General features: G+C 45.2%; 1 protein-coding gene across 6 annotated transcripts; it reads right to left on the reverse strand.

The window, feature by feature from the left end:
• Positions 1–614: 614 nt before the first annotated feature.
• Positions 615–194,594, reverse strand: SLC8A3 (solute carrier family 8 member A3). Of its 6 annotated transcripts, none has more exons than XM_074955564.1 (8): positions 194,061–194,594; positions 52,856–52,962; positions 51,507–51,610; positions 35,144–35,161; positions 13,866–13,990; positions 13,165–13,264; positions 5,854–6,129; positions 615–4,160 (listed from the first exon to the last, which is right to left on the reverse strand). In XM_074955564.1, the coding sequence occupies exons 3-8, from the start codon at positions 51,523–51,525 to the stop codon at positions 3,784–3,786; spliced, it is 915 nt and encodes a 304-aa protein (XP_074811665.1). In that variant the 5' UTR covers positions 51,526–51,610; positions 52,856–52,962; positions 194,061–194,594; the 3' UTR covers positions 615–3,783. The 6 variants fall into 6 exon arrangements, with proteins under 6 accessions (XP_074811665.1, XP_074811661.1, XP_074811662.1 ...); XM_074955560.1 differs by lacking the exon at positions 51,507–51,610 and adding an exon at positions 148,380–150,202 and having other exon boundaries at positions 194,061–194,287; XM_074955561.1 differs by lacking the exon at positions 52,856–52,962 and adding an exon at positions 148,380–150,202 and having other exon boundaries at positions 194,061–194,286.
• Between the last annotated feature and the right edge of the window lie 29,435 nt (positions 194,595–224,029).

A 224,029-nucleotide genomic window follows, 5' to 3' on the forward strand; every position in this document is an offset into this window, starting at 1 on the left:
CCACCCTGCCAGATCGGGTGAACGCTGGGGTAAAGACGGTGCTATTGCAGTGACACACTAGCTCACCTATGGGTGGGAAAAAGTAAAGCCTAGTTACAAAATTGTTTTCAAAATAAGGCTAAATTGAATCTGACTAGGCCAACTTTCTTACATTCATTAAGGGGGCAATGGGACTGCTGATGTTTTTTTGAGACCCATCACAGCACTGGGACATTCTTGCGTAGCATCGAGGCCCCTTTTTGAGGCTTGAAATCTTGGTCGGCCCAATTGCATGATGTCATTTTAATCTCTAGCTGTTGCTTTGCAAAGCACTTTGATCTACTTGGCATGAAAAATATTATCACTGGTCTTAGTATTTATTCATCCGTCACACCAAGCAAGGCTGATTCTCCAATCAAAATCCAGTTTGGCAGCAGGCATAGTATCAGCAGCCCTATGAAGAAATTCAAACGCTTCTGGGGTCCTTACAGCAAGGAGGTAAGAGGGATTTACCAGTTTTCCTGCAGTACCTCCAAGGGGGGAAAAAAATCACACCTAATGATTAGTTCCAAATGTTCCTTGCCCCTTTAACTTTCAGATCTGCTCAGAATGTGTTCTCATCCAGCAATCAGGGAAGGAGAGAAGAAGGAACTTGTAGAAATGGGTAAGGAACTGTAGAGTGTGATTTAAAAAGCAACAAGGCAACAGAAAGAGGAAAGCGGCTTTTATTCCAGACTGAGATGTGAAGCTGACAGGAAAAACAAAGAGCAAGGAACAATGGCAATGAAACCAGCGAGCTTTAACTAAGAAGAAGTGAGGTCTCCTGTGTGCAAAAGATCCATGGTGCAGCTTTAGGTGGCTTATTCCTGCAAAATCTAATTGAGACAAACGGGGGGAAAAAGAAAAAAAAGGAAGGGGCGGGGGAGGGGAAGAAAAGTACAAATGCTTCCATGCAAATTTCCACAACAAAACCAAAACAGAACAAAAGGCAATGAAGATTTTGTTTTTCTTTTCTTGTATTTTTTTAATTATGTAAAAAATAAAATAAAATAAAATAAAAGAAACACTCCACAGATGTTATTGGCCTGGAGCAGTTTTTCTCAGTGTATGTAAGGGCAGCAAAGTAACTATAAGATTGGCACTAGCATAGTCCTCCCTCCTCCCGCGAACCCTCCCTCATCCCCCCGACAAAGTGATCTTAATAAAGAAGCAGATGAGAAGCAAGTGTTTGACAGAGCGCAAGCAACATAACAGCATTTCAAATACCCAAGCCAGGTTTCAACTAGGAATGGGAGAACCGGTCTGGATAAAATAAGAACCCATCTGAACCTCTGCCCCAAATTCAAACCACGTTTTTTTCAAACCTTTTTTTGTGTTTTCCATTTCTTGCACCTCTGCTTGCTGGGTCACAGCCAGGATGAGAGTTGCAATGTTGAAATAAGTTAACAAAAGCTGTTCTTGTATTTCTTGGCATTCTGGAAGCAAGATATACTGAAAATCTCAGTAGGCAACCCGTTCCCATACGTTTTCTTGCCTGATGTTGCAGACCCAAAAAGCTCTGCTAAAGTGAGGATAAGCATTCAGAAAACGTGGGTGCTTATTGGATTCACACCTTTTATTGTTCGCCCACTGCTAGTTTCAACGGACAAAGCGCCCATTGCTCATATCATATCTGAGAGAAGAATCTTTCCTTTCCCTCTCACACTTTGTATATATACTTGATACACATATGTATGAAAATAAATATTTCATTTGTCAATTAAGGATCATTTTCACACTCTTCCGTACATCTGAGATCATTTTGCATCTTCTTTTCCATAACAAAACAACACAATTCTCATTCCATCACTATTTTCCCTCTGTGTGCTTTTGCCCAGCCTTTAAGGCATTATCAGCGCATTGACTCACTCTGATGAAAACACAGGTAAAGAAGGACCTCTTTCCATTTCCTGGTTTACTCTCTAATGCTCCAGGTTTGTTTAATGAGTGTGAAATTTACGAAGAAGACATTTCCCTTTACAGTACCTAAGTTTTTGACAGAAGAAAACATCTTCATCTTAAAAACACTTTAAAAAGAATGAAGCTGCAATGCCCTCTTCCAGTTCTTGCACTTAAGAAATATGTATATAGATAATATGTTTATATAGATATAAGTGTAGCTTTTATTTTTTTACCAACCCAACATTTCAATTTGTAGCTGTTGATGTAATTCATGATATGAGATCTTGCTTGTATTCCCCCTTTTTATTTTTTCTTTAGAAAATGCACTTAAAATTAAAAGGGTGCTTTTCTAAAATGTACTTAAGATGACACAGATTGTCCTAAGATCTGTGGCAGTTTTTAAGACCGTACTGTACCTCTCAGCCTAGCAAAGACCACAAGTGGAGCACTGATCCTTGTAACAACAGGGTGTTAAAGGAGCAAATTGGCAGACATGATACAAATCAGAATGGGAAATGACCCGTGCACTGGAAAAATACTGTTATATGGTTTTGATTTGGTTTTGGTTTTGGTTTTTTCCCCGAAAAGGAGACCAGTGTCATCTTTGCTCAGCATATCCGATCCCAGTGAGTTACAGTAACCAGATGTGGGTCATCATCCATTAGGACATACTTGGCCTTAAAGACATAGGGAAATCAACTGGCCCTGAAGCCAAGAGAGGCGTTATGAAGAGTCATCATGATCCTTTTCCCTTTGGTAAGCATGTGTGTTTTTAAGGACAAAGTAAACCCTTTAAGATGATGCTTAGAAACCTTTGAGTGGCATGTTATGCCTCAAAGCTTCTCGTATGCACCAAAATGTGAGAACAGCAAATTATTTACATGAATTCACCTTCACTTTAAAGCAAAAAGGAACACCCTGCTGCCCTCCCACAAATCAAACACAATACCATTATGATCCTAAGGAACATGCCCTGGTTTTCCTAGCTCCCTTTTTTCCACATTGCAGGCTGTGTCTGTGTATCTGTTCATTTCTTTACCTTTTCTAAACGAACATATTTTCCTCTCCCTGCGGTACCACAGGTTTTAAATTTTTTTTACACAAAGAGAGATGCCATACTCAAAATATACAGGATACGTATTATGTTAGAGGTCTTTTTTTCTTTTAAATCCCAGGCAGGTGCGTGAGTGGCTCCAGGCTCCAGCCTTCATCATTGTATTTTCCTGTGTGTGTGTTTGTATTTGCATTTGAAATACATCAGTCTCATGATATACTTAAAGAAATGAAAGCACAAAACAGATAACAGTGAGTCATTTGACTGTGACATTGTTTTTGTGGCATCAAAAAAATGCATGGTTCAGCTCCAGCACTGATGGCAGCTTGAAGCTTTTGGTTTTGATTTTTAACATTTTTTTGTCTATTTAAAGGAAGAAAAAAACTTAAAGCAACATGTTTCCTCTCTTCCCCCGCAAAACCTTGATCCAACTTATTTCTGTAATTCTCAACCTGTTTAGAAATACACGATACCATTTCATTATGGAGGACAGAAAAAAGAAAACAATAAAATAAAGAAAATGTGATCTCTGAAGGTGGCTGAAGATTCTGAATGTCACTGAATGGGGTCAGTGACTCGGTTTATTTTGTTTGATTTATTTAAATACCTTAAATTTATTTTGTATTTTTTAACTTGTTTTTGTTTCATTATAATTTTGCCCTTCTTGCAGCCCAGTTGTCCTCCTGTCCGGGCAACTGTGGACTCTGACAACTGTCACTTCTGGTTTAACAACACTTGGAGGACTGGTGTCCAATGAGGTAACAGAGGAAGGGGATCCCTCCCCCCCGACTTCATCATCTCTCCACGGCTTAGAACCCTTTGATATAGCAATAGGCCTCCAGCGTGGCAAAAAGAATGTACAGGAGCCACAGGCTCAAAAAGAGCAAAGTCGTGGCAAGTCTGCACCCCTTGGGGCCTCCTAGTTCCCCTCCAAGGTGAGGCCGTCTCCGGTACAGCAGGACACTGATGCAGACAAAAGCAAAGATGGTGAAAAGCGTGACGGAAAAGGCCAGCGTGCCCGCTGACACATGGAACTCTTGTCCCTGGGAAGCCCAGTAGATGGCAGCCACGGACCATGCCAATCCGATGCCCAAGAAGACGTTGACGGCATTGCTGCCCGTGACGTTGCCGATGGCGGCATCAGCGTACACATCCTGGATGGCGGCTGCTTTGCTGGCAAAAGTGTCTAGAAGGGAGAGACGTGAATTAACAGGAATAATGAAATTGTGCTGCCCAAAGCTGGGGGCCCTGGCAGTTTTTACGGTGAGAGAGCAGGCAGGGATTGCTGAAGCTGAATTGAAATAAGGACACCCTTTTCTGAGGGGGACAGAGGCCAGATCTCTGTAGTTGCAGAGAAGCGGTTTGAGAATGGCCCTGGTAGCGAGTTCTATTCATGGTCTCATGCCATTTTATCACCTTCTCCTCAGACTGGTGCACTAAGTTGCCAGATATTTATAGGCCTGTCCTGGCCTTCAATTTGCTCTTTTCACCCAATGCTCTGTGCCCCACTCCTTTTTGCTGATAACACAGGCTGCGGCACTCAACCTTCCAGCCAGAAGGATGCTTATGGCTCCTCTTCCAGTCACTAGCAGGAGTAAGTGCTGGGGGCTGGCGCTGTAAATACTGCCCATGAACTAGGAATCAAGGCCACTTTCCAGCTGAGACTGAGACAGTATAATAAGCTGCTGCTAGATAGGAGACCTGTGTGTGTATCAGATTGACGGGGGCTAGTGGATAGCACTTTCATTAACATACACCCACAATGGGGATGGGGACATGAAGGGGTGGGCTTATTTCTGAGTGAAATTGGGGCTCTAGAACTATAGTAGATTATTTGACTAGATATAAATAGGTCTTATCTCTGTCCACAGTGGCCGTCTGCTACCATTTGTTTTGGCAGCTTTGCCTAGCAGAACTGAAGCTAATATAGAGGCTGACTACACTGCAATCAGAGGTGTGATTGCAGCTGCAGCAGGCAAAGCCAGGCTGGCGTTACTCTGCCTAGCGTGGCTAAAACTAGCCGTGAAGACGTGGCAGTGTGGGCTTCAGCACGGACTGTACAAGCCTTCCTGGTCCGTACTCGCACTGCTAGTCCATGCTGGGATCCATGTAGCCGTGGCTGCACTGCTATTTTTAGCCACAGCTGCTAGAATTAAGCTAATGTGGGTACGCCTACCCAAGGTGCAATCACACCTCCCATGGCAGTGTAGACATAGCCGTAGAGACACCACTGCCAGTGGCAATAGAGAAGGACAGTCCCCGTTGGTCGTCATCATCATTATTATTACTACCAATTATGTGTATTGCTATAGTTCCTAGGAGCCCCAGTCCTGGACCAGGAACCTGTTGTAGTAGGTTCTGTACAAACACATGATGTTGAGGTCCCTGTAGGCACAGCAAGGGTGCAGCTGTCCCACTGTGTCTGGTCAGTGGCTATGAGCAGAGGATGTTGGTTTGCCGTATAGTTACTGCCAAGTCCCTTAACATTCACCAGTACAAACCCCCTCAAAACACATGCTCCCCACAACCCCTCCAAAACCAGACAGAATCCAAAAACCTGCCAATAAACCACAGTTCTCAGAGATTCTCACTTGCTGCATCCTGAACCCCAGGAGGTCAACAGCTTTTGCCTGGGGGAAAGGGGTGTGAGTCTACTCTCATCCCCCCCCCCGAACCTCAGTTCCCAATCAGATTTCACATCCCATACAGCATCACAAGAACCAGTGGTTCCTGAAACACCAAAAAGTTACCCACGCAAAGGATTGTGGGATGGAGGGCTAAGCCCCTCTCGGATTTGCTGCTCCTGAACAATGGGATAGGACAGAGGTGCTAGCCATTATTTTCTCCTATTGCCACACTTTTGCCCTTGGCCTCCTCACCTGGTACTGAGGTGCCAAAGGCCACAAAGACAACAGCTGTCACCGAGTCCTTGAGGCCAATAGTGCAGCCAAAGTGGGAAGCGAGGTCCCCAATGACAGCAGTGAGCATGCCAATTATCATGATGGACACCACAAAACAGGCCCAGCCATTGCAGTACTCTGTGGGTGGCACGCAAGCAAAGAGCACCTTCCAGAAGACGGTGAGGAAGTGCATGACGTAGTCAAAGCAGGATGGCAAGCGCTCCTCACCAGACTCATCCTCATCTTCATCACCAGCTGCAAGCAATCAAGACAAGAAAGCAGATCACCAGTGGGCTCTGTGAAATCCCAGGTTTCCAAACACTGCTGCATTTTATAAACTGAAGTCACATGGATTATGTTCTATTGATCATTATTGCAACCGCAAAATTTCACTGAAATCACACAGACAAGAACTTAATTTACTGTTGACACTGGGCTCTCTGTGACAGCCTTAAAAACTCAGCAGCAAAGCACCTGTCTTCTGCTGCCCAGGAGGTGATGGGCAACCAATGATTTGCCTGCTAATGTTCCTGATCTTGAATATATGCTGCATTAGAGAGTGTACACCTTAACCAGCTTTCCCCTCTCCCAGCTGTTCTCCACCAGGCCTGCAGTGTTACCCCCGTCAGTTAACATTCTGAGGCTATCAATGGAATGATAGGAGCTACACATTCAGCAGCACGGCAGGAGTATCTGAGGGGGCTGTTCCTGAGACATCGGCATGTTAGGAGATGCCAATCCAGATGTGGCTTTAGAAAATTTAGCTGCAGTTAAATTCTGTGGTATACAGAGAGAGAGCCAGCAGTCAAGTACACACAAGTTTGCCTTAGTGCTTGTTTATTTGGAGCAAATAAACTCCTCCGCCAGCTTCACCTATTCTCTGCTTTCCTGGGTTTATTGAGTGAGGTGGGGAAGAGGCTGAGGATAATATCGGGATTGCCTTGAAATGGCATCAGGGTATTTGAAAGTGGATCAGCAATCACAGAATCATCTCTTAATGTCGTTCTCGTACCAGTACACAGAGGATTTGATCATATTTATCACTATAGCAATGCAGACAGCATCATGAAAATAGTGCAGGCCAGTCAGGCATTCCTATTTATACTTTCTCAGATGACAAGCATAAGTGAGCACTTGAAATTGAAAGGCAACACATTTTACAGGGATAAAAGTAAATACTTTCTTATGCAACATGTAATTAGCCTGTGGAACTCACTGTCGATTGGCATTATAGAGGCTCAAAGCTAAATAATACTAAGAAAAAAAGCAGAAACTGATAAACTAAGGATATCTGCAAGAAGGTTGGGTAAAATTACAAGGGCTCTCAATCCCCATCTTTCTGGGAACGGGCTGATCACCAGCAGAGGTCAGGAATGAAATTTTCCATCCATTCTACAGTATAACATACCTATGTACCTTATATAGGGGGGTTTATATGTTCTTCTGAAAAATCTGCCACAGGCCAGTTCCTGACACAAGATGCCAAACTAGGTGGACAATTGGGCTGTTCCAGCATGATGCTTCCTATGTTCAGTCTCTTCCTATTGTTATGGTATCTTCATTGCTACTCATAATAAAGCTAGTTATACAAATCTAATAACTGTGACTGGGCCAATTGCTGAGGACTGCATATCCCCTGAAGCAAGGGAGCACTAAGCTCCAGTGACCAAACGTAAGTAGATTAAGCACTACTCAACTGTAACTACAAAAGTTGACACCATTTCTCCATACAATACTACTGGCACTCAAGACAAAACTTCCAAAAGCTGTCCAAACAGTAATATGTGTCTGGTATAGGCATTCTCAGAATTGCCCCAAGGACAGAACTTGAACCTTAGTTGGTTCTTGGGTTTAAGGACTGCTGTCTGTTTCTTAAGGAACCATGTGACTGTGATAGGAACTAAGCTCTTCTACATAGAGGAAGCATGCTAGGCCCATAAGCCAGAGGTCAATGGATCAAAACCATTCCTTGTTAGTCCTGGGCTGCTTCTTTTGATTTCATTACAGTGTATAACCACCTTAATGGGGAGAAAATACCAGGTACTAAAGGGCTCTTTAGTTTAGCAGAGAAAGGCATGACAGGAACCAATGGCTGGACGCTGAAGCCAGACAATTTCAAACTGGAAATAAGACAGTTAAGAGACACAGCATAACTTCTAAAAGTAACTACCATAAGACATGAGGCAATATTGGACAAGATCCAAACTAACTACAAAACCTTTCAGACTAAATGCACAAGATGTGGAAAAATCCATAGCCCAAAAGATGTGTGTCCCTCCAAAGATGCAAGGTATAATCAATGTACAAAATATGGACATCTTGCAGCTGTTTGCCATAGTAAGACAGTCAGAGAACTGACTGCTACAGATAGTCAAGAGCCATTGTTTCTGGGATCTACCAATGTGATGACACAGAGGCCATCTGGAGAGCAAGACTGAATGTTAATGGAAAGACTACTGACCTGAAAACTGACTCAGGAGCAAATATGACGATCATATCAGAAGGTACATATATTTACCTTCAAAACTCCCAGATCTGAAATCACCTGATACAGTCCTGACGGTATTCTAACAGCATGGGCCAGTTCACCACAGAAACAACTTACAAAGACAAAAGATTTGCATTCAGAGTATATGTTATCAAAAGATAAAAGACCAGCAGTCTTCCCAGCGGCAGCCATGATGTGCTTAGAGAGAAAGGTGGAAGAATTCGACAAAGTATTTGGTGAGATTGGACTTTTGAAAGGAGATGCAGTACAAATAACCCCATGAGACAATGCTGCATCATATACTGTACATATACCTTGCAGGATTCACAACCCAATTGCTAAATATGTTCTTGGGAAAAAATCTGGTAGTAGCAGACTGTGATGGGGCAGCTGCCCCTCACTGCGAGAAAAGGGGTTAAAAGGGGAGGTTGCACCAGAGGCAGCCAATCAGAGAAATGCTGAAGGGAGCAGCCAATCAAGGCCAAGCAGGCCCATATAAAAAGGGAGCTGCAGGGCAGAGGAAGGCAGTTCTCTGCTGGGAGCCCCTGGAGGAAGGATTGTGTCTCTGGAGGGTTGAGAGAACTGCCAGTACCCTGGACAGAGCAGTGCTGCAAGCAGGGACTGGGGGAGTGAGAGACAGTTCCTGGCTGGGGTTTGCAGGCTGAGGCCCTGAGGCAAGGGCTAAGAGGATGCTGGGGCCATGAGGAAGTGGCCAGATAATTTGCTGCTGTTGCCACCAAGGGAAGTGGCTGAACAGCGGACTGCAGGTCTTCTGGAATGGGGGAGCACAGGATGTAGCATGGCCAGAGGACTGTGTCACTGAAGCGGACGCCATGGTCCTTGGAAAGATGTGGGTCCTAAAGCAGGAGTGAGGGAGTTGAGACACCACCCAAAGAGGGCACACTACCATGCAGAGCTAATTCCCATGACAACCCCAGCAGGAGGCACCAGAGTGGTGAGTGAACCCTGTTACATGGACACTCTGTCATGGAGCCCAGCATCATACTCAATTATCTATGAGCTTGAAGATGATGTAAAGGCTTACATGGATGCTATGGACACATACTGACCAGAGTCAGAAAACAGACTATACCTGCTACAAAAAGCAACCTCAACAGACACACAACTTCAAGAAGTTCTAAGTTACATGAGGCCTAACTGGCCAAAGTATCTAAAGGACACTAAGGAAGTGACAAGAGACTACTTTCTGGTGCATGGACAATTAAGTGAGTCAAATGTACTCATAATTAAAGGTGATTACATCATAATTCCAAATGCAATGAGAAAAGAAATCTTAAACCTCATCCATAAAGGACATCAAGGGCTAACTAAATGCTGTGAACAGGCCAACCAGTCTGAGTAGTGGCCAGGCATCAGCAAGGGCATAAAGAATAAAGTATCTGCAAATGAACATTGCAGGTCTCACACACCAACACCACACACACACACACACAAAAAACCCTTTAATAACAACACCTCTACAAGACAGACGTTGGAAGAGACTAGCTGCAGATTTATCTGAATTCAGAAGATATCATTATCTTGTCATAATGGACTGTTTTCCAAGGTATATAGAAATAATGTACTTGAAAGACATAACATGTCACAGTATTATTGAGAAACAAATGCTTATTTTGGTATTTCAGAACAAACCAGTGGTGGACAACAGGCTATAATTCACTGTAGCAGAATTTATGTTTTTCCAAACAAAATATGATTTTTCATATTACTAGCAACCTACATTACCCACAAGCAAATGAAGAAGCCGAGAGAGCTGTACAGACAACCAAGAAAATCCTACAGCAGGAAGATCCATTCCTTTCTCTTGTGAGATACACATCGACATCTGTAGAAGCTAGTGGATATAGTCCAGCACAACTCCTGATGGGAAGACAACTCAGAACTGCTGTTCCAACTTCAGAAAAGAATCTATCTCCAAAAAGTGGCCAGACACAAAGAGAGCAGACAATTGGATAAAAAGGCTAAAAGACCTTATGAACACTTTTTTATAACAGATGACACTCAGAGAGCTAACAAGTCTAGAACCTGGTGACTGTGTTTGTGTCAAACTGGATGGAGAAGAAGGATGAAGAACTGCAACTGTCCTAAAGAAAAAGAATTAATCACCCAGATCATATGTGATTGAGACTGACAGTAGAGAGTTCAACAGAAACTGTCGACATCTACAGTTTTTGCCTCAGAAGGACCAATCAAAAGAACAAACCCTACAGATGGTGGATGCAGAACAACAAGAAGATAATGCAAAGATTCCAAACTGACCAGAGACAGTAGTTGCAACTAATAGGCAGCTAGAAGACCAAGTTGTTATGCATTTGGGTTGTGTAATTAAAAAACCAGTATGATTCAGAAACACTTAACAGACTGATACATACTAAAAGATAGTGTACATTTTATAAATGGTATGAATGAAAAACATAAAGGGAGAGATGTGATGCAATGCTAAAACTATATTATAACATTCAGCCACTAGATGGCACCATGTGTAACATATCTTGCCTGAGCTGGTAACAGTGATACCTGGCAGCGCATTAAAGTATTGTAAAGGTTACACATTTCTTGTCTCTCTCCAGGATGGAAGCTCTGTAGACTGTCTGGTATAGAAGTCTGGTCTGCTAGTAGCAGCCCTGCACCTACTGTGTACGAGCAGTACATGACAGAGATGGCACTCTGTGCACCAGTTACAGGGAGCTGCACTAGCGTCTCTGCTGATGCCTGACTGCTTTGTTAACCCTTATGCCGCACATGAGGATGTGTGTCTAGAAATGTCCAAAGGGATAAATGTGTTAGGGTGAATGCTCTCTGTGACAATTCCTTCGTAGAGTCAAAAGCTGGCTTTGCTCATTGAAGTGCGGATGAAATAAAACGCCTATTGTATAAGGATTTCCCATCCTACTCTTCTCCAGTCCCTTCCCCTTCCCAGAATAAAATCAATTACCAAAGCACTAATAACACTGGATTAAACTCGCATGAATTTGTTTCCATCTGGGTGCAGCACCATTCTGCCATGGTGTGAGCACTGATTCTAGTAGCCGGTGCCCCAGAGGTTGAGTGCCCTAATGCATGCTTGGCAGGAAATACTGAGCAAGGGCTTTAATTAATCAAGCTTCTGAATTCTTAAGGGCAGATAGTCTGAGGCACAGGGTGGAGCAGCATTCCCCTCATTCTATCAGGGATGGAGAAAGAGAGAGAGAGAAAGAAAATAAAGATAGGAGGAGGGAAGGAGAGAAAAGGGGGGGAGAGGAGGGATATAGAGAGAGAGAGGTAGAGAGAGAGTCTGCATAGAAAGAAGTGACAAGAAGAAACCCAGATATCTCTTGCCCCTTCTTCCGGTCCCGCCTTTATTTCTCATCAGTCTCAGCTGCATGAATCACAAGCTGCCTTTGGGGCTCACTCACTTGCAAGCAGCTCCAGCTAAGCCCGTGCAGCAACCCATCCCCACAGCTGGCTGGGAATTAACCCCTTTCTGAAAGGGCTCCAAGGCACCAAATGGCCAAGGTGCACTCTGAAGTGCTGACCTTGCACCACACACTATCCTGGCACTCTCCTGGTGCCAGCTTGAAAGGGACATGGCCATCAGCTGTTGGCTCATTATGGTTTTTAGTTTGCGTTTCAGTGTATTAGTCTCTATTGTTTGCAAAGCATTCCTGGAATCTGCAAAATAGGGGCCTAATCCTGCAAACTACTGAGCACCCTGAATTGCAATGAGAGTGCTGAGGACCTCCCCGAACTGGGCACTAAGGTCTGAATCCACAGGTGTTGCAATGCTGAGCGTCACAGTTCACCACTTTCTTTTTTTGGGGGGTGGGGGGAATCTAGAAAATCACTGTGAATCACCGTACCTCTGTGGGGTGAGTGCAAGGCAGGCTTGCTCTCCGACCCCACTGGGGTTTCCCTCCACGCCAGGCCTGCAACCCACTGTTTGGGAAACACTGTCCTAAGCCCCGTCCCTTCACAGAGTTTGGTTCCTAAATCTAGGCTACAGGGAGGCACCTAGCTCTGTTTGAGATCCACACCTGGGAGAATGAGCCAGGTGCTTGCCTCACTTCACACAAAACAGCCAGAGGAAGAAGAGGTGGTGGTGCCCATCTTAGGAACTTTAGCCCAGTGGTTAGAACACTTATCTTGGATGTGGGAAAACTGGTTCAATTCCCTCCTTTGACAGACGGGGAGAAAGGATTTAAACAGAGGTCTCCCACCTCTCAGGAAGGTGCTCTAATCTGAGAGATGGGATATTCTTGGGGTGGGGGAAGGGTCTCTCCCAATCTCTCTTGTTGAAGCTGTTTCACTGAATCTAAACAAACAGGCATTGGAGCAGGGCTGGATCCTGGATCTCCCATCGCCTAGGTGGGTGCTGTCACCACCAGGCTGCAGAGTCATTCTCTGATCCAGTGACTGTGTTTTGAAAAGCAGTAGGTCAAAGCACACTATGGAACTTGTAGTGTGCAGTAGCAAGGTCCACACAGTGACTGAGTGCGCTATACATTCCTGCCTTGGCTGTGGTTTGCCGTGCACTATATCTTTATGTAGACCAGCCCTTAGGTGCTGGAGGGCTACGTTTTTAGAGTTGAAACTCCTGGTTTCTATCCCATGCACGTGGTTTAGCTGATACCCATGATCCATGCACGTTTGCAGTACACGGAGTTGTTGGAGCTGAACACCACTGAGGAAGCAGAGGCAGTTTCAGGCTGGCTTACACAGGCGCTCAGAGAGCCGAGTCTTGCTAGTACATTCCCTTAGGGTTGGTGACCTTGTTGTAGCTGGGCACCCTCAGGTCCCCTCACCTGCACTAACAGTAATGGCTTCCATGAACTGGTCCCTCCAGGAATGTGTCCCTACAACCAAAGCCAGGTTTGTCTTCTTAATCAGCTTGTCCACAGTACTCTGTCAATGGGACAAAAATGCACAGCAGTTAAACCAGCTTTGACACCACGTGCTGTTCTGAGAGAACACTGTGCTGAGAGGAGCACTCGGCCTTCCATAGGGGCTGGAACAGGCACTCCCCCCGTCAGGGAGATGAAGCCCCTAAAGATGGGGCTGGTGGCTACAGTCATGCAGCTGCCCTTCTCTTTGTGCAGTGAAGCTTCTCCCTGCCCCTCATCCATCCTTCCTCTCCCCAGGCATTTCCACCCCATCCGCTCTCTCTAGAGGGGTTGCTTTGTCCCCCATCATCTCAGGATACTTGCTCCTCCTCTCTCTACAGGGGTAACTCACAGGCTCTCTTCACAAGGTGCTCATATACACCTTCCCTTCATCTCTCCTGAGGCTGTTCCCTCGTGCCTCTCTCCTCCGGGTTCTCCCTTAATCTCTCTCTGCTAGGCCCCTTTCTTCAGGTGCGCTCTCTCTCTCCCCTTGGCCACTCCCTCTCTCTCTCATGGCTGTCCTCTCTGTTCAAGCCACTACCTATATCCCTTCCCTCCAGCTGCTTCCTCTCCAGTGACACTGTATTATCTCCTCATGAAGAGCCCTGGTACCCAGCACTGACCTTGAATTCATAGGACTCCTCAATGATGACCTCTAGTTTGGGATGCTCGCCCAACACGGGCTTCCCCATCTCTGCAATCCTCTTGGCTTCCTCCTCTTCGATGGTCAGCTTCCTCTCTGCCACTTCTGTGAAAACAGCATCAACAATCAGCTGAACACAGCATCCCTTGGACTCTCAGCACAAGGCAGAGGCGCTTGGTAGATGCTGTGAAATGCCTTGGGCACACATACACACCTCTCACATTTTGCTGAGTTCACAATGAGCCTCATGAGAGTTTATGGTCGGACATTAGGTGAGTGGGCTTTTTAAAGAGCTTCTTATTGTACCTTCAATGAATTACACTTCTCCTGAAAAAGAGGAACCTATCACATCAGCTTGAGCCAGGCACATACTGGGGAAAGCATCCCCTGTAATGCTAATGCACCTCAGTCCTTACCTACCCACTCACCCTGACTATTCCAGTCCTTCTTTCCCCTCTACTGCCCACATGCCTCACTCCGGATCTGCAGCACCCTCAGTTATTCCTACCCTGGGCTTCTTTACTGTAAACCTAGACTGAGCACATCAAGCTGACTGCCCTTGCGGCGTATGCTGGATTTCAACCCAGGCCTCCAGAAGTGAAAGACTAGTGCATTAAGGGCTTGATCCTGCTCCATTAAAGCTAATGTGAGTTTTCCCATAGTCTTTAATGGGAACAGGATCAAGCCCTAAGACACTAGTGATGAAAAGTGCTTGGTTAGGTATCCCTATTATTACAGCACTGAGCACCCCTAAACCTGATTTTAGTAAAACTGTGAACATGTGGACATATTCTGCCCTCTTTATCCACATGGTACCACTAGTGATGGCAATGGGAGTTCTGTAGGAGGAATGAGTGAAGAATATGCTGCTGGCCACAAGGTCTCAGTCAATCTGGAGAGGGAAGAAGCAGTTAACAGGCCCATGACTGCCCCCACTTTCACCTCTAGCTTGCCAGAACAATTCATTGCCATTTACAGAATGTTGAGGTGTGATGTGTCCAGGTTATTTCACGGCAGCCGGAGATAGCAATGGGGCCCGAGAGGGACATCATCTAGAGTTGGAACGTAGTGAGAACTGGCAGCACGACCCCAGAAACGTCTTGACTGGGAAAGGGTGTGCGCCTGCAGGGCTGCCCTCATTTTCACTGGCAGCCTGCAAATACATTGTTTCTATTAAGATTTTTAATAGAAACATCCAAGTTTTTGAGGAGCAAAAACCAAGATTTCACTGAAAACACAAAAGATCTCAGGGAGAAAAGGTCAGTATATACCAGGGGACATAAATTTCAGTATATACCACGGGACATAAATAATTGTTTAAAAAAAATTTAAAAATTGTCCTTTACCCTGTCTTGAACCCCTTTATTAGTCTGACAGACATCCCCCTATTCCTCCCCCTGCTTCAGCAACCACAGCTTTAGTGGGATTGAAGCACCAATTCTTGTTACGCTTTAGCACAAGAGCCCTTTTAAGAAAATGTTAATTTGCAGACAAGTTTTCTAGTTTGAATTGAACAAGAGACAGAATCTTTTTATTCCCCTTTGATTAGAAAATTGCTTTGAGCAGTCTGTTCCATTCAGGGCTTGCTTTAACTCTCACCCAGATATATATTCAGAGGGGCAGGCACACACACTCTTAATTCTTTCATTCTGCACTGTAATTATGTTTACGTCACATTGTGCATTTCCTGGGGGATTCCTATCACTGGAAACTGTACAGGAAAAAATAGGTCAGGGACCAAGAGGGCTTTCTTTTCATATGAAACTGGATGATTAATCCTTGATGGAGTAAAAAGTGTTCCCAAACTTCTGAAGGTGGGAAACAAGATGCCCCATGTGGTGCTGCCTGTGAGGAGCAATCCACTGAGACAGCCCCTTGTGGTGCTGTCTCTGGTCCTGGATGACTCCCTGAAGGCTCCCCATGTGGTGTTGTCCATGGTAACGACGCAGAATCAACTAATCCATTGATGTGGATGCTGTCTATGGTACTAATTATGGTTCCCTCCTCCCCCGCCCCGCAGCTTGCTCGGCTAACAAAATGAAAGTGGAGACTGGCACTAGGATGAAGGTGGGGATGATTATTCATGAATTTATCTTCAAATGCTGAATTGTGATTGGACCTGGCCATGTTTGTTTGCTTTCCCACTGACTTCCATGTGATAGGTTTTTGTTCACATGGCTGCTTGGGGTGGAGCTTCCTTTCATGTGACTTTTGGGCTTCATGTGCAAACGCACATATTAAGGATGGAAGAGTTCTCATGGCCAATCTCAATATACTGGCATCACATGTTTGGGAGCAAGGGTGAAAAGAGGCCTGGACAGAGTAGGAGAGCCTCATGAAACAACGGTTACTCACCTTCTCGTAACTGTTGTTCTTTGAGATGTGTTGTTTGTGTCCATTCCAATCAGGGGTGTGTGCACGCATGTGCACGGAAGCCGGAAGATTTTTCCCATAGCAGCATCCATTGGGTTGGTCTGGGTGCCCCCTGGAGTCGTACTTTATGGCACTCAATATAGAGCCCTGCTGAACCGCCACCCCCTCAGTTCCTTCTTACCGGCTACTCTGACAGAGGGGTAGGAGGGTGGGTATTGGAATGGACATGAACAACACATATCAAAGAACAACAGTTAAGAGAAGGTGAGTAAACCCTTTTTTCTTCTTAGACTGCTTGTTCATGTCCATTCCAATCAGGTGACTCCCAAGCTCAAGCTCAGGAGGTGGGGTCAGAATTGTCCACTGATTGGAGCACTGCCCTTCCAAAGGCTGCATCCATTCCTGGCCTGCTGGGTGATTGCATATTGCGTGATGAAAGTGTGTATGGAGGACCACGTCGCTGCTCTGGAGATTTCCTGGGTGGGAACCTGTGCCAGGAACGCCATTGAAGAGGCCAAGGCCCTGGTGGAGTGCGCACTGATTGGAGGAGCAGGCACCCCTGCCTGGTTGTAGCACTCACAGATGCAGGACATGATCCATGACGAAATCTGTTGAGAAGAAACGGGAAGACCCTTCATTCTGTCCGCCACTGCCACGAATAACTGAACAGACTTTCAGAATGGTTTCATTCTCTCGATGTAGAAGGCTAGCACTCTGCGGACACCCAATGGGTGAAGCCTTTGCTCCATGCTGCTCAAATGCCGCTTAGGATAGAACACTGGGAGGTAGATGTCCTGGTTGGTGAGAAACTGGGAAACAACCTTCAGAAGGAAAGCCAGGTGAGGCCTGAGCTGGACCTTGTCCTTATGGAACACATTGTAAGGGGGCTCTGATGTCAGGGCCTTGAGCTCAGACACCCTTCTGGCTGAGGTTATCGCTACCAGAAATGCTACCTTGTAGGAGAGAGAGAGCAGGGAGCATGTCGCCAAAGGTTCAAAGGGCGGTCCCATGAGTCTGGAATGGACCAGATTGAGGTCCCAAGCTGGGACAGGCTGACCTTTAAGGAAACAGCTGACCATAGGGTTAGCAAAGACCGAGTGGCTCTCTGCACCTGGATGAAAGGCAGAGATGGCGGCCAAGTGAACCCTTACTGATGACATGGACAGCCCCTGCTGCTTGAGATGGAGAAGATAGTCTAAGATAAGTGGCACAGAGACAAGCGTCAGGGATGAATGATGCTGCACGGACCAGATTGAAAATCTCTTCCACTTAGCAAGGTAGGTAGCCCTGGTGGAGGGTTTTCTACTGCCTAGGTGGACTTATCTATCTGAGACAGAGCAAGAGAGCTCCATTGGGTTCAACCATGGAGCTTCCACGCTTGAGGTGCAGCGACTCGAGGTTCGAATGCTGGAGCTATCAATATCACCGAAGCTTGTTCCCTCCATATCTTGACAAGCACCTTGTGAACGAGAGGGATGGGCGGAAAAGCGTGTAGGGAACGGCCTCCCCACAGGAGGAGGAACACATCCATGATGGAGCCCAGGCTGTGATTCAGGAAGAAGCAAAACTGCTGGCACTTCCTGTTGCATCGCATGGTGAACAGGTCTAGCTGGGGAAAGCTCCACTGATGGAAGACTGAGATCGCAATGTCTGGGCAAAGGGACCACTCGTGGCTGTGAAAAGACCAGCTGAGATAGTCCGCTCGTTCTGGACTCCAAGGAGGTACAATGCTTGCAAATGTATCAAATGTTCTACACAGAAGTCCCACAGCATGAGGGCTTCCTGGCACAGGGGAGAGGAGCGTGCACCCCCGGTTTGTTGATATAGAACATTGCCATGGTGTTGTCATTACCGATACACATTTCCCTGATAAGTGGGTATGGAAAGTCCGGCATGCCAGGCGCACTGCTCTGACATTGATGTGGAGAGCGAGCTCTGTATGAAACCAGAGGCCTTGAGTCCTGAGGTCCCCCAGAAGTGCTCCCCAACCCAGTGATGACACGTCCGTCACTAGGAGGAGAGACGGCTGAGGGCTGGAGAAGGTGATCCCTGCACATACTACCTGTGGGTCGAGCCACCACAGGAGGGAGTTGAGAACCTGGCGGGGCAGGGTCATGACCCTGTCCATGACCCTGATACATCGGGCTGGCCGATACACCAACGCTAGTCAAGACTGAAGACGCCGAAGCTTGAGTCTGGCATGTTGCACCACGTAGGTACAGGCTGCCATGTGTCCTAGAAGTTTCCTTGCTGTGGTGGTGGGGAACTGCCTGAGACCTCATACGATGTCACCCAGGGACCGAAACCTTGCTTCCGGGAGGTATGCCCTGGCTTGTGTTGAATCCAGTACTGCCCCTACAAATTCTACCCTCTGAACCGGGGACAGCATTGGTTTCCCCTCATTCAGAAGAAGGCCCAGTTTGTCGAACGTCGCTCTTACGAAGTCGACTGGCGTCTCCACTTGAGACCTGGAGTGGCCCTTGATGAGCCAGTCGTCGAGGTACGGGAACACCCGTACCTGCCGCTTGCGCAGGAACACAGTCCCTTGCCTGCGGATACTTGGCACGTTCTACCTTCAGGAGCTGTCTGCAGTGTGGCTTGGCCCTCGGGATCAGGTCCCACGGAAAACCATCTCTACCAATTCCACAGGCTTATTTATAAGATCCTGCAGCAATGTGGTCACCTGACAGCATGACACTGAATGGCTGCTGACAGGAGGCCCATCAAGCCCACTGCCATTGACAGGCTGAAACGGAGAGCCAGCACGCAGCGGGGCCAGTGACTAGGGCAGAGTCGGAGAACTAGCTGCAGCAGCAAGGGGTGATGGTGGGTTCCTTGCCGCTACTTCAGCATTTGAACTTAGGATGGCACAAGCCCATGATGTGCTTTGCTGAGGAAAAACTGCTCTTGGTGAGTGGGTATGTGCCCTGTATAGGAGAGAGCAGGAACTTGCAGAAGGGCGGGTAAATCCAGCAGAGGGACCAAGACATGCTGCAGGAACAGCAACAGCAAAGTAGGAGGGACAGAGGTTTAGGCAGCTGGAGATGTACCAGCAGCAAGTGATTGAACAGTCAGAAGAGGCCAACCAGAACTGGCATCCAGTGTAAGAGGCCAGAAATGACTATCTGAATGCTAGCACAGAAGTTGTGCCTGCTCTGAGTCCCTGAGCTGCTCATGAGCTGGACACTGCTGCTTCTCGCCAGCAGGTACCAGTGCTGCTGTTGCTGGGGCCAGCCAGGTGGATACTACTGCTGCTCCCCACAGTTAGGTCAGCAGCATCCATCACCTTTTGCTCATGGGGCTGCTGAAATGGGTACTGTTGCTTCTCCTGATGACAGCCAGTAGTAGGATTCTCCCTCTGGTGCTGGGGCTGCGGAGAAGCCTACTAGTGCTAGTCAACAGGAGTCTCCTGATGCTGCTGGGATTGCTGGAGGGAATGCTCCTACGTCTCCTGCTGCTGCTGAGTTGCATCCTTCTGAGCTGCAGACTGGAGCCGAGAGCCTTCTCCAGACTTTGGAGGCTGCTCTGATTAATGGACATGTCCCACCGTTATTATTTGACAAGTTTCAAGGAATTTCATAAAACAACCAATCAACCAACCGCCTTCAAACAAGTAGATTTGGAGACTGACAAAACGGTCCAGCTGACGCCAGCGTCATCCCCACTGACAAGCCTCATCTCATCAACAAGGGGTGTCAGGATGCCACTCAGAGTCCTTGCAAGTGGCCACTTTGACAACACAAATTTCAGACTGCTGACTTTCTGAACCTGAGTGAGAGGGCTATAAGAAGTGGGAAGATACAACACAGAGGAGTCTTGCTCTGGCCAAGCACGGAGGCAGGAGTTACTCAGGGATTCCTGTACAGTTTATAAACATCCCAGGTAATGTCACAGACACTGAGGTTTTATGAATCCTGTACAGATTCCAGCAGATCTCCTATTCCTCACAAGAAGTCATACAGGGATTATAAACTCTGCCTGGACTCCTTTTATAAACCTTGCCTGGACTCACAAACCCTGCCAGATTGATTGCAAATGTTATAAACCCTACAAGGCCTGCAGAGTTTATGAAATACACAAGGAATCCTAAGGCAGTTGATACAACATTAATCCATCGTAAACGCAGACACAAATACATCCATCTTTTGAAATCAATAATGTACTTCAAAGTGTCGCAGCAGACCTCTCAAGCTCTACAGTTGGCAATCCTCTTTTCAGCAGATTGGAATAAGTTGGTAAACTGAACAGAGCAACAGAGGCAGCAGCAACTGGCAAAAAACCAGTAGTAACGAGGCACAGTGGAGCTCAGAGACAAGGAGCTGGGAGGCAATGGGCACAGGACATGCAAGGGGAGAGGATACCAGAGGCCACAGAGTGGCAGAGACAGGAGTACAGTTAGGTCAGGGTAGCAGCACCAGAGGACAACATCCTCCCTTTTGGCCCTTTGCTACATGCCTGGGGGTTCCTATTGCACATTTTGTTTTTAGGTAATTAAGAGGCTCATGCCACAGAACACTTAGTAGAAAATGTTTGGAAATGAAAGCATCAAAGGAAATTCCTAGATGATTCATTAAGATGGGGCCAGGTCTGTAGATATGTCTCAATAAGTGAAGGGAAAAAGAAAGCTTCAAACATGTATTTTTAAAAAACAACCAAACATTAGAAAGTCAGTGAAATTCTAAGTTAAGTTTAAACTTCAAAAAATCCTCAAAGTACTGAAGTGCAGAGCTGGAGTACCCCAAACAATCTTAACTCAGCCTCTGTATCTCCACCAGTTCTCCATGCTAATTTAAGAGGCAATCTTATGCCTGGACACTTTATATCTACAACGTTAACAGTATGAGCCACATGTATCAACTGAGCGGTGTCAGACTCACCATATGTCTGTAAGTGACACCTGTGGGTGCCACTTACACGACCAATTCAGTGTCTGGTAGCAAGACAGAAAAACCAACATCTCTAGGCACTAAATCCAAGAGTTACAGCATGCTCATCATCACAGTAGCTGAGCGACCTTCAAGTCTCAGATTTTTTAACACAAATTATTGCTTTGTTTGTTCATTCTCCCTCCTATTTGTTTGTTTTATTTATTGTGGAAAATCTAAGTAAATTAACCGAGTTTTGTGATTTGTTCTGTGGGTGATGAGGCCCATGGTCGTTCTGCTGTGAGATCCATAATTGACGGGCAGCTGGGAAGAACATTCTGTCTCCTACGCTCATGTGTATCACCCTTGTGGCTCACAGTTGTATTGTTCCGCTGTAATATAATTGTTAATGGCAGTCATGGTCACGTGGAGAGAGCCAGATTCTCAGGTAACCTTGGCCAGTCCCCTGGAGGGCTTTGGAAATCAGGACTAAAAACCTTGATTTTGATTCTGTGTTCCACAAGAGCCAATGCACACAGTGGAGCACTGGGTGTTGCGCTCTCAGTGGACTGTGTGGCGTGGGCCACCTGTAGATGGAAGAGGGCATTGTTGAGTTGCAACCACTTAGACACCTAGAAGCAGAGAAGAGGCCAAAAAGGCCTGATCTTTCTTGATGAGTGCAAGACACTTCTCCTGTGCTTCCCGCTAGCCATCACCATAACCTCCATCTTCTCCACGCTGAGTTTCAGCCAACCATTCTTCATCCATGGGTCAATGACTCCGTGGTATCTGGGAGAGGGTGCTGATAGCGTTGAATATTAAAGAAATGTAGAGCTAGGCATCATCTGCATAAAGCTGTCACCTGAGACTGTGCTATTGCGTGTTCTCTTCCTGCAGCTTCATGTACCCTTCATGCAAAATCGGATGGAGGAGAGGACTGAAACTTTTGGGACTCTACAGATGAAGGCAGAGAGTAGTTGCTTATCCTGATTCTCGGGTGTTCGTTTTGAGGGGAAAGATTGGTGTCATCTCAGAGATACCTGTCCACCCAGGCTATGTCACTGGCACAGACTAGGAGTATCAAATGCCGTGACAAGATCCAGCAGTATGAATATGCCATTTGTCCATGGATAAGAGGTCATCTCGCCTGTTGTGCTTAATATACACATATAGGACTTAACCAACACACGTCACCTTCTCAGGGCTTGTCTCCTCTACGGCGAGATAGACGCTGCTGCAATCAATGCAGCATGGGTCGATTTAGCAGGTCTAGTGAAGATCCGCTAAATTGATGGCAGAGCACTCTCCGGTTGACCCTGGTACTCCAGCTCTCCCAGAAGAGTAAGGGAAGTCAACTGAAGAGCGTCTCCTGTCGACTCAGCACAGAGAAGACACCGGGGTAAGTCGACCTAAGCTACGTCAACTCCAGCTATGTTATTCACGTAGCTGGAGTAGCGTAACGAAGGTCAACTTACCCCAGTAGTGAAGACAAGCCCTCTGTCTCTCCCATCTTAGTGATTCTCTGATGAAGCCTCCCAACCAGTATCTTCACTATGAGGCAGAGAACTATTATTATCCCTACATTACAGATGTGGAAACTGAAGCACAGAGCAGGGAGGAGAATTTCTCAAGGCCAAAGAGCAAATAAACAGTAGAGCTGGGCATAGATCCCAATTGTCCTGGCTCCCTGTCCTTTGTTCTAAGCAGTACATGCTACATTGGCAGGAAATACCAAAGTTAAATTTAAGTCTGGGTTGACCTAAAATACAGGTCCTTGAACCCAGAGGAGTATTCCCTGCAGGAGGTGTATGTCCAGCTGCAGTGTCCAAGAGCTCATTGGATAAATTTGGGAGGCCTTCAGGAGGAGGGATACGATCAGATGCTCCTACCTTCATGTGCCTCTCTACATCTGAGTGCATCTGAGCGCATAAAACTTTCCTCTCTCCTCCCCAGCAGAAAAATAACAAGGGCTATGATAGTTTTTTTTAAAGACCATTTTTAATTTGGCAGATCAAGTCTGTCAAGGTGAACGCTGCCAAACAGCAGCTTAATTATTAACCAGTCCTGATTTCTGTTTTTATCAGCCTCAACACGCAGCTTTCAATGTGGATTGCACCCTGGACTCCTGGCTGTCAACTCCAATTAGCTTGATAAGGTCGGGAGACACCAGGCAAGAAAAGGAGCCTGACAGTTCTTCCTGGGTTCCCTCCTCTGTCTCTCAGAGATGGGTAAAGCTGGAGGAAAGGCTTTCTCCTAACGCCTTCTAGTCTGAACATAAGCGAATGCAAACATTATTCCTGTTATTTAACATGCAGATTGTGGGAGCACATACAAGTCTCAACCAGGTTAGGCCCCATTTTGCTAGGTGCTGTACAAACATGCGACAATCCTTGCCCCAAAGAGCTCAGTGTCTAAAAGACAAGATCTAACAGGTGGGGAGGGTGGACAATTCCCAGGTAGTCAGTGTTAGTGCTGATAGCTCACGTGAATGGCAATGCAGACTTACAGATAGACTGTCTCCTGATTCAGGGTCACAATCTGCCCACATGGCCTTACCATGGGACAAAATGCTTTCACTAAATGTTTCACTAAACACCCCAAAGCCTTATGCGGAGTTATTCAGTCTGCTAAATCAGTCTGGAAATGTCAGGCTCTCTCTGTGGAGGACGGCGGGACCGTGTTGCAGGGAGTCAGCTCTCTGAGGCCTCCTCTTCCTGGCTCCGCCACTGACTTGCTCTGTCACTTTAATGCTCCAGCCCTCAGTGTCCCCACCCGCACCACAGAAATAGCACTTGTCTACTGACATGGGTATCATGTGGGTTAAGTCACTGATGTTTGGGAAGTGCTTTGAGATCGATCCATGGACGGCACTATACCAGTGTCAAGCATGCTTAGTGTGAGATTGCAGCATTTGAGGCTGGAAACACTGGGAACACATCCCTTCTTGGCACTTCTAGTACCAGCCAGAACTGGGAAGGACAGAGACATCTGTGAAAACGGGGTTGCCTGCAATAGGGTGGGGACAGGACTCATTGATCCTCAGGTGCCTACCAAGCTGATGTCTCAATAATACTCATTTAGAATAAAAACATGTGTGGAGACCCACACAGGGGAAAGAGGCTGGATGAAACTGGGCTACATTCATGACATTTACCCCTTGCTAATCAGCTGGGCATCGCCTGGGAGTCGTCTAATTCACAGAGATTTTAGGGGTTGGGGATGCTAACTGGGGAAGAACTGCTGTGAGACATATGCAAATGAGGAGTCTTAGAAACAGCAGTTCCCAAGGCACTTTGTCTCTTTTTGGCTGGGAACACCTTCACCTGCCTGACCTACCCTCACAAGGTGACCCAGCTGCCCCTGCTTCTCAACATCGTCCCTGGGTAGGAAGGAGTGGGAGCTCAAACTAGGGATAAGGAAGCAGGGACCATGGCTCAGAGAGAGAGATGGGGTGCATGGCCAATCCATCCTGGGCAGGGAGGGTGAGGCGCTTGACTCAAGGGAGTTGGGGGACACATTGAGGTAATAGGAGTGCAGTTCACGTTGGGAGAGGGGCAGGGAGGCAGAGCAGCTATCGTGCAAAGACAAAGAGGTGATACCAAACAGAGCCGTAGTAATCTCAGTCTTGCAGGACAGCACTCTAAGGCTTTCCGTTTATCTGTTGCCAGTGTGAAACACAATGAGTATCCCACTTGGCTGTGCACCAGCTTGTCAAGGAATAAAGTGACACTGCAGGAGATGCCAGCAGGAGACTCAGAAGACTGCCCTTCCCCCAACCTGCTCTCTAAAATGCTTGTCACCTATAAGAAAAACCTGAGAAAACCTGGCTGGGTCAGCATCAGCCTGCGCATGCAAGGGAGTCTCCTCCATCTCATGTCCCAGCGGCACTCACTTCCTTCTAGCAAGTGTAGCTCTGTAACAGAACTGCCAAGAGGCTTTTCCTTTTGCTGTTTTTATTCTAAGAGCCAAATTCTGCCCCCACCCTCCTGTGACCTGGGCACGGGCCCTTCCTCTCGCCCAGGAGCACTGGTTAGTGTAGCTGTGCTGGAGGGTGAGGGGACACAATCCTCCACCTAACTTCACAGATTAGCTGCTGGGCTGTGGCTCCGCTGGCCCCTGTCCAGGGCACAGCAGGGCTTATGTCTTTGTATTACAGAAGTGCTAGAGGCCACAGCCTGAAGTGAGGGCTTCACTTGGCTCTATGCTGTTTAAACACAGAAAAAGAGAGAGGCCCGAAGACTTACAAGGAGAGTTTTATGGAGGGTTCTGAAGGTGGATAATGAGGTAGCTTTGCAGATGTGTATGGGGAGCTCCTCCCAAGCACGGAGGGCAGCATCGGAGAAAGCACAAAGCAAATTTAACAAGTGGGTGCCGGAGGCTGGTATGATGGGCTGACTGGAGGCAGGAGTGGACCTTTTGATAGTGAACCACAGATGATAGGTCAAGTGGGGATTGGTCATGAAGGGCCTGGAAAGTAACAACAAGTAGTTTATGTTTGATGGGGGAAGAGAAGGGGAACCCAGTGGAGGGATGCAAAAAAGGAGCAATATGGGCAAAGCGATGGGATAGGAAAATGATCTTTGCAGAAGCATTCTCAATGGGTATGAGTGGGGCAATATTGTCTTTGTCAAAGCCAAAGACAAGGATGTTGCCGTGATTGAGATGTGAGATGATGAGAGCCTGGATGAGCATTTTAGCTGTGTGGATGGACAGGAAAAGGCTGCATCTTGGAGATGTGCTGCAGAAAGAATTAGCAAGATTTAGATACAGCCTGGATGTGAGGACTTAGAGAGAGGTCAGACTTTAAGGTGACACCCAGGTAACGGGCCTGAGGGACAGGCAGGATGGTGGTGTTATCCAAATTGATCAAGAAAGGAGGTACTGGGGAGGGGCTGGAACTCTGTTTTGACCATGTTGAGCTTGAGCTGATGGCTAGACATCCACAAGATGTCAGTGGGACAGGCTGAGCTTTAGGTTTGCACAGAAGGACACAGGTCTGCAGTAGAGAGGTAAATCTGTGAGCTGTCTGCTTAGAGATGGAAGCTGAATTTGTGTTTGCAGATGAGATCATCCAAAGATAAGGAGAAGAGAGAGAAGAGAAAGGGACCAAGGACAAAGCCCTGTGGAACCCCCGTAGAAAGCTGGAGGGGAGATGAGGAGGATCCTCCGAAGGACATGCTGAAGGAATGATTAGAGGGAGAAAGAGAACTAAGAGATGACAGAATCATGGAAGTCCTGGGAGGTCAAGATTTCAAGAAGAGCATGGTCGATGGTGTTGCAAATGGCAGACAGGTCAGTCAGGATGGAGTCCTGGTTCTGAGCTTTGGCCAGGAAGAAACTTTGCTGAGAGCTGTTTCAGAGGAGTGCATGGGACTGAAGCCAGAGTGGAGAGGGTCTAGGATGGAACTGGAGGAGCAGAACTCCAGACAGTGATTGTAAACAGCATGTTCGATTAAATTAGAGATGAAACGGAGAAGAGGTGGTAGTTGGATAGGCAAGTGGGGGAAAGGGCGTTTTTTTCAGAAGGGAGAGACTACAGCACTGGGATATTGTGAGGGGGAGAGAGTCAAAGGAGAGTGAAAGGTTAAGGAGAAGAGTAGGAGATAGGATGAGACTGGGTCCCAGGGACATCTGGTAATGGGATGAATGGCATCACTGGGGTACATGAAGGGGAACAGATGATAAATGTCTGCATCTGTGACAAGGGAGAAGGACAGGAGAGTCGGAGGAGGGGAAAGGACAGTTCAGTCTCCATGGCCCATTCAATCCTTGGCTTTTCTGCTGAGATAGAGACAAGGTGGCCATTTAAGCCACTTGTAACGTGGACATCTGTCTATTAGAAAATACACCAACTTCAGCAAACAGCCATCAACTGGCCACAACTTCTAGTCATTCTCTGAACTAGAGTGGATTCCAACCAGCAACCTAGAGGCTCTCACATTGCTCATTAACCATCCTATGAGCTACCCAATGCCCATGTCTGGAATGCGTTTTTCTGCAGATGAAGTTCACTCCTTTTGAGGAATGCAGTGTTAGGAAGAAACTGAAATGATACTTAAAATGGGCTTTTTCTTGCAGCTGCATAATAATATAATCCCAGCTAAGTAAAATAAATCTTGGGCACGAATGAGCTCAGCTCCCCTGAGAACTGTCTATCAATCAGTCGGACTTGGGGAAGACTGTTGGCTAAGAGATAATCTCATTTCTGAGGTTAGCATATTGATATGTCTGTAGCTGAACACATACACACACACACATTCTGAGCACTGAATATTCTATGTGCCTTTCTAACAACAGGGGGAGTGTGAATTTAGATAGCCATTGAAGGTTTTTTTGAGATGTGATGCATCTGGCATTACATGTACCAGCTTATTAAATATGAGCTAGGAGAATCTGCACCCTTACGAGTGGAAGGATTTTGTGTTGCTGAAGCACCGGATGGGGCATCAGCAGACTATTCCATTCTTGGCTCTGTCACAAACTCACAATGGGACCTTGGGCAAATCAACTGTCCACTTTGTGCCTCAGTCGCTTGTTCTGTAAAATGGGGATATGAATACTTATCTACTTCACGCTGGGATTAGCAGCATAAGACTTCATTCAATGTGCTTTGAGACATTTGCTTAGTAATGGGTGACTAGAGGTTAGGATACTCAGTTCTAATAAGCACCCAAACATTTGGATGCTTCCCCGAGCCTTTAATCAATTATCTGAACCTCTTCAGCCTGAAAATCTTACAAGAACAGGGTCTGGTAAGATTTCCAGTAATTCCTGCTTTTGGTCATGCTGCAAATACCACACAATCAATCATGCTCATGGCAATTTGACATGTCTCTTTCTGAACCCAGCCAGCACCAGAAAGGACAGAGATAAGTGCAAAAATGCAAGCTAATGAAGCAAACAAGCTATCCTAACTTTTTTGAATGTCAGAAAAGGTTTGGATTCAGTTTGAGATTTAGGTTAAAAGTCCAGGTTTTTCCCTCGCTCTGAACTGGCTCACCTAGCCCTAGTTTTGGCAGAGGTAAAAATTACCATATTCACCGACAAAAGAGGACAGGCAGACATTCCTACAGGAATACTAGTAAATTTATCAAATACCATCACCATTTCTCTATATTAATATTATGCAGAGTAGTCATTTCCCAATACTAACAACAATAAGAATAAGACCGATAAGAATTATGAATTCCCCAAAGTGATGAAAATAGGTGTGTTGCAAAAATAGCTACTTTAAGTAGAGAAAACATGGTTTTGTGGTTAAAGCAAAGGGTTCCAGGTCCTATTTCTGTCACTGCTGTTAACTTGCTGGATGACCTTGTGGAAGTCACACTGGCCTCTGTTTCTCCATCTATGGATGGAGCTAATGTTCATCCACCTCACAGAAGGTTTTTGTGGTTCAATTTACACTTGAGGTCTTTGGATGAACAATGTCATTGAAATATTTATCGTATATTTAAAAATCAACATGTTAAAAGTGTACTGACACCTGAGATTATTTTAAACATCTCACTTACTTTTTATTATTTATGCTGTTTGCCTTGTGCATTTCTCTTATGTTGTACAATAAAAATATATTTGTCAGATTCACATTTGTTTATACTCAGTTTCAGTTTCAAAATCTCTCACACTAACTGTGCTGTACCATTTCCATTGCAAACACTGCAGGGAATGTTTAAATGAAAACAAAAAAATATGAGCAGTGGCATTTTTTAAATTTTACAGAAACATCTGTGTTGGTCTGAGGTTTGATAAAACCTTCTCTCTAAAGACTTACACTGTGGTTCTAGGCCAACCCAACACATTCATTTCATGCAGTCAGAATCAGATACAGTACTTTAATCTAGCAGCCATCATGTGCATCCTAAAACAGTTCTTTTCAAAGTTCATTGAGCCACAAATATGGATTGCAGAACCAGTTTGGCTCAAATAAGCACTGACTTGAAAATATGCCCAAAGCTCATCCAAACCCATTGAGTTTAACTCATTTTAAAAAAAATATTTTCCATTTTCCATGTGTTTCTTTACTTTCAGGCTTGGGAGCAGCAGTGCCAATAATGCCCACACAAGTTGCTCTCATGAGATTTGCAAACAAAAATTATTGGTAATCTTGCTAGGCAGCTCATTGTTGTGTGATTTCAGCACACCCCCATGATGCAATCACATAGAAGCTAGCTGCAAAGAAAGGAACTTCTCCAAAATCAGGGGCTGCTTGGACCGGAGAGTCTCGGTTTGGGCCATCTGTGTCACTGATACGTATCCAGAGTTCTAGTGTGTATGCAGACAGAAGTGAATATCTAACCACTTGAGCTTTCCTCCTCACAAGCCAGCTAAGGGGCAAGCAGTAGGCAGAAGCCTAACATCAGTGCTCTGTGCTGGAGGAGTGAAGAGACAGAGCAGCAGGTGCCCTGGCCCTAAAAGCTGCCGGGTTTCTGGAGAGCAAACAATGGTGGGTGGAAGACATGAAATACACACACAAGGGAAACAAGAATCACCAGGAGAAATGTGAAACATCTAGGGGGAGTCCAAAAGGGGGCCAAGTGACAGAGCCATTAGGTCACTCAGGTACGTTTATACTGCAGTTAAGCACCCATGGCTGACCCATGTCAGCTGACTTGGGCTTGCGGGGCAGTAAAATTGTGGTGTAGACATTCGGGCTTGGGCTGGAGCCTGGGCTCTGGGTCCTTCCCCTCTCATGCGGTCCCAGAGCCTGAACATCTACACTGCAATTTTACAGCCCCGCAGCCCAATTCTCCTGAGCCTGAGCCAGCTGACAAGGGCCAGCTACGGGTGTTTAATTGCAGTGTAGACATACCTGCAGGCTCAAAGACAGGTCAGTGGGGCAGCTGCAGGGAGATGAGGAGCTTGGTCAGAAAAGGTAACATGAGAAGCCAGGAGCGGGGTAGATGACAAGCTTCAATGTAGTTTTCAATGTAATTTTTACAAACAATCCTGAATGTTTGCTTTTTCTAAATCTAAAATGACATGGACTAAGTGAAAATGTCACCTCCATCTCTCCTTATTAGCCACGATTGGTACTGAGTGGTGCTCTAATGTGTGTTTCTGCTATGTGGGGGTGTGGGTATTATTGATATTGTTCTGGATATTTTCTATCTTGGTATTTGTAGTTTTAAACACGTACAAGGTACAAGTGACACCAGCCGAGCTCTGCACAGAATTCATGTGCTGCACACAACAGACCTGACATTAGATAAACATAGCACTGTAGACAGCCTGGCGAAAGGCGGGTGGACTCTAGCCAGTGTGACTGAGTGGGAACAGGGTACGCTACCCTCAGTACCCTTCCACTTCCTCCAGGTCAGAAATTTGGCCATTTTTTATTAACTGAACAGCAACTTTCCATAGCTGGTGACAAATTATCCAGTAATACCTGCCAAAGGCAATCGAATTTGATCACAGAGTGGAAATTATATTAATACAAATGATTAGGTTCCAGAGGTTCTGATCAAATTAAGTGGCTAGTGAATTAAAGCAACAAAATTGCTGTGAGAAAGGTTGCACTTGACTCATTTCCCATCTTGCTGAAGTTGAAGAACTGACAAAATTCATAGGAGAAAAAGGCCTCTTAAAGGATTCCCAGCCCAAGCGGGTCAGAGAAGTTTTTCATAAGCATCCTGAACTGAACTTCGGGGATTCTGTGACCTTTGCTGTCATTAGTTATCTCCTAATTAGCCCCGTTTGGGATTCTGGACATACTCTCTGGACAACTGCCTTAGAGTATTAGGAATTGAAGGTGGTAGCATAAAGATATTTTCCTCTTGATTTGCAATGAAGTCTTGGATATGGTCTTTGATCCGAATCATAGAATCATAGAATATCAGGGTTAGAAGGGACCTCAGGAGGTCATCTAGTCCAACACCCTGCTCAAAGCAGGACCAATCCCCAACTAAATCATCCCAGCCAGGGCTTTGTCAAGCCTGACCTTAAAAACTTCTAAGGAAGGAGATTCCACCACCTCCCTAGGTAACGCATTCCAGTGTTTCACCACCCTCCTAGTGAAAAAGTTTTTCCTAATATCCAACCTAAACCTCCCCCACTGCAACTTGAGACCATTATTCCTTGTTCTGTCATCAGCTACCACTGAGAACAGTCTAGATCCATTCTCTTTGGAACCCCCTTTCAAGTAGTTGAAAGCAGCTATCAAATCCCCCCTCATTCTTCTCTTCCGCAGACTAAACAATCCCAGTTCCCTCCGCCTCTCCTCCTAAGTCATGTGTTCCAGTCCCCAGATCATTTTTGTTGCCCTCCGCTGGACTCTTTCCAATTTTTCCACATCCTTCTTGTAGTGTGGGGCCCAAAACTGGACACAGTACTCCAGATGAGGCCTCACCAATGTTGAATAGAGGGGAACTATCATGTCCCTCGATCTACTGGCAGTGCCCCTACATATACATCCCAAAATGCCACTGGCCTTCTTGACAACAAGGGCACACCGCTGACTCATATCCAGCTTCTCGTCCACTGTAACCCCTAGGTCCTTTTCTGCAGAACTGCTGCCGAGCCATTCGGTCCCTAGACTGTAGCGGTGCATGGGATTCTTCCGTCCTAAGTGCAGGCTTCTGCACTTCTCCTTGTTGAACCTCATCAGATTTCTTTTGCCCCAATCCTCTAATTTGTCTAGGTCCCTCTGTATCCTATCCCTACCCTCCAGCGTATCTACCTCTCCTCCCAGTTTAGTGTCATCTGCAAACTTGCTGAGGGTGCAATCCACACCATCCTCCAGATCATTTATGAAGATATTGAACAAAACCGGCCCCAGGACCGACCCTTGGGGCACTCCACTTGATACCGGCTGCCAACTAGACATGGAGCCATTGATCACTACCCGTTGAGCCTCACAATCTAGCCAACTTTCTATCCACCTAATAGTCCATTCATCCAGCCCATACTTCTTTAACTTGCTGGCAAGAATACTGTGGGAGACCATGTCAAAAGCTTTGCTAAAGTCAAGGAACAACATGTCCACCGCCTTCCCCTCATCCACAGAGCCAGTTATCTCGTGATAGAAGGCAATTACATTAGTCAGGCATGACTTGCCCTTGGTGAATCCATGCTGACTGTTCCTGATCACTTTCCTCTCCTCTAAGTGCTTCAGAATTGATTCCTTGAGGACCTGCTCCATGATTTTTCCAGGGACTGAGGTGAGGCTGACTGGCCTGTAGTTCCCAGGATCCTCCTCCTTCCCTTTTTTAAAGATGGGCACTACATTAGCCTTTTTCCAGTCGTCCGGGACTTCCCCGGATCACTATGAGTTTTCAAAGATAATGGCCAATGGCTTTGCAATCACATCCGCCAACTCCTTTAGCACTCTCGGATGCAGCGCATCCGGCCCCATGGACTTGTGCTCGTTCAGCTTTTCTAAATAGTCCCGAACCACTTCTTTTTCCATGGAGGGCTGGTCACCTCCTCCCCATGCTGTGCTGCCCAGTGCAGCAGTCTGGGAGCTGACCTTGTTCGTGAAGACAGAGGCAAAAAAAGCATTGAGCACATTAGCTTTTTCCACATCCTCTGTCACTAGGGGGTTGCCTCCCTCATTCAGTAAGGGGCCCACACTTTCCTTGACTTTCTTCTTGTTGCTAACATACCTGAAGAAACCCTTCTTGTTACTCTTAACATCTCTTGCTAGCTGCAACTCCAGGCGTGATTTGGCCTTCCTGATTTCACTCCTGCATGCCTGAGCAATATTTTTATACTCTTCCCTGGTCATTTGTCCAATCTTCCACTTCTTGTAAGCTTCTTTTTTGTGTTTAAGAATAGCAAGGATTTCACTGTTAAGCCAAGCTGGTCGCCTGCCATATTTACTATTCTTTCTATACATCGGGATGGTTTGTCCCTGTAACCTCAATAAGGATTCTTTAAAATACAGCCAGCTCTCCTGGACTCCTTTCCCCCTCATGTTATTCTTCCAGGGGATCCTGCCCATCAGTTCCCTGAGGGAGTCAAAGTCTGCTTTTCTGAAGTCCAGGGTCCGTATTCTGCTGCTCTCCTTTCTTCCTTGTGTCAGGATCCTGAACTCAACCATCTCATGGTCACTGCCTCCCAGGTTCCCATCCACTTTAGCGTCCCCTACTAATTCTTCCCGGTTTGTGAGCAGCAGGTCAAGAAGAGCTCTGTCCCTAGTTGGTTCCTCCAGCACTTGCACCAGGAAATTGTCCCCTACACTTTCCAAAAACTTCCTGGATTGTCTGTGCACCGCTGTATTGCTCTCTCAGCAGATATCAGGGTGATTGAAGTCTCCCATGAGAACCAGGGCCTGCGATCTAGTAACTTCTGTGAGTTGCCGGAAGAAAGCCTCGTCCACCTTATCCCCCACCATAACTTGGGCATTATGAACATGTATGAATGTTCACATTAAACTCTTCCTAGAACAGGGGCGGGCAAACTTTTTGGCCTGAGGGCCACATCGGGTTTCTAAAATTGTATGGAGGGCCGGTTAGGGGATGCTGTGCCTCCCGAAACAGCCAGGTGTGGCCTGGCCCCCGCCCCCTAGCATCCCCCCTGCTTCTTGCCCCCTGACGGCCCCCCTGGGACTCCTGCCCCATCCAACCCCCCCTGTTCCCTGATGGCCCTCCGGGGACCCCTGCCCCATCCACGCCCCCTGCTCTCAGGCCCCTGACCATCCCCAGATCCCCCGCCCCTAACGGCCCCCCGTCGCCCCATCCAACCCCCTATCTCCTTCCTGACTGCCACCCCAGGACCCCTGCCCCATCCACCCCCACCCTGCTCCCTATCCCCTGATCGCCCCCCGCTGCCCCATCCAACCCCTCCTCTCCTTCCTGACTGCCCCCCCAGGACCCCTGCCCCCATTCAACCCCCCTGTTCCCCGCCCTCTGACCACCCCAACCCCTATCCGCACCCCTGACCACCCTCAAAACACCCCTGTCCTCTATCCAACTCCCTGCCCCTTTACCGCGCTGCCTGGAGGACCAGTGGCTGGCAGCGTGGCTGCACCAGGACAGGCAACCGCGCCGCGTAGCACGGAGCACCAGGTCAGGCCGGGCTCTGCAGCCCTGCCGCTCAGAGCATTGTGCCGCGTGGCAGCAGGGACAGCAGGGGAGGGGCCAGGGACTAGCCTCCTGGACCAGGAGCTTAGGGGCCAGGCAGGATGGTCCTGTGGCCCATAGTTTGCCCACCTCTGTCCTAGAACAAAGGCTCCTCAACCTGTGGTCTGTAGAGCACTGGTGGCTTCCAGAGCACTTCCAGGTGTTCTGTAGAGCTGCTTCTGTCACAGCAGTTAGGCATCTGTCAGTTCCAAGCAGTGACACTTCCTGATAGTTGTAGTCCAGTTCAGGACTCATAATTTTCAGAAGTTTTTTTGTCCAACTATATTTAAAAAACAAAAACACAAGCCCTTCTCTGCGCCTTCGAGTGCCTGCTTCTTGTGCCAAATGTTTCTTTAGTGCAAACTCAACCATGATCAAACCTGGAATTGGAGGGATAACAAAAATACAGAAGGAATAACCCATACTACAATGTGAGCTTAGCAAGGCAGGGCATTCTGTCCAGATCTTTCCCCCTCTGGGTGTTGGGGAGGTCTACACTGCACTCTCTTCTTGGAGGCACATCAATTGTTCTCTAGGAGGCACTTATACCCAAACTTCCAGGAGGTTTTTTTGGGCTGCCTTCCACGACGAATTCTGGGGATAATGCCACACTTAGGCCCACTCTGTTTTATTGTAAGTAAACACTATAGATGCAGAAAGGAAGGTGTGTGACTGGGACTGGGAGGTGAGGTGTCCAATGTCCTAAACTATCAGGAGCTGTAGGTTCAGCTGTATGTTATTGGAAAGGTCATTTCCTCTAGATTTGTGGCAAAAAAACTTGGATTTGAGTTTTGACCTCATGTGTCAATAATTAGTGCATGCTTAATATATCCACTCCTTGGGTACACAGCCTCACTAGTAATTGTGACACAATGAGCATGAGCACAAAAGTCTCTGACTGAAGAAGAGAATGAAATCAAAGCCACACCAATAGAGCAAAGGAGTGAAAGCAGTCTTACCTTGAGTGAGTAGCAGCGCTGTATGAAACGAAAAACAAAAGAAGGAAAGAAGAAAACAGGAAGAGAGTTAATTTCCCACTTGGAGATGACGCAAAGGCTATTTGCAGATGACAAGTTTTAAATGAGTGATGAAGGTGGCTTAGTGCAGTGTGTGAACGCTCTGTAGCCGCATGCTTGGTGCAGATTTGTGAGCATGCCCAGTAGCAGCAGGATGAGAGTGAGGCTGGAGAGAACAGGTGCGTCCCCAAGGGCTCTGTGTTCAGAAGTATTCCCCCTCCCCTGTGAGCAAGACAGAAGGATGGAACTTGGGATGGGATGGGATCGTGGGTAAGGGCAGGAAAAGCGTGTGGGGATTGTCACGCCTGATATCAGGGTCTGAGATGAGCCAAACTGTCCCAAATGAGTTGGAAGTGTCCCTGCTTGAGGCACACTCTGTAGAAGTGGAGAGGGCTTGCCAAAAACAGGAAGGCTTTGGTACACTGATGCACTGTCAGATCTTCTCTTGAATATCAGATGTGAGTGCAGGCAGTAGCAGCGGTGACGGGGTTCACTGAGAAGAACATGGCCAGGGCAAAGAGTGTTTATAAAATGGGCACTGACCCTAGGACCAATGGAGATGGAGGTAACGCTGCTCGGCATCATCCCCAGTAATTCACAGGGAAGTCCTGATTTTCACAGGAGCATCCTGTGCCCCACAAGCTTAGCTCACGGAGATTTAGAGTCCCAGATGGGCTGTAGATGTCACAATGAGCCATCATGTTGAGTCTTCAGAGGTCTCTTGGCTTCCAGTTGCACCTATGCGTGATGCTAATGCACTGACATGTGCCACACAGTCTCCCCCACCACACAAGGATGCTACTGCATTACAACCAGGCATTGCAAATGCAGTTATTTGGTCCTGCAAGATTAGTATAGGCTGACGTACTAGAGTGTAGGAGGAGGCGATAAGAAAGGAGAGAACAGCCTTGTAAGGAACAACATAACTTCCCAGTTCTAAAAATGCTCAGTATGGTCCTCCTGTTGTCATCGACTGTGATTCCCTGACACCCCCTTCACCTCCCCTATCTCCTTCATCTCCATAGGTGTCACAAAGAAAGATTCAGCTGGACCTTTTCTAGGTTTTATCCCTAGAAAACTGTGGCCAATACTCAAGCAAACCAGCACCAAACTAATCTTACCAAGATCTAGATAAAATGCTTTATATTGGCTGAAAATAGCAAACCTCCTTTGTATAGGAACTGAGCCCTAGTTCCATCACTGACGTTTGCCCTTCACCCATTCCTCAAACAGGAAACTGTGCAATCTGGGCATCTCAAGATCGGGTTGTGATGATGTGAAGATTTGGTTAAATAATGATAATGCTCTCATTACCTATTACTATAGCTCTTTCAGTCCAAGAATCTCACAACACTGTACAGACAACTAATCAGTATTGGCACCTCCATTTTGCAGATGCTGAAATGGAGGCAAAGAAAGGGGTTACGGTGAACATTTGAACTTACCCACCTAAACTGTGGGTTGATTTTTCAAAGCTGGGAAAAAGAACCATGAGTCTTGATTCTCAATGCCCTCACTACATCTACCAGACAATACTCCCAGAAACATTTTTTTGATTCAAGTTTCAGTGAAGTGTCTGAGAAGGAAACATCAGTCATAGGATTTGGTGTGAACATGAAAACATCAGTGGCGCTATACATGACCACACAGTCCGCCTGGGGTCTGGCAGTAGCTCATTGTCCTTCTGTGTCTATGTGTGTTTGTGTTCTCTGATGTGCTTCTACTGAAAATAGCAGGGCCATTTCAGCAGAACACAGTAGGGAAGAATGCATCTGCTGTTCTCCTAAATGTACCAGGTGCCTGCTGTGTGGTGCACTGTCTGAGGTATGTCCTAACACTGCACTGATTTCAAAGGAATGCCCATGGAATGTCAGCGGCACAGCCGATGTCTCAGAAGATCAGCAATGAAAGGAGTCTGAGCAGACTCAGGCCTCTACATTTAAAGCCTCCTATGGGTTTTCAGAGTCTATTCTCACGAGATCCTAAAAGGAGAAGGTGGACCCCCAAAGTAACATTTTGAATGATGAAATACTTTTGAGAATTCACTCAGGAAAGAGAAAAACTGATACCACTAGCTAAAGTCGGGTATGGTGTAGATATGAAGTTTGAGGTCTTTATCCTATAGCTCTCCCATTCCAACTCACTCCTAAAATGCAACTCCCTTGTCTGTTCCCATCCTGGGGCCTATATACAGCTCTGGCAAAGCCCCATGTATCCTCTGGCAAACTGGACCTAACTTCTATTGCAAGACCTCCTAGTTGCTGTGACATTTCGAGGAGGTGGAATAGAAATTGTGCAGTAGCTTCAGGAACGTTCAGAAATGGAGATTTTAACTGAATTAAATATGAACATTAATAATAAAATTGGTACAATAACCCTGGTGTTATTGGTTTAATATTAAATTCAACTTATTTTACACTACTCTGAAATTTTTCGTGTGCCACAGATTTTTTGGTATTAACAATATGTATCTGCAGATATTCAAGAGATAAAGTGGGTGAGGTAATATTTTTAATTGGACCAACAGAGACAAACTTGAAAATTTTGAGCCACACAGGGCTCTTCCTTCAGGTCTGGGAGATGTACTCAGCACATCACAGCTAAATGCAAGATGGAACAGATTGTTTAGAAACTGGTCTGACAAAAGATATTACCTCACCCACCTTGTCTCTCTAGTATCCTGGGACTGACACAGCTGCAACACCACTGCATGTCTGCAGATAGTAATCGCAGATTGCAAAAGGTGTCAGAGGTTTGGGAAATTGTGTAGGGCACAGTTTGCATCTCTGGCATGCTGGAAGGTTGTTTGTGATGGTGGGGCATGCATAAGAACTGGGTGTCAATATCCACATGTACTTTGTTATTGTTATGTTTCAGAGCTAACATCCAATTGAGATTAAGAGGAGACACATATTTTAGAGCTACTGTTTCAGGATGTTTGCAGTCTCAGGTGGGCATGATTATGTTGCTTTAAAGCTGGTTCATGTTTGGAAGTTTTCTCTGAAACCTTAAGAATTAGAAATATAGAGCTTGAACCCCAACTGGCATAAACAGATGCAGTTCCAATGACTTCAAATTTTCTTAAAACTAATGGTTAGATTCTGGATTCTCATTCCATAACAAGAGTGGATGCTGTGACAGATTTCATGGCTGCAGAATTGTGGGGAAACACAGCGTAGGAGCAGATTTTTGGTAGTCCAGAGCTCAGTAACATGATGAAACCATTGCCAGCAGCTGGAAAACCAATTGTTATGCTTATTGCTGAAAGCAGCTGAACGGGGGCCTTTCTGACCTTAGCACAACTAACAGACCAGGAGGGGAGGGGGAAGTGAGTGACCTTGAGGAGTAAACATGACCCTGTGCCCTCCTGACTTGAGTTGTTTTTCCAAAGCATGCAGTTTTGCAAGATGGAAAGTCTGCCAACAGTTAACTATTGCTATACAGCCGGTTGACTGATAGAAACTACAGGCTGGATATCTCCACACTTTACTTAACTTCTAATCAGCAGTTTCTTTTGATGAGCAAGCTATGCAATACTAACAAAGTGGGTATAAAAAGAGGAAGAAATCTCAGCTCGGACACTTGAGCAACCTGGATACTAGAACGCTTGGACACCTCTCAAGTTCCCCTGGAGATGGAAGGCTGGCCACTGGACATTTGCAGTTATCTACTCGGGACCGCCTCAAGATCCCGGGTAAATATGAATTTGGGATTTTGGGGGTGTTTTACTAATCTGTTGAGGACGTGTGTAAGTGCTGGAGCCTAAATAAAGTAAAGCTTTAAGTGAAAGCACTCTTGTATTGTGCTATTTATGCCAGCCACCTCTCGGTCAGACGGCCTTGTTGCCATTGATTTATTTCCTGCCACTGCCTCACCTAGAGCAAAAGTTACAAAGAGCTTTGGGTACAGAAACCCCAGGTAACAACAGGGGCCTGAGCTCTGCTAACTCATCTCGATTTTGATACGTAGCGGCTCCTGCTTTTCTGGACTGAGACCACCACACAGCCTTGGCACTATTCCTCAACCTTGACCTACAGCGCTCTGTTCATTTCTAATGTTGAGTCTCCACACAGCTTCAGCTGAAGACACTTCAGTGCCCCTTTGCTGGTATAGTTCTGGACTTCTGCACAGCACTGACAAATGTAATTCAATTTCTTCACACAAGTAGAAACATTATTTCGGTGTGTAGAGTCAGTGTTCAAAATTAATCTAATAGTGAAATATTACTGGTCCCCTAAGCTACAATGATTATAAAAACATTGCCAGTTTTCATGTTTCATAAAGCTGTTATTGTATTCTGGTGCTCTGGGATTTGAGTTTATACTTTTCATTTGCTTCTGAGCCTGCAAAAGAAGTGTTTTTCTCTTCTTCAGTTATGATATGGTATGATACATGAATATTTGAAGAAGCCTCTAAAGCTATGAATGAAACATCAGAATACAGAACAGGAAGCCAGGGGATTGCTTTATCTTTATCTTTCTGAGTGAATATAGTTCACAGAAGCAAGAACATGATTTCACAGACAGTAGCTTCCTTCTTGCACATGGACCTGCTAATGTACTTTAGTCATGACCTGTAACATCCCCTGCCAATCCAGTCCTGGATCCCCCTGCCCTTCTGCCAATACACACCAATGTGCATCTGAAGCATCCCTCTGCTTTTGGATCTGGGGCTCTAACACACCTCTGCCAGTGCACCTCACTCCTGATCTGCAGTGCCCTCTGCTCTTCCAGTCACTGGTCATGACACAGTTAAGCCAATGCACCTCACTCCTGCAGTGTGGCCTTACTGTTATTCGTGTCTAGGGTATTCTTAGGTGCCTGACAACCATATTACGATCGGAAGCCACTGAAAGGTGCTCAGCTCTTGCATCATAATAGCAACCCTGGGTGTCCCTTGCCTAACCCTTGCAGGATGTGAGATGAGATGAACACATGATATGGCGGACACAGCAGGTAGCAGTAACTCTACTTCCTGCTGAATTCCCAGGAAGCATGAATCCATGTGGTCAATATATCCGTTTCCAGACCGTGACAGAGCGGGCAGGGCAGAGGGTTCCATTTTCAATGATAAAATGGAGTAGATAGAAGGTATATAAAGCTAAAATAATTAATCCCTAGTATAATCTCCAGAGCTCCGGTAGAGTACCCTAGGGATGAATTTAATACACGATGTTTTCCTCCTTATGTATGTCTGGCCTCCGCATATACCCCTAAGTAAGCTGCAAGGACTATCCTGTTAGTATGAAATGTTTCCCACGATCACTTGCAAAATACCAAACACTGTATCAGAAGCAAGAAGGAGCCGGTCCTTTAAGGCTCGGAACTCCAGAATAACCTAAGGTTCCGAAAGGGGCACCTGGCAACTACGGAATCATCATGACAACTCCAGGGTAAATTGCCTTAGATTCTTGCTTGGTTTGATTCCAGGCAGAGAGGTAAGAGCCAGTGAGAATCCAATCAGCTGAAGGAGAGTTTGGCTGGAGTGCAGACAAGCACGGTGGCATGGCCGAGACATGCAAGAACAACTTTTCTGATACAAATCCTTTTCCAGAGGGAGCTTTGCTTTCCTATTTACTGAAGTTGCCTTCTTTTTGCAGTTGCATGATGCTATATTTGGCCTGGGTCTGAATCAAAACCCTGGATCCCAGACCCCTTGAGCCGGTTTTGTTGTCTTATTTTTATAATAGGCTGAACCAAAGCCCCAGATCTGAACACTTGCTTTTTTCTAGGGTCTGGTAATTGGTATCTGAACTTCATAGCCCAGGCCAGTATCTAATATCTATAATGTTTGTGTTTTCTATATAATATGAAGCTCATGGGCCAAATGCTACTGTGTAGGTGACACATCAGTGGCCAACGTTCTCCTTGGTGTAACTCCACTGAGATCAATGAAGGTTGCCCCCAGGGTGACTTTGGCCCAGCATGAGAGTAGATCAGAAAATCGGTATAACTAATAATGTAATTTATACCAATCTGGCATTGTGCTAAATGTGTATTGCATCCACTTTCCAACTCATTGTGTCATTTTCATCACTGCTTCCTTCACCACAGAACTGGCCCCAAATTTTATTCTGTAAACAATATTGATTAAGGGCAGGTCTACGCTACCGCTTCAGTCGATCTACCTTATGTTGCTCAGGGGTGTGAAAAAGACACCCCACTGAGCGATGCAAGTTAGAGCGACCTAAGCGCTGTCCACACCAGCGCTATGCAGGTTCTGCCTCTCATGGAGGTGGAGTAATGCCGACAGGAGAGTGCTCTCCCATCGGCACAGAGTGTCTTCACCATACATGTTACAGTGACGTAGCTGCGCCAATGTAGCATTTCTAGTGTAGGCCTGCCCTAACATAAGGCCATGTCTACACTCACAAGCTTACAGTGGTACAGCTGGATCGGTTCAGCTGTGTCACTGTAAGAGCAATTGCGTAGCCGCGGTATGCCAATGGGAGAGAGGTCTCCCATTGACATAATAAAACCAGCTCAATGAGCGGCCGCAGTTGTGTCAGCAGGAGAGCGTCTCCCGCCGACATAGCGCTATGCGCACAAACACTTAAGCCAGCAAAACTTATGCCGCTCAAGGGGGGTGTTTTTTCACACCTCTGAGCGACTGAAGTTTTGCCCACATATGTGCTCATGTAGACATGGCCTAAATGTTTTCTAATTTCTATTCCTAGAGAGCCTTTAAAGAAAAAGGGTGCTCTTGGATTGTTAGATGCAGGGTGTCCATAGAGGAAAGTGATGCAAGGAGGGAAGCAGCAGTGGGGTCTTCATGAGACTCAGGTTTGCACAACAACAATAGTCACTGACAGCAACAAGAAGTGAGAGCAGCACTGTCAGGATTGTACCGGCACCTGAAAGGAGCTCAGTGACAGCACACATCAAATTGCTAGAGGCTAGCATCTCTGTGCAATTTACTGTAACTCTTGAGAAGACAGAGGAACTTTAAGAGGCTGAGCTTCAGTAGCAGTGAGCTCTCTGTGTGCCTATGGATTAATGGTTTTCCATACAAAGGTGTCTACAGGTTTTGACTCTATGAAACTGGAAGCAGGAGTGTGCTGTTTCCTTAAAGAACCATAAAGAACTAAACATGTCCTTGAGCAAGTTAAACAAGTCAGAAATGTTACTGCATTAGGCCTAATTCAGCTCCCTCTAAAGTCAATAGCAAAACTCCGTGACTTTAAGGGAGAAAAATCAGACCCATTCCCTTCATCGGGAGACTTGCCAAAACAAATTTGGTTCTGTCACTACATTGCAGGGCGAAATTATAATCCCACAAGGTAAATTTTTGATGGGGTACAGAGGACAGTTTGGAAAAAGAAATTAAAATTTCCCAGAACTATTCCCATCCACTGATCATGAAACAGAACCTTCCAACTATGACTCTCGGCCACAACTTCCCTCTACGAAGTGGAGTCTTCCATGCTTGGCCTATCCACTGTTAAACAGATCCCTGAAAGAGACACATCCATCCCACCTGCTCCGTGCCAGTGTAACACCGACAGACCCTGGTTGTTGGCAGGCAGGATCAAACCTGGGGCCTCTGGAGCTTAGTGCATGAGCCTCTACTGCATAAGCTAAAAGGCAACTGGCTGTTAGCTAAGGCTGTAGAGCAAACTCATTAATCTCTCTCTCTCTCTAAGTGGTCTCGGTGCCACTAGATGGGACAGAACACCACACCCAGAAGATGTGTGGGTTACACTAGGAAGGGTGGAATAGGGTTCCAAAACCACTGTCCACGAAGAAGAATCTTCTAAGAGGGATTCTGAGTTTCAAATTGCTGTGAAGACATATCTTGCAGTAAACAACTTTTCATGAAGCTTCCAAGAAGTATTCTGATCCCTCTGTAAAGTGGAATAGTCCAAAATCAGCATTCACCTACTATCCCTGAAGTTCAGTCTTTTGCCAATCTGCTGTGAAGTGAATTGTCCCAAGCAGGGCTCTCAATTACCCGCATGAATTTGTAATTTTCCAAGCATGATCCCCACACTTAGACAACATCAAATGGAATCTTCCAAAGTGGTATCTCATCTGCAGTTGTTCACAACTCCAAATCTGTGCTCTGCGTGGCACTCTGGGGTTAACTACAGAGTAAGCAAAAGGTGGGAATTGGCTCCCAGAAAAAGGAAACCAAGCTCTGCTCCTGTAATTCTGGAGTGCACAAAAATTGTTAAGGCTGATGTGTGACCAGAGTACAGACATCCTGGACTTCTCTGAACCCAGAGAGGCGCTGCAGGGGTGTAAGTAGCAAAATACCTAGGTCTGAATTGTGAGCTGTTGTGACAACAGAGCCACCTGGAGAGTAACTGTGAAATCAAAAGATGTCACCTTTTAACAAAGAGGGACACTCGAAAGGTCCTGACAGAAGGCTGGCCAGGCAGGTGGCTCAACATGCTGGGAGGCTTCTAGATCCTGCTATGCTCAGTTGACAGGGATTTGGTCCCCATCACTGCAAATAAGAGGAACAGATGCAGCCACGAGAATCCATTAGTTAGCTTCTTGGAAAAGGAGAGGGAGACAAGAGTAGGAAATCCTGGGGGTAGGTGGCAGAATGGAGAGAACCAACATCCCTCCTCCCCATCCCCCTGGCCTTACTTCCTGGGCAGGAAATGCACATTTCCTATTAGTTTTTTGCTTATCCACTTCAGTACTACCAAACTGAAGTGAGAGTTACCTTTATTGGTGCCCCTTGCACGTTGATATGCCCCTGTTGAATTGCTATCAGCCTTCATCACAGGACCTTGGCAAGATACCAACACTAACTCTGTTCTAATCGATTTGAATTCTCTGAGCATATTGACAAAATAGCTGATAAAGGAGAGTTACATGATATGATTATTTGGACTTTCAGAAAGTCTTTGAAAAAGTCCCTCACAAGAGGCTATTCAAGAAACTAAGTAGCCCTGGAGTGTAAAGTAAAGTTTATCATTTCTTTACTGCCTAAGGGACAGGAAACAAAGAATAGGAATAATCAGTCTATTTCCGTCAGGGCAAAAAGGTTAACAGTTAGGTGCCACAAGGTTCCACACCAGTAGTGAGTCTGTTTAATATATTTATTAATGATCAGGAAAAGGGACTGAGAAGAGAGGGGACAAATGTTGCAGGTGACACAAAATTATTTAGTGGAAAAAGCTGTATTAGGTATTTATATGGATAATGAAAACATCCACCAACTAGGGGAAGGATGTCCCATAGTCATTCATGACACAAATCTTTGCACCTGCCACTGAGATATCTAGTACTGGCTAGAGCTGGCCAGAAAATGTTTTTCTTTCCATGGATTTTCATCAAAAAACTGAAAAATTTTCCACTGAAACCCCAAACATGTCCTGCTTCCCAGTTTTCGGTTTTCCAATGAAATAATAAATAAATAAAATTCCAAGGAAATCAGACACTTTCCATGAACATTTTCCTTTAATCGAAAACCAAATTTTCGGCTTAAAAAAAAAAAGGTTCAATCAGCTATCATACTGGGCATTCTTGGCAACAGGTTCCTGATCTAGCTGGATGACCAGTCTGATCTGGTATTGCAATTCCTAAGTTCCTACAGTTCCAGCTGAACACTGGCACTTGCCAGAAGATCTCCATCAAAGCACAAAGTGGGTTCAAGTAGCTGTTGCCACAGTGGCCATTCATCACTTTAGTTTATTTTTGGGGATGGGGTGGGCAGGGAATAGGGGATGGGCAGATGGATTGGCAGAGGTGGTAGAATCTCCTTCCTTAGAAGTTTTTAAGGTCAGGCTTGACAAAACCCTGGCTGGGATGATTTAATTGGGGATTGGTCCTGCTTTGAGCAGGGGGTTGGACTAGATGACCTCCTGAGGTCCCTTCCAACCCTGATATTCTATGATTCTATGATTCAGTCACACAGTAGTGCTGTGATAGATACAGGTAAACTGATGGGAGCTGGGTCTGCCCTCTGGCATTCATGCAACAAGCAAAAAGCATTTGTGGGACAAGGGATGGGATAGATTTCATGAGTCTGTGCCTCGGTGCCTCACAAAGATACCAAGCTCTGAGCATGAGCCTGCAAAGGTACATATTCTAGTGTAAACTGGGATGCCAATCAATAGACTAAGACTTCTCCAGTATAAGCCTCAGCTCTAGTAAATACAATATAGAGATATATTTTTCGCTGGTTCTTTCTATTGGTACATATGTAGGAGAGTTTAGCCAAAAGTATGGATTGACTATATTCTGCTGAACATTGTGTCCTGTATCATGCTGAGTAGCATCCCTTCAGTTATGGTAAATTACTGAATTCATATAGCTAGCAGCAACTTGGGCTTGCTCAGCAACAGAGTTCGGAATTTCAATGGCACAAGGCATAAAACCAAGATCCAGATCCAAATTAAGATATCCAAATCCTGCCCTGGGGTCTTCACTTAAGCATGTAAATGCTTGTCTTATGCACCTATGTGCCAACTGACATTCTATCGTCTGTGCTCTCTGGCTGTGAAATGTGGACAATGCATTGAAACCACATTAGCCATCGGATGCATTTCATCAGTGCTGCCTATTACTTAATTCTTAAAATTAACTGGCCGGATAACAAGGCATCTGGGTGAGCCCAAATCACTAGCACTGATGCTATGATCGTGAAAGCACAACTGAAATGTGCTGGCTCTGGCCACTAGACAGCCTGAATGGCGATTACCTAAAAGATTACTTTCTAGTCTGCTGATTCAAGGGACATGCTCGTGCTCCCACAGAGGCCAGAAGAAATGCTCTGAAGGCACTTTGAAAGACAATCTAGAAGTGTGAGACAGTCAGACAGCATGCTGGGAACAGCCTGCATGCAACAGAGCTAAATGGAGGGCACCAATCACAAGGGCACACGCTGAAGAAAACCACATCCCGTGTGCTGGGTACAAATATGCCAGCAGAATATACAAAGAGAAACTCTTAATCGAAAACAACTTTACCTGGGCCTGCCAAGAGTGGCTGAATCTATTTCTCTCAGTGGCCTTGTGAATCATTAAGGCCCATGCTACGTGATGACAATAGTGATCGTTGTACTGACAGACTTCAATATTAAATGGTATCCACATGCATGTTTGTGTGTGTGCATGCACATCTTTGAGTAGGTCTCTGTGAGTATATGTTTGTATGTGTAACTGCATGGAGCATCTACATATTTGCATATGCCAGCATGTGCCTACATGTATGTGGTTAAGTTTGCATATCCCCACATCTGCCTATCTAAGTTTTATATTACACCCATCACCGTTGCATTTGCTCTTCAGATGTATGTATATGCCGGCATGAATGTGCACATTTGCAAAATTTGCGTGCCTGATGTGTTAGCATGTACATGCACATGTGTGTGTGCTTCTCCTTGTGGTGGTGTGTATCTGCATGCACATGTGTCTTTGTGTGTGCGTATCTTCATAAGTATGTGGGTGCTTTCAAACCCTTCATGGCCTATCCCCACCCTATCTATCGAGATGACGACTCCCATCTCCAACCAGCCCCTGATGCCAGGCTGTCTCATCCACTGGTTACGTTTGCAAAGAAGGATATCTGTGCTTTTGCCCATGCTGTCCCTCAAACGTGGGAGAAGCTCCCTGTAAACATCAGCAAAACTAATTCATTATCCTCTTTCAAATTCCTCCTTAAGACTCTCATTTTTTCTTGACAACAGTTAGGCAGGGAGGGTGTAGTCTATCATGCTGACCAATATTGGCTCACGGTTTCCCCGTATTCCCTTGTCTGTCTGTATCCCTGTGTTGTCTCTTGTCTTATATTGTAACCTCTTTGGTGACAGAGTCTATCTTTTTATTCTCTGTTTGTATAGTGCCCAGCACAATGGAGTCCTGGCCATGACTGGGGCCCCCTAGATGCTGTGATAATACAAGTCATAATTATATGTGTGTGTGTGTGCGTGCGTGCATATTTGTCACTGAATGATTCTGCATGTGTTTGTTTGTCTGCCTCACAGGTGCATGTGTCTGTGTTGACCTTGTCACATGTCAGTAGGGGACTTTGCACTACACCAATGCTGGGTGCTCTATATCCAAAACCATTATGTGCCATCTAATTCTTCATCAAAGCCAACAAAATGGTGCCCTCTTGTGGGAGCACTCTACAGTACATGGAATCTTTTGAGATTTCATAGGATTAAGAGGGTGACAGTGTACAAATACATTGAAACCCTCTTTCCTTCCCTTTATTTTTAAGTGCTGAGCCCTTGAATTGGCTACACCCTAACGGGGCTAATGAAATGAGTTCATCTCTCCCTCTTCTGTGGACATGTTTCTTGGAAATTTGCAGATAATCCTCATAAATGGACAAGTGCACCATCCTCTTCTATTGTATCTCATGACCTGCTGGTAAATGGAGGCTGATGATAGGTGCTCCAATGCTGGGACGGAGGCAGGCAGCTGCCTTCTAGGGTTTGTCCAGCCGACCTCAGGGTCTGACACTGCCCTCATTTGTACCTGTTTTACACCATTTAACCCCATGGTCTTTTATGGAGTTACATTCAATTTGCATTGGTGTAAATGAGAGAAGAAACATGGTCATTGTGGACCAGTGTCACAATGTCACATGACACAACATCATGGCAATGTAAACAATGTCCAATTTAAGTTAATTTGGAGATTTGTTAATGGGCAGATGGTTCCCTGGTTAGAGGAAGCTGCTGCGTGAGTGGGATAAGAAACAAAAGGAATTTCAACAAGGGAAGAATCACGTCATGTCCTGTCACCAGGCAGATGTTTCTCATCCCAGGCAGTACTACATAGAAGTGAGGGGCTACAGGAAACGTCTGGAGGTTGACAGATACTGAGCAAGCTTCCCCTATGCCGCTCTGCCAGTCACCTTTGTACTAACTTTCAGCACCCCTTACTATTAAGGCCCTAGTAAACTTGTGCTTAACTGTATGGTGATTTGGCAATGCAGACAGACTGTACACATGGGACTGGGATGAGTCCACCAAATTGACCTAACTAGAATTTAAAACTCAGGTGGTCAGAGATGACTCGCAAATTCAACAAGCCATTGCTCTGTCACTAACCAGCCTGGCCCTTGCTTCACTGGAACTGAATTAAACCTGTTTGGCTTCAGCCTCTGCTGCTGCTGTCCTAGACCTTGGTGCCCTTTCTTCCTAATGGGTTTACATTTCAGAGTAAAAAATCACAGTGTTTTTCTTTTCTTCCTCATGACCCTCACCTGTCTCGTCACAGCTTTTTCCATGCCATCTACCTACTAGCCCTGTTCCTTTATCACAAGCCCCTGCCTGACATGTAAGGTGTCTTTCCTCTTTCCTCTCACAGGAGTGGGGCTGAACAGAGTCCTATGTGAGCTCTCTCTTGTTGTACCTTCCTCGGTCCTTTCTCCGCAGCCAGATTGAAGCTATGGCAGTGCTAGATCCAAGTATGAATGGCTGACACTACAGGTGCAGCAGTGTCCTGCTGAGTTCCTCTCCACTGACTTCCACAGTGCCTCTTCTACTGCTCCCCATTACGCTCTACATTGGTAGTGAGGAGGAGAAGAAGCCGAAGGACTTCAGAACATGTGCACGAGAGGAGAACTGTACTGTCCGCAGGGCCAGATGAAGACAAACCAAGGTGATAGGCCCTCTCCAACATGAGGATCCCCGATTGCCTTGGTCCTGCATCATGGACCTGACCCCACTTGGGCTGGTAATGGCCAGGGTCACCCACCCAAGAGTTGCCCTGCTAAGGGACCCACCACTACTCCTTTTTTGGGACGCAGGCTGGGTGTCCCCTCCGCCCAGATAAGGGAGCCCCCATCTACCCACTGGGGGACCCTGGGTGATACCATCTCACCCAAATCATGTGGTGGTGTCGCCAGTGAAGTGCCCACGCCAAGAGTCCTCTGTGTGGTGGTGTTAGTGGGGGCCCCACCAGAACAGATTTAAAAGTTATCATCCAGTTGAGATGAATGGGACAATTCATACCTCTCTGAGCTATTGTTTCACACCGGCTTCAGTCTGAGCCCCTGAGACATGGAGAACCACGCTACGAGGGACAGTCTGAAATACTGGTGGGATGTGACCTGTTTCCTCCCTCCCTGTTGAGTTACCTATGCAAAGATTGCAGAGGAACTGGAGAGGCTGCACTGGTCTCTCCTCCCATCCCAGGGAGTCTCTAAGGTAGCCTCCTTAACTCCCTCCATGGAGTAGGGGTGGGGAGAGCAGCTGGAGCTGCCACCAAGAAGTACAGCGGGATGGGAGAGGCCAGGAGGCCATTAGACATTTTCTGTGACAAAGGGGCCTTCTGACTGGGTACTTCTACCTCACACTACCCCCCTCATTCCCCTATATTCTTAGACGGTAAGCTCTTTTGGACAAGGATCATGTCTTTGTTACGTGTTCCCACAGTGCCTAGCACAATGCATTCCTGGCCTCTCAACACTAACCCAGTGCACATGATAACCGATAACATTTCCGTGGGGTGATCAGCGTGAAAGACGGGAGCATTGGCTCAGTAATAGGGAGAACTTTTTGGGGAAATAAGAAAACTGTAGCTGACAAGATATGTACCTTTAGTACTTTGTCTACCCGTTGACAGTCTGCTGCCATTTGTCTGTCTTGTCTATTTAGGTTGTAGGTTCTCCAGAGTTACTTATGCGTTCCTATACACTTGCACAGTGCTGAGCCCAACAGGGCCCTGATTCTGAGTGGGGCCCCTGAGTGCTACTGCAACACACATAACAGTAATACATGCTCCATGGCACCTGGTGTGGAGCATAAGCTGCCTCATTCTGACAGGGCTCAGAGGTAATAACAGCTCTTGCCCGCTGAGGAATGTCCCCGTCTGTAGTGACTCTGGCTGTGGCACAGAGAAGGATCGCCCTCCTTCTGATTAACAGAAATTGCACGTCTACTATTTCCTTACGCCCCCATCTTCAAACACACACACGCCAGTGCTGTTCCTCTCCACCAGCCTTGTGTAAACCCCATGCTGGAGGAGTTGCTTTGGGCAGGTAGCACAACAAAGCCTAGGCTTTGTAAGGATGGGGCTCCATCAGATGGCTTCTCCGGGGAGCCCTTATTTGTTTAAGCCAGTTCTGCATTGTGTGACACTGATGGCATGCCCTTGAGAGGAATTCTCGGTGACCTTGGACGCACTCACGTTAAGAGTCCAGCAGGGAAGCATTCCACCCCCGAAAACACAAGTCATCCAAATCAGAATCCATTTCTGGTGGGACTTAGACTTACATTAATAACCACCCTCTGGGACAAATGAAATCGTCTCGTTCTTGATATATTTGAAGAGTCTAAAATCACATGATGCTTAATTGCCCCATTTGGCATCTTTGTTACAGGAGCACCTAAAATGGGATTGTGCCCATATTACGCTCAGACAGGCACATCAACCTGCCTGGGTCCCAGCTCAGATACCAAAATGGAGATCTGGATATCCTTTCATTAGGTGCTTATGTTTAAAAATTACACAAAGTGGGCCAGATCCTGAGCCACTGTGGTGATGGTAAGATGCACTGATTATTACAGTGGCACAGGAAGAGGTTGAGTGTGTGGGCAGGTAGACAGATACAGGTATTTTTAAGTACAATATAACAGGTAAAACTGGATACTCAGAGTCTGAGTTCTTTTCCAGCTCTCCCACTCACTTGCTGTGTCATTTTGGCCAAGTCCTTTAACCTCCTTGTGCCTCATTTTACTGGTGTAAATAAGGCTTCATACCTACCTCACAGAAGTGTTGTGAGGCTCCATGAATGAATATTTGTGAAGTGCTTGGAGATTCTTGGATGAAAAAAAGCTAGAGAAGTGCAAAGTATTATTACTGTAAAACCAAAACACTGTGACTGTGATTCCCCTGCTGTGTGGGACAGGCTTTTAGCAAAGACTCAGAGGAACCCAACAACAATATTCAACGCTGCACCATAAGGGACTGGGGACAAAGGAGGGAAGGACTGTGGGACATACAGTACTGAAGAGGGGAGTTGAAGAGATAGCCATGCACTACATTCTTTTCGGTTCTTTTTCACTCCCTTCAGTCTTGGCATTAGGGGGAGAGAAGGGGTAGCAGCAAAGATGTCATCAAAACAAAATAAAACCAATCAAAACTGATGATATTAATAAGGCCCGAGGCCCAAGCATGGCACAAAAGGAGGATCAGAAATAAGCTAGGCTCTAAAAGGCAGAGATGACACCGAAACAGGGTGAGAGCGAGAATACAGGAGGGAAAAGAATAAAAGGTGATTCATCTAACGGGGGAGGAGGAGAAGAAAAGATGGGTGGGAGGGAGAAGAAGGGGTTACTTTTTTGGATTTGGGGTTTGGTTGCTTTTGGTTTGTTTTTAAAAAGGATCTCACACCTGATATTCCTCGTTCCATCCATTTCGGTTCACCAAGGGCAATGAAGAAAGTCTCCTGCCTTTCGTATTCCTCCTCATCTACTATTTTAACCCTTACGGTCTTCCTGTAGGGACAACAAGAAAGACAGCCGTGTACAGTGGGTTGGCTGGTTGGAGCGGACGCAGCAGCAGTCCATTCTCACATGCAGTCCATTCCTGCTGCTGCCTTGGGCAGTGTTTTGTTTGCTGGATATGGCGCATTGGTAGTAGTTGCTCTTAGGGTGAGTGGGAAAGTATTAGAGGAGGAAGATGGGGGTGGGCAAGGGAGTGAAGGGGGAGGGGAGGGTTGGACCTTGCTGATGGTTAGTGGGAGGTGACTTCTGCAGCACATATAGTTTAGTGTCACATGGTAATAATATCTCATCAGCTGACTAAGAATTGACCAATCAGAAATAGCCAAGGGCAAAACAGCCACAAAGATATCAAACACATTTTAGTTGAGGGACCAATTGCTCCTCCCACCCTCTCATAACTGGTAAGACGTTGGATCTGGAGGTGGGGAGCAGGACAGAGAGAAAGCCATACATACACACATACACACATGGGCGTTCATGAGGCTGGGGGCTGTCCATTCAGGGGGGAGCTCTCATTTGGCTTTGAGGGGACTGGGTGGTTTTTTTACCTCCCACTTTTTATTTAAAAACAACAGATATTTTAGATTCTTGCTTCTAGTTGTTTTCTAACTGTTTAATAAACATGACTCACCAGCAGCCCCTATTGAGTAGGTCTATCTGGGGATGAAAGCCCTGCAGCATGGCCTTGGCTAGCCCGGGTCAGCTGGGGCCGGGCTCTCGGGCAGGGGCTACAGGGCTAAAAATTGTGAGAACTAATGTGCTGCTTTCATGTGGGCTTTGACTCTTGTATTTTTATTAGTATGGGTCTGAGGCAGGCTGACAGCTCCTCTAGGAATCTGGGTATGCTTCCTGTAGATGTTTTGCTACTGAAGCTGCACAGATGGGCAAGCTGCGCAGAAGGTCCAATCCTTCCAGCCAATGGGAGCAATAGAAAACCCCACCAAGAGCCATTTCAACAATGCTGGGGTGGTATTCTAATCTCTCGCTTACACACACACAGTCTCTCTATCTTGTCCCCTTCCCAAGGTCCCTCCCAGGATAGTGCCCCATCTGGCTAAAACCCCATAGGTACCATGTGACAAGTTTGTGCGTGCACAGCAGTGTTAAGGACAGAGCGATTGGAAAACAAAAAGAAATCACAGAAAAAGAAAAAAAACAGAGGAGAAAAGAAGGCAGGAGAAGAAAGAGAAGAGGAAAGAAGAATGTTAACATTAGTCTGGAGGACCAGTACTACACCTTTCTGTAAACTCATATCCACCATGCGTGGGCTCATCAGCTCAATGAAGAAAGTCTTGTTTTTCTCATACTCCTCATCATCAATTACCTTGATGTGAACTGTTTTGCTGTGGATTGAAAAATAATAAGTGTCATAAGGAGAAGGAGGGGATAGGAAAGCAAGGGTGGGAGAGGGTAAGAAAAACAAAAGAGGAAAATTAGACAGTCAAAGTTTACTCCCCTTGAATAGGCTCAAAGTGGCCCTGGAGAGAAATTTACTTCCCCTTCCTGTGTATTTACATTGGCAGAACAAAATGGGTAACTGCAAGGCAACTAATCCTTCGGCCTTGCACCTGATTTACACACACAAGTGCATGCTTTTCTCACACAGTTTCTCAGTGGGTGTACACACACACACACACACACACACACACACACACACAGAGGCACAATTTTTGCTCATAGGTATGAAAATTTGGCCTAAAACATCCTTTCAACAAGGAAACCATAAAAGGAGTGAACAAACCTGCCCCCTGTACACATGGGAATATACTGCAACTTAATCACCTCAATCTAAGCATTTAGTAGGTTAATCTGGCTAATCAGAGTTCTACTGGACAATCTTCCTCTGGAGGTTCCCACAAGCTGTGCTGGGCAGACTCTGGGGCAAATTCTGACACTTATACAGCCAAAACGCTCGTGAATTCCATGAGCATCTTCACTGAATAAGGATGAAGGATTTGCTCCCAGTCTGTGTCCCTGTTCCCTCAATTACATACTCACACACACACACACACACACACACACACACACCACAATTCAGTCTCTGCATGCCTTGAAGGCTCAGCCAGTTGTGTTGTTTTGCTTTCACTTAGTGTTGCTCTCGATTGCCTCAGGGTGTAAATTATACCTGCACTTTGCTTTTTTTCTTGTTGACTGGCAGGAAGTGCTATATGAAATCACATCCCTCCTTTCTCACTGTAAAAGGAGCTCATGCTTTCAGACTCTGGTGCAATTTCTCACACTTTTTAATGCAAAGCAGTTTATGTGTGCATTGACATTCATATATTATATTTATATTATCTATGCTCACGTGTTTATACATTATAAATATGTGTATGTATACACTTCAGGGCTCCCAAACACTGCAGAGACACTGAAATCCCTCAGTAGGCAAGCTCTGTGAACAGCAGTTACAATTAAAATCTGGAACTGTCTCCACCTAACATTTCTGAAATAAGAAATTTGTAGCAAATGCCCTACATTTCTCTAGCCATAGGTCAGCTCTCTCTGAAGACTAAGCCAACTAGCTAATTCACCACATGATGGGCCCTGAGCCTGTGAATGACTTAACCTCCAAACGATTCGCTCCTCCACACACGCTTCTTCTGCACAGTCCTCCTACAATGGTCTCTGCAAAATTCCGACACCTCCTCAATTTTGGACCATCACATGATATATTAAATGCGTCTAACCTGTTGTGTCTGTGTGCAGAAAAGAAGGAGAAGTCATGCAGTTAAATCACAGGACTGGAAATCATGGGATCTGTGTTGTATGTTCCTATCTCTGTAAGTAGCTTTTGGGGCCTCCGTTTCCCCATGTGTAAAATGATGTTATTAACACCTAACTCACAGGAATGTTGGGAAGTTTCCTCCATTAATGTTTGCGATGTGCATTCAGACCCTTGGATAGACAGTGTTAGAAAACTGGAAAGTATTGTCATACTGCTCTAGATTGCAACTCCTCAGGGCAAGGACTGAATCTCCTACATATGTCCAGTGCAAGCACAATGTCAGCACTCAGTAATAGTAATAATAACCTTGAGATAAACTAGAGACCGTGGCTTACACTACAAACATATATTCCACCAATAAAGTCAGCTGGCTTTGGAAATATTCATCAGTGGTATGCAGCGGTGCCTCTTCATTCCTCAACCAAGATGACAGGAACTACTTACTTTCCTGTAATGAGAGAATGAGCTGGTGTCACTGGTCAGTTATCAGTGTTTTCTATGGAGCTACCACTTAAGTTATCTCTAAATACTATGCAGGTATTGCTTCCTCCACAGAACTCTCATGGACTTTGATGGAACTTGAGTGTGTTGACTTGACCATCCGGAAGATCAGGCTCTAACTCAGTAAGTAAACCACAAATTCATAAATATTCAGGAAATCCCTATGGTTCTATGAAGGAAAAAAATAAGAGGCTCAATCCACTATCTCGGAGGTCTTGCAGCTCTCTGCTCATGTCTTAATGTCCTGGTTGCATATAGATCAAAATTGTACACAGCCAACTGACTACAAGCACCAGGCACTAAATTTACTTCAGCTTCTTAAGACCCAAGAGTGCTTCAGAAAGACAAGCATTCAGCCCTGCACTCAAGTGCCTCTGCAACCCGAACCACTTTGCTGATGCCCCTGCCAAAGTGCATTGTGCTGTCATCAAAAGACCTGGCTTTGTCGTAGAGTTAACCAAACAGTTCCCATGATATCACCTCGTCAACAGCCAGACCAGGATTAATACTGTAAGTACTGAGCCATGCCTGCTGGGTAATGACTCAGACAAGTGCCTCACTTAAGAGTAATAGAGGAAAAAGAACATTTGCCAGTTATACAATGCTGTAACATTGGGGGAAGACTCCTTCTGGATACCTGCAAGTGACCATTGTACACTATGAAGCATGAAGTTTGATAAACTTCATTACTTTAGCTTGCATACCTTCAGCTATTAGTAAGCATCATAAGACTATCTAGTCCTCCTACAAATGTCCAGCCGCAGCATTTGACTCAATGGCCTACCGCCTAATAGGTTCTACAGTCCGACTACACCGTGGAAGGCCGCTCCTTTTAGTGGTTCTCAGTTTGATCTAGCCCTCTTAGTCATCCATTGATTTCATATTATAGGCTAGGAGGCAAAATAGAGACTGATGAGCTTTCACTGTCTTTCATCATTACAAATATGCAAGAGGAATCACTTGTAATCCTTCTTACTACATTAAATCATCCTGATTTTTTGCAATCACTTGCTGTACAGAAATTGTGTATTAATGCTAGACAGTCTCATCTCCTTTCTCTGGACGTTTCAGTCTCCACCAACGCAGCTTGAAGGACATAGGATTTTAAACAAGGTGTCTCTGATGAAAACCTGAGTACTGTGCTGAGACTTCTTCACAATAATTTTGTGGCATACTGTCTATGCGTCTTTGGAAATGCTTAGCAGCACATGGGGCCTACACAGGTTGACTGGTGGGTTTGTTTGTTTCTTTAATTGAATGTTGACTGGGCCCATGACACTCTGCAAATGTTTTTTCAGTTTTCTGTGGATTAGATCTACATCTGATCTGTCTGTATGATCTTTTTCTCTCTTTTAGGATTTTCAAAAGTGGCTAGTGATGGGCTAACTCTGACAGGTTTTGAAAATCCCATCCACAGTGTGTAGGTGTACTGGTCGTTAACACTGCCTGAGGGTTACCATTCCAGTGGGTCTTTTTCACTTAACTTACAACTTTTATGAACTTTTACTTTTAAAAGCTGAAATTGTCCAGGTTTTTTCCTCAGCCCATGAGAGAATATTTTGAAAAAATTGAGCAAAATAGTTCAAATATACAGAGAGTTGAAAAAAAAAGTACAATTTTGTCATTTTACAACAATTTCTGTAACCTCCTTTTGAACAGCTCCAGTAGGTTAGAAGCCTAAAATTTGTGAAAGACATAGTCTCTGCTTCATTGATGTACCTTTCTGGGGCGCAATATGAATCCATTTGGATTTGTCCAAGTTTTCAGAGTTTAGAAAACACACTTCATGAATGAACACTGTTTTGTTCTGTTTTTGTTATATGACAACAGGTTTTACAAACAGCGTCTCAGTGTTCCGTTGATACTATGCATGAATATGTAAGACAAGGAGATATTCTCATTTAATGAGAAAGCGTGTGTGGAATATGATCTCTTGAGGGCGTTCGTGGAATGCCTGATTTTATACGATTTCTTCCTCTGCAAACTGAATACTCAAAATTATGCCCTCGATGAAGCAATGACTTACTGAGTGCACATTTTATAAAGTACAGAATGTTCTATTACTGTCTAGCATATAATTCCAGAGGAAAGGATTTCTTTAGAGATTTTCTTTAAAAAAAAAATCCACCAAAACCCACCACCTATAGAATTCCGAAGAGAAAACATTAGTTGAGCATATCATGGTTTTTGGGTGCTTCTTTTTGTTGCCTTTACATTCTTTTAATTATTAACTGTTTGATAAGTGTGTGTGTGTACACACTCACACTAATGTGTGCAGACAAACACATACATATACTCAGGAGCTGGAAGAATGATGCTGTTGCAAAAAAAGAAAATGCAATTTTAGGTTGCATTAACAGAGGCGCAGCATGCAAGTCATGGGAAATGACAGTACTACTCTACTTGGCACTGGTTAGATCTCAGCTGGAGTACTGTCTCCAGTTTTGGTCACCAATGTATAGAAAGGATGTAATGAAACTGGAAAGGATCCAGAGGCAAGTGACAAAGGTGTTCAAAGGGATAGAATGCAAGTAATCTGAGCAAAGGCTGAAGGAACTGCGTATGTTTAGTTTGGAAAAGAGGAGATTGAAGGGAGACATGATTGTGGTCTTCAAATACTTGAAAGTCTGCCTTAAAAAGTTGTTCTCTTTTGCCACAGAAAGCAGGAAAAGAGACAATGGGTTCAAACTACAGCACAGGAGATTTAGATTAAATTTCAGGAAAAACGTCCTAACTGTAAGAACAGCAGGATAATGGAACGGACTGTCTAGGGAGGCTGGAGAGCCATCTGTTTTGGATGGTTTAGGCACAACAAATCCTGCATCTTGGCAGGGGGTTAGACTAGATGACCCTTGCGGTTCTTTCTAACCCTGTGATTCCATGATGCATTCTGCCTCAAGCGTGAGTGTAGGCTAAGAATGGGAACAAACAAGGTTATAGGTTACATGCAGTTAGCCATCATGAAAAGTTATAATCTCAAGACTCTTGTATGCTGGCTCCTTTACTCAGAAGTGCACAAGGCAATAAAGGGATAGGATGTGGGCAGAGAACAATTGTGTCTTAAGAAATGGATGAAACTTTAAGTGCAATCCCCAGCAAGCTAATGAGGCCCTTAGCCACATGATCCCATCTTAGGCTTTACTCCTTTCACTAGGCAAGAGTAACTTGGTGGCTGCAGAGTCAGGGTCCCTCGCATTGTCTGCCCTGGTCATCATTTTTACCTTGTGCTTATGTGCGTTCCTGTTTTCTAATCATTGAAGACTAAGTGGTATGGTATCCCTGTTGCAGGCTGCTCCCACTCTCCCAAGCCCTGTGTTGCTTCTGCTGCTGTCCTTTCCAATAGCTCGCTCTCTGAGAGTGGTAGTACAGCATCAGAGGTAACTCAGTCAGTCATACAATACAGCTGATTTTAGTTGGTTTGCATACTACAAACTTATTGAGTCACATGCTGTATAGGTATTGCTTCTTTTGGTTTTTAAATTAAAACCCAAACTATGATGACCCCCTATTCTTGACTAGCATCTACAGGAAAAAAATCAACTTGAATGACACTGTGCTCGTTCAAATTGGATCAGAGCTGCTGAAATGGTCCCTGCACACAACATACAAGCAGGCAAACTGAACACTATATAGGTTATATGTTTGCAAATAACAACCATTTCCCTCATAACCCAGCTTCTGCTTCTGAGTCATCCTGCAGGAAAATAATAATCTTTAATGCCGCTCATTCAAATCCAGCCAAGTTCAGTAGTGATCAAAAGTTACCACCATTTGACATCTGTTCAATGGCCCACACAAAATCAATCTGGTGGAGAGTAATGACAAAATCACAACCCACACCTATGCTGGAAGGCTTAAAAAGAGCACCCAGAATTCAACAGACCCTGGAAACTAAACAACTTCTTCTTCCTAAAGGTGGGTCCTTCCATGTGTGGGCTGAGACACACTCTGCATGAGGCAGGGTGTGTGAAAAGCTTACACTGCTGCTGTCTGGGATGAACCTGTTCTCTGGATAGAGGAATTAGGTCTCCAGGATGCATATAAAATATTGATACTCTAATGTGTGAGCTCTTACGGAAATGATTGTGATATTAGCAATGTAGCAATCATTAGGACTTCACTGAGACTGAAGCTGGCTGTGAGGAAGAAAAAAAACCTTGGCTAAAAAAGAAATATAATGAAGTAAAAAAGCCAAGGGAAAGTATGAAGAACACTTTGATTGATCTTGAAGACAGACAGATTTTCAAGTTTTCCTCAACATTAAAGTTTAACTCCAAGGCAACAATTGGCTTCAGGAAAGTCAGTAAAATCTCTGAAGCAACGTAACCAAGAGAGCAAATCCTCTGAATTTCTAGATCAACTCAACTTGGCTACAGATTGGATTGTTACTGAACCCTCAAGCTTTAAATTGCCCTCCCTCCTTTTTTAAAAAGAGCTTTGAATTTTGTAACAAATCCAGCAGAATGATGGTTTCCCCTTTGCTACAAGCTGAACTCAGAAAATACACACTTTTTCCTAGCTCTTAAACAGAAGACTAAGGGTACTGTTATTATCCCAAGGAAAACAGATTCCTCTTCTCAAGAATTTGATAAGACACTTACACTCCCAAACATGACCTGGAGGGCTTGAACGTCAGAGTGCTTCCTCTTTGTCAGGCCATTCATATCCCTAAAGTCTCCAGGAGACTGGGTGAATCACACAAGGATCTGACTGCGTGTGGCTGATACCCTGAAGGCCTTGCTATGAACCACAGGGCATACCCTTTTTGTGCCCACCCAGTAAAAGACAAAGGTAAAGCCAAGTTCTTGGTTTTGAAGACTGGTTCATCAGTCCCTGATGCCTGCCGTGGTATTTAAAGGAGGCTTTTGATTGCCAGGACAGACTTTTGGGTAGCCATTTTGGGATCTTAATTAATTTCAAGAGACTGTCACAGTATTCTTGCAGCAAATGTTCCCGAGCCTCCCTCTCCCACTTGCTCTCTTCCTGTCGGTGTCCTTCTGTCACACCTCTCACATGAACATGAAGTTTTCCCAGAGTGGTGTTATGCTCCAGTCTCTCTACCCATCCATCTCCCTGGTTCTCCATGCACTACTAGGAAATAGCTGTCAGGCCAGCTGCAGCTAAGATACAGGTTGGCACCATTTTGGGATCTTAAGAAAGAGAGCAAATTGTCAGTTGATTTCTGGAGAGAGAGTGAGAAGACTGTAGGGCAAAGTACACACACTGATGCCTACCTCTTACCACAGACATGAGATCAGATGGAAATGTTTTATCCTGTGCCTTATAGTAAGAGGCTTGTGTATACCTATTCCACCTGAATGGATGTACTGGAGAAAGATGAAAAGATCAAGGCCTTTTAGATTAGAGGAGCTAGGAGCACAGACCCGTTACTTTGCATAGTAATTTTGTAACACGCACAGATTTGGCCAAATTTACCTCATGGTGTAAGCAGATACAACTCAATTAACTTCAGTTAACCCACTTAGATCAAAGCTTAATCTGGCCCCTGCAGACTCAGCTGAGACATACCCCTACCCCCGTAATGATTTCACTTGTGACCAATTTGGAGGTCTCAGAAGGTGCAGGGCTAGTGGATTACTCTAACAGAGCCCACCTATCTTCTTCAAGTATTGCTTGAGTCCAAGGATGTTTTTACAGTCTTGTTAATTGATGTCCAAGGAAGAGGGGAGTGAAGCAAAAAATAAGGGATAAGAATGAAAGGTTTTCAGGGGCAGCTTCTTTGAAAGTGCAGGGAGGGTCAATGTTCAGGGGAAAGGATGGCTTTGGGGATAGGTGATGTATTATATAATATTTCATCTTAGTACTCACAAAGCTATTACTATCTGACGGCTGCTCAGCAGCCTACAATAAATGCATCGGTCTGCTTCCTTGTGGATAAACACCTGCATCACAAATGGCTGGCACCCTTTCTGACTACTTCAGCAAAAAGGTTGACTATACAGAGGCTGAAATGCTTTCTCACCCTAGGAGGGTGATTACTCCAGGTCTGGGTTCAATTGCACTGGCAGGGCAGCGTTGCACTGCCACTACCCAGGCTACATGTTCTGTAACTACAAAAGACTTCCGTTTCCGGGGTACCTTTCATATTCAATAAAAGCAAATTGAACTGCAGACACACACTTTGCTCTGGTTAATTTTCTTAAGGCCAAAATGCATATTGCAATATTGTCACCTGTATCTTAGCTGCAGCTGGCCTGACAGCTATTTCCTAGTAGTGCATGGAGAACCAGGGAGATGGATGGATAGAGAGACTGGAGCATAACACCACTCTGGGAAAACTTCATGTTCATGTGAGAGGTGTGACAGAAGGACACTGACAGGAAGAGAGCAAGTGGGAGAGGGAGGCTCGGGAACATTTGCTGCAAGAATACTGTGACAGTCTCTTGAAATTAATCGAGGCAGCCTGAGGCACAAGGGGGTTTTCACTGTAACAGGCCCGACAATGCATTCACCTTCATGGAAAGAGTGAGATCTGAGGAGCACCTGGATCAACTGGGCAGCTTTCTCTCACAAACCTTTGATTCAGTTGCACTGGGGGATGGGAAGGGGATACTTCCTGTCCTTTCTCCCTCTGTGTGACAGCTCTGTTATGGACAAGATGTACCTCTGACAGCTGGGCAGCTGAGAATAACAACGGCTACCCAAAAGTCTGTCCTGGCAATCAAAAGCCTCCTTTAAATGCCACGGCAGGCATCAGGGACTGATGAACCAATCTTCAAAACCAAGAACCCACACAAACCTTCAGACAGACTCAAATGAACTTGAACCTTCAAGGGCCAAAGTCAGACATGGTGTAAGAAGCGTTTTAATTCAGACGTCAATGGAGTTCCCCCGGTCTCAATTAGGCTCTGTATGTTTTTAGGTTAGTTTAGTTAACCTCTCCTGCCTGGGTTCAGACTGGGCCTGGAGGCACAGACACCGAAAAAAGAGTGACAGAGCTATTTCTGGCCAGACAGAAAGCATCATCAATCTCTCCAGAGATCCCTTGTTCTTGCGAGATTTCCAGGCCAGATCAGCTGACCCGATACATTTCACATTTACAAGAAGCTTCAGGTAAGATTCCAAGCACGACACTGCCAAGCATCCTGCTCTTGAATGACTGAGGGAAGATACGCCGCCGCATGCCCGTGCAGAATTTGAAAGGGCATGGCTGCTGCAGCATTTCAGCATAGACACAGGGAGCTTTTGTAGCCGGGTAGCTTTTTTACTCCTGAAAGAGTTTTAATCTTTTAAATATATAGACAAATCTCTTCTCTAAAAACCACACGTGCAGATTGCACAACCTGTGATTTGAAATCTGGGGTGGCCAAAGCGTGGCCTGTAATGTCCCACAATGGCTGCCTTCAGCTTTTTCGGGAGAAGTCCAATCAACGCCAATCGGCCCAGGATGCAGCATGGCAAGCTGGACTCTGTAGTCACCAGGGGTCACACATCCATACTGACAATAAGGGCATCTGCTACCTCCTCTATTTTATCGAACATAAATTGGGCTCTGGCACTTGCCAATGTAGCCCTCAGATGGCACCGTTTGGGCACTCCTGCTTTAAATATATGCTTAATAATAATCGTTGGTTTCAGAACTCCAGAGGGAGGGCAAGCTCCACTTAGGAGCAACTTAACATTGCATGAGACTTTCTGCAGTAAGCAGCAGAAGATGAAATGAATAGACATTGATCTTCGCCTAAAAGACTTTATGTTCACGACGTTGCTAAATTCTCCATCTGAAAAGTGGAGAGAGTAATCTATAAAATCATTTTATTTGACAATGCCTCTGCTTCAAACACATAAGGAAACAACTGGATGGTTATTTGATTAATGTGCTAGAAAATACTGAGTATCTTTGTCTCTGTTGAGACTCTCACTTGTAGGAATTATTGCTGTGGAGGCTAAGAGGATACGTCTGTGTGATTTTTGGATGGGAAATAAAACTGAGCTCAACAAAATTGTGTAAGTCAGGAAGTGAAGAACACTGCATCTAATTGAAATGGGGGGAGGGATTACAGCAGGTAGGGAGAATGCAATTACTGAGTATAGAATGAGGCCAGGACACCAGGGGTAACATCCTTCAGCTTCTGAAAAGTATCAGGGAATCTTTAACAACAAGTCGTCATGATTGGAGTTTTTCATCCTTAGGCTTCAAGCAACATAACACAATCCCAGGAATGTAGTGCCCATTACCATGGTTTCTAAGTAGCTCCCTTGGCATCTAGTTGGTTATCATACCATGGCTTTCTGAACTTCAGTAGGGCACTGCAGATAGAGCTCAGTCCTCCTGCTCTAAGACCACAGCTTCTACCACCTGAGCTAGCAAAGAATTTCTATTCTAGCCATGATGCATGCCCAAAATTCATACTCACTCACTCACCCTGTGATAGGTACCCTATTCTCATTCTCTTCTCACTTTCATGCGTCATTTGTTTCAAATTCATTTCCCTTCTACTCCCACCCAGTAGTTAGAAATGCCCCATCTCTATTCCCTCCCACCCACCTTTCAGATGAGTTGCCCCAAAGCCATTCAGCTCCAAATACAGTACACTCCCATTTATCCGAATGGCCTGGGGGGGGGTCACCTGAAACTTTGGGATAAGTGGGTGTTTGTATAAACGGATGTCAATTATCAGGATGTAGCCGTGTTAGTCTGTATCCACAAAAACAAACAGGAGTCCGGTGGCACCTTAAATACTAACAGCTTTATTTGAGCATAAGCTTTCGTGGGTAAAAACCTCACTTCTTCAGATGCAGGGCTACATGGGGACATGCTATAGATTCAGATAATTAGGATTTTTGGATAGAAGGAATTCAGATAACTGGAATTATACTATATACATTTCTACTCAACCATACTCCCATGTGCCAAACCATCCCATTGCATTCCCCTCGTCCACTCTCAACCTGTCTCCATTGACACCTCTCACTACTGGCTTGTTTTCTTCTAATTACAGGCATGCTGCTGCCTCGCTATTCCTCAGCTGCCGTAGGCCTACAGAGTTCATGGTAGCTGGGGTTCAACAGAAGGCTGCCCCAGCCTATGCTGAGGGCTGAACTGGTCCCTGGCAGCTCTGGAATAACGAGGCACATGCTGCCTCCATTGGTTCCTGCCTCCATGGTCCCTGCTTATCTTCCCATCCAAACCCTCTCTGTTCCCGCCATTCTCTGTCACTCTTGACAACACCATCCTCCAGTCACTCAGGCCTGTTATTGGGTGTTATCTTTGACTCCTCCCCCTTGAATCATATATTCAGGCTGTGTCCAAATTCTGCCCCTTCAGCCTCTGTAGCATTTCCAAAATTCAACCTTTTCCCTCTGTCCATGTCCTCATCTTCTCCCATCTTGATTGCTGTAACAGACCCTCTGGCCTCCCTAGAGCCCACATCACCTTCTCTTGTCCACACAAAACTCAGCTGCTAAGATCATCTTCCTTACCATCACTCTATGTCTCCATTCTATTTGAATCCCTCCACTCACTCCTCATTTTCCATTATACCACATTCAAGCTCCTTATCCTCATCTTAAGGGCCTTCAAAACTTTGCTTCTCCCTACTTGTTGGCTTTTGTCCCGCATCACATTACCTCAGTACCCTTCATCTACAGCCCTTTTCATTGGGTCTACTGTAGTATGCCTTGCTTAGGAGAGGAAGCAGAGTCTATGGCTAAAGCACAGGAATGGGAGTCAGGAGACCTCAATCATATTCCCATCTCTGCTTTTTGCCCTCCCAAGAGAGCTGTGAGACCCAGATACTATTAGCAAAGCATTTTGAGATCCTCGGCTGAAAGCTGCTATAGAAGCACAAAGTATTATTACAACTGCAGTGAGGAAAAGGAATAGAGCGCATCTGAGCCCTGATGAAGGACATGCAGTGAAATGTGGGCTCTTTCTGCTTCCTACGAGGAAGTTAAAGAGGATTTGTCACTCAGCGCAGAGTTTATTTGTAGTGCAGTGCCCATTTCCCCCTCACATCCAGCACGTGCCATCTGCTGTAGACACTATTGCTCATACTGGTTTGTCACCCTGGCCCCTGCTTTAAAAGGAGCTTTGAGTATCTCTGGGGCACATTCTCTCCCACACTAGCACCCTTTATGCCATTCTGGAAGCATAAAGGGGTGAAAGAGTCCCCAGAGCAGGGGTAGCATAGGTATCCTACATTGCTTCCCTTTTGTAAGCAACAACGTAGAGAATCAGGCAGCGGAGGGGAGGGGTGGGCTCTTGGGGAATTGGCCAGAGCACTCGGCAGTGCAGGTGAACCCCAGAGAAACCCAGAATCTGGGAAATGTAAAGGTAGCTTTTCACCAACCTGTTCCTGGGCTGCACCACACCACACCGAATCTGCCCCCTCTCCTTACACTGAGTGAGGGTCAGAGAGCAAAGAACCTCAAGCATCAGTCTCTCTGAAGCAGATGGTCATACAGAGTGAGAAGGTATATGCTGAGGAAGTTGCCTACTTTCCCAGCTCCATTGTACACTGCCCTCACACAAGGCTGCTGCATCATGGGTTGAAAACAGGCAGCCCTGCTTGAAATCCTATGTTGCTCCTCCACCCCACTCCACCCCTCTGATCTGTGTGTGGCTCCGTGCCGTAGGGAGTAGAGAACCTTGCCATCTAACCTGGTTGGGCGGGAAGAGATTGCTCATGTTGTACCAGGACTCAGTAGGAAGAAGAAAGAAATATTGACAGAAAAAGCAATTTGCTTGTGTGTATTCCCCTTATAATCTTGGCTAATTAGTAAACTGGCCTGTGTTTCAATTAGAGCTATGGGGAAATGCTTTAGCAGCTGGCACTTGGTAATTAAAAGGGACACAGTCTAGACCAAAGCCATCATTTTTTTTTAAAAAGGTCTATCCTTGTGTTATCACCCCTTAGAATATTAATGGTGAAAGCGCTGTAATGATCTTAATTTATTTTTCAGCACTGATGATATCGGTTAAACTTTTGCCCTTCACTCAGTTTGGACAGTGAAACTAAACTGGTCAGTTTCACTTTCCATTTATAGTCAGCATCACATTCCCAGTTCTGGTGCATCTTGGGCCACTGCACAATCTGAAGAGATTGCATTCCCTCAGGTTAATTTGGGAGGCAGCCTACACATGGGGCCTTGTTCTCCCCTGCCTTGCACCCTGGACTGACATTTACATCTGGGCAAAGTGGGGCTGAATCCTCACCAATTCAGCACAGTAGCATTTCATATGCACTTTGCAAATGTGTAAATGACTATAGAAAGTGAATGGCAAAGAAAAATCAGACCCCTTATGTTACTAGACATGCAGGTGAGCTTTTTAACCCCTTTTAGTCTTCCTGAGAATTTTTAAAGGTAACCTACAGTTGTCCATACAGTACTTAGGACAACACTAGAGATGCAACACATCCCCACGTGTCAACCACACGAGTCAGCAGCCAACCTATTAAATGGTAGCTGTCACCCACTCAACACAGGGAGCTTGGCAGGGCTACAAAAGACATGCTGGGAAAGCACAAGAAAATGCTCTGTGAGCTTAGTAGAATCAGCGAGGTTCTGCCAGATAAATAAGTTTCCAAAGCACTCTGTATTTCAATTTTTCAAACACAATAAAACTGTCTAATACCAAGGATTCTTTTACCACGAAAGACACAGCAATTCGGCTTAAAAACTTCTGCAAAAGAGGGAAGAACAATTCTTCTTGATATTGCTCTCCTTCAGCAGAATCCTTCATTCTGATTGTCTGAGAGGGAACATGTGAGCTGGATGGTGTTATACTAGCCACTTTCAACATTTTTTCCCTGGCTCTCTTCTTTTAAATCCAGTTGTCACTATGAACCTTTCAAGTCCTGTGTGTGATCTTTGCTTAAATTCTCCATTCAAAAATCCATTTAAATGTTTATGAAAGTTCCAGCCCATCAGCTCTGGAGACTGAAGTCTTCTATTTACACACAGAACAGATAACGGCCTGGACAGCTGCAGTGCAGGGTTTTTTACATTGAGCCACCAACTTGCTTCAATAATGACCAGTAAGGGCCACTTCTAGGAGTGAGAGGGAAGTTTGGTCTTCATGGCTCATTCGTACTTTGAGCTCTCTGTTGAGTTTGCCAACTAGTTCCCAATGCAATATGAGTACCTGACTCCTAAAAATTAGACCGAGACTATTGACTCATTTTACAGAGCTCACAATACAAACAAAATTTTGTCAATACCTACCAGGGTTTGGTTTGACCCAGTGGCCTGGAAGTGAAAGGTTCTATATCCCACCCAGTCTCTCTGTAACGTTTGCATCATTGCACAAACATTTTTTCTTTTATTAAGGTCCAGTTTTAAAAAACAGCCCCGTTGGAATTGCCCTTAGCCAGTTCAGAATATAAGAAAAAGGAAAAAGACAACAACCCTGATTCCTTGTTTAAGACTTGCATATCCTCTAATTTCTCCTGTTCCACTTTAGTTTTATGTATTATTGCAAGAGGCTGCGATGTCAAAACCTATCATGGCTTCTGATAGCCTGATGAAGCACTGGAGGTTATTTTGTTTTCTTTAAAACATGTACCCAGAAATCTAGTAGGCTGAATGACTGGAAATCCCCTGGAATTTAGATGGAGGACTGAACTGCCTCAAAATGTCTTTGGATGCCCTGCATGCATATGAAACAGGCATTCGACTGGAAATGACTTCAGGGCCCGGCTGGCAATCCCACCGAATCATTCTCAGTTCTTGTCCATTGTGCATTCTCTACTGTCTTGCATTAGCAGCCTAGTACTACTCTAGGCTTTTAGCTGTAGGCATGGAGATTTGGCAGCTATATTTAGATGTCTTCTCTATTCTTTAGCAACACAGTGTTGCTATGGAGATGTTGGTGAGGACATGAGGGCGGGGATGAAGGGAGAGAGGAAGGTTAAGAATGAGGAGAGCCATGCTCTTCACAATAGTCGCCAGCCCTGGAGGCTTTTACTTCCTTTGAATGATAGAATCAGAGAGGTTGGAGATGGAAAAGACCCATTTGGTCACCTAGTTCACCCACTTTGCCACTGCTGGCTTGTTCCCTAGAGCAGGAGTTCCCAAAGGGTGGACCACAGCCCAAAGCGCTTCTGGGCGGTCTGCCAGCACAACTGCATTCTCCAGGCAAGCTCTTACTAAATGTTTAACTCAATGTGACTTGTGTAATCAAATAAAAGCTATATAAATGTAATGTTTTGAGCTGTATATGTTGGACAGCGTATAGGGGGGAAATATTTATTTACTTAAAAACCAAGCTGCAATATGTCAAGTTTAATTCTCGCGAGTACAACGGTGCGTCGCACTGCAAGATAACCTAGCAACATACAGTCTGCCATTTACAACTGTAAAAATTGGCAAGCAGTATTTCAATCCGACATGGATTTATTTATTTTTCAAAAATGAGAAGAGTGCACTGGTGGAGAAGATAATGAAAGTCCCAGACCATCCACAGCTACATAAAATAAGCCAGCCAAAAAAATACAGAAAATGGGAAGAAAATGTGTGTTATAACTGTTATTTTATATTTTTATTTATAATATTTGATTCTTTACTAATTAGTAAAGAGCAGGGTTGGGTTTTACTTACACAGCACAGAAATTCAGATTTTACACTAAAAAAACAGAAAACACCAGAAAGTGTTCAAAGTTGGACACCTATTTTATTTTAAAATCAATAACAACACGTGTTTAACAATTTTAACGCTGTGTTGCTTATTGTTCAGTTTTATGCATTGTACATTTATACATTGTGTTTTCCCTATTTGAACACCACATTTTGCTTTCAACATTTTTTCAAAAGTGTAGTTTTACTAAAACTGTTTGGTTTCAAAGATCTTGAAGCGTTTCTTTGAGTGCATATTTCTAGAGATTTCTATCATTGCAATTGTTTACATTAAAATGAAAAGGAAACATACATATTATTTACTTACAGTGTTATAGTTTATATGTATGTAATAATTAAAATTAATAATTTCCCTCAAGAAGTGTTAATAGTGGGCCATGGTGCCTCAGGGAAAAAAGTTTGTGAACCCGTGCTCTAGAGTGCATTGTTCAATGCTTTGTCTAGACTACTTTTAAGTGACCCAAACAATAGGGCTTCTGCCACTTCCATTGCAAGACTATTCTACAGTCTAATAGAACTCACTGCCGGGAAGAATTTCCTGATAGCCTAAATATTCTATCTCATTACTCCTACTAATGCCACCTTGGACCACTCTAAACTATCCCTTCCTCTCCTCAATGTTTATACCCTTCACACCTTTGTAGAGGGCTATATGTCTGGCATCCTTAGTTGCTGCTCAGCCAAACTATGCATTACTTATTTTAATCTTTCCACATAAATTAGTCTTTTCAGCCCCTTTGTCATTTGATTGTTGTTCTCTGAAATCCCTCCAGTTGTTGTAAACATTTCTGTTATGGAGGTGCCCAGAAATGAACTCAGAATGCCAGGTATAGTAGCATGAGAAACATATTAGCTATTACCTCCCTGCACTGCCCAGATGTTTCTGTGCATTCAGCCCAAAATCATATTGGCTAATATTACCACTATATTGCATTGCAAGCTCATATTGATTCTGTTTCAGCTGTTCAGCCAGGAAGAAGGGAAAGGGAAATTCATTTATGAAATTCTGAAGGAAGACGATGCCATATTATCCACCTCCATTCAGCCAAGGGCTTGAGGAATGGGGAAAGGGCTAAAGGGGAAAAGTCTTCTGAAAATCTCAGGAGAATAATTTCTCATAAGATCAACGGCAGACTGAGTCAGCACAGGGCTTCTGTATCACCGTGATCCAAATAAGGTACCTTTTTGGCAGGGAATTTGGCCCTGTGGGTACTAACTTGGATGGAAAACAGGAAGAAGAAATTAGTGAGAAAAGATGGCCTCTTGTGATGGTTTCTGAGTCTCCTAGCTGGCTCCTGTCCTGGCTGAGACAGCTTTAGAACAGCTTCCTTTTAGCAGAAATGAAATCAGAACCAGAAAAACCAAAGTAGTAGTTCAGGTGCCACCCAGTGTAACGTGGGAGCTGCTGTGTCACAACTCCCCCCAGTCCCGTCTGGAGCTCCACCCTGCCTGCTGTACATAACACATTGTCTCTACCCTTCATTGTTTAGAGTGCCAGCCTCCAAAGGGCACACAAAAGGGAGCAAAGACTGTATACCAAAAACAGCATGCTCAACTGGGCTCTACTATGGAGAATCAAACAGATCCAGTGAACCACCACTCTCATCCACTAAAACGGTCCTTGGTCCAGGGTCCTTGATTAGCAGAAGGGACACAGCTTTTAAAATGCAGTTACCGTCAGAAAAGTAAGTATGTATAAACAGGCCCCTCTTGCTCAACAGACCTTCTCTTTGGTCTTCTCTGAGTCATACCAGCTCACACTTGGTTTTGCTTCCATTAGCCCTACAGAGCCAACAGAGCTACAGGAGAATGAGTGGGAGTCTATTCTGTCTTAGGCATCACCAACATAACTGTCAGTTAATTTCCATTTGCAGAATTGCTCCTGCTGGTGGCGCCTGATGCAGGAGTCCAGCCAGATTCTCGGGGAGAGCCCGTGGCTCTGGCAGTTAGAAACTGGGGACTCCTTCCATTCAATCCCCACCCCCACCCTTGCTCCTCATCTACTCTTCCTCTTTCATCCTTTCCTCCTGCCACACTTTGCTGGTGCCTGCTCCTTGCCCTACCTTAGTGGTGATTTCAGAGCCTAGCTACCTCAGTTCTTCCATTAGTCTTTCGAAGTTGCGCCTCCTGCTGCGTGAAGTAGCATGGGCAGCTTCAAGAGGCCGGCAGAGAGACAGATGAAAACCATAATGGGTAAGGAGGTGCTTAAAATGGGAGAATGAATGACCGGGGGAGGGGGGAAGGTTGGGGAAAAAGGAGAGAAAGAAATGAACCCCATTCTGTGTGTGACCTGAGCCCCAAACTCAATCCCCCCACAACCTCTGCCTCCCTGGATGATATGTATTCTCAGTCCATGCCCATTTAACCCTTACTGACCTACCCTACATCCATACCCATCACTCCCTAGTAACACCTGCCCCAGATCCAGTCACCGTCATTCCTCACTGCCTGGTAACAAATGCCCATATCCATCCTCTCCCACCCGCTCTGGCCACTAACCCTAAACGCATCCAAATGTGTGACTCTATCCGATTCCCCCTTCTAGCTGCCAAGACCCTCCCAATGCAACTCCCTTGCCCCCTGGACAATTGTAAGGAAGGTGTCACAGCTTTTAAATTCACAAATCTTGTCACTCTACCCACAGTGTCATTTCTCCCCCACCACTGTTCTGATTTCACTGCATTTCAAAGCTTATGGGAGTAACAAATAGTAGGAGATATACATTAGCCACCGCTGAGGGAGAGATGGGAGTTTAGTCTCCAAGGGCCATTCAGTCCTTGTCTTTGGCTAAGACTGCCAAAAAGGGGGTGAGGGAGTGGGGGGGAATGAGAGTTAGTACACAGCAAACAGGAGGGCTGTGTGTGCATGGGTTTGCCCCATCCAGAAGCAAGACAGATAGTGTTTTGTTATTAAACTGGTACAGAGTGACCAGACACAGTCACATGATTCCCTTCCCCCACTATTTCTTTCACCTGTAAGGCACACAACCATCCTACAACTCAGGAGAATCTTTTACTTACTCTGCATTTGTGGTGTGGACAGATGACTTTATTTTTTAGATAGATGCTTGCCCATTAGGAGCCGGACTGATACCTCCAATTCATTTCATATAGGTCAGCAAACAGCCACCAGATAACAAACGCTTGTGCTAACTACTGACCTCTGCTGGATTCAAGCTGCTCACACAGGGCCCCATTTGCTGTTGCTCTGCACCTTCTGCAACCGCTTACACTAGTACAGGGTAAGTGTAAAATGCTGCCCTGTCCGAATGGGAGTGTTTTATGTTCACTGGGCCCTGGTGTACACGAGTGTAGAGAGAACAAAGACAGAGGTACAGGCCTCTAAAGATGAAAGCCTTGTATCCCTAACCTCCTGATAGGAGCACTTTGGAAGTCAGACACTTTCTTGGAATAAAACATGACAATATGTGACTGAAGCACCATTCACTCCAGCTTCATCAAACCACCCACCAGGTTTTAGTCATGTGGCTCTCACTGGCTTTGGTGAGAGCAGTACAGGCTAAAACCTCATGCCACGCGTTGACAATGGATCCCCTTAATGTTAGCACAGGGATTGCTGCTCTAAATAGCTCTGGCCTTCTCAGTCCCCAAACCTGCCCTGTCCATGTATGTTAGGAATAAGAACCCTTGACCGTTCTAAGAGTGCTTTCCCCTACTTTACCTTAGAGGGTTCCTTGTGAATCAACATCCCAAAGCTACGGAACATCCCAAAGGGAGGCAAGAACTGAGATCTGTCTGAATGCAGGAAAACAATGCTGTCAGAGCGGAGGAGGATTTTGTGTGTTTCCTCTGTGCAACCTCTGAATAGCTTTTCTGTCCAGCTTGAGTGTAATTAGGTTGAAATGGCATTGGCGCTTGAGCTTTGCTCCCTCCCTATTCCAGCCTCAGCTCTCTTCCAGTTCGGTTCACATGTGCTCTCAAGTGAGCATCACAGCTCTTACACGGAAATTGTGCTATACATACACTGAGAAGACTGTCATGAATGTCTGTCTGTCTGTTTACCAGAATGTCTGTCTGTCTTTGTTTATCACCTGGTTGCTCTGTTTTTCTGATTCTTTCAGTCTCCCCCCCTTCTGCCCATCTGTCCTCCCAGCTATTTGTTTAGCCATCTTGAAAAGACATATGACCAGAAATAATGCTAAAAAATAAATGCTCTGTATCTTTAAAAAAAAGCAAATTATTTTGATCTTTTGTTATCTTTGCATTTCAATAGTACTTTTCACCTGAGGATCTCAAAGCACTTTCTAAAATTTGGAGTTATTCTTGTTTTCAGATGGGGAAACTGAGGCACCAAGGGTATAACTGACTTGCACAATATTGCATTGAGTGTCAGTGTCAGTCAGGAATAAAATCCAACAGTCAGATTCATCCCTGCACTTGCATTAGGTTAAGGATGGGGGGAGGCTTCTTGGACCTCCCTTACACAGCAGCTGGAGAACCAATTTGACCCACACCCTGGGCAGATGGCCACATGATGATTTGCTTGGCACAAAATAGCCAGGGCATATAAACGGCCCAGCCATACAACCTCCTGCCTCCTATTTGTCCCCTCCATCCTCCACCCACCCCACTTACAGCCTGCGCTGGAACATTCATTGCACCTGGAGCTGCTGTAGCAATGGTGCAATGCTGGCTCTGTGCCTGGGTGTAGGAGCCTATTTCTGTCCTGCCACCCTGCCTAGCTGGTGTACAGAGGCTGTGGGGAAAAGATGAATAGAGCTCTAAATCTTCTGATTCCCAGCCCCATACCCAATCCACTAGGCCACAGCTGCCCCATCAAGTGTAGACTAGAGCTGTTTAAATCAGTCCAAAACTCCATGAAGTTTTCCAGTTTTGGGTTTTTGTTCCAAAGCTGGGACTTGGCCCAGACTCAGTGAAAGGTGCACAGATGCTCCTGAGGGAATCTGAGCTGAGTTACAATTTTCTTCTCTATCTATGCAAGACTTGCATATTGTGTAGTTTTGATGCAAAACTGGGGCAGATCGGCTGCTTTGGGCATAGTTTCACAGAGTGTCTTTGTATGCAAAATTCAACCCCAAACTGGGGATGAGCTGCAATCCCCACAAAGACTGCAACCACGAGGAGGATCCCATGACCTCCTGCAAACCAAAACATCTGGATTTCACACTGCTCTAGTGCTGAGACGGACCTGTACTGCAAAGATGGAACCTGGAAAGGAGGCAAATCCAAAGTTTGGATCCAGAATTCTGGTTTGGCTTACTGCAGAGATAGGCTGCAGCTGCAAAGTTTGGCTCTGTCAGGGACATTTGGAGCAGGGGAGTCACTACATTTCTAGCGTACACTAGAAAATTACAAATAATACCAAGACTGGAGTTTAGAGGATCGTGTCTCTGAATCAACAGCAAATGATATAATCATCCTCTTAGAAAACAACAACATTCAATGTCTCTAATATCTCAAGCAGCTTAAAATGTGACTCTGGTCTGACATGCTAACTGTAAAGAATAGCATTCTGGGGTTCTGTGTTTATTGTATCCCAGTGATTCCAGATCAAATTTTCTCAGTTTACGAACAAAGAGATGGCTTTTATTAAAGGAAAGAGTTATTGGTTTAGAGTCAAGCTGAGTTAGTTCCTTTTCACACATCAACACAAGTAATAAAACTCCTACAGGCTTACACGAGGCCCACAGAGACACATGTACAGTCCCACTGAAGGCTAATGTATTGTACGGGTGTACCTGGGGTAGAATTTGGCCTGCGGAATCTTTATCACTGGTGAGGAGAAGGAAAGAGCCCAGCTTGACATTCAGACCCAGGCCATGTTTGCAGGGCTTGCTGACATTAAACACCATCTTCCTATTTGTAAGCAGAACAAATCTGATCTAGAATCACTGAGTGACAATACACAAACATCCCTCGCTGCTCTTGTACCTTTTCTTTTCACAGCAGGCACACGCTTTAGATCCTTCAATGCCTTTTGTCCTTAAAGCAGGTACCAAGGCTGAAATTCATCCCTGGTGTCAATGGAATAACTCCAGGCAATTAAAGTCAATGGAATTACACCAGAAATGAATTTGGCCCATCGTGTTTGTCACTCTATTCCTCACACTATGTAGCATAGGCTTCTGCTTCTGAGCATGGCCAATGCCAGGTACCTCAAATGAAGGCAAAATGCCCCATAATGTGTCTGGTTAACTCTGCAGGGCTGTGTTTGCCAAAGCTGGTCACAGTACTGTGGCTAGGAGGAATTTCTTCCTGACTTCCCAGCTGGTCATTTTATGTTCTGAATCATGAGGCTGGATTATTTTTTAATTGTAAAGGGTGCTGGTTTGAAACTGGTGCTGTTTTGATCTCATGGGCATATGCAGCACAGCTCCACCATAGAAAATATCAAACTCGCCATTAAGAAACAAATTCTGTCTCCAGCCCCTATAAGCACTTCTGGCAACATATATGGACCACACAGCAGCTGGAACTGGCCTGGGAGAATTCCCCTGGTACAGACATAGTGCAGATCCATCATAAGTGGCCTCACACTGCCCCATCTGCAAGTTCCAGCACAGGGGGTGCATCTGGGCAAGGTTGGGAGTGGGAGCAGGCCAGTAGCACATGGTGTTACAGAGTCTGCTGCAGAGCAACCTACAGGCAGCCCTGGATAGGCTGCTACAAGTTAAAGCATCGGATGGCTGCTCTAAGTTCTTCCAAGGACCATTTATATCCCTGGGGCAGCCCAGAACTTGGAAGGCACATAGGTGGGTATAAAGTCACCTTTGCTGCCCAACTCTCCCCTGAGCTGTACCTTCTGTGCTGCGCTCCTGAAGACACTGCACAGGCTCCGACCCGGGACCTCCCGGCATGGCATTCAGGAGGTTCATGTTCCCAACTGAGTCGCACACTCAGCACTGCCGGATGGGCACTGCTACAATCTCAGTCAACTGTGAGGAAAATTGGTGGGTCAGAGCAGCACCCAGGTTAAAGCACATCAATGCATCAGAATTCACTTCCCCTTGCTTCTCCACCTCCTGTCCCAGAAACTGAAATCTCTGAAAGAGATGGGGCAATGAGAAATCACTCATGTGGGAGGCACCCGTGGTCCTGTGCTCTCCCCTTCTGAAAGACTCCAGGCTGGGCCTCTCTCTAACAGAACGACACTTCAAGGTTCTGGCATGCAACACAGGCTGGTAGTCGTCAATCATCTCTCCTGGATTAAGCAACATCTACTGCTGGGCTAGCTGAGCTCATGGAAAGGAAAAGCACGGAGACTCACAATAACCCAGCTGGTGACATGTGATGGGGACAGCTGTGGATCTCTCTGCTGCCGGAGTTCCACGGGTTTCCAGTTCAACAGAGTTAGCCAAGTGTCAGCCACAGAGGGCTACATAAAGGCAACGTTCCCGCTGGAACCTCCCTGCTCTCCCTCTCTCATTATGTAACCACCACAGGCCAAAAATACAACTTGCTGCCGTGGTGCAGCCCAGGCTGAGAAAGATGCAAATTTAATGAGGCTTCCATGGTAACGAACTTCACTTTGCCACAGAACTGGGAGGGAGAGTTTGTTTGCGGGGAGCAAAGGGGGGATGGCCCTTGGCCAAAAAAGGATTTGCACAAAACCTGCGCAGCAGAAAACTTGTTTGGGGATTTTTTAAATATAATTTTTCAATCTATCCAGTCATCTGCAGCTAAATACCCAAACTGTGCAGGTTTCATTAGAAGGCAAACCTTGGTCTTTTTTCAGCAAAAGGATAAATATTTACTAGTCAAACTCAGTCACACACAAAAATGGTTAAAATAAGGATAAATCAGGGAACTGGTTTCAGTGTGCCAATAGTATAAAAATCCCTTCCAATAAAAGCAAGCAGTTGTCAGAACTCACAAGCTGAGCAGTGTCAGACCTGGTCAGTTCTGAGATGGGAGACCCCCAAGGCAAATTAAGGTCACTGCAGGAAGTGGGATTGGAGATATGACAGGTGGTGCCCTTCCCGAAAGTAAAAACAAGCCAATGCCTGAACATGACATGAGGGGGCATTTTTCTGCTGGAGGTGCTGGCTTTCAAAAGAGATTCAAAACTGAGGCAGTTACTGCTTGTTCTCATTAAAGATCCCATGGGACTCTTCACAAAAGCAAGGGCATTAGCTCAGATGTCCCAGCCAAATTCCCATTTTGGAATGGGTTGCACTATGTAAGCATGTGTTAGATATTAATGTACAGAAGCAATCTGAGACACAGCATGGGGGTTACTTCTTATTGTTTTTGTGGGATAATATAAAACCATGTGCTTGCATAGCACTTCCCATCCAAGGATCTAAAAGTGCTCAACAAACATCAATTAATTAAGCTTCAAATAGCCCTGGCAGGTAGGTCAGTATTATCATTTCCATTTCACAGATGGAGAACATGGAGGCACAGAGTGATTTAAGGCCAGTTGAGATCAATGAGAACTGTAGGTAACTGGAGCCAATGAAAATCCAACACAGGATGTGTCAATTGAGAACCGCAAAATTGAGGAAGCTAAAATGTTGGCCTAAGTTACTTGCCCAGCAACTCAGTAGCAGAGACAGGCATCCAGCCTGTTCTCAAACCATGCCCTCTCACATTTAAGGATGCAAAAAACACTCGGCTTCATATTTCTCCTAGCTGTTGCACTCACAATTGCCCTTCTTCTCTGAGAGGTATGCTCAATGGCATGTACTAATTTACAAAGAGATCCACTTTACTTTAATGGGATATTTCCTGTTGGCTTGAAAACCCTTCCTATCAAGACAGTTTACCCTTAGATATGTTAGTCTAGCCTAAACTGTGAGGCAATTTTCACCAGCTACTTCTCTTCAGCTTAGGCCACCATGCTGCACTCCAAATAGCCTATGCAACACAACCCAGCGCACATATGGAACAATCACTTCCCCTACAACTGAAATGCATCCACTTCTGGAGTAAAGTGCAACATCTATTTAACAGCACACAACAGCACTACACCACAGGTGAAGCCACAAAGTGAAGCACTGACACTGCTGGGGCAATTTAGGGAAATAACCTATATTTATCTACATAGGAATTCGGCCACTACAATTGGCTAACACTTCTATGCTTGTGAAAAGTTCAATGGGATCTTACTTCTCATCTGCTGCAGCCTCACCATCATTATTCATCAATGGCTTCAAACTCCCAGTGCCCAGAACTTCTGAATTACTACTCCAGGACCACTGCATGTTACCACTATGATTCAATAAAGTTGGTCCACTGACTCCCCCATTAGGTTAGCAAATATCTTCTGTATGACTAGGTGTGAACATATTAGGTCAGTTTCATATACTCTTGTTTGCCCAGGAAATTTTTGTCTGAAATACTGAGGTTAAATTTAGTGGAGATTTTTCTCTTCTCCCTTTAGCAATTCCGTTAAAAATAACTTTGACTTGAAATAAGGCTGTGTATCATCTTATACTGTACAATTATATGATTCCAAGCCCAAATGCATCATCATACTTAGTACTAAAATAAATATATAAAATCTGAGGTTGTGCATCTAGACAGACAGACAAACACTCTGGATGGCTACCCCGAAGTTCATACAGTAGATCTTAGAGAATCAGGGAAGCCCACATGGAGCCAATTGGGAGCACGCAAACCAGAGTATGGAATGAGGAAATTTGGGCACCTGTAATTCCCAGAATTCCCAATCATGAGGGTCCCCAAAGCATTTCAGGAAAGACGTAAAGACTATAGCAACCTGCATGGAATTTGTAGGGAGGAGCACAGGTTGCAGAAGGCAAACATTTGGAGAAGGCACCAGGAAGTTAGACCATGTCTATACTGTAGGCACTACAGCAGTACAGCTACAGTGCTGTAGCTATGCCAGTGTAGCACTGTAGTGTAGACACTTCCTACAGCGACTGAAGGAATTTTTCCAGCACTGCAGGTAATCCACCACCACGACCGGTGGTAGCTAGATCGATGGAAGCATTCTTTTATCAACTTAGCCACATCAACACCAGGAGTTAGGCCGGCATAGCTATGGTGCTCGGGGGTGCGAATTTTTCACACCACTGAGCAACGTAGCTATGTAATTCTACATTTTTAATGTAGACCAGGTCTCAGACTGTATGTGCCTGGCTTGAATTCCACTGCAGTTGCCTTAGCTCTGTAAACAGTTAAGTTTTAGAGACTTGGAGACCTCACGTTATTACCCAGCATGCAGTATGGAAACAAAGACTAAATATGCAGAGTGTGTACTGCCAAACTCCCAAAGAACTTGGGAGTTCTTTAACTTAGATTTTCTAATGGGAGGAAGTATAGCACTAGAAGTCATCAGACCCAGGTTCTCATTCTGGTTCTACCACAGACTTCCCCTCTCTGTAGCTCACTTTCCTCCTGCTCTGCCTCAAACGGGTGTGGAGAGGCTAAATTCATTAATATTTGCGAGGCACTCAGATACTGCAGTAATGAGAATCATTGACATGCCCATAAATAACTTAACTCCTTTAACACATAGAAGGTATCACAAGAAGTGGTAGAGAACAAATATGCAGCTGCACCAGCTTCTAGAAACTAGCACATTTCTCAGTAGCTTCCAAGAACAGTTCTGTCTTGAGACCAGTCACAACATGTGCAAGTTAGAGCATCTATTGCAACAATGTATTTCTATTTTTGTTCCCTAGCCCAGCCCACAAGGACTCCATCTTGTTCTATTTTCATATGAAATGAGATAATTAATTCTATAGTTACAGGATTAACATACCATGCAACACACATTACATATAACTTGGATAAACAATGATACATGGGGGGGGAGAAGACAGTATAAGCAAATGATGGACAGGTATTTGAGGGGGGGAGGAAGGAACCAAATAATAATGGGCCAAATTCTGAGGTCCTAACTGAGTATCTACTCAGTCCTTACTGAAAACAATGAGACTTTGAGAAAGGATCAAGCTAAAAAACAACCTCAAGATTTTACTTAATACTAAGAGCAAGGGTGGCTTCTAGCTCTTTTAGGGAATACTTAGTTTTCTGTACCCTTAAAGGAGAGAGAGACTAGCTGACTCCTTCAGGACCATAGGAAAAATCCAGCCTGTTTGGATATGACAAAATGCTGATTATGTAGTAAGAATTGGAGCCGTTTTATGAGAATGCCATTACAGAGGCTCCTGTGTGGAGCTAGATGCTATACATTTGAGGGTGGGAGTAGAGGGCACATGAAAACCAGCACGCCAGATAAACAGTCTCAACCCTCCAAACTTTTGTTTGTTGGCTTTTGCAGCCTCACTAGAAATGGCGCTTTGAAATACACACAAATAAGAGAACCATCTAGAAGGGAGCATCTGTGGCTCTAGGAAAGGAGTACTTGTGGCACCTTAGAAACTAACCAATTTATTTGAGCATAAGCTTTCGTGAGCTACAGCTCACTTCATCGGATGCATACTGTGGAAAGTACAGAAGATGTTTTTATACACACAAGCCATGAAAAAATGGGTGATTATTACTAGAAAAGGTTTTCTCTCCCCCCACCCCACTCTCCTGCTGGTAATAGCTTATGTAAAACGATCACTCTCCTTACAATGTGTATGATAATCAAGGTGGGCCATTTCCAGCACAAATCCAGGTTTTCTCCCCCTCCACCCAACACACACACAAACCCACTCTCCTGTTGGTAATAGCTTATCTAAAGGGATGCCTCTCCTTACAATGTGTATGACAATCAAGGTGGGCCATTTCCAGCACAAATCCAGGGTTTAACAAGAACGTCTGAGGAAGGGGGTGGAGGTAGGAAAAAACAAGGGGAAATAGGTTACCTTGCATAATGACTTAGCCACTCCCAGTCTCTATTCAAGCCTAAGTTAATTGTATCCAATTTGCAAATGAATTCCAATTCAGCAGTCTCTCGCTAGAGTCTGGTTTTGAAGTTTTTCTGTTGTAATATCTCAACTTTCATGTCTGTAATCGCGTGACCAGAGAGATTGAAGTGTTCTTCGACTGGTTTATGAATGTTATAATTCTTGACATCTGATTTGTGTCCATTTATTCTTTTACGTAGAGACTGTCCAGTTTGACCAATGTACATGGCAGAGGGGCATTGCTGGCACATAATGGCATATATCACATTGGTAGATGTGCAGGTGAATGAGCCTCTGATAGTGTGGCTGATGTTATTAGGCCCTGTGATCACCTTTTGTAGTGATAATCACCCATTTTTTCATGGTTTGTGTGTATAAAAACGTCTTCTGTACTTTCCACAGTATGCATCCGATGAAGTGAGCTGTAGCTCATGAAAGCTTATGCTCAAATAAATTGGTTAGTCTCTAAGGTGCCACAAGCACTCCTTTTCTTTTTGCAAATACAGACTAACACGGCTGTTACTCTGAAACCTGTGGCTCTAGGGGCTTTTTCAAGAGGGTTCAGCCAGACAGGTTCTCTCTCTTTCCTTACAGTGAAGCAGATAGTTCTGATAGCTTACTATCTCTCCAAGCAGCTCCGAATCCTGCCCCCCTACCCCTTCCATGCTATCCCTCTGCCCCTCCCTCTTGCAGACTTTTCCCTTGGAGATGCTCTCAGTGTGCAAAAACAACCTTCTCTGGACACTCATGTTACCATGCCATGCTTCCCTCCTCTCTCATTCTGATACCTCTGCTCCTTGTCAGCAGCATCCTGTATAAAGGGCATTGAGGTCTTCCAGAGGGTGACAACTGCAGTAGAAATCAACAAGACAAGAGGAAAGAGCAAGAAGTGCAGATTCTGGCTGTGCCAGCCATACATCTGCCTGTAAGGGGGATGAAACGTTCAGAGAGGACAAAATTCAGACTGCTATGTACCTTTCCTTTCCACCTGCAGCAGAGTGGCTTACAGCATGTTTCAATGGCAGGGATTCACTGCCTGTAATCCGAATAATCCTTGGGAAGATGAATGGCCCATCCAAGATCCCTACTGTCTCCCCACACCCAACAAAACAAAGTACAGCAGTTCATCAAGAATAATCAAGTTTAACCACAAACCTTTAGTCTATTAGCAGTAAATATGCCCAACGGCCTGTGATGGGATGTTAGATGGGGTGGGATCTGAGTTACTACAGAGAATTCTTTCCTGGGTGTCTGGCTGGTGAGTCTTACCCACATGCTCAGGGTCACCATATTTGGGGTCGGGAAGGAATTTTCCTCCAGGGCAGATTGGCAGAGGCCCTTGGGGTTTTTCGCCTTCCTCTGCACTGTGAGGCATGGGTCACTTGCTGGAGGATTCTCTGCACCTTGAAGTCTTTAAACCACGATTTGAGGACTTCAGTAGCTCAGACATAAATTAGAGGTTTGTTACAGGAGTGGGTGGGTGGGTGAGATTCTGTGGCCTGAGTTGTGCAGGAGGTCAGACTAGATGATCATAATGGTCCCTTCTGACTAAAAGTCTATGATTCTATGACTTGTTACAAATTCTGAGCGTTGGCAAAACTCATTTGCTTATTACGCACGTGAACGCTGTCGCCACTTCTAGGAATCTACTTACATGAACGCTGTCGCCACTTCTAGGAATCTACTTACATGGTCCCCATCACCTTAGTAACCCAGCATCTCACAAACATTAATGAATTTATCTTTGCAACGTCCCCCTGGGGGGAGGAACCAGCTGGGGAATCTAAGGCACAGAGAGATTCAGGGATTGGACCAGCATCACACAAAGGAATTCTGAGGCAGAGCTGGCAATGGAATGGCGATCACTGGGTGATGGGAGTACTGGCCCTGCACAGTTCAGAGGAGGAATCCTTCTGGGCCGACAGCATCCAACCCCCAGTTGGCACTTGGAAAGAAACTCTCTCTCTACTACAAAGGTTTGTCCAGGACCAGCAGAAGTTAAACAACTGAGTTTGTCTGGCAAGTGGGCCTTCTTAATCTGCCAGTTTGGAAATATAAAACTTGCAGGGCTCCCCTCAGTGTAGATCGGAGTTCAAAGCAAGGCCTTTAGTCTGGAGAATCTGCTATGTTATGTCTGCTATGTTATGTTTATGTTTTTATCTTTATAATTTACTGCTGTTAAAAACCACCAAAAAAGCAGTGGGCTGGGGACCCAAGGTAGAAATCAGTCTGCAGGGGGTCTTAAGGTTTAGCTTTGTATTTGTTTTGTTCTTTTAAGCTGCAAGAAAACACAGCACACCAGAAAGTGGAGAGAGGTGGTTGGATTTTTTAGTTAACCAGGGAGTCTGGTGTATCATCTACAAAGGGGAGTCTGAGCACACTTACATCCTCCTAATGGGCTGCTGCAGCAGCTGATGAAGGGAGCAGAAGGTGAAAGATTATTATAAATGATAAAACTGCTGCAGTTTATTTAAAAGAAACTGTGCTGGACTTCATAGAGCAGGACACAGAGAAAGCTTCCACCACAGACTGGTCAACAATCTCTTCTGGCCTGAATCACACACTGCTGTCCCAGCCCTCACGTCACTACACAGCTCTGCTAATGCACCTCCATCCTGACTGGCTACATCTCAGCTAGATCCATTTTCAGCTCTCCCCTTCAGCAATGCCATTCATTTATAGCGTGCAATAACTATTCTGTCATCTGAACCCTGCATCTTTCCAGAGAAGAGACTGCCAATATTGCCACACTAGGAGACAGGTTTGTAGTGTACAGAAGTCTCCACTAGGTAAGGAGCAAAGATCTGTTTGGAGACTGAATCAGGATGTTAAGTCGGGCTGGTCTATGGCTAGTGCATTAATCCTAGTGAGCTAAATGCACCCTTCCTCAATGTTAAAAAAACAAAAACTTTTTGGATGATTCATTCTGAAGAGGCTGAGCATGCGATTATGAAAGAACCCCACCTTATAAAACTGATCCCTAAATGGAAAAATCTCATATGTGCAGTAGTATGTACGGCATTGCTCAAATAGATATGTCAGCAGACTTTCTCAGCCTTTAAAAGTAATTTTTGTTTGCAGCAAGGTCAATCCACTTTCTCCTCTACTATTGTTCCTGGAGTAACAGGTTGCCAGGGTCTCTTGCAGGCTATGGGTCTCAATTTACTGCTCTATCTGATACCATCTCTCTCGAGCTCTCCACTCCTCTCCCATATCACATGTGGTATTTCAAATGATACAGCAGAGACAGGACTCTTCTGAATGGCTGACATGTTTAAAGGTCTCTTTCAGCCTGCCACTTCTTTTTAATTTCATTCTTGAGACAGATCAATATACATGCAGAGATACACATATGGACACACAGAGCCAACATTTACAAACTTGGGTGCCTAAGTTAGGAACTTAAACGGTGACTTGATATTTTTTCCCCAGAGGTGTTGAGCACCTGCAGCTCCCATTGAATTCTGAAAATCAAGGCACTTAGGTGCATAACTCTAGGCATGCATGTCTGAGAGTTTGGGCTGTGGCTCCTGCAGACAGTTGACTGCAAACTATTTCTGGTGCCTGGTGAGACTTTACAGCAGTGATGTCCAACCTTATCAGCCTGAGGGCCAAATATATTATTTCAAGGAACTTAAGGGACTACAATGAATGCACTGGATCAGATTCTCTTCCCTGTTCCAAACCCTTCGTGAGCAAGGAGCAGAAACCACCTACAGGTTCCCTGCTGGAGACTTCCTTGTGCATAGCTGGCTCTTGTGCCACCTCCACTGTACCCCTGCTCTAACCTGGGCTATGGCAGAAAATCAGGGATCCATAGTTTGTGCTTGGTTCTCAGCTTCTTCTCCCCTCGCCCTTCCTGAGTGCCTCTGTTGGGGAGGGGAGCCATCCATTGCTAAGCACCCCCTTAGGCTCCAGAAGAGGCAGACCCTGGGATAGTGCTTGGGGTGTGCTATAGACCGCCAGGATCTAATTTGGATATGGATAGAGCCCTCTTTAATGTTTTTAATGAAGTAAATACTAATGGAAACTGCGTGATCATGGGAGACTTTAACTTCCCAGATATAGACTGGAGGATGAGTGCTAGTAATAATAATAGGGCTCAGATTTTTCTTGATGCGATAGCTGATGGATTCCTTCATCAAGTAGTCGCTGAATCAACTAGAGGGGATGCCATTTTAGATTTGGTTTTGGTGAGTAGTGAGGACCTCATAGAAGAAATGGTTGTAGGGGACAATCTTGGTTCAAGTGATCATGAGCTAATTCAGTTCAAACTGAACAGAAAGATTAACAAAAATAAATCTGCAACTAGGGTTTTTGATTTCAAAAGGACTGACTTTCAAAAATTAAGGAAATTAGTTCGGGAAGTGGATTGGACTGAAGATAGGCCCTGTCATAAATATAAAGGGAAGGCTAACCACCTTTAAATCCCTCCTGGCCAGAGGAAAAAACCCTTTACAGGTGATGAAAGCTTCTTTAAGAAGCTAAAGATAACCTTGCTGGCACCTGACCAAAATGACCAATGAGGAGACAAGATACTTTCAAAACTGGAGGGTGGGGGGAAACAAAGGGTTCTCTCTGTCTGTGTGTTGCCTTTGCCAGGACCAGAGCAGGAATGCAGGTCAGAACTCCTGTAAAAAGTCAGTAAGCAATCTAGTTAGATATGCGTTAGATTCTGTTTTGTTTAAATGGCTGATAAAATAAGTTGTGCTGAATGGAATGTATATTCCTGTTTTTGTGTCTTTTTGTAACTTAAGGTTTTGCCTAGAGGGGTTCTCTATGTTTTGAATCTGATTACCCTGTAAGGTATTTACCATCCTGATTTTACAGAGGTGATTCTTTTACTTTTTCTTCAATTAAAATTCTTTTTTAAGAACCTGATTGCTTTTTCATTGTTCTTAAGATCCAAGGGTTTGGGTCTGTGTTCACCTATACAAATTGGTGAGGATTTTTATCAAGCCTTCCCCAGGAAAGGGGGTGTAGGGTTTGGGAGGATTTTGAGGGGGAAAGACGTTTCCAAGCGGGCTCTTTCCCTGTTATATATTTGTTAGACGCTTGGTGGTGGCAGCAATAAAGTCCAGGGGCAAAAGGTAAAATAATTTGTACCTTGGGGAAGTTTTAACCTAAGCTGGTAAAAATAAGTTTAGGGGGTTTTTCATGCAGGTCCCCACATCTGTACCCTAGAGTTCAGAGTGGGGAAGGAACCTTGACAGGCCCAATGGCCTGTGATGGGATGTTATATGGGGAGGGATCTGAGTTACTATAGAGAATTCTTTCCTGGGTATCTGGCTGGTGAATCTTGCCCATATGCTCCGGGTTCAGCTGATCGCCATATTTGGGGTTGGGAAGGAATTTTCCTCCAGGGCAGATTGGAAGAGGCCCCGGAGGTTTTTAGCCTTCCTCTGTAGCATGGGGCACGGGTCACTTGCTGGAGGATTCTCTGCTCCTTGAAGTCTTTAAACCACGATTTGAGGACTTCAATAGCTCAGACATAGGTGAGAGGTTTTTCGCAGGAGTGGGTGGGTGAGATTCTGTGGCCTGCGTTGTGCAGGAGGTCAGACTAGATGATCATAATGGTCCCTTCTGACCTTAATATCTATGACCCTGAGTTGCTATCCTGTTCTCCCTGGATCTCCCACAGCCGAGCAGGGAAGCAGGCAAGAGACAAATCAGAACTTCTCTCAACTTCCTGTCCTGTGATGCAACAGCTGGACAGCACGGGAAGTGCAGAGCAGCTGCAGCAGGGAAGGAACAGCAGCCTCTAAGGATATGACTACACAGCAACTAGACACCTGTGACTGGCCAGTGCCAGCAGTCTCGGGCTCGTGGGGCTCAGGCAGAGGGGATGTTCCTTTGCTGGGTAGACTTCTGGGCTCAGCCTGAAGCCTGTGCTCTAGAATCCTGAAAGGGGAGAGAGTCCCATCATATTGACCAATACTGCCTCACAATTTATATCCTCCATCTGTGTGCCTCTGTTGTCTCTTGTTTCTACTTAGATTGCATGCTCTTTGGGGCAGTGATTATTTTTTTGTTCTGTGTCTGTACAGCGCCTGGCACAACAGGGTCCTGATCTATGACTAGAGTTCCTAGGCACCACAGCAATACAAATAAATAAATAAATAATATTAATCATCATAATTGGGCTGTCATTGAAAAATCACAAGGTGCTGCTCAGGAAGCACATTTTCAATTCATAATCAAATACCAATTTTCTTCTTAACACCATTCCCCGACTCCAGAGACTCAAGGGCCACAGGCTGGACATCACTGCTTTACTAATCAGCAGAAATATTCTGGGAAGGAAAAAAGCAAAGGGGATTTTGTACCACAAGTGCCATGGGGATTTTGTGCCCACAAGTATGTGAGTAAACATACATAAGCAGACTCAGTATTCTGGGTAAGCCAATACAGGGTGCTGGGCTGGCATACTTTCATACCAATGAGCAAAACAGGGGAACAGAGCTCATCAGATCCAGTCAGAAGCTGCAGAAAGCACAGGCCTCGGCAATGCACTGCATTCATGATCTGCAACATGTCATTATTATTCTAGTCCTGGGACCCAACTCCTATCCCCACAGTCCTGCCAATGCACTTCAGTCCTGCCCCCCTGCTGCTATTCCTGTGGGAATATCTCCTGAACAGCGACTGCCAGTTTTGCCATAGTTTGGATGGTTGCTGGTTTTGTGGTGTGGGAGCCTACGTCCACTAACGACCAGAATGAGAATCCCCAATTCCCTCACCTGGTGATGTGTTTCGGGTGCAAGCTCAGAGATGTAAGATGCTGTCAAATGTCTAATTCCCAAATAGAGATTATCCCTCTGACTGAATTTTTTTACATTTATATTAATATGGCAGCACCTGAAAGGTGAAACTAGTACATGAGTCAGATTCTGAGATGTCAGAAACAGTAAAAACAGCCAGTCATAGGCTACATTGTGTGCTAAATTATAAATATCCCAAAGGACCAATGAGGTTTGACCAAATCCATGAAAAAAATACACTTCCATCCCCTGGGTTTCCTCTGCCCCCAAAATCTCAGCACCCAACAACTTTCCCTCCACTACCCCCATGATGTGTGTGAGGATCAAGTCAGTGCAATATAAGAAGGAACCATCTTTTGAGGTAGCTAGGCCCTTCACTCGCACCCCATCTGGGAGGAGTGCGTAGCCTAAAGGTAGAAAAGAGACAGATGCAATAGAGAGTAGATCTTCACCTTGGAGTACCAGAACTCCCTTCACATTCCTTATCATGAGTACCTAGTACGATGGTACCTGTTGCCCAGAGAGCCACGATGTATAGGAGACAGCCTAGCATTGCCATGTATGCCTAGATTGCTGTGAACTGACTGATATAAGCACAGCAAGTGGAATCTGATGCTGTCCGTGGGTGTCATTCAAAGAGCTGCAAGAATCAGGCAGATGACACAAGTAATGTCTCTAAGCACCAAGTGAGATTCTTACACAGGGCTATATGAACTTAACCAACCCCATCTATGCCCATCTTCTCCTCTTCAGAGCCTTGTATCCCAGTGGCCCACTGAGACCTTTCACCTTATGTACCAATGAGATACTGAAATAGGCCCTCTTTGATAAGCACATGATGTGGCAGGCCTTGTTCTTGCCTCCCCCCCTTCCAACTTGATTTAATAATTGTTCCACAGGGAAAAGGGGATAGATGATCAGCTGTTCTGAGACTGATTAAACTAGCAACTGGAGTTTTATTAGCAGGTTAAGTGGGGTGGCTTTGAATCCCTCCTCCTAAAAGGAAAATACGGTCTGCTCGTTATGAAGATTAAAAAAACCTTTCAGAGTGAACTTAAGTCCTACTCTCCGGAGATCCTGAACTAGAACGGCCAAAACTGAGTGGTAAACAGATGCTAAATAATTCAGTGATTTAAAGAGCACAAAGACGGTGTTATTAAAAATCCATATAGCAGGCAGTGGCTCTTAAATTTTGGTCTGTGGCACACTGCTGGCCTTCAGAGTCATTCCATGAGGTTCACAGAGCTACTTCTGTCACAATGGGGAAGCATCTGCCAGTTTTCAAGCAGTGACACTTCTTGCTTTCTGTAGATTAGTCTGATACCCTCAGGTTTCCTGAGACTTTTTTGACCAAACTAAGCTAAGGATCACCCAAGCTTGTATTTGTACCATACATGGCTGTTTCGTGGTTCTCTTTGATTGGTGGTTTTGGTTTTTTTCCTGTATCTTCAGCCCTCATCAAATTTGTGGACAAAACTAAAACGGGAGGTGTACAATGGATGGAGGACAGAACTAAATTGCAAAGTGCAATGAACACATTAGACCTGTGAGATGAAGGGTTTCCTCCCATATCTAGCAAACAACCAAATACTTGATTATAGTTCACATACACCTGAAATATAGCTAAACATATACGAGACTGGGCTGATTTGGTTTAAGATAGCTTTCGGTGTATGGAATCGAACAAGCTAATGATTATAAGTGATTTTGGAATCAGCGCTGTGATACATTTAGTTTTATATCACACAGATGAATGAAGTCAAGACTGTTTAGAATGCGCCCCATTTAGCTGTCCTATATAAGGAGCAGGTTTTTTTCCATGTGGGGAAGTGACAGAAGTGAAAATTCCAAATACTTTGATTTGGTTACTTGAGGCATTGGGTGACCTTATCTCTCAACCAGTGTTTGCAATGTTCATTCTCCCTCCCGCTCCATATGAAGTATCACAGCACATTGCCTTTAGCAGGTACAGTGAGTCAGCAGCCCTGACAACCTCTGTAGCATGGAAATACTCCCACACTCACTTAGAACTTCTTCATTTGCAGCTTGACAACTAGTTATGACCCTCAGTCAGCCATGCAACTGACTGAGTTAGTGTCTGCAGGCACCTCGCACTCTCAGTACAGAATCGCCTTTATGTTCACTAGAGATGATTGCGATCTTTCCTATATTATGAAGGACACTGCAGGTCTACATCTGGCTCCACTACTGTCTTGTTGTGTGACGATGGGTCAGTCTCTTAACCTCTCTGTGCCTCAGTTTCCCCATTTGTTAAATGGAAATAATACCTCTCTGGCTCACAGAGGGGCTGTGAGATTTAATTCATTAATGTTTGTAATATGCTTTGAGGTTCTTATTAGGTACTTGAGAGGCATGGAGCCTTATTACTGAAAAAAAATCTCCTCCTCGACCCTTTGTCTGTATCTCCTTGAACTGAACCACATTTTTTAAATGTGGGAAGAGCTTCCACTAACTTTTTAATGTTTCACCTGTCTCTGTACTTCCAGGTTTCATCCAGGGCTGGACACAGAAAAGTTGAGAAGAGAGGTTGCCTAAGAAGACAAAGATTGTTTTCACAGTACATTATACACACCTGAACAGCAAAAGACTGAAATCCTTGGCCTCTTCTAGGAAGGTTCCCAGCTCAGTTCTATTGCACATAAGGAGGTTTGAATGAATTCAGATAAAACATTTGCATTCTGGATACTTATCTGAATCATACCTTTTGAGCTTCACCTTGGCCCACAACCTTGCTACCTTCTTTTGCCATGAGTGTGTCCCATGTCTTTGGCCATAGCCAAAGCCTCCTTTCAAGCTGGTGTTACTAAGATCACAGAATGATGCCTTAATGGTCAGCAAGATGGCCAGAAAGAAAGTCTTCCTATTTTCTGAAGTAAAGTACCAGCTAGTATGAATTGTAATAATGTGGCCTCTACTGGATAGACTCGCAACTGCTCAGATGTGTGTCATTGGCCATATACTGCTGACCTCTAATGAAGATTCTCTTACTTCATGTGTAGAGGCCTGTACTTTTTGGAAAAGGAGAATTTGAACTCTATCCCCACTGCTGATGTTGGCCTGCTCTTGCCATGCCCCACCTGAACTTCCTACCCCCAAAATTTGACTCTCACTAAAACAAGATAAAGATGGAGTTTAAATCTTTGATTGACTTCTGGAGCCTCACTTTGTATGCTAGCAATCAATATATGCCTCCCGATACCATGAAGTATTGGGGTCTTACTCCTGAAATCAAACCTGTCAGTGGCATGGCGTTTAATCTGATTTTGTGACTCTCTTTGGTAACTGCTGCTAGGCTAATTCATTACGCAATCTATCCCACTAAATACTATACCACATATTAAACTGCCAGGCTAAAGGGAGGAATAAGATGACCAAAATGCAGCAGATGATTAACAAAAACAGGAATTACTCATGTTCTCCAGTGAAAGATTCAAACACCTGATTTCTACGCAGAAGCTGATGATGTGGTAGGATGACTAGGTGCCACAGGATAGTTTTAGTCCAGCTCAGTGGCAATGGCTAAGAAGCCATCAGAAAATTCCTACAATTTTGCCTAAGAGAAGCGTGACCAGAGAGAGTGCAAGATGCGCACACTATGTATGTACGCAGTGGTGTTGCGTATACTTTTGGCAGCTCAGAAATGCAATCATCTACACATATGCCCACAAACCCATACTTTGAGATAACAGGTTCTGTATTCCTAGAATAGAAATAATAGATGTGTAGGTATACACAGTAATGTACATGAATGCAGTTTAATAATAATTATACATACACTTAACAACATCCCCACCAGAAGACATAAGATCTCACGTACGCCTATGCTACCGCCTCTGCTAGAGCAATAAGTTTACATGCAAACCTATATCACACCCACTTCCAGTAATCATATTCTGCATTTATGGGTGCAGTATATTGCTCCTCAGCAAGGGGGTGAGGTATACGCAGCAGCAGCATCTTTACTGCTCTGTCTCCCTCAGGGAACGGATGGGTAGGATCCCCTGGGGGACTATCATGAAGGGGAAGGGAGTCCAGGAGAGCTGGCTGTATTTCAGGGAATCCCTGTTGAGGTTGCAGGGACAAACCATCCCGATGAGTCGAAAGAATAGTAAACATGGCAAGCGACCAGCTTGGCTTAATGGTGAAATCCTAGCGGATCTTAAACATAAAAAAGAAGCTTACAAGAAGTGGAAGGTTGGACATATGACCAGGGAAGAGTATAAAAATATTGCTCGGGCATGTAGGAAAGATATAAGGAGGGCCAAATCGCACCTGGAGCTGCAGCTAGCAAGAGATGTCAAGAGTAACAAGAAGGGTTTCTTCAGGTATGTTGGCAACAAGAAGAAAGCCAAGGAAAGTGTGGGCCCCTTACTGAATGAGGGAGGCAACCTAGTGACAGAGGATGTGGAAAAAGCTAATGTACTCAATGCTTTTTTTGCCTCTGTTTTCACTAACAAGGTCAGTTCCCAGACTGCTGCGCTGGGCATCACAGAATGGGGAAGAGATGGCCAGCCCTCTGTGGAGATAGAGGTGGTTAGGGACTATTTAGAAAAGCTGGACGTGCACAAGTCCATGGGGCCGGACGAGTTACATCCGAGAGTGCTGAAGGAATTGGCGGCTGTGATTGCAGAGCCCTTGGCCATTATCTTTGAAAACTCGTGGCGAACGGGGGAAGTCCCGGATGACTGGAAAAAGGCTAATGTAGTGCCAATCTTTAAAAAAGGGAAGGAGGAGGATCCTGGGAACTACAGGCCAGTCAGCCTCACCTCAGTCCCTGGAAAAATCATGGAGCAGGTCCTCAAAGAATCAATCCTGAAGCACTTACATGAGAGGAAAGTGATCAGGAACAGTCAGCATGGATTCACCAAGGGAAGGTCATGCCTGACTAATCTAATCGCCTTTTATGATGAGATTACTGGTTCTGTGGATGAAGGGAAAGCAGTGGATGTATTGTTTCTTGACTTTAGCAAAGCTTTTGACACGGTCTCCCACAGTATTCTTGTCAGCAAGTTAAGGAAGTATGGGCTAGATGAATGCACTATAAGGTGGGTAGAAAGCTGGCTAGATTGTCGGGCTCAACGGGTAGTGATCAATGGCTCCATGTCTAGTTGGCAGCCGGTGTCAAGTGGAGTGCCCCAGGGGTCGGTCCTGGGGCCGGTTTTGTTCAATATCTTCATAAATGATCTGGAGGATGGTGTGGATTGCACTCTCAGCAAATTTGCAGATGATACTAAACTGGGAGGAGTGGTAGATACGCTGGAGGGGAGGGATAGGATACAGAAGGACCTAGACAAATTGGAGGATTGGGCCAAAAGAAATCTGATGAGGTTCAATAAGGATAAGTGCAGGGTCCTGCACTTAGGATGGAAGAATCCAATGCACCGCTACAGACTAGGGACCGAATGGCTAGGCAGCAGTTCTGCGGAAAAGGACCTAGGGGTGACAGTGGACGAGAAGCTGGATATGAGTCAACAGTGTGCCCTTGTTGCCAAGAAGGCCAATGGCATTTTGGGATCTATAAGTAGGGGCATAGCGAGCAGATCGAGGGATGTGATCGTTCCCCTCTATTCGACACTGGTGAGGCCTCATCTGGAGTACTGTGTCCAGTTTTGGGCCCCACACTACAAGAAGGATGTGGATAAATTGGAGAGAGTCCAGCGGAGGGCAACAAAAATGATTAGGGGTCTAGAGCACATGACTTATGAAGAGAGGCTGAGGGAGCTGGGATTGTTTAGTCTGCAGAAGAGAAGAATGAGGGGGGATTTGATAGCTGCTTTCAACTACCTGAAAGGGGGTTCCAAAGAGGATGGCTCTAGACTGTTCTCAATGGTAGCAGATGACAGAACGAGGAGTAATGGTCTCAAGTTGCAATGGGGGAGGTTTAGATTGGATATTAGGAAAAACTTTTTCACTAAGAGGGTGGTGAAACACTGGAATGCGTTACCTAGGGAGGTGGTAGAATCTCCTTCCTTAGAGGTTTTTAAGGTCAGGCTTGACAAAGCCCTGGCTGGGATGATTTAACTGGGAATTGGTCCTGCTTCGAGCAGGGGGTTGGACTAGATGACCTTCTGGGGTCCCTTCCAACCCTGATATTCTATGATTCTATGATTCTGTACTCTCATTCTCATATTGTCCCAAGAGACCTGGGTGAGAAGAAGAAGAAGGGAGGAGGAGGCAGACAGGTCTAGAGTTTCCACATTCAGATAAGGGGCAGGCCCCTTTCAGGGACTGGTGAGCCAGATGGCCTAAGCAACCGAGGCTTGAACAGGGTGTTGGGGAGCTCAGTGCTGCTCTGTTTTCAACAGACTGTGTCTGCCTGTTCTGAGACCTGAGCAAATAGACAGACTGCAGAACAGAAGAGGAACACCATTGCTAGGGAGAGCCCAGGGGCCCAGCCCTGGCCAGTTTGCAGCCAGGCGTTACTTGGGAAGAGGGGAGTTGGCAAGGGCCCAAATATGCTTCAGTTACTGTGATAAATAAAGGGGTGGGGGTGTAGCTCCCTTTTATGGGCACCCAGTCAGCCAGTAGCTATAAAACCCCTCTTAGTAGCTGTTCTCTAATTGCTCTACCTGTAAAGAGTTAAAAAATCTCACTGCTATGCATAGGTAAAAGGAAGTGAGTGGGCACCTGGCCAAAAGAGCCAACGGGAAGGCTAGAACTTTTTAAAACTGAAAAACGACTCCCCTTTTGTTGGTCTGTTGTTGTTCTCCCGGGGAGTTATGCTGTAAGAAGCTTGGGGCCAGGTATGAAAAATCCTCAGTATCATATCTAGAAACTACTCATTTGAAACCCCAGATATGTAAGTACATCAGGAAATGTCTAGGAAGACACGATTAGGTTTCTCTCTTTTTATTTCTTTATGGCTTGTGAACTCTGTGTTATCCCCAAGTGCTTTTGTTTTGCTTGTAACCTTTAGGCGGGACCCCAAGAAAGCAATTCTTGATGCTTAATCCTTGTAGTTACTCTTTTAAAATCTAGCAATAGCCTGAGTTTCCAGATGTATTTTTATTTTTTTTCCCCTCTCTTTTAAATAAAATTTACCTTTTTTAAGAACAGGAGTGAATTTCTGTGTCCTAAGAGGTTTGTGCACATGTTGTTTGATTAGCTGGTGGCAAAAACTGATTTCCCTTTTTTTTTTTTTTTTTTAATTTTTTTCAGCTCTTCCCCAGAAGGAAGGGGAAAGGGCTTGAGGGTACCCCACAAGAAGGAATTCCCAAGTTCACCTTCTTGGGCTCTCAAAGGGGTTCTGCACTTGGGTGGTGGCAGCATCTACCTATCCAAGGCTGGAGAAAAGCTGAAACCTTAGGAGTTTAATACTAGCCTGGAGTAGCCAGTTTTAGAGTCCTTGCAGGCCTCCACCTTCTGCACTCAAAGTGCCAGAGTGGGGTATTAGCCTTGACAGTTACAATCAGATCAAGACCTTGATTACAGCATGGTTTCACTTTGTCTGTCAATAAGAAAGTGAACCTGTGCCTTCACCATTCTAAACCCTGGGACATGTCCAGGGCTGTAGCCCAGTTACGAAACACCATGAAGGTTCCTTGTAGATTACACACTGGAAGCAGGCTGTAACTAAATCAGGAGACAAATAGGTTGTAACCAGGTTCCCCTGCCTTGGTTGTAATTATGGTATAATTATAGTTCAGTCAGCAACCCCTGCAATGTACCTGCTGGGAAAGATGGGAAACGACCGAGACCTAACAGACAGAGACTATTTTCCCAGCAGTGTCACAGCCAGGCTAGAAGGAAAGTCCTGGCACATGCTCTGGAGGGGCACAGAGAAGTAATTCTATCTCACATCTGGGAGAACATTCAATTAAAATAAAAAGGAAGGATGGGAGGAAAAAAAGAAGAAAAAGCCTTGCTGTAATGTCACCTGTCCCAGGAGTCCAGACAAAGCAAGAGGTGAAGGAAGGCTGTGTTATTCTGAACTGCGAGGGCTTCAGCTATGCAGGGAATTCACTCCACCACCTCTCAGTGAGGATAGCTGGTCAACCAACAGCTGTATGTATTCAGGTTCTTTCCCCTCTCTCCTCTCCATTAAAAAAAAACAAAACAAACAAAAAAACAAACAGATCACAAATAGCTAAACCAAACCTCCCACACAAATGTTTCTATTTTGACGTGGGGCAACCTGGGTTTTCTTTATAACAGAAGCAGAAATAAAAAGCCTCCTTAATTCCCTTGGCCATCTCTTTCCTGCCTAGGAAGCTGGCAGAACAGGGTTGCCACTTTGAACAGTTTGTCCTGTAGGATGTGGTCATCAGGACATTGTAGCAAAGATAAGCCAGGAATGCAATTTTTAGATCTAGATCCAAACTTACCCAAAGGAGTCCAGATCCTGAGTTCTGGTTCACTGTTACAGCATGGAAGGTCAGCCTTGATACTCAGTTCCAGATCTACGTGTGTCCAAAACTCAGGGATGTCTGGCTTTGGGGTTTTAGCTCCATCATCCCTAGTTATGATGTCTGTTGGTCAGTATGTCGCAGTGCAGTGTTACTATGTTGTGAACATTGTCACATGCTGCACAAATTGGGGTTATCTCTGAAGATTTGGGCTAGCGAGTCAGCACCAATAGGAACAGGTTTAAGAATTCTGGCCTAACAGTTTCAGTGCTTATCCCAAACTTATCCAAGCCCCTGGTGCCTGGGGGGAAAAAAATCTCTTGCCAAGTCTCTTGTTAGCTTCCTCCTTCTGGAGCTAACCCTTCTGATCATGCCTGCACTTTCAAAATGTGACCCTGATGGTACAACCCCTCCTCAAGCACTCTAAATGTGTACTGTAGCATAGGAAAAAGACTTGGAGTTTTCCTTTGATCTTCTCCACACACACCAGCCTTCCTCTCTAATGCCCACAGGCACACACATGGAAGAGACAACGCAGAGTGTCATGCAACCATGTGTTGCAGAACTCAAGACCCTAGGCTACAGAATCACCAGGCTTTGCTTCTTAGGCTAAATGAGAATCCATATTAGCTATCAATTGTAGGAAGGGTCTTCATCTTCAGAGGACCAGCCACTAACTGACCATTTGATTGCACTTATTCAGAGCATTACATCTTTTCCACAGTTGATCAATGCTCATCCTGAGCATCTGAGGTTCATTGGAGTTATATTACATACTACAGCCCCCTCAGGGCTTGGACATTCTGGGTATCATAAGCAGGTATCTCAAACACATATCCACATGTGTTTTCCCATTCACTGCACCCTCTCACACACACTCTGACTGTAGGACAAATCGCAGCACTAAGGCAACGCTCGTGATGTAGGATTTCTAACACCCGTCCCTGATTTTCAAGGGACAACCCCAGTTTTGGACAGAGATATGGTCCTGCAGGCTAGGTTTGCAGCACGTTAGAATGTGCTGAAATGTCTTCGGGAAGACACGCATCTGTGAAGTGTTATACTATGCGTGGAATGTGAAAATGAATACATCACGATTCTGGGATCCTGAAGGATGTTTCAAAAGCAGCGGCCATGCTCAAACTGACCAAGGTAACACTGCTGGCAAATAAGAAAAACCAAGAGAGCACTGCCATTTTATCTTTTTTTTTAAAGCTTGTATTAATTAATAATGGCATGCATTTAAATAGCATCTTGCATGAAAGGATCTCAAAGCACTTTCCAAATGTTAATTAAGCTTTACAACAACTCCGTGAGGTGGGATTTATTCTCATTTTACACATGGGGAAACTGAGGCACATAAAAGTTAAATGACCTACCTAAAGACACTTGGCAACCCAGTGAAGAGGTGGCAAGAAAGCCCAGGAGTCCTGACTTCCATCCCCTGCTCTAGTACTAGCCAACACTACTTTCTAGCTTTTTAAATTAGTAATTTCTGTGACTTTAATGTTAGCTGAACAGGGCGGGGCAGTGAATGAGCTGAGATAGGGGCTGAGGGGGGACTCACATAAATCATGCTTTTGGGCCCCACGGGGAATCTTTATCCTCCTATTTTAAAAGAAAGTAACTTCCTAGGGCTTTTCCCTATGAAAAAAAGCCGGTGAAAACATAATCCAGTATAAACAGATAGCTTCAAATTCAAATGAACAATCTCCATTTCTGCCGCAGAAGTCTGGTGATGAGCGAATGGGAAAGCTAAACACTTCCCTTCTGCTCTGCATCTCAACAGATGTTCAAAATGTAAATTGAGTCAGTGATGTGTGAGCTGTGCACACACAATTGTCTCGCTGACCCTCTCCCTAAACCCAAAGCTCAGTGTAGGGTGGTGTGATCATGGTGGGAAGGGGTCAGGTAAGTTTGGGGGTGGTGCAGACAGCGGTTTTGCTGCGCTGGCTCATCCCGCTGCAGGAGAAGCCCGGAGCCTCCGCGCGCCCTGGGGCAGCTGAGTGGCCTGCGATTGATTTTTTTTCTGTGGGTCAATGGTCCGTGACAGAAAAAAGGTTTGCCACCCCAGAGTCTGCACGCCCCAGCCAGAGCCCTCACCCCCTGTCCTAACCCCCTGCCCCAGCCCAGAGCCTCCTCCCGCACTCCAAACCCCTCGGTCCCAGCCCAGAGCACCCTCCTGCACCCCAAATCCCTCATCCCCAGCCCCACATCAGGGCCCACTCCCCCAGCCAGATCCCTTGCCCCCCCCCGCACCCCAACCCCCTGCCCCAGCCCAGAGCCCACTCCCGCACCCTGAACCCCTCATTTCTGGCCCCACCCTGGAGCCTGCACCCCCAGCCAGAGTCCGCACCTCCTCCCGCACCCCAGCCCCCCTGAGCCAGTCCGGTGAAAATGAGCGAGGGTAGGAAGAGCAATCAACAGGGGGAGGGAATGTAGTGAGCAGAGGCGTGGCCTCAGATAAGGGGCAGGGCATGGGCAGGACCTCGGATGATGGGCAGGGCAAGGGAGTTCGGTTTTGTGTGAGTAGAAAGTTGGCAGCTCTAAACTTAAGGTAGCGGGGGGGAAGGATTGACTAGCGTGGGACATAGCACGGGGAAACGAATAAAGGGGAGAAGGACTGATAGAATTTTTCGGTGGACTGGGGGAGTATGGAATTGATGATTTGTTATTCTTAGAGGCAGAGATAAAGCAGGGACAGAGGGTATTTTCCCAAATACCGTCACACATATCGCCAGCCAAGGCAAACATTTCTGAAGGAGGCTCACGTTAAATTTGTGGCAGCAGATCACTAAGTGCAAAGGGCTCATCCTCTGCTCTGCTAGTGAGTCTCTATGCTCGTCTTCAAGGACCAACACCCCCTTCCCCCCCCCGCCCCCAGTGAAAGGGAAGACCGGTTTTCATGCCCATTCAATCCTTGGCTTCTTGGTTGGGCCAGTGTCAGTTAGGCCAGTGGTTTTTGAGGTGTGAACACATGCCCAGGAAGAATAGGACTGAGAGCTACCAAATTGTTTCAAATAAGCCATTGGACTATTATCAGATGTTCATTACATTCACCCATAAACAACCTAGCCACAGCAAGGGGGAAAGTCTTTACTAATTCCCTGAGTTAACCAGTCTCCTTTCATTTGCCTATGCTGCCAGCACCCAAATCATTGGGCACTTGCATTTTCATGTACATGTAAAATATTATTTCCTTTATTTAAAAAATTGAACCTTTGTTTTCACCCAGACACTCTGCAGTTAGGGTGGGAGCCACAGCTGCACTGGAGAAAGATAATCTCAAGCAAGGAATCCAAAAGAGAAATGTTTCTAAAGACTCTTTGGCAGCAGAAGGGGTGTGTGTGTGTGTGGTGGATTGTTTCTTTAGCTTGACATATGCACATGGTGATTCATCCATGCCTAAGCCAAATGGGGTCATCAGCAGTCATTTGCTGAAAGAGGGCTTGATAGTTGGGTTGGAGGAGGAGGGGTTATTGTCAAAGTGTCTGTAGGGGCTTCGTACTGCAAAGCCAAGAGCTGAGTTAGGGTGCTTTGAAAAGGGAAAAAAGAAACCCCTGCAGCCATCCTTTGTTTTCCTTTTGGGTTTTCTTCGCCTTTGGCTGGAACAACCTAAAGCATCTAATGTCCAAGGACAGCTCTCTCCCACTAATCTGCATATATATTACACACATACACACAAACACACACACAGAGCTTAGACCAAATTCTGCCTTCTGGTGTAAGCGAAGCAGAATTTAGTCCTAGAAGCCTACAGTAACACCACTATGCCTACAGGATTAGCTTTAATGGCAGGTTCAGAACTAAGTATCCAGTTAAAATAAACTTGTGAAGAAAAGGGACTAGAAAGAAAGGGACTCCCGAGTGCCCAGAGATCAGAAGAGTTCAAAGAGACCCCTTTCTTCTCCCACCATGAAAGGAGGGACTGTAACTCAGGCCCCTCTTGTTATGTGCCCTACATGTAGCTGGGGAAATAGAGGGGATTGTACCGAGACATCACAGTGCAGCAGGGAAAATACCCAGAAGAGTATTATTCTGGCCCCACCACTACAACCCCCATCAGCAAACCTGCAAAGTTATTGGAATTTTGACCAAAAGGAACACACCATACTTTCAGACCAAAAAACACAGGCTGCTGTTTCTAGAAGGGGGAAAAAACCACTAAACAAGCCAGAGATATGGAAAGGCAGAACTGAGGTGGAGTGAGCGGGTCTGAGGAGGCAAGGAGGACAGCTCTGCTTGAAAGGCTAAACTAGAGACATCAGCCACTGCTTCCTTTATCACAATGAGATGGGGTTGCCACCTTTCTGATTGATCTTCTGGACACCTGAGGCCCTGCCCTGCCTCTTTCCCCTAAGGCCCCACTCAGCCTCTTCCCCTGAGGCCCTGCCCCCATCACTCACTCCTCTCCCCTGTCCCCTCGTTGCTCCCTGGATCATCTCAAGGAGCCAACCTGCAGGTAGGAGGCGACCCCAGCTGAGCTGGGGTTGGGATGGGTTAATGACCCAGTGCCTCCTTCCACCCTGTGGTAACTGGACTTTTGGTTCAGGTGTCATTTAAGGATGTCACGTCACTGAAAATCAAGCACCTGGCAACCCTATGGCACCCGGACACAGAAGCCAAAAACTGGACTGTCCGGGTAAAACCCAGATGGGTGGCAACCCCACTGTGAAGGATTCAGGATATTAAAAGAAAACGTTCTGTAGAAAATAAAACAAAGCCTTCTTGCTGAAAGGATTCAACTTTTGGAATGAAAGCATCTGGCTAGTAGCGGAACAAATCAAAAGCTGTTTTCTTTGATGCTCAGCAGATGGAGAAGCAGCAGTGAAGAACTCCAGTGACAAGAAACCTTGTGAAACACAACTCCACAAATGGAGGGTTGCTAAGAGGGTTGGAAAATCTAGACTGTTGCAATAATAAAGGTTTGTTCTTTCTTAAAGTATCCAATATGTAGTTCTTCCACAGTCATTGTCCATCGAGTTTAATCTCTGATCAACACAGATATATTGCATTGATATTGAGGGAAAACATTACCAAAGTCATACGATGTAATTCAGGAAGATTTGGTGGTTTATTTTAATTGCACCGACCACATCTGGGCAAAGAGTGGGGGAAGTCTCTTGACAATCTTTTCACACTCAGTTCTGCCAAAGCCCCTCAATCCTGACCTGCAGTTCTCCCTGCTATTCCAGTCCTCAGTCAGGCCAATGCATGTCAGTCTTGAGTTACAACACCCCCAGCTGAGCACTCTCCAAATTGTGCCAGCGTGTACAGCAGTGCTGGGGCATGGACAAGTATCCACCAGAAACTCTTAAGATTAGGCCACCAGACTCAGGGCCCAATACATCTCCCACTGAAATCAATGCCAATACTCCCATTGACTTCAGTGGGAATGGGAGCAGGCTAATACTTTGCAATGGATCAACGAGAGCTGAAACTTGTAGATTATTTTATTAAATCCAGTAGCATTTTCAATGTAAATTAAAACTACAGGAGACCTAGCGTTTAGATCTTTGAAGATCTCTAGGGTGAAAGCTGACTAAGCTATTACCCAGTTATCCACACACTTACACAGTTCCCATGATCATCGCATCTGAGCCCCACACAAACATTAATGAATTTATCTTCAGTCATGCAGCAGGAAGTGGGAAGTGAGGCTGCTTCAGAAAGTGAGTCTCCCCCTGACCCTCTGTGACTCTATAGAGAGCATTCGGGCTAGCTCAGCAGCCTCAGAAAATCTATTTGAATGGCAATTCCTCCTCATCACATGTTTCCTACTGGACTATTTTTCATTCCTGAAAGATCATATGTCCCCAACTCCCCATCAGGAGCCTGATGTACAACTCTAGTCTGGCATTCAGCAGATGGAAGTCCTGCCCTCCTTGACCACAATAATGAGGGCTCTCTGCAAAACATGAGCTGCGTCATCTCTGAGGGGGTCCGCATTGCCCAGAAGGGGCACCTAATTACATCAGAGAATACAGATGGCCCCTACACCTTACTTCATCAACGATGTAGATAATGGCATACAGAGTACACTTACAAAGTTTGCGGATGACACCAAGCTGGGAGGGGTTGCAAATGCTTTGCAGGACAGGATTAAAATTCAAAATGATCTGGACATGCTGGAGAAATGCTCTGAAGTAAATAGGACGAAATTCAGTAAGGACAAATGCAAAGTACTCCACTTAGGAAGGAACAATCAGCTGCACATATGCAAAATGGGAAATGACTGCCTAGGAAGGAGTACTGCAGAAAGGGATCTTGGGGTCATAGTGGGTCATAAACTAGACATGAGTGAACAGTGTAACACTGTTGCAAAAAAAAGGAAACATCAACCTGGGATGTATTAGCAGGAGTGTTGTAAGCAAGACACGAGACTTAATTCTTTTGCTCTACCCCATGCTGATTAGGCCTCAACCAGAGTATTGTATCCAGTTCTGGGCGCCACATTTCAGGAAAAAGTTGGACAAACTGGAGAAAGTTCAGAGAAGAGCAACAAAAATGACTAAAGGTCTAGAAAACATGATTTATGAGGGGAGATTGAAAAAACTGGGTTTGTTTAGTCTGGAGAAGAGAGGACTGAGAGGGGACATGATAAGAGTTTTCAGATACATAAAAGGTTGTTACAAGGAAGAGGGAGTAAAATTGTTCTCCTTAACCTCTGAGGATATGACAAGAAGCAATGGACTTAAATTGCAGCAAGGGAGGTTTAGGTGGGAGATTAGGAAAAACGTCCTGTCAGGGTGGTTAAGCGCTGGAATAAATTGCCTGAGGAAGCTGGGATTTAATTGACCATAGAACTCCCCTCTTTTCCCTACAGATGGTCCCACGAGGTCTGTGTTGAGTCACATTAAATCGGGAAATGTGGACAAGCTGATATTTTTTCTGCCTCTGCTGTATCAGTTTTGTAGCTAAAAGGATTTTTGTCTCTGGGAATATCAATGGGCATCTTGACTTTTCCCCCACTAATCTATTTGCCAGGAGATCAGTATAATCTCTCTACATGATTCCACTCCAGCTGGTTTCCCTGTCATTGTATTTGCCAGATGAAAACTATCACTCAGAACCTGGATCTGTCTGATGTCATAGTGAGTCAGAGCTAGATTGAGGTATAGGCACAATAGGCACATGCCTAAGCCTCTGGCTCCTGGAGTCACATGATGATTTTGGAATCTCTGCTTTCATTTATGAAAGATTACATTTCTAGCTCTTCTGGCTGTAAAGACAGACTAGAAAATGTGAACTAAATGTAACCAATGCAATACCATCCCAAGTCTGCACACAGTCTGAAACATTAGCTCTGAGATGTGTGAACTGCCTCATTCGTCATAATCAGTGGTTAACTCTGAAAGCTGCTGCTCTGGGGGACCCCTGCGAACACCTTACCAGCAAAGGACTCCGAGTGGCTCATTATGGCTTTGCTGATGTGGGTGCTGGCAGAGATCCCCCCCACCGCAGATAGAATCCCATCTCCTGTAGGATAGACCTCAATCTGCCTAAAACCAGGGGGTGATGGGCTGTGGAAGGGTGAGTGCCTAGCCTACTAAAGCTCAAGTATTGTTTAATAATTTGCTCCAGTACTAAAATTCCCTGGATCCTCTTTGTTCCCCTTTTTAAAGATGGGCAAATATAGTACCTTTCTCCACTCCTTTGAGACCCCCTCCGTCTTACATGAGTTCTCAAAAATAATTGTTAATGGTTCTGAGGCCACTTCAACTAGATCCTTCAATGTGCTATAGTGAGTTTCGTCAGGCCCTGCAAAGTTGAATACATCTAGCTTATGTAAATATTCTAAACCTGTTCTTTCCCTATCCTGGCTTGTGTTCCTTCCCCCTTGCTGTTAATTGTGTTTAGAATCTGTTCAGAATTAATGTTTTTAGTGCAGACTGAAGTGAAATAGGCATTTAACACCTCAGACTTCTTGGTGCTGTCCATTATTAGCTTTCCTTCCCCACTAAGTACTAGACCTACAGGTTCCTCCATCTTTCTCTTGCTTGGAACGTATCATCCCGCGTATCCACAAGGAACCAGTGCAGAGTCGTTTCCGAAGGTATGTTGCTTTGTACATTGTCCAGTCTGGGGCCCAACCACAGGAATTCCATGGGAATAGGGCAGGGGAGAGTGTGAGCAGGAGCATCTCTCAATCTGCTCTCAAACAAAGCGACTGGAAAAAGGCTAATGTAGTGCCCATCTTTAAAAAAGGGAAGGAGGAGGATCCTGGGAACTACAGGCCAGTCAGCCTCACCTCAGTCCCTGGAAAAATCATGGAGCAGGTCCTCAAGGAATCAATTCTGAAGCACTTAGAGGAGAGGAAAGTGATCAGGAACAGTCAGCATGGATTCACCAAGGGCAAGTCATGCCTGACTAATCTAATTGCCTTCTATGACGAGATAACTGGCTCTGTGGATGAGGGGAAAGCTGTGGACGTGTTGTTCCTTGACTTTAGCAAAGCTTTTGACACTGTCTCCCACAGTATTCTTGCCAGCAAGTTAAAGAAGTATGGGATGGATGAATGGACTATTAGGTCGATAGAAAGTTGGCTAGATTGTGGGGCTCAACGGGTAGTGATCAATGGCTCCATGTCTAGCTGGCAGCCGGTATCAAGTGGAGTGCCCCAAGGGTCAGTCCTGGGGCCGGTTTTGTTCAATATCTTCATAAATGATCTGGAGGATGGTGTGGATTGCACCCTCAGCAAGTTTGCAGATGACACTAAACTGGGAGGAGAGGTAGATACGCTGGAGGGTAGGGATAGGATACAGAGGGACCTAGACATATTAGAGGATTGGGGCAAAAGAAATCTGATGAGGTTCAACAAGGACAAGTGCAGAGGCCTGCACTTAGGACGGAAGAATCCCATGCACCGCTACAGACTAGGGACCGAATGGCTCGGCAGCAGTTCTGCAGAAAAGGACCTAGGGGTTACAGTGGACGAGAAGCTGGATATGAGTCAACAGTGTGCCCTTGTTGCCAAGAAGACCAATGGCATTTTGGGATGTATAAGTAGGGGCATTGCCAGCAGAACGAGGGACGTGATCATTCCACCCTATTCGACATCGGTGAGGCCTCACCTGGAGTACTGTGTCCAGTTTTGGGCCCCACACTACAAGAAGGATGTGGAAAAACTGGAAAATGTCCAGCAGAGGGCAACAGAAATGATCAGAGGACTGGAACACATGACTTATGAGGAGAGGCTGAGGGAACTGGGATTGTTTAGTCTGCGGAAGAGAAGAATGAGGGGGGATTTGATAGCTGCTTTCAACTACCTGAAAGGGGGTTCCAAAGAGGATGGATCTAGACTGTTCTCAGTGGTAGCAGATGACAGAATGAGGAGTAATGGTCTCAAGTTGCAGTGGGGGAGGTTTAGGTTGGATATTAGGAAAAACTTTTTCACTAGGAGGGTGGTGAAACACTGGAATACGTTACCTAGGAAGGTGGTGGAATCTCCTTCCTTAGAAGTTTTTAAGGTCAGGCTTGACAAAGCCCTGGCTGGGATGATTTAGTTGGGGATTGGTCCTGCTTTGAGCAGGAGGTTGGACTAGATGACCTCCTGAGGTCTCTTCCAACCCTGATATTCTATGAAAGCTTATCTAGTGAGTCAAAACTCACCGTCTCCCTGGGATTAGGTTTATTAACAAAGAAAGTAACACGTTCATAACAAAGTTCAGATCAAGCCTTCTCCCCAGTCCTGGCTGCTCCTATTTCAGGGCTGCTGAACACGAACTCCAGACCTCTCTGCCCTATGCAGCCACTCCCACCTCCTTTATACCCCAGTGGAGTAACTGGGGTGTACTCCTCAGCAACACAACAGAACCCACTTTAACTCTTTCCCTGCAGGACTGACACCTGCCAGCAGGGTGGGCTGTTTCAGGCAAATATCTATCAGTCAGTTACAAAGGCTCAGTAAGAGGACATCCTGCAGGTGCAGAACATGGCTGCAGAAGGATCTGTAGAGGGTTCAAGGGAAGATGTCAGGGAAGCAACTGCCCCTTACCTTCTTGAAGGGGTGAAATCCATAAAAGGAGGTGGTGCAAATCCCACCCCAACTTAATTTTCACACATACACACACACACACACACACACACACACACACACACACACACACACACACACACACCCTTAGTAAAAAGAAAAGGATGCATCCGATGAAGTGAGCTGTACCTCACGAAAGCTTATGCTCAAATAAATTGGTTAGTCTCTAAGGTGCCACAAGTACTCCTTTTCTTTTTGCGAATACAGACTAACACAGCTGCTACTCTGACACCCTTAGTATAAACTCTTGGTAGCACCCTTAAAAAGGGACCCGCCTCTGTATTTCTGTGTCTCCCACCTCCTGCAGAATGAGTTCTTGGTACATTCTCACATCTATTCCCTGTCCCCCTTCCTCATAACACTGAGGACTAGGAGGGAAGTCGACGTGCAGATCACTGGGTGCATTCGGGATAAGAACAAAATAGAGTGGCGTCCAGCAAAATGCGGACGACTGAAGGCTCTGGATTCCTCCATCCCTCCAGCACCATGTTGCTATCCACTACCACAAGCTGAGTGGAATTTTAAAGAAAGCTCATCTGAGCTCCCCCTTACTCTCCCCCGCCCTGGCACACGCATCTCCCACCCCTACGGGTTGTGTGGGAGTCTGCAGCACAGTTGCTGCTTTCAGCAGGCACACAGCACTTTAAGTTCTAATCTTGCTGTAATTAGGTTGCAGTCAGAAATAAAATGATGCCATCAGACTGGAGGCAGCAGGGGGCGAGGGGGGAGAGGCAGCTGGTAGATCAATGCACTAATGTATTTTTATACGCTAACCCTCTGTTCCTGAACACACACGCACTCGTAATATCCCAGGCTCCGGACTCTGGGTAGGTGAGACTTACAGGAAGGCCCAGGGGGAGGCTGGGTTGTGGGGGGATTCCGTATTTGGCAGCACAGAAACAGCAGTGGTAATACAATTTTTAGCTGACTGGTATTTTCCATGTAGCATGGGGGAGGGGGGGCAGGGGAGAAGAGAGAGGAGGCCTATGCATCAGGGAGGAGAGGACTGGGGAGCTGTACAGCCACAAGCGATCAGAGCTTATCAGATCTTTGTGTTCCAGGCACCAGAGCCTTGGAGCTGCTGCCGCTGCACAGGAGGGCACTGAGAAGCAGAGACGTGCAGCTATAAGTAGACACCAGCCAGTGATGCAGCAGTGACAGTTTTCCTGAACGGATGAAACAAAGTTTTACGTGGAGCCTCTCACTGCTCTACCAAAACACTTCAACCCTGATGTGCAGCCCTCCCTGCTATTCCACCTCTGGACTCCTCTACACAGCACTGCAAATGCATCTCAGCCCTGATCTACAGCATCCATTACTCTCCTGTTCCCAGCCCTGCAGGCAATTCTTCTGTCCAGTCCTGCAACACCCAGCCCTTGCTAGTTCCCACAGACTGCAAACTGTACAGAGTGGTGTGGTGGTCTACGTAATAGGGACAACTATCCTTTGGCGACTAAGAGGAGACGCCCTCAAATTCACTTCACTCTTATCCAGCCAGTATTTGAGCTGAGGTTTCTGGAAGTGAAACATTAATGTCAAGACTACCTCTAAGCTCCTTAGAAATGTTAATTGAACTCTTCTCACCAAGAGCAGAAGTATAGTTTCAACTTGTGCCGATCAGCCCCCTTGATAACCTTTCTTTTCTTCAGAACCCAGATCAGACTGACATTCTATTCAAAGAACCCAAGCTGTATCAATTCAGGCAACACACGGATATAAACCACACATAGGCAAGCAAAGGTTTAAAGCTAGCAAGGCTATTGCAAGGCATACAGGTGAGAAGAAGGACCATTTGAACATTTGAAAGGGTATAAACTTGCAGAGGTTGTTTGCTAAAAATGAATAGGCTAAACCTAGGGGATCCACTTATACCAAAAGGTCAGTATCCATGTAAACAGCTAGCAAACATCCTGGAGAGCTTACCAAATATAGGCAGTGGCATCACATGGCTACAAAGAATATTTGGCCTATAAACCTATAAGGCCCACAACATTCTATCTCCCTTCTCAATCAGCTGATTTCTCAGCTGGTCCCCAGTAGCTCTCTGCAGCTTGTTGAATGCCCAACCCTCTTTGCTCCATACATTGGCCAGTCTTCCAGCTCTCTTCTTTCAAATGCCCACTATACCAGCTGACACCAGTGTGGGACACAGGTAAACTTTTCATTCAATGTGATTGCCCAGCTATGTGCTAAAAAAAATTCAAAATTTGCCCCTCTGATCTGAAAGGGGGTGGGGCTGACTGAGGGGGAGACAAAGGGCGCTCCTGCCAGCAGGAGAATGGTGAGTGCCACAGTGGGGCAGGGTGCGGGAGAGTGGATCTCTGGGCAGGTTTATGGGGAGGGGAGGTGCTATGGGCAGTAAGTGGGTGGGGGCGTGGAGAACTAGGGGTCTGTGGGGGTGCTGCAGCATCCCCAGGTTTTAGGCACCCATGCGGCAGGACTCAGGGTCCAGGTCCCAGCTGCCTGGCCCTGCGGGGTGGGGTGCAGGGTCCGGCTTTCCAGCCCCACGCCCAGGGTTCCGCTCCTGGCCCCGCTCTGTGGAGGGGTCTCTGGGCCGGGGATGCTGGGCATAGGGGACTGTGGCAGGTTTTGAAGAGGGGGCACTGTGGTTCTCAACCTGCAGCCCACATAACACATTGTGGGCCACATACGCAGCCCACAATGATAAACAGGTTAAGAACCACTGATCTAGATTATCCCCGACAGGTGTTTGTCTAACCTGCTCTCAAAAATCTCCAATGATGGAGATTCCATAACCTCCCTAGGCAATTTATTCCAGTGCTTAACCACCCTGATAATTAGGAAACTTTTCCTAATGTCCAGACTAAACTGCCCTTGCTGCAATTTAAGCTGATATTGTGACATTGCACTCCATATGTTTTATGAAAACATGCTTATGAATGTTAATATGATGTAACTGGAATATGCCTTATACAAAAGGTCTCTTGTAAGGTATCATTACAAAGGTTATAACCTACTGAATATATTCATCCTATTTGTATGAATGTTTCATTCTTGTATCTGAAACTAGAAATATGAAGTATAACACTGAAGTCCTATTGCAATTATGCAATGTGTGCGCCATTAATGGGGTTTATAATCTTGATGGCGCCCATTGACTAGGACAATTGGTTGTAAATGATTTATTTACCTGCAAGCCTTCCTGTGTACGTACGGGCCAGCCATGAAGAATGAGGGTAATGAAGAATGAGGTCCTACCATGTCACATGATACTGGAATCCAACTTAAATCTGGTACTTTTCCATTTGGAAGGAGGGGTGGGGATCCAGAGAGACAAAAGATTCCTACCTTGTGCCAAAGCTATAAAAGAGGGTGGAAGAGAACAAAGGAGGCAGTCATGAGACAGCCCCTGTTTTCTGTTAGGATATAGATATTCAGGCCTGTCTGCAAAGACCTATACTTTAAGAATTAAGGTGTAGTCTTATCACTTAGCTAGTTATAGAGGTATAAAAGAAAGAATCAAAATAACTGTCTGCCGGTGTAAGGTCCTTCTCTTACTGTGACAGTCTGAGGCCCTGTTCTTAGGCTAAGTCTTTTGGCTAAGCAGAAGAAGCAGCCATAAGCTGGGAAGTGTATGGTCACATCCTTACATTACAAACTAGTCACATTGAAATAAGGTGCTATTTGGCTGTTAGGAATAAGATCCTGTCCTGATAATGCCTACCCCCTCCAGAGAAAGGGAAGAGCCTATAAGATTTAAAGAAAATTTAGTTTGATAGAACCCTCTCTGGCAAGAACTCACTTATCAATAGCAGGGGTGTGAAATCCTCATTTCTTTTTTGTTCTATCACTGTAGTTCCCATTTCCCTATTGTTTGTCTGTATAATCTCTGTCTGGTTCTGTGATTGTTTCTGTCTGCTGTATAATTAATTTTTCTGGGTGTAAACTAATTAAGGTGGTGGGATATAAGTGGTTAGTTAATCATGTTATAATATGTTAGGATTGGTTAGGTAAATTTCAGTAAAATGATTGGTTAAGGTATAGCTAAGCAGAACTCAAGTTTTACTATACAGTGTGCAGTCAATCAGGAAGCGGGAGGGGAATGGGAATGGTGGGGGGAATTGGAATTATGTTTCACTAAAGGGGGAATGGGAACAGGGACACAGGCAAGGCTCTGTGGTGTCAGAGCTGGGAAGGGAGACACTAAGGAAGGAAATTGGAATCATTGCTTGCTGGAATTTCACCCCAATAAACATTGAATTGTTTGCACCTTTGGACTTTGGGTATTGTTGGGTATTGTTCTCTCATCTGTTCATGAGAGAAGGACCAGGGAAGTGACCGGGTGAAGGAATAAGGCCCTAACATTTTCCACCTAAGATGTCTGTTGGAACTAACAAGGGCTGTACCAGGGGAAAGAATTGGGCCCAGACTAGGAAGATGTCTAGTCTGTGAAAGAAGCTGATTGGAACACCTCTGAGGGTGAGATATTATCTGTAATAAGTTTCTTAATGTATTAGGCTTAGATTTGCATGTTCTTGCTTTATTTTGGTTGGTGACTTACTTTGTTCTGTCTTATTACTTGAAACCACCTAAATCTTACTTTTTATACTTAATAAAATCACTTTTGTTTATTAATTAACCCAGAGAAAGTGATTAATACCTGGGTGAGCAAACAGCTGTGCATATCTCTCTGTCAATGTTATAGAGACTGGACAATTTATGAGTTTACCCGATATACGCTTTATACTGAGTAAAACAGATTTATTTGGGGTTTGGAGTCCATTGGGAACTGCGTGTCTGGGTGTTGGAGAGAGGTGACCTGCTGAGCAGTTTTCGGTTAAAGCCTGCAGCTTTGGGGGTGTGGCCCGGACCCTGGGTCTGTGTGGCAGCAGGCTAGCGTGTCTGGCTCCACAAGGCAGGATTCTGGATTCCCAAGCTGGCAGGGAAAACAGGCTCAGAGGTAACTTCAGCACATCAGGAGACAGTCCCAAGGGTTCCCTGTGACCAAACCAGTCACACATACAATTTAAGCATTTACACCAGTTTGCTCCAGTGACTTCATTGATGCCATTCCTATTTTACATCAGCATTAGTGGAATCAGAATCTATTCCAGAGAGTCTATTTCCTACCAGCTGGACGGAATAGGGAGGAGTAAGGGAACTGGAAAGACAGACTGCCTGGAACCTTAAGGAATAAAGGGCAAATGGGAAACCAAATAATCTGAACAACCACCTCTCTGCTCCAACAAGGAAACCAGGAAAAAGGTCCCTTTCACTACATTCCCCCTCCCGTTGGGACACTGTTATCCCCTGGTTTCTGTTCCCTGGCCCCCAATACATTCACAGTGAAATGTTAACAAAAGCATTGAGTGGAGGCCTGGGAAGCAGTAGTGGGTAGTGGCACAGCTCATCACAGGGAAGAGGGGGACACCCACCCCAGAGTCCTGACAACTCAGCTCTGCATGTCATGTCAGTGTCTATTCAGGGTGCTAGCCACAGTAGAAATCTCATATGAAAAACCACTCTACACAAAAAACAATGTGGGGGGGATGGGAGGAAGAGAGGGCAGGAAACTCACGGGGCCAGTGGAGATATTTTGGACTGGAGTGAAAGGCTGAATTTCAAGCTACCTTGAAGATGAAACCTAAAAAGGCCAAATATAGCTCGATGTGCGCTTTCAACAGGGCACTGAAATCACTTTTCCGTCAAATTCCCCCGATGTTTCCAACGTACCATACTGCATGCTATTCCTTTTATATGTTAATCCATTCGCTGCTGGCAGGTAAGGAAAGTATCTAGGAGATGGAGCAGAGAACTGCTGGGAGTCAGGACTCTTGAAATCTGTCACTGAATTATGTGACCTCAAGCAAAGCCAGATTGTGCCTCATCCTGGCACAGATCTGCAAAGGGAGTGGGGGGAAGGGGTAAAGACCATTCCCCATCAACACAGCTTACATCTCTGGGGTTAAACAGTTGCAGTCCCACTACACCCACATTTCTTTCTGGTTGGTGCATCTATTGTCATGGCCATTATAGGACTAACAGGGTTCAGAACTATTCTCTCCTTTGAATTTCATGCAGCCATCAAATACAGCAAATGTTGAAAAGCAGGGACAGGCCAAATAAAGTCAGAAATATTTTTAGGGATTCAATACTATGGAGGATTGTTAGTAGATTATGGAGACTTTCATCTTGAGGTTACTGGTTCAAATCCAGCCCCAAGGCGGTGGAGACCAAATGTTGTTCTCTAATGGATGACAGCCCAGTTCAGTTTCCAATGAATAGGCTCCTCATCAGAAAACTAACAGCACAATTGGCCCTAAATGCCCCCCTTGCTAGCAGTCTGGAGAGAGATTGTGTAAAACCACAGATTGAATGGGCCGTGGAAACTGAACTACATTCCCATCCCTGGTTAGGACTGAGGCACATTGGCAGGGGGCAGTTTTGGGTGCTGCTGCTGCCAGAGCTGTACTTGTCCTGTGACTAAACAGAGGACTTCAGTCTGCAGCGTTGTCACTCCAGCACTGCATTCACTGTTGAAAGTATTAACAAAAGAGAAGATTCAGTGCTCTCCAGATACAGAAGGTCAGAGAAGGGCAACCTGAATCATTAGGGGAATAGAAAACCTCTCATATGAAGACAGGTAGAAAAGATTGGCATTGTTTACCTTAGAGAGGGGATAAATAGGAAAGCCATGTAAAAAGTATATAAAATAGTGACTGGTTTAGAGAAAGTAGATCAGGAACTTCTGCTTTCCCTCCCTCACAGGGGACATGAAAAGGGGACATTCAATGACACTGCAAGGAGGTCATTTTAAAATGATGACTGGAAATACTTTTTCACAAAGTGCACAACTAGACTGTGGAACTCATAGCCACAGGATGCCATAGTAGTGAAAAGCTTAGCAAAATTCAAAGTGGTGAATGACATTTATATGAACAGCAATGATATCCAGAATAGTTAATGTTTTATAAAACACTTTGTAAGGGATATAAAACATCATGTTTCAAGGCTTACCCACCAATCTAACTCTGAGGGGTTATGAGGAAACTTTGATAGGCAGCAGATTATCCCACATCTGTTCTTGCACCTTCCTCTAAAGCATCTGGTGCTGTCACTAGGAGACAAGACTAGATGGACCACTGGTCTAATGCAATATGGCATTTCCTAATGTTCCTACCAGTATCATCTGGAAACCTGCAACAGGGTATGGGCGAGACATCATTTTTACTATTCAGTCTACCTCTAAACTTGCAGCTCCTGCTATTATGACTGCTTTCTCAAAAGAAAAAACAACTTAGAATTCTTAAGCCCTAGAAAATGGAAGGCTCACACACAGGAACATTAAAATATAGCTTAAGATTTGCTGCATTGAACAAATGACCCATGTGGCTAGTCTCTGATAGTAGCTAATTCTAGATAGCTCAGAGGAAGATGTAAACTTGCCCATAATGTATCTGTGTTATCTGTCCCAGGGGAGCGTGGATTTCTTCCTGACCCAAGCTGCTGATCAGTTCATGTCCTGAAGCCTGAGGATTCATAGCCCTGGTGATTTTTAATCCAAGCTAATGTAACTGCAGATGCTATTCTTATTCATAGAAATGTCTGATCCTAATGTCTAATTCATATAAATGTTCACAGCAAAAGAGAGCAAATGGCTTGTGCAGTGAAGGAGAAGCATTTACCAAATAAGGAGTCATAGCATGCCTGCCCTCCCCAGTAAGAGCCCCATCTGTCAGTGGTTCGCTGCCCTTCCTCTGTTACCTGCCACCCATCAGTTTATCAATTCATAAATTCCCCCCTTCTCATCCACTTGCACAATTCTATTCCTGCAGAGTGGCTCTTGCTCACTAATGTGAATCCCAGGACTGATCTGACCCATGCAGTTTGAAAAAGAAAATCCATTCTCCCCTGACTCCTTGCCTAGCAGCATACACACTCTCCCTCTTTAAACTTCCATAAGCTGGTTCACTGTCTCTTGATCTAACTGATTGTTAATGCACTGCAATACCAGAGATGGGCTTTGGGGTCTGCAGAGCCCCCAGACAGATACCCCATACCTCACCACCTGACTTGGGTGACCTCGGAATATAAAAGAAAATCTTTAGTTGTGAGATTGAAGAAATTCTGGCCAAATTTTTCTAAAGCCTGTGTTGGCAAAAGTGGCACGTTGCTGTCTCTAACTGGGACTCAGTACGATTTGGGGCAGTTGGGGATGTTCAGAAAGGGAGTTTGGTCATATCTCAAGGGCCCCAGGCACCCTGCACATGGATCTATGAGGGTGGGGCCAGGACCTGGTTAAGGATCTCGGTGTCCAAACTGCATCTTCAAAAGTTCCCAGAGACCCCATGCATTCAAACTAGGGGTACAGTTACGCCAGGAGACAAAAATTAAGCTACTAACACCTGAGACTCCTACTCCAAGCTCATTTTAAAAACTCCAAACACACAGAAGAGCATGGGTGAGATGCAGACAGGAGACAAAGTCAAAGAGAGCAAGCAGTTGCTAAGAGAATGGGGACTGGATAGGGTCACAGAGACAAGGGAATTGGAAGAGCAGGTATTGCACTTCAGGAAGGGCTTGCATTAGCCACGTACTGAAGCACAACCTCTGTCCATGCTAGGGTGGTACAGGATGTTATGAGGCAACTGAGGAGGAGGAAAAGGGTAAAGCTGGCTCCGCCTCTGACACATCCAAACCCACCAAACAGGATCAACGAACCACAGAAGACCTTCCTTGACCTCACAGAGGTGCGAAGTTATCCAGAACTAGCGGCTAATACCAGAAGCCAGCACACGTTTCTGTGATTAGCAAAGGGGGAACCTGGAGGAGGTGGCCAAAAGAAACCATGCCCTGTCAGTCCCCATCAAGGTCACCACTGGGCATGTTAGCCAGTGAACCTTTTCACAGAACCCTAGGGGGCACCACTGACATTAGCCCATCTGCTGTCTCTTACCATCTTGACAGCTCTGTAAATACCATGATGATGAAGGCAATATAGTACGCCCCTTTCCCCAGGTGACCAAACAATATTTATGGTTGGGTTGTAGCATGTCATGATAGAGCAAATCTCAGCACTGTTTTAATATGAAGCCGGAGTCCAGATACTTCTTAGATGAGCTGGGAAGCCAAGTAACATTCACACCATACAAAGATGTACAAGACCGTACTTGTGTCAGCCATGGAGAACATACCCCAGCTAACAAGCTATCACCCTTCTTCCTTCAGGAGAAAGCCTCCCCCCAGTAAATTTACCAAGAGGATTCTCATTGTCTCCTTGCCCCAGAGCGTCAGACAACTACAATTACTGCAGCAGTGGGTCCTGGGAAGGAAATCTGTTCTCCTGCATAGCCATGTCCCAGTTAGAAAACAGGCTGATGCCTAACCAGACAAACAAACAAACAAAACAAACAATCTCCCTCATGTTGGGTCAGGCAATGCTGGTGGCTGGGGTGGTGAACTATTGGAAGCTGCTGGTGCTCAGTCAGGACCAACATCAGTGTAGTGGGGGAAGATATAGGGCAAAACCTTTTGATACAAAGCCCATGGAAGTTGATAAAAAGACTCCTACTGCCAGTGTTGGCAATTCCATTCTGCTTGCCAATCTCCCCTGCAATTTAATTAGGTGCAGGAATCTTCTTCACTTCCTGTCCTGAAGGGCTGTATAGTATTGCTGGGCCCAGTTAAGCAGCCACTACGTTCCACCTTTGATATTGCTACATTTTAGGGCTGGGAAGATTAGATTGATAAGCACTGTAATATCCTTCTGTCTGAAAGGGGTTATAAAAATGTCATACCAGTGGTTCTGTTGCAAACATCAGCTTGAAATGGAGAAGAGAACTAGTAAGACTAAAAGCAAACAGAAAAGAAAATTATGCCTGCTTCTGGGCTGGAGATGGAGTTTGGACCACACAGAAAGTCTTATTAATTAGCCTAAATTAAGCGAAGGGCTAGAAACCTGGCACAAGCCACAGACATTAGATTCTCTTACTGGCACAGTTTAGAAGATTTCAGTGTAGAGTTTCAGATAGTGAATTTACATAGCTCCCAGAATGATGGCAGATCTACAAAGGCACACTGACCTGCACCCTGGATAAGACTATCACCCGTCCTCTCAGCTGGACAAAGAATGTGAGCCACTCTTTTCTCAGAGTTTCCTCTACTAGCAGAACTGTGGAGCAAAGCCAGTCCAGTGTGGGACAAGCTTGTGTCCCACCCTCAGCTTCAGGAAGGTGTAAGTGGACCCGTTCTTGCAGTACACCCTGCTGGCAGATCTACAGAGCATTACTCAAATCACTTGGATAAAGCCTACAAATTATGCCTTCAGCTGGTGGAAAGTTGTTGTGGTGACACGTGATTTATATGCAGTGCTCACGGGGGAGGGAAGAGTTAAACATTGCATGTGCTGAAGAGTGGGGGAAGCAACCAGAAAATTAAAAAAAGGATAAAAGTTTAGGTAACAATAGCTCACTTTCTGGTCCCTCAAGAGCCACTATGAAAACAGAATGAAGCCTTGAAACCTCTCACGGTGCTAACGAGCAATTCCAATCTATCCTCACCTGCCACGGGCGACAACACTTCGTGCTCTGCTCACCGCTGCTGGATTCACCTGCTGCTTCAGATTTACTGCCACTTTGGACAGTCAATAAAACCCTGCAATGCGCTAGACAGGAAATCTCCTCCTTCCCCCTCCTGGTACAGAGATCGTGTGGGATTTATTACAGCAATAAAAAGAAAGATGGAGGGGGGCTCCTAACCAGGCTGAGCTTTAATAAAGTCTTTTAGGGGCAGACCACACAAACAGCAGCCCCACTGGACATGACTACAGTGACAGATGAATTCTATTCCTTTGAATGTATTTGCCTACATCTGCTCCCGTGTAACAACGCCTTGCAGAGAAAAGGGAAGAGAAAATAAAATCAGGCGGGGACTTTCTTCTCTTTTTGAATTTGTAAAACCTTGGGTAGAAGAACAATAAAATGGGGAAGGGAAATGATACGGGAACAGGGAAGTTGGGGGACAGTTCTAGCACTCCAGTTCTAGGTCCTTACACCTGTCAATGCACCTCAGCCCTGACCGACTACTTCTGTTATAACAACGAGGAGTCCTTGTGGCACCTTAGAGACTAACAAATGTATTTGGGCATAAGCTTTCGCGGGCTGGAACCCACTTATGCCCAAATAAATTGGTTAGTCTCTAAGGTGCCACAAGGACTCCTTGTTGTTTTTGCTGATACAGACTAACACGGCTACCACTCTGAAGTACATCTGTTATGCCAGTCCTGGAACCCTACCTAGCTTTGCCAATGCACCTTAATCCTCACCTACAATACTCTCTGCTTTTCCAGACCTGAGTATCTCCTGTGAAGATACTTAATCATGGCACCGTGTATGGGGATTCTGCACTGTTGATAGATAGGGATTATGAGGATTCTTTTGTGTGAATCTTTTATTTGTGTCTTAAATGAAACTGGAAATCATATCACCAGAGAGCAGCAGCCCGATGAGCACAGTGTCCTCCACAGCATTAGAGTAGGCAAGGCAACATTCAGGGCCAGATTCCAGCAGCCTTGCTCATCCCAAACCACCATAAACACCAACACGCTCCGAATTAACTCTCGCGCTTGTGAGCTGGAAAACTGACTCCCAGCTCCATAGGTGGCGATTCCAGCTAGACAATCACTGATGCTACACAACCTGACTCTGAAATTCAGTATGGAACTCGTACTTTCCCTGGTCAAGACCCCAGCCCCACAGTAGCCAGCAGGGTAACATTGCCACTCAGTAGCCTTCTTCCTGGGCAGAAAGGTTATCAAATGTGATGCCTTTGTCACAGCTGGGGTTTTAGAAGGAGAAGAAATATTTTAAGATGAAAAAACCAGGCCCTTTAAAAGGAAGAATGGATAATCTTGTAGCAAGGCAAAGAACTGACAGTCTAGAGACTTGGATTCCAGTCTGCACAGATTTGTTGTGTGATCTTGGGCAAGATACAAAAACCACTGGGTCTCAGTTCCCTTACCTGTGAAATCGGGTGCTGTGATACTACGTAAATGTTAGTAAAGGGGACTGAGAAGCTGCTACATAAGCACAAATTATATATTATAAAAGACTGGAAATCAGACCCCCCCGCTCATATAAATCACTGTACCCCAATGAAGTCAAGGGGCTGTGCCAATTTACATGCACTGAGGACGTGGCCCCCTGTATTCCATCTGCTCCGCTTTACTTTCCCATGTCCTGGCTCATCCAGTTTTATTTCCCACAAGTTCCATCCCCGCGTAAACTACATTCCTTCACACATACCACCCTAGGGCTGTGATCGCCCCAGCTCTAATCAAAGCAGGGTCAGGTCAGTATCTGTGACTGTGATAAGTGGCTTCTACAGAACATAGAAGTACTCCAAGCTTCAGTGCTGACACTTCAGCAAAATGGTGTTCTTCTCTCAGTACCGAATCAATGCCTCACCATGGCACTAGGGGGCACTGTGGCTCTAGGAGTGCTGAGTGAAACTTAAAACCAATATCCTGGCTTCATATATTAAAGTCCCCTGTAGCACTTTTTCCAGGGGTAGGAGTGTTCAGTTGGGTGTCCTGGCCAAATTCCAAAGTGAGCAGTTACATTCCACCTTTTTAAAGTTCCTCAGCAATTTCAATGAGGAAAAAAAGATATCCTACACTTCCAGCCTACATGGTTGAGTATTAGGGTTGCTGACCCTCCACGATTAATTCCTGGAGACTCCAGGAATTAAAGATGAATCTTTAATTAAAGATTATGTTGTGTGATGAAACCTCCACGAATACGTCCAACCAAAGCTGGCAACCCAATTAAGTACTGTATTAAAGCTGTAAGATTTCACCTCACATCCCTATATATCCCTATATATAGAATGATGTGCTTTGAGAAGAAAAGCACTAGTGTCACAACCTCAGGGGTTCTCCTGGGAAAGGCAGATCAGCCCTGCATATTGCTAACGCTGTTGCAAGCATCGCAAAGCATTTTGGGGAGGGTCAAAGGTGTGAGTGGAAGGTTCTTTTGCAGGCTGCAAGAGGCCAAAGGGGGAAGGAGAAAGAGAGCAGAGAACAGGTTAACTCAACACTGCAGCTAGCAAGCTCAGTCCAACGATAAGACGCTGGCCCCAGTCCAAGGTCATGGAGCTAGACGAGAAGTTTATCTCTCACCCAGCCACAGCCAGCCATGAGAAAACCAGGGCTGCAGAGATGTTAAAAACAAGCGAGACAAGGAGGAGGGGAGCAGAGCTTCGCGTCCCTGGAGCTGTTGTGTTTTGGGAAAGCGAAGAAGAACACAGAAAGCCAGTTTGGACTGGCACAAAGAGCACCAGGAACAGAGGTCGCGGAATGGAACACCCCCAAAGGAACACAGGACTTAAAACCCTCCTGAGAGCTGGAGTAATTCGGAGATCACAGCGGACCCCGGAAGACCTGGGCCCAGGACAGTAATCCCATCCACCCTTCCCCCTCTTCTGTTTATGTTACTCCCAGGCTTGGCCAGAGTCGGGTAGAGTGTGTGTGAGTATGAAAGTGGGTTAAGGCTTGGGGCACTAATGCTTTCTTCCTTCCTCTGAGTGACATGGGGAGCACCCATCACTCTCCGCTGTTACTTTATTATTTTATCAATAAAGCTTTAAAGTTCAGACACTTGGTGTGTTTCATCATCTCCTCCCCAAACGATCCTGCGGCTTCAGCCTGACCACCTGACGTCTCAGGCAGATTGGTAACAGAAATCTGTCACCTTAGAATCTAGCAACTACTCTTTATATTGATTTAGGTGGTAGCGGTATCAGCTATAGCTACGGAAAAGCAGAAATCTGAACTCAGGCCTTGGTAGTGAATAAGCAAAGGAGGAACTAAGTTTCTATTCTGATTTTAAATGCATCTGTGTGTTTTAAGACAGCAAATATTGTCTGCTGTCCATGTGAGTTCCTAAATAATTGGTTAATTTCTTTCCTTTTTTTTGAAAGCTATTCAGTTCCCCTTTAAAAGCAAAAGACAGATGACTTAGGATCCAGCATCCCAAAAGCAAACCTCTGCTCCCCACACAACAGGCAATAATTCAACCAGGCTCTGCTGCCATCAGTCATGAGAATGCATCTCATCCTTTCACTGCACCTTTCCTGTCACTCGCTGGCAAGGGAAAATGAACTGCAGATGCTCCCCAGTATGTCAGTTTTGGGGAGGGGCAGGAAGAGTAGGACAGGGGTGACCTTGCACATGCTACCAATAAGGAGTGTTTTACTCCAAGAAGACTAGTGGTCTCTTGAATGACTGGTTTGGTTTTTCAAATTGGATGCCTTGAATATTTGAGGAAAACAGATTTAGCTCCATAAAGTGTGGTTATAGTCCGAAGAGGGGCTCTGTAATTGGTCTTCTCTCAACGGCTTCCGTATGAAATATGCTCAGTTTACGAGTCAAAAGAAATTTTTTTTTAACTGCCAGTGCAGCAAACTAAGCCTGGGATGAGAAAGTCAAACAAGCCTCCCTCCACTTCTTACCCTATCCCTACTAATAAAGATCCTGCAATTTGAAATTACAGGACAATTCTGTTGTTGACACACAAATCAGAAGAGATTCCAGTTCATTCTGCTGAAGCTGTACAGCTCCTGTAGGACCTTACACATGTTGGTAAAGTGGGCAGAGAAGAAGAACAGACACAAACCATGCACTGGAGGTTTTATACGGATCTCCCCTTCTCAATTCAGAAATTGGTGTGGAGTGGGGGAGAGGGATCAACTATCTCCATAGTATTGTATCCTCCCTCCCCTTGCCCATGGGCTCTGAGTTCAGCATAGCTGGCGAAGAGGACAGGAGAGAAATGTGCATCATACTCACACCAACTGGACAGAGAATCAACAATGAAATTCATGCAGCTACAAATTGTGTGAACAATTGCCTGGCCCCCTTTGCACTGTAGAGCCATACCTGCCAGTCCAGTGGAGCTTTATAATCAGTACAACAAAGGAGGCCAGGGAAACCTGGAAGAGGCAGACAACGTCTCAACGGCTCCCTCAATATCCATGTAGATTACAGGGAAAGGGCAGATTATGATGGGTGAATCCTCTGCTTCTTCTCTGGGTATAGGACAGTGGAGTACCCCCACCTGTTGTGGGGAGAAATTCGCAAGGAACTACATGAGGAGATCCTCAAAGCATTTCTAGGTCCCTGCATAGGCTCCTTTCCACATGAGATTATCAGGGCACGAGGGAGCAGAACTGTGGGATAAGATGGGATCCATGTTTACACCAGCACTCTCCTGATTATAACCATACTTTAAAGCAAAGGTGGGATCCCTCCACCAGCAGGGACACACGCTCACTGAACAAGTCTCCACCCTGAAGAAACCACAGGGGATTCTGCTCAAGTCAGTTCCTGTGGACAGCTCTTTATTTATCTTTAATTATCAAGAAAAAGAGGACAAATGAACCATCACCTCCCCCAAGAACACTTCTTGCAGGCCGTGCTCAGTAGGGTATCTTTGTCAGAAAGCAGGGAACCACAGGCCCTCCCCACAGTGCCACAAAGCCCCCCCGCAACAACCCCAGCAGTATAAATCCCCTCCTATGGCCCCCACCCCACAATACAGCTCTTAACACCTCCCTCTATCCAGGCATCGCCCCTGCACAAGTTCCTGATCTTCAGTTTCTCCTCCCTCTCCCCCAAACACCCCTCATTCTCTCCTCCCCAAAATTCCCCCCAACCCTCTGCTCTCCTCCCACCCCTCAAGGTCCTTTCCTGGGTGTGTCCCCCACAGCTTTCCTCCTATCCCATCTTGTGTCCTCCACCCCAACCCCTTCATTGGGGAGGCGGAGCAGCAGGTGGGTTGGAGCTCAGACCCCTGCCTGCCCAGGTTTCCCCCCCCCGATCACCACTCTGTCCTAAAAGCCTGGGGGAGAAGGCAGGCAGGTCTCCATGGCTCCAGAGCATAGCCCTCTGCTGTCTGCCCAGCAGGACAGAGCTGCTCCTAGTGTCAAGAAGCTGCAACTGCAACTTCCTCCCAGCCCAGCGAATGAAGTGCAGGTGGGAAGAGAGGAAGTGTTGAGCTACACTAAGCAGCAGGCTCAGAAAGCTCCCTCCGTCCCCTCCAAGTGAGTGCTGAATGTGTGCGGGGGAGGGACTACAACTGTTACTCCCTCCACAGTTAGCAGCTGCTGGGGCGGGGGAGGGAGCATCATTTATGCTTTTTCAGAGCATGGCTGGGTGACAAGGTAGTAAAGATCGCAACGGCAGGTCTACTTTTAGCACTGGTAGCAGCAGTGGAGCTGTAGCAATGCTAGAGCTAGGGCAGGCCAACTAACAGTGAGGGTAATTTACCAAGAGGTTGTGACAGATTCTCCATCACTGGCACCTTTTAGATCAAAGTGGGATATTTTTCTAAACTATGCTTAGTTCAACCAGAAGTTCATTCAGGGCTTATGTGATACAGGAGGCTAGATCACAGTTATAAGTGCTTCTGAGCAAACCTACTGGATTGGGCCCCTCAGGCATGTTCACACAAGAAGCCTGAGGGAAAGGGAGAGAGCAGGACTTCCCTTATAACCTTTAACCTATCAGATAGGGTACTCACTCAGGGTGTGGGAGACCCCACTTTGAAGTCTCCCACTTCCTGAGGGGGAGAAGGGATTTGAACAGAGCTCTGCCACCTCTCACGTGAGTGCCCTGACCACTAAAGGACAGGATATTCTGACAGGCATTGTGATGCCGAGAATCAAAGCACCTAAGAGCCCTTGTGGATCCCAGCCAACCAACTAATCTATATTCATAGTCCAACTACTGTAAGATACAATGCAAAAAAAGTGAACAGGCAGTGGGAATAATGACAAGTAACAGATTTCAAAAATTCTGTGTTAATTATCTAAGGTGTGATTTATAATATAGGCAAGGATATTTGTCTAAACATTTAATTAAAAAAATACAACAACTAGATTCGTAACCTGATAGTGCCCTTTAAAAATTAAAAAGAACCCTAATCTGTACCAAAATACAGAGGTAACCTTAAAAAAAAATACAGATATGCTACACTTTAGAACATGGTGGAAAATCTGTTCCCTCTTTACTTACCCACCGAGACCTGAATTCTGGACTCTGCTCACCCTGCATCAACTGATGACATCAGATACTAAAGGGCCTGATCCTGCTATGAACTCTGCACAGGGAGACACCTGTGTCTGCGTGGAGCATCACTGAAGTCAATGCCTCAGTGCCTGGGTACAGGGGTCTGCGCTAGGGAATCCAAACACAAGACAGGGGCCTTGAACTCTACCTTTAAATTATCAGGGGCAGGGTTAAAAAGCAGCGGCCTATTTTCATGCCAGATCCAATTTTTTTTCAGAATCGCTTTGGCTCTTCATACAAGTCATTGTTTAAAAATCAGTAAGCCACAGCAAATGGAAGGAACCAAGTCACTATGCCACCTTGGTAGCATCACTCCTGCACCAGCACTTCAGTTTAAAAATTAAAATCTGGGGCTATTTTTAAAAGGAACTAAGCATCAGAGATTGTATGTTTCAGTCTCGGTTATATAACCAGGTCTCTGCTGGGCTCTGCTACCACAGCTGCTCCTTTGGTTTAGCGGTTGAGCATTAGGGTGACAGAGATGGATGGGAGGTTCAACCTCCAACTAGCTGGCTTTTTCCCTCCTGTGTGTGAGAGAGGGATAGGTAGCATGACAGTGACCAGCTGGTGGTACACCCCACTGAGCAGTGCTTGAGGGAGGGATGTAGGGAGAGGTTGCCCTTTTTAAAATTCAGGAATGTTAAATCTCACTCTTCCTTTGGCTACTGGAGCGGACACCATGTTTTGTCCGTGCCACCCAGAGCATCCAAAGCCCTGATCACTGGCCCCTTTTCCTCATGTTCCCTCAGTGAGGTAAACGGGAAAGAGAAACTCCCTCTTTGCTTCACTCCCCAACCCTACCCCCTCCCGTGAGCCTTATCTTCCAAAACAAAGGAAGCAATAGCGAGACTGGAGGCAAAAGCATGCGGCTGAAGCAAGAAATTATGAGATATCTAATGACAAAAGGAGGAAGGAGTCATCCAAATGGGAGGGAACACAGAGAAGGCAGAGAGGAAAAGAAAGGAGAACTGAGGCAAATCAGTGTGGCCCCTTTTGAGCACCTGGGTCAGGCATAGCCCCAGCTCACTGACAGATGTGTCCCTGGCTTATTCACAAACACAAAAGTCAACACTGTTTAGAGCACCCTAAGGTGGAGAATTGCTATTTAGGGGAACATAATGAAGCCGCACACACTGTTCCTCCCTCTCTTGCTCTTTGTCATCCCTCACTTGGTTGCTGCCAGCCTTAGATTGGGCAGTTGGCGGTTCTGTCACATGAAGCCCCATTTTACACAGGGGCAATGCCAAGGGCACTAATTGCAAGTGTGATCACTTCTGGCATCAGAGCGTACAGCATGCAGCCACAATAATTCCCAGCACCCACACTAGCACCACTGGGATTTGCCAATTGCTATTAGCATGCACTGCACTTCCACATGGCTGATGAAAGAGCCTCAGCCACTACTGATTGCCAATCAATAGTCACTTCCCATCTCTACCTTTCAGTTTCTGCAGTCCCAAGCCTCAGTAATAAAAGTAAAAGTGGCAGCCTGATAAGATCCCATTATCGGTGCAGCAGCAGAATGGGATCCCAGATCTAATCTCCCATGTCTCATCTCCAGGGCTGACCACTGACGTTTAACTCTTTTGCTACTGAAGCATATAGCCAGGAGGTAGAAGTTTTCAAGTGCAGCTTCTTGGTCCCCATATGGGCCAGCAAAAAAAGCCAATAAGATAGGCCCTTTGAGTGTAACCCTAATCCTGTCGTCATTGAAATTACTTGAGTTAGTGTAGGAAATGGCCCTAAATGTAGCTGATTGCTCAGTACACATTCCCTCTAGTCCTTTATGTGCTTCCCAAATTACTGCACGACAGCACATGCGTCTGATATCAAGCTCAGGGGGTCTAAAGCCACCGGATGGTTCAGACGGATTTCGTTTTCTATTAAGACCGACCACAAAAAGTGGTGTCCTCACAACATATTCCACCCACTCTCTTTTGGGGTCTGAGCCAAAAAACACCAAGTGGGCAGAGCTGCGTGGAGAAAAGTAATTCCTTTTCGCAGAGGATTTCAATATTTCCTAATTGGTTTTGTTCTCATTCAGAGTGAAAACCAAAAAATGTAAACCTCTCCGTGAAGAAATAGGGTCTGGTTTTGGGACTGTACACATGGCAGGGCTGCCCCAGAGCCAGGGACCCTGGAAACTCTAGTGTCCCCAGTTCTCACACAGCCCACCATGCAAGATTGCTCTAGAGCTGTGGAGCCTGGAAGCCCAGGCAAGCTGGCAGGAAACCAAGCAGGTGTCCAACAAACCTTAGTCAAAAACTGAGCAATCTCCACAGGACTTTTTTTTTTTTAAACAAATTAGCAAATACTGATGAAAAAAATGTTTCACTGGAATTTTTCCAACCAGCTGTATTTGTGGGAATCTTTCCATTGAATTCAATAGGCTTTGGCTCAGGCCCCTGGTTCAACCAAACACTGAGTTGGGAGATCCAGTTCAGATACTGTATGATCCTTGCCAAAGATTTGACCCAAACTTTTCTGAGATCTGAGAAAGTGTGACTTTTTTCATTATTTATTGTAATTTATTATGATTACAATTATTTTGAATTTCTTTGCTGCCCTTCCTCCCCTGCTAGTACTCTCCAGAAGTTGACGTGCACCAAGATCTTGAACAATTTAAGTTTTGGGGAGTGAACTGTTAAGAAATCCAGCAAATTGCAAACTGCCATATAACCCTTCAGTGCTCACTATCATCCCACGTAACCTTAATGTTGCCCACTTAAAAACTGCAAATAACATGCGAAGATCAAAATAACAGGTTACTGGCAGACTATAAAATAGCATTCCTTAGTCACTGATCCATTTCCAATACACAACACTAACATAAAACCTCCTGCAATCAAACTTCATAAACATCAATCCTATCAGTCATTCATAAAAATATGCCTCTATTCCACCACCAGTTTCGACAGAGAAACTTGCACCATTCTAACATAACTTCCCCCTGGGGCTATATTCCCTTCAGAATCTTTACTACACATTCAATAAATAGTATATAAAATGAACAGTGTTCATCCAAGACCATATTTCCATTACAGAATAAAAGAAAGGGACCAAATTACGGTTGGGCGAGAGGTTTAAATTAGGTAGGGTGATGGTGAGTGAAGAATTAGAAGGCAGTGGGAAAGTGGCAGAACCCTTTAACTGTTCATTTCCAAAACTCAACAGATAAATAAATTAAAAAAAGTCAGCAATTGACAACATCACAAGTTCAAAAAATCATGAGTCTGACCCCAAAAATTAATGAGACAGGCCCCAAAATCATGGGATTTTGCAAAGATTGGACTGGGGTTTTTTGGCTAGTCTTGGGCCTCTGCCCACCCCCAGTGTATATGTGGCAGTTACAGTGCTGCCAGTTCTCCCAAATGTAAACAGTGAGGTGATTTCAAACTGAGCTGCAAGCAGCTCTCACTGGCTGCCTGACGGCACAGAGCTTCCAGCTTCTCCCCAAAGCCCAACATTCCAGTCAATTCATTGTGTCCCCCCACCCAGACCCACATCTGCCCATCTCCCAGCCCAGCAATTCACTAGGCACCTCCCCACACCCCACATCAACTCTGCCCCATAGGCCTGATGGGACAGCTGCAGCAGGGTCCCCTTCTGCCCTTTCCCTGGCTTAGGGAGGGGGTCAGCTCCAAGGACTTTTTCATCCCTCTCCTTATTCCCAGGCCAACCTATTTTTCACAGGAGGGGAGGGAGAAGACGGGAGCAGAGCTACCCTGAGCTGCTGGGCTCTTTTTGTTCCCTCATGATCATCCCCCTTCTCTCTTGTGGGAATGGTTGATGTCAACTGCTTCCTCTCCCACTTCCGCACCTGAAAAATCCTGTCGTCATCTGAGGGGAGGGGAGAGACCTCTGCCTACGTCCTGCAGCAGCCCTATCAGCTGCTGTTCCCCAAAAGGCAAAGCTGAAATTTGGGTGAGGGCTGGACCCTCTCACATCATTGCAAGGCTGGCTCTACTAGGGACCAAAACTCAGTTACTCGCAGTGAAATCATGATACCCAGCAGCACCGAAACGCTGTTTCAGAGTCAAGATCATTTACAAAACATACGTGGCGCATAAAAATTCCAGTTCAGGACCTTTTCAGATAGCGCCTGCCCCTCTAGGTTTCCAGGGTAAATTTACTGCAGGTCAGGGTGACCAAAAGTTGTTACCATTGGGAAGCTGTTCAGTGGCCTCTGGAAAATAAGTTGGGGGTCATAGCACAGTTCCTAAGAGACAGTTTTGTGGGATGTCGACAACTATCATCACAGGTGGCCCCTGAGCAAAAAAAGGCCAAGGGCTGAATGGGCCATATTGGCTGGAGTCCTCTCTCATCCCTAGAGAGGGTCCCCGCCCACCAGCATCACAAAAATATTTGCAGGAAAAGATGCAAGAACTATAACTGACAGGGGGCAGGGATGGTATTATTCTCCTTCTTGCGCACACAGCATACAGCAGGGGCGGGCAAACTTTTTGGCCTGAGGGCCGCATCAGGTTTCTGAAATTACATGGAGGGTGGGTTAGGGGAGGCGCTGCCTCCCAAACAGACAGGCATGGCCTGACCCCCCCGCCCCCATCCAACCCCCTCTGCTTCTCGCCCCCTGACAGTCCCCCTGGGACCCCTGCCCCCATTCAACCCCCATTTCCCGCCCTTTGACTGCCCCAACCCCTATCCACACCCCCACCCCCTGACAACCCCCGAACTCCCCTGCCCTCTATCCAACCCCCCCGCTCCGTGCCCCCTTACCGCGCTGCCTGGAGCACCGGTGGCTCGCAGCGCTGCAGCACAAGGTCAGGCCGGGCTCTGCAGCTGCGCTGCCCCAGGCGCTCGCTGCTCTGCCACCCAGAGCTTTGCGCCAGCGGAGGAGTGAGCTGAGGGCTGCGGGGGAGGGGCCGGGGGTGAGCCTCCCGGGCCAGGAGCTCTGGGGCCGGGCAGGACGGGCCCGCGGGCCGTAGTTTGCCCACTCTGGCATACGGGCATGTGTGTGAGAGACAGAGTGCAAGAGAAGGAAAAGCTATGCCTGCTGTGGCAAACAGAAAGAAGAGGTGGATAAATATCTCCACAGCTGCAAAGGGGTTAGCAAGAGGTTAACGCTTTAAACAGCAGGGCTCTGGTATGTAACCACATCCCTGCAGCAGCCTTGAAGCAATAACTGACATTTAGATCTACATCATCTGCTCAGAGAGGGTGGGCCTCAGCGCACTGTGGGAACTCAGAGGTGGCATGGGGTAGCAGTGCTACTCAAAAATATTAAGCCTAGACAAGACCCCTGCTTTCAAGAAGGATTTACACTGCTCCGTGTGTCTGCAATGACTGAAGAGTGTCTGGGGCTGTTGGAGATTGGCCACCCCTGGAGATGCTTTGTCCCAAATTTCTGACATTAATCACAGGTTGTGCAGGAAGGCAGGCCTTGATTTCAACAACAGTTGCGCTTTTGCTGATGACACAAGCTGGCATTTTCAAGGCCCTGAATCTTAACTCTCGCCATACCCTGGTTATCCTGACTCAGTCTGATTTTTAAACAACGTGTTCCCCCTCTCCAAAACACTTACCTTGCTGACACCCGTTGAGCTCTCAGTTGGCCACCAGGGGGATGAACTACAGGCTGCAGCCATACAGAGATTCAAATGAACAAGCTTGGATCTACGTGGACCTCCTAACAAGTAGGGCTGGAACTCAACTGCTCAGTTGATATGGCATCCCAGAAATATTTATTGCACCCTGCCCACCTCGGGAACAGATTCTTATCCACTCTCCAGGGGTTAGGATCCAGAGAAACATTCTCCTGGAGAGAGGAAATGATTTTCAGCCAAACAGCAGCCACAAACTCCATTCACTTGCTGAGGCCTTAACCTCAAATCATACTGGTGACTTTTTACATGCTCAGGCAATCAGGTACAGGCACCCTAATGATGAACAGGTGTCTGAGTCCTCGAAAACACCACTGAGTTTATGCTCAGCATTCCTCTTATTCCAAGACTGGACCCTTTCCCTGGATGAAGAATGAGTTGCTCTTTCCTAGCACGCTGACTCAGCTGGAGGGGGATTAGGAGATCTAGGTACTCTTTTATTCTTTAATGACAGGTTTCAGAGTAGCAGCCGTGTTAGTCTGTATCTGCAAAAGGAAAAGGAGGACTTGTGGAACCTTAGAGACTAAATTTGTTAGTCTCTAAGGTGCCACAAGTTCTCCTTTTATTCTTGCCATTTTAACTTTGTGGTTTCTCAGGCTCTCCTCCTTTGTAGCAACTCCAAATGGAGAATAAGCACATGGCTCCTCGTTTGTATTTGCTGTGGTACAAGGGCTGCTGCAATCCTCACTTGTCAAAGGCTCCAGCCTACTTAGCAACTATACAGGACATCCCAGGATTCTGCAAGCAGTGGTGCCAGGAATTCAATGGGGGTCACTCTTTACTGTCAGTCGTGATTGAGACAATGCTCCAGGGTGGCGTTAGGGGGCACGGTGTTGCCACAGATGCCATCTTTCAGATGAGAAGTAAAACTGAGGTCCTGCTCATCTGCTATCATTAAAGATCTTATTGCATTATTCACATGGGTCAGTGTGTTAATCCTTGTGTTCTGTCCAAGTTCCAGTTCTGGTCCTTACATCCAGCCTTCCTAAATTCCCCCCAAAATGTCAATTGGCATTCTCTTTCACTTCCTGTCCTAAAGTTCTATTTGCTGTTAAACAGATGATTCCTAGAGGCAGCTGCATTTGAGTGGTGAATTAAATGTTCCCTTTCTACAATTCGTAGAGTGCTTTGGAATTCTTCAGTATGAAAGGTGTCGTGCAAATACAAGATATTTTTTATCGCATGAAACTGCTTGGAGTAACTTCACAACAACACTCACTATTCCCTAGGTGTTCCCTATACATAATGTATGGAAAACTACGCAGCACTGGGACTGCCACTGTCCCACTGTCTAGTTACAAAGGAAAAATTCAGATGGCATCAGTAACTCTTAGAATTAAAAATTCTAAGAGCAACCAATGGACAAGTCACTTGGTAAAAGGGCTGTTTGGGGAGTGGCTGCTCAATGCAGCTTTTCAGAGACTCCTAGCTGCTGCTTTGTTGAACCGTTGGGGTCATTTTGTCGACAGTAAACCCATCGTGATATAGTGGGGGCAAAGGTGAGTGACCCTTGCAACATGCTGCAAAAGTATATTGAAAAGGAAATCCCTCCCACAAACAAGGAAAGCGCCTGCACTATCCACAAATTGTTTTACTCAAAAGACTCTCACTTACCCTAGTAACAACATGACACTTGAGGGCCCATGTCATCTACTTCAGTGGCGCTCACCCTTCTTCCACATGGGAACTAATCTCCTGGGGATATTTTGCTGCAACCCAGACAATCCAGATATCCTTTGGACTTGTGGCATTTGGGTCATAGCAAATAAAAGAGCGTGGCTGGGTTTGGATGCTGAGGGAGGGAACAGGGATCGCTGAGTGCAGGATGGGTTGGGAAGCGTCTTCCCTTCATGCCACCCCTTCTCTTCCCTTCCCTTCCTTTCCGTCCATACAACGCACAGCTCTGGGGCAGTGCTGGTTGAAGGACACACTGCTTCCCACCTGAACTGAGCTGTTTGTGGGCAGAGTTTGGTGGATAAAAGAAGGAGGTAAGTAAGGGGTCTGAGAGCTGCAATAGAGTTGGTGGGGAGGGCTGTCATCAGAACAGAGGCACCAGCAGGAAGTGGGAAGGCTGCCTAGGCTCCAGACAGAACCCAGCTCATATCAAATTATAGATTGTTCCCTCCCCAAAACCAGTGCGGTGTGACCTTGCACCTCAATCCACTTTCAGGTCATGCCTGAGAAGCCCTGATCAAAGATGTTAGCCATCTTCCAACCTTATCCTATCCTACTAACAGAGACCAAAGAGGCTCTAGGCAAGTCGCTCTCATCCATGTCTTTTTGCATTACAATTTTCCTGATTCCCTTCTCTCCTTTTTCAGCGTGCTTAGAAACACAGGTAAGCTCCCTCTTGAATAGCTACACATTTCCTAACCCAGTGGCCCTGCTAGTTAGTGCTTCCTCATGTAATCATCTCTTGAGAAGAGCTTGCCTAAACGCACTTGCTCCCCATCCATCTCAATTGACTCAATCCCCACTGTGCTTCCGGTAAAAGATTTACACAGGGATTCAGATCAGTTCCTCTGCCTTCCGGTGGGAACAGGCCTTGTTTTCTCAGTCCTTTCTCAGAGAGCTGCTCCTTATGTTCCTTGCTACTACTATTTGGCATTCGAGAGGCATCCAGCTCACTCAGAACTAAGGGATTTGAGGCTGTAAAGGACACTTTTAAGACTGACAGCCAGTAATGTTAAAGCATTAGCATTAACTACAAGCTGGTGACAGGTATTCGTTTCGTTATTCCTCTGGAGTGAAAGATCCTTTGGAGACAGGCATTTCAGACAGCATAGTTAAAAGATAGAAAGGGGGCAATTCAGATGAGCAAGTGCATCTTTCAAACTCATTCAAACTAAGGGGAATGATTTCATCCAGGCTCATTTTGACCACAATGCTGTTGGAAGTTGGCAAGGCCATTTTCCCAGTCGAGTTCCACTGTTGGGGGGAAATTCCTCTCCTTCCAAGAGGATTTATTTAGGAGGCAACAAGCACCTTCCCCTTCCACCCTACCCCCGCTTTGCTTTTCACTATAATAAAGTCTAATCATTCTATTACCAGTCAGCTTCAGTGTTGTCAGAAGAACTGCCCTCTTCCCAGTGACTGACAAGAGGTACCTCTTCCAATGAGATTTGACAGGCAGTCCATATGTCTAATTTCTTGAACAACGTTATTTGCTGGAGCAGATAAGGCCTGGAGGATGTAAGTTCGCCAATGCATGCTCATGCTCTCAGATTCAAACACCCCCGACATTTCCTGTTGGGTAATCACATTCTACCTAAATGAAATTCCAGTATCCAATTCAAATGTCAGTACACTACAGTATTCTTCCCTTCCAGTCCTCAGCAGTTTTTTATGTCACTGAGCACTTGTTAAACGGTTGCTGCATTTCACACCAGAATTAGCTGCATGTCCACGGAGAGGAGTGCAATTACTTCTCTCTCTCACACAAAGTGTATGGCCTGTCTAGAAACTTAATGACATACCATCTGAGAGGAGGGAAGAAGGGAATTTTGCCCATTATAAAATCCCATCCACCCAGCACACTGATTTTAGGTTAATTATCCAACATAGTCTAAAGGGCTAAAGAGAAGCTCAGCTACCTCCTTTAAAATCCCAGCCTTTCGAGGGACACTCCAAGTGACCAAGATGATCAGGGAGGGCTCTGAGGGCAGAGAATGGGGAGACATAAGCCCCGGTGTATGGTAAGTGTGTGCCTTTAACAGGTTTATTCGGCTGGCAGGGATTCCTTTCAGAAGCATTTGGGTAAGTGCTGTACACCGCCGAGTTCAATCTGCGCTAAGCAGATTAGTTCCTTACCGGTGAAAGGTTCTGGGCAGCAGAATAGAGTTGCTCACCATGTGATACGAGAGGGTTGTCATTATGTTTCACAGATATGATATAATTATATGCTCCCTGGAGGGTACTTCTAATTGAATTATAGGGTGTCTCACAAGCATTCCGGGCAGCGGTTAAAGGAAGCTGAGCAGTTCTCTCGCTGCCTGGAACAACACAGAGCCACCCTCTAATTCATTTAGAAGTACCCTTCACGGAGTGTATTGTTACTTTATGAACTAGTTGGTTAAAACAAACCAAAAAAACAGTTTGAGAGCCTCTGTCTTTTTAAGAAGATTTTTGTTTTATTTTTCCAATTCTTCAGCTGAACCCCACTGTGTCCCCACCTCTTGCAACCTCAAAGTCTGTACAATAGAGCAGCCTGTTAGGCAAAGGGGAGCTTTCTAGTTCGGGTTCTCTCCGCTCTGAGTCAATACTGATCTGACTCCCCAGCATGGCGTCAGGAAGTTACGCAGTATCGCTGCAGGGGCCTTCTTTCAGCTAGCTGTAGAACAGAGGTCCTAACCACTCGTGGTAAAGACATCAAGACATCAATTCCAGGCTCTTGGCCAAATTCCAATTTAGGTAATTACAATCCACCTACCTGATATTTCCCCTGTGGCTTCAACTGGATATGGTATTGGCCGGCACTTCCTAGCCTGAAAAACCATGGAGCGCTGCTGTGCATTGCTAAACAGTTGCCATGTTACGGCCCAGAGGTGGTGGGAATGATCCTGTGGCAGATTAACTGAATATAAATGCACGCTCTGGGACCAGAATGTTCAAACTTGGGTGCCCAAAGTTATATTCCTAAATGCATATTTAGACCCCTAAATTTTGTCATATATCTTTGTTCTAGATTTTGAGTCCATTTGCTCTCTCTTATCTATAAGTTATTCCAAGTAATTTACACTGTTGGTCCTGGGAAATCAGCTGTCCAAGTTTGCATAGACAACAGATCAGGGGAGGACAACGGCCCCACCTCTTCCCCCGCTCTTTGCGGCACTGTGCACTTCTAAGGGGTCATTTAAGTAGCAATCCCAGTTCTCTTCCTTGCGTGCTCCGCTACTGCTGTGCACAACTTGCTGTCAATTGGGGCAGATGTTGCACCTGTTATGCCTTTTCCTGCTGCTGTGTGCCACACAAAGAATGGGATAAGCAGGTTCCTAGCCTATGTATTAGTTTCCGTAGGGGAAAGACAGCACCAGCTGCATATCACGAAGAAGTCTCATGACCTAGTAAAGCCTCCCTCAGTTCTGAGACCCACTGACTGCATCCTCTTCCCCTTCTAACACTGTTCCATCAGGCCACATGAAGCCTTTTCATGCACATGAGAATTATATGAGATGCAGAACTCCTTACAGATGTAGCACCAAAGTCACCTCTGAGACAAACACACACAACTGCATTAACTTCTATGGTGCTGCACCCGTTTTATGTCAGAGGTAGCCAGGATCTGAACATACCCCCCACTGTTACATATTCAGACACTGTTCACTGACCCAACTATCCAAAGCTGATCAAATTCAAGGAGGTTTGCTCATTGGTAAGCAGTTCTATCTTACAGGATATTTCATCCTCTGTTAGTCTGTAGGTTTGGAAAGAGAGTGCATCCCCAACTTTATCCACTCTATTTTCAGCTGACAGCACATTATCCTTGAAACACTGCAAGATGACTCATGTTCTACACCCCACACTCCAATGGAGAAAAAATATGAGTCCTTAAGGCTCTCTCGGTTACTGCCCCAAAAGACATTGGGCATCTGAAAAATGCATTTTGATGCCTTGGAAAACTACTCAGTGCAGAGCTGGCCTTGTAAGGTCAGTAAACTATTCCTGCTACATTGTATTCTGCCACTGCTCTCCAGATGTGTCTTGACCACAGGAGGAGGAGATGGGAGTATCAGAGCAACATGATCAATTAGATGAGGCAGAGGAGAGAGACTTGCAGATTGACCCTACTCCTCTAATTCAGGAGGGAAGGCAGAGATTAATTTAGCAGAATTTCCAAGTTAAATATTTGCATATTTATCATATGGTAAAAGGAAATACAAATACAAGGCAAGGCATTTTTATGATTTGTATGAGCATGAGAATGTTTTTGTTTCTCTCATTGAAAGAAAAAAGGTAGAGACAAAAAGGGAAGCTCTACAGCGACTGATTTCCACAACATACATTTACACACGTGGCACGAAGAAAGTAAATCCCTGAATAAACTGTCGATGGAGGGGCTCGTTGGAAAGGATCCCAAATGAAAGCACAGCAAATTTCTGTCTTGGACAGTGTACTTGGAGATGGGAGGGGGTAAAGAGAGACGGGATAAAAGCTGCTGCCTCCCAAGTGTTTAACATCCATTGGATTCAGAAAATACTCAATGTAAGGTAGATATCAGGAGGCTGGATCCTCAGCCTTTACTTGCATCGACTCCAGCCTCCCTCAGTAACCAGGAATGGCCCATCCTAAACTCACTAACATTCATAAGGAGCTATAGAAGTTAAAATTATTGCCAACACTTTGGTCACAACTTGAGTGGACAGTGTGAAATTATTTGTGATTGCAAGAACAAGCTTTGGGAGTTGTCAGAGGTTTTTAAGTCCCAAGAGAAGATGACTTAATCTTGCTCTCTTTACTATCTCCCCCTGGGGGAAACAGCTGGGCACAGAAGCAAAGCAGGTGGCCAAGGAATAAAGGGAACACAGGTAGACCAAGGCATTTGAATGCAAGACTAGACAAAGGAAAGAGAAGATTTAGCAAGGGTGAAGTATCTGCAATATGACTTGAGGTGGAGGAGATCAAGACAGGGTAGGTACAGCTAGCTGGTAACTGGCAAGAGGCAAAGAGGAATCGGTACTTAGTCTAGGGAGAGCAGGCCTATGAACCAAGGCAGGAAATAGGAAATCCTAGTGCCAAACTCCAATTCATGTTCCAGCCAGACCCAGCCAAGGGGCCTAGAGTCCGAAACAGCCAACCAGGTCTGACTGCAATGAGGTCTCAGTTGCATAAAACAGGCAATAAGCTCTGACACCTAGAGATCCAAGAAGTCAGACCGGGGGGAGGGTTCAGAATGGTCACATGAGTCAGGATCCACCTCTTAGACATCTATAAATCATTGGCCCAGATTCTTCCTACGTGTAAAACCGCTGACTTCACTGGAGTTCAACAAAGCATGAATTTGGCCCATTGTCGTCTCTCTTTCCCTATAGTCCTGCCATTGGCCATGTGTTCCTGTACATTCTGAGGCTATGCCAGTTATGAGTACTATATAACAATGGATTTTGGAGCATGTAAACCTGGTGTAACATCCCTGCATAATGTTCTCTAATATGCTTTTATGGTACCTCACTGCCACACTGTAAGAGACTCTAGGCCTGTTGGGATTTTGTTCTGTGCAGCCAGGCACTGTAATGCAGCAAAGACTCATCCTAAGGCACTTTGGCACTTTAAGGCCAGAAGGGACCATCATGATTAGGGCCCTACCAAATTCATGGCAATGAAAAAAGCATCACGGACTGTGAAATCTGGTCTCCCCCCATGAACTCTGGTCTTTTGTGTGCTTTAACCTTATATTATACAGATCTCACAGGGGGAGACCAGTTTTTTTCAAATTGGGGGTCCTGACCCAAAAGGAAGTTGCGGGGGGGGGGGGGTCACAAGGTTATTTTAGGGGTGGGAGGGTCACAGTATTGCCACCCTTACTTCTGCGCTGACTTCATAGCTGGGTGACCGGAGGGCAGCGGCTGTTGGCCAAGAGCCCAGCTCTGCAGGCAGCACCCCGCCAGCAGCAGTAAGGGTGGCAATACCATACCATGCCATCCTTACTTCTGCGCTGCTGCTGGCAGTAGCTCTGCCTTGGGAGCTGGGATCCTGGCCAGCGGCCGCCGCTCTCCAGCTGCCCAGCTCTGAGGCAGCAGCGCCACTGCCAGCTGCAGCACAGAAGTAAGGATGGCAGTACCGCAACCCCTGCCCCCAGTAACCTTGTGACCCCCTCACAACGCCTTTCTGGGTCAGGACCCCTACAGTTACAACACCATGAAATTTCAGATTTAATATGAAATTTAAATAACTGAAATCATGAAATTTACGATTTTAAAAATCCTATGACTGTGAAATTGACCAAAATGGACCATGAATTTGGTAGGGTCCTAATCATGATCACCCAGTCTGACCTCCAGCACATCACAGACCCATAACCTCTGTCTGAGTTACTGACATCCTCAAATCTTAATTTAACGACTTCAAGATACAGAGAATCCACCATTTGCTCTAGTTCAAACCACCAAGTGATCAGTGCCCCATGCTGCAGAGGAAGGCGAAACCCCCGTCCCCCCAGTCTCTGCCAATAGGACCTGGGGGGAAATTCTTTCCCCACCCCTCACGTAGTGATCAGTTAGACCCTGAGTATATGGATGAGACCCACCAACCAGACACCTGGGAAAGAATTCTCTGTAGTAACTTAGAGTCCTCCCCATCTAGTGTCCCATCTCTGGCTGTTGGAGATATTTGCTAATAGCAGTTGTGGATGGGCCATAAACTAATCTCATCACACCATCCCCTCCATAAACTTCAGGTTCTATAGAAGCCCCTACAGACAACATACAGTACTAACAATAGAACTAATGACTGTGTGACTCTCACACTAAAGAAATTTTTTTTTTTTAAACATTCACCCCAGGTAAATGGATGAGTGGAAATTTGAATGGCTGTGTTAACAGTCCTAATTTAAAGAAAAATTATAGTCAGAACCTCATTTTTATATTTAATCTGAAAGATGGCCTGGCTAGCAGCACATTTCCACTTCCCCCCCATATACCTTCCAACGTAATTGGGCCTTAAGTTAATACTAAGGGTATGTCTACACTGCAATCAGAAGTGTGACTGCAGCACGAGTAGGCATACCTAGAGTCAGAAGGAACATTGCCCCCATGAGTCACACACCAGTTCCATCAGCACCTTGATTTTCTTTGGAAGTCTCCCATTGATGCCCTGAGCAGGCCCAAGCCTCCTTCATTTGTAAGAGGAAAGCTCAGGTTGCTATGAATGGAGATGTGGTGACTGATCTCTCTATATTAATGGGCTTGTAGAAAGGCATCCTGCTACTTCTCATTCAAACATCAGGGAGGGTTTAGGTAATACAACTCAAGGCATCAGTACAAGTGGGTACATATGCATTTTCTGTGCTGCTCTGCACGCCCTGTCATCTCTATTATTGCTTAAAGAGCCTTTTCAGTGCATGATAGTATCAGTACCTCCAAGGCTACCGTTGGCTCCTCAAGGAGCTGCCTGGGTCTCCCTTCAGGTCAAGATACTATTTCTCTCACCACCTTCCTAGCGGGTGGGTTGGCGTTTGCAACTCCTCTTATTCGTATCGGTCGGAGGACGTAAGTGGGCCTCATTCTCCATTGCCTGGCCCATTCTGCAGTCGCTTACATCAGTGCAACATGTGTGCCAAGTGCCCAATCAGAACAGTAGCATTTTACACCCACTCTTTGTATGTGTAACTAACTATGCACAAGGCAGTGGAAAATGAAGCCCATTCTTGATACCCACACGGATCTTCCTGGCACCTCTTCACCTTCCTTCTCTCTGGAGAGAGTCACAGTGTCTCTCCAGATCATATGGGTCGAGAAGGTGGGTTGTTGGGGATTTTCTGTGCAAATCAAATTCTTTCAACTCAACGTTTCTTTCCCCAGGGATCCACAGCTGTCTCAAGAAATCCAGAGTCAAATTTGAATGTCAGGTCTCATTACAAATCACCCAAGATAGCCAGTTCCTGGTCATATCCCACCCTAAAAATACATTAGTCAAAGGATGACACTGGGACAGACTGAAAATATCCTGGACAAACGTTATGAAATTAAGATTAAGTTAATTCAATAAAGTTTAACATTCATGAATTAGGTTTAATACCTTTGGGGTCCATTGTATGAAAAATGCAAATGGTTATGTTCTATTATGGCATTGTATGGAACTTCTTGAGCCGGAAGACAGGATTAATGCAATTTAGGAAGACTGGAAAAACTTCAAAGGACTTTTTGGAACAATGCGCATAAAGTGGATTCCTAGGAAATACCTGAGGGGTGAGGGGAATGTAGGTCCATCCTTTAGAAGCTACACACTGGGAAGAGAAAACCATTGTCTGCTCATTACCTACTCTGGAAACGTCAGATCAAAGATCCCTGAACTGTATAAAGGGTGGACTAAGCATGTCATGAGTGTGCTTGGTCTGAGCCAAATCTTTGATGAATTTGAAACCACAAAGAAATCCCTTGAGTGGGATTCCGAAGGACTGCTCCAGCCAGAGCCCACATCAGGGTTGGAGTGATCTTTAGGTAAGCTTATTAGAATGCGTGTAGGTTGTTTTATTGGTTTTAATATGCTTTCTCTGTTGTGCTTTTACCTTATGATGGCCTTGCATAGGAAGTACTGTGTGGTACCTTATAATGGTGGGTGCTTACTCTGTTATTAGTCTCTGAAGGGAATGTAAGCCAGCCTGTTTAAGCAGAGTCTCTTGCTGAGAACAACATAGTGAAATGAGGGGACTGTGCAGCCTGGAGATATCCCGGCCAGAAGGGAGAGAGACATGGGTCTCCACCCAAGAAAGGCCACGCTTGGGGAGCTGGAAGCCTGAGGATGACTGCCCTTGCTGGACCCTAGAGGGGAATGCAGGTGCCCTAGACCATGACAGGCACTACCTAATAATAAAAATCTAGGAGCAAATTCCCTTCCTCCTAGAAGAAGTGTGTGCAGGGAGAACAAAAGGACAGAGTCTGTAAATAAGACTTTGAAGGCATGTGTGCAAAGTGCACGTCTGCCAACTTTTCAAAACCCACAGGGTCGGATTGTGTCACTAGCACTCACATTTCATTGAGACACTTCAGGTAATCAGACTGAATTGAACTGAACCCAACCCACAGTAAATTAGTTTTTGACCTGAATTGGGATTAACCTTTTTAATCTACTTTGGGGCTGCAGTTTTTGGCATGGGCAAGTTCCCAGTGCTCTCTCTAGAATTATGAATCCACGTGCCCCTGTGAGACAGTCTCATCTCTTCCCCATCTAAGGCCTGATCCTGCAGGGTGCTGCACACTTTGTACTCCCACTGACTTCACTGCTAGTAGAGAGAGTTTACCCCTCTCAGGATCAGGCCCACATTTATGCCTCCCTAATTTGAATTTGACTAAAGGCTGACTTAAACTGGGGTTTTAAACATCCCCTTGTTTGCTGCAGTCACATAATACATCCAAATGCCTTTGACGGGCAACAAGTCATAGCCCCAGACAGGATGTCATTTGTCCTTCTCATAGACAGGTGGCATGTATCTCTACTCAACTCCTGTCACCAAAATTATGAGAGGATAAAGGTCAGCTCAGTGCTTCTCTTGTTCACATGATAGTCTCCGTCTCACATTTCTGCAGGCTGCTTTTATACACTCCTCGGACACTCCCCACCAGCACCTCATAGTAATCCTCACCAGAAATCTCAGTGGAATGTATTAAATGTACACCGCTTGAGTTAAGGTAGGAATGAGCAGCCTTAACAGGACCTACATGAGGGAATTTCAGAGTGAGAACTGGGCATACCATCTTTCACACTAGTGATATGCTGGGAGATCACCAACACAGATCACTAAATCAGGGTTTGGTGAAAAATGTATTGCATGGAGTGAGCAGGAATTCAGACAGCCAAGTGGGCTAAGTAAAGCTAGGGAGCAGATGTGCTGGCACCTTCCTCTTTCAGAAATGATCAAACCTGGCAACAGAAAAGCCCAGGGACCTCTCCTTTAAGAGGATTATGACGGAGCACAGTGTCCAGGGGGAGGAGCCAGAGAGCAGATCTGGTACTACTGCTTCTTAATCTGTGTCAGAGAAGGAGCCAGGGATCAGCACCAATCAGATGTCACCTCTCTTTTATGAGAGGAGAAGGGTGAGAAGGCAGGACTGAGCCTGCATGCGGATGGGGGAGGGTAAGAGGAAGAGATTGGAGGGACAATAGGGTGACCATACATCCCGTTTTGGCCGGGACAGTCCCTTTTTTAAGCCCTATCCTGGCTGTCCCAACATTTTGGAAAAAGTGGGCATTTGTCCCATTTGCTCTGGCCAACTTGATCAGTTGGCAAGAACAAACAGGACAAATGCCCACCTTTGCTTAAAAAACTGGGGTTCAGAGTAATGTGCGGGGCGGGGGAGCAGCAATGCCAACCCCGCGCAGTGAGGGAGGCAGGGCTCGGGCGAGCAGTGACGCCAGTCCAGCCTCGTGCAGGGGGCAGGCAGGGCTCAGGCAAGCAGCGACGCCAGCCCCAGCCCTGCATGGGTGGGGGGCTTGGGAGAGCAGTTCAGCCAGCCCCAGAGGGTGGTCACGAGAGTGGCTCGGGCCAGGCCTGCGTGGGGAGGGGGGTTTGGGAGAGCAGCTCGGCCAGCCCCGCATGGAGGACGGGGCCTCGGGTTAGCCCAACCCTGTGTTCCCCTTTTCCTTTGGGAAATATGGTCACCCTAAGGGATAAACTAGAAGTACATGATTGATAACGAGAGAGCTGTGGTAAGGAAAAGTGCGAATTCTAACAGGAGAGTAACTAACCCTTGGAACAAATGAACCAAGAGAGATGGTAAATTCTCCATCACTTGGAGTTGCTGACAGATATCGCCATCTTTATTTGAAAAAGGAGGCTCTGCTTCAGCCACAAGTTAAATTCACGGCAGGAATTATGGAGGGAGATTCTACGGCCTGGTATGCACAGCTCAGATTAGATCATAATGGTTCCTGCAGGTCGTGGGGGGGAAAAAAAAAATCTATGCAATTAGTTTGAGATTGCCCCAGCCGACAACGAGCCAACATAGGTCTCTGAATTAATATGGGGAATGTCACACCTCCAATTCATGTGATTAAAATTAAAACAGGGAGCATAAAACCCCAAACGACAGTAATGACTGTTGTAAAACTGGAGGCAATGACCGCTACCCACAACCAGTGATCTAATGGGCAGGAAGAAGCCCATCAAGTCTGAACTGGCTCATCATGGTCTTGAGTTATGGAGGAGGAAGAGCCTAGGACAGGAAGAGCCTCCCAACTAGACAACTGCTGAATCTCCAGATCATCAAACATTCTCATCTGGGTTGTCTATCAAACTGAAAAAGGCACTGTTTCCAGCAACAGGGAAGTTTAGAAAAGAAGCACCAGTGGCTACATAAAGCTTCACAATGGTCTTTTCCAAACAGCTATTAACCAGTCACTTCCTTCCACTTCCCACCCTGGGCCCCGTCTTCTGAACTGCCCCCGTATTCTGTGTAATTGCTTTAGCTGGCAAGGAGATGATTTTCAAAGCCCAAATAAAGGGGAATTTATTTGTATTGTGGCAGCACTTAGTGCTACCCAGCCACATAGTGCTAGATGCACACACCACAAGAAGGCAGTCCCTGCACCACAGAGCTTACATACCACACGTGTAGTGATTCAGCAGGGCAGCCACACACAGAAGCTGGGTGGCAGTGCAACTCATACTCAAAAATCTCTGGGGAGAAATGGATGAGATGGGTCACATGTACCTTACAAATGACCCCTGCTCCTTAGTAACTATACTTATTCACTGCTTCAAAAAAATGTGTCTCCAAAAATATTGAAGGGCAGTGTTGTTTAGGCCACAGGCAATAAACATTTCCAAGAGCTCAGTCTTAATATGTTTGTCTCCAGAAATGTTTTCATTAATGGAGGAACAGGAGGAGGTAGATCCTTTCAGCCTCTTCACTACTTATGCCTTTATTGCAAGCTTTGCATAAAAACCACCCACAGAAGTGGCCACATGTTACCACACACATTTCATCCAAAATCTCAGTGCTGCTTGTTTTGCCAAGAGGGTTAGCAAGCCATTTGCTACCAGTTTAACATTACAGCTTCTACTGACACCTAATACCCTTTCTGATTCATAGAACACTGCTTACGAAACTTTGGAATTGTGGCAAAAAGCTGAGCTGCTGGACAGGGGAGACACACTCCTCCCTGTCCCCAACAAAAATGAATCTCCAACCATGCACCACTGTGGATCCCAAAAACATTGCAGATACCAGTGACGAGGGCAAGCAACCAAATATATCTATTGCCCTAATTCTAGGTTAAAATCCTTGATATTGCAGCAAGGAACACAAAGTATAATTTGGCCCTTAGACTTCCAAATAGCATCCAAACTGGCTTCTAATAGCAGATGTACCATTCCAAACTGACCCAAAGGCAAATCATAGAATCACAGAAGATTAGGGTTGGAGGAGACCTCAGGAAGTCATCTAGTCCAAGCCCCTGCTCAAAGCAGGACCAACCCCATCTAAATCATCCCAGCCAGGGCTTTGTCAAGCTGGGCCTTAAAAGCCTCTAAGGATGGAGATTCCACCATTTCCCTAGGTAACCCATTCCAGTGCTTCACCACCCCTCCTAATGAAATAGTGTTTCCTAATATCCAACCTAGACCTCCCCCTCTGCAACTTGAGACCATTACTCCTTGTTCTGTCATCCGCCACCACTGAGAACACAGTCAATATAATTATAACACTGGGGTACACAGTCAATATAATTATAAATTAAGATATTACTAGTAACTGAAAGCCTGGGCTGTCACATGGGTGTAATTCATAAAGTCATATTTATAAAAAAAAGCCAAACGTCTGAGTGATGCTTGGGGTTGTTGTGTGTGCTGGTTGTGTGGATTTGTGCGGTGCTGAGAGAGTTGTGTGTATTTGCGCCAGTGGCAAATGAAGGGTGTGTGCTGTGTTTGGGGTTATTGTGTGTGCTGGTTGTATTATCATGTGGGTGGCTGTCTTGATTTGTGTCAGCAGGGTTGTGCTAGGAGATGTGTGTCTGGGAGGAGGTCTGGGAGATTTGTGTTTATTTGTGCAGGTGGCAGTTAGGCCAAGTAATCCACTATCCATGCAGTTTCCCTCTCACAACAAAGGAAACTGTTGCATAAATATTAGTCATAGAATAAGGGTAGTGATTGGCTGAGCTGCTTCTGATATCATAATTGTCTAGGACTCCTGGCATGGCATAGATACCTGCCTTCCTGTACATCACATAGGGTGTAAGTCATAAATTCAAAATGCTGAAAACTTAAGAGTTGGACAGTAACAGACTACAAATCCCAGTGATGATTGCATCTAGTGATCTGCTGAACAAAAAGCGCTCATCCATGCTTGTAGCCGTTTCCTTTACTCCACACTGACTCAGACATTCTAGGCTTCAGAGTGACAATCCTGGAATAGTATTATACAGATTCCTTCCCTGTGCTGCGAATACTATTTTAAAAAACACAAATTGCTTTGCACCACTGATTCTTAGGGCTTTTGTTTGTTTTTTAAAACCTTTTATAAAACTTAAGTGTTGGGCCTAATCTATTTGACAGTATCCTTTTAACAGACTAGAGCAATGACACTCAGACCTCAGTGGTTCAGGAGCCAAATTAGTGATCAACATAGCCCAAGAGCCAAAGTAGTGTGAATTCATTGTTTCATTTACTATATTATATTATTCTCACAGCAAAATGAACTGACCAAGTATTATTATTTTATCCACTACAATTGGTTAACAACATAATAAAAGCATCCGGATTGGTTAATCATTAAATCACGTTTTAATATTATGTGCTGCAAAGAGCTGCAGGGGAGACATTAAAGAGCCACTTGCAGCTCACGAGCCTCAGTCTTAGCATCACTAGACTAGAGATGACCATTCTCATTTCAGCTGTTTAAAATGTAAAATGGCAAGACACAATCAGAAGTGTCTGTGTTGGAAGTTGGCATTTGGAAGTAACAAATGTATCATTTTAAATGTTATAACACCACGAGTCTGAAGCTTGTGTGAGTACTCACCTTTCTCATTAGATAGTAAAGTGCAGCGTTACACACATACATACACACACACACACACACACACACACACACACACAAAGAGGAATGGATAATAACAACAGCATTATTGAGGTTTCACACCTCAAGAGAAGTCAGCTTGCTCCCCGCTCCCACCCAATATAGAGGCAAGGAAACTTTGACCATATCAGCCTTGAGAGAATCACAGAAGCAATAAGCAAGACCCTGTGGCAGGATCCATCTCCCTCTCACACTTTATTTTATGCATCAGCTCAGCTATTTTTAATCCCGCATTCCCTGGGGACATCCACTTTTTTTTTTTTTAAACAGATGGTTTATTTTATCCTTTTTTAATTGAAGTGAAATTCCCTCAAAAACAGTGGGACAAGAGAAAACGTTTGGGGAATCATCTCCAGCCCTTGGCTCTAGAAATTTGGTAGAAAACAGTGTTATGCAATACAGAGGTGATGTGGAATTTGGAGCCCCTCACATTAAATGTAGACACTTTTACACGCAGTTAAACTCCCTTAGAGCTGCTTACAGCCACACTGCCAACATATAATGGAGTCTAAATCAGTAACTTACCCACCAAGAGCCAGAAGAGGACGTAAATTGAAGCTCTCACCCTCCTCCGGCTCCTTAGCATGTAAGTTACAACAATCTACATAGTCAGAGAGCCTGGAAATCTCTTTAGCCCCACTTCCACAAATACTTACATGCTTAACTTGACTACTTTGTATAGTCCTAATGGGACTACTCATGGTAGTCAAGTTAAGCACAGGCTTATAGGTATGTCTACACTGCAACAAAACACCCTTGTCTTGCCTGTGTCAACTGACTCAGGCTCAGGAGACTCAGGCTATAATATTAATATTGCAGTGTAGACTTTTGGGCTTACAGGGTCCCAGAGCCTGGGCTCAAGCCTGCAATTTAACAGTCCCACAGACCAAGCCCTGTGAGCCTGAGTCAGCTGACATGGGCCAGCCATGGGTGTTTTATTGCAGTGTAGATATACCTTAAGTGTTTGCAGAAATGAGGCATGTGTGTATTATCGCTCTTCCCTCCTATGAGCAAAAGACCCCTTTAACAATGGTACCGCAAAGAGAATGAAGGGGTGGTGGGAGAAGGTGGGGAATTAGGTAACAAATCCATAGTGTGTGAAGAAAGATAGTTTATTGACCCAGTGTTTTCATACAACATTGTGGTGATAAACACATCACCCCACCTCCACTGCACTTTAACATTTAGGATGAGTGAAGTGTTTCAGATAAAATAATCACATACCTCCCTAAACTAGAGATGAGCCAATACCAAAACCTGGGATCTGAGCAACGCTGATCTTTGCAAAAAGTCAAACATGGATCTGAATTCTCCATATTGGCTGCTTTCTACCCCTAACATTTTCCCAAAATTATTTTTTCCCCTTCAGGAAAAACACAACCACTCATGTCTCTGCACTTGCTATTTCCAATGGAGTCTCTGAGCCAAACTCCTGCAGAATGGCACTGCACTTCCTGGCCAGTAGGAAACAGGAATCTCACTACAAAGTCTTCCCTCACAAAAGTTCCAAGAGGCTTGGAGGGCTAAATGCAGCCATGGTGTAAGCAAGTGCAGCTCCACTGATTTCAGTGGCTTACACTAGATCAGGATTTGTCTAATGTCTGAATAAACATCTGGAATTACAGGTACTTGTTCAAAGTCAAACTTCAGACGTTTTGAAGTTCACCCATGACTAGCTACTATCAGTTCTGAAGGGTAAGGTGACTCAGTTACAATATATTTGTCCCCCAACACAATTCCATTTTAAAGCACAGATGGGAACCTAGTGTCGTTTGAGTGTGTTCTACCTACATTCCAAAAACAGAACTGTGATCTGACTGTGTCAGAGAGAAGAGTTAGTGCATTTGACTCCATCTTGGAGAACAGACTCAAACACGGTTCTGCTGAACACAGCTTAACTTAAAGCAGTTTAGTGGTAGCATGAACAGGACCTTAAAATGCTCCCCTACTTCGTAAATTAAAAAAGCTTCAGTAATAGAGGAGGGGCTGGTTGGAATATTACAGTGTTTAAATTAGTTCTGTCAATAATCCAGCCTGTTAAGCTCCAACTGCCCCAGTAACATCTACCATGGTAGAGAACCTATTTAAAACATTGTTGTGCCCCACACAATTAGAACTAAACCATGTTGTAGGTGCGTCCCCCAGCATAACAAATTTTAACTGAGTAGATGAGACCTTGGTCTACTTTGTCCAGAGAGTGCAGCCTGAGGACCAGTTGCAGTAGCAGAGTTTGGCACCGTGACCCATGGTCACCTTCTCCCTGGAGCAGCAAGTTGAGGACAAAGCTGATCACCTTCAATCTTTTATTCAGGCTTGGCACAATTCAGTGTGTCTATTTTCATAATTTTGACATCTCATGTTGAGGCGTATTTTTTCTATTGTTATCAATGTAAATTTTCCACAGTTGCAGGAAATTATGGGGGGCGGGGGGTCAGACTATTTAATGACAATAGACATTGAGATTAAAAAAAAGGTAAAGCTTGCTAACCATTGAAACCCAAATTGTCAACATCACATGTCAAGAAATTGACATTTACCACCATCAATCTAATCCTTCCAAGCCTACTTTTACTGTTGGTGATCTCAGCGAACCAGCAACTTCTGTTCATCTATCAAGGAAGAACATGCAAGTGCAATCAAATACCAGGGTTGTGGACAGCAACTGGATTAAAAAAAAAAAAAAAAAAACAACATGACAGGTAGGCACAGACCATGGGAAGATGTCAGGATTCAGGCACCCCTGCTCTGTAGCTCAGTGTACCAGCATCTACATGTGTATTGTATAAGACTACTTGGTACAGTAATTTCCTTTCTCTGCTGCCAGTTGCAAGTCAGCACAATTCTTCCTTTGATTTCTCAAGTGATTGGGTTTTAACAAGAGGCACCTAAGCACTCAGCATTAGGGAATGTTAGCATCATGTCCATACACCAGCTCCCTCTACTAAGCGATTTTTCCTCATCTTCCACTAATGTTAATGGAAGGTAGTTAAAGCAGTTAGACATTATTACGTCTCTGGTCTTTATTACTCACTATTCTCGCATCAGTTACATTTGTTCATAATGAAAGAGCTGAATTAACAGGACTGGTTCACACCATTAGAGGCCACGCAATCCTTTCCCTCCCCGGGCTGGAGGAGTGCTTGTTTTGTATGAAAACACTAGGTCATGGAGCTGCAGGGAAGCGCTGAGTTGCAGCGTTTTGGATCATTACTGTAGACTACTGCAGTCTTTTTGAGGGGGAAAACCACCAGTAAATAAACTCAAAGGGAAGAACAGCTTACTCGGAGATGATCACACAGAAGACTACTCAAAAGCTGAAAATTTAGCCCACCCCCTAATGCCTATGCTAAGATCCATGTAAAGAAAGACCTGTGGGTAGAGTACTGCCTGGCTCAAACAGCTCTAGGCAGAGGCTGCAAGGGTACACAGACGGGAATTACTGCTTATTACACAAGCCAGCAAGAGGGTGTGCTTTGCTACCGATCTTGTGAGATTCGGGTGGTAGCTGAACCCCTGGTTGTACAAGTGGCACAGGCAGACCATGTATGTATGCAGTTCGAGGGAGGGGAAGAGCCCTTGTTAGGTCAGTGGCTCATATTTACTTCGAGGTGGTTGCTTTGATTGAAAACCAAACCTACAGAAGGACTTTTAATATCCCAAATTAGCATATTCAAGAGTCTATTAAAAACTATGAAAAGGATTTTTTTCCTCTCCCCTCTGTCTTTACTCATACCACTTCTATTGCATGGGGAAATTCAACCCTTAATGTGCTGTCTGCTGAGGTAAGAAAGAAAAAAGATAGGGAGAGGGGATTACAGGAAGAAATAGCTATACAACAGAGGTTCAGTTTTGCGACCAAGGGCCTGATCCTGCAGCTATTACTCACATCACCGAGGCCCAGATTTTCAAAAAAGCTCAGAGCTCCCAACAATTCTCATTGTTCTCAGTGTTCTGGGTGGAATTTTCAAAAGTGCTCATAGCTGCTTTCTCTCTCTCTGCTCCCACTGAAGTCAACAGGAGCAGAGTTTGGCCAGTGCTGAGCCTTTTTGAAAATCCCACCCTACTTAGCGACTATTGAAAATCTGGCCATTTATGTTGGCAGTGAGTAAATGGGACTATTCGTTTAACTAAAGTCTGAAAGATTGGGCCTCAACATGTCTTTTGTCTTCTACTCACAATCATACCTGCTATCCTCAAAATTAAAGGATTGTGAAAATGTCTAAGTACAGTCTCCACGTCCCACTCACTGGTTTGAGTCGACGATTCTGAGGATTATAGGTCTTCTCACTGATGAGATTTCCAAGCCCCATTTTGTAATTCCTGGGAGGAAAGGGACAAGAGGTATTACCCTTTTAGATCCTGCTGTAGGGTTCTTGCCTGGAAGAGGTAAGTAAGGAAATTGAAGGAGAGCTGGAGAAAGTAACCCATTATCTGTTGTCTGCATTCACCTGTGATGGAGGCAAACTTGGAGTTTGGAGTTAACCACAGTAACTAGGACAGATAAAAGAAATTAAGGGGTACTTACACCGTTTCATCATTCTTGAACTCCAGCTCCCCATAAGCGTCCTCAAAATCCTCTCCGCCTCCTTTTGCTGTCCCTTCTACTGTCCTAAATGGGACTATGACCGTACCTCGAGCGCCTGATGTCCTAAGGACTTTGACTTCCATCACGCCAATGCTCTCACTGACATGCATCACATCACACTCAAATGTGAAGATGCCCGCGTGGTCATCATCCAAGATAGTCACTGTGGCCACGCAAGGAGAAGTCAGTATGGCCTTTGGGTATGGCAAATTGTTGAGCTCAGCAGGTTCCTCAGTCTCAACCACACGGAGGTTACTAAGCCGCACAAAGAAATGCTCGTCTTCCTCAAAGATGTCATCATCAATGATCCCCACAGAGAACTCCTTCTGGGTCTCCCCTGACTTCAAGACCACAGTTCCCTCTGTGAACTCGTAGTCAGCACCAGCATTGGCAGAGCCATCCTCCGTTTTGTAGTCCACATAGAGGGTCTTGGACATGTCACCCCCTTTCCGCACCACTGTCAGGAGGACAGCGCCACAGTTCTCAAGACATTGGTAGGAGCAAGGATCAAAATAAACTTTGGAGATGAATTCCTCAGGTTCATCTGCCTGCACCTCGTGCAAGCTGGTGCTTTTCTTGGCTTGCTCGGCCGCATGCTTTTTCAGAATGTTGCCAGCTCCAGTCATCATTCTGGTGGCTTGGATGCGGTAAAAGGCTCTGCTCTTTTGCTGGTGAGATAAGGCATAGTAGTTGGCCATCTCTACCAGCTGGTCCAAGTCCTTTTCTGGGTGCTTTTGCTTCAGATCCTTGAGGATCCGGATCATCTCTTTGCGAGATTCATCCACCTCTTTCCCATCCATAGTTACTAAATTTCCATCCAGAAAGTGGGAGTTCATCATCTTGCCATCCATTTCTATTCCCTTAGGGTGTTCACCTTCTGTCTCAATGATAATGCCTCTGTTCTTGTCAGTACGATATTTTTTGTGCATGTACTTATAGAAGAGCAGCCTTCTATCTGCCACCCAAGCCAGGAGGACACAAAGAGGGAAGAAGAACAGAGTGAGCAAGCCTTCCCAGACCTGCACCACACCTGGAGAGAAGACAGCAAGGATCATGTACAACCAGATATAAGCAAAGATGCTCCATGCAGATGTGACAAAGAACACCCTCAGGTGTTTTATCTTTCTGGTTTCCCCATCTGGGATCACATAGACGCAGATGGCTATGATGATAAACATGTTGAAAGCCGCACTGCCAACAATGGTAGAGGGCCCCAGGTCTCCGGCTATGAATCCATGGCCACATACCTCTATCAATGACAGAAGAATCTCAGGAGCAGAAGAACCTAGAGCCATCAGGGTCAGGTTGGAAACAGTTTCATTCCAAACCCGAATGGTAGTCGTGGTGGTCTCCCCATTTGGTTTCTTGATTGTAATCTCTTTTTCTTGTGATGTAATGACCTCTATTGATGCCATGAAACGATCCGCAATGATGGAGACTCCGAGGAACATGTAGATAAGTGCCACAAAATAAACAATAACCCTGGCAATTTTGTCCCCAAGGGATGGATTTTCTGGGTACCATATTGGCAAAATAACACCCTCCTTGCAATCAGAAGATCCTGAGCACGAGCTGTTTTGTCCTGTACTCAGAGACTCTCCCGTTATGCCAGCGTCCACCTGCAAACCATGCAAAAACAGCACAAAGGTAACCAGCCCAAAGTGGAGGAAGGCTGAGGTGAGAGACTGGAACCTTAACCACGCCATACACAAAATTTGACTTCCACTGTGTAGATGCAACAGTCTTCTGAAACCGCCAAGTATCTGAAAGGAACAAAACAGAAATGAGGGAAGCATGAGACAGAGGCAAACAAGAGGTGATGTTCTCATATACACATTTTAATACCTCACTGCTGAGGAGTTGTAGTAGAAATACATGGATTGTCTCTCCAGCACTTAGAAAAAGGGTATTCACCAGTGGTAGAAACTCTTTAAATGTAAATCACAAAGAGCAATGCTATCTTTGAAGGTCAGATGCTGAACAGACAGAAAAACTGATAAATAACCAAGAGGGAAATTATTTATATTAATCCAATTCTTGACCAACCATTTGTTTAATTTAGGGACCAAGTACCTAGTTACAAGTCTCCCAATAGGTCAATGGAGGTCCGTGTCAGATGAATTTATAACAAAATAAACTGGTGTTGGATCAGGATGGTGTAAGGAATAAAGAAGTTACCCGCGTCGCCTCTCCTTTCCCCCCTCCTCCTGTTACTCAAACGGGATGAAGTGGCTCAGGGGACTGGTGGGGACACAATTAGCACTACTTAATGCTGTTGAGTAGCCGATATACGAAATCAGTAAGTGGGACTGAGGCCAGCAAACTAGGTGAGGTGTTCACATGACCAAACTACTACTACAATTGGCACCCTGGTTGGGAATTGCAGCAGAAAGCCCCTGAGTGGGCCACTGAGATTGACATTCTCTCTCTCGCCGAGAAGAGGTGCCTCCAAGTCAGGGTGTAGACACGTTGGCAGGGGAGTGCGGGACACAACTGTCACTACTATTACTGCCATGATGTACCCAGGCTGTGCATAGATGACTCCACACTCCAGGGCCATCAGCGTGCCACTCTTCACTACCACTAAATATACACCAAAATTTAGAGAAAAAAACCAAAACAAAAACAAAAACATGGTAATGTTCTGCTGAAAGGCTTGAAAATACCAGAGCTGGAAAGAGCTACACTAATGAACCCATATACAATAGCAAAATTCAAGTACCCAGTGACATTCCGATAGATAGAGGTGTGTCTGTCTGCCTATTTTCAAGTTGTGTATAAAGTAAAAATTGCCGACCCCCTAAACTAACCAGGAAAGATAACCAGGTGGAAGAATGAGATACATCACATCCCAGGCCCACCTACTGTATTTTGTTACTCATTGCATTATATGCTAGTAGACCTTCCATTTGTTAACAATTGGGTTTAAACAGTATACCCTGCCATAAAACAGGCTGTTCTCTTTCAGTCACAGTATTCTTTCTGAGACATTTGAGTAACATGGTTAGTTAATCTACTGTGGGCCCTGTGAATCTGAACACAGAGTTTCACATGGAATTTCAGTCTTAACAGTAGGATTTTCAAAAGCACCAAAGCTTAGGACCACGTGTCCATTGGACTTTCAGTCTCCACTGATTTTCCATGGGACTTATACTCCCAAGTCACTCAAGGCAGATTTTTAAAGGCATTTAGGTGCCTTTAAAAATCTGCCCTTTAGATGCTTTTGAAAACCCAACCTCAAGTTCCTCAAGCGGCTAGAGAACACGGTGTCTATTCCAGGCAGCACTTTAATTTTACTGGAGTGAACAAATGCATTGCAAATGGCTATTTTATCATCATCATCATCATCTTGTTGTGTCACTCACTTCTTTCCAAAAGCAGGCACAATCTCCCTGAATCTACAAAAATGTTTTTAACATCCAGATAAGACTCTAGAGAGACAAGCCAAATAGGAAGGAAAGACTGAACTAAGACTGCAAATGAACAAAGCCATCCTTGACAAAGCACAGCGGAGAGGAAAGAATCGATTATGCAGTATCAGAACCACAAATCCATATCACACCCCCTTGGTATGGAAAAAGATGGAAAGAAATAAACATCTCTTTGATGCAACTCAGATTAATTCAGAAGTGACAGATTCTCCCCAACTTGTTCTCTCCCATGCCTTATCTTTCTGTTTCTCTTTTTAACCTACGGCTGGTATATGGTGCCAGATTGATAGACTCAGAGATGAAAGTATCCATGGAACAGGTAAAGTACAGGCAGTAACCATGCCTTCTCCCCATGCTGCTTTGTCAAGATGTCTCAATGTGACCCTGTTTAATGCGATAACGAAATATCAGTATCTGCTAGGAATGGTCTAGGTTTACTTGGTCCTACCTCAGCACAGGAAGCTGGACTAGATGCCCTTTCAAGGTCCATTCCAGCCATACACCCCTATGATTCTATTGATCTACCTTATGTAGCCTTAATGGCTTCTATTGCAGTTCATTCCTCATCCCATTTTCAGAAGTCACAAGGTGAGTGAAGTAATACCTTTTACTGGACCAGCTTCTGACGGTGAGAGACACAAGCTCTCTCTCACCAACAGAAGTTGATCCAATAAAATATACGACCTCACCCACCTTGTCTCTCCAATATGCTGGGACCAACACAGCTACAACTACACTGCATTTTCAAAAGTGACTGAGGTGCCTAAGTCCGTCAGAATATCATACTTACGCTGTATTAGCAATGACACTTCCTTCCCTCAAATCAATCTCAGTGCTACCCCCAACCTCCTTCTCTGTGGTCTGACCTTCTTCTAGAACTAACACTAGGCTATTTAGGTTAGATATTAGGAAAAGCTTTCTAACTACAAGGATAGTCAAGCACATGAAATCTACATCCTTTTTGGTTTTAAGAACAAGTTAGACAAATACCTGCCAGGGATGGTCTAGGTTTACTTTGTCCTACCTCAGCACAAGAGGCTCTATTAGATGCCCTTTCCAGGTCCATTCCAGTCATACACCCCTATGATTCTATTTATCTACCTTATGTAGCTCTAATGGCTTCTACTGCAGTTCATTCCTCTCACCATTCTGAGGCTTTGCCAGCCAATATTTAAAAAAAAATTAATAATGGATATTTATACTGATTATTCCTCAAACTAACTGAATGAGATTTCTAAAGCAACCTCTTTTGTTGGTAGCTTCTATTTACACTTTTGGATTTCCAAACCCAGCCTCTGGTTCTGGAGTAAAAACACAAGCTCGGCAATATATTTCTTCCTCTTTTTCACTAACTGTTGCAATGAGCCCTGTTCACATTAGCAGAAGTCAAAATCATTTTCAGAGGCAGTATAACAAATGACCCAATCCTGCCATCCTGAAACAGACAAAATTCCCCAGTGAGATCCAACAGAATTTTGTCTGCATGGGGACTGCAAGATGAGACCTTAATATGCTTTCAATAACGTAACAGTTTTAAGTTAAACAGTCTTCAAACCACAATACAGCATCCTCCATAGCCCTCTGAGAACCAGAGCAAAAGTGCTTTGCAACATGATACATTTACTAGATTTTTAAAAACTTATATTAATAAAACATTAGTGTAATATTAAACATTCATAAGTCAGGAAATACAAAAGTTAAGGTTCTCTTTGCAACCATAAGTCACCTGTGTTGCTTATGCAAGATCCAATTTTGCCCTCAGAAACACCTATGCAACTCAAATTGAAATCACTGGAGTTGCCTGTGCTTCTCTGAGAGCAGAATTTGGCCAGTTGTATATTAAAGCAAATACAAATAACATTACACTGTCACAAATAGAACAGAATACTCTATTACAAAGAAAACCTTCACTTGTAAACTGCAACCCTTATATATATTACTCTCACAGTTCCTGCCAAACTGCCCTCCACCAGTCCCCCATGTGCACCCCTTTCACGGGGCAGGCCCATGCCTCCACTTCTTTATGGGGTGGAATTTCCTGATCCAACCACTTTCTGGCTGGGTCTCTGAGTTACACCCCTCTGGATACCAATTGTGACTAATTCACAGGGTCCAATTGGGCTAGACCCTGCCAGGATTTCTCTGGGAGCCTGTGACAGCACACATTTGCAATGAGTCAGAAACAGCTTCTTCAAAACCAAGCAGGATGTATTGTGCCCGTAAGGCATGTTGTGCTTAGAAGAGTGGATTTAAACTAAAGAGACCTACAGGCATATTCCCTTGCCCGCACTTGGTCTCTCTATCGGTAGTTCAGGTGAGTCTGGCTTATTCCCCATCTCTGAGTTGGGAGAAGCTGATACTGTTTACAGCATTCTTTTTCTGTCTCAGAGGATACCTCTACACAGCAGCTGGGAGCCTGCTTCCCAGCCTGAGACAGACAGACATGCACTAACTTTGCTCAAGCTGATGCAGTAAAAATAGCTGTGTGGCCATGGCAGCACGGGTGGGAGCTGTTGTATTAAGATCGATGGAATAAACGTGCCCAAAGAGTCAAAGGTGTTAACAAGACCCTGAAACTGTCCAACATTAAAACAGTTTTAAACAAGGCTTGGGATTTGGTATACAGAGACCTCAGTATCATGGCTGACAGTTTTAATAATCTTCTTAACTTTTTATAAAAGGTTAAAAAAGGAAAAACAGTTAAAGCATTTGGAATGTGAAGTATTAAATAAGGTTTTTACTTTAACAAAATTCCTTGTTCCATTTCCCTTTAGCTGGAGAGTTGTGTTTTTTTTAAAAGCACCCCCCTTGTTTGACAGTCTTTTAAATGGTATTAAAGATGGTAATAACCATCCTTTTGGGGAATGGAGAAGTTAGTGGAGATGGGCTGGAGCGATCGTTGTTGCAGTCCGAGAGTCCAATCCAATTTCCTAGAGGACAAGACAAAAGATAAACACACACAAAAGGGAAAGAATAAAAACAGCAAAGATAGAAAGTGCAGCTTCTGTCTCTGGTGTTGACTGCCATTTGCAACCTTACAGCTGGAAAAACACAGGCACAGCACACGGTCTAATCAACCACTCCCAGACCTAGCAAACTTGTACCAGCATCAGGCTTTTAAGGGCAGTGCATGTAGCTGCCTTTCTGGTCACATGCTTATAGCAGTGTTGCAAAATCTGAAGTCTTGGCTGACTAAGCCAGACACTAATTAGGCAAAAGGAAAAAGGAGAGAGCTACGCAAGAGAAGAAATAGAAAATAAGGGAGGAAAGGGGGAAGAGACCGCCTCACAGCCCAGGTGGTATTCGGAATTTAGCTGAAGCCAGTGTCATTTGGGTCCCTGGATCTCTCTGGCCCGGTCTGGCAGGATGTCTCTCAGGATTAGGACAAAAAAGGCACAGTGAGGTCACACTGGATTCTAGGATCCCAGGAGATCATGGCAGCAGGATGGTGAAACTCACTCCTTCCCTCTCTCTTGTCTTTTAGTCAGCCAACATTATGGCAGCCAGTTTTTCCCCCTAAAGTTTATTTTTGAGGACCCCCAAAAGGGAGTGATGGGTGGAATAACCCACGCCCTCACTGTTTTGTCCACCAGTTATGGCTAATTTCCAACACACCAATTTTGGTTCATTAATTTCCAGTCAGTCAGTCACACACTTTTCTTGTTTATCAGGCATGATTTTCACACAGTCCCTGAGTTACATCAGTGGGCCTTTATTTGGACTAATTCAGTCTGTCTTCCTTTTTGCACATTTCCCTTATCAAGATTTGTTCTCACAATAACCTATAACATTTCATGAACTTTCATTCACTTTATTCATTAAGTTCACAATTAGGGTAAATGTATAGGCCCGATTATCACAACACAGCTAAGAATAGCCGCCTGAGTATGGATCCAAAGGGTCGGGCAAGTTTGTCAGGCAGGTAGCTATCCTGAACTACCAACCATGTTGCTGCCTCCAGGCTGCTATTTTTAGCATGTGATCTCGAGCAGAGCTAGGATCTCTTTTGATCCTAGGTTTGGGAAAAGTAAAACACCATAGCTTGGATGGATCTTGAAGCTGGGTACTTGAGAGGTTGTCTTATCCTTGTAATTGTTTTACGTTTCCTGCTGGGTCTCCTAAGAGCCCCTTTACAGCCTCCTTTGATTTAACTCTGTGCATTCAGCCATACAAAGCTGAACCAGGGAAACCAAGCACCGCAGAACATTAAGAAGAAATAATACAGACATTTTCCCAGTTCATCACTGTTACAATAACATAAGTTGTTGTATTTATTTTCCTGGCTTTTTGCTGTTTAAATAGAAGAAAAGAGTAAACACTACTCTATGATTTCACTGTGTATTACCATCCTGACATAGTAAAAAAAATTGACACATTTTGCTACCATTTTGAACACCCATGGTGAAACAGAAGTGCAAAACCACATCCATTCTACAGTCTCTCATAATTATTATCTGTATTTACTCAACTCCATTATCTTAGATAATATTGTAACTAAATTTTGTATATACATATGGAAATCCAAAAACTTACAGTTCCATTATTTAAGAGTGTTTATTTAAGACCAAATTCTGATCCTCTCAATCACACCGAGTAATTACTCGAGTAACCTTATTGATTTCAATAGCACTAATTGGAGAATATGATACTACTTGCTATGAGTAAGGGTATCAGAATCTGGCCCTTGTTTTGCCAAGTGCCCTGGAGCATAAGCCTAAGTCAGAGCTAGCCACTTGGGAAATTTCAGTGAGTCAGTTTCTGCCCTTTTTAAATTATGCAGGAATGCACAAACACTCATTGAGCCAAATCCTCAGCAGGTATAAATCAGTATAACTCCATTAAAATCACTGTTCAAGCAATATAAAGAGAAGCAAACTGCATAAATGGTGAGCCAGAATGATTTAAAATTCAGTTTTAAATCATCAAGAGGGTAATAAGTAACAGGTGAGCATTTGTAAAGAATATGATCGCTGGAGAACTGGATGGCTTGGGGGATTGATGATTGACTATTAAAATCTTTCTTCATTGCTAGTTTACATCCAACCTTTTTTGAAAGTAACCAAAAGTTGGTGCCATCTGACAGCTGCCCAGGTGACATGGAATGTTTGTCTCAGACCAGTTCCTACTGCACAAAACCACAACAGTTGGCCCATTTTGTGGTACCCTTAGCAGAAAGCTCAAGGATTGAATGGTTCTTGAAATCTGAACTCCTGCTTTCTCCTAGAGAGGTGGTTTCTGCGGGTCAGTGTTGGGGCACGTCAGGAGGCTTGCACTGGTGTTGTTTCTATTCTGTGGACAGAGGACTTCAATCTAAGTCTGTCAGTTCATCACCCCTAAAGTCACTGTTGTGACTGTGTCCCTTTAAACTCAATCTCTGAGAAGAGATTGTTCTCCAGGCCCCAAGAGAAAGACAACGGAAAACAGCATTTGTGACAGCATCTTCTGAGCAGTAGCGTAAGGTGGAGTTCATCCTCTGCATCTGTCTCGGGTTCTGAACTGGGGACTAGGGACAGCAAAGCAGTTTAATTTTCCTAGTCATTGTTAAATAGCAGAATGAAAAGGAAAGATGAGCTGCATGGACGCTGTGCAGAGCCAGACTCTCCAAACAGCGGTGTTTTCAATGAAATGCAAATTGTAAATGCACTGTGAACAGCTGAAAATAAGGGAGTACGCGAAATTAGAGGGGACACTTTCACACAGATCAGCTCTCTTGCTAAACGTATGTGGACATTATGCACAAAAGTTACTCTGATATGTGAGCTTTAAATTTACATATGCAATTACCATGATTGTACTGCAAATTACATGATTATGCACATAGATTTTTCACATGCACAATTTGAAAATCTGGGTCTGAAGTGTTAATAGCACTAACTGCACAGCTCAGAACACCTAATTGTTTAAAAATCGATTTATTGTATAATATCAAATGCCAGTGTAACAATGGATTGTTAATATCTCCCTGTTTATATCCTTTACCTTTATAACATCAGACATAACTGTGCACCTAACAGCTTACACAACTGTATGCCTTCTTACAGCTATCACTTTAAGTACACAAAATCAATCGCTGTAGGGAAAGAGATACCAGGTTAAGTGTCCACCACAGAGCAGGATAAAAGATAAAATTATTGAAAAAAAAAAAAGCATAGGGGAAAGAAAGCCAGAAGCTACAATATAAACGGGTGAGCCCAATGGCTAGCATTCAATACCACGACTCTAGAATAGTTTTCAGTTATTATGGTCGGGGCGGGGGGGGGAGGGGTCAGGGAAGGGAAATTCCCCATTCTGCAGTAGCTGACAACTCTTACCAACAAAATGTTTTCAAGACCAGTTCTTGGAAAATATTTTTGGACAAAGCCCAAACGGTAGCACGGATAGTGCCTCAAAGATCTTGTCACTTTAAACCTGGGACAGGAAATTAACTAGGGGGACTAGACAGTAGGTATTTCTGTTATTACAGTAGTGAAATTTGAGAAGACTCAGGGCTTGTCTACCTTAGGTTTTTCCCCCCCAGTGGTGTAGCAAAATTCATGCAGCTGTGCCTGGAAAAAATACCTCCTGGCATAGATGCCCTACCCGAGTGTAAAAAATTACTTGCGTGAGAGCTTTGTCCCCCCCGCACAACTTGCTTCACACTTGTTTCCCTCTGAAAGATTGCCAACCACTAGATCCAGGCAAGCATCTGCAAACAAAAAAAGCAAATCAGCTTTTTTTGCCTGAAGATAGCAGGTAAGTGCTGGCTGCTCTCCACATGTTAACACAGCCACAGCCAGGTTGCTCTACTCAGACAAAAGGTAAAGTAATTCTCTCTCATTCATGCTGTGGGACAGCTCTGCTAACAAAAGCAAGTGTACATTTGAAGGGATTCTACGAGGCCCTTTGCTGAATGGAGCTGGGGGTGGGGAAAGACGGAATCTCCTGAAGCTAGCACACCCAGATAACATGTACTCCAGCAGGGAATTGTGGTGCCCTTCACCTCCTGCTTAGATAATGCACTTGCTAGGCCGAACTATTGCTTTTCACAACAAGGCTACATGTTCACTCTACCTCCTGCAGGCTGCTAAATAGAACAAGAGAGCTACAAATAACTCAAAGCCTAGAGTCGCTACTCACTCGTTACTCAGGCAAAACTCCCATTGAACTTCACAATGGGGATCTTGTCTGGGTTTAGAACCTTGTGATTTGACCTTCAAATCACAGCAGGATGAATGTGACAACTGCCCCCCCCCCCCAAAAAAAAAAAAAAGCGACTGAGAACATTCAGATCCATGTGAATCCACACTCACATGCCAGATTTGCAAGGAGGCCCTTTCTATTGTACATATATGTTGGGATATTTCCATTATGTTCAGAACGTCGCATTGGTGACAGATGCCAGACTGACACACCGTCAGACTGAGGTCCCACATTTAGCAACCGAACAGCGACAGTACAGGCTGCTGCAATGCAAGTTTCCTGCACATTACCCCACCTCTCGCCCATTCAGGGCAGGAGTAAGTTTGGTCTCAGTAACAGAGCTGGTCAAAATTTGTTATCGAATCTTTTTGTCCTCATGAAAAAAGGATTTTTGACTACACAAATTTTCCTGAGAAATTGTAGTTTTGCTGGGGGGGGGGGGGGATCTTCAGATTTTCATAAAAAAACTGAAACCCAAATAATTCAATTTTCAACACCCCAAATCTTCATTTTTTCCACAAAAATCCCTCAAAATTCTACAAAAAAAGTATGGAAAGAAAACAAAATATTCAAAGTTTTTCATTAGAAATAAAATACATTTTCAACCAGCTCTACTCAAAGGCTATTTGATCCTTGGCCTCACCACTAGGGCAATCAACAAGAGTGCCAGCTAAGGATTGTCCAGGTTAGAAAAGTTGGACCAGAGTAAGTACATATTGTTGCACCAGTGCCAATTTTTTAAATATAGGTCTTAATGACAAGTGTGGTGGTGAACACGTGTCCACTGGGAACTGGACTGAGATCCACCAGGGCATTTCAAATAGGCCACCAACCAGCCGTGAAATGTCATGGATTTTGCTCCCTACCTTCCTGGGCTGTATTGGAACTAGTGACCTACAGCAAGAAAACCTTCAAATTTCATGATCAGTCCCCCAGCATATCCCCCCTTAGTTTGGCTCCGGAGGAAAGTCACAGTAGGAAACAGTAGGTGGCTGTTGCTTGTCGTTGCTTTGTGCTCCACAGTAAATGTGCCAAAAACCAGGGCTTTATATAGCAACACATCTAGTTGTCTACAAAAATACCACCCCCCCAAATGTGTGTCAATACCAGCTCTCTTTCCTTCAAAGTAAGATCATGCACAAAAGTTATTATGACATGAGTGTTTTTGTTTTCTTATGACTGTGGCAAATTCTTTAATATTCATGGGCCTGATTCCACTATGTTTCCTGTTTCCACTATGACCCCTTACTATTGCTCCAGTACTAGGGGTCTTAGTGAAAATAAGAACTGGGGCCTAATACTTGTAAAGAAAAATGCTGCAAAGTGTTAGGAGTATATTCTATGCTCAGACACTTCACATATCCCGAGAGGGTGAACCAGCACAGAGCCCAAGCCCATGTGCAGCCTGAAGCATTCCCGGAATACCCCTGGGCACTCAGACCCATGGCCATTTCGTCTGTGTTTTGATGTCCATGTACTTGATGTTCCATCCCCCACACCCCAGGATAGGGGATTGTAGTTCATTGCCTTCCAAGCTGAAAAGGGAGCAGCAGCAGCCCAGTACTTCCTGATCCTCTTCCAGGCTGTGGTGCAGAGAGCAGCCTTGCTGGGCTTCCTCCCCCATGGGCTCAAAGCACCACAGTGGAACAAAGAGAAGTGGTTGCTGGAGGAGGCCAGCATCAGGCTTCATGACGGCCCAAGCCAAGAGGGAACGTTAGACTCTTCACTGATTTTAGGTACACTTAGACCTTGGCAGGGGAAGAGTTCCTGATGATCCCGCTGGCTAGCAGAGCAGGTCCAGTTTCCAAGAGAGCAGCAGGAAGATGTGGGGAGAAAGTGTCCAGCCCCTATGAAACAGGGGAACAAGCGGAGCAGCTTCCAAAGTGAGGCCTGGGTAAGATGCTCACTGGAGAGCAGAACACTGTCAAGTTGGAGCGAGCCCATCCCGCAGCAACACAGGAGACCACCCAAAGAAATGCACACGCGCGCGCACACGCACACACACCCTTAAAGGGAAGATCCATTAATAGGAGTTTCACATCTGATGGAGGAATGGTTTATACGACCTGTATAAATATTTAAAGAACAAGGATGCAGAAATTAGAGGGACATCTGTGGTTGCAGGGCTCAGCCATGTCCTTTAGAACAGTAATATTTACATTGCAACCCATACTATCCCAAGAAAACGTGTGCATTCTCTTTAGAGACTTCTGCATGACTGTGTTTTAACTCTTGACTGATACATTTGAATGTTTTTGATAGTGCTCAGTAGAAGAGATAGCAGAAATGCTACTCTCCTCATTGTACTGTTTCACAAATATATTGTTTTAAGTGTTCAAACAACAAAACTTTATATTTAGATTTATATATTATTTAGGGCCACTCCAACCCCTGAAAAGCAACATTATTCGGGTCCGATATGCATTTATTGTTTCTGTTCACTATTGTGGATTTTTGTTTTGTTAGACTATACTTATGAAGTGTGTTTTGCATCCCCTTTTAGGGGCTATTTCACATAGGAGATAACTTACTATTACTACCATCAAACAGAATTACTCTGTTGGCTCAAGTGGGACGGCTCTGTGTTGCGCTGATGGAGGCCCTTGGTTCAAACCCTGCGTAACATGGGCAGCCACCTCCCAAGCACTCCCTTGTGGCCAGAGGTCACTCTACAGCATCCTGCCTTTGTTTTTCCCTCCCCAGGGCCCTCTAAGAACTTACACTTCAAAGGTGGTTCAAACAATCCCCACAAAGGGGCCCATTTAGTTAGTCCTCAGATACAAACTGGCCTTCCAGGCCTCAAGACCAGTGTTGCTCTCCTGATACATCCAAAACACAAACTCACAGTCTTCGTCCCACTTGGTCTTTACAGTCTCTCTCCTGCTCAGACAGACTCTCACTGCCTCAGGAGCTTTCTCCCACTCTCTCCTGCTTCTTCAGCTTTTTTTCCCCCATTGACTCAGGGCCCTGCAGGAGCCACTTTGCTCCCTGCAGTGTTTACAGAGATTGCTGCAATCTCCTGGGCTTTCCTCCTTCAGTGCTACTTCCTGCTCCTTTCATATAGGAATGGCGGATTCCTCTCAGGTGTGGCTTACCCAGTAATCAGGGTAGACTTAGCCCCAGGCTCCCCAACCCATGGGGCCAGCCACCCTGTCACACCCTGCCAGTGAGCCCTGGTGGGTGGTGGTAGAATATGAAAACTACAATGCTCAGAGCTGAGTAGGCAGGTTGAATATACTTATTGAGTTAAGGAAATTACAGCTTGATGTTCATTTTTAGTGGTTTAACTACAATAGCACGTATGGGTGACAAAGTGACTGCTATGAATTTCCATCCTTTGTTACAAGTTTCGAAGTCTCCATTACAGGAGTCAGATTTTCAAACACTCGTCTTTGTTACTGCACCTACAGTTATTTGTAAGCACAAATGAAGCCTTTTTCATGTCTACTTACCTGACTGTGTCTGCAAACACTACTTTTGACAGTCTAAATTGCCAGGATTGAGGGGACAAGTGCATTCTTTGTGCCCACAATTTTGTGGGGAAAAATCAAAGGCCCAGTGAAGAGTCTGAAAATCTTTCCTTTGATGTTTAGGAGGCTGAGAGAAATAAAGGAGTGGTGTTTATGGGGTCATCCACTTAGTATCCTCCCTGACACTGCAGCACTATGGTGAGAATCACTTTTGCTCTTCTTTTTCACAATAAAGGAAGCAATACAGAGCAGCACCCTCCCAGCCTGGGAGTTATCATAGGTATCAAATCCTCTGGACAAGATTAGTCTTCAAAGTCCAACACTCCCCCCACCCACACCATCTCTCACACACATACATACACAGTCAGTCAGTCACGTCTGGAGCAGCACCAAAGCCTATTTCCAAAGGGCTGCTCTGGTGTGGGGAAATTACTTTCAATGTGACATTTGATTACAGTCTGGAGTAGTCTGTAGGTATGTTATATACAACTGGTGTGCGATAGTACATAGAGGATCATACCCTGGTTGACATCTTGTGGTCAATGTGTGACGGTTACCCCCTAATGGCCAACTGAAGCCACCAAAAAAGAATAAAGACCCCACTACTAGCATCACCTCAGAAAGACTGTCCTGTACCTCAACTAGTAGAGATCTGTGATTCTGGAACTAAAAAAATCCTAGTTTTAGTTGCAATGCCACATAGGTATAGTGGAACCAGCAGTTGTTTGTGCCTACGGCCATGCTACAAGGTAATTCGGAGTTATATAGATTGGAAGAGCATATCGAGCGGGGTCCCACAGGGATCAGTACTGGGTCCAGTTCTGTTCAATATTTTCATCAATGATTTAGATAATGGCATAGAGAGCACACTTATAAAGTTTGCGGAGGATACCAAACTGGGAGGGATTGCAAGTGCTTTGGAGGATAAGGTTAAAATTCAATAAGATCTGGACAAACTGGAGAAATGGTCTGAAGTAAATATGATGAAATTCAATAAGGACAAATGGCAAGTACTCCACTTAGGAAGGAACAATCAGTTGCACACATACAAAATGGGAAATGACTGCCTAGGAACGAGTATTGCGGAAAGGGATCTGGGGGTGATAGTGGATCACAAGCTAACTCTGAGTCTTGCCAAAAAAGTGAACATCATTCTGGATATATTTTCAGGAGTGTTGCAAGGAAGACACAAGAAGTAATTCTTCCTCTCTACTCTGTGCTGATAAGGCCTCAGCTGGAGTATTGCATCCAGTTCTGTGCACCACATTTCAGGAAGGATTTGAACAAATTGGAGAGAGAGTCCAGAGAAGAGCGACAAAAATGATTTAAAGGTCTAAAAAACATGACCTATGAGGAAAGATTGAAAAAAATGGGTTTGTTTAGTCTGGAGAAGAGATGACTGAGGGAGGGACATGATAACAGTTTTCAAGTACATAAAAGGTTGTTACGGGAGGAGGAAGAAAAAAATCATCTCATTAATCTCCAAGAATAGGACAAAAGCAGTGGGCTTAAATTGCAGCAAGGGAGGTTTAGGTTGGACATTAGGAAAAACTTCCTAACTGTCAGGATGGTTAAGCACTGGCATAAATTGCCTAGGGAGGTTATAGAATCTCCATCATTAGAGGTTTTTAAGAACAGGTTGGACAAACACCTGTCAGGAATGGTCTAGATATTATGTAGTCCTGCCTCAGTGCCGGGGACTGGATTATATGACCTCTCGAGGTCCCTTCCAGTTCCACACTTCTAAAATTGATTGTGTGGATCAAATTCTCAGTGGTGTAAATCAGAGTAGTCCATTGTTTTGTCTTCAGTGGAGATAGGGTCATATCATCAGCTGGTATAAACTGAGCTTGTCTTTTCCTCTCCCCTAATCTTTGCTACCCTCTGTTGTGGTCACTTTCTCTTTACAATCATTGACAGTGGATATTGTAACTGTACTATGAAGGTCTGCAGAAGCATGAGTGCCACCAACCATGTATAGGACATGCTCAGTCTTCAGTACCTGATTGTTTCCTAGGCCCTTTCCCCTCCCAGCTAGACAACTTCACAGATACAAGTCTTTACACAAAGCTACTCTGTCTCGTTCTGACTGCTAGCTGTAGCTAGATGGCAGGTGGAGTGAAGCATTCTGGCAAAGTAAATTTGCACTTAGAGTTTTGTTGTTTTAATCTATAAATCACCAGGCCTCCTGGACTAAATCCCACCCTGTATCTTGTTAAACTGGTACTGTCTGAAACTCCACCCAGTCCTATTCCACCCAGACATGAGGAGCGAGCCCCAGTTGGAAACACACTCTGTGGGGTGCAGGAAGATCACCACCCTTCTTCAGATGCGAATTGTGTCAAACATCTTATGACAGAACAGTGTTCCATTGGAAAATGCTGATTCCATGGAACTTAAACATTCTGTGCAAACATGAAACCAGGCTGGCTTGTCAGATTGATCTCATACCACCCTGCCTGGCTCTTCAGGCTGCCTGTGCCCCCTTTCCTGCCCCCCCACCCAGATCCACAACACCCCTGCTGCCCACCTGCCAAACTCCCACACTCCCCCCACTCCTCAGCTCCCTGGCTGGCTGGCAAGCAAGCAATCTGCCTGGCCACACCAGTTATCTGGGCAGACAGCTTCCTGGGCAGGCTGGCTCCCAGGGAAGCCCATCTCATGGGTGGACAGGCTGCCAACCTCCCCAGGCTGACCAAGTAGCCAAGAAGCTGCCTGGGCTGGCAGGGAGCAGCTGGGAAATTCCATTTTGGTTCTTCAAAAATATTTTTTTGAAAAATTCTGTACCATGGCAAATTTTGAATTTTTGACTTTTCATTCCAGTTCAAACCAAAGTTTTTTTTTCCCAGATGTGTGAAATTTTTCTCAGGACAGAAATTCCACTTCTCATACTGCTCTGTTCTCCTGGGCTTTGGGGAGAGAGGTAGCACCTGAACAGTGGTAAGAATAGGGTGACGGAAAGAGATTGAAAACAGGAAATGGAAGAGTGAGAAGGTTGATCTTTGGAAATATTCTACTGCTGCCAACGAAAAAGAAAAGCATTTTAGTCTTAGCTGTAAATTGAAGAGCTTTAAGAATTCTCTATACAACAGACAATGAAATGGTTAGCAAAGGTTCTGGCTAAGCCCAATTAGCAGGGATTTCTGAAGTACTTAAATTAGAGATGGAAAAGGCCTCTTAAATGATCATTCCCTAAACATAAGGTATCTTCAAGTACTTTGTCCAGTCTAATTTTAAATTACTCAAGGAATAGAACTTCCATTACTTCCTTGGGTGACTATCACATGATCTAATTTATCTTAGAGGTTTGGGACCCTTTCCTTATATTTAGGAAGAAATTAAGAAAATTCATGCTACTGGGTCTCACACTCCTTGGTACACTCAATAATTCTCCTCCCTTATTGAAATTTATATATTTCAGCTACTTGTAAATAGCTGTTTCCTCCACAGTTATCCTTTGGCAAGACCGCACCTATTTTCATTTTTCTTTCACAAATTAGCCCAGTCGGCCATTTAATCATTTGTCTTGATCTCTCATTTCTGTTTAATTGGTCATAACCCTACTAGTATTCAAGTGCCCAGCATCTCAGATCCTGTTCCCACTGATGTCAGTGACAAATCTCCCATCGATGTTAGTAGTGCAGAACCGGATCCTCAGAAAGGGAGCATCGCTTCCCAGTTCCGTGACTATGTCACTTATACAGTGGCTTTTTTTTTTTTTTTTTTGGAGTCATACCATTCTGAAGCTCAGGTCAAAGTTGCTATCCACTGTCATCCCACAGTCTATTTTTGTCATTATTGCTTTCCTGCTTCCTCCCTCTCCCTGTATTGTATATTTGGGTTTGGTGGTAATTTGGTGGGTATGATGATTTCCCAAATACACTGAACTGCGTTTTTCCAGACAGACAATCTCATTTTATTGTTTATATTTAAGAGATTTTTGTCCCCACTGCATGCCTATCTTCTCTGGTGCTTGGATGATGGAAGGCTGTCATCTTGGCCAACATGCCAAGGGAACCAGGGAACACCCTAGCTAAAAACCTGGGTCTCTACAGCTTAAACTGAAGAATCAGTCAGACTCTCAAACTGAGAATTTTAACATACTCACATCCTCCCAAAAATACAGATCCAGGTCAAATGAAACATTTTGTGAATGTGTGTCAAATTCGCTGAATTGTTTCCTTAAAAAAAAAAACCCTCCTAAAATTCTGAAGAAGTCCGAACATTTCATTTTGACATTTTCAAAATGAAACATTTCAATTTTTCTACCCAAAATGACTTTTTGTTCAGTTTTATTAAATTTTTTAAGGGGAAAAAAAAAACATCAAAAATTAAACAATTTATTTCAGGTCAAAGAAAACATCTCATTTGACCTGAAATGACTTTTCCACTTTTTTATTTTACCAAAATACATTTATTAATTAATGAATTTAAAAAAAAAATTGTTTAGGATCAACCCTCAATTATTATCATTACTTTATTTTTCAGTCTGGCCACCAAACCGAAAAAAAATCAGTTATCCACACGGCTCCACCTCCCAGTTTACTATTATCTGAAAATGTAATTAGCTGGTTTAGCCCCTCTTCCAGATCATTAATACAGATGTTGAAACTGGATCTCCTCACACCAATCCCTACACTGCACCACACCACACCAGCACCTCCAAGCTCAAAGCATTGCCTTTATCATTACACTTTGCACACAGTCCTTCAACTAGTTTTTGGTAGGTGACAATGCTTAATTCACCCCCATTTAACTTAATATCTCAAGTAAGATTTCATGGTGCAGCATAGCAAGCACTTTACTGACATTTAGATGTCACAATTACTGAATTTCATTCAGCTGCTAATTTTGCAATTCGTTGTTTTTTTTTTTAAATTGAGCATGATTAATTCTTCACAAGGCCGGGCTGCTTACTGCTCTTCGTTCAGTTACGTACTAGTTGTTTGCAGATTATTTCTTAACATAAGCTCTATTATCTACTGGAGACGGAAGTCAGATTTATCATACAGTAATTGCAACAATCACATGGACTACAATAAGTGGAAGCTCGGCTGTTACAGTGATTACAGTAAGTGGAAGCATTGTTCAGGCCTTTGATTCCCCTCCTCCCCAACCCTCTTTTTTTTTTGGTCACATCTCTCATGGGTGGCAAAAAGCAATACCATTCTGTTCTCTTTGGCTGGGTTATAGACAGGCCAGGATTTGTTCTTCAATCAAGTCTCACCAGACAGGCTCACTTGCTTCCTTCTTTTGGCATTTGCCTTTAGAGTGCAGGTCTGGGTTATTGTCTGTCCTTGGTTTCCTCTCAGTCAACTGGCCTTCTGTCTTGTCAAGGGCAAACAACCTAAAGTACAGTTGGGAACTAGGGTAAATATCTCCATACGTGTTTTTCCTTCTGCTTTTCCCTTTGCAACATTACTACTACTTCCTTCATCCTCCACCTGATTCACAGCCTCAATCTGTCTCTCATAATGCACCAAGGGAAGCACTATAGGCCAGATTTTCAAAGATCTTTAGAAACCTAAAAAGATACAGATAGGCATCTAGTGGAATTTTCAGAAGCACCTAACCTGCCATCGAAATAAATAATTTCCCATTAGGTGCCTACATCCATCTATAGGCACATAAGTACCTTTGAAAATCAGGCTCTATCTGATCTGATTTCCCTCAGCAACTTCAGCCTTCTGGTGAAGTCCCACTACCTCCTTCTTCAGAAGAAAGGAAATCTGTGAAACCTTGGGTAAGTCACTTAGGCCAAAATTTTCAAAATTCAGCTGCCTAAAAAAAAAGAGAGACCTGATTTTCAAAGGATTCTAAAATCAGACCTCCTATTCACATCCCCAACTATGGATCCAAGTCTCTAAAATTAGCTCCCCCACCCATGCACTTTGAAAATGTAGGCCTTAACTTCTGTGCCTCAATTTTTCCATCTGCAACTGGGGGATAATACTGAGCTATCTCACAGGGGGCTGTAAAGTTGAACTCAAATGTTTGTAAAGCATGTTGAGATCCTCAGGTGCAAGGTGTTCTATATCATACGTATTTCTAAGGCACCTAACAAAGTCCAACATAACAATGGTGTTCTCTCTCTCCTATAGTGGTGGAAAGAATTATTATTATATTTAAGAACACCACTCACCCTCTTCCCCCTCCCTCCGCTGCCAAAATGCCTCCTTGTGCTGAGGCCGTGCAGTAAGAAGCCTCTTTCGGGCCTGGAGAGGCACAAGAGCCTAGCTGTCCCCTCAAGTTCAGCTGCAGGTTGCTATGGGGAATAGAGAGGACTCTTAGGGCCAATAAAGTTGCAGCAAGTTATATTTGTGGAAAATCAGGCTCTAAGTCTTGACAGTATTTCATTTCATCTACTGCTCAATAGGAAACCTCCATCCATCTCCCCCTCATAATTCATTCTCTCTCACAAACACACACACTATTCTTCCATCCTTACCATTCCCTTCCCTACCCCAACCAATTTCCCTATCATACACCACTCCAAACTGGCAAGAGCAAGGGGATCCCAATTGAATAGCTCCAAATTTGCTTGAGCTAGTCGATATGTGAAGTGGCTGAGTCGTGAGAGAAGACTGCACTGGAAGGGACAAATACAGAAAACCCTCATTCATCCACAACAACAGCCCCATCTCCCAGTACAAAAGGCCTGGATAAATCTGTTGAAAGTAAATGAGCAAGCCTGCTTCAGTGGAATAGAGGGAACTGCAGCCACAGCCCCTACATATCTACTGATGACCCCAAAAGGACAACAACTCCATACTGAGAACAGTTAAACTAGAAGTCTACTCTCCTCAAGGTAGACACAGCCCTGGTATCATGAGTATGGTGGGGTCATCCACATCAAAGGGAGAAGAATATATGCCCCAGATTTAACAAAAACAAAGGCAAGCAAGTTTCTTTTAAAGATGAACAAGGCTTGAAGTTTCAGCAATGTTCCTTTTACGGGGTCTTTTTCAATCCAGATAAATTAGAGCTGGAAGAGACCAGTTGGCTTATATCTCCTGAGACCCATATAGAAGTTTTGTCCCCAACAGTATATTCTTGAAGGGCAGCTTTAAATGCTACATAACGGGACTTACACTGCTCTTTCTGGGCCACTATTCCACAGCACAATACCATGAGAAGGTTCAAGGTCTGGAGCAACAGGTATTGACCCTGCGTTGCGTAAGAGAAACTGAAGATTTCCTGGACAGACGTCAGAATATGCTTCTACGGGCACAAGGTTCTGAAGATTCAGAGCAGGCTGCACATCGGGGACAGGAGGATGGTGAAGAAATTTGGCATCATGTGACCTCCAGAAGAAAAAAGGGGAACGTCCATGTACCAGCAACGCAGATACAGGTAAGTAACCGTTTTCATGTTCTCTCCACAGGTACTAATGCGGAGAGTGGACCAGATGATATGTCTGAGGGAAGGGAGCAGAAGGAGACTCCGCCGATTGGAAGGCATGAGATGCACTGTCCTACGGTTGGGGGTTCCATGACCACCGCTCCCAAGAGAAGGAGGTGGGCGATGGTGGTCGGGGACTCTCTCCTCAGGGGGACTGAGCCATCTATCTGCCGCCCCAACCGGGAAAACCGAGAAGTCTGCTGCTTGCCAGGAGCTAAGATTCGCGATGTGACGGAGAGACTGCCAAGACTCATCAAGCCCTCGGATAGCTACCCCTTCCTGCTTCTCCACATGGGCACCAGTGATACTGCCAAGAATGACCTTGAGCGGATGACTGCAGACTACGTGGCTCTGGGGAAGAAGGATAAAGGAGTTTGAGGCGCAAGTGGTGTTCTCGTCCATGCTCCCCGTGGAAGGAAAAGGCCTGGGTAGAGACCGTCGAATTGTGGAAGTCAACGAATGGCTACGCAGGTGGTGTCAGAGAGAAGGCTTTGTATTCTTTGACCATGGGATGGTGTTCCAAGAAGGAGGAGTGCTAGGTAGAGACGGGCTCCACCTAACAAAGAGAGGGAAGAGCATCTTCGCAAGCAGGCTGGCTAACCTAGTGAGGAGGGCTTTAAACTAGGTTCACCGGGGGAAGGAGACCAAAGCCCTGAGGTAAGTGGGGAAGTGGGACACCAGGAGGAAGCACGAGCAGGAGCATGTGAGAGGGGAGGGCTCCTGCCTCATACTGAGAAAGAGGGGCAATCAGCGGGTTATTTCAAGTACCTATACACAAATGCACGAAGCCTGGGAAACAAGCAGGGAGAACTGGAAGTCCTGGCAAAGTCAAGGAATTATGATGTGATTGGAATAACAGAGACTTGGTGGGATAACTCACATGACTGGAGTACTGTCATGGATGGATATAAGCTGTTCAGAAAGGACAGGCAGGGCAGAAAAGGTGGGGGAGTTGCACTGTATGTAAGGAAGCACTATGACTGCTCAGAGCTCAAGTATGAAACTGCAGAAAAACCTGAGAGTCTCTGGACTAAGTTTAGAAGTGTGAGCAACAAGGGTGATGTCGTGGTGGGAGTCTACTATAGACCACCGGACCAGGGGGATGAGGTGGACGAGGCTTTCTTCCGGCAACTCACAGAAGTTACTAGATCGCATGCCCTGGTTCTCATGGGAGACTTCAATCACTCTGATATCTGCTGGGAGAGCAATACAGCGGTGCACAGACAATCCAGGAAGTTTTTGGAAACTGTAGGGGACAATTTCCTGGTGCAAGTGCTGGAGGAACCAACTAGGGACAGAGCTCTTCTTGATCTGCTGCTCACAAACCGGGAAGAATTAGTAGGGGAAGCTAAAGTGGATGGGAACCTGGGAGGCAGTGACCATGAGATGGTCGAGTTCAGGATCCTGACACAAGGAAGAAAGGAAAGCAGCAGAATACGGACCCTGGACTTCAGAAAAGCAGACTTTGACTCCCTCAGGGAACTGATGGGCAAGATCCCCTGGGAGAATAACATGAGGGGGAAAGGAGTCCAGGAGAGCTGGCTGTATTTTAAAGAATCCTTATTGAGGTTATAGGGACAAACCATCCCGATGTGTAGAAAGAATAGTAAATATGGCAGGCGACCAGCTTGGCTTAACAGTGAAATCCTTGATCTTAAATACAAAAAAGAAGCCTACAAGAAGTGGAAGATTGGACAAATGACCAGGGAAGAGTATAAAAATATTGCTCCAGCATGCAGGAGTGAAATCAGGAAGGCCAAATCACACCTGGAGTTGCAGCTAGCAAGAGATGTTAAGAGTAACAAGAAGGGTTTCTTCAGGTATGTTAGCAACAAGAAGAAAGTCAAGGAAAATGTGGGCCCCTTACTGAATGAGGGAGGCAACCCCCTAGTGACAGAGGATGTGGAAAAAGCTAATGTACTCAATGCTTTTTTTGCCTCTGTCTTCACGAACAAGGTCAGCTCCCAGACTACTGCACTGGGCAGCACAGCATGGGGAGGAGGTGACCAGCCCTCTGTGGAGAAAGAAGTGGTTCAGGACTATTTAGAAAAGCTAGAAGTGCACAAGTCCATGGGGCCGGATGCGTTACATCCGAGAGTGCTAAAGGAGTTGGTGGATGAGATTGCAGAGCCATTGGCCATTATCTTTGAAAACTCGTGGTGATCCGGGAAGTCCCGGACGACTGGAAAAAGGCTAATGTAGTGCCCATCTTTAAAAAAGGGAAGAAGGAGGATCCTGGGAACTACAGGCCAGTCAGCCTCACCTCAGTCCCTGGAAAAATCATGGAGCAGGTCCTCAAGGAATCAATTCTGAAGCACTTAGAGGAAAGGAAAGTGATCAGGAACAGTCAGCATGGATTCACCAAGGGCAAGTCATGCCTGACTAATCCAATTGCCTTCTATGATGAGATAACTGGTTCTGTGGATGAAGGGAAAGCAGTGGACGTGTTGTTCCTTGACTTTAGCAAAGCTTTTGACACAATCTCCCACAGTATTCTTGCCAGCAAGTTAAAGAAGTATGGGCTGGATGAATGGACTATAAGGTGGATAGAAAGCTGGCTAGATTGTCGGGCTCAACGGGTAATGATCAATGGCTCCATGTCTAGTTGGCAGCCGGTATCAAGTGGAGTGCCCCAAGGGTCGGTCCTGGGGCCGGTTTTGTTCAATATCTTCATAAATGATCTGGAGGATGGTGTCGATTGCACCCTCAGCAAGTTTGCAGATGACACTAAACTGGGAGGAGAGGTAGATACGCTGGAGGGTAGGGATAGGATACAGAGGGACCTAGACATATTAGAGGATTGGGGCAAAAGAAATCTGATGAGGTTCAACAAGGACAAGTGCAGAGGCCTGCACTTAGGACAGAAGAATCCCATGCACCGCTACAGACTAGGGACCGAATGGCTCGGCAGCAGTTCTGCAGAAAAGGACCTAGGGGTTACAGTGGACGAGAAGCTGGATATGAGTCAACAGTGTGCCCTTGTTGCCAAGAAGGCCAATGGCATTTTGGGATGTATAAGTAGGGGCATTGCCAGCAGATCGAGGGACGTGATCGTTCCCCTCTATTCGACATTGGTGAGGCCTCATCTGGAGTACTGTGTCCAGTTTTGGGCCCCACACTACAAGAAGGATGTGGAAAAATTGGAAAGAGTCCAGCGGAGGGCAACAAAAATGATTAGGGGACTGGAACACATGACTTATGAGGAGAGGCTGAGGGAACTGGGGATGTTTAGTCTGCGGAAGAGAAGAATGAGGGGGGATTTGATAGCTGCTTTCAACTACCTGAAAGGGGGTTCCAAAGAAGATGGCTCTAGACTATTCTCAGTGGTAGCAGATGACAGAACAAGGAGTAATGGTCTCAAGTTGCAGTGGGGGAGATTTAGGTTGGATATTAGGAAAAAGTTTTTCACTAGGAGGGTGGTGAAACACTGGAATGCATTACCTAGGGAGGTGGTGGAATCTCCTTCCTTAGAAGTTTTTAAGGTCAGGCTTGACAAAGCCCTGGCTGGGATGATTTAATTGGGGATCGGTCCTCTTTGAGCAGGGGGTTGGACCAGATGACCTCCTGAGGTCCCTTTCAACCCTGATATTCTGTGATTCTATGACTCTCGCTGATAGGAAACATCTTAAATTTTCCTTTCCTTACAGTTGTTGTGCTTTAAGAGTTAACATTGTCAAGGAGCTTAATTGCAGCGAGGTACTGTAGCAAAGCTGCCTCTCCAGCACAGCCCCTTGTGGCGAGATGTAGAACACCAGCTCTGCCTCACTTTCCGCCCCTCTCCTTCGGCCTACTGTCAGGCCACTCTAGAGTCCAATCTCTTCCGGAGCTGCAGAGTCCTTTATCAAAGTTCAACAAAGACTGAAAACAACCAAAGCTTCAGCCCAGCCAGGCTCAGCAGGTCACCTCTTCCTCACAGGTGGGCCTCAGCCACTGTAGTGTTCCACAACACCTTGTCCCATGCTCCCGGGTCTGCAACAGCCAGGGGCTGGCACACACTTCCCCTCGCTCAAGCAGGCTGATGCTCTGCAGGGTTCCTGCCTCTGGTCAGGCTTCCAACTCAACCTGGGAGCAGCCTGTCAGTCCTTCTTCCCTTTCTGCTTCTCAGGCTTCTTCCCAAAGAGAATGAACTCCCCACTCCTCTCCTCTGAAACTCCCCTCTCTAACTGGGGTCACCCAGCTCTTTATGGAACTTCCCAGCTCTACCCCAGCTGGATCTGGTAACAAAAGATGAGCCACCTGATCTCCAGCTGACTAGGAGCATCTTTGTGGAGCCTTAAAGGGCCATCCAGCCTGTGACATATACAAAGATGGGCGTGTTTTTCAGATCTGAATTAGGCTGAGGCTAGAGTTTGGGTTTGAGGCCAGATCAGTGCTAGGTTTGATGGTGCTAACGTTTCTTGGTGCAGACATGTCATGGTGCTGACAAACTTCTTGTGAAATTCCAATGCTGCTGACTGATTTTATCAGCAGTCTGGTGATATCTGGTGTTTTTTATTAATGTCCACGCTGTTGGAATCAAGAGATTGCACAAGGATCTCAGCTTTCAAAAGAAAAAAAAGTAAGTTTCTAGTCTCTTGGTTGCAGAGAAAATCTTGAAAATGTGACCTCAGTGTACCCCCAAAGACTTGGAAGCCAGAAGGCAAACAAAAATGCCCAAATATACTATTTTTAAAAAAAAAATCTCATGATTTTTAAGTCAAACTCATGATTTTTGGGGAGCCTGGCTCTTACTTTTTGAATGCTTGTGGATGGCAACATTACATTTTGACCCAAAATGGTGGAAGTCTCCCACGGTCATTTAACTCTCCTAAACAGTACTGCAAATCAGCTCCTGTGGAAAAGCATCCACGTCTTATTTAACCCCCGCCATCACAATTAGCACTTGTCACTCACAGCAAAGAAGCCAAGGATTGAATGGGCCATGGATACCCACTCTAGGACTTCTCTATACTGGGGGAAAACCATCATGCTGGAAAATGTGTTATCCACATTAACCACCTGGAGTGAGCATCCCTTCTAGCAGCTGGAAGCCTGAAAAGCACTTATCAGCGCTGGAGATGGTCAGAATATTTTCAACTAAATGTTTTTTTAATAAAAAGTGCTATTTAAAATGCAAAACGTTTTGCAGATATATCATTTTCAACAAAGCTTTTAAACAGGTAGGATTCTGAGGACCAGAGGGACTCTGGTCATTTCTAGGGAAAGAGAGAAAGACCCCGCCAAATTGAAAAACTGACCTTTTCAACACAAACTCATTTGCTAAAACATTTGGAAGGCTTAGTTCTCGTTCCAGTGCAGAACAAAAACAAGCCTGGAAACCTTGGAAACATTGCTGCAAAACAGAATTGCCGTCCTTTGCCCAGCTTTACTCAGCACCAACACCGTGGATCCCAGAGGTGTGTTATTTTAAACCTGATGGTTTTATTAAACAAGATGCACAAGAAAATCTGCAGGAGACTAACCCTTACTTAGTATTAATTTACTCCTTAAAATCGGCTGCTTTGCTTCTCGGGTATGTCATTCACAGGCTGAAACCAATTTATCTCCCCATGCCTGGCGGCAGAAACTCGGGGAAAGCCGGTGGGCGACAGTTGATGTGATGCCCTTCAGTGATCAGACAAAGATGGATACATCAATCTGCTCCAATGGCCGGAGATGGCTGAGACAGCCCTCTTCTGTTTTCCCATTGGCCAACAGCTGGCGGGGGAAGAGGGACCCCAGAGCTGCTCAGTGATGGCATGGGGCCCTCCTGTAGCTCCCCTGCCACCACAGGCAGTGGAGGACCCCCCCTACACAGCTCCCAGTCCCACAAGGCAGTGGGGGGACCCCCTGCCCCTAGGCAATTGGATCCTTGCAGCTCCCAGCTGCTGCAGGGGGAGAGAGGGGGGCGTGCTGGACCCTCCTCCCTCCCCATTTTGTCAGGGATATTTTTAGTAAAAGTCAGGGACAGGTCACGGGCAAGAAACAAAAAAATCACAGAATCCGTGACCTGTCCCTGACTTTTACTAAAAATATCCCTGATAAAATCATAGCCTTGCTCATCATTCATTTTAACCCTCACATTACAGCATAATATCCAGGTGGAGGACTCCTGGAAGGGTAGGATTTGTAGATGGGGGTGCTGAGAGTTGGGACTGCTATCAAGATTTGTCCAAGGGAAACAGAATGGAGAAGCACGTAGGCTCTGGACTTTTTATCTGGGGTCCTGGAAGTGGCTGAATTAGAAACAAAATAGCATAAAGCCTGTGTAACTCATTGCCACGATAGAAATTAAGACAAAAGAGCTTGGTGGGATTCAAAAAAGGGTTCAATATGTATCTGAATATTAAAACTATCCACAGTTTCACTAGCTAGGGTAATACATATATGATGTATCAACCCTCACTCTCCGGAATACAAGCCAACCACTAGCTTCCTTGGGTTATGAACAAACATCTACCATAGGAATTTTACTGCAGCTATAGAGGAAGGTGTAAAGGCACCCACAATGAAGCATCTAGTTCTGAACAGCGTCCAGCCATTGGTGTGATCTAGCAGGGCAATACCCAAAACCTAATTTTCCTTTGAGAGGGACAGCTAACCAGCAGCTGAGAGGGGCACTGATCTGGAACATTTTGAGGGGGCTGTTCATAGAATATTAGGGTTGGAAGGGACCTCAGGAGGTCACCTAGTCCAACCCCCTGCTGAAAGCAGGACCAATCCCCAATTTTTCCCCCAGATTCCTAAGCGGCCCCCTCAAGGATTGAACTCACAACCCTGGGTTTAGCAGGCTAATGCTCAAACCACTGAGCTATCTCCCCACTGTTAAATGGACGAGGCAGCTGGCAGAGGGTTGAGTTGCTTGTTGGGGTAACAATCAAGGGTAGTGTGAGGTTTATGCAGCTGGGAAGATAGAGCTGGGTTAAAGGAGTATCGAGGAGGCTGGGTGGTAGGAGGAACAGGCAGCCTGAGAGTCACCCAGATGTATGCTGCACAAGGGCTAGGAAATGCAGAGCATCACCCAGATACGTGGTAGGTAATCTGGCAGTTTCTTAGGGAGCAACGGAGGTGCACCTGCTGCAGATGAACATCCTCACCCTCACCACCTCAGTGCAGCTTCCCAAAGCTGAGCCAGCTCCCAGCATTCTGAAAGTTAAGCCCTGGGGTGAGACTGGCTACCTATTAAAAGCAACCCCAAGACTGCCAGAAGGGACAAGTTTTATTTTTAGCAGGGATGCTAGGAGGGTCACTGCTCATGCTGCATTCACCCACAAAGCCAGATTTTCATGCAGCATGTTGTGTGCTCCGTGTCACAGTGAGGGCAATATCTGTCAGGTTGGGTTTGGCTAGATGGATTATTTAAGGTAGAAAAAGGAGAACATAATGAGTAGTAGTGAGCCTGAAACTATCCTTCACATTTAGGAAAAAAGATGCCTGGAGAGAGAGTAATTTACAAGAGCGCCCATCACCATAGCACTCGGGTGCCAACTGCAAGCATTAGTACAAGCATCTGTGCTGTCTGACTGGGGCTATATTCTCTGCCCCTGCCTGTCATAACCTGAGTTTGTGAAGGATCATTCTTGAAGATTACCAGATTAAAAATAATGCAATATCATGCAACAGGCCACTGGCCATTTCCCTTTTGGGCACAAGATCACCAGCCTCCTTCCTTGAGAGAGGAGCATTGCCTCTTGCATTGTGCTCTGAAGATGGCTAGACTTGACTTCAGCCTGATCCCCGGTAGCAAGGCCCAGATCCAACACCGCCCGCCCCCACCAAAAATACACAGCTCCCAGCCATACAGTGCTTCACCCTGGGCTCTGACAGCTGTAACATCCCTGTTGATTGCGGTGTTCTCAGCAAGTGTGCAGAGAGAAAGGTGAAGTCCAGAGGTAGCTCAATATTAATCCAAATGCGTGTAGGAGGAGTAGGAGCCAAATTTTCCGCTGGCATAAATGGGTACAATTCCATTTAAATCAGTGGTGTTACATTTACACCTACAGGGAACTTGGCCCTAAGTCTTTAAAGCAGACCAATAATTGTAAGAGGGGCAGAGCCCCAACGTAAAACACTCTCCTCAATTATCTACTGTCAGCTATTCGCCGCTGTGTGTTGCACCAGTTGATGCTTCTACACAGCCTTCAGGGTCACCTCAGGCGGAGTGGTTTGTAGCAGTTTACTCTGGAGGGGAATGCATACACTGCAGTGAAACACCTGCAACTGGCCTGGGTCTCAGGCTGCAAAACTGTGGTGTAGAAATTTAGGCCCAGGCTAGAGCCTGAGTTCTGGGTCCTCATGAGGGTGGAGGGTCCCAGAGCTCAGGCTCCAGCCCGAATATGAATGTCTACACCACAATTTTATAGCTCCAAAGCCCACATCAGCTGGCACGGGACAGTCCTGGGTGTTTAACTGCAGTGTAGACATACCCAAGGTGACCAAGCACACTGAGTTATGGTGAACAACAGGTCTATTCAAGAGTGAACCATTTGAAGCACTCGAGATACACGTAAGAAGCAATCCCATGCTATTGGAAGGTGTGGGAGGGACTAGATATGAACAAGGTTCCTGTTGAGGCTCATTTGAGGTGAGTCAGACAAGGGATTTCAGACCTAGGATAGTGAAATTAAAATGGGAATTCCTCCCCCTCCCACCATTTTGGAAAATCTAAGTCTTTTTGGCAGGTCATATCTCAAAGACGGATTGACCGAGAAACTCCACACTTATTTTAATTCTCCTACTCTCCACAAAAATCAATCCCTTTGTGTGTTTTGGGGAAGGCTTTATATTTAAAATGTTGAAGTTATTCGATACAGACCTTTGAACCCCTTAATAATCCAGGAGCTGCCCTGCAGACTAAGATCTGCACTCTTATACCCTTTGTATTCTGCTTGCACCCTTGAGCTAGTCACCTGGCTCGGAACTAATTTAGCAGTTGTCACAAGGAGGACTTTAAAGTCCATCTACTGTAGGAAACTTACCTCCCACTGGCAGCTTGTCACCATTAGCTCAGTGTCCAAGCTTAGATGAGGCCTTAACAAACCCATCCATAGTCAAGGATTCCGGTGGAGCTATGAATCCTGCATGGTTTTCTGAAGCAATCAGCACCCCATTCATATTTAACAAAGGTTGAGACAAATACTTTCCATCTTTCTAAACCAGCAGTGTGTATCAAAGTGTCACAGGGAGATTCTTGACAAAAACCATGGAAATTTCCAGACACAAAACTTTGTTAAGCTGTAGTTAGAATTGTAACTATATATATAAATAATTTTAAGGGGCAGGAGAGGAAAATTCCTAAAATAAAAATGGAAAAACCAAGAAATTAAAAAGAAAAGGAGTACTTGTGGCACCTTAGAGACTAACCAATTTATTTGAGCATAAGCTTTCGTGAGCTACGAAAAGCTTATGAAAAAAAAAAAGCTCACGAAAGCTTATGCTCAGATAAATTGGTTAGTCTCTAAGGTGCCACAAGTACTCCTTTTCTTTTTGCGAATACAGACTAACACGGCTGTTACTCTGAAACCAAGAAATTAAGTTTCAATACATTAAAAAAAGGAAGCACAGAAATGGAAAAATGAAGGTATCCTAAAAACAAACTTAATTCTATCTTCCCGTCCTCACCCACCCTCCACCCATATTAAATTTTCACCATCACACTGTGTACTGCCTATATTGATAATGTGACTCTCACACTCCAACAACACATACCTTTTCTGAACATACAACTATGTGCAGACTCCTCCAGGTCCACCTTCCACACTGCAGATTATCCTCCAGTTCACCTTCCATTGACCATCAACATCTCCCCTCTGAAGCTTCAAGCACACAACAAAGCCCTATTCAACTCACACCATGCATACCTTCCCTATGTGCAATACTTATCTTCTTCCACTGGAAGTTAGTCCACCTTAGACCCTGTATTCCTTCGTGGTTTTGTTTATATATGCTTTGCTATGGAGACCCTGGGGATGCAGTTAAAAATAACCATATCTATGGAGTTCGGACTCTGCAGGTAAACCACCAAAGCATAGGAGGTTCAAGATGCCCAACTAGCAGCAACAGTTGTCATAGACATCTATTTGCCTTACATAAAGGGTGCAGATTACGGGGAGGATAGAAAGGGAGAGTTAAGGTTATTTGGGATGCCTTAACTGCATTTTCTCACTTTCCAATATTTCTCAGAGGTTTGGGGAGGTTTTTGTTTAAGTCTTGCCTTACCTTAACATTTCTTGCCCTTTCAATGTTATTTTTAAACTTCAGTAATCCTCTAAATTCCCCCCCCCATTCAATTTTTTTGTGTTTTTACAATTTTGAGGACAGTCTGTCTAAGTTTGTCTGGGAAATGTACCTACCGCTTTTGCAGTGGGAAAGCACAAGGCGTATGCGCCCCCTATGTTCCACTGGAGCCTTGTTTTTAACGCTTAGCGCTCCTTGTGCTGATCTGCTGTGTCAGGGTACATTTTACCCATACCCTAGAAGTCTACCCTACATAGTCGGGTGGCAATTCTCCAAAAAGGGACATATTTTTGGAGTTTAATGTACCCCCCCACTCACATCCCCATATCATATATCATTTGAAAGCTTACTTTAAGTACATTTAGGGGAGGTATGATGTGCAGCTATCAATTGGTGCCATAAGCCTGTAGGTGAGGGGAAACAACGGTACCCATAATAAGAAATTGTCCTTTTTTGCAATTTCACTGTTTAATTTAATTTCAACACGTTAATGTGGTGTTATATTGGTCAAAACCACCAGATGACAATGTATTAAAAGATTTATATTGGTTTTGCATGGGGAACTATTTTTTTCCAGAACTAATGAAGCTCTTTAGCTCATGGCAAAAAGGGTAAATATCAACATCTTTAAAGAATACTAAGATGAAATGTTTTCACATTGCATATTCTTAGTTGTCAAAGTATCCCAGAAGGGATAACAACAGTTTTCTATATTTTCAGTTGAGATTTGTGAGCCAGATCAGTCTCTCATGGAAGGTTGTATAGCTGTAGATTGTATACCCACAGTTTTGCATAGTGGATAGATATAAACATAGGTGAATCCCTAATACTGTATAATGCTTCTCAGTTTAAAAGGTTTTGTACATATAATGTAGTTTGTAGCATCCAGTCTTCCTGGTAGAAGGTTTTAATTTGTAATTGCCTATGCATGCCATACTAGCCTTTGAAATATTCTAGCAACTAGATTTTTTAATTCAGTAACACTTATGCATAGATTAGTGTTAGAGATCACAATACACAGCTTCATATTATGAATATGCAAAAGCTATGAAAGAAAGAAAAGGCCTTACAAGAAGTATTGAAGACAAAGACCACTCCTTTCACTGCAGAGGCAAGAAGAGCATGTTACTACTACCACCAACCAAGTCATTGATAATATAACAAACCCATTTGACCCTGAATCACATCAAGAGGTGCTTATCAGCATACCTACTGTACTGCATGTAACATCAGATGTACATGAGTCTTTACTGAGACTAGAAGATGTTAGTGAGAACAAATGGAGAGATTTGTGAAAGGTGCACTTCATTCTGATGGGACACAGATTCTTCAGCTCAATCAAGAAACTTTGTGCATTACGCTCTGCTCTGCACTGATTAGGCCTCAACTGGAGTATTGTGTCCAGTTCTGGGCACCACGCTGGAGGAAAGACATGGACAAATTGGAGAAAGTCCAGAGAAGAGCAACAAAAATGATCAGAGGTCTAGAAAACATGACCTATAAGGGAAGATTGAAAAAATTGGGATGGTTTAGTCTGGAGAAGAGAAGACTGAGAGGTTTTTAAGAACTGTTTAGACAAACACCTGTCAGGGATGGTCTAGTTATTACGTAGCCCTGCCTCAGTGAAGGGGACTGGACCAGATGACCTCTCAAGATCCCTTCCAATCCTCTACTTCTATGATTCTATGAAACCTGGCATCAAAACATTTGCTGACATGGCCAAGACCACCAAATTTAAATTGGTCAAGGGAGGGACAATCACAGCAGCTATCAGTCCAGAAGTCATTTTCCACAGAGCCTTGTCCTTCACAAGATAAAGCGATATTTCAATGATGTTCTTAGTCACCCAATAGGACTTGTACCCGTGTCACTCTGCCATGTTTTTGGAACAATGAGAAGAACAGGCAAAGCTGAATTATAGCACCAGCTGGAAGCTGAAGCTGAAAGAATCCATGAGCCATGTGTAATAGGGCGCAGGTGGGCCCCTCGATCTTCTGCCGCTTCTGCACCCACCCGTGCTCTTTATTTACAGTACAAGTTCCCACCACCTTGTAGCTACAGACAGCTTAAGGCTTACAGCCTCTAGGACTGCTAGCTTCCACAGCCAGCAGGGGAGGGTGGTCTCCAACTCCCTGGCCTGGCCTGGCCTGGCTTGGCTTGGCTTGGCTTGGCTCCCCTCCCCTAGCTTCCTTCTTGCCAGCCTTTATGTAGCTCCTGGCTAACAAGGCCAGCAGCTGTTCCCTATTTGCCACTTAGGGCTGGGCTTATTCAGCCAGCTCCAATTCCCCTTTCGTGATTGGAGCTGGTGTGACACTGGTGTGGCTTAGTGTTTCCTAGCCAGCACCCTGTCACACTATGCAACACAGTAAGCACAGTGTACATCAGAGATGTCATGGCTGTCATACAAATCATGGCTGGAGAGAAACTCCACACATTCAATGAATTGGCTGCTAAGAATTTGAGGAAGGTCCTAAAAGGATTTGGCAAAACTAATTCTGTAACTGAAGTCTTTGACAGATATGAGAACAGTTCCTCCGAAAACTGCAGAATGACAGCAGCACCAGACAGGATCTAAGGTTGGATGCAAGAAATACCAGATGATTGGTGGACACCCTGTGCCTCCAAGAAAAAGTTTCCAAATGTAGCATCCAACAAGCCATCACTTGTAAAATTCCTCTGTGAATACATGGTTCAAAGTGCCCCTGAGAGTAGGCACACACCCAAAACAAACACTCCTCCTTGTTGGAGGCTTTTCCAATAGTGAAGTAGCAAAGCCCACTACAGATGGTTGAAGAAGCCCAAGATTGTATAGTACTCAAGAGGACGGGGACACAAGCATAGGTACAGACTGGAGCACCCATGGAAAAAAATTAGTGGGTGCTTAGCACCCACCAGCAGCTAAGCTCTCCTCCCCACCCCCCAAGCATCTCCCACCCAGAGGTGGCCCCACTGATCAACTCCTCTCCCAGCTGTTCCACAGCATGCAGGAGGCACTGGGAGGGAGGGGGAGGAGTGGGGACGGGGCATGCTCAGGGGAGGGGTGGAAAGAGGTGGGGGCAAGCCTGGGGCAGTGTGCGGGGTGTCGAGCATCCCCTGGGTAGAGAGGAAGTCAGCGCCTATGGAAACAAGGATGCTTCTGCATGCTGTATGTGCCAATATAGTTTTTGGGCCTCTGGGTGTCAAAAGAGCCCTAGTAATTAGGTCTCCTGATACAGTTGTCCTGGTCCTTGCTGTTCACTACTTGCCAAAAATGGAACACATAGATAACATGTGGATAGAAATGGGCACCATAACCAGCACAACTGACAAGTAGCACTTCACACCTGTGCATGCATTTTGTGATGCACTCGCTCCTGACTTCTGCAACACACTTCCTGCTGTACATGCATTAACAGTATGTGACTCTGAGCCATCCCTATTTGGTATTGGGGAAAAAAAATCTGTGTTTAATGTTGTCGAAACAAAGGGAACTTATCACTTCAGAGATCTTGCCAAATTGGGAGAGACTGACGGAGAAGCCACAATTTCTGCAGCAAGGAAGTTGGTAGCAGTGCTGTATGACCAGAGCGAGACAAAAAAAGACGACCTACAGATGCTGGAGTTGCTTGAACCTCAATCTAGCCATCAAAAAGGACAAGTCACTGGCCAAACTTCCACCATGTGAGGGCAGTTTTGAAGACCATGCCAAAAGAGCATTTTGACAAAGATTTGGATGTCTCTGCACATAGGTTAACCAGATATAGGATCACCTTTGCAACATGGATGGAAAAATGGGGATGATGAGCTACTTCCTGTATTTTTCAAGAGCCCAATGGCACTTGAACTTCTACAAGACCATATTTGTGCCTGCACCTTTAGGGGTTGCTGGAGAATCAACTTAGACTGAAATTAGAACAATCTTCCCTGTGTATATGCGAAGGCAATGAAGACTGTGGTATCCCACCCACCCCCGAAAGAGATCAGAGTGATGAACAAGATGAGGAGAATGATGTTGACTAGAAATGTCACCTATGCTATTATATTTCAATGATAGTGCACAAATGTATTATTAGATTTTGTTTTACCCTTTAGACTGTTGCTGTGATCTTTTGAAGTCACAAAGAAATCCAATTTGATGTCTTAACATAATACACAGAGTCATTAAACCAACAAATGAATGCAAATATTTCAAAGTAGTCAATTTAATTATTTAAAGTAGTCAGTCATATGGATGGCATCAGTGTTTATCACAGTTTCTATGGTAATGGCACCACTTGACCATTCCACATCATACTTCATCTTAAAGTAGACATAATAGGCTTTCAAATGATATATGATGTGAGTGTATATACAGAGAGTACATTAAATTGACCAAATTGGTGGTTTCTGCTGCTCACCTCACAGGAATACAACCATAGATTGTGATTTTATCAGATCTCAAACATGGATGGATGGATGTGGAAAAATTGGAGAGAGTCCAGCGGAGGGCAACAAAAATGATTAGGGGACTGGAACACATGACTTATGAGCAGAGGCTGAGGGAACTGGGGATGTTTAGTCTACGGAAGAGAAGAATGAGGGGGGATTTGACAGCTACTTTCAACTACCTGAAAGAGGGTTCCAAAGAGGATGGCTCTAGACTGTTCTCAGTGGTAGCAGATGACAGAACAAGGAGTAATGGTCTCAAGTTGCAGTGGGGGAGGTTTAGGTTGGATATTAGGAAAAACTTTTTCACTAGGAGGGTGGTGAAACACTGGAATGCGTTACCTGGGGAGGTGGTGGAATCTCCTTCCTTAGAAGATTTTAAGGTCAGGCTTGACAAAGCCCTGGCTGGGATGATTTAATTGGTGATCGGTCCTGCTTTGAGCAGGGGGTTGGACTAGAGGACCTGCTGAGGTCCCTTCCAACCCTGATATTCTATGATTCTATGATCAGCAAGGAAATGGAGTGCTTAAGGAGTGGTGCTGGTAATTTAGTAGGTGGCACATTTTCCTCTGGATAAATACTTATCTAGGGTGGAACTGGTACGGTGTTATGGGATACTGTGCTACTGGAGGGTGTCCCCTGTCCAAAAAGGTAAAAGAAGTCCTAATGGTTTCTGGTTTTCAAAAGACCAAAATGATAATTTTAGTAATAGGGGCTGTTCACCTCAGCATTATAGCCAAAATTCCCACCTGAGATTATTACATTCCACCTCATTAAGTTCTCTCTGTAGCTTGTGTTTAATGAAGTTGTCCCAGTTCAGGGCAACTGCACCTGGATTTCCCTCCTCCCCAGTGGTCAGTAAGGCCACCACTCTTGCCTTTCAGCTCCCCAGCTGTGGCCTCTCTTGGGTGGAGACATGTGTCTCTCCCTTCTGACTGGGGAGTTTCCAGGTTGGATAGTTCCCTTCCTTCACTGTGTCATAACCAGTACAAAGAGGTTGCCTTAGGACTCCTGCCTGCTTTCTCTTCAGAGACAGATACCAGTGTAATTGCTATAGACGTAAGTTTCCACACCTTTCTAAGGTAAAAAGCATTATAGAGAAAACACTCAAAATAATAAAGGAACCTACCAGCTTATTAGCATGTGTATCAGTAGGGCCCTACCAAATTCAGTCCATTTTGGTTAATTTCATGGTCATAGGATTTTTAAAATCATAAATCTCATGATTTCAGATATTTAAATCTGAAATTTCATGGTGTTGTAATTGTAGGGGTCCTGACCCAAAATGGGGTGTGGGGGGGTCACAAGGTTATTGTAGGGAGGCTGCAGTATTGCCACCCGTACTTCTGCCCTGTTGCTGGCGGCAGCGCTGCCTTCAGAGCTGAGCTCCAAGTCAGCAGTCACCGTTCTCCAGCCACCCACTTCTGAAGACAGCGACTCTGCCAGAACAGTGCAGAAGTAAGGATAGCATGGTATGGTATGGCCACTCTTAGTTCTATGCTGCTACCTTCAGAGCTCGGCACCTGGCCAGCAGCCACCGCTCTCTGGCCTCCCAGCTCTGAAGGCAGCACAGAAGTAAGGGTGGCAATACCGCAACCCCCCCTGCAATCCTTTTTTGGGACCCCCAGTTTGAGGAACGCTGGTCTCCCCCGTGAAATCTGGTCTTTGGCGAAATTTTATCCTGTACTATACAGATTTCACGGGGGAGACCAGATTTCACAGTCCATGATGTGTTTTTCACTGCCATGAATTTGGTAGGGCCCGACTTATCAGATATCATCACCATTCTCACATGGGCTCTGGCAGGTGCAGTCTTTCAATAGAGTAGCCTTGTGGTTAGAAGTTCATCAGAGCTTCAGCTCAGGACAAGTGCACAGTCTCACGGGGCCAAGTCCTTCCAATCCTCCCATGAGGATTCAAGTCCCTCTGTGGGCCAGGAGTCCTGTCCATATGCTCGGTCAGGAAGAAAACCCTGAGGTTTTCAAAAAGTTTTTGTCTATAGGTCTCTGGAGAATCCAGTTTGAACTAGGGTATGAATGTCGCCCCAGGGAGATGACTTCTAACGATTGATAATGGAAGAAGTACATTAGCATCCCCCCTCCTACTAGAAAAGGTACCAGAATTGCACAATAACCCAAACACAATTGCATTTTTAATACAATGTACCCCAAAGGTGTTAACCCTAATTCAACAAGGGTAAACTGAACTCAACAAAGCTTCTCAATTCCATCAGGTTTCTTCAGTGTATTACAGGATATTGTCAGTCTGTCACAGCATTACTACCTCAACAGCTGTAGAACATTGCTTTGTGCTGTTAAACAGCTGCCAAGTCATGCACCAGTGGTGGCTGCTTATCAATGTGGAGACTGAAGGGATTCCTAAGAGTATATACTTTCCAAGGGCTAGATCCACAAAGGGACTTAGGCAATGCAACGTCTAACTCTCTATACATTAGGAAAGTTAGGTGCCTACGACGTTTGGGATCCACAAAAGGCAGCATGCCAGGTGCGGGACTTGCCGAAGCTAGCTAGTAGGAAATGCCAAGAAAGAGGGGTAGGTCGTAAGGCCCTCCCTCCTCCCACCAGGGAGTCAGGCACCTAAATCTGGGCTGGAGGGAGGCACCTATCTTTGCTTGGGTTGCACAGCCAGGAACCCTGTCCTAGAGTCAGGCACCTAAGCTGTATTTTGCATGGAAGAGAGTTAGGGCACTCACCCAGGGTTTGACACACCCAGGTCCAATTTTCCCCTCTGCCTGATGTGGAGCAGGGATTGGAACCCATACAGTTCTCAGGCAAGTGCTTTAATAACAGGACTATGGGATATTCTGGATTATGAGAACTCGGTCTTTCCCGCCGAAGCTGTTCCACTGTGTATAAATAATTAAATATGCATTGGGCCAAGGAGAGAGCAGGAATAGCTCTACAGCCCAGCAATTAGGGCACTCACCTGAGCGGTGGTAGACCCGCATTCAGATCTCTGCTCCACACATGCAGAGAGAGAGCACTGATGTGGGAGACCCGGCTACAATGCGCGCGTGCTCTCGCGCACTCTCTCTCTCATTTATTTATACATATGCGTGGAGCAGAGATCTGAAAGCAGGTCTTCCACCTCTCAGGTGAGTGCCCTAACCGCTGGGCTAAAAGAGGCTGTTACTGCCGCCACCCTCTCATTCTCCCTGCCCTGATCAGGCCATTTTATGTGGGTTTAGGCATACTCTAAGACTGCCTACTGGATCAGGCCTCGTAAGTGGGGGGTTGCCTAGTTTGAGGATCCTGCTGGAGTTTAGGTATGAGATGGGCACCCAGGTGCTACGACTGAGGTGGCTGTACACATGCTCACTGTTAGAAACTCAGATGCCAAGGGATTTTAGGAACCTACAGGGTTAGGTGGCAACTGATTAGGGGTTTTGAAGATTTCAGTGGCACCTAAATGTTGGATTTAGGGGCTTAAATCCTTTTGTGGATCTAGCCTTAAAGCTCTTCGAAACCTTTCTGGATAAAAAGGCCTTTAGATGTATAAGATATTAATATTGTTGATTGCTGTTTGACCACCATGTCTCTGCCTGTACTTGTAGCTGGGAGGCTGAGACGAAAGGAGGCTGGACACTCCCCCTCTTCGCGCATGCGCAATGTGCCTCAGGTGGCACGTGACCAGGGTTCATCACCGAATTTGGTCCACTGGTTGGATCATTAGCTTTCCCGGCCCTGACAGGGAGTGTGACGTGAATGCTGATCTGTGTCCCCTGGCAGGGTACTAGTCCCACAGTAGCAAATGGAACGAGATCATTGTGCTCTCTTAAAATAACCTGCCAGCAAATGAAAATGGAAGCTCTGGAAAAGCTATCTTTATTGTTAGCATGGCAAGTGCCTGTTGCTGGGTTTGGGGGTTTTTTGTTAGCAAAAACTAATGTAAGGAAACTCTAAAGAGCCATATACCTCCCTTAAGCCCCATGCTCGACTCTTGGGCTATGTCTACACTACCGTGGTAAGTCGACCTATGCTACGCAACAGTTATTCACGTAGCTGGAGTTGACGTACCTTAGGTCGAGTTACCGCGGGGGTGGGGGGGTTGACGGGATAAACTCTCCCGTTAACTTACCTTACTCTTCTCGTCATGGGTAGAGTACAGGGGTTGACTGGAGAGTGATCTGCTGTCGATTTGGCGGGTCTTCATTACACCCGCTAAATTGACCGCCGGTGGATCGGTCTCAGAGCATCGATCCCGGCTGCACTGTAGACCTGCCCTGAGTGACATCAGTGGAAGTTCAGCTGGGAGGTCATGAACCCTAGTGGCTGGATTTAAAAATGGAACTCTCAGGAAATTCAGAGTTAAGGCTGGGGTCACCACCTGTTTATAATTTGCCCTACAGCAGGGGTGGCCAACCTATGGCTCTGGAGCCACATGCGGCTCTTCAGAAGTTAATATGCGGCTCCATGTATAGGCACCGACTCCGGGTCTGGAGCTACAGGCGCCAACTTTCCAATGTGCTGGGGGGGTGCTCGCTGCTCAACCCCTCGCTCTGCCACAGGCCCTGGCTCTGCCACGCCACCCCTTCCCGCCCCCTCCCCCCCGAGCCTCCTGCCACAAAACAGGTGATGGGGAGGTGCAGGGAGGCACTGATCAGCGGGGCTGACGGTGGCCGGGAGACGCTGGGAGCAGGGGGGTAGGAGATGATGCGGGGCTGCTGACGTATTACTGTGGCTCTTTGGCAATGTACATTGGTAAATTCTGGCTCCTTCTCAGGCTCAGGTTGGCCACCCCTGCCCTACAGGATAAAATAAGTACACGGTGATGATCCATCACAAGCATTATGACATCTGGTCCTTTTCACTGTGTCATTGGAAAGATGGGTTGACACACCCCGTTATGACACATCATTGCATACTGATGCCTTACTGTTATTACTAGTTTAATAATTTATATTACAGTAATGCCTAGAGCCTTCACTCAGGGTTAGTTGCCCGTTGTTCGAGATGCTGTATACATGACCCCCTGTACCAAAAACTTGACAATTTAAATAGCCAAGGCAGAAAAGGGTAAAGAGGAAAAGGCACTCTAAATAACTTATGTGCCATGATGAGCCCCAAAGTAATCGAGGACTCTAATTTTCCAACATGTGCTAGGAAACTCAGGAATGTTCATGATTCTTTTGGAGAGGAGGGGAAAGCAACCCCAGTTAATGCCACAAATTCTTTCACTTACGGTATGAACTTGCACCATTTAAGTGTAAGGGAGTTTTGCCATTTAATTTAACAAGAGCAGGAGGACCAGGCTCTCAGGTAGCCATGCAGAGCATGGGACCCCAAGAACAGCTGAAACTCTATGATAGCTTCATAAGATCATAAGGCCAAAAGGGACCACCAGATCACGTAGTGTGACCTCCCATATCTCACAGGCCACTAAACTCCAGCCACCCGCCCCGCACCAACAACCAGAATTAGACCAAAGTATTAACGATGCATAAGCTCTTCAGGATGCACATTGTCATGGACTACATGTTTATATTGCACTTAGCAACACGGGCACCCAACCTGGCTGATGCCTCTAGCAGTTACTGTAATATAAATGGTATACAAACAGTAACAACTGTGAAATTACCTGGACACAGAGGGGTGATTGGATGCCGGAGCAGCTCAACTATGAATTTCCTGGCTTCAGAGGTTTTTCCATTTTAACATCAGAGATTTCCCCCTCCCCACCTTTTGTGTAATTTAATTTCATTTATTTAATTATTTATTTTTAATACAGAATTATATCATATTACTCCCTGATTGAAAAACAAATTAAATTTGGCAGGCAAAGTCATTTTTAATTGTACAAACATGCAAAAATGTTTTTCAAAAGGCTCCTTGGTTATTCAGGAAGATTTGGGATGGAGGGGATGGTTGTATTTTGACTGAATAGAACAGATAATCATTTATAAACCTTGGTTTTAAAATATTTTCATGGAGGAAGGATTTGTTTTAATGTGGTTTCTCTAAAAAGTGCTGACACACTCAATTATAACACTTCCTATCCTTGGAAAGGGAAGATGTCTAATTTAGTCAGGCCTTTCTGAAGCTGTCCAATTGTATGGATACACACCAAATCAAAACACAAGAGGAGTCAATGACCTAGTCAAGTCCCTTCGCAAACCACCTTTTAACCAGCAGTAGGATTTGCCATAGACTCTCAGACCATCTCCATCCAGCTTCAATACCCCGTGTTTCAGAGGAAAATAGAAACATACTCAACCAAATTCATCCCTGGTGTAACTCTGCTGCTGTCATATACTTACAGCTTTTATTCCACAACCTTTGAAATACAAAGATAAGAAAATTCAGGAGCAGCATTGCAAACGATTCACTTCTCTGCAAGGGACACGTATAGCTCTCCTCAACAACAAGTCAAGTCTATTATTTTCAGTACAGACTGTACTGGGCAGCTCACAGTCTTGCACATGCTCAGTAAGCACCAACAGAAAAGCATCTGAGATATGGTACAGTATTCACATGACCCAAGCATTCCACCAATACTTAGAATATAAGTGTAATATCCTAGTTGTGTCATTCTGAAGATTGGTGTTTGGAACAATGGAGAGTGTTTGCATGATCCAAAACATAATGGACTATCCAGTCTGGATACGAGTATTGGGAACACTACTTGTCATAATCTAAGCAATCGCTTTACATATAAGTGGGCTATTTATTCTGAATACTGAACAGTGCAAGTGCTGCTATGCATGTCCATTTCTTGATAGATATGTGGCCCCCTTCACCCTAGTATCTGAGTACCTCAGAAGCTTTAAATGAATTTATCCTTGCAAACCAGCTGGGAGGCAGGGAAATGTCATTATCCCCGTTTTGCAGATAGGGAACTGAACTGCAGAGAGATTAAGTGACTTGCACAAGATCCCAAATGAAACCTGTGGCAGAGGCAAGGAGTGAACCCACATCTCCCAAGTTCTAGTGCAGCACCTTAGCCACAAGCCCTTGGCAATGCATGCTGGTGCCAATTCTGGGATAGCGCGTTGGGTGGTTTTGATTTTGCAACTATGTTAATTGGGGTTATAGGTTATTAGATTAAGACATTTGTGTTTGGACATATTTCACCTTTTATCTGAGGAGCTGAAGTGCTTTATAAATATCAATTAATTAAGCCTCAACTCCCCCCTCCATGCAGTAGGTATTATACCCATTTGTTTACAGATAGGTAAACTGAGAAAAAAGGAGGTTGAGGGACTTGCCCCAGGTCACACTACAAGTTAGTGGCAGAGCGGAGAAGAGATATCAGGAGTCCCAGCTCCCATGTCACAGCTCTAATAAGATAAACACCTCCTCTTTCCTGAACCGTATATTCCTTTATAGAGGGTTTATGCCCTCTCTCCTTCTAACTCATTACTTCTAACCAGTGAACAAAAATTATTGCAAAAGACAACCACCCAAGCCTATATGCAAGCACACGAGTTACCAAACACAAAATTACCTTCATTACTAAAATTGCACAAAAGGCAAATAAAATGCCTGTAATCCAGCTGCAGATAGAGCAAGTTTCTAACTTTTTCCCGACTGTTAGCACCACATGTGAAAGCCGCCTCTCCTCTCCCCATTGCACCAAGCCTACAAATTATCTACAAGGCCTGTGAGATTTAATGATCCCCTACAGCCCGCTCCTGCTCTCCTCGGCTTCACTAGCAGGCTGCAAGAGCCGAACAGATTACAAGCTTTTGAATGGGAAGATGTTGGCTGGAGGCTGCCCACAGTCTTCCATTGCTCTGTCTTTAGGACCTCCTCTTAGAATCAAAAATGGCTCAGCAAAATTGCCCTTCCCCCTAACAGATATCAGGAGAGGGAGATGTGAATAGAAATGTATCTTCTGACACTCCCAACAAAAAGGCCATTATAGGGCACACAAACACCCACCACCCCACCTTAATTTTTAAGTACATTTGGGGAGGTTAACCCCAAAATCAAGCCCCAGGGATATCCCAAGCAAGCCGAGAACCCCATTATTACACAGCAATTCAGCTTGAGAAAAATGGGCATGTCACTTTTTTTATGTACAGGTGTTTGATTTCAGACCCAAGGGGAGTCTTATTGGTGGAGGGGGGAATAAAAGGGGGGGGGGAGAAAGAGTATAAAATTATTCAACATTTAGGTCAAATTGTGTGTGTGTGTTCAGAGGATTGTGGGGGTTGGAAGAAACCATTGTTAAAAAGGGTACAGAAGAAAGTACTATGTCTTCCTATGCTTGGCAGTATTTGGCTGGTCCCCGCTCCCTCTTGGGGAAGGGAGGCCAAGGCATAAGCAGCCCTGAGGGGCAGCAGGGTAACCCCCTTCCGAAGAGCAGAAATCCCGGTCTCCTACTATAAAGTAAACTGCCCTTGCCCTATTTAGGGAAGAGCCTGGCGCAGTGGCTATATTTGAAAACCGAGGTAAACAAGATCTCAGCACAAGTGGATGGAGCACAACAGCTGTGCGAGATTAATCGCACGCGCTGAGAGCCAGCCAGCCAGGCAGACACGCTGGGGGCTTCCAGGGGTGCCTGGCCTTCGGAAGGGCTCATAGCAATCCTGCTCCCGATTGTGGTGGGGGCTTTTCGAGTGCCGCCCCCTCCCCCCCAGGAATAAATACAAATAAAACGCTCTCGCCTGCAGCCCCAGAGATTCACCGACGCTGCTGCAAGCTTTTTCCTGTCCGAGGGGGAATTGCACCTGGCCAATTTCAACCGCTTTGCAAATTGCACGCTGCCCCCCTTCGGATTGCTTCCCTCGCCCGAGGCGGGCATTGAAAAGCAAGAAATTTATAGCACTGCATTAGAGGCATTTACTCCGGCTAACGTGCCCGCCCCCTCCCCCCACCAACCCGGGGAGGGGGCAGTGGAAACTGCCTCTTCTGCCCCACGGCCGCCGCCGCTTGCTTTTGCACGGGAGCAGTCGGGGCTCTCGGCACGTTCGCCGTGAATCCCGGGTTTGGGTCTGACACCGCTCAGCGGGCTGAGCGTTTTCCTTCCCGGCTGCTGCCGCCGGCTTGTTGTTATTTTAGATTGGACCCATCCCCCCCCTCCCCCGGAAAGCTCCTGCTCCCCGAGACACGGCGTTACGGAGGGGAGGGAAACCGGGCCACGTTAGCCGAACACCCCGGAGCACGACACCGGCAGCTCCCCTGCCGCGCAAACCCCGCCAGCTTCTGCGCCTGGCCCAAGCGCAGAGGCTGCTCGCGCCGGGCTGGGAAGCTGCAGCAGCAGCCGGTTTATCTCCATCTGTCTCCCTTCCCCCCCCCCCCCACCACACACACACACACACACACACAGAGAGACTATGGCTCGGGGAGGGGGGAGGGCAGGAAAACGGCACGAATGGGACGAAGCTGCCCGGGTTTACAATGTTAAAACCCCTTCTCTACTTGCTGGATGCTCTCGCAGCGAGATCCCTGCCCCCCACCATACCTCTGTGGGAATTCGCATGCAATAAATCAGGACCTGCTTCATCGCAGGAAACTTAACCATTCGCCCTGCATTTCCGACAGAGCCCTCTTACTTACCCCTCCTGGTTGCCTTTCTGACTTCCTGGGGGGCTGGCTTGCTCCCCAATACAGATCCTGCCGGTTCTTAAACAGAGCTCATTGCAGCTGGTGGTTAATCACTGACTGGCGAGGGGTCCTCCTTTGCATGTCAGTCCAACTTGCCTCGCTTGCTAAAAACCCTCTGCTCTCTTTTGCAGCTGTCAGGGTGAGTGGGGAAGTGCATCGGGAAATCGGGGGCGGGGGGGCAGGGAGGGGCGGTTGAATGTTGGTAAATCCCTCGGCCTTGATCTTCAGGGGGTGTGCAATATAGTTTGGGGAGGGAGGGGAGATGTGGGAAGGGGAAGAATGAGGAGGAGGAATGGGGATTGAAGAGGAAAAATTGGATTGTGCCCCAATTGCAATCGAATGTGCCGGGCTTCCCCCTTTTCTCTCACACCATCGGGGCTCAGCTGAGACTTTCCAGCATCACAGCGCCAGGCAAGCCGCTGAGCCCGACTTCTGAGAGACAACGAGGTTTGCACAACTGCAGCAAGAAGCCAAATCAAAAAGCCAATCTCCAAGCCTCCAAACTGCACGTCACCGTATCAGCTGGGCGCAAGAACTGCAACAGAATTACAAGCCATGCATATTTATTCTTCTGAATTGGGGCGGGGGAGGTTTCCAGATTGTTTATAGCCAAAAAAAATATCACAATAAACCCCCAGACAAACCCTGTCCAAAATAAATACAGACAGACCAGCTTTATTACATTTCACACACGCTGATTGAACAGAGATCACCACTGGAACCTCTAAGTTTATTGAATTGACTTGGTCCCTTGTATATTTCAGTCAGAAGAGGGAGGGATACCAGGAGCTCACCTTCAGATCAAAAGATATTGATTGTAAACCAAATTTAAAGTATCTGCCAAACACATCTAAGAGATTAAATATAGCCAAGAAAATTATATAGGCAGAGTCAGTCCTAGCTTTGTGTCCTGGGTATTCATTTGAAACTGCATGCTTTGTTTTGTGGGTGCGGGATCCACCCAGTCATCTTTTTAACCAAAGTCAAACAACAACTTGTGAAGGGTGGCAAATAATTTTTAGGCTAAAAATACGTGCTGTCTCACATGTTGGTATTTGACTTTGGCCACAGCAGACTGGGCTAGGCATGTTCCATAGCCACAGAACAGAATGATGGCTTTGCATTTTGTGTAAAACACAAAATTATGTAGAGACACAATGTTTTTCACAGCCTAAAATTGCCTCTAGATTTGTCAGGCACAACCGCAGCAGGGAAGGGGGAATGTATCTCCCATAAGATTTACCTGTTGGCATAGGCTACCTCTGAAAGAATTATGAAGTATTGTAGAGCAATGTCCTCAAACAGCGTACAAAAGAGTAACAAGCATTACTGGAGAATGAGGTACTGTTTTATAAAGGGACGCTGTCTTTACCCTGTTGTAAACTCATCACGCTGGTATATTCTTTCATCATTTGACTTGTTCTGCGTTTTGAAGCAGCAGCTTTTAGTTTGAAGACTTAAGCACTTACACAAGTGCAAATTGCCCATGTCAAAAGTGACTATGCAGACTGGCAACACAAAGTAGGACAGGGAGCATTCTGAACCTGTTCCAGAACCATGTAACTGCTCTGACCCCAGGCCCATCACAGCAGCAGACGTATACATGGAGAAAGTTAAGACAGGAAAGGGATGCCGAGAGGTGAGGAGCTAGGCAACGAAGGAGAGGCAAGTCAGGAAAAAAGGTACCTACAGAAAGAATGAATGAATAGCAGAGGGCTGCCTAGCCAAACAAGGAGAATGCAAAGTATCACCCATGTACAGTACTTATGAACTCTAGCTGCTGCAAGCACACCCAGCCCCCAAAGTCAGCCACCACTGCGTACAACTCCAGCTCTCCACAAATAACCCAACCCATGCTGCGGAGTCAGCAGTACAGACGTGGCCTGTAGCCTACGTGGGGCAGAGAGAGGGGGTTGCTGGAAGCTATCACTAAAGCATGTAGAGAAAATATTGCCCTTAGGAAATCAGACAGGCACTGGGGTCTTTGCAGAGGAGTTTATCCTGAGAAAGGAGGCCCGCCACAAACTAGCCATCTGGTTCATCCCAGAACAAGCAACATCCACCTGTGCAACAGATAAGATGGGCTGTTCCTGACACAGGGAAGGCAGCTCATCTGAATAACTGGAGCAGACCTGGCAATAAAAGGGAGAGAGGGATCTGGGAGCAGCTCTCGTTTACACAGCACCAGGCAAGCATGCACACAGCAGAGAAGGTGCACAGGACTGTAGCCCAAACACAAACATGGGGCCCCCAGTAATACAAAAGCCCCCAGCCCCAGCACTATTGGCTAACATCAGGCTTTCACCATTCTACTGTCCTTTATGCCTAACACACGGAAAACAATGATTAATAATATCTATGCATGAAACCAGCAGCGTGGCATTACTCCCTGATATCTGTGGATGTCAGGGGAAGGCTAGAATGCTTTGCCTAAGCCACAGGCAGCTGTGTGTAGGGTCATGTTTCATTCGGTTTCTTCTGATCCATGGTGCCTGGGCCATGGCCATTGTCAGTCATGTGACTGTCACTACACCTATACCTGCAATGTGTAAGAATAGAATTGGTACCGGTGTTGCTACTAATCCTGAGCTCTGACAGCGAGTAAGATATGATGTAGGAGGAGGACAGCTTTTGTGGTTAAGACACAGAACCAGGAGACAAGAAGTATTGATTTCCGATCCCAACTGTGCCAATGTGTTTGACCTTGGCCTAGTTACTCAATTTCTCATGTCTCAGTTCCCCATCTGTAATAAGAGGACAGCAATAGCTCCTGTTTCCTACCCTGTGTCTGACTTGTCTATGAAGAGGGTAAGCTCAGTGGGACAGAGACTGTGTGTTTGTACGATGCTTAGCAGAATGGGGCCCAGATCCTCTGGCACTACTCTCATACAAACAATCATCCACCTTTTATACTGGAGTGGTGTGAGGCTTCATTAGCTATATTATACTCTACCTATGAATTGTTGCTTGTTATTAGGGCTGTCGATTAATCGCAGTTAACTCATGAAATTAACTCAAAAAATTAACTGCAATTAAAAAAATTCATCGCAGTTATTCGCACTGTTAATTATAGAATACCAATACAAATTGTACACTTTGTATTCTGTGTTGTGATTGAAATCAATGTATTTGAAAATGTAGAAAACATCCAAAAATATTTAAATAAATAGTATTCTATTATTAACAGTGTGATTAATCGCAATTATTTTTTTCAATCGCTTGACAGCCCTACTTGTTATTAAATTTTAACCCCTGTCAGATGCACTAAGACTATGACCACAGGTTTGTTTTGTCATACAGTTTCTTCGATAAGCCACACTTACTATCACCTACCAACCAAGGTTTAGTCCTGTGATGTTCCTGGTCATACTTGCTTTGTGGTTCCCACTTACCACATTAAGCTATGGCATGGTCATACTTCCTTTGTCTTGTATGGTAGATTAGCTAGTACTACTTGTCAATATGACGTATTGAAACTAGAGCTGAGTGAACTATTAGTTATTTACATTACAAAATTTATTACAAAAATTTATTTACATTACAAAATTTAGCCCCCTTTTTTGTTAATGAATTCTTCACAAGCTGATCCTGATCTTTTGTCCTCCTAATGTGTTGGTTATTGCAGAAATTCACCATGTAATAATTTGGATGAATAATTTTTAGCTCCTGGGTTGTCTGTGAGCTGTTTACTCTTCACAGTGCGTGGCTTATCACCACGTCACATGGTATTGTTTCAGCTCCCCTGATTGGATAACAAATATTTTAAATAAGAGACCAACCAATAATGAGCTTCAGGTATAAATCTTCTTCCAAATCACCATTCCTGCTCCAATCAATGAATATTTAGGATTCAAATATTTTTACAACTAGGCAGCAACTGTCTGAACAGTTGATCGCAAATCATCACACACCTCAAACTGCACTTTTATTTGTGGGAAAATGTTAATGGATCTTTGTTTTTACTATTCAGCCTGCTCTAGGGGTCTGGCTGGAGCAGTGGCTGGAGCCAGGAGATGTTGCTGGTATTCAGCACAACATTTTTCTTGTGGTGCTGATTTCCACTTCCTCTTGACGTGTGCCTGACTTACGAGGTTGAGTCTGGTGCCAGCCACTTCATCTTACCAGACCAAACCCTTGCCTCAAACACACCTTTCCTCAGATTGCCCTTAGTGCTGGCTCGAGGGCTGATGCTTGTACTTCCACTGGGGTTGAAGGAGTTACTCTCGAATTTCACCACACTAACTCCGGGCAGGATTTAGTCCAATATCTTCAGTTCCTGGGGCTGAGAGGCTGCATCCCTTACTGGCAGGTGCAGCAGCTCTTTCAATCCACAATTCATTTTTTTTTTTTTTTGGTGCTTTGAAACAATTATTTTTTGTTTAATTCTCAGTGAGAGCTGGTCTAGAATTGAGGCGTGACGGTACAAACTGCTTGGCGGTAGGAACAAGGCCTGGGGGCAACACACACATTTATGGTTGATAATAATTTAAGACAGACAACTCTTTATTATACACAGATGTTTTGTTTCACCTCATCTCTACAACTCAGGACATAAAATTGTGCCTAATACATGTAAGAAATGCTCCCAGGCATTTCCCTCTTTTTTCCCATTCTATATGTGCATAAACCATGTCTCTCAGTCAGAAAGAAATAAATTAGTACAACACGGGTAGATTAAATATTTTATTTCTCAACAATCTTAAGATGTTTTTGGCAGGTACCAACCCAGGCTGGCAAGTATCCAAATCTGCCAATGAAAAATGTACCTTACTTTAGGTTAGTCTCATGTATATTAAAGATACTGAACTGCAGTTTACATTCCCACAGTACAGACCTGAATTTCACGTTTTAATACTGGACTCCAGCACATGTGATTTTTCAAGTGTTACCTGACAGACCTAGTAGAAGACAATTGAATACCAATACTTGACTATTTCTAACAACATACATTTATCTTCATTTTCATAGATGGATCACACGCATATCGGACCATGACAACTGTAGCCGATAATTATTCGTTTTTATTATGTGTGTGCTAAAACAAAAGCCTTTGTAAAATGTTCCCTTTCAGCACCTCAATGTAGGGTAATAGTATTAACAGGACCCTGTGTGATCCCATCTTCAGTTTTTGGTCATTGCTTCCAGATCAAGGACCCACCCACTCATCCATTCTTTGCGCACTCAAAAACTGAAGCCACCTCAAACTCCCATTGAGTTTACTGGCACTATATGGTGTGCAAGAGATGCAGGGCTGGTGCTCAGTTTTTCATATCAAGAGATTTTTTTTCTACCTGCCAATGCAACAAATAATCCATGATCTTAAAGTCCAACTGAGTTCTTCCTTCCTCAAACTTCATCACAAGTTAGAGATTCTGCAACTAGGACTTAGCTGAAAATCACACGCACGCTTTCCCAAAGCATTGCCAGGGCAATGTCACCTACTGACACACAAATCCGTTAGCACCATGGTTGTTTGGGAGAATCACTGGGAGCAGATAGAAACTGTCCCCTTCCTATGCAGTCTCTCTCTATACCCATCCAAGACACTTCTACTGTAATTTTTTTTTTAAAGAATTTCATGTAGTTTCCCCTCCCAAATCTCAAAATGACGCAGGTGTTGTAGTGTATGTTGGCTGAAGTTGCCAAGCCAGCAGCAGGATTAAACTGGATTCTTTCATTAAGCACACTCACAGAAATGTAACAGCTCCCAACACTTTGCTTTTCTCTTCTGGTGCCAGTTGCTCCCCTAACTGCCTTAGAGCAGTTTCAAATATGCATTACTTTTACTCACATCTTTCCCATTCATTCAGCACTCAATACAACACTGAAGACCTTATTGTCCCCATACAGGCCACAAATAACTGAAGTCATTGAAAGTTACTTGTGTCTGATGGGGTTAGAAGAGTGAGCCATTTTCATTCAAACCTGACCTTGGATCACCTGGATTTGGGTTTCATTAGCTATATGTTTCTTAAAGCTCTGCTTTTCTTCCTCATTCAGCTTTCGTCAGGCAACTCTTCATTTCAGCATCCGAAGGGATTGGATAACGTGGCATTTACAGTATTAGGAGGATTTCAGCTGGAGAACCCTAAAAGTGCAGTTTTACTTTGAAAAGTGACTTTGCAAAAACAAAAACAAAAGAAAACTGGCATCATGGGTCAGTGACTCCAGAGCAAATGAGCTCAGTTTACAAGGAAAATGCTGGTTTCTCTAACAGCCAGCTCTGCAAACACACCCAAGGCTCAGAGCGTGACTGGGCTCTTCACACAGACCACCACTAGCAATAAAGGTGCTGCAGGGCAAATTGTATCCTTGGTGTCACCTGTGCAATCCCACTGGCATTCACTAATGATCCCAGTGATAGCTGTACAGCCCCATTAGCTTTATTCACAGGGTTGGCCCTGTAAGTGGAGTTCAGTGGATGACTCAGAAAGGCAGACGAGAATGCAGTCCCCCCCACTCTGAGCTGGGCTGTCTCTGCAAGGCTAACAGGAGTAAAATCTTTTAACCACTGAAGCCAGCAAGTCTGGCTATGACACAGAGAAGGGCAGACCTGTTAAAGAAGAAAATGTCAGTCTCTATTCAGAGTGGAGCTACACTTTTAGCATTTAATTTAGGGGTCAATAGTTACGTTGCTAAGTTTAACATGGGGGGGGGGTTTCATGTCACATTTATTTAATGATTTTTGAAGGCTCTACACACTGGCCCCTGAGAACAGAACAGAACATGTTAATTTAAACAATTGATGGCCCAAACATTGTCTTCTCTGTGCTACCCCAAGCTGCCACCGGAAAACTCTCCATACAAGTGATCTCCAGGAGAACAACTTCTGGACCAAAAGGATGGGCCTTGCACAATGTTCAGAAAGTCAGACTCAGGGTCTGGTAGGGAGCCATATGGAGCATATTCCATAGCCAGGGACTCTCCCTTGAACATGTGTTTCATCCACCCTTCAAGACTGCATATCTAGGGACTAAAAACAAGACTGCCTCTGCTGATCTTGGCTGTTGTGATGGTGCACAGTGGACAAGGTGGTCTTTAAGGTAGCTAGGGCCCATACCATAGGAGGGGCTGTATAGATTATAGACACCTTACATTGCCCTTAGAAGCAAATAGGAACTCAGGCAGTTCACAAAGCACAGGAATAACATGCTCACATCAACTCACTCCACTAAGCAGACAGACCACCTTTTGTATTAGTGGTATGGTAGCTTCGGAGTAGTCGTCAAGTAACTTGGCAGCTCCAACTAGGGTGCATGGCAGTAACCCAGCCTGGATGTGGCAAAGGCATGACTGTCTGTGGCTAGGTCTGGTGCACGTACTGCTGAAAAAAGCTGCCACTCACACAGTAGCCAGTGTCAGAGTTTCTGATGCCAGCTTAAGTATTAAGGTTTATTAAAATGACAGAATAGAGGATCCACTTGTGAGCTGTTGAGAGCCCAAAACAGGCAGGGACGGGGACTGATTCCTTCTTCCCCACTCACCCTGGAGACCCCACCAGTGGGGTTGCAGTGAGCCCAAAGGACAGGCTGCTTTTGTCTACCATTCCCCCCTCTACACGTTTCTCTCTCTTCTGTCTGATCAGTTTCGTAACTCACTATGTTCCAAATACTATGGGGTGCGGGGATACATGAAGGTGGTTGTAGCCATGGCAATCCCAAGCTATTAGAGAGAAAAGGTGGGTGAGGGAATATCTTCTACTGGACAAACTTCAGCTGGTGAAAGGGAGTGGGGGTGTGACTCCAGCAAAAAGGACTGCTCTTTAATGGAATTCCACTGTACTTTACACATGCCATTTTAAAAACAAGAGACCCTGAAACATATGCCTGTGAAGAGGGCCTCTCTCTCCAAACAGCCTTTGTGTACAAGTCACCAAGGCGGCCCAACGTGCCACTCATAAATGAAGTGCAACTGGGGAAGACAAGGAGTGTGGTGCCACAAAGGCAGACAGAGAATTAATGTCTGACTCAAGATCAATGGGATCTGAGATGCAAACCTGCTCAGGGGAATTAATGAGAAATACAGGAGAACTTGTGATCAAGTGACTGAAGTCGAGGCAGGCAGAAACAAAATATCCAGATGTACTAACTGATATACATAAGACACTTGAAAGGCAACAAACTTGATTTGGAGCTAAAAAAAAAAAAAAAAAAAAAAGGATAATCTGGAGAATAAGGAAAGCAAAAATAATAGAGGGTTGAAGGCACTCACAGAGGAATATAAAAGGGAACCCTACAAATGTAAGGAAACCCTGCTAAGAGAACCCCTGGTGAAGGAGAAAGGAGCTCCTGTGTATATAGCCAGAGCACATAACACCATTTCCACAGGCAGCTGCCAGGTTCTGCCCTAGGTAGAAGACTGTCAGCTGCACTACCATGAGGGCAAGAATCACTTACCTCTCTGCAGGATTGAGACCTAAGTCTGTATGAGTTCAGGTCCTTAATAAGAATCACTGGAGCACCAAGTTCCCCACTGGAGGCACACGGACAAAGTGTGGTTATGTTTCCAAGATGCCTTCACTTACATTAAGAATGAGAAGGGAGCTCAGCAGGATCCCTGAAATGCTGTTCCAGGCCAATATAAATCCCGTTTGGGTATCCAATTGACACTTTTGTACTACAGAACTGTAGCAGAGCATGAACAGTTCCTAGAGGAGCTGGAATTGTGCTTCAAGAAGGCAAGAAACAGGACTAGCAGAAGGTCCCTGTTGAAGTGGCAGCAAGTCACAGCCCAGAGGACCAGTAAATGGAACAGATGTCTTCCAAAGAGTACATATGGTGACAGACAGAAGTGAGGGTAGAGACAGGAAGGATAAGTAGGAAAGAGAAGATGCTGGCTGTTGGGGAGAAAGTTTCTAGGACACCGATGTTCTATTTGTTCCAAGCTTTCCATTTTAGCTTTGATTATTAGGAGCTGTATTGGCACACACATTGTTCGCTATAGCAAACAAAGGGCAGAAAGAGCACTAGGAATGGGATGACAGGAATGAGTTGGAGTATACTCCCTGTCAGCTGGTCTGGGATAGGGCAGATGAGGCAACACACTGGAATGGGATGGAATAGGATTTTATTTTTAATTGGTTTCATTTTTAAAGGATTTTCCCCAGCATACTGGTTGCCAACTAGGGAGGGTAGCAAGGGAAACCTTTCTGGGGGAAGGGAAGACTCCTATAACTAATCCTCTGCTACAACCCAAAATGTGTAAGTTGTAAGTTTTTATACATGAAATCGAGATAAATGAAGACCAGATTATTAAAGTGTATTGCAACTGCTCATTTACCTATTCTCACTAAGGACCAAAAAGGGATTTCAGAAGCCATCAGTGTAGAAGAGATTTGTATTGCCAATAAGCAAATAATAGAATAGACTAGGAGCCTGTAGGGAAGACTCCAGGTTCTGATGGGTTCTCATGTCCATATTACCAAGATCCAGCAAAGAATCTCACGCCCAATCTTTTAATTGTATTTAAATAATTTCCCAGACTTATCTCAAATTCAGACTGGTTTCCTGATGCCTCCTCCAGAAACTTTCTCTTCCCAGCAACCTAGATTCCTCCTTCCAGCTTCCATTGCTACACTTGCCAAGGTGCTTGCTAATAGGCTAGATTCTGTTACTACTATTAATTAATGGAGACCCAAAGATTATCCTAGACTGCAGATTACCTGGTAACACTGGCAGATGTCATCTAGTCGACCCAGGCAAAGAGTACACTTGTCACGTTGCTGTCACACAATGAAGAGAAGGCATTTGAACAGGTTGAATGGAATTATTTTTTGAAAGTGCTGGATGGCATGGGGATGGAAAACACATTTAGGAAATGGATGGAATCCCCATATGACCCCAATCCAGCTCTTAAACACAAGCTTAACTATAAACAGGGGAGTGGTCACAACTTCAAGCATGTGAGATTTCAAAATGGAAGCCCCAGAACTTACAAAATATTATGGGGCAGAACAATTATAGGCCTTGCTGGTGAGGGCATAGCAAACACTGGATAAATATGGAACAAGATTTCACTGCTCCCTTAAAGTCAATATAATAATTTTCAGCAGACATCTGTTCAAAGGGACTCCTATCCAACAGGATATCTTACTTTAGAAATCTGGGACAAAGCCTGATACCTAGACATGCTTCTTTCCCTTGAATAATTAGATGCAATCTAAGCTTCCCTCCCGGAGACACTGATCCCATATTATTAACAATAGGGTGGTGGAAATGGGTCTGCAAAAAGCAGGACAGTTAATTGGGGGGGGGGAGGGGGTGGACAATGGACCTGTAGATATTACAGAGAACATTCAACATAGGCAAAATGCCAATATTTAATTATATGCAATTAGAACAACATGGGCTTATAGGTTCATGCCATACCTCTTGCTGTCAGGATGCAATTGTGCCTCACTTGCCACATTGGTAGACAGTCTGTATTTTACTGTTAGTGTAGTTTACCTCTCTTTAGCCCTGATTCAGTAAAGCACTGAAGTACAGTCCCAATGGGATTTAAGCAGATGCTTTGTTTTAAGCATGTACTTCAGTGCTTTCCTGAATCAAGGTCTCTCCATAGAGTTACTCTCCTATTGTGGATATTTTAGCCCTTCAGACAAAACTTAGAAGTCCACCCTTCCAGGGTAATAAAAGTACAAACAAAACCACAATCTTTAACTCTCCCCAGGCCACAGCTCCTTCTCTAGGATTCATGTGACCTTCTTGACTCTCTGGGTCTACGTAGTCCTTAAAGGGACCGTATTCTCTGTTATTGGGTCTGAGTCTCATTCTGGTGGCATCGAATGGCCTTCAGGATAGCAGAAACAGCCCTAAGAGGATGCCTGGTCAGCATACAGCCCTTATGCTGGCTGTACATCAGCTCTGCTCCTAGCCCCTAGTACAGACGGCTAGTTTTTAGCTCTCCCATCTCTATATGGTTAAACTGTCCTTTTTATATGTGAAATGTTTTGGATCAAAGAGTTTACAGGATATGCAACAGAGTGATAAGAGCAAGGCTAATGGTAATGAAAGTAAATAGATTGTAATAAGTGATACTGAACGCATGATTTGATTCCAGTGAATAAGTAGTGAGCTGTGGTTTATTAAATAAAACATTGGCTCTCCACTAAAGAGCGTCCTCCCATTTAGTCACCTCTCCTAGAGCTGCATTCAGATTACCACCCTGCGAACAAGCAATTCACGACTTACACAGGAAAGATCACGGACCGCTACTTGCAAACCATTTGGCCTCGGCACAGGGGCGCAGAGTGCCTTTTTTTTTTTTTTATTGCGAGAGGATGGGCTAGAGTTAAAAGAAAAAATAGTCACTGTTGCCTATTGTCTCAGTGAGGCGTTTTGTCTCATGACTAAATTTGCCCACTTTTAATAAAGTGAGAAAATAATTTCTATTCCAAACTCAGTGTTTTTTATTAATGCAATCTCTACATTTTGGGGGGGGGAAGATGGGGTTTCAAGCCCCTCCCCAAGCCCCCAGTTGTCTACATCCTTTCATCTAACCAGTATCTTCCCATCTTGTGAGTAGTCAAGACTTCTCGAGCAGGATAATTCTTTCTAGAGAAGAAAGAGTGACATACACCCTGGGTGGCCTTTCCTCATCTATTTAGAACAGGTGCATCATTTCTGTTAATACTTTGAATAAGAATGAACAAAACAAAAAACAGATACCCAGCCCCAAGTTCAAACTGTCCAGCCAAAACACTTCTCCCGCCTCTGCTTCCCTTCCCGCGCCCCCACTTCCAGAACCAACATTTCTCTCACCCTGTATCAAACACCCTCAAATCTTTTTTGCAAGTCCATGTGCTTGGCTATCACTCACTGGGAAAGTGTCATTTCAAAGCAGTTGGCTTGGAGGGGCTCTCTCTGCATGTCTGGTTTACGCAATAATCACTTTGCAACCTGTTACATTCAGAACAGGAGCACTGCTTTGGAGCCAATAGGGGAGTTAACCTAGGAATGGCTGAAATACTTCACTTAGCTGCCTTAAACCTTGGGTTAACAAGCCTACCCTGTTCAGATATCGGGAGGATCGCCTGCAATAACATGTACATTTAACCCTTTAATGGCTTCCAGGTATTTATTTCACTGTTAGATGGGGCTGCATGGCAACAGACCATTTTGCAAATTTGCTCTCATAGGTGGTTTTCCCCCTCCCCACCAGGCCGCCACTGAAGAGGGGTACATGTCACTTTTGTGACTAGTCCACAACATGCAAGTTGCTCATTTTTAAAAACAATGAACTTAGAACTCCCAGGGGGCTCATGAACAGAAACTCCGGATGGAAAAATTCCTCATTTGTTGTGTGTTTCATAAGACATATGGTGCATAGTGTTGCAGTGACTTGAGCCAAGGAAGAAGCACTGCCACAACCATCTTGACAGAGGTAAACTTGGGGCATGATCCTCGAAACCTTCAGCTCTTGGGAAGCCAATGGACCTCCTGCTCAAGGAGGGCTCGATGCAGAAATTAGGGATTTCCTCCTCAGGCGATGCAATACTCTGATCAGAGGCAGCTCAGCAAACCCCTTTTCATTTGTACAAACCCCAAAACTCTATGCATAACTGGAGTGAAGCTAAAAAGAGTTCAAGATGTGTTTGACTAAAATCAGGGAGTTTTGTCAGTCCCATCACAGACTCCTACGAATAAAATCCAGTGGGACTTCCCTCCCCCAACATATTTACTATTGTCACACATTTATAAAGCGCCATCTCCACAGGATCTGCATGCCCTTTGCAAGGGTTGGAGTTAAAGCAAACAACGAACTTAATATAGGGAGCACCATAACCATGCAATGCCAAACTTGCTGTTCTTAAAGGAAAGGGATGGGAAACCCTCATCAAGTCAGTTAAATGCCAGTGGATTCAAGTGCCTGTGTGATTAACAGAAAGCTTGGTCAGAGAGGTGTTGTTCCTTCCAGCACACACCTAGATAGAGCACTGAGCCTGAACAAGCAGGCAGCGTTTGTCCCCACTGCAATCTGCACCTACTGTGCTCATGACTGCAGCCTCAATAGCCCCTGTGGTGGTGTAACGGGGCAGGATTCACCACTGGGGTGCCTCCTGCTGGCCGTGCTGGGATTTAGCTCTTGGTTGCTGGTGTGCCTTCCTCTAGTTGTGTCTCACCGCCGTCACTTCTGTTCTATCTCTAAAAGACCCGCATCGCTCCCCGGCATCCTCCCCTAACGTTTGGGACTCTCCCTGGACCAGGAGTCCTGTCCATTTGCTGGATCAGGAAGAAGGCCCAGAGTCAGTTTAAAATCCAGGCTTTTATACAAAAGTCTGTCTGTTGGTCTCTGGAGAATCCAGTTTGAACTAGTGTATGCATCTCTCCCCAGGGGGCTTCAAAGGGCTTGAGGAAGTTCACTAGCATCCCCGCTCCCTACGAGAGAAGGTACATATAATGCCACATCGCCACATACACAATTACCTTTTTAATCTGATGTACCCACCCCGGAAGTATTACCTTCATTCAATAATTCCATGAGGTCTGTTCAGAATATTACAGGATATTGTCAGGGTATCACAACTGGTTTGGGGCTCAATCCTGCATCCTAATTCACCCAACATTCCCCCCTAACATTCCCCTCTGTGGTCATCTCATTGAGGATACCAGATTTCAGCAGGAGTTTGATTTGTGAATTGAATGCAGGGCTGGGCCCCTATTTATACATCCATTTTTCTCCCTCTTTGTTTTATATCTTCCCTACTCAGGTATCTTCCCACTGGGAGAAAAAGAGGGCAGAGGGAACATCCTTCCCTCTACCCATACATAGCTTTCCTTTCCCACAGATCCAGGCAGAACGCTGCTACTGTCACTCCATGAATGCCCTGGGGCTAATGGCTAACCCCCATTGCCAGTCAGTCAGCCTCCCCCTGCCCCGGGAGGCAAAGCCAAGGACCCACACCCAGGTACCTGCTGGTATCTGGCAGAAGGCCCTGCGTGAAGTGCACATTATCTTTTTCTCCAGCAACGATAAGTGCTGCACAGCATGTCCCAGTGCTTCCAGGGACATTCTTCCTCCACCTGCCCTGCACAAACAGAGTGCCTCAGGCTTCTTCCGCTCAGCTGACTACAATTCAGATGTCACTGATGAGCACAGTATGAAACCCACAGACAGATCCACACCCAGCATTCTACCCTGGTTATCCCTCCTGGCAGAACAAAGACATTGAACGGATCCTTTTGTGGAAGAAGCAAAGAATACTCTGGGGCACTGAGTCCAATTCCCATGGCAGTTTGCATGCAGATCTTGACATAAAGTGAACATATTTGAGCAATATTTGAACTTTTTATTGTTTACTTTTCAATTTGATGAAAATGAATACTTCTGCATCTGAAAGGGACAGGCCCACTGGCTGGGCAGCTGTGAAACCAGCCCTGCCATGGCCTTGCTGTTCCTGTTCCACGGATCAATCAAGACATCAGGCTCCTGGCAACTTTCATGAGCCGTGAATACACTTTAAAAAAAGAAAAGGAGTACTTGTGGCACCTTAGAGACTAACCAATTTATTTGAGCATGAGCTTTCGTGAGCTACAGCTCACTTCATCAGATGCAGTGAGCTGTAGCTCACGAAAGCTCATGCTCAAATAAATTGGTTAGTCTCTAAGGTGCCACAAGTACTCCTTTTCTTTTTGCGAATACAGACTAACACGGCTGTTACTCTGAAACCTGACTTTAAAAAAAAACAAAACAAAAAAACCCCACATGATTAAAAGGAACTAAATCTCAGCAAGATCCTTCCCTTCCCCCAGACACTGCACCAATCATTTTCACAGAGTATCAGGATGTGTGAAATCGCAGTTTAATTTTATAAGTGTTGTTTTCACCATGAAACGTGGAGGCCTCAAACCTCAACCTCTATGCAATCGCAACTGTGGCAAGCGCATTCTCAAGTCCCTCTGTAGGCCCCAGTTACAGGAAAGGTGCGAAGAGAGGGGTTAAGAACAATACATCTTAAAAGGTTTTGTTCATTTGGTTTGATGTAACCCTTCAAACCTTTTTTTTTTTTTTTTGTTATACAAGAGACAACTCTATGAGCTGCTGAGCTGGTGGGGTTTCCTTCACAGGTGTTGATTCATAAATACCACCACTGCAGCATCTTCTCAACACTTCATAAATGCATGGGCACTTGGGGTGTGTCTATACTGCAGCTGGAAGAGCGCCTACCTGTGTGGGAAGACAGACTTGTGCTGGAGAGGTCCGAGCTAGTGGGCTAGAAAGAGCAATGTGGAGGTTCCAGCTTGGGCTCTCAAGCCCACCCAACCCCTTACGCTGCAGACCCCAAGGGAGAACATCCACGTGGCTATTTTTAGTACATTAGTTTGAGCCCCACTAGTGCAAGTCTGTTTACTTGGGCTTGGAGGCTTGCTCCCAGCTGCAGGGTAGACATAGCCTTCGGGCTTCCCATTTATTGCTAGGCTGCACAGCCTTGGCATGCGGAAATCCACAGCAACAGCAAGGACAGAATTCTGATCAGTCTTCTTCAAGTGCATGATCCTGCAAGGCACGTGCCTAGCTTTAAGCACAAGGCGTCTCATTGATTTCAGTGGGACCGCTCATGTGTGCACTCATGTGCGCACTCATGTGCTTTGCTAATCAGGGCCAGAGCCCTCAGCACCTTGCAGGATTGAATCCCAAAAGCACACATGCCCTACCTCTTGGAGGGAGAATTTCCTACAGCTGCTAGGACATAAGACCATTGCAGTTCTGGTTCTGTCCAGTAGAGAAAGGGACACACTAGCTTTCTCATTACATAAATTCTGAAGTCTTTGGGGGCAGGGACTGTCCTTTACTATATGTTTGTACAGTGATTAATACAGTGAGGCCCTGTCCCATTGAGGCATCTCTTTTATGTAGACCGATTTAGAGAGTGTTTATCCCAAGCCTCCAGGTGCTTTATCCTTCTCCTATTGAAGTTAGTGGGAGCTTCATCATGGATAGTAACTCACTCCGTGTTACACTGCAGCAACTGCTTAACAGCAGAAAAGAAACAAGACAGCGGGTTCGGGCTAAAAGCGAAGCATGCTCTGTCCAACAAATTGCAGGGGAAAGTTTAGGAAGCAGAACGCAACTTGGCATTTCATCAGAACTCCATCGCTGACCACACGCTGTGTGCAAAGTGCCACAAGAGCATAAGGACAAGTATCTCAGTTTTAGGTCTTGTCCTAAAGACAGCAACTCCCACAGTATCACTCCCTTAACAGCAAATGGCACATCCATTCATTACTGGCTCAAAGACTCACATTAACTTTGGGCCAGTCTCTCAAAGCTAAGAGCGTAGTGCTTACTCTGAGTGACCTGTCGCACTTTCTGCATCACCCTCATTATTCCTTGGGAGGCTCCCATCCTAGTGCCAACAGGGCACAGCCCTGCAGAAACTGGGAAGTCTGACAAAAGCACACCCAGAGGGGGCATGTTGGTTGCTTAATAATGGGCATGAGGGGTGGGGAAGATACTTTCCTATTACAGAGCCTGGACTCTCCCCTCGACCCTAACCGCCTAGGGCAGACTAGGACAAAAGGTGTCATGCTATGTCAGCCAACATGTGCTAAGTAACATTTGAAAAGGCTAGTGTAGGTGCATGCTACCTTTCACGCATGCTAAGATGGGAAGATTAAAGCCTAGGCAGATCTTAGACTTGGATTTGACAATTTAACACACGTCGAGGTATATGCCGCTTTGTCTGCACTAGTTCAGTGGTTCTCAACCAGGGGTCTGGTGCCCTCGAGGGGGTCGCAAGCAGTTTTCAGGGGGTCTGTCAAGCAGGGCCAGCATCAGACTTAGTGGGGCCCATGGCAGAAAGCCGAAGCTCCACTGTATGGGGCTGAAGCCCGAGACCTTGAGCCCTGCCACCCAGGGCTGAAGCCGAAGCCTGAGCAGCTTAGCTTCGTGGGGATCCATATGGTATGGGGACCCAAGCAATTTCCCTGTTCATTACCACCTAATGCTGGGCCTGTCTTTTTTTTGGGGGGGGGGGGGTGCAGAAAATCAGTTGTTGTGACACAGGTGGGCAGTGGAGTTTTTATAGCAAGCGGGGGGGTGAGGGGGGCTCAGAAAGAAAAAGGTTCAGAACCTCTGCACTAGTCCCCCAACCTCAGTCTCTTGCTGTGAGGACAGTGAAGTCCTGGGCTATGGGCAGAACCTTTTGGGAGGGTACAAGACTAAATGAAAGTTTCATAGGCCAAGACTAAACGGGATGTGCTTCAAAGGCTACAAAGCATTACTTTTCCCTTCCATGGTGGTTTTCCTTCCCCCATGTTTTAATATGATAGATCGTCGGATAATGACAGACAGTAGCTCTGACTGACGCACACATACAGAATTACAGAGCATGGGAAATTGGATACTAGGCTTTATACTGTATTTCAGGGGATTCTGGAGTCACCACCAGAAAGAGACACTCTGTCAATGCTGTCACAGTCCCCATGGCTGCAGGCATGCTGTCGTGTGTTCAGTCTCCTGCCAGCCATTGTGTCTATTGCGCAGCCACAGAACAGAAAAATGAAGTGTGTCATAAATATAAAGGGAAGGGTAATCACCTTTAAAATCCCTCCTGGCCAGAGGAAAAATCCATTCACGTGTAAAGGGTTAAGAAGCTAAAGGTAACCTCGCTGGCACCTGACCAAAATGACCAATGAGCAGACAAGATACTTTCAAAAGCTGGGAGGAGGGAGAAAAACAAAGGGTCTGTGTGATGCTTTTGCCGGGGACAGAACAGGAATGGAGTCTTAGAACTTAGTAAGTAATCTAGCTAGGTATGTGTTAGATTATGATTTCTTTAAATGGCTGAGAAAATAGCTATGCTGAATAGAATGAATATTCCTGTCTGTGTGTAGTTTTTGTAACTTAAGGTTTTGCCTAGAGGGATTCTCTATGTTTTGAATCTAATTACCCTGTAAGGTATTTACCATCCTGATTTTACAGAGGTGATTCTTTTTTACTTCTATTAAAAGTCTTCTTGTAAGAAAACTGAATGCTTTTTCATTGTTCTAAGATCCAAGGGTTTGGGTCTGTGGTCACCTATGCAAATTGGTGAGGATTTTTACCAAACCTTCCCCAGGAAGTGGGGTGCAAGGGTTGGGAGGATTTTGGGGGGAAAGACGTTTCCAAACAACGTTTTCTCGGGAACCCAGATAAAGTTTGGTGGTGGCAGTGGAAGTCCAAGGGCAAAGGGTAAAATAGTTTGTACCTTGGGGAAGTTTTAACCTAAGCTGGTAAAAGTAAACTTAGGAGGTTTTCATGCAGGTCCCCACATCTGTACCCTAGAGTTCAGAGTGGGGAAGGAACCTTGACAAAGTGTAACTGACTTAAAGATTTACATGAATGAAACTCCAGCTCTGTCTACACTAGGAAACTGAAGTGTTGGTGAAGAGGTTTCAGCACACATAGCCCTGAACAGATACTGACAGTAGTTTAAGTGTGTGTAGACTAGACACATCCATTTTCAATATTGGCTGGGGGGGGTACCATTTTCAGTAACAGTTTGATGTCTTTGTGTAGACAAGGCTTCTAAGTAAATGGGGGGAGAGGTAAGGGGATTGGACTGGATGTGTGAAAAATCTAGATGGAAAGGCAGAATGTTTTTTTTTCTACTTCCTCCTTCTCCTGCAACAAAAGACCCCCCCTCAGCAAAGAGTCGAAGGGTCTTGAAAGGTCTTCTTTCCCTCTGCTCTATGCTCACATGGAGGCAGCACAGTGATCACACCAGCCTAGTTATCTTCACTCTGCAGCCTTCAAAACCCTTCAGGATAGGCTGCTTCACCTCCTAGAGAGGCTCGGGGTGGCGGGGCTTTTCCGAGGGGGAAGGCATTTGAAGAACAGGCACTGACCAAGTGCTATTTGACCATTCACAGGCAATCTTGTTCAGAGTGCTCCAGTGGATAAGGTATTACGGACTTTACCCACCAGCCCCGAAGAACCCCGCGAAGCTCAAAAGCTCGTCTCTTTCAACTACAGACGTTGGTCCAGTAAGAACTATTACTCCACCCTCTGTCTCTCTTGCATACTATACTGGCACTCTGGAGCCATAGGTTCTATTCCTGGCTCTTCCACTCACCTGTGGCATTATAATTTATCCTTTTGTATCACTTCTTGGCATGGAGATAAATGGATGGAAAGCACTATATAAAGAGTGAAATATTTTTCACCATTGCATTAGTTTTGTTTATTATTGCGTTGAACAAAAGTCCTGGATCCAAACACCCTCTGATATTCCAGGAGGGGAGGGTTCAGAATTCAAACCTGCAGATCTTGCTGTTAGTGCCTGCCTCTCTCTCCCTCTCTCTCACAGGTCAAACAAAAATCCCAAATCTAAACACCTTCAAGCTCTTAAGTATTTGAAATCCAGCTCTCAATTTCACAGCACACATGCTGGTACAAACTAACAACATTAGGTCCTTATATCGCAATTTCACCTTCCTGCATATTTCATAAACATTGTGGGGAATCAATGCCCCTGCTTTTCATTGATGGGGAAACTGAGGCATGGAACAACTCAAGAACAGAATTTCAGAGACAAGCACCCATGATTCCTATCGACTAATGGGGAGCGTCCAGCACTGCTAAAGATCAGGCCCCATGTTTCTCAAGTTGAACACTGAAAAAATGGAGGCACCCAACATTAAATGGAGAATTTTGAACAGCTCAGTGGATTTGCCCAAAGCCACACAAGTCAGTAGCAAAAATGGGGAAAGAACCCAGGAGTCCTATCTTCTAATCTCAGGCCAATTACTCTTGACTACCTGTCAGTAACAATGAAAGTTGGGTGAGCTGGTTTAACTACAATGAGAATTTCTCCCTCCAAAACCTAAATCAAACTTCAGAGTTTTTAACAAACTGGTTCATTTTTGGGGGAGGGGTGTGTTTTGCTGGTGGTGTGTGTAGTGTTTTTGGAGGGCAGGGCAGGCAAGGTTGGCATATATTTGCACTTCCTGGTTGAAGTGTGGATCAGAAGCCCTGGGATATTAAGGGGAAGGCTGTTCCCACCATACAATCAGCCCAGCCATAAGCAGGAAGACCTGATGTCTTATGACAGAATGCACACCCATTTCCTGCTCAGTTTTGCAGACTCAAAAGGCTGGACAATCATCTGAACTTGTAGGTACCAAACCTTTTACCAAATTCTCCCTGTAAGCTTCAATGTAATTGTCCTCCCTCCCCCAGTTGTAAAGGACACAGTGGAGACATCCTTTGCATATGCCAGGACGGCACCTGGAATGAAACAGACAAGATATTGATGTACCAAACTGATATAAATCAAAGGTTATAAGAAGCAAAGCAGTAGATCACTTGGACGTAACAGCCTGTGCACTTATGTACATTTTCCAAAAAAATGTTCAAACAAAATTCCATTTAACTACTAGTATTGACACCTGAATTTTTCTTTAAAAATATCTACCTCCCTCCAGACAACACCTGGGCAGAAAGAACGTGGCTCGAAAGAGACCAAAGACAAGGCAAATTAAGATCGGCTTTTCTTCTCTTTCTTTCCTTCCTTCCTTCCTGTGGATGACACGAACTTGCCCCATTACGAAGCACGGCTCCCAGAGAAGTTTGCACTGGCAGCACCCAGAGCAAATTGGTCAACACACCAACCTATGGTACTTAAAAAAGCACCAAAAAGGTAGCTCAGTGCTCGTACTACTAGCTTGCTAGACTAAAGATCAGAACAACCAAACTCAGCCCTGGTGTAAGCATGTGCACTTCCCATTGGAAACAGATTTACAGTGTTTATTTCAGGGCTGACTTTGGACCAGAAAGTGAAATCCTGCCCGTCCATGAAGAAACCATCCTGCCAGCAGTGGCAGCTCATCCTCTCACCAACAAGGAGTCTGGCAGGGTGGGGCATGCCACCTGCCTCCCAGCAGTCAGAAGCTTTTCTGCACTTGTTCCATTAGGCAGTACGGAGGAAGATGCATGCATTTGCTGGAGGAAAGAGGGTTTAGGGGACAAGAAAGGACACAGAATAATGGATGGGGCACAGTAATTTACAAGCTAGTAACCCTAGTAGGGGGCAGCAACCCCATGAAAGTATGAAGCCACTTTCAGAGAATACAGGTCAGACCCATAGGTCATTTTTGTATCAGGCCATGGGAAGAGCTGCTCTTTAATTCTGCATCTGGACACTCCTGTTTCTAAATGCAGAATCCGTCAAAACACATGGAGTGTAAATGGGATCAATATTTCACATCAGCTTTCAAAATGACTCAGGAGAGGCAGCTTGAGAAGTGGCAAGAATTTAATATTGCAGAAACAGAGGCTCTTTATAGAGCTTGCTGCCCTCCCAGAATTCCTGAGACTCTAGGTGGGGCAGACCCTTTCTTTGCTTCCCCAAACTTAACACCTTAGAATTAAGCCAAAGTGAATGGAGACCCTGATGGAGCAAATGGAATCAAGTATTGGAGCTTTAGGCCAGATTCTGATCCCCTTGACTTCAGTGGAGAGTTACACCAGTGTGTTTAAATACAAACTTAAGTGCAAATTTCAGATAAGTGGGGGCAAACTTTTTGGTGTAAGTGGGTATAGCAGCCATTGAAGACTATGGAATTGCACCTGCTCACAGAATAGCTGAATTAGGTGCACGTTGGGCCAGATCCCCAGCTGGTGTAAATAAGTGCGGCTACATCATCTGATGATTTGGACTGTTTTAATTTAAGAGCCTGATTCGCAGGGTTGGTTTTCAGCAGCATTAGCTCAATTTATCTCCACTCAAGTGACAGCGGCTGTGCTGCAAAACACCCAAGCTACACAGTGTGTTTGTCGCCGTACAGGATCCTGAGTCCCCACTGTTTCACTAGCTTGAATGTCAGCAACACTTGGGCTTTAACCTAGTTCTGTCCCACCAAATGGCCAGGTAGCTTCAGTTTCAAGCACTACTTAATTCAAGGTAGAGATGTGTGTGTGTGTGTGTGTGTGGATGGAGGAGGCAGGTTGGGGCAACACTCAAGTTATACTACAAGCTAACACTGCGGTGAAGAAAGTCCCCAGTTACATTGATGTAAAATCGGGAGCGACTCCACTAACATCAGTAGTTTTTTTCCCAGTGCAAGAAAGAAGAAAAAGCCAGGCCTTAGTTCTTCATACCACTTGTCAGGTAACATATCCCCAACATCTCTGGTCTTTGTTTCCGGTTTACTCTGTTCATCTCCTCCTTCAGTTCACACATTTTAACCATGTACTCTTAGCCAGATTAAGCAGAGGATACGGCCTATATGCAAATAAAGTGTCACCAGCAGTGATATCAGATCAGTGACATCCCTGCAGTCCCCAAAGCTTAGAATCACAAGAGGCAAGCAGTCCTATGGGAGTTGGAGAGTGCAGGACTGACCAGTAAGTAGCAGCTCACCTGTGCGTCTAAAGACTGGAATGAGTCCACGTGTTGCAGACAGACAGACTTTACTACTGTATATAAATCTCACCCACACAGGGAGCTGGCTTTAGAACCCTTTCTGGTCCAAAAAGAGGCCTGAATCACTTGAGCTAAAAGTGCTTTCCACTAGAGGGCTGCATCAGTCACTCACACATTCATACATACAGAGCCAATACATTACAAGACCTCAGTCCAAAGGTACTACTATTCCCCTAAGAATTAATTAGCTACAACAACAGTCAATCAACAACAATCACCAGGGCAATCACCTCATGCTTCAGAATAAGTTGATCACCAGTGGGGGTCATACTTTCTTCCAAGTTGCCCTTCGGAAGCAACTCCCAAAAACATCCCCAAAGCCACTTTACTGTTTTCTGTCAGGGCCCTCCTTAAAACTCTGCTTTGCTGGGACACCTAAAAAAGGTGCAACAGCGAGGCTGCTGGCATGCAGAGACCACATCCCGTCACGCTCACCAATACGATCACATTGTTTCCTTGCACTCTCCCATCCGGCTGTATCCGTCTCTTGTCTTATACCTAGAATGTAAGCTCCGTGCAACAGGGACCATCTTTTTGTTCTGTTCGTACAATACCTAGCACAGTGGGGTCCTGGTCCATGACTGAGGATGCTAGGGACTACAGTACAAACAAACAAAAAATGAAAGCTTTCCCGCTATAATGTGGCACAACAAGATGAAGCTTTATAGGGGGGATTATGCATTCTGAATCAGCTAGCACCGGCCACTGTTGGGCCCAGATTATTTATTATTGACAGTCATTAACATGCACAGTGCAGTATTGAAAAAAGGCAGACAAGAGTTCAGTAAGTGGAATATTAGGCTGAGGTGGCAGCTCTTATACAGGACACAAAAGGAAACGTTGGACAATAAAAGATCAGAAAGGGAGAGAAATGCCACTATAAAAAAAAAAGAATTGATGCATGGCCACGCGTTTAGATGCTGACCAACTATCTGCCAGCACTAATCTTTAGAAACAGTTATTTGGTTCTCTCTCTCTCTCAAACACACCTCTCTTCTTCCCCCCCTACCATACATCTCCCCCATTTTAATACAATGAAGGAAGATACCTAGAGAAGAGCTGGGATTATGCTGTGTTCATACTGTGGAGACAACATTGCTAAACTCTGTGGAAAATTGAAATTCCTTTCTATTACACAGAGCAAATTGAACAATAAGGAGAATACAGGAGTGACAAAGTCCATTATTGAGATCTTCGGTGTGAGAAAAAAAATGAATTACTCAGTGTGGGCAAATGATCCTGCGTTTAGAGAATAGAACGGGCATTTTTCGGGATATTTTGACAGCTAGTGTGGCAGGGTACTCCACTCACCTTTAGGACCAAGCCGCTGCTGGCTTTTCTGGGGAATAGCTCACCAGATCGACGCCCATTCCTGCTGCTGCTGCTGCTCACTGTCTCGCCGCCTCTGTCTTTGGGTCTGCAGCCCCTCTCCTGCTCCCCAGGCTATTGCTGCCTCTTCATGACTCAACCCTCTGACCAAGTCACCATATGCATTTTCCCCTTCTGGGGTATCAAAGTCTCTCCTCACCAGCACTCCTGGGCAGTCTTCCCATTCACTGGCAGGGGAACCTGGGCTTACTCTCTACTCTGGGTTCCAGCTCAGGGAGCTTCTAGCCAGCAGTCAAGGTCTGCTCCCTTCTAGACCTTAGTGCCTTTCCCCAAGCCCTGACCTACCTTTCTGGCAGTGCCCCCCTGTTTGCCAGGCCAAATACACCTCCCTTCTCCAGAGGAGTAACTACAGATTTTCCCAGCAGTTCCCTCTGTTGCCTATTTTCCGCCTTTATACTCCCAGCCCGGCTCATTCCTCCTCAAACAGGCTTCCTCATTCAAACAGGGGATTGCTGAGCCACCTGATTCCTCTCATCTGCAGACTGTTGGGTTAATTAGCCCCCTTCTTTGTCTTCACTAACCTTTTCAGGGCATGTGTGGGGTGAGCACCCCATTGCAGCAAGATTAGCACAAAGAGAATCATTTTTATTACTGATTTTCTTGGCCAGGGATCTCACAGTCGCTTATTGCTAAAAATCAATTCCTGCTCAAAACCTTCCATTACCAGAGGTGATTTGGTCTTTCTTAATTACAAGACACCGTACCTGAGCTAAATTAAGCTATAGCCTCTGGCAGTATATGCTCTATCAACCACAGAATGGACTGCAGGTGGACAAAAAGAACTCTGTACTCCTTCTGAGCACAACAATGAAAGCGTACATTAATGTATCTCTTTTCATCGAAAAGGATCAAAGAAACCCTTACAAACTATACAGACACACAAATGGCTGCTTCACCCACCACAAAAATGCAGTAACCACTGGGGTGGAGCACAGCAGATGCCTGTCAACCCACAGCAACGCTACACAGCTATTTAGGTTAGGAGATGAAGAACGCTATATCCAAATGAAACTACAGGACATATTTTATGTAGCCAAAATGGAATTTGGCTAGGACACCAGAGCCCTGGCTCTAAAAGTACCTACATAGGCAGAGGACATTTGTTACTTCAAGGATCTTGATGCTAGCAACACAGGCATAACAAGATCCAACAGCTGGCAGTTGAAGCTAGAAAAATTCATACGGGAAGTAAGGCACAAATGTTTACTAGTGAGAGTAATTATCCACTGGAACAGCTTACCTAGGGATGTGGTTGTTTTTTCCATCACTTGTAGCGCCTTTAAATCAATACCGGGTGTCCTTCTAAAAGACATGCTCTAATACAACCATAATTTTGAGCTGGATGCAGGAATTAGTGGATGAGATTCTACGGCCTATGGGAGGGATGAATCTTTGATTACCCAGATCACTCATTTTCACATCTCATCCAAAATCAACACCTCCAATACCCTTCTGATGCAGCAATTGAGCCCCAACCCCAAAAGAAAAACACAACCTCGTGAGTTTCACAAAACTTCTTAGAGCAAACTGGCTTTTCTAATGAAGATCAAAGGCACCCCAAGCCTAAAAAGAGAAAATTAGAACTTAAGTTATTAGAGGAGCCTCTGTAGTGTAATAGTTTTGCTCAGAGGGATGGTATGAGATTTAACTGGTTGTCTCTTCATATATCTTACCCTAGAACACAGTTCACTCAGTGAAGCCAACAAGATATTCAGGCTCTAAGGCCCTTATTCTCCATTGCTTGTACCTGGTGTTGTCATTTGCACCTGTGCAAAGTGGGTGTAAAACGTTCCCACCAGTGTGTGTGGAGTGAGTAAGGAATTCTGGTTTGGTAACACTTCTCACCCGCTTGGTGCTCACTGTACACAGGTGTAAATGACGACACCAGGTGCACGGCAGGGAGGGATCAGGCCCAAAAGCTGGCAGAAGAAAAGGGGGTTGGTGGAAGGAAAGTTAGCCACCAAAATACATTATAACAAATAATAGAGTGGCAATGGGGAGAAATTAAATGGTCTTCTCTGAACTTTGGCAAATTGGCATTGAAAAGAGACGTGTGAGTCATTAGATGAAAAAGTTAAGCAGCCCCAGAACCTGTCTCTTAGATTTTAAATCACACAAATACTGAATGGCTTCTAGCTCTTTAACCTGCATTACCTGTCTTTATAAATATGGGTCATGGAGACATAATGAGAGAGGCAAGAAGTGTGACCACGAAAATGGCACGGGGGAAGTTTCCAAAAGGTTATTATACAGGATTTTTTTCTTGACAAGAGAATGCATTTCTATCTGGCTCGCTATCTTTTCTTGACTAAGCACATGTGCTGCAGCATGACCAAAGCCACAGAGAGGCAAGGAGTTAGTGGGTGGGTGACATCTCCCTTTGAAACAGAATAGATCATTTGGGGATTGGATAATTCAGAGAATTATTAACAGATGCAGGGCCTTTTGTTATTATGTTACCAGTTCAGATTTGACCCTGGTCAGGAAAGGCTTGATCCTAATTCCCACCCTGTTGCTGTTTGGGTGCTCATGTGAAATGGTTGTTTAGTAGATAGAGCCCTAGCAGGGAGGTATCTAGAGCAAAATAACATCATTAGAGTTGGTGCTAATCATGCTTGTAATACACAAAGCAGGTACAGCAGTGAGTGAGATGATACAAGGTTCCCCCATGCTCTCCCACCTGTGTGACTTGGAATATGCAGGGAGTTTGGTCTCCAAGGGACATTCAGCCTTTGGACTTTCTGCTGATCTTGCCACCCAGACATCTAATATTTCCAGTGATGGTGGTGATTGCTGTGATATGGACACACGAGCAGCTGGACTGAGAAATGTGCAACCTCTTCTAGAATGGGAGAGAAATATAGCACACCCATGGTACTTGATGAAAGGTCTGGGAGCGAAGGGCATTTGGAAGTTATGCCTTGTACTCATGCAACATTTTAACAAGCTAGTTCCACTGTGATTGGATCTCTGAAAGGTTACCAGATTCTGTGGTGCCTTCTCAGATCAGTAACATATTCCTACAGGCCTGCTTATCATGCCACCCTCCAATCCATGCACACAATGACGGCTGAATATTTTATTCAGTCAGAATTCAGAGCACTTCATTAATAAGGTAGCAGAAGTAGCTTTCACTAGCCGATAGAGGAGAGGACTGGGAAATGGCAGACCTAGCCCCCCAATCCTACAGACACTTACACACAGACCTAACGTTTTGAGTGGGATTACACACATCTTTAACTGCATGAGTAGTCCCATTCAGCTCATAAGTATTTTCAGTATCAGGGCTCAACTCTGCCAAACTCCTGCTGTGTCCATGTGGGGAAATCACTTAATGTGTCTTGGGCCCAGATTCTCCATCTAGAAGATTAGGTTAATAATAGTTACCCAATTTTGTAATGTGTCTTCAGACTGGGAAAATCATGACAGCTCTGCTCCTCCCCTCCTGGAAGGCTCTTGTCAGTGCCGCTACCTGCCTGCACACAGGCCTCCCTGGCGGACAGTCAGACAGAGCACCCAGGCTTTCCACCTCCCAGCATCCCCACCTGCTGAAGAGGCAACTAGGCTGTAGCCAAGTGGCGAGCCAGGGCCCACTGTGGCTCTCACTGCCTGCCCGGAAGGCCAGTGTCAAAATTGCTTTCTCCTTGCAGCAGCAAATGGAATTGATGGGAGCTTTCAGGTGGGTAGCCGCGGTGCGGTTCCAATGGAAAATTGAAATTCTTCTGCAAAAATGAAGTTTTCCTGTGAACATTTCCAATTTTGCAAAAAAAGGGCATTTTCCTTTGGAAAGTTATTCTGATGGAAGAGTCCCAACCAGCTCTACTGCACACACAGGTAGCAGCATCATGGACTTCCATGGGAATACTTGCAGTGTGTAAAGGTAAGCACATACATAAGTCTTAGCAGGATCCTGACCATTGTAAGAGAGAGTCCCTGACCTGACGAGCTGGACATGGAAGCGAAGTGACTTGCCCAAGGTCACACAGTAGGTCAGTGGCAGAGGCAAGAACAGAACACACAGGTCTTGTAACTCCCAGTCCAAGCCCCCAGCTGCTGTATCAAACTGCATCCCAAACTAATCTAGCTTTCCCCAGTGGGCGCAGTTTGTTTTCTTTCTGCATTTCCCTGGGCTCAGCCGGGGTCAACATGGACCAATTAACATGCAACACAATTGCCTGCTTTAGACATCACAACCCCGTAGAGCACATTAGCCCACCCTGTTGACAAGCCTTAAGTGGTAGCAGCTTGTTTTTTAGGACCCCAAGTTCTTATTTACTAGCACTGTAGCTAGGGGGAGCGGGAGTTAGTTGGGGACCGGGGGGGAAGCTGCAGCATAACCGATGTTTTGCATAGCAGATTTGGGGGAACTCTGCAGTGCAAGAGTCACTGAATGAAATATATGCTCTATATTCCCCTTTTTTTTCCAGGGGCATCTCAGCTCTGTCTCATTAGTGGGCATGGAAGGAATATTGGTTCCTCAGCATTTCTGGGAAAGGAAAAAACATAAAGAGCCAGCTCTGTAGCTTAATTAGTCTTATAGATGGGAGTTGTGCAGGAGGAGGCAGAATGAATAGGAGACTGAAAGCTTGGCACATGGAAGAAACATCACACCTCTGCTTGTACCAGTACAACAGAGGAGGGATTTGATATTGCTCAGGGGAAGAACAAAGCTAAGGGAGGGACAGGGTAAGACAAGATTTGCCCAATCAATTGGCTGTCTGCTTGTCACAGACACCGAAACAGAGGCATATGAATAACTAAGCCTGTTTAATTGGTTTGGGCATTAGTTGAGCATCCATCAGTCAGGCACTGTCTTTGCTCAAAAAAAGGAAACAAATCCTGATCCACACTGAAGACGGTGATATGTACAAGGGGAGAGAATGGCTGCGATGAATTGTCCTGTTAGCAATCAAGGCCCCATCCTAGCAAACCCTGGTTAGTCAATTGTATCCCACTGAGAGATGAGAACAGCCCATGCAGCAGGCTGTTAGGAATACCAAAGTGATGAGAAGTGAGTGAAAAATAGTTCATTTAATTCATATGGCGGCTTCTGCAGTGGCCCTGCCAGAGCCATTTCAGCTGGTGTTCGGGTCTTAACAGGGCTCTAAGGGCACTTTGTCCTGCCTTCACGGGCATCATTCTCATAGGCTGTAGTAGAAGGCATTTGCTTGGGAATCTAATGTTAAGGAGGGTGAAATGAAGGAGACAAAGCCTAGCTCACAGGAATTTTAAGTCACAGTAGCCTCTTCTGTCTTCTATGCTCCACGTCCCCTTTGCTCACACCGGTACCTACCCACCTTCTGTGACACTGCATTTTCCATGCCTTTATCCATACATGGGCTTTAATATTAATCAATTTATATTACAGTAGCACCAACGGGCCGTAACAGAGTAGATGCCCATTGTGCTAGGCATTGCGCAAAACATGTAAAAAGAGACAGACTCTGTACTGAAGAGCTTCCAAGATGACAAGTCATATAAGGACAGATATATCCCAGTTTTACAGATGAGAGGAAGCCATTAAGAGACTTGGCCGTGGTCACACAGAGGCTCAGATCCTCAAAGGTAGTTAGGTACCTAAAGCTCATTGAAATCAATGACTTTTGAGGATCCAGACCAGAGAACCAATGGCAAAGCCAAGACCCTTTCCCTGCCTCCCTAGAAAAGAGGTTCCTATTTCCTACCAGAATACTAGTCAATAATTTCTCCAAATGAAAGTCACTTTAGATTACAGAGACCACAGAGAAGAATAGCCAATAAATGTTAATTATTAAAGGGATGAGACTCGATGCTGAGAAAAGTTCTCTCAAGCTGCCTTAGATTTAAGTTACTTTGGAAAGACATCAAATGAATTAAAAGTTATTTAATAGCTTCCATTATGGTTTGGTCAGTAGTTCCTGTTTGACTCTCTCCTGCAAGGCTGTCTAACCGTTGAACATAACCAGGTGTGCTCTAGCCCAGGGAGCCGAGATGATGAAAGAACCCCAAGCCATCTTGTACATGGTCTATATTTTTGTCTGGTTGGACAGTTTTTAAATTGGTCCCAGTCAGGCAGATACAGTTGATTTCACAGGTATGTAAAGAGTCTGATGGGAAATTAGCACCAGGGAGGAGGCCGGTTGGGGGT

Source organism: Natator depressus, chromosome 6 (assembly GCF_965152275.1).
Source record: "Natator depressus isolate rNatDep1 chromosome 6, rNatDep2.hap1, whole genome shotgun sequence".
Classification (NCBI taxonomy): domain Eukaryota; kingdom Metazoa; phylum Chordata; order Testudines; family Cheloniidae; genus Natator; species Natator depressus.

Bases quoted from the DNA above. Each gene is read 5' to 3' on its own strand.
- SLC8A3 (XM_074955560.1), bottom strand. From the start codon at position 150,145: ATGGCGTGGTTAAGGTTCCAGTCTCTCACCTCAGCCTTCCTCCACTTT. The intron at 52,963-148,379 runs GTAAGTACCCCT...TTCAATCCACAG, and splicing joins TTCAAGAATGATGAAACGGT to CAAAACAGTTCACATCAAGG. The intron at 13,265-13,865 runs GTCAGTGCTGGG...TCCCATTGACAG, and splicing joins AGGAGTCCTATGAATTCAAG to AGTACTGTGGACAAGCTGAT.